This window comes from Vitis riparia, chromosome 19 (assembly GCF_004353265.1).
Source record: "Vitis riparia cultivar Riparia Gloire de Montpellier isolate 1030 chromosome 19, EGFV_Vit.rip_1.0, whole genome shotgun sequence".
NCBI lineage: Eukaryota > Viridiplantae > Streptophyta > Magnoliopsida > Vitales > Vitaceae > Vitis > Vitis riparia.
This window is the reverse complement of record NC_048449.1, coordinates 4,147,761-4,436,118: the sequence shown is the minus strand read 5'-3', so window position 1 is coordinate 4,436,118 and position 288,358 is coordinate 4,147,761. Positions and strand designations below refer to the sequence as shown.

General features: G+C 34.0%; 18 protein-coding genes, 3 long non-coding RNA genes, 2 other non-coding genes and 2 pseudogenes across 40 annotated transcripts in view; 13 read left to right on the top strand and 12 right to left on the bottom strand.

The window, feature by feature from the left end:
• Nucleotides 1-137, top strand: part of LOC117909569 (basic proline-rich protein-like) — a 2,974-nt gene extending 2,837 nt beyond the window's left edge. For both annotated transcript variants that reach the window (XM_034823626.1, XM_034823625.1), the window contains one exon: nt 1-137. This exon is cut by the window's left edge and continues 1,355 nt beyond it. In XM_034823626.1, coding sequence (XP_034679517.1) covers nt 1-55 — 55 coding nt within the window. In that variant the 3' untranslated portion in view covers nt 56-137.
• Nucleotides 138-6,457: 6,320 nt separating this feature from the next.
• On the bottom strand, nt 6,458-7,743 carry LOC117909428. Its single transcript, XR_004650362.1, has 3 exons — nt 7,543-7,743; nt 7,161-7,417; nt 6,458-7,010 (listed from the first exon to the last, which is right to left on the bottom strand). It is a non-coding gene; the product is annotated as an uncharacterized LOC117909428 (long non-coding RNA).
• A 43,838-nt stretch (nt 7,744-51,581) lies between these two features.
• LOC117909506 (cytochrome b6-f complex iron-sulfur subunit, chloroplastic-like) lies at nt 51,582-53,657 on the top strand. Its single transcript, XM_034823548.1, has 5 exons — nt 51,582-51,707; nt 51,922-52,166; nt 52,745-52,862; nt 53,088-53,270; nt 53,355-53,657. The coding sequence occupies exons 1-5, from the start codon at nt 51,669-51,671 to the stop codon at nt 53,454-53,456; spliced, it is 687 nt and encodes a 228-aa protein (XP_034679439.1). The 5' UTR covers nt 51,582-51,668; the 3' UTR covers nt 53,457-53,657.
• A 1,468-nt stretch (nt 53,658-55,125) lies between these two features.
• LOC117909505 lies at nt 55,126-62,706 on the bottom strand. 2 transcript variants are annotated; one of them, XM_034823547.1, is made up of 2 exons: nt 62,631-62,706; nt 55,126-57,668 (listed from the first exon to the last, which is right to left on the bottom strand). In XM_034823547.1, the coding sequence occupies exon 2, from the start codon at nt 57,639-57,641 to the stop codon at nt 55,368-55,370; it is 2,274 nt and encodes a 757-aa protein (XP_034679438.1). In that variant the 5' UTR covers nt 57,642-57,668; nt 62,631-62,706; the 3' UTR covers nt 55,126-55,367. The 2 variants fall into 2 exon arrangements, with proteins under 2 accessions (XP_034679438.1, XP_034679437.1); XM_034823546.1 differs by having other exon boundaries at nt 55,126-57,671; nt 62,631-62,688.
• Nucleotides 62,707-80,457: 17,751 nt separating this feature from the next.
• LOC117909251 (transcription factor MYB41-like) lies at nt 80,458-82,090 on the bottom strand. The gene is made up of 3 exons (XM_034823205.1): nt 81,887-82,090; nt 81,576-81,705; nt 80,458-81,459 (listed from the first exon to the last, which is right to left on the bottom strand). Exons 1-3 carry the CDS (start codon nt 82,017-82,019, stop codon nt 80,637-80,639), a joined length of 1,086 nt encoding a protein of 361 aa, XP_034679096.1. The 5' UTR covers nt 82,020-82,090; the 3' UTR covers nt 80,458-80,636.
• A 13,603-nt stretch (nt 82,091-95,693) lies between these two features.
• On the bottom strand, nt 95,694-97,223 carry LOC117909407. Of its 2 annotated transcripts, none has more exons than XR_004650360.1 (2): nt 97,189-97,223; nt 95,694-96,120 (listed from the first exon to the last, which is right to left on the bottom strand). It is a non-coding gene; the product is annotated as an uncharacterized LOC117909407 (long non-coding RNA). The 2 variants fall into 2 exon arrangements; XR_004650361.1 differs by lacking the exon at nt 97,189-97,223 and adding an exon at nt 96,876-97,097.
• A 2,506-nt stretch (nt 97,224-99,729) lies between these two features.
• Nucleotides 99,730-119,008, top strand: LOC117908460 (diacylglycerol kinase 5-like). The gene is made up of 13 exons (XM_034822055.1): nt 99,730-99,886; nt 101,576-101,783; nt 101,891-102,013; nt 102,160-102,288; nt 102,845-102,930; nt 105,540-105,657; nt 110,998-111,046; nt 113,537-113,619; nt 114,674-114,741; nt 115,407-115,481; nt 117,284-117,371; nt 117,514-117,630; nt 118,266-119,008. The coding sequence occupies exons 2-13, from the start codon at nt 101,589-101,591 to the stop codon at nt 118,572-118,574; spliced, it is 1,440 nt and encodes a 479-aa protein (XP_034677946.1). The 5' UTR covers nt 99,730-99,886; nt 101,576-101,588; the 3' UTR covers nt 118,575-119,008.
• A 689-nt stretch (nt 119,009-119,697) lies between these two features.
• LOC117909177 lies at nt 119,698-122,880 on the top strand (annotated as a pseudogene).
• A 589-nt stretch (nt 122,881-123,469) lies between these two features.
• Nucleotides 123,470-126,849, top strand: LOC117909178. Of its 2 annotated transcripts, none has more exons than XM_034823089.1 (2): nt 123,470-123,604; nt 124,217-126,849. In XM_034823089.1, exon 2 carries the CDS (start codon nt 124,248-124,250, stop codon nt 126,432-126,434), a length of 2,187 nt encoding a protein of 728 aa, XP_034678980.1. In that variant the 5' UTR covers nt 123,470-123,604; nt 124,217-124,247; the 3' UTR covers nt 126,435-126,849. The 2 variants fall into 2 exon arrangements, with proteins under 2 accessions (XP_034678980.1, XP_034678979.1); XM_034823088.1 differs by having other exon boundaries at nt 124,207-126,849.
• A 723-nt stretch (nt 126,850-127,572) lies between these two features.
• Nucleotides 127,573-127,992, bottom strand: LOC117909628 (annotated as a pseudogene).
• Nucleotides 127,993-131,400: 3,408 nt separating this feature from the next.
• On the top strand, nt 131,401-134,963 carry LOC117909664 (vesicle-associated protein 4-1-like). Its single transcript, XM_034823762.1, has 7 exons — nt 131,401-131,805; nt 132,699-132,769; nt 133,178-133,259; nt 133,427-133,554; nt 134,208-134,285; nt 134,386-134,505; nt 134,586-134,963. The coding sequence occupies exons 1-7, from the start codon at nt 131,550-131,552 to the stop codon at nt 134,643-134,645; spliced, it is 795 nt and encodes a 264-aa protein (XP_034679653.1). The 5' UTR covers nt 131,401-131,549; the 3' UTR covers nt 134,646-134,963.
• Nucleotides 134,964-141,284: 6,321 nt separating this feature from the next.
• On the bottom strand, nt 141,285-142,782 carry LOC117908471. The gene is made up of 2 exons (XM_034822068.1): nt 142,128-142,782; nt 141,285-141,884 (listed from the first exon to the last, which is right to left on the bottom strand). Exons 1-2 carry the CDS (start codon nt 142,581-142,583, stop codon nt 141,525-141,527), a joined length of 816 nt encoding a protein of 271 aa, XP_034677959.1. The 5' UTR covers nt 142,584-142,782; the 3' UTR covers nt 141,285-141,524.
• A 5,619-nt stretch (nt 142,783-148,401) lies between these two features.
• Nucleotides 148,402-149,140, top strand: LOC117909357 (dynein light chain 2, cytoplasmic). Its single transcript, XM_034823370.1, has 2 exons — nt 148,402-148,577; nt 148,681-149,140. Exons 1-2 carry the CDS (start codon nt 148,440-148,442, stop codon nt 148,870-148,872), a joined length of 330 nt encoding a protein of 109 aa, XP_034679261.1. The 5' UTR covers nt 148,402-148,439; the 3' UTR covers nt 148,873-149,140.
• Nucleotides 149,141-152,931: 3,791 nt separating this feature from the next.
• On the bottom strand, nt 152,932-165,461 carry LOC117909001 (cyclic nucleotide-gated ion channel 4). Its single transcript, XM_034822901.1, has 7 exons — nt 164,834-165,461; nt 161,531-161,746; nt 155,782-156,095; nt 155,278-155,386; nt 154,942-155,178; nt 153,829-153,915; nt 152,932-153,749 (listed from the first exon to the last, which is right to left on the bottom strand). The coding sequence occupies exons 1-7, from the start codon at nt 165,356-165,358 to the stop codon at nt 153,234-153,236; spliced, it is 2,004 nt and encodes a 667-aa protein (XP_034678792.1). The 5' UTR covers nt 165,359-165,461; the 3' UTR covers nt 152,932-153,233.
• A 7,821-nt stretch (nt 165,462-173,282) lies between these two features.
• On the top strand, nt 173,283-189,430 carry LOC117909185 (double-strand break repair protein MRE11). Of its 6 annotated transcripts, none has more exons than XM_034823099.1 (23): nt 173,284-173,370; nt 173,950-173,994; nt 174,244-174,379; nt 174,897-175,054; nt 175,549-175,639; nt 177,628-177,747; nt 177,830-177,898; nt 177,989-178,080; nt 178,254-178,356; nt 178,447-178,554; nt 178,662-178,724; nt 178,794-178,865; nt 179,014-179,091; nt 182,762-182,824; nt 182,909-182,969; nt 184,084-184,166; nt 184,486-184,599; nt 184,813-184,890; nt 185,565-185,636; nt 185,775-186,043; nt 187,548-187,668; nt 188,188-188,397; nt 189,149-189,430. In XM_034823099.1, the coding sequence occupies exons 2-23, from the start codon at nt 173,978-173,980 to the stop codon at nt 189,179-189,181; spliced, it is 2,211 nt and encodes a 736-aa protein (XP_034678990.1). In that variant the 5' UTR covers nt 173,284-173,370; nt 173,950-173,977; the 3' UTR covers nt 189,182-189,430. The 6 variants fall into 6 exon arrangements, with proteins under 6 accessions (XP_034678993.1, XP_034678990.1, XP_034678994.1 ...); XM_034823101.1 differs by having other exon boundaries at nt 173,288-173,370; nt 188,203-188,397; XM_034823100.1 differs by having other exon boundaries at nt 173,335-173,370; nt 173,846-173,994.
• A 945-nt stretch (nt 189,431-190,375) lies between these two features.
• Nucleotides 190,376-194,330, bottom strand: LOC117908465. The gene is made up of 6 exons (XM_034822063.1): nt 194,160-194,330; nt 193,257-193,321; nt 193,121-193,150; nt 192,121-193,009; nt 191,603-191,863; nt 190,376-190,886 (listed from the first exon to the last, which is right to left on the bottom strand). The coding sequence occupies exons 1-6, from the start codon at nt 194,199-194,201 to the stop codon at nt 190,818-190,820; spliced, it is 1,356 nt and encodes a 451-aa protein (XP_034677954.1). The 5' UTR covers nt 194,202-194,330; the 3' UTR covers nt 190,376-190,817.
• A 219-nt stretch (nt 194,331-194,549) lies between these two features.
• Nucleotides 194,550-194,642, bottom strand: TRNAY-GUA. Its single transcript has 2 exons — nt 194,606-194,642; nt 194,550-194,585 (listed from the first exon to the last, which is right to left on the bottom strand). It is a non-coding gene; the product is annotated as a tRNA-Tyr (tRNA).
• Nucleotides 194,643-195,130: 488 nt separating this feature from the next.
• On the bottom strand, nt 195,131-195,219 carry TRNAY-GUA. Its single transcript is given in 2 exon segments — nt 195,131-195,166; nt 195,183-195,219. It is a non-coding gene; the product is annotated as a tRNA-Tyr (tRNA).
• Nucleotides 195,220-195,695: 476 nt separating this feature from the next.
• LOC117909193 (chlorophyll a-b binding protein 13, chloroplastic) lies at nt 195,696-197,339 on the top strand. Its single transcript, XM_034823116.1, has 3 exons — nt 195,696-195,926; nt 196,032-196,193; nt 196,680-197,339. The coding sequence occupies exons 1-3, from the start codon at nt 195,798-195,800 to the stop codon at nt 197,187-197,189; spliced, it is 801 nt and encodes a 266-aa protein (XP_034679007.1). The 5' UTR covers nt 195,696-195,797; the 3' UTR covers nt 197,190-197,339.
• A 568-nt stretch (nt 197,340-197,907) lies between these two features.
• LOC117909191 (myosin-2) lies at nt 197,908-229,780 on the bottom strand. Its single transcript, XM_034823115.1, has 24 exons — nt 228,763-229,780; nt 227,517-227,618; nt 227,275-227,418; nt 227,025-227,175; nt 226,882-226,909; nt 226,561-226,729; nt 226,364-226,427; nt 226,204-226,217; nt 226,032-226,116; nt 224,894-224,997; nt 224,624-224,762; nt 223,253-223,371; nt 222,937-223,089; nt 222,760-222,849; nt 221,586-221,663; nt 219,984-220,142; nt 218,214-218,414; nt 217,591-217,796; nt 217,370-217,505; nt 208,592-208,721; nt 208,129-208,269; nt 207,906-208,021; nt 199,277-199,489; nt 197,908-198,756 (listed from the first exon to the last, which is right to left on the bottom strand). The coding sequence occupies exons 1-24, from the start codon at nt 229,252-229,254 to the stop codon at nt 198,301-198,303; spliced, it is 3,690 nt and encodes a 1,229-aa protein (XP_034679006.1). The 5' UTR covers nt 229,255-229,780; the 3' UTR covers nt 197,908-198,300.
• On the bottom strand, nt 208,723-214,761 carry LOC117909192. The gene is made up of 3 exons (XR_004650315.1): nt 213,987-214,761; nt 212,562-212,564; nt 208,723-208,796 (listed from the first exon to the last, which is right to left on the bottom strand). It is a non-coding gene; the product is annotated as an uncharacterized LOC117909192 (long non-coding RNA).
• Nucleotides 229,781-238,924: 9,144 nt separating the features above from the next.
• Nucleotides 238,925-241,834, top strand: LOC117908421. Its single transcript, XM_034822000.1, has 3 exons — nt 238,925-239,042; nt 239,152-239,221; nt 241,327-241,834. The coding sequence occupies exons 1-3, from the start codon at nt 238,958-238,960 to the stop codon at nt 241,478-241,480; spliced, it is 309 nt and encodes a 102-aa protein (XP_034677891.1). The 5' UTR covers nt 238,925-238,957; the 3' UTR covers nt 241,481-241,834.
• Nucleotides 241,835-248,773: 6,939 nt separating this feature from the next.
• Nucleotides 248,774-251,653, top strand: LOC117908401. The gene is made up of 3 exons (XM_034821979.1): nt 248,774-248,923; nt 249,029-249,098; nt 251,276-251,653. Exons 1-3 carry the CDS (start codon nt 248,839-248,841, stop codon nt 251,427-251,429), a joined length of 309 nt encoding a protein of 102 aa, XP_034677870.1. The 5' UTR covers nt 248,774-248,838; the 3' UTR covers nt 251,430-251,653.
• Nucleotides 251,654-257,637: 5,984 nt separating this feature from the next.
• Nucleotides 257,638-280,168, top strand: LOC117909000 (B3 domain-containing protein Os07g0563300-like). Of its 8 annotated transcripts, none has more exons than XM_034822900.1 (11): nt 257,638-257,858; nt 265,403-265,484; nt 265,611-265,709; nt 269,275-269,386; nt 269,639-269,674; nt 269,753-269,822; nt 270,068-270,167; nt 270,748-270,922; nt 271,420-271,499; nt 279,430-279,778; nt 279,858-280,168. In XM_034822900.1, the coding sequence occupies exons 3-10, from the start codon at nt 265,692-265,694 to the stop codon at nt 279,496-279,498; spliced, it is 660 nt and encodes a 219-aa protein (XP_034678791.1). In that variant the 5' UTR covers nt 257,638-257,858; nt 265,403-265,484; nt 265,611-265,691; the 3' UTR covers nt 279,499-279,778; nt 279,858-280,168. The 8 variants fall into 8 exon arrangements, with proteins under 8 accessions (XP_034678791.1, XP_034678789.1, XP_034678784.1 ...); XM_034822898.1 differs by adding an exon at nt 276,918-277,144 and having other exon boundaries at nt 269,639-269,822; nt 277,798-279,778; XM_034822893.1 differs by adding an exon at nt 260,123-260,255 and having other exon boundaries at nt 269,639-269,822.
• Nucleotides 280,169-281,338: 1,170 nt separating this feature from the next.
• Nucleotides 281,339-287,348, top strand: LOC117908392 (cytochrome c-type biogenesis ccda-like chloroplastic protein). Of its 2 annotated transcripts, none has more exons than XM_034821969.1 (12): nt 281,339-281,597; nt 281,680-281,820; nt 282,991-283,046; nt 283,789-283,919; nt 284,000-284,085; nt 284,203-284,234; nt 284,719-284,880; nt 285,511-285,583; nt 285,725-285,825; nt 286,352-286,444; nt 286,520-286,566; nt 286,644-287,348. In XM_034821969.1, exons 1-12 carry the CDS (start codon nt 281,519-281,521, stop codon nt 286,714-286,716), a joined length of 1,074 nt encoding a protein of 357 aa, XP_034677860.1. In that variant the 5' UTR covers nt 281,339-281,518; the 3' UTR covers nt 286,717-287,348. The 2 variants fall into 2 exon arrangements, with proteins under 2 accessions (XP_034677860.1, XP_034677859.1); XM_034821968.1 differs by having other exon boundaries at nt 282,988-283,046.
• Nucleotides 287,349-288,358: the final 1,010 nt, after the last annotated feature.

Sequence of the window (288,358 nt, the reverse complement as noted above, 5' to 3'; positions counted from 1 at the left end):
TGCTTTGCCGGCGGATCCCCCCAAAAAAAACAAGTGCAATTGCTGCACGCAATAGACTGCTTGCTACTCACCAAAATCAACTGAAAACCACTTAAGCTCATAATGACTTCTTAGTTCATTTCATTTTTTTGTTTCTCTGTCCTACTTTCTTCCCAGTTTTCTATGCACCCAAACAAATAAGTGGCCTAATGTTCATATTTTAGATTCAAAATACTATGGAAATTTTGTCACCTAAGGAAAGTAATTTTCAACACATATAGCACATTCTAGTCCCGGTTGATTTTGAAACCTAGATGCTGCCTCAATGAAGTTATAAAAAAAAATTTCAACTTTGATTAGATACTAAAATAAATAGAGTAAGAATCTATTAGTATAGAAAGGATTTGTAAGATATCTGATCTAGGAAAATATATATATTATACTGTGTCATCCAGAAAATCGAGTGATTCCTTCTTTCTTCTAACTTTGAAAGGATCGATAGATACTATTGAGGAGCAGTTGTGCTGAATCAATCAATCAAGTTCGTTTTTCAAAAACATCATAAAAAAAAAATAAATAAATGGAGTTTTTTTAAACATCGTAAAAGGAGATCCGTTTTGTCTGGCATTTATCTGAATAAAATCTTATGATTATTATGAACTCAACGGGACCTTCCCTCTCGAATCAGACAAACTTGGCCAAAGAGGGGGTGGATCAACTGGTAGCAAGAGAAGGGATCACTTGTTCTTTGAACCGTTCTTTCAAAAAATGAATCTAGCCATCTGATTGATGAGTCATAAGACAATTCACGGTTCAGGTGCTTATTAAGAATAGGAATAATCCAATTGTGTTCATGGATTTACCTAGACACCAACCAGGACACTGGTTGTCAACATTTATGCAATATTTGGTCCCACTATACAATATACTCTTTCAATTGATAAACCTACAAAAAATTGGTCAAATCTGGGGTCAGACAGAAACAAGTTACAGGTACAAAAATTTTCATGAATAGCATTCCGGCTCTTTTTAAGTTGTTATTCCCACGAGGTAATTAAAAAAGAATTCAGAAATTGTCATAAGCCAAAGAAAAACATGACTGTATATTTCCAGAGCACCTCATTTGGAGAAACTCACAAGTACTGCAAAGCAAAGGGGAAAAAGTTTTATCACACCACCCGGCCAGTGCTGTCTTCAGTCACTAAGATTCCATCAGCAAGTACCACTAAGATTCCAGAAATTCACAGCATCTTGAAAATGTCGAATATTTCATGTCATTCAACTGTTGAGTCTCTCAAAGAAATAAATGTAAATATCCCATATCCTTGGGGGCTTAATAGAAGACCCAACCTTGTCAAGGAAATCCGAATAGATAGAAGCTACATGCAGCTGCATTATCATGTAGTGGTAATCATCAAAAGAATGTAAATGTATAAAACAAAACAATAACAGAAGGGTATATAAGAAACTAACTTCCTCCATCAGGCAATCCAGCATCGGCAGTAGGAGTACTACTTGTTGTAGCATCCATATCTGATGAACTAGCAGCAGCGGGATTGCTAAATATCCAATCAGTTGCTTTCTCAATATCGCCACCCTGCCAATCCCAAGAAGTAAGATTCATGACCATATCTGTATATGTTTTGCACTGTCTAGGCCTTTGCCTAGTTTGTACTTTGGGCTCAAGTCCATGGACCTGTCTCTCAAGTAGGGATAGCAACGGGCAGGTTCAAGACGGGTTGCCCCCATCCCAACCCCACCCCATTTATTCAAAACAAATCTCATCCCCGTCCCATTTAAAAAATTAAACGGGGCGGGGCCCCCTCGCCCCGCCCCGCCCCGTTAAACTTTTTTTTAATTTAATTTTTTTTAAAAAAATTACTTTTAAAATTTTTAATTACATTAAAATAAATATATTTTATAAATAATTAAATTATTATATTTTTATGACTTATTTTATTAAAAATATTTTATTATTTTTCTATATATTAAAAATAGTAAAATAAAAATTAAATTAAATTAATTTTAAAATTTAAATTAAATTAATTTTATATATAATCGGGGTAGGGCCCGCCTCGGGTTTTTAAAAAAATTTCTAAACCCGTCCCAAACCCGTTTATTAAAATTGAACCCCTTCCCATTAGGGGAAGGTACCCGAAACCCCCCCGCCCCCATTGCCCTCCCTACTCCCAAGCTCAGTAAAGGGAAGGAAATATCTCCAAATTTATTATTTATTTATCTCAATGCAAAACCATTTGACAGTAATTTTTAAAAGTGTTCCTAATCTTTAAAAAAACTTAAAAGTGTTTTTAAAATAAAAAAATAGCTATTTGATAATATTTTGAAAGAGATGTTTCTTTAAAAAAACTCATATATTCCTAAAATATCATTTCCCGTTATTCTCCATTTTTCTTTCACTTTCCACTTTCTTCTCACTCTTCTCTTCATCTTTCACTTCCCTTTCATAAAAAAATTTATTTTAGTTTTTTTTAACAATATATATATATATATTAATAAAAAATTTTGGTTTATTATAATATTACTACTATCTATATATAAAAAAAAAAAATTATGTTGAATGCTGACTTTTTTTTTTTTTTTGCATCTAAATATCATTTTAAATACTTAAAAAGAAACTAATTATTTTTATTAGTGAATAATAAGAAGGTTTGTATAAGAAACTATAACATCGAAATGTTTTAATGACAATGTTCTTACTAAAGTGTTTTTGAGAGAATCAAATAGTTTTTTATAAAGCATTATAACTAGTTTTTCAACTTTTTAAAAACATTTTTAAAATTTTATCAAATGTGAAATTTTCACAAAAAATATTGAAACATCCTATCTTGAGGTATGGGCTAAATACAAAGTAGCAAATAGTTATCTACATATAAAATAGGAAAAAGAACCATATTAATAGTTCATTTGGTACTAATATTAAAAAATATTTTAAATATTTTTAACACTTAATGATAAAAATTTTTAACTGTTAAAAATATTAGAAAAGTATCATAAAAATCACTATGAAACGGACTTGCTTTAAAGTATTAGAAATACTATAAATGCTTTCAAAAATCACTGTCAAACACACTAAAATTAAGTATAACACCACTTATAGCATTTTATAACATTTTTAATTTACATTTTTGATAACATGTTATGTTATTAACATTAATGAAACTAAACCACTAAATCACTTCACACATGAGAAACCACTAAACCAATTGATAAATTACTTATAGCATTTTATAACATTTTTAATTTACATTTTTTATAACATGTTATGTTATTAACATTAATGAAACTAAACCACTAAATCACTTCACACATGAGAAACCCACTAAACCAATTGATAAATTACTCAATCACCTTTTACTTCATATGAATGTAATTTCTTTTTTTCCCCTAAGAAGCATATTATATATTTTTAACACACTTTGTCATGTAAAATTTTGATTTAAAAAATTTGTGCACGTGGCAATATATGTTGGTCACTTCAATCTTCGACAAAAGACTCACGACAGAGAAGCCAAACTCAGGGTCTGAATTTCCTGCCCACTATACCCATATATATATAACCGCCAAACCCCCAACAACCATATTATAACTAGTTAGAGAGAGAGAGAGATGGTGTTGTAATCACTAATCAAAAGTGATTTTGTACTGTAATTTTTCTCGAGAACCAAACACACCAAGTTCACCAAGAAGACGGATTTCCATCCTGTGCACCCATCACCACTGCCACGGGAAGAGCAAGATGAAGATCTCCATGAACACTTCGACGTGGTAGCAAATGAATGCATGGCCAATGAAAACCAGTTGGAGTTTCGCAATTTCCGACTTCAACCTCTTCCCGTCCATGCAATCGTAAAGCGTATGCCAATAAGAAGAACAATTTCAATTCCTTGTTTTTTCTTTTCTTTTTTTCATAATCTTTCTTACGCTAAATGCACGCATTTCTTAGATTCTTGGTATGAATTACAATGATAGCTTCATGTTAATGCTTAAACCCGGCTGGTCATTATGTTTGTTTGGTGAAGAAATGTAGGAAAGGGAAGGAACCAAAATCTTTGAATACTGTATGGTCTCAATTTTGGGGTTCTTCAAGAATAAGATAATTTTTTTAATGACAATTTCTATACCCAGTAACATTCTTATTTGTTTTTTGATGTTCGTTCATGTCTTTGTACAGAGAAAGGTTGAAGATGTGGAAGAAAATCTCAAACCTCTTTCTATTGCTGTCTGAGAATTGCTTCAAGGATGAGGAACGGCACCTTCTTGGTTCATATATAGATTTTTGGTAGGAGTAACTCTACAGATTCTGAGAAGTCAATCGGAAATCAAACATATCATTTTTCACATACTTAATCGTGTTGTGGTCTGATCGAGCAGATGATAATTATTATTTATTTTAATTATCATAATTAATTGTCTACCATAATGATCACAATTAAATTTTCTAGAGATAAATCTTATTTATTATGATCATTATCATAATTAATCAATCATGACAATTATAATATTTATTTGATTTTTTATTAGATTACCTTATATGACATGTTAAAAGATTATTAGCCAATTATTATGCGGCAATTAATGAGTCAACATAAAATTTGTCCCTCTACAAATCCCTTCAAAAATTTGAAAGATTTGAAATAATAAATTTTATTTGGCTAGAATTTTAAGCCAAGGAACAAGTTTTCCAAACTTTTATTTTTTTTTCACTATTTTTATTTTTCTTATTTTGAATTTTGATTCAAATTTTTTTTTTTTTTAAGCTTTGCTTTTACTACTTTATTTATTTATTTAGTTTGATTTGTTTTTTTTTTATTGGCAACTAGAAATCCTAATACCAAAAGGATTTGAAATAAAAAATTTAATTTGACCCAAAAAAATTTTAAGCCAATGAGCAAATTTTTGAAAAAAAAATTAATAATTAGAAATCCTAATGCCAAAAGGATTTGATGTGTGAAATTTTATTGAAACCAATAAATTTAATTAGACATAAATCTTAAATTTCTCAAGTCTCTAAAAGCAATCAATTTGATTGGTGTTATTTATTTTTTATTTTTTTATTTGCACCTTATATATTTTAAAATATTTTCTAATTTTTTTACTCGTCCAAGTTAAATTTTTTGTATATTTGGCAATATGAATAAAAAAATTAATGTTATTCGAAATATACTATGAGAAAGCTTAGTTGAAAGCTTCTGTTGTTGTGAGGTATTTGTTTCTTCCTTTCTCCTTTTTTTTTTTTTTTTTTTTTTTTGTAACATATACCTTCTTCATTAATGGTGTTTTTTTTTTTTTTTTCATAGTCATTCTTATGCAAGGAAATTATATTCCTTCTTGTTCAAGATCGTTAAAGGGGAAGTGAAAATATAATTTTTTTATTTCTTTAATTTTGTTCTTTTTTCATTAGTGAAATTTAAGGATTTATTTCTTCTTTTTGTGATTATGGAAGAAGAATTACAAAAAAGCAAGTGAGCATGAAATTGATTCCTTTTGATTTCATAGTGATATTATCCTTATAGCCTACAAATAAGGATTTATGTATTAATAAAGGGAGACCGAACAACTAAGATATCTTCTCGATCATAAATTTTTCTAAGAAATAAATACTTTCTAATGTACAAAAAATTTGAAATTCAAGGGCCAAGGTTGCTCTCTCTTCTCTTATCCTAATTAGAAAAAAAAATGGTTTAATAATTAAGGTAAACTCTATCTAATGATCATTTGAAAAATGTAAATTTGTGTTTTAGCATGATTAATTCAAATACTATTTTCCTAATTGGATTAATTCAAAATTACTCTTAAGCTTCAAATACCATTTTAATAAAAACATTATAGAAAATTTAAAACTTAGATGAACAATATCTACAATATCAAAAACTATTATCATAATATATATATTAAAAATTCTTTTAAATTACAAGAGATGGTACAAAGTATCAAAATTAAAAATTTGCAATGAAGAATTTGTTTTCGGAATTACAACAATATAAAAAGTGCAATTTTTATTCAAAAATAATAATGAAAGGTTGTTATTATTATTGAGAGGTTATTATTGCGAAGAAATTTTTATACCTGAACAAGATAATTCTCTAGATTTGCCTTTAACTTTCCAACAATACAAATGGGAGTAGACCATGAACTCAAAAGCAACATGACCAAGAACACACCACCTAGTGGTTTGGGTGCACCACCACCTAGTCATATGTCTAGACCTCCACCTAGACCATAAACTAGGGGAAATTCTATGCCACCACCATATCATCCATTGATGAATCCTAGACCACTTTCTTTCTTATTTTCCATATAACTTTAAGTTATATTTGGCTCCTGAAAATTAAGAAATAAGAAAAAAAAATATTTTTTAAGGTTTGATTTTACTATAAAAAAAAAAGTAAAAAAAAATAATTAAAATTAGTAAAAAAATTATATAATTTTAAATTATTTAGTGTTTATGTAGAAAGACTTAAAAAAGTGAAATAAGTTTGATGTAGAATATAATAATATATTTTCCCTCCAGCTTTATGTGAACCGGATAAGCCTAAACGAAATGAGGAATTGTTTTCCTACACAGAAAAGGAGGATAATATGGTGGTGGCTTTCCCCAGTGTATGGTGTTGCTGCAGGTTTAGACATACCGATAATAGGATAAGGAGGATGAATAGATGGAGGTGCTGGTGGAAGACCTGGTACAGTGGCGTTGCACCAGGACTTGTACTACCGGATTGGCTATGTCTGGCTATGTTGTTTTTGAGCTTATGGCCACCTCCCCTTCGTACTTTGCCGCTAGCTCCTTCATGCATTGAAGTCGACCCTCCTGCGATGTCCATTTGGTTGCTGAGAAACGAAAAATAAATAAAAGAAAATTACAGGGTATATTTTCTTGGTTTGCAATCGTCACAGCCACAGAAATATCAAGCTGTCAACGAACATTGCAACACGGTTTCAGATGAATATATGGCCATTGAAAACCGGGTGAATCGCAAATTTCCAACTTGATGATCTTCACGTCCATTAACCTATAAGAAGAACAATCTTTACTCTTCTTGTTTTTTCTTTTCTTTTTAATAATCTTTTTAATTCTGATCACATGCATTTACGTTTCAAACCATCTAGCTTTCCCTGTACAAAGAAGTGGAAGAACATCAAAAATCAAACAAGAACATTACCGAGAACAGCAATTTTCTCACTCCTCTATTTGGTTCCATACAAAACCAAGAAAAAACAGAACCAGACAAGTTATCTTATTCTTGAAGAACCCCAAAATTTGAGACCATGCAGTGTTCAAAGATTTTGGTTCCTTCCATTTCCCTACACTTTCTCCCCAACCAAACAAGATCCTTTAGCCTTGTAACATACTGGGTGGAGTGTCAACCGTCCACATGAAGCTATCATGTTATTCATGGCAAGATACCGCACAAATGGGCTGTTTTCCTCGTAATTTGAGGGTTGGATGAATAAAGCAGTATGCAAAGAAACCAAGAAACGAAAAGATGCATGTCAGAATGTTTGTGATTATTAAGAACGAAAAGAAAAAACAGAAAAGTAAACCTTTATGATTGCATGGACGTGAAGGGAATCAAGCTGGAAATTCCGATTCTCCCAGTGGTTTTCAATCGCCATGCATTCATCTGGCACCAGGTTGAAGCATCGTCGAGAGCTTGATCTTTTTGTGGCAGTGACTGGTGCAAGTCCAGTTGGGTATGCGGAAGCATTCGTGGTCAACATATATTTCCAATAGGAGGACGACCTAAACGTTGAGGTCCTGCTCTATCGCGGAATATATGCAATAAAGAAGAAAATTAGGTTATAGTTAGTTGAAGATAAGATAGGATAAAGAAGAATATTAGGTTATGGTTAGTTGAAGATAAGATAGGATAAAGAAGAATATTAGGTTATAGTTAGTTGAAGATAAGATAGGATAGGATATATATCCATACATATCCTATTAATATAATATTTTAAAGTAGCATAGATAATGATATACATATGTTTTTTTGTTTTAACCATAAATTTAATTTATAATAAAAAAAATTATTTTACAAAATGAGTATATAAAAAAATAAATTTATACTACAAGGATATGCATATACTATATCTTAGTATAAGATTAAAATATCTCATGTAGAACAGTAGAATGGATAAAAAAAATGAGTGGAAAATTATAAATATATTCTAATATTTAAATACAAGGTTTTACCAAATTCTAGAACATCAATCATCTATCGAACCGTTTGTCTAGTACCTTTTGAACTTTAGTTTTACATGATCGTTGTCATATTCATCCACATTTGGAAGAGAATGACTTAAATATTAAGATAAACCATATGTGATGATCATTTAATAATGTTTTTAAAATTTTATCAAATGTGAAATTTTCACAAAAAATATTGAAACATCCTATCTTGGGGTATGGGTTAAACATATATAAAGTATCAAATAGTTATCTTCCTATATAAAATAGGGAAAAAAAACATATTAATGGTGCATTTGATACTAATATTAGAAAACATTTATAACCTTTCTAACACTTGAATGAAAAAATTGTTAAAAATATTGGAAAAGTCTCCTAAAATCATTGTGAAACTTCCTTTTAAGTATTAGAAATACTATAAATACTTCAAAAAATTACTGTCAAACACAATAAAATTAAGTATGACACCACTTGTAACATTTTTTCATTTACATTTTTTATAACATGTTATGTTATTAACATTAATGAAACTAAACCACTAAATCACTTCACACATGAGAAAAATCAGTTGCAATGAATTGATAAATTACTCAATCACCTTTTACTTCGTATGAATATAATTTTTTTTCCCCTAAGAAGCATATTATATGCTTTTAACACACTTTGTCATGTACAATTTTGATTTAAAAAAATTGTTCACGTGGCAATATTTTGTTGGTTACTGCAATCTTCGACAGAAGACTCACAATAGAGAAGCCAAACTCAGGGTCTGAATTTCCTGCCGACTATGCCCATATATATAACCGCCAAACCCCCAAGAACCATGTTATAACTAGTTAGAGAGAGAAAGATGGTGTTGTAATCACTAATCAAAAGTTGGAGTGGCCAATGAAAACCAGTTGGAGTTTCGCAATTTTCGACTTCAACTTCTTCACGTCCATGCAATCATAAAGGGTACGCCAATAAGAACAATTTCAATTCGTTGTTTTTTCTTTTCTTTTCTTTTCTTTTCTTTTCTATTTTTCATAATCTTTCTTACGCTGAGTGCATGCATTTCTTGTATTCTTGGTATGAATTACAATGATAGCTTCATGTCAATGTTGGAATTTTTATGTGTGGACTTACATAATCAATTTGATAATATCATAAATCAGTGTTAATTTATTTTTTGCATTGTGGTCCATAATGGGACTGAACACATATTGTTGCTTGATTTTTTATGGGCTCACCCTAATTCACTTGACTGGCCCATTAAGTCAAGTCGTCCAACTAAAGTGTGTAATGTGTAATATATATATATATATATATATATAATTTATTTATATATATATATATATAGAGAGAGAGAGAGAGAGAGATGTGTGTGCATTGGGAAGCCATCCTCTTTTCTTCTCTTTGGAGAGCACTCCCGGCAAACACACACACACACACTTCACTTTGGACTGAATTTTGGGAGGCAAGGGAAGAGCTCATTGATCCCTCATTCTCGGACCATCACGCACCCGGAAAGCAGCTTATTGGATATCAGAGGGAGAATAAATGGCTTTTCATGGCATGAACCAAGGTAACCGGATGAATTTTTGCTATTAAATGCATGCTTAAATGTTAACATGTGATCCTATAATATCTCAATTCTCTTCAATTGGTATCAGAGCAAGCATGTTGACATTTGAGCTGCAATTTTGGGTTAATTTTTTATTTCTCGTTTTCTGGTTGTGGAAGACATTTTTTGGGGTTTTTTTTTCATTTGGTGTTAATTCTTGGTTTTCAAACCCGATTGAGGTTGGAGACTTGTAGAGAATATTGTTTGGAGCAAAACCCATCAATTTTTGTGATTTTTGGAGCTCATTTGATGATATTTCGAAAATTAAGGCTTGTTTGGTTCTTGCTATTATGCGTTTTTTGTGCATTTTTTTTTTGTTTTGGATTGAAGAATTGATGTTTGAGAATGGAAATCTAAGTATTTTTGTTGAAAAATGCGTGAAATTTTGGGCAAAAAAAAAAATTCTTCTCCAGAACCAGGTCGTGCTCAGTTGGAGAAAAAGATGAACAGTAACATGCTAACGTCATAAAAAAAAACATTTTTTTTTTGTTTGCCTTGGTATTCTTGGATTGATTATGCATATGTTAGAATTATTATGCATTTGTTAAAATTGACTTTATTGGGACAATTATTATAATTATTGTTTTTATGGTATAATTTTTATTTTATACCAATAATGTTGTCCAAGGTCAATTTTGTTAACTATTTAAATTTATTGTGGCAATATATAACACTTGTGTGATTGCCTATCGCAATTCCAAGTGTGTCAAGTTGCGCAAATTGAATATTTTAGTTTATCATGACAATAGTGAACATATATGTGGTTGCCTATCGTGACCCTATATGTGTCAAATTGTCTTTGCTGAGATAATTTAACTCCCACATTTAGTTGCTTTATTATTGTGATTACTAAGATCCATACGGGTATTGTAATTGTCCTATCGATGATAACAATACTTGGTAGGATGCTTAGATTGGTGAAGGAAATTAATTGTATATTATGAACCGTATTAATTTTCTTTACCCTTTCGGTAATAAAATTAGTACATCTTGGTTATAATATTTAATTAGTTGTCCTTACCGCTGTGGAATTTTCAAAATTCCAAGCTATTGCTAAATTGAGAAATTATGGAAACTAGCAAATGCATGATATTGTAATAACATGCATACTATTGAATTTTGCTATTTTCCAGCTACCAGCAATCCTGGTATTTCTCTGCAATTGTTTGCCATCAAACCTCTTACTAGAAATAATTTTTAAGAATGGTTTGAGTCCTTTAACGTGCATATGACTCTGCAAAATCTGGACTTGGCTTTGAGGGTTGATGAGCCAAGTAAGCCCACTGATGTGAGCTCTGTAGATGAAAGATTATTTTATGAAAGATGAGAGCACTCCAACAGGAGTTGTTTGATGGTGATGAAATACACTATGGATAAATCTATCAAAGAATGTGTGCCAAAGACGAAAAAGGCCAAAGACTTCTTGGAATATGTGAAGGCCAATTATACCAAGGTTGATAAGGCAGAAATGGCAACTCATTTGAAGCTTCTCACAACTACTGTATATGATGGAGTCAGTGGGATTAGAGATCATATCATCAAGCTAAGGCACTACTTCAACAAGGCAAATGAGATGAAAGTGGAGTTGGGTGAAAATTTTCTGAAATGGTTGATACTTGAGTCTCTTCCTATTTCCTTTGATGCAGTGAAGTTGACTTATAATGCCTTGAAGGACGAATGGACTCTGGAGGAGTTGATGTCCATTGTAGTGCAACATGAAGTCTCACTGAGAAAAAATGAGACTCACTCCCTTGCTCTTGTAACTGATCAAGTTAGTAATATGAAGAAAAAACCTCCACACAAGAATTTTGGAGGCTTTAAGCAGTTCAAGAGGAAAGGGAATTCAAATCAAGGAACCTCCAATGCATATGCTTCTTCTAATGTTGCAAAGAGTGAGAAATTCAAGGGGAAGTGCAACTTTTGCCATAAGATTGGCCATAAGCAAGCTGATTGCTTCAAATTTAAAAATTGGCTAGAGAAGAAAAAGGAAAGTGAAATTGTGGCTGTGGTTAATTTGAATGCAAACATGATTGAGACAAATATTGTTGATGTTCATGCCAATTCTTGGTGGTTAGATACTGGTGCCACTATTCATGTCACTAATTCTTTGCAGGAGATGACAAATAGAAGGAAACCGTCAAAGCATGAAGAATGTGTGTATATGGGTGACGGAAGCAAAGTGAAAGTGGAATTTTTTGGCATGATAAAACTGAAGTTGATCACAGAAAGTTTTTTGTTGTTACACAATGTGGCTTTCATACCTTCACTTCGGAGGAATCTGATTTCTGTATCTTTTTTGGATAGACTTGGTTATTCTTTTCATTTTGGAGGTGGAAAAGTGGATATTTTTTGCAACTCAGTCTTAATTGGCAATGGTGTTTTGTTTGGAAATCTTTATAGTCTCGGTTTGCATCATGGTTTATTATGTGATTCATCTTCTGTTAATTCTGTTGTTGGTTGCAAGCGTGCTAGAATGAATTTGAGTTCTTCCATGTTGTGGCACAAACGCCTAGGTCATATTTCTAAGCAAAGATTAGAGAGATTGGTTAAAGATGGTGTGCTTTCTAATCTTGATTTCTCAGACTTCGAAACTTGTGTTGTTTGCTTAAAGGGGAAGATGATAGCAAAGACTAGAAAGGAGAAGATTGATAGGTGTGGAAGTACTTTAGACTTGATCCACACAGATATATGTGGTCCTTTGACACCAGCTGCTTTAGGGGGTTATAAATATTTCATCACTTTTATTGATGATTTCTCTAGATTTGGTTATGTTGAACTAATCCATGAGAAATCTGACTCACTGAATGTGTTTAAAGCCTTTAAGGCTAAGGTGGAGTTGCAGTTGGGAAAGCCCATTAAAGCTGTGAAGTCTGATAGAGGTGGTGAGTATTATGGGAGATATGATGAGACTAGACGGAATCCTAGGTCATTTGCTAAGTTTCTGTTGGAATGTGGCATTGATGCAAGATATACAATGTTAGACACTCCTCAACAAATGGGGTTGTAGAAAGAAGGAATCGCACATTGTTAGATATGGTGAGGTGCATGTTGTCCAATTCCTCTTTACCAGAATTTCTGTGGGGTGAAGCCTTAAGGACTGCGACATATATTTTGAATCAAGTGCCCAGTAAGTCTGTGCCTAAGACACCTTATGAGCTATGGTCAGGAAAGAAACCCAGCCTTCACCATTTCCATGTTTGGGGATGTAAGGCTGAGGTTAGGCCCTATAACCCACAGTTCAAGAAACTTGATCCTAAAACCATTAGTGGTTTCTTTGTTGGCTATTGCATTGGATCAAGGGGTTCCAGATTTTATTGTCCATCTCATACCACCAGGATCATTGAGTCAGACAGGGCTGTATATTTTGAGGATGAAGTTAATGTTGATCCAAATTTTGTGCCTCGTGAGATGCCTTTTGGAGAAGAGCATGTTGTGATTTCTTTTCCTACATCTCATGTTCCAAATGTGGATGTTCCTATTGTCCAACAGCTAGCCACTAATCAAGGAGAGCATGGTGATCAAGTGGAATTTGGCCTTCCTGTAGATGATACTGTTGTTAATGAGGTTCCTTTGAGAAGATCACAGAAGGTTCGTAGGCCGACTATTTCAAATGATTATATGGTTTATTTGCAGGAGCATGAGTATGATGGTTATGATGCTTTTGATCCAATCACTCATCAAGAAGCAATTCATTGTCCTTAATTCACTTCTTGGAAAGAAGCTATGGATGATGAATTGAATTCTATGTATATGAATGGTGTTTGGGACTTGGTTGAATTGCCACATGGTTGTAAACCAATTGGGTGTAAGTGGGTCTTTAAGACCAAACGTGATTCTAGCGGGAAAATAGAGAGATATAAAGCTAAACTTGTGATTAAAGGTTATAGTCAAAGAGAAGGAATTGATTTCAAAGAAACCTTCTCACCTGTGTCGACCAAGGACTCTTTTAGAGTGATTATGGCCATAGTAGCTCATTTTGATTTGAAGCTATATCAGATGGATGTCAAGACAGCTTTCTTGAATGGTGATTTGGATGAGGAGGTGTATATGGAGCAACCTACTGGTTTTGCAGAAGTTGGAAAGGAAGATTTAGTTTGCAAGCTCAATAAGTCCATTTATGGTCTTAAACAGGCTTCGAGACAGTGGTATCTGAAGTTTGATAAGATTATCACCCAAAATGGCTTTAAAGATAATACAGTTGACAGATGCATATATTTAAGGGTTAGTGGGAGTAGTTACATATTTCTTGTTTTATATGTTGATGATATACTACTCACATCAAATGGTCCTGACTTGTTGATTGAGACAAAGCACATGTTGTCAACCCATTTTGACATGAAGGATCTTGGTGAGGCTTCTTATGTTTTGGGTATAAAGATTCTTCGTGATAGGGCTAATGGAGGGCTTAAATTGTCTCAAAGAGCCTATATTGAAAAGATATTGAAGAGGTTCAATATGCACAACTGTAAATCTACTAAAGCGCCAATTGTGAAGGGTGATAAATTTTCAAAGGCTCAATGTCCTCAAAATGATGATGAGAGAGAGGAAATGAGGATCATTCCTTATTCATCTGTGGTTGACAGCCTTATGTATGCTCAAGTATGTACATGCCCTGATATTGCTTTTGTTGTGGGCATGTTGGGAAGGTACTTGAGCAATCTTGGGAGTCAACATTGGAAAGCAGCTAAGAAGGTCCTTAGGTATTTGCAAGGAACTAAGGACTTAATGTTGACATATCAACGCACCAGCTTACTTGATGTAGTTGGGTTTTGTGATGCTGATTTTGCTGGCTGCATAGATGATAAGAAATCCACCACGGGCTATATTTTTATGATGGCAGGAGGAGTGTATCTTGGAAAAGTGTCAAGCAGACACTTACAGCATCCTCAACTATGGAGGCAGAGTATGTGGCATGTTATGAGGCTTGTTATCATGCTATGTGGATGCGGAATTTTATTTCAACTTTGGGAGTTGTTGACTCCATTTCTAGACCGCTGAAATTATTTTGTGATAATTCCGCAGCTGTTGCTTTCTCCAAGAACACTAGGAGTATTTCTCGCTCCAAACATATTGATGTAAAGTTCTATTTTGTTAAGGAGAAAGTGGCAGAGTCTCTTATTGATATTGAACACATGTCCACAAAAAGTATGTTAGCAGATCCATTAACAAAAGGCTTACCCATAATTGCGTTTCAGGAACATGTATCTCAAATGGGGTTGTTGGAAGCCTAGGTTGTATTAAGTTAGTGGGAGCCACTTTTTTGGTATTGTAATACTATGTTATTGTTGAAAGGATTGCTATTATTGTACATTTCCCTATAAATCAAGCAATGAAGCATATATGATTGCTTTTGATTATTTGTTTTTGATGAGATTCTATGGGACATTGATTTATGATTATGTATATGTTGTGATGTTTGATTGTGTAGTCCAAGTGGGAGAAGTTGGAATTTTTGTGTAGACTTACATAATCAATTTGATAATATCATAAATCAATGTTAATTTATTTTTTGCATTGTCCTCCATAATGGGACTGGACACATATTGTTGCTTGATTTTTTATGGGCTCACCCTAATTCACTTGACTGGCCCATTAAGTCAAGTCGTCCAACTAAAGTGTGTAATGTGTAATATATATATATATATATGTGTGTGTGTGTGTGTGTGTGTGTGTGTGTGTGTGTGTGTGTGTGTGTGTGTGTGTGTGTGTGCATTTGGGAAGCCATCCTCTTTTCTTATCTTTGGAGAGCACTCCCGGAAAACACACACACACACTTCACTTTGGACTGAATTTTGGGAGGCAAGGGAAGAGCTCATTGATCCCTCATTCTCGGACCATCACGCACCCGGAAAGCAGCTTATTCGATATCAAAGGGAGAAGAAATGGCTTCTCATGGCATGAATCAAGGTAACCGGATGAATTTTTGCTATTAAATGCATGCTTAAATGTTAACATGTGATCCTATAATATCTCAATTCTCTTCAGTCAATACTTAAACCCGCTGGTCATTATGTTTGTTTGGTGAAGAAATGTAGGAAAGGAAGGAACCTAAATCTTTGAATACTATATGGTCTCAATTTTGGGGTTCTTTGAGAATAAGATAATTTGTTTAATGACAATTGCTATACCCAGTAACATTCTTATTTGTTTTTTGATGTTCGTTCATGTCTTTGTACAGAGAAAGGTTGAAGATGTGGAAGAAAATCTCAAACCTTTTTCCATCTACTGTCTGAGAATTGCTTCAAGGATGAGGGACAACACCTTCTTGGTCCATAAATAGATTTTTGGTAGAAGTAACTCTACAGATTCTGAGAAGTCAATCGGAAATCAAACAAATCATTTTTCACATACTTAATCTTGCTGTGGTATGATCGAGGAGATGGAAAAAATGAACGAAAAGAAAAAAGAAAAAAAAGATTGGGTTTTATTTAGATTTTAAGGTTTGGGATTTGATCACTGAAGAGTTTGATTCTAGTGGCAGAATAAAATCAAGGAGTCATCCCTCATCCTTGAAGCAATTTTCAGACAACAGTTAACAAAAGGTTTGAGATTTTCTTTCACATCTTCTACCTTTCTCTGAAGAAAGAAGCGAAAAAATAAAATCAAAAAATCAAAAAATCAAAAATCAAAAAACAAGGTTCATGAGAACAGCAATTTACACCCTCCCCCATTTGCTAGCTGAGAAACAAATAAAACAGAACCAAACAGTTTATCTTTTTCATGAACCCCAAAATTTAAGATCATGCATTATTCAAACATTTGGTTCCCTCCAATTCCCTACACTTTCTCACCAACCAAACACGACCCTTTAGCCTAGTAACATACTGACTGTGGTTTCAACCATTGACATTAAGCTATCATTGTCATCCAAGGCGAGATACCTTACAAATGGATGGATTTTCTCCCAACTTGAAGAAAGAAAATAAAATAAAAAACAAGAAAGAATTAAAGATTGTTCTTCTTATTGGTGTAACTCTTATGATTGCAGAGACGTGAAGAGGTTGAAGTTGGAAATTGCAACAGTCCAAGTTGCCTTTAATAGCCATGCATTTAGCTGCTAACACGTTGAAGCGTTCGTGGGGAGCTAGCTTCATCTTCGTGTAGCAATGGTGATCGGTGCAAAGGGCGAACACCCATGCATGTATAGAGACTAAGGGTTAACTTCCCTCCCACCTCAAGGTTCGTTGGTTTCAAATTTCTGGTTTAACACATATTAAAAGTGTGTTTGATAGTGATTCTAAAAAGTATTTTTGACATTTCTAATACTTAAACGATAAAATTTTTCAAATATAAAAAAAATACTAAAAGTACTTTTTAAAATCACTACTAAACGCACTCCGAGTACTTATAATCTTTTTATCTAAAATCTATCTCAAAAATAAATTCTTTAAATAAAATAAATTTATAGGGGTGTTCACTAACCAAATTTTAAAACCTAATTAGATGGCATACAACTATTTTTATAGCATACAACTAAGAAATTACCTATCTACTATTAATGAATCATCTAGTAATTTGTGGGTAAGTTTTAATATAGAGCTACATAATAAACACAAACTAGATACATAAGATATTTGTCAACTTTCTCATAGGAATCAAGCCATGATTTGAAATGTTTGCCAACATCTTCAACCTTTAATTTCCCTCAAGTTAATTCAAAGATATTTATTAACGGTCTAATGATGTTTAGATGATCATATATAAGGAGTGTAAACTTGCCTTGTCTCTACTTTCTTTTTTATGAAATGCCTATCAACTTTGACATGTTTGGTTCGTGATGTATTAGATTATGTCCTATATTTATAGCCTCTTTGTTATCCTAGTATATATATATATATACACTATCATTGGTTCTTTAATTGACAATTTCAAACTTTGGAAAATATTATTTTTAGCCAAAGCAATTGGCAAATCCCTAAATTCCCTAGATGCACTACAACAAGAAACTACCAATTAATTACTTTTTTTATGCAACAAAATTCCTTACTATGAAGTTACAATAACTAGTAGTTGACCCCTATCAACCATATTTAGTTTGATCATGATGCTTATACTCATAACCACTTTATTGTCCTAGCATATATGATGCTTACACTTATAGCCGCTTTATTGTCCTAGTATATATGCTATCATCAATTCCTTCACTATCAATTTAATTCAAACCTAGAAAATATTATTTTTAGCCAAAGCAATTGGCATATCCCTTGAGCCATAGTCCTAAATTTCCTTAATACACTACACCAAGCAACTACCAATTATTACTTTTCTATGCAACAAAATTCCTTACTAAGAAGTTAAAATAAGTAGTAGTTAACTGCCCATCTATTATACATCCAACCCAATCAACATCCATGTAAGCCTAACTTTTATTATTAGAATAAGAGATATCTATCTAATGTTTCTTTCAAGTATCTAATAATTTTCTAAATAGCATGAAGATGTGTGATTTATATTGAGCATGCACGAACGAACTTACAACACTTATTACATTGGCTATGTCTGGTCAACAAACCATCTTCTCTTCCTCATTTTCTCCTAACTTGTGGTTTGGTTCTATCAAAGTATCAATGGACTTTTTGTCAAGCTACTTGCCTCTTAGAGAAGATATCAGGTATACTTTCATTGAGAAATAAAGATCCCATGTTTAGACCAAACAACCTCTATTCCAAGAAAGCAAACAAAGGAAAAAGGTGGCAATGGAAGCCTAATAAAGAATTAGCACAATATCTTCAACAACTTGCATTCCGCAAATCAAATGCAAGAAGGTGACAGTTAATCCTTTGCTTCTTTCTTGGATATATTCAGCAATATCAAGTATAACTATGCACCATTCAACACGCATTAAAAAGAGTTAGATCAATAGAATGGGACCTCAAGGTCTAGGTCATCGTCCTATTGGAAATACCTGTTGGTTTGCTTAAGTGTTATTCTTTTAACACTATTTTAATTTATTATAGAGCAGAGGAGCTGAAGATACAGAAATCTCTTTGGAATAAAGGTTTTTGTAGTAGGTTGAGGTCAAAGTGAAAGAGGTGTTCCCAATTTTTTATTCTTGCCTTGCATGAAGGGGTTGGGGAGCCTTTTTACGTTTTCTTCTTCACGAATCTTTTAGAGTCTTGCAACATGTAATTTTTAAAACTTTCAACAACTTTTAGATGAGCTTGTGACTTATGTCTGAGATAAGGTGTGCACACACAAATTTTTTCAAATAAAGAAATTGTGGTCAAAATTTTAAATTTGATAATTTAAGGGACAATCTCAAACATGTCCTCTAATTCTTCTTACGGAAGGGGTTTCATCCACAAACAATAGATTATGAACACTTAAAAAAAACAAAAAACTCCAAATTTTTCTTCGATCTTCCACTAAGTGTCTTTTGGATGGGAATTTTATTTTGATCTTATCTATTGATTTTCTAGACATATGATAATTATTATGTATTTTAATCATCATAATTAATTATCTACCATAATTATCACAATTAAATTTTCTAGAGATAAATCTTATTTATTATGATAATTAATCATGATAATTATAATATTTATTTGATTTTTTTGTTAGATTATGTTAATATATTATTAGCCAATTATTACGTGGCAATTAATGAGTCAACATAAAATTTGTCCCTCTACAAATCCCTTCAAAATTTTGAAAGATTTGAAAGATTTGAAATAATAAATTTTATTTGGCTAGAATTTTAAGCCAAGGAACAAGTTTTCCAAACTTTTATTTTTTGTCACTATTTTTATTTTTCTTATTTTGAATTTTGATTCAAATTTCTTTCTTTTTTTTTTCTTTTTAAGCTTTGCTTTTACTACTATATTTATTTATTTAGTTTGATTTGTTTTTTTATTGGCAACAAGAAATCCTAATACCAAAGGGATTTGAAATAAAAAATTTAATTTGACCCAAAAAAATTTTAAGCTAATGAGCAAATTTTGGAAAAAATAAATAAATAATTAGAAATCCTAATGCCAAAAGGATTTGATGTATGAAATTTTATTGGTAGAAAATTTAAACCAATAAATTTAATTAGACATAAATGTTAAATTTCTCAAGTCTCTAAAAGCAATCAATTTGATTGGTGTTTTTTTTTTTTTTTTTTTTTTTTTTTTTTTTTTGCACCTTATATATTTTAAGATATTTTTCTAATTTTTTTACCGGTCCAAGTTAAAATTTTTGTATATTTGGCAATATGAATAAAAAAATTAGATCCTATTTGAAATATACTCGAGAAAGCTTAGTTGAAAGCTTTTCTTGTTGTGAGGTATTTGTTTCTTCCTTTCTTTCTTTTTCTTTTTTTGTAACATATATCTTCTTCATCAATGGTGTTTTTTGTTTTTCATATTCATTCTTATGCAAGGAAATTATATTCCTTCTTGTTCAAGATCATTAAAGGGGAAGTGAAAATATAAATTTTTTATTTTTTTTTATTTTTGTTCATTTTTCATTAGTGAAACTTAAGGATGTATTTCTTCTTTTTTTGTGATTATGGAAGAGCAATTACAGAAAAGCAAGTAGATGACTTATTTTCATTCTATCCATCAAAATGATCAAAGAAAGTGTGCGATGGAATTGATTCCTTTTGATTTCATAGTGGTATTATCCTTCAGACCATAAATAAGGATTTATGTATTAATAAAGGGAGACCGAACAACTAAGATATCTTCTCATCTCAATTTCTTTTCTTCCTCTCCTTTTTTATGTTTATTTTAGAACACCATAAATTTTTCTAAGTAAATACTTTCTAATGTACAAAAAAATTGAAATTCATGGGCCAAGGTTGCTCTCTCTTCTCTTATCCTAATTAGGAAACAAAATGGTTTAATAATCAAGGTAAACTCTATCTAATGATCATTTGAAAATGTAAATTTGTGTTTTAGAATGAAAGTTGATTAATTCAAATGTTATTTTCCTAATTGGATTCATTCAAAATTACTCTTAAGCTTCAAATATCATTTCAATAAAAACATTATAGAAAATTTAAAACTTAGATGATCAATATCTACAATATCAAAAACTCTTATCATAATACATATATTTAAAGGTAAAAATTCTTTTAAATTACAAGAGATGGTACAAAGTATCAAAATTAAAAATTTGCAATGAAGAATTTGTTTTCGGAATTACAACAATATAAAAAGTGCAACTTTTATTCAAAAAAAAAAAAAAGGTCTATTTCAACAAATATCCTAGTAAAATAAAACTTCATTTTTCAAACCTTAAATTTACGTTAATCTTTATATAAAAATATTAAAATAAGTTAAATGAGTTTAAAGTGGTATATAAAAATAATTTAAAAAATCAATCTTTAATTTTTCTTTACTTTTTTGCCCTTTCTATTTTTTTTGTTTTCTTTTTTCTTCTTTTATTGTGCTTTCTCTCACATTTTTTTGGAACTCAACATAGCCTAGCAAAATTGTTTTCACAAATATTGAAACATCCTATCTTGAGCTATGGGCTTATATAAAATATCAAATAGTCATCTTCCAATATAAAATAGAAAAAAGAAATATACTAAGAATGCGTTTGGTAGTGATTTTAGAAAACGTTTCTAGTATTTCTAACACTTAAATGATATAAATTTTTAACAGTTAAAAATATTAGAAACACTTCCTAAAATCACTGCCAAATAGGCTCTAAGAGCTCGTTGGGTAATGATTATACAAAGTGCTTTTAATATGTTTAATACTTGAAAAACTTTATCATTTAAGTATTAAAAAAGCTAAAAACACTTTCTAAAATCACTACCAAACACACTCTAAATTATATATAATCACTAATCAAAAGTGATTTTCTACTGTAATTCTTCTCGAGAACCAAACACACCAAGTTCACTGAGAAAATGAATTTCCGTCCTATGCACCCATCACCAATTCAATAGGAAGATGAAGCTCCCCACGAACGCTTCAACGTGTTAGCAATTGAATGCATGGCCATTAAAGGTAACTTGGACTGTCACAATTTCCAACTTCAACCTCTTCTCGCCCATGCAATCTTAAGGGTTACACCAATAGGAAGAACAATCTTTAATTCTTTCTTATTTTTTTCTTGCTTTTTATTTTATTTTCTTTCTTCAAGTTGGGAGAAAATCCATCCATTTGTAGGGTATCTTGCCATGAATAACAATGATAGCTTCATGTCGATGGTTGAAACCCCAGTTAGTATGTTACAAGGCTATAGGGTCGTGTTTGGTTAGTGAGAAAGTGTAGGCAATTGGAGGGAACCAAATGTTTGAATAATGAATGGTCTCAAATTTTGGGGTTTAAGAAAAAGATAACTTGTTTGGTTCTGTTTTCTTTGTTTCTCGGCAACCAAATTGGGGAGGGTGAAAATTGCTCTTCTCATGAAACTTGTTTTTTGATTTTTTTTCAGTATATATATACAGGGAAAACCAAACAGTTTTCCACTATATATATACTAGGATAACAAAGAGGCTATAAATATAAGACATAATCTAATACATCTTGCCCGAACCAAACATATAGTAGTTGATAGGCATTTCATAAAAAAGAAAGTAGGCATAGGGTAAGTTTACACTCCTTATGTATCATCATCTAAACATTATTAGACCATTGATAAATATATTTGCATCAACTTGAGGGAAAGTATTGGAGATATTACATCAACTTGAAGGAAAGTGTTGAAGATGTTAGCTAAATCTTTCTTAATGGAAAAGTTGGCAAACATCCCAAATCATGGGTTGATTCGTCATAATGGGAAAGTTAATTGACAAATATCCCATGTATCTGGTTTATGTATATTATGTAATTCTGTATTAAAACTTACACTGTGAAATTTTTTATATAAAATGATTATGGGTAAGTGTATTTAATAATTTTCTAAAAACTAATTTTTATATATAAAATACATCTATAGAGGTCGAGGCTTAGTGTATTTCCATTAAATCTTAAGGTGTGAAAGAAGTACATAACCCTTATTTTCTATACATGGTTGTCCATAGTTATTCAAAAGAAATAAGAAGGAATTGTTTTCCTATGCAAGTCCCACCAAGCTATTCAATCATTTCAATTCCTTTTTTTTTTCCTTTCTTTTTTTCATAATCTTTCTTATGTTGAATGCATGCATTTCTAACAATGATAGGTGGTGGTGCGTTTGGCTTTGGTGTCTCTCTGCTCATCCTTGTTGGATAGTATTTTAGCTTAATTATTTCATATTATCAATAAGGGTATAACAATCTTGTAGTTTTTCTTGTTAGCTTATATAAAGCTTTTTATGTATTCTCTTTTTCAAGTCTTTCGCTAATGAAATCTTAATTTTCTGTTTTCTATTTTCCTTCTTCTTTGTCTTTGCAAATCTTACACGGTATCAATGATCAACATAGGGCCTTTGATAGAAGATTTCATGGAAGAAATATGCATTCCATCCATGTTCTTTGAAAAAAAAATTAGGGGTTTTTCACGAAGAGCTTCTATCAATTTGAATTTGTTTTGAAAAGGATTTTCGGCAACTTTGAAGTAGTGTTTTTTTTTCTTTGGGTTTTCGCAAGCAGATTTTAAGACATTGTTTTTGCAACAGTTTTGAAGATTCGATTATTTGATATTCTTACTTGTTTCGATTATATTGTGCTTAGATTATTAGTTGATAATGATTGGTGAAAGAGATGACTCTCTTCAATCCATTTGTGTGTTTGTTTGTTTTTTTCATGCTTTTAGTAGGAGTAGAAGTTAATAGTTTTTAGTTGAGAAAAATTTTATAGTATCTAATGTGATACCAAAATTTTGTATCATGGTAACATGATTAAGCTTTTAATTTGAGAATTTTAGAAGATTTGTTTTGTGGTAACATTCTTCTTATAATAATTTATATTTATATTAATCTCCACATAGTAATTTATTGGTTTATGAATTTTTTTCCTTTAAAACTATTTTTCATTGTAAATATATAAGTTTTTTTTCCTTATTCCTCATTACTTATTATACCAAAAAAGTAAAAATGGGTTTTTTTTTTTTTTTTTAGACTGAAGAGTGAAGATTCAATCTCTAAATTCAACAACTAATAATGAGCATTTTGTATTGAATCTTTAATCCATGCTAACCCTAATATTTTTGGATTGTTATTTTTCTCGAGGAATACAGAGTTGGGCTTGTACACATTAAGATGATTTGAGTAGTTAATTACTCAATTGAGGCTTATGATTACTACTTAAAAAGTGCTATTTGATAGCCTGTAATTAACTCTTTAAAATACTTTTGAGTAGTAGTTATCACCTTTTAACCCAATTAACATATTAAGGACCCTTGCAAATCAATTCTAATCAAATTGTGTTAAGTTTTGGTGTTTTGATAGCTTTTTTATCACCAAAGCAATCAGTGATTGAGGAGAGTTCTTTGGAATCCTTGGCAAAGATGTTCGGACAGGTCGTCCGGACACACCATCGGAGGGCGGCGGAACGTGGGCTGTAGCAAGGCTCACTCACTCACTTTAGTCAATGTTTTCCATCCGGACAACATATCCGGATAGTATATGCTATCGTCCGGATGGAGCTGCGCCGGATAGCATTGCGCTGCCTTTTCCTCTTAGGGATTCCGGATAGCATTGCGGCGCATGTCCTCTTGGGAAATCTGGATGGAGTTGATCCGGATAGCCTTGTGCACTCCGTGTCATCCATGAGAGGGGTCCCTACACCTTGCACAGGCAGACAGTCCCCCTTGCGCAGCATAGCTCAGTCCACCTGGGGAAGAATTCCGTGCGCCGACATTTTCACATCCGGATATCTTACAGCCGGATGGGAGAAGAGGACGTTTCAACTTCTCCGATCAGACATATCCGGACCTTCTGATAACGCTTACCCGCAGAGTTTTTCTCTCGGTATACAGTGCAGCGGTGTTCTCCTGAAGCTTCCTGATATTTCCAACCGACATTTTAAGATATTTTGGCATATTTTGCTTTAGATATTTGTTGTCTAAATCCCCAAAGTCTCCTTGTAATCCACCTATCATAGGATTCCTTAATCTTTAAGCAAGGAAAAGGGTGAATAACCTCATATATATAGTTTGTAATTTTCTTTACAAATATCGATTATGTAATCGGCAGAAGGAAGAAATATATTTCACAGAGCACTTGCTCTGTTTTTCGTTGATATATTTGTTTTCTCGTTAGTTTTCTTTCTAGCCAAACAAGCTCTGAGGAAGTTTCCTCAGAGAATGAGTGGCTAGACTTTTAGTTCCTTGGAGTTAAGGTTGCCGGGAAAGGTTCCAAGTGCATAATTAGTAGCTTTTGTGGTTTCAATCATGAATGAAGAGAAAGTGTGATCCTTTAATGATTTCTATGTTTTTAGTTAACTTAAAACACCTTCAAGTCACTTGAGCCAACACTTGGTAAAGCAAGTGATCTCCGTCCATGGAGATGCACTAGTTTATCTTTTGCGAGCTTTTGAGAAGTGACTTGGAGGTGGGATTTTCTAGAATTGCCAACACTTGGTAAGCTTTTGGACTCCAAGGAGACATCCATTAGTTATCTCTCGCGAGCTTGAGAAGGGAAGTCCAAAGTTAAAGATCACCTTGAATGGCAAATGCTAGGTGAGAGGCACGAGTCATTGCAAGTTGCATCAGTGAGAGGGAATTAGAGCTAAAATCTATTTAAAGGATACCTCTGTACAGCACTGGTTAGAGAATTGACTATATGTTAATTCTCTAATGCGAAGAAACGAACCAAATGACCGGAGCTCTGTTTTTGCATAAGGAACCTCCCCTGTGAACCTAAACCTCCAAGGAATGTTTTTCTTCATAAGCAATTTCCATTACTTTCTTTTTAGTTAGCTTTAAACAAAACCTCATTTAACTAAAGTTTGTGTTTTATTTCTTAAACTAACCTTGAAATGAAAAAACACCAATTTACTTTGAATTGGTATCAGTTGAGAGTTGAAAACTCTTCCCAGTGAACGATCCTAGAGCCACTATGCTATATTAGCTAAGCTATCCTAATGCATGGTGATATAAGTTATAAATTTTGTCGATTACTCCCTCAGTCAAGGAGCACCAGCTGGACATGAATCAGCTGAGACACCAATTGGGAACGAATCAAATGACGTCGCTGCCAGGGATCGAACCCAGGTCACCCACGTGACAGGAGGGTATACTCACCACTATAATCAAATGGCGCCGTTGCCGGGGAAAGTGCCAACTTCATAGTGATATTATTTCAGGGTACTTGTGGTTTTCATCACAAGTTTGGTGAGTTTTCTCTCATTTTACTAACTCTTTTAGTTTTTTCTTTTACTCGTTTATATTCTAGCATAGCTTTTAATTTAGTTTTAGTTAATCGAACTCTTTGTGGTAGTTTTGTTTTTTGTTTTCCTCTGTTTTTGTTTTTTCTTTCTTTGTTATAGTTGATACTAGTTGTGTATGCCAAAGTGGATACGAGATTGTGGAGGAAGGCTTGTTAAACTTGAAACACCTCATAACAAGGAGTTGGAAGTAATCTTGAACATCATGGAAACTACACCTGAAGATCAGCATAGTCACCATGATCATCAGGACAATCCCAATGAATTCAGATCAATGAGGGACCATATGCATCCACCTCATATGAGTGCACCATCATGTATAGTGCCCCCTACAGAGCAGCTAGTGATCAGACCCCATATTGTGCCACTTCTTCCAACTTTCCATGGAATGGAAAGTGAGAATCCTTATGCCCATATCAAGGAATTTGAAGATGTTTATAATACATTCCGAGAAGGAGGAGCTTCTATCGACCTGATGAGGCTTAAACTATTTCCTTTTACTTTAAAGGATAAGGCCAAGATTTGGCTTAATTCTTTAAGGCCAAGGAGTATCCGTACTTGAACTGATTTACAAGCTGAATTCCTCAAGAAGTTTTTTCCTACTCACAGAACAAATATCTTGAAAATGCAAATTTCAAACTTCTCAGCTAAAGAGAATGAGAAATTCTATGAGTGTTGGGAAAGATACATGGAAGCCATTAATGCTTGTCCTCACCATGGCTTTGATACATGGCTGTTGGTGAGTTATTTCTATGATGGGATGTCTTCCTCAATGAAGCAACTCCTCAAAACAATATGTGGAGAGGATTTCATGAGTAAGAATCCTGAGGAAGCTATGGATTTCTTGAGTTATGTAGCTGAAGTCTCAAGGGGATGGGATGAATCGCACATGATTACTACCAAAAAGTGCTATTTTGTAGACCTAATTATAATGGTTTTAAGCACCTTTGAGTAGTAATCATATTCATTTAACCCAATTAATTCATTAAGGTCCTTAGTAATTGGTTTTAACCATTTTGTGGCAAGTTTACATGTTTATATCAGCTTATGAATCAATTCAAGCATGCCAAATGATGGAGGAGCTACTTAGACAAGCCAACCAAAGAAGAAAAGCAAAGAAAAGCAAAGAGAAGCAAAGAAAAGCAAAAGAAAAGCAAAGAGAAGCAAGGAGGAAATCTGAGGTCAGCAGCTGCAGTGTTCTTTGGCACTTTTGGAGCACTTACCGAAGTCCATTTTTTACATTCTATATACCGTTTCAAAGCTCAAGAAGTCAAGAATCCAACGCTTCAAACCGTGCACGATTTGGAGCTGAAACGAGGAAGTTATGACCTTCGGAAGAAAACTGCTTCAGGTGTGCGAAAATTTCGCACACCTTCTGAATGGTGTGCGAAATTCGCACACCCCTGTGCAAAACCTCCCCTGTTTTGCCGACTCCACACGAGATCTTTTTTTTTTAGATATTTTTGTATAAATTTCCATTCTTCTCCTTGTAATCCACCAATCATAAGATTTCTTAGCTAGGAAGGTTGGAAAAACTTCTCTATTTATACTCCTTTGCATCCGTTGAAACAGATAGAGAAAGATATGTAATATACCCATATATATTGAAATATACCACAGGGCCTTGCTCTGTTTCTCCTTCTCTTCTCTTTCTTATTTTCTTAGTAGCCAAACATCCTTGGTGGATGAAATCCCCAAGGATGAGAGGCTAACCTTTTAAGTTTCTCATAGTATGGATGTTATGTGATGGCTTGGATGCATTCCCATGGAAATTTCTTGCACCCGGAAGGTAAGGTAGTCATTTTTCATTAATAGTTCATTAATGCAAAGTTTAGTTTTTATTTCCATTGAACAACTTCCAATGGCCAATACTTGATAAGCTTTTGGATTTCTATCCATTAGTTATCTCCTACGAGCTATTGGAAGGTGAGGTTTTCAATTCCAAGTTTTGCATTAATCCATTAGAACCAATTTCAATGGCCATTGAAAGGTGAGTTTATCACTTGGAATGACTTTGAGTTGCCAATATTTGGTAAGCTTTTGGCTTTAGACCATTAGTTATCTCTTACGAGCCATTCAAAGGAAGTCTAAGGTGAATAACCATTGATGAAATTCACTACCATCTGTTTTGCCATTTTAAAGGATTAAAACTTGATTTGCTAAATCCATACCGGTTCGGGAAGCAAGCATCACCATAGTTGCAACCCCAACGCGAGGAGCCTATCCTGAGATTTCCAATTTGCATAAGAGCCAGAGCATAGCTATCCTATCTTTGAGAAACTTGTTTTTACACCCTTTCATTTTAGTCTTTAATGTTAGCTTAAATTAGTTTAAATCTTTCTAAAACATTTACATCTTCTTTTAAAGCTAACATCCATAATAAAATCACCTATTTTCCTAATTTGAATATCACTTGTGTTTGCGAAAACCCTTCCCAGTGAACGATCCTAGAACCACTATGTTATAGTAGCTTGGCTACTTTAGTAATAGTATCTAAGATATAAATTTTGTTGATACGCCTTTAAAGCTAAGCTACCATGAGTCGCATCAGCACAGAGGAGAAGTGGGAAAGATGAAGTCTCAACCAAATGCTCTTCATGCTAAGGCTGGGATGTACACCTTGAATGAAGATGTTGAAATGAAAGCAAAATTTGCAGCTATGACAAGAAGAGTGGAGGAGCTAGAATTGAAAAAGATGAATGAAGTGCAAGTTGTTGCTGAAACACCAATGCAAGTAAAGCCATGTTCTATTTGTCAATCTTATAAACACTTGGTGGAGGAGTGCCCTACAATTCCAGTTGCTAGAGAAATGTTTGGAGAACAAGTAAATGTCATTGGACAATTCAAGCCCAATAGCAATGCTTCGTATGGCAATACTTACAACTCAAGTTGGAGGAATCATCCAAATTTTTCATGGAAGCCAAGAGCACCTCAGTACCAACAGCCGGCTCAACCATTTCAACCATCCCAACAAGCTTCAAGTCTTGAATAAGTAATAGTGAATCTCAGTAAAGTTGTGGGAGATTTTTTTGGAGAGCAAAAATCCATCAATTCTCAACTCAGTCAAAGAATTGACAGTGTAGGGAATACTTTGAATAAAATGATTGATGGGCTGCAGAATGATTTATCTCAAAAGATAGATAATCTCCAATACTCAATCTCAAGGCTCACTAATTTGAACACAGTGCAGGAGAAGGGTAGATTTCCTTCTCAACCTCACCAAAACCCCAAGGGTATCCACGAAGTGGAAACTCATGAGGGAGAATCTTCATAGGTGAGAGATGTTAAAGCCTTGATCACTCTAAGGAGTGGTAAAAAGGTTGAGTCACCAACACCCAAGCCATATGTTGAAGAGAACCAAGAAGAAGAGACAAAGAAGAGGGAGGAAATGAAAGGAAAGAAGAAAGATATCAATGAGGAGAAGGAGGACCGTGATTCAACAGTGAATGCAAATCCGGAGAAAGAGCTTATTAAGGAAGAATTGATGAAGAAACGCACATCTCCTCCTTTTACTCAAGCTTTGCATGGGAAAAGGGGGATCAAAAATGCATCAGAAATCCTTGAAGTATTGAGCCAAGTGAAGGTCAAGATTCCATTGCTGGACATGATTAAGCAAGTTCCATCATATGCAAAGTTCCTAAAGGACCTGTGTACTATCAAAAGAGGGTTGAATGTGAATAAGAAAGCCTTCTTGACTGAACAAGTGAGTGCCATCATACAATGCAAATCTCCTTTGAAGTACAAAAATCCGGGATGTCCTACCATTTCAGTCATGATTGGAGGAAAGGTAGTGGAAAAAGCTTTGTTAGATTTAGGAGCAAGTGTGAATTTGTTGCCATACTCTGTTTATAAGCAATTGGGACTTGGTAAATTAAAGCCAACATCAATCACCCTATCTTTAGCTGATAGGTCAGTGAAAATTCCAATGGGGATAATTGAGGATGTTTTAGTTCAAGTTGATAATTTCTACTATCCAGTAGATTTTGTTGTTCTTGATACTGATCCTTTGGTTAAGGAAGCTAATTATGTTCCTATCATCCTTGGAATGCCATTTCTTGCTACTTCAAATGCAATCATAAATTGTAGGAATGGACTTATGCAACTTACTTTTGGCAACATGACACTTGAGCTTAATATCTTTCATATGTCAAAGAAGCTGATTACTCCGGAAGAAGAAGAAAGTCCAGAAGAGGTATGCATTGTTGACACTCTAGTGGAGGAGCATTGTAATCAAAATATGCAAGACGAGTTGAATGAAAATCTTGAGGATCTTGAAGAAAGGTTGTTTGAACCCGCTGATGTCCTTGCTACTCTACAAGGTCGGAGGAGGAAAGAAGAGATCCTACCTTTATTCAATAAAGAGGAGGGACAAGATGATGTAATAGAAGAATTCCCGAAGCTCAATTTGAAACATCTGCCCATGGAGTTAAAATATACATACCTAGAAGAAAATAACCAATGTCCTATTGTTATATCTTCATCTCTTACCGATCATCAGGAGATTTCTCTACTTGAAGTTCTTAAGAGGTGCAAGAAAGTAATAGGATGGCAAATATCTGACTTGAAAGAAATCAGTCCTTTGGTTTGTACACATCATATATATATGGAGGAAGAAGCTAAACCAATTCGTCAACCTCAAAGAAGATTGAATCCTCATTTACAAGAAGTGGTGCGAACTGAGGTACTGAAGCTACTCCAAGCAGGTATTATTTATCCCATATCTGACAGCCCTTGGGTGAGTCCTACTCAAGTGGTACCAAAGAAGTCAAGGATTAATGTGGTTCAAAATGAAAAAAGAGAAGAAATTGCTACACGCCTCACTTCAGGCTGGAGGGTGTGTATTGACTACAAGAAATTGAATGTTGTGACAAGAAAAGATCATTTTCCACTCCCATTTATTGATCAGGTGCTGGAGAGAGTCTCTGGCCATCCTTTCTATTGTTTCTTGGACGGGTACTCAGGGTATTTCCAAATTGAAATTGATGTTGAAGATCAGGAGAAGACCACTTTCACATGTCCGTTTGGAACATACGCCTACAGAAGAATGCCTTTTGGTTTATGCAATGCACATGCAACATTCCAAAGATGTATGCTTAGTATCTTCAATGATATGGTGGAGCGAATTATGGAGGTTTTCATGGATGATATCACCGTATATGGAGGTACATTTGATGAATGCTTAGTAAATTTGGAAACGGTTCTTAAAAGATGCATTAAAAAAGACTTGGTGCTCAACTGGGAGAAATGCCATTTTATATATGGTACGTCAAGGAATTGTCCTTGGCCATATCATCTCCGAGAAAGGCATTGAAGTTGATAAAGCAAAGGTGAAACTTATTACCAAATTGTCATCCCCAACCATTGTAAAAGGAGTAAGGCAATTCATTGGCCATGTAGGGTTCTACAGGAGGTTTATACAAGATTTCTCTAAGCTGTCAAGGCCTCTTTGTGAACTTTTAGCTAAGGATGCTAAGTTTGTCTGGGATGAAAGATGTCAAAAGAGTTTTGATCAATTGAAGCAATTTTTGACAACTGCTCCAATAGTAAGGGCTCTTAACTGGCAATTACCCTTTGAAGTAATGTGTGATGTCAGTGACTTTGTTATAGGAGTTGTACTTGGCCAAAGAGAAGATGGGAAGCCCTGTGTGATCTACTATGCAAGCAAAACATTAAACGAGGCTCAAAGAAACTACACAACTACAGAGAAAGAATTGTTAGCTGTGGTGTTTGCTTTAGACAAGTTTCGTGCTTATTTGGTAGGGTCTTTCATCATTGTTTTCACTGACCATTCAGCCTTGAAGTATTTATTGACAAAACAAGATGCAAAAGCAAGGTTGATTAGATGGATTCTTTTGTTACAAGAGTTTGATCTCCAAATCAGAGACAAGAAAGGGGTGGAGAATGTGGTAGCTAACCACCTTTCAAGGTTAGCTATAGCACATAATTCCCATGTATTACCTATGACTTTCCCAATGAATCACTTATGTTGCTAGAGAAAGCTCCTTGGTATGCTCATATTGCCAACTATTTGGTTACTGGTGAAGTTCCAAGAGAGTGGAAAGCGCAAGACAGGAAGCACTTCTTTGCAAAGATTCATGCTTATTATTGGGAAGAGTCCTTCCTTTTCAAGTATTGTGCAAATCAAATCATAAGGAAGTGTGTTCCTGAAGAAGAGCAACAAGGGATCCTCAGCCACTTCCATGAGAATGCCTGTGGAGGCCACTTTGCCTCTCAGAAAACAGCCATGAAGGTCTTGCAATCAGGGTTTACTTAGCCATCGCTTTTCAAAGATTCCCACATCATGTGTAGGAGTTGTGATAGATGCCAAAGACTCGGGAAGCTTACAAAAAGAAACCAAATGCCCATGAACCCCATCCTTATAGTTGATCTTTTTTATGTTTGGGGTATTGACTTCATGGGACCTTTCCCAATGTCTTTTGGTAACTCTTATATATTGGTGGGGGTGGACTATGTTTCCAAATGGGTGGAGGCAATCCCCTGTAAACATAATGATCATAGGGTGGTTCTCAAATTTCTTAAGGAAAACATCTTCTCAAGATTTGGGGTGCCCAAGGCCATAATCAGTGATGGAGGTACTCATTGTTGCAACAAACCTTTTGAAGCCTTATTAGCCAAGTATGGAGTGAAGCATAAGGTAGCTACACCTTTTCATCCTCAAACTTTCGGGCAAGTGGAGCTAGCAAACAGGGAAATAAAGAACATACTGATGAAAGTGGTGATTACAAGCAGAAAAGATTGGTCTATTAAGCTACATGATTCATTATGGGCATATAGAACAGCTTATAAGACTATTCTTGGCATGTCTCCCTATCGTCTCGTCTATGGCAAAGCGTGCCACCTCCCTGTGGAAGTTGAATATAAGGCTTGGTGGCCAATCAAGAGGTTGAACATAGACTTGATCAGAGCTGGGGAAAAAAGGTGCTTAGACCTTAATGAGATGGAGGAATTAAGAAATGATGCTTACATCAATTCCAAAGTTGCAAAACAGAGGATGAAGAAGTGGCATGATCAACTAATCTCCAACAAAGAATTGAGGAGAGTACAAAGAGTCCTACTCTATGACTCAAGGCTCCATATTTTCCAGGGAAGCTCAAGTCAAAGTTGATAGGTCCTTTCATTATTCACCAAGTACATCTCAATGGAGTGGCGGAATTACTAAATTCCAATGGCATAGACACCTTTAGAGTCAATGGCCATCGCCTCAAGCCATTCATTGAGCCGTTCAAGCCAGAAAATGAGGAAATCAACCTCCTTGAGCCACAAAAATCCTGATCAGAGAAGGGTTAGATGGACTTGGTTTCACCAAAGTCCATAATTTTGTTAAATATGTTAATTTTTAAGTTTTGTAAATTATTTGATTGTAATTTTGGTCTTAAATTATGTTAAGTGTAAAGAATTACAAGAAAATTGAAAGAAGCTGCTCCCAGCTCATCAGAGCCATCGCAAGCCCCTCCTTTTGTTGATCAGCCTTTGCCTCATCCGGAGCCTCCTACAGGAGAGACAGCTGAGCCATCATTTCCACAGCATCACTTCATGTCTCTAAGGAGGTACCACTTCCTCCCTATTTTTCAATCGCTTTTGTCACATTGAGGACAATGTTTCGCTTGGTTGGGGGGAGAATTGAGGAAGGAAGTTTTTGTTAATAATGCTAAGTTATTTTGGTAATGTAGTTGCTTTTTGCTTAATTTTAAAATTTTTTTAAGTTTTTATTCTACTCTCCATGGTTATTAAGGAAAAATTTTCAAAATGAAATGAGAAAAATTGAATTTTTGTTTTTCATTTGACTTAGAGTTTGTATTATGCTTACTAAAGTTGATGAATTGTTGAAACTTCTATTAAATTCAACCTTGGTTCTTCCACTCTAAGCTATTCACACACTATGCACAATAGATTCCGATTATAAGATGAAGAACTATTTCCCTCTTGACTTAGGAAAATTTTAGACTTGGTACCTTTAACCTCATTTAATAGTGTTGGGACACCTTGTAAAAGGCCAATGAGCCTTTGAAAAAAGAAAGAAAACGAAAAATGTTTACTTGCCTTGAAACCCGAGCAAGGTCTGAGGGGTATATGGTGAAAATCTTTAAAACCTGGGGCCCTAAGCCTTCATTGGTTGGGAGTCATCGACCTCAATGCTCGTTACAAGGGTGAATAGGTGGAGTTTAACATACTGTAGGTGCTTGGGTATTAAAAATCATTCTCAAAAGTCCGGGGTAAAATCCGAGGAGTTAGTGGTTGAAAGATCCTTAAAACTTGATGCCCTAAACCTTAATTGGTTGGGAGTCATCGATGGTCCCCCGTTACATGGACAATTTAGAAAATAATACCTTTAGCCTTGTACTCCTACAATGAAAAAAAAATTGTGAAAAAAGAGGTGCGTTCTTAGCCTATTGGAGGTTGATCAGTTTACTAAGCTTTGAAAAAGAACTAGGTTTGGGGGAGAGATTAGTTCAACATACTATATTCGGAAACTAATAAATAACATTTAGATTTTTGTGGAAGAGTAAGGTTTAACCCTTTGGGAGTGGAAACTCTTTTAAAGCTTAAATTTGCATAATGCCTTCTCTTTAAGAATTGTGATTAGACAAGTTGTTTGATAACTCTTGTTGAAGTTTGAGTTTTATTTCTTTAATGTTCCATGTGAAAGTTAGACCATCATGCCACTTGAAAATTGTTTTTTGATCAGCATGATGTTGTAAATTATAGTACTGTTTATTTTTATTTTTCTCTCCTTCATTGCTAAGGGACTAGCAATATATCGGTTGGGGGAAGTGATTACTACTCAAAAAGTGTTATTTGATAGCCTGTAATTAACTCTTTTAAATACTTTTGAGTAGTTGTTATCACCTTTTAAGCCAATTAACATATTAAGGACCCTTGCAAATCAATTCTAATCAAATTGTGTTAAGTTTTGGTGTTTTGATAGCTTTTTTATCACCAAAGCAATCAGTGATTGAGGAAAGTTCTTTGGAATCCTTGGCAAAGATGTCCGGACAGGTCGTTCGGACACACCATTGGAGGGCGGTGGAACGTGGGCTGTAGCAAGGCTCGCTCACTCACTTTAGTTAATGTTTTCCATCCGGACAACATATCCGGATAGTATATGCTATCGTCCGGATGGAGCTGCGCCAAATAGCATTGCGCCGCCTTTTCCTCTTAGGGAGTCCGGATAGCATTGCGGCGCATGTCCTCTTGGGAAATCTGGATGGAGTTGATCCGGATAGCCTTGCGCACTCCGTGTCATCCGTGAGAGAGGTCCCTACACCTTGCACTTAGACGGTCCCCCTTACGCAGCATAGCTCAATCCACCCGGGGAAGAATTCCGTGCGCCGACTTTTTCACATCCGAATATCTTACAGCCGGATGGGAGAAGAGGACGTTTCAACTTCTCCGGTCAAACATATCCGGACCTTCTAATAATGCTTACCCACAGAGTTTTTCTCTCGGTATACAGTGCAGCGGTGTTCTCCTGAAGCTTCCTGATATTTTCGACCGACATTTTGAGATATTTTGGGATATTTTGCTTTAGATATTTGTTGTCTAAATCCCCAAAGTCTCCTTGTAATCCACCTATCATAGGATTCCTTAGTCTTTAAGCAAGGAAAATGGTGAATAACCTCATATATATAGTTTGTAATTTTCTTTACAAATATCGATTATGTAATCGGCAGAAGGAAGAAATATATTTCACAGAGCACTTGCTCTGTTTTTCGTTGATATATTTGTTTTCTCGTTAGTTTTCTTTCTAGCCAAACAAGCTCTGAGGAAGTTTCCTCAGAGAATGAGTGGCTAGACTTTTAGTTCCTTGGAGTTAAGGTTGCCGGGAAAGGTTCCAAGTGCATAATTAGTAGCTTTGTGGTTTCAATCATGAATGAAGAGAAAGTGTGATCCTTTAATGATTTCTATGTTTTTAGTTAACTTAAAACACCTTCAAGTCACTTGAGCCAACACTTGGTAAAGCAAGTGATCTCCATCCATGGAGATGCACTAATTTATCTCTTGCGAGCTTTTGGGAAGTGACTTGGAGGTGGGATTTTCTAGAATTGCCAACACTTGGTAAGCTTTTGGACTCCAAGGAGACATCCATTAGTTATCTCTTGCGAGCTTGAGAAGGGAAGTCCAAAGTAAAGATCACCTTGAATGGCAAATGCTAGGTGAGAGGCACGAGCCATTGCAAGTTGCATCAGTGGGAGGGAATTAGAGCTAAAATCCATTTAAAGGATACCTCTGTACAGCACTGGTTAGAGAATTGACTATATGTTAATTCTCTATTGCGAGGAAAAGAACCAAATGACCGGAGCTCTGTTTTTGCATAAGGAACCTCCCCTATGAACCTAAACCTCCAAGGAATGTTTTTCTTCATAAGTAATTTCCATTACTTTCTTTTTAGTTAGCTTTAAACAAAACCTCATTTAACCAAAGTTTGTGTTTTATTTCTTAAGCTAACCTTGAAATGAAAAAGCACCAATTTACTTTGAATTGGTATCAGTTGAGAGTTGAAAACCCTTCCCAGCGAACGATCCTAGAGCCACTATGCTATATTAGCTAAGCTATCCTAATGCATGGTGATATAGGTTATAAATTTTGTTGATTACTCCCTCAGTCAAGGAGCACCAGCTGGACATGAATCAGCTAAGACACCAATTAGGAACAAATCAGCTTATGATCAATTAAATTGATTTAAAGGATGAATTCCATTAATTTTAATAAAGCAATATATTATCATACAATTAAATTAAAAATATAAGTGGTACTCCTCCATTAGTATTTTCCTTTATTTTACGTAGGAAATGAAATTAGATGAAGTTAAAAAGAAAAAAACACACCAAAAAAAAAACCCGAAAAAACCTTTCTAAGATCCATGGAACGCTCATCCCTCATTCTTGAAGCAATTTTCAGACAGCAGATAGGAAAATATATGATATTTTCTTACTACTTTCATCTTTTTCTTGACAAAAAAGTGAAAAAAAAAAATCAAAAATCAAACAAGACCATTTATCATAACAAAAATTTTCACCCTTCTCATTTGGTTACTAAGAAAACAAAGAGAGAGGAGTTATCTTTATCTTTTCTTGAACCCCAAATTTGACTACATTTTCCTAAATTTTATCACCAACTAATAAAAACCTTTGGGCCTGTAACATACTAATCCGAGGTTTTAACCATCGATATGAAGCTATATCATCATTATTCATGGCAGGCCACGGTGCAAATGGATCTATTTTCTCACAACTTGGGAGCTAAAGGAGCAGAGGGAGAAGAAGAGTGGAATTTCAACTAACAAATCCTAGTCAACCACTATTTTGTGGAAACACTCCCTGTAGTTTTGGATCTGATTCTATACTTGTATCATTGATAATGGGAATGTGGTTATTTTAGCTTTTCTAGAATGCAAACCTGCAGAAAAATGTACTCCAAGTATTCTAGGTCATCTTCAATGTCGTTGGGAGTTAATTAGGATAAAGTACATATTGGGCTAAGTTTGTCCAACCCATGAAAGTTTCCTAAGCCCAATTATTAAGTTATTTTATATTTGGACATTCTCTAAGCCATAATATAAATAGCATTAGAGCTTTCATATGTTAGTGAAAAAGTGATTAAGAAAAAGTGATTAAGAAAAAGGGAAGAAAATTATGGTTGTTTTCTGAGCACTATTCTTAAGCTTAAGAGTGAAGTTACAAGTTATTTCATCAACCTTTTAAATAAGTCCATATGTAAAATTTCTTTATAATCACTTTATGTTCCTTATTTTATGGGGTGATGGATTCTAACTTTAAGCATTGATATATATTTATATAAGTTTCAAGATAAAGAAATTAGTGAAGACTTAATTATTTATATCCTCATTTAATTGAAGTGGAAAAAATTTTCTCTGTGGCTTTTTACTTCCACTTAAGGGGTTTTTTACGTTATATTTGATGTCCTTTTTTGGTTGAATGTTATTAGATTATCATGGTTTGTTCTTACTGAAATTTTATTATTGTTTAAAGGTTGTTATTATTATTGAGAGGTTATTATTGTGAAGAAATCTTTTTACCTGTACAAGCCAATTTTGTAGATTTGCCTTTTACTTCCCAACAATACAAATGGGAGCAAGCTATGAACTCAGAAGCAACATGACCAAGAGCACACCACCTAGTGGTTTGGGTGCACCACCACCTAGTTGTCCTGGTGCACCACCACCTAGTCATATGTCTAGACCTCCACCTAGACCATAAACTAGGGGAAAGTCTATGCCACCACCATATCATTCACTCGGATAAATCCTAGACCACTTTCTTTCTTATTTTCCATATAACTTTAAGTTATATTTGGCTCCCAAAAATTAAGAAATAAGAAAAAAAAATTATTTAAAAATTTATTTTTTAAGGTTTTATTTCACTATAAAAAAAAGTAAAGAAAATTAAATATAATTAAAATTAGTAAAAAAATTATATAATTTTAAATTATTTAGTTTTTATATAGAAGAGTTAGAAAAGTGGAATAAGTTTGATGTAGAATACAAAAATATATTTTCCGATGTTCCCTCAAGCTTTATGTGAATTGGATAAAGCCTCAAAGAAATAAGGAGGAATTGTTTTCCTACACAAGTCTGACCTAGCGCTATTCAATCATTTCATCTTAAAAACAAAGTCACTAGAAATGGAAAAGGAAGATAATATGGTGGTGGCTTTCCCCCATTGCTTTTGAGCTCATGGCCACCTCCCCTTCGTACATTGCCACTAGCTCCTTCATGCATTGAAGTCGACCCTCATGTGATGTCCATTTGCTTGCTGAGAAACGAAAAATAAATAAAAGAAAATTATAGAGCATATTTTCTTGGTTTGCAACCCTCAAAGCAAAAGAATTCCAGGGAGGTATTTGACACAACAGATTTTAGGACTAATCTTACCAAGAATCCATGGGCCAAGAAGGTGTCGCCCCTCATCCTTGAAGCAACAGTAGTTAACAAAAGGTTTGACATGTTCTTTCACATCTTCTTGAACCCTTTCTCTGAAGAAAGAAGTGGGAAAAAAAAAATCAAACAACAAGATTCATGAGAACAGTAATTTTCACCCTCCCCCATTTGGTGCTGAGAAACAAAGAAAACAGAACCAAACAAGTTTTCTTTTTCTTGAACCCCAAAATTTGAGACCATGCAGCTGTATTCAAACATTTGGTTCCCCCCAATTCCCTACACTTTCTTACCAACCAAACACGACCCTATCCTTATAACTTATTGATTGTTATTCATGGCGAGATATCGTACAAAAGGATGGATTTTCTCCCAACTTGAGAGATGGGTGAATAAAGCAGTTTACCAAGAAATGCATGCATTTAGTATCAGAAAGATTACAAAGAAAGAAAAGAAAATAAAAATCAAGAAAGAACTGAAGATTCTTCTTATTGGCATAACCCTTACGATTGCATGGGCCTGAAGAGGTTGAAGTTGGAAATTGCGATACTCCAAGTTGTCTTTAATGGCCATGCATTCAGCCGCTACCACCATGAAGTGTTCATGGGGAGCTTCATCTACCCGTGGCAATGGTGATCGGTGCAAAGGATGGAAATTCATCTTCTCTCTCTCTCTAACTAGTTATCCTGAGTTTGGCTTCTCTGTACTTGTGAGTCTTCTATTGAAGATTGCAGTGACCAACCAAATATTGCCACGTCCACAATTCTTTTTTTAATCAAAATTGTATACGACAAAATGTATTGTACTTGTGAGTCTTCTATTGAAGATTGTAGTGACCAACCAAATATTGCCACGTCCACAATTCTTTTTTTAATCAAAATTGTATATGACAAAATGTATTAAAGTAAATTAAAAATATTATAATAAATAGTTCTAATATTTAATTTACTTTATTTATTTTTTCTATTTTATATAACAATTTTGATATTGCAGATGAGTGCAAAAATTGATCATCTAAGTTCTAAAATTTCTGTAATTTTTTAATTAAAATGGTATTTAAGAGTAATTTTGAATTAATCAAATTAGCAAAATATTTTATCATTCTCATCAAGGGATAGATAAATCATCGGCATCCAAAATAGTTTTAGACTAATATATCAATCGATCAACTTTCAATGTTGAAACACAAATTTTTACATTTTTTAAATGATCCTTACATAGGGTTTATTTTAATATTTAAGTCATTCTCTTCCAAATGAGAATAAGATAAGAGAGTTGTCTTGGCTGAATTTCAAATCTTTTCTACATTAGAAAGTTGTTTTTTTTTTTTTTTAGAATCTTATTTTAGTGTAATTTCTAATTAAATAGATTGATTTAATTTTATTTCTCCTTCCCACTCTTTGTTTTTTATTTATTAAGGCAAACCCAAGTGTATTCTTGATTGGATATTAAGAGGAGACTGAGATTGTAATTGGTAGTAATCTCAAGTGTACATGGCATGACAGTGATCATGTAAAGCTAAAGTTCAAAAGGTACTAGACAGACGATTCGATAGATTATTGAAGTTCTAGAATTTGGTAAAATATTGTATTTAATATTTGATTCATGAATACCTGCATTTCATATGCATAAAACCGGCTAACCATAAAATGACACAAGAAATGCATCCAAAAATCCAAAATTTTGAATACCAAATAAAGAAACGTTTATGTCCTATAATGTATGACATAAGAGTCACATCTAAAAACCCAAAATCTTGTTGCCTCTTTCTCCTTTCTTTTTATTCTTTCATACCGTCTTCCCAAGAGTGTATACCTGCATTTCATAGTTTAATGAGTTTTAGAGTTCTTATTGAAAATAAAAATTAATTGATGTTGTAAAAAGTAAACAAATCTAAGTACTAATGTTTTCGTTTTTCTTTTTCCCATTTTGATATAAAAATAGTTCATAAAGAATAAGTAATGTTATACAATATCAATGGAAAATGCATACAACAACTAAGGGACTCACCATGCATGATCGCGATACATCAACATAATTCATGATTAGTTATAACACAGAAGTAGTAATTCTCCTCTAATTTCTTCAAATTCTACTTGAGAATATGTTTTTCTATCATCAAACTAATATCACAATAATTGGAAGTATGAAACTATGTACAATTCATTAAATAAGTAAAACCTTTAATGCAATAACTATAGAATCAACAATTATTTCTTTAATGAATCTCATAACAAAGTAGTCACATTTAAACTCAAATAAAAACAATTCAAGAAAATAAAAAATAAATCAAAACTACAAAATCAAAATATAAATCTAAAATTTTAGAAAATACTAATCTTCCACTTAAAATCTATACTTTTTAAATTTATTTTTTATAATTCATTATGCTTTTAAAAATCATTTTTAACATTTAATTCTTTTTATATATTTTTTATTTCTTGGAAGGATTTTCTTAATTTCAATATTTTTTTAATGTTCATTTTATGAAATAACAATGTCCATTAAATTTCATCTCAATTATATAAAATAAAATTTTAGTAACAAAATATAAAAATGTTTTCAACTACTAATATGATAAAACATGATATTATGACAAGCATGAAAATTGTGTACATAAGACAAAAAAACCTAATTCATTATTAAAAAATGTTAAGAGAAAAATTAGTATGAGAAAGAATTAAAGAACTTTTCATAAAAATTATTGATTTTTTCAGTCATAACTCCAATTGATATTTCTTTTTTCTAATTAAAATAATTAATAAAAAATATGGATATGAAAAATATGTTCAAATAAAAATAATAAAAATTTAAAAACATCAAAGGAAAATATATTCAATATTTTAAATTTTTTTACTTTTAATATTCTTTAGATCAATGAATTATCAAACATCTTTTTCAGAAAAAAGAAAAATGAAGAAAATGAATAGTTTTATGGACGAAATTGAAAATTTTTTTGTAATAAAAGGATTTTATAGAAATTTCCTAACCTTGAAAGGAAAATTTCTTCATCAATATCAAATCACTCCAAAGTTTGGTTAATGCATATAAAAACAATAAGAAAAGAAGACAAAAATGAAACATATTTTTAGAATCCTTTTGTGGGATATGACAATATTGAGAATAATTTTCTCAAAAATTATTTTCCAAATATGACCAACCAATATCTTCCTCACAACATACTATAATATTCTTAGAAAATAAACATAGAAAATAAACAAACCATCTCATTAAAGGAAATTTCATAGAAAATCAAAAGAAAATTATAAAACATCTTATTATAAAAAAATAAAAATAAAAAAGGAAAAGTTTTATAGAAGGAATTGAAAACATTTATGTAATAAAAGGATTGTATAGAAATTTTCTAATCTTGAAAAGGAAATTTCATCATCAATCTCAAATTACTCTAAATTTTGGTCAAAGCATATAAAAACAATAAGAAAAGAAGATAAAAATAAAAAGCAAAAAACATATTTTAAGAATAGAAAAAATATGAATATAACAAGATGAAATATTAACCATAATACAATGTAAAAAATAAATATCAAAATATAAGATTTGATCATTTTTATAATTGTTAGAAAAATTAGACTAATCCAACCTATGGTAATCACCCTAGAGAGGGGGTGAATAGGGTGATGGTCTCTTTTTGCAAATTTAAATTATGTGAATATTATATACAAATATATGCAAGTATATAATAAAACAATGTAAAGGTAATTTACATATAAAGTAAAGGAGTAGGGAAAAGAGAATGCAAACACAAGATTTTTATAGTGGTTCGGCACAACCTGACCTACATCCACTCTCCTCTAACTTCAATCCCAAGCTTGAGGTTCCACTAGTTCAAGGCTTCTAAACCAAGCCTTTAAGAAATACAATTGGATTATGGTTCCAATCTACCCTCTTGGACTTTTTGCTCTAAACATCCTTTACAATCCTCAAGAGATACCCTACTCTTGAACAACCTCTCAAGTGATACCCCACACTTGAGAATTTTCCTCTTAAAGATATACAAATAATTGATCTCGCAAAATCCTAGTACAAAAACTTTAAGCTCAAATGATACAAGAAAACTAGGATTAAAAGGTGCACTAATGATATGCAAGTTTTAGAACAATGGTGACTCAAAACACTCTACCAAGGGTCAAATATATTCAAGAAAGGTTTGGGAAGGTTGAGCTCTTAAACAATGAAGATTTGGAACCTTTTTATAGAAGAAAAAAGTCAAACTAGTCGTTGGGGGTTCGACTGATCGAGCTAGGGGTCACCTGGTTGACTAGTCGTTAGCATTTAATGCTTGGTAGGTGACTGTTAGACCTCAATCGGACCTTGACCGAACCTCGACCGGTTGAGGTGTGGGTCGGTCGATTCCTCATCCGGTTGAACAACCATTCTGGAAGAGATAGAAGGTTTTTTGCACCCCTCGACCGGTTGAATTGGCGGTCGACCGGTTATTGTTCACACTCTTGACCAGTTGAACTAGGGGGTCAACCTACTCCTAGACCAGTTGAAATAGCGGTTAACCGGTTCCTCATTTGTTCAACAGGTTGAGTCGTTTTTGGCTCCACAACCAATTTTTTCAACTTAAAACCTTTTAAACAAGTTTGAAAAACATTTTACTCAAGGTTTTAGTTGAAAACATGAAATCATCCAATTTTAAAATATTTAAAACAAAATAACTCTTGAATGATTTTGGTGTATAAGTAAAGAATGTAACGCATGAAAATCCTAGTGCACCAACAATCTTACAAAGAGATCTTATGAAGCTTGGGTCTTTGAAAAAAACTTCTCTTTGAGGTGGTCTTCTTCTTCATGATTTCTCATTGGCTTGATTTGTCTTTGGAAATTGTGTTGCCTAATCACACTTAAAATATAATCATTAGTTCTAAACCTTGTTTTGTTATCATCAAAGTCAAGATTAACCAAACCTTGGTTTCATAATAATTATAAAATTTTTCATTTCTATTTAAATTTTAAAAAACAGTTCATTTACATTAATAAATAATAAATAAAATTAATTTCTCATTGTTAATTCCAACATTCCAAACCATCTCCAACATGATATGGAAACTATTTCATTTTTCCTTTTGCAAGAGATGACAATATTGAGAATAATTTTCTAAAAAAATATTTTTCAAATATCACTTATACATATCCTTATCACAATATAATATTTCTAGAAAACAAACAGAAAGTCTCATCAAAGAAAACTTCTTGTAAGATTTAAAGAAAACTTCATATTGTAAAATGTTTATCCTTCATTCTAAGTATGAAAGATATTAAAAAATCATTCATTTATTTTATTTTCATTCATTTTGAGATTTATGAGCCTAACAATGAAACAAAAGATATGGTGGAATGTTAAACCTAATTTTTGCTTTCCTACAACTCAATAAAAAAAAAACATTATTTACACAATCCACATTACAAATATACCAAATAAATGAATATAAATCAACTGTGCTAATAAAGATTTTGACATAATAAAAAAAATGAAAATGATAGATCTAAGATATTTCGGGTTACCTCAGAGTCCACGAAGTAGAGAAGAATAGTTGTGTGTTAACTATGGGTATGAGAAGAAGTAGAAGAAAATTATGGTTAGGGTTATGGAATGAGATTTTTTTGGATTGTGGGTATATGGAAACAATGAGTTTTTTTTTATATACTATCATTATTCTCAAAGTGGGCCCATTAAGTTATAATATTTTAAAATTTTTATTTTATATGGTGTCACTTTTCGAAAAATGACACTATAAACTTAAAATTAATATCATTTATATGATGTGTCACATTTATGGATTTTAAGCCATATGGTGTAATTATTTTAAAAGTGACACCATAAATAGTGACACTATAAATTTTTTTTGTAGTATTGCCATGAATAACAATGATAGCTTCATGTCGATGGTTGAAACCCCGGTCAGTATGTTACAAGGCTATAGGGTCATGTTTGGTTGGTGAGAAAGTGTAGGGTATTGGAGGGAACAAAATGTTTGAATAATGTATGGTCTCAAATTTTGAGATTCAAGAAAAATATAACTTGTTTGGTTCTGTTTTCTTTGTTTCTCAACAACCAAATAAGGGAGGGTGAAAATTGCTCTTCTCATGAACCTTGTTTAGTATATATATACTGGGATAACCAAACAGTTTTTCAGTATCTCTATATTGGGATAACAAAGAGGCTATAAATATAAGACAATCAAATACATCTTGCCCGAACCAAACATATAGCAGTTGATAGGCATTTCATAAAAAAAGAAAGTAGGCATAGGGCAAGTTTATGCTCCTTATGTATCATCATCTAAACATTATTAGACCATTGATAAATATATTTGCATCAACTTGAGGGAAAGTGTTAAAGATGTTAGCTAACTCTTTCTTACTGGAAAAGTTGGCAAACATCCCACATCATGGGTTGATTAGTCACAATGGGAAAGTTGACAAACATCTCATATATCTAGTTTATGTATATTATGTAATTCTGTATTAAAGCTTACCTTGTGAAAATTTTTATATAAAATGATTATGGGTAGGTGTATTTAAGAAAGATTTTAGATAGGTGTATTTAACAATTTCCTAAAAACTAATTTTTAAATATAAAATACATCTATGAAGGTCGAGGCTTAGTGTATTTCCATTAAACCTTAAGGTGTGAAAGAAGTACTTAACTCTTATTTCCTATACATGGTCGTCCATAGTTATTCAAAAGAAATAAGAAGGAATTGTTTTCCTAAGCAAGTCCGACCATGCTATTCAATTATTTCAATTCTTTTTCTTTTCTTTTCTTTTTTTCATAATCTTTCTTATGTTGAATGTATGCATTTCTTGGTTTCTTGCTATGAATAACAATGATAGGTTGTGGTTCATTTGGCTTTGGTGCCTCTCCGCTCATCATTGTTGGATAGTATTTTAGCTTAATTATTTCATATTATCAATAAGGGTATAATAGTCTTTTAGTTTTTCTTGTTAGCTTATATAAAGCTTTTTATGTATTCTCTTTTTCAAGCCTTTCGTTAATAAAACCTTAGTTTTCTTTTTTCTCTTTTCCTTCTTCTTTGTCTATGCAACTCTCACATGGTATCAATGATCAACATAGGGTCTTTGATAGAAGAATTTATGGAAGAACTATGCATTCCATCCATGTTCTTTAAATAAATAAAAAAAAACGCGAAGAGCATCTATCGGTCTGAATTTGTTTGGAAAAGGATTTTTGGCAACGTTGAAGTAGTATTTTTTTCCTTTGGGGTTTTGCAAGTAGATTTGAAAACATTTCTTTTGTAACGGTTTTGAAGGTTCGATTATTTGATATTCTTACTTGTTTTCTTTTGTTTGGATTATATTGTGGTTAGATTATTAGTTGATAATGATTGGTGAAAGAGATGACTCTCTTCAATCCATTTGTTTGTTTTTTTTTTTCATGCATTTAGTAGGAGTAGCAATTAGTGGTTTTTACTTGAGAAAAATTTTATAGTATCGAATGTGATACCAAAATTTTGTATCATGGTAACATGATTAAGCTTCTAATTTGAGAATTTTAGAAGATTTTCACTAAGGTAACATTCTTCTTATAATAATTTAAGTTTATATTAATCTCCATATAGTAATTTATTGGTTTATGAATTTTTTCTTTTACGTGTATAAATAAAACTATTTTTCATTGAAAATATATAAGTTTTTTTCCCTGATTCCTTATTACTTATTATACCAAAAAAATAAAAATGGTTTTTTTATTATTATTATTGAAGAGTGAAGATTCAATCTCTAAATTCAACAACTAATAATGAGCATTTTGTACCGAGTCTTTAATCCACGCTAACCCTAATATTTTTGGATTGTTATTTTTCTCAAGGAATACAGAGTTGAACTTGTACACATTAAAATGGTTTGAGTAATTAATTACTCAATTGAGGCTTATGATCAAATTAAATTGATTTAAAGGATGAATTCCATTAATTTTAATAAAATAATATATTATCATACAATTAAATTAAAAATATAAGTGGTACTTCTCCATCATGAGCCACGGTGCAAATGGATCTATTTTCTCACAACTTGGGCGCTAAATGATCATAAAAGGAAGAAGAGTGGAATGTCAACTAACAAATCCTAGTCAACCACTATTTTGTGGAAACACTCCCTATAGTTTTGGATCTGATTTTGTACTTGTATCATTGATAATCGAAATGTAGTTATTTTAGCTTTTCTAGATTGCAAACCTGCAAAAAAATTACTCCAAGTATTCTAGGTCATCTTCAATGTCGGTAGGAGCTAATTAGGATAAAGTACATGTTGGGCTAAGTTTGTCCAACCCATGAAAGTTTCCTAAAACCGATTAAAAAGTTATTTTATATTTGGGTGTTCTCTAAGCCGAAATATAAATAGCATTGGGGCTTTGATATGTTGATGAAAAAGTTATTAAGAAAAATGGAAGAAAATTATGGTTGTTTTCTAGGTCAATGTTTTCAGAATCGAATCGGTCATTGAATTGGAAAAATTATCGGTTCACGGTTCATTGGTCAGATCAACAGTCGAACCGATGATGTAATAAATATATAATTTATATATTTTATAAAATTAAAATAATTATAAAAATTAAAAATATATAAAATTACAAATTTTAATAATGTTTGATTTTTATATTTGGTATATTAAATTAAATGATAAAGTTTAATATTTTAAATTTTATTAAATAGAAATATGTAATATTTAAGAATGAAGATATATTTAAGATGAAAATTTTATAATATTTAATTTTATCTTTTTGTCCTTGTATTTTATTGTTTTAAAATTATTCTATTAATTAATTTATATTATTTTTTATAATTATTATTATATTATTATTATAAAATAAACAGGAATTTAAATATTTACATTTCTTTAAAGATTTTATGTGAAAAAAATTGAAATAAAAAAATTAATCTTAGATTCTTATTGTATATTTTTTTAACATCATCATTTAATAAATATGGTGCAATGCTCTTCAAATACTTCAAAGTTCAAACTTTAATTTTTAAGAGATCCATGTGTCCAACCCTCAAAGAGATAATGTTTTACCTCTAATCAGTCCCACATCGAAAGCACATGAATTCTATGTGCTGTAAATGCTCTATAAATACTTTGCAACATGCCTTGTAAGCTAAACATCCCAGCAAATTGGGTCTGGAGGCATGGCCCAGGTGAAAGTTTTATAAGTTTTTTTGTCATTGGATTGGGCCTTAGTGGCTTGAACCAAATATGGGCTTATAATTAGTTTCAGTTTTAAAAGTATTGGGCATGGAATGGACATGATGGATAATGGGTCTCTTAATAGTAAACAAATATTTGTAGAATTAAGGTCTAGTAGGTTTGTAAAAAATCGGACGGTTTGTTCAATCGTTGGTTTGAATTGTTCAATGCCGGTTTGACCACGAAATGGTTCATTGAGATGGACCGAATCGAAAAATTCATCGGTCGATGGTTTGACTGATCGGACCAGGACCAGCTGGTCCGGTTCAATTTTTAAAACAATGTTTTGGGTACTTTTCTTAGGCTTAAGAGTGAAGTCCATATGGTATGATTTCTTTATAATCACTTTGTATTCATTGTTTTATGGGGTGATGGATTCCAACTTTAAGCATTGATATATATTTGTATAAGTTTCAAGATAAAGAAACTAGTGAAAACTTAATTATTTGTATCCCCATTTAATTGAAGTGGAAAAAATTTTCCCTATGGCTTTTTACTTCAGTTTAAGGGGTTTTTTCACATCATATTTGATGTTCTTTTTTGGTTGAATGTTTTTATATTATCATTGTTTATTCTTATTGAATTTTATTATTGTTGAAAGATTGTTATTATTATTAAGAGACTATTATTATTATGAAGAAATCTTTTTACCTGTACAAACCAATTCTCTAGATTTGCCTTCAACTTCCCAACAATACAAATAGGAACAAGCTATGAACTCAGAAGCACCATGACCAAGAGCACACCACCTAGTCGTCCTAGTGCACCACCACCTAGTCATATGTCTAGACCTCCACCTAGACCATAAACTAGGGGAAAGTCTATGCCACCACCATATCATCTACGCGGATTAATCCTAGACCGCTTTCTTTCTTATTTTCCTTATAACTGTAAGTTATATTTGGCTCCCAAAAATTAAGAAATAAGAAAAAAAATATTAAGAAAAATCATTTTTTCATATTGATTTTACTATAAAAAAAATAGTAAAGAAAGTTAAATATAATTAAAATTAGTATATAAATTATATAATTTTAAATTATTTAATCTTTAGAAGAGTTAAAGAAGTGAAATAAGTTTGATGTAGAATATAAAAATATATTTTCCCATGTTCCCTCAAGCTTTATGTGAATCGGATAAAGTCTAAAAGAAATAACGAGGAATTGTTTTCCTACACAAGTCTGACCTAGATATTCAATCATTTCATCTTAAAAATAAAATCACTAGAAATGGAAAATGAGGATAATATGGTGGTGGCTTTCCCCTAGTGTATGGTGTTGGTACGGGTTTAGACATACCAATAATAGGATAAGGAGGATGAATAGATGGAGGTGCTAGTGGGAGATCTAGTACGGTGGTGTTGCGCCAGGACTAGTACTACCGGATTAGCTATGTTGCTTTTGAGCTCATGGCCACCTCCCCTTCGTACTTTGCCACTGGCTCCTTCATGCATTGAAGTCGACCCTGCTGCCATATCCATTTGGTTGTTGAGAAACGAAAAATAAATAAAAGAAAATTACAGAGTATATTTTCTTGGTTTGCAACCCTCAAAGCAAAAGAAGTCTAGGGAGGTATTTGACACAACAATTTGTAGGATTAATGTTACCAAGAATCCATGGGCCAAGGTGTCGTCCCTCATCCTTGAAGCAACAGTAGTTAACAAAGGGTTTGACATGTTTTTTCACATCTTCTTGAACACTTTCTATGAAGAAAGAAGAGAGGGGGAAAAAATCAAACAACAAGATTCATGAGAACAGCAATTTTCACCCTCCCCCATTTGGTTGCTGAGAAACAAAGAAAACAGAACCAAACAAGTTTTCTTTTTCTTGAACCCCAAAATTTGAGACCATGCAGCTATATTCAAACATTTGGTTCCCCTTATTCCCTACACTTTATTGCCAACCAAACACGACCCTAGCCTTGTAACTTATTGATTCTTATTCATGGTGAGATACCCTACAAAATGATGGATTTTCTCCCAACTTGAGAGATGGGTGAATAAAGCAATATACCAAGAAATGCATGCATTCAGTATCAGAAAGATTACGAAGAAAGAAAAGATAAGAAAATTCAAGAAATAACTGAAGATTCTTCTTATTGGCGTAACCCTTACGATTACATGGGCATGAAGAGGTTGAAGTTGGAAATTGCGATACTCTAAGTTGTCTTTAATGGCCATGCATTCAGCCACTACCACCATGAAGTGTTCATGGGGATCGGTGCAAAGGATGGAAATCTTCTCGCTCTCTCTCTAGTTGTCCTAAGTTTGGCTTCTCTGTACTTGTGAGTCTTCTATTGAAGATTGCAGTGACCAACCAAATATTGCCACGTCCACAATTCTTTTTTTAATCAAAATTGTATATGGCAAAGTGTATTAAAGTAAATTAAAAATGTTATAATAAGTGGTTGTAATATTTAATCTACTTTATTTCTTTTTTCTATTTTATATAACAGCTTTGATATTGTGGATGAGTGCAAAAATTGATCATCTAAGTTCTAAAATTTCTGTATTTTTTAATTAAAATGGTATTTAAGAGTAATTTTGAATTAATCAAATTAGCAAAATATTTTATCATTCTCATCGAGGGGTAGATAAATCATTTGCATCCAAAATAGTTTTAGACTAATATATTAATCGATCAACTTTCAATACTGAAACACAAATTTTTACATTTTTTTAAATGATCCTCACATAGGGTTTATCTTAATATTTAAGTTACTTTCTTCCAAAGGAGAATAGGAGAAGGGAGTTGTCTTGGCCCATAATGAATTTCAAATATTTTCTACATTAGAAAGTGTTTTTTTTTCCTAGAATCTTATTTTAGTGTAATTTCTAATTAAATAGATTTATTTAATTTTATTTCTCCTTCCTACTCTTTGTTTTTTATTTATTAAGGTGAACCCAAGTGTTTTCTTGATTGGGTATCAAGAGGAGACTGAGATTGTACTTGGTAGTAATCTCAAGTGTATAATGTAAAACTAAAGTTCAAAAGGTACTAGACATAGGTTCGATAGATGATTGAAGTTCTAGAATTTGGTAAAACCTTGTATTTAATATTTTTTTCGATGGCTTTTGTGATTCTTGAGTGACCACGGTTCTTCATCAATTTAAAGATTTTTCATGTGAAATTGTAATTTGTGCCTTAGTCTTTCATTTCTTTATATTATCTCAATTTTGTTTATTCTAGATGAATATCATAAATGCTATTATATATCAATATTTTGTATTTTTGGTCTGTTAATTTTACTAAGCTTGAAGACAGGTCCATGGACTTGAGCCCAAAGTACAAAATGGGCAAGGGCCTAGTCAGTGCAAAACATACACAGATATGGTCACAGTAATCTCCAACATGTGGCTGTGTGGCACCATCCATCTTCCATCAAACAATCACCTTATCTACTATCTGCTCTGTCCACATTCTCTCTCAGCCTCACCTTCACAAAACCTCACTTGATTACCACCTGTTGTTGCCCAAAAATCTCAGCCATGGCTGCCTCCACTCTCTCCTCTGCAACCCCTTCTCAGGTCTGTGTATGCACCCCTGCTCCATACCCTTCAACTCCTTCACACCATTCAACACTTCCCCATCTCCATAACGATGTTTTTTTTTTTTTTTTTTTTTCTTTTTTTCTTTTTTGTGGGCGGGGCGGAGGAGGGATTGAATTTTTGTATCAAATCAATAATTTGACGTCGAAAAAGTGAAAGTTGAACGTTAATATTGTATTCTTGTTTGTTTCAGCTGTGCTCTATCAGGAATGGGGTGTTGTCACCATCCCATGCTCTGCTGCCCAAGCTCACAAGGACGAGTCCATTTGTGGGGAAGGGAAAGGGCTTGAAGATCAAGTGTCAGGCCACCAGCATTCCGGCCGATCGAGTTCCTGACATGGGCAAGAGGAAGCTCATGAACTTGCTTTTGTTGGGTGCTATTTCCCTCCCCTCAGCTGGCATGTTGATTCCTTATGCCACCTTCTTTGCACCTCCTGGGTGAGTTTGATTTTCCTCTTTTTTTCTCTTTTTTTCTCTTTTTTTCTTTTTTTTTCTTTCATTTCATTTCCTGATTGATTTTCGGTTCGATTTTCCAATTTCTGGTGGACCCATCTTCATACTGGACCTCATATTTGTGATTTTAATTTTCTCTAGTTTCTGGGCATTTATGAAATGAAATTTATCGAGACAGTCTTCTTTCTTGTCAGGTAGACCATACATTTTTCAGGGTTCTAAGAAGTTAATGTGATTTTCATAGTAGATTTTGTTTCTACTGCTGAAATCGTCTGATTTCATCCTGGGAAAAACTAGGGTTTTTTTTTTTTTAGTATTTTCTAGTCATTTTTCTAAACTCAGCAGGACAGCTGCTGTGGTTTGCACGGTGGTGAGAACTGTTCTAGTTTTATTGGATTTATTTGATTTCTTCTTCTAGAATCACACGCATTAGATGTCAGAAGTTAAAAAAGGGAAAAAAAAAAAAAAAACAAAAGAAAATTTGTTGTTTGATCTGTTCATTTCTGTTGATTTCTTTAGATTTAGATTCTAAATTTCTAATTTCAAATCTGAAAATTGAACAGAACAGGATCTGCTGGAGGTGGTATTGTGGCCAAGGATGCACTTGGAAATGATGTTATTGCAGATGAATGGCTTAAGACTCATGGCCCTGGTGACAGAACCCTAACACAAGGGTTGAAGGTACTCTCATCTCTCTGATCCTCTTCTAAATGATTCCTAAATTTTAATATATGGATTTGATTTCTTCATCACAGTCTTTCATTTCAGCTACTGCAATCCGTCCTGGTGTCTCATTAATCGATTTTTCTCTTTTCAAGAACAAATGCCTAATGACTACACCAATAGAGCCAGAAAAATCTAACAGCAGTAAGTTCAAAACAATCTGAACTTCTTGTTGTATTTCAGGGAGACCCCACCTACCTTGTTGTGGAGAATGACAAAACCCTTGCCACATATGGTATTAACGCGGTCTGCACCCATCTTGGGTGTGTTGTGCCGTGGAATACAGCTGAGAACAAGTTCATCTGCCCATGCCATGGATCTCAGTACAACAACCAAGGCAGGGTTGTCAGAGGACCTGCTCCTCTGGTAAGCAACATATCATCTATAACCCTCTGAAATGGACTCTCTCTCTCTGCTCTAATGACTAATTCACACTCGTTGTTTGAACAGTCGTTGGCGCTGGCGCATGCAGATATTGATGATGGGAAGGTAGTGTTTGTTCCTTGGGTTGAGACAGATTTCAGAACAGGTGAAGATCCATGGTGGTCCTAAACTGCAACTCAAAATTATTCATTGTCGCCTCAAGGTAATCGGTCAAAACATAATCATTTATAAAACCAGAAATCTTGTAAGTTGTAATGAAGATCCAAACTGAAATTGGCATTATTACTCTTTTAAGTATTAACAATTCTATATAGAATCATTATATTTGTTTGGCATTGAGAATGAGAAATTTTGATATAAGTTCTTCTATATTAGTATTGTAAATCTTTAAATTTAGCCTTGGGGGAACACCAGTGGATGATATATTTCTGCGGCAAAGCTTGGTTCTTTAACTAGATGATAGTTAAATTGTAGCTCTGTTCTTCAAATTGCTAGGAACTCACATTGTTAAATGCATCTAAAGAATGGCTTGGTGCTCAAGCATCTGCAAATTCAGCCTCTTCGACCATTGGCTCAGAAAATGATTTCTTTCCATCTCATTGAAATGAACTGTGTCATATCTGATGCTTCAAACAATTTGGAGGTAGGGTTTATTGACTATCCTGTAGCACTTTGCTCATCATCTTGCACCTCTACTGTTCCTCAATTTTTTGAGATCTTTTGCAAGAATAATGCATCAAACAACAGTAGTTTGCTTCTAATCCCCTACACTGCAATGGTACAGTTTCTGCAGGAAGTACCTATGCACAAGGTATTCTCCTTTCTTCTTTCACTGATTTTGACTTGAAGAAAGAACTTCCGAAACCCCACTAGAACACTTAGGCTGCCCTTTGCACAAAAACTTCCAAAACAACACTGATTGTCCTGGGGGGAAAAACTTTGTATAAACCATGTTATAGAACACTTCAATTCCTATTGTCCTCCAGATTTGACCTTGTATTGTGCTTGGGAGAAAATCTGCCTAAACCACATCATGGAACACTTTGATTTAAATTTTACCACATACTCCATCAGTTCCTCCATAGAAGACTGACATTAGCTTTGCAAGAAAACCCCATCACCTCTCCCTGAGCATATCCTTGTCAGTTTTTGAATCTTTTGCTTTCTTGGCCTTTTTCCTTTAGCTCTTTGATAATAAATCCTTTCAAGTCATCACGGACAGGCTTGCTATTTTTGTATTGAAGCTCATCCAGGATGTCCTTACCTCAAAACCTTTTGAAAAAGAAAAATGGAATAATAAAAACAATATGAAGTGAAAAAAAAAAGAGGAAAAAAAAAAAACCTACCAGTGTAGTGATCTTTCACATTTATCAAAGAAAAGAGACATATGTCATTGAAACTTATCTCCTCCTCTCCCCATTCTTTGCAGTTTGCAACATGGTTCTCTGAGGTTGATTGAAAAAACAGGGGATATCATGGATCCTCTGCTTTTCCATTTTCAAGAAATACTAGTCTGTAGAGTATGAACATCACCCATAACATTAGGGTTGTCAATCATAACCTAGGAATTCTTTTCCCCAGCTTCTCAAAAGAAATTTTTGAGTACCTGGAATCATTTCATGAACAACAATATTGCATAAACAATTTATATTTGATATTTTTAGACATTTAAGCCATGTATACAATACATCCAATATTTTTAAATCCCGAAACAAATTCAGAGAGTTTGGTGCTACAATGTTACCAGCCATGCAAAAATGGTGGGAATTCATCAAATATCCAGTAGCATTTAAATGTTGGGCTGAAGGTAAACCACAGAGGAAAACTGAAGAACTAATGAGCTGCAAAATCCATGAATTACTGCTATAGGTGGACTTGTGTTTGTGTTACATGCATAATTGCCACATCCAGTGAACATTGTTAAGAGTTAAGGCATGTAAAAGAAAAGGGCATCAGATGCAAAAGGAAAATGACATACTACTGGAACTTGGTGATTATTCAACTGAAAGCATTAAGAGATAGAAATGTCTAATACATAGTAAAAAAACAGAGGATCATTAGTTGGTTTGAAGTCTTCCTTTACTTCTCCACAAGCAGTTTTGCTCTAGCATGGCCAGCCTCTACCCGGAACTGATCTCCCAAGCCTAACTGGGTCATTAGTAACCAAACAAAAGTAACAAGTTCTCCACCTTTGCTGAACTGCTGGGCATGAGTACTTGCTCTGCAATGACTTGCAGCATAAGACAACAATTCCACCCATACTTCACTCATTACCTTCCACCTCTTCCTTTCGTCCAATTTTTTGAGTTCCTTTGCAAGAATACATGCGTCAAACAACACTGATTTGCTTCTATCACCCTTCACTTCAATGGGCTTAACAACAGTTTCTATCAGAAGTAGAGCTGCACAGGCTTCCTCTATTTGTTCCCGCATCAATTCTTTCTTTGTTTCAGAAGAAAACTTCTCCAGCCATGACCATGGCATAGAACACTTCGGTTCAGATTGTCCTCTGGAACTGGGGAAAATCTTCTTAAACCACGATAACAAAGAGCTTTCTTTAAATTTTCCTCCAGGAATGATATCCTTTCTGCGAAAAAACCTCTTTGCTTCCTCACAAGTGTCTCGAAACCTAATTTGCCCAATACCTGCCACTGCAGACATCATTGTAGGCCTCATGACCAAAAGATATAGCATGTAGTCTGACAAGAATTTACTGAAGTCGCGTCTATTACCAAAGCTTCCTTCTTTTGATGGCTGATGTCCAACTTCAGGGTCTGTATGTGTTGATGACGTCATTTCATAAAAGCAGAGATCAGTAGCTATATGCCACAATAAAAGACTCTCATCATATTCACCATCAACACTCCATATCAGGGACTGACAAGCGCTCTGTGAGAGAACCCAATCACCTCGCCCTGAACATATCTCCCTGGCAGTTTTTGAATCCTCTGCTTTCCTGGCCTTTTCCTTCAGCGCCTCGCAAATAAAATTTTTTAAATCTTTTGGAACCTTTATGTGGTTTTTGTATTGAATCTCATCCAGAATATCCTTAAGTCCAAACCAATCTACAGTTACGTCGATCCATTTGAACCGCTCCTTCAGGCAGTAACGAACCAAACTGTGCTGTGACATAGAATTGGACCACCTCCTACCAAAAGTTTTGGACCAGCTGCCTATTCTGTAGATGGTGAGTCTTTTACGTGTTTTAAGAAGAAACTCTTTGGCTCTACGGTATCTGAGCAGAACTATAGTCCAGTCAGAAAAAATGAGCTTGATGACAGCTATAGAGTCCAGGCAGATGGCACCAATGAGCAAGGCATAGGTAACATAAACGTCGAAGGGGTGCATTTTCCCCTGGTTGGGCGGATGCCCACCATTTTTCTGCTTATGATGAGCTGCAAATCGCTCCAAGGAAGCCACTAGGCAAGTAGAGCAAACGAAGCGGAGAACGTAGCCGATATTCCCATTCACCACAACCATCTTGGTGTAGAGGGCATCGTACATGAAATTGAGTTCAACTTCCAACACTTTGAAGGCATCTTCCGTATTTCTTGCGAAGAAGTACCTTCGACTATCCTTCCGCTCTTGGAAGGTAAACATGAGGTCGACAATCAGACCCTTAAAAATATTGAAATATTTGAACCCACCTTCCACCACATCAAGGTCGGAAAGGCGCTCAACTCGAACAGCATAATCTGCAGAAGCTCCGCCTCCAAATTCTTTCTCTATCTTAATATCAGCCGGAACATGGGCAATCTTCTTTGAGGTGTATTCCTCCATGAGTTGAGCATAGTTTGGACCAGCGTCAGCAGGTGGAAGCATGCAGGCCTTGAAATTACCCAAGCACCCCAAATACAAAGCACGAGTTCGCTCAGCATATTTGATAATCCCAGCCAATAACATAAGGCTTGTTGGGATCCAGAGCTCACTTGGGAGAGCCTGTAGGATGACATAACCAACGGCAATAAGCTGGATAAGGAGCCCGAACAAATGCCTGATCCAGAGCTCATTATCTTCGAGGGAGAAAGCAGTGATGGCATCAGGGCCACCAAGGTGTAGCAGTAGAAAAGGAGCCCACAAAGCCAGAAGGTCCTCGGTTTGAACTGGCATCTCACATTTGTTTTTCATGTTATTTTGGCTGTTGGCAATAAGACCCACTGCAAAGGCTGCCACCCAGTCGGCCAGCAAGTAGGCTGACCAGATAATGAGGGTCACAAATGTGTTTCCTCTCCGCTTTCGCGTTGGCGCACAAAGAATTAACAATATCTGGAGCAAAAGACTGAAAAGAATGGAACCCCGGAGATTCCATTCATCCCATAATTTCCTGACCTTTGCAGGAATGACGTTAGTCATGCCTCCTTTTGCCTTCTTTCGTTTCTCCTGCTGCATCAAACATCAGATCGTGATTAGTTTCGATTACTCAAACCATCCATCACACCCCCATATACCATGTTTGAAGCCACTTAAACTTTAGATGTCATATTTTAATATGAAAAGAAATCATATCATATTATATCATACTTTCTTATTTGATATTGCAGAACCAAATGTAGCCATTTTCCTTCTTTTTTTTCTTCTTTTTTTTATACCTTTTATAAAACAAGTTCAAATTGTCAATTTTGTAGATAAATATTAAACTTCTATTTTATGTTAAAACAATGAAGAGAAATTTCGGTTTACTTTACATTGATGACAAAAACACTAATTACGTATTTAAAAAGAATGATAGTATTTTAATAGAAATTCTAAATTATAGATATTACTATTTTAAAAAGGCATAAATGATATTTTTTTATTAAATATAAATGAGAAATAATAATAGTTAATAATATTTTATTTAAAATAATAAATAAAAAAACATGATTGATTAAATATTTAAATAAACTAACTTTTTTGTTATAGGTATATTTTTACTCCTTCATTACTATCAAGGTATTTTGGATCTTGTCTAAATCACAATATCTCCCTCCCTATATATATATATATCCTAGGAATAAAGGTTTGTCTAAAGGCAATCCAAAGGAGCTTGTGTTAGCTAAAGGAATAGGTGTTTTAGGGCAGGATTTCTGATAATTACTCAATTAGCTTTATAATCCTATGAATAGGACCTAAATTAACCTAAAATGAGTTCTGTTTTTAGATTTATGTCTAGGAGATCCACAAATCCCCAAGAAGCTCTAATAAATAGTGAAGAAGTAAATTATCCTAAGATTCCTAATGAAGTAGATAATTGGAAATTACCTAAGTTTTCCAACCAAGAAATTATTGAAAATGATCTTTTAAGTTTTTCTTAGATTACACAATTAAAACAATTAAACAAACCATAAGTTTGGAACAACATGATCAATTAATAAGACTTCTAAATAGAAAATTTATCCAAAAATACAAGAAAGACTATAATTCTATATATCTAGACATGATTCAAGTAGTTGCTAAGCCATTTGTTATAATATGCTTAAATACCTTAAATATTGTTATGTGTTCAAGAGATAATAAACATTTTGATTATAAAGATTCTATTATTGGAGCGGTTCATGGACTAATTGATAGCCTAGTTTACTTCCAATGTTATCTTAATTTCACAATAAGATTAAAGAATGTTGGCATCTTATATTATGTTGTCCTTCATGTTAAAACTCATGGATTCAAGTTTAAGGAATGAAACAATTCAATTTCTATAATTACCAAGTTTGCTTAGGAAAGTATGGCCACTATTGTAGGATATGAAGCTTTATACACCAAATCTAAGGGAAACTATTATCTTCCAATCAGATTTAATATGTAAATCTAACTTCATCATCCTCAAAAGGATCTTATGGAATGGAGTTGGTTTTCCAAAATCATGAAATTTCTTCAATGTTTGTTCCACCCACAAAACGACAAACATAAAAGATTATAACAAATGGTTCCATATCCTAATGGAGGAGATCTAGTCTTCTCTAGTTCCTTCAAACATTCTAGGACCCAAAGAATTTCAAAATATAAACCCTCTTGAGCATCATGCTCATTGGTTCCAACCAAAACCACTAAGATAGAGGAAGAATCCACCTCTTCAAACCCTAATAATATTAAGTTATTAAAAGTTTGAAGCCACATAAATGTATCACAACCCTACTATTCAGAAGATATGGAGCTACCCAAGAATCACTAGATATGTCACCCACATATTTGCAAATGATTAATGTAATTCAAAAGGAATTTGAAATTAATAAGAAAATTCTAAGAAAATATTTTTTTTCTCAAAAGAAAATAGGGATAAAAGAGAATGATATTTTAATAAAGTCCCACAAGTTTTAAGAACTATCTACCACGAAGAGTTTTACAATTATCTAAGAAAACATCAAACTACATGTTGAGTTTTGGAAATGGTTTGAAACCTTTAAGGAATAAGAATACTCGACATATCCTTCTAGGAGTTAACAATAATTTAACAAAACTCAAACAACGGAATACTGGTGATAATGTCATCATAGAATCCATTCATCCTCCCGAAGCCAAAATAGATAAGGATATTAATGGAACATTAGTGAGGGTATCGCCTTTTAAGACTAACACCAATGATAAAGGAACTCTAATAGATATTAAGAAAATAATGGAATCAAATAATAATACCGATATATTTCTTAAGCTATTAGGAGATCAACTCAATAGAGTAGAAGAAGTCATCCAAAATCAAGAATATATTAAGAAAAAAATTATTAAGAAAGATAATAAATCTTTATTTAAGCTATTTAAGTTATCTAGGAAATTTCAAGAAAATCATACTAAGATCTAATTTTAAAAATTTTAAAAAAAAAAAACCAAAAAAAAACAAGTGAAAAGGTAAAAGAAAATGTAATTATCCTAAACACGCCACAATTTTCTTATATAAGAAAAATTAATATTATTAATGAAGAAATTAGTTCAAATATTGAAGCTTAACAAACTAATAGAAATATTTAAAGAAACTCAAAATTAGGAAATTTCTACAATTAAGAATTTTTACCCAAGGCTAACCTTCCCTAATATGCAATATGAGGAAAGCAATCGATATACTCAAGCTTTTTATACTAATAAAACCATTTATGAATGAAACATAGATGGTATGACTAGTATAATATTTTAACCAAATTTCAAGAAATGACCATGGTCAATACAACTTATACGTTAAACAATAGATTGTCAAACCATGTTGTTTCTAGACACTCATTGTTGGGTTTGCAGGTTAGTTAAAAGGAAGGTGGGATAATTATCCCACATTATAAGATAAAAGTTCTATGTTAAAAGCCAATGAAAAAATTCAAAAAATGAGATTGTAAGGAAGAGGATGGACAAGACATATAGAGGATGTAATTGCTACTTTAATTTTTTCTACTATTAAACATTTCATAGGAAATCCATCTAATATCAAAGATAAAATAGCACATCTTTTAACCAACCGTAAGTACCTAAAACCTCAAATTTTAGATGGTATAAAGACATGTTTTGTGTAGAAGAGGAATTGAAATAGTTGTTTTGGATTGGTTTTACTCCAAGAAATTTCAATACTAATTAACTCAATTTTTTAGTTTCAAATTATTTTTAAAAATTAGTAAACTCATTGAGGCATTAACACATTAAATATTGTTTGATTTGAACTCCTATTGTCTGATGAAAATTTGAGGAAGATAACAAATTCATTGAGGGAACTACAAGTTTTTCGTAACAGACGAAATAGTATATGCTGGGACAAGAGTACATGTTTTTTTGTCACTAGGCAAACCAACTCAAATTAGATCACATTTAATGCTTTGGATTCTTCTAAAAATTGTTTGGAAATAAAAAATAAAGTAAATTAATACAATAATTTCTCAAGCCAAATTTGGTCTAGAATGACTATGAAGATTTCTCTTTAGCACATAATTATATTTTTCAAATTTTCTCATTGGTAAATAGGCTTCAAATCAATTGAGACTTAATGTATTAGATTCTTTAATGGGTGTAATAATTTTGTAAAATAATTTTGGACTTAAAATTAAACCAATTAATCGAAATTTTCTAAAAATAAAATTGGTCAAAAATAACTATGTTAATTTCTCTTCTACATGACTCTCAAATCACTTAAAACTTATGCATTGGATTCTTTGACAAACCTGGTAATTTGAAACTCAAAAATTAGACCAATTATAAGGAAATTTTGTTAAACCAAACTGGTTATGCTTTTGTCCAAAAATGAGGAATAAATGTATATGAAAAAAAAAAAAAAAAACTTGACATTTACATATTTATAAAAATGAATTATAACAAAATATTAATCCATTATTATTTTTAAAATACTATTATTCATTTTTTTGAAGAAAAAAAATGCAATCATGGATCTATCAAAATCATATTCTATTAAAAAAAAATTTAAATATACATGATTTATATTTTTATAATTAATATTATTATTATAATTATATTATTTATTTAAAATTTATTATCTATTGTTCTTTATAATTTAATATTCATTTTGAAGTAAATTAATAATACTAATATTCGTTTTAAAATGTGTGAACTTTTAAATATTATAATTTATTGTAAAATTTTTAAAATGTTGCTGTTCTTTTTTTTTAACCAAAAAATGATTTTAATGTTAAAACAGACAAATTAGAAGGTAAAGAGTGAGGGCTACCTATTCATTATATTTCAAAAAGAGCTCAAAACATAATTTTTCCAAATTGGGAAGACTTCACAACCCTTTGCTCATATTGGGAAAAAAAACTAATAAAGTTGAACCAGTGACAACTGGTATTCTCTTACAACCATTGGGTGAAATGAGGGATGAAGGCAAGATGGTTGGAAAAAATAGGAGGCATCAGGCATGCAGACATTAAAACAGATGGTCGGAAAGCTTGATGGCTCTCGGAACATGCCTTTGTGCATAAAAGATATTATTCAAGCATTCATAAAAAGTCAAGGACATCTAGACTCTAGAGCCTCTGCCTGTTGTGGCTCACTTTGATAAAGGTAGAGACTAGAGAGTGCAATCCACAGAGAAATATAGGATGAGAAAAAAAAAAATCACTCAATAACATACTTCATAAGCACTGTAACAGATTATTCACGTAATGGGAAAAGAGTTGACAGAGACTACACCATGCAAGCCTATTTCAAGAAAACCAAAATGAAGTAGCATATATCACTTTGCTGAGTTCCTGATGTCACAGGCCAGGCTTGTAGCACATTTTCTTAAAATGTCCTGGCAATGTTTTAATCATTTAAGATGTAACAGTGAAAATCTTTATAGTTAGAATGCTGTTTATTCTGACCACATGATATACTTGATAGAAGGAAATATAATTTCTCTATTTACAAAAATGGAGAGTTGATAGTGAAACTTACCTTGAACCCTCCTCCTTTGGCAGCCCTGCTTTGAATTGTTCCCCTTCGCAGTGATTGCAGTGAGTGCAGTGAGCACGTCCACTCCACCTCCTTATATTTTGCACTTGGGTATGTCTTTGCCTCCTTTTCAAGCTATTCTCTCAATTCCCTTTACTATCTGCAGTCCTATGCGTGCTCCTGTTTAAAGTAATTCTCCCAGGAGACTCTATTTTTGTTCTTTCACTTTAAGGTTCAACCTGCAGAATGTGAAAGAAAGTTTTCACTCTAACTCCTTTCATCAAATAGTTGAAATTCATCAGTAATATTCTATAAAACCTAATCCTCATTTAGTGTCCCCCACTTCGATGAATCTTGAGAGTTCTCTCCTCAAAAAATGTCATAAACATCAATTACCTAATCAGTTGTCCTCATAAAGATAACCCTTCCAAAATCTCTTCCCTTAAATTTTAACTTGGTTAGGGAAACAGTACATATCAAATCTAAAAGAAAGGAAAAGAAGAATCAAGAATCAAAGATGAGAAGATCAAGGAAAGAATAAAGCACCATTTGAGTGTAGCTTTGATGGCAAAATTCCTCTGTGATGTCATCCATGCTGTCATCATCATATGGATATTTTGGTTCTTTCTTAATTCATGATTGAAATGTTTCTTTTCCTATAATTTCTCCATTTTTTATCATCCTATTTGCATTTCAGGTCAAGTGCAGCTTCAAAATGCAAGAATCTGATCCCCACCGTTATCTGCCAGCGTCCTCCCAATCATGTGAATAAAATCCTGCAATTGTCTAGTACTTCTGTTGGCAACGAGGCCAATGGCAAAAGCTGCCATATCCAGTCTGCTAGCCAGTGTGCATGCTAACCAAATAATGAGGGTTCCAGTTCTGTTTCCATATTGATTGCATGATTATCTGCAAAGAATTAAAAGCTCGATAAATTAACAACCTTGTTTATATAATAAGATTTTTTGGTCCCGGACTCCAAGAATATACTAAATTAAAAATCTTGCTAAATGTATAAGATAATAACATTTTTAGAACTCGTTTGGAGTCAGAAGAAAATATAAAGAGCACAAACAAAAATTCATAATATAGCAAATAGAACTTCATAATATAATATTAATTAAATTTTATAACATTTATTTTGCTCAATTCGCTCATTATAATCATCACGTACTTAAAATCTTTTATCTTTTAAGACATTCAATTTTGATACCATATCTTTTCTTTTTCAAGATTATTTCTATCTTTTACAATTAATAACCGATTTTTATTTTTTAAAGTCTCTTACAAGGGAAGAGTCTCAATCAACAAACAACTCACATAAGGAAAGAATCATTTCAACATCATGGAATCACCTCCATCAATTAGGATTGTAAAATATACCCTTCCATATATATTGTAAGCCATCATTGAAAAAACATAGCACTTTATTCCCTTGAAGTTTCATCTTTCTTATAGTATAAGAGCAATGAGCTCTCATGAGTTTTATTTTTTTTTTTCCTGTGTCCTTCAACAACCTCATTGAAACCCATGTTTGTAAGCACCCCTGCGCTGTTGTGGTGAATGCTGGAACTGCCAACCCCAATACATTGATATCCATCAATGCCACCGCACAATCAATGCTACTTAAATGGGTAGAGAGATGACCTATTTCCTTTTGGTAACTGTCAACGGTTTAGTAACCGCCACTCCACTTCCCATCAAAGTAATGAGTAAAAATAGGAAACTACTTCTCTAATTGTATAACCAATATTTTAGAGATTAGATCGAATAACTCCATTTTAATAAAAGACTAAAGTCATACATGTGTCATGTGGGACATTAGAAAAATATCTAACATCCTCCCACTTGTCCCATATGACTAACTTTATTTTAGCCCCAATGAAGTCAACATTATGCGCATAAAACACTAATCCATTTCCAACTCAAATTGGCCATCATAAATACTATGGTCAAATGAATCACTAGTATGAGTCATGGTGGTTGTACATCAATAAGGCGACATAGTCCCTTCCATGTACTACAACACTAGCAATCCAATCAACCATGGCTCATAAATGAGGAAGTATCCAAATTGGTCCAACAAAAACTGTCTTTGTAAAAGACTTCCTATTATCATTTATCCAATCTCATAGATGTATGTACAAAATGGAAAATAGGAAAAATCAGAAACATGAGATCTCAAAATGTCTAATAACATAAACAAACATTTGTAATCCAAACATAATAGGCATCAAGGGTTACAATCAAGACCCATCCTTTTAACATGTTCTTTAAATGTCTTTGGTGGTAACCCTTTAGTTAGTGGATCTGCAACCATGAGCTCAGTATTAATATGTTCAATAGACACCCGTTGTTTCTGAACTTCCTCCTTAACGGCAAAATACTTTAACTCCATGTGTTTAGCACCATTAGAGTATTTGTCGTTCTTGGAGAAAAATATAATTGTAGAATTATCACAATAAATCCTCAGCGGCTTCTCAATAGTGTTAACAATAGCAAGCCCTAAGATAAAATTTGGCAACCATAAACCATGAATCACGGTCTCAAAGCATGCCACTAATTCAGCTTTCAATTGTGGATGTAGCAATAATAGTTTGTTTAGCACTTTTCCATGAAATTGTTGCCCCAGCCAACAGATATACATAACCAAAAGTTGATTTTCTACTATCAATACATCCAGCAAAGTCTGAATCAGTGTAGCCAATCACCTCCAAATTATCAGACCTCTTAAAAGTAAGCATATAATCTTTTGTTCCCCTCAAGTACCTCATCACTTTCTTCGCAGCTTTCCAATGATCCATTCCAGGATTACTTTGGTATCTATCCAACATACCAACTGCAAAACTAATGTCTGGCCTGGTGTAAGTTTGTGCATACATCAAACTTCCTACAGCAGAAGCATAAGGAATTCTTTCCATCTGTTTACGTTCCCATTCATTTTGTGGACATTGCATGAGACTAAATTTATCTCCTTTCTGAATTGGGGCTACACTAGTTGAACAGTTCTCCATACCAAATCTCTCTAAGATTGTTTCAATATATCGATTTTGAGACAACCCCAACAAACCACGTGAACGATCATGGAATATTTCTATTCCAATCACGTAAGTTGCCTCACCCATATCTTTCATTTCAAAATTCTCAGAGATGAATTTCTTGGTTGTGTGCAATAAACCAAGATCACTACTGGCAAGCAATATCTCATCAACATATAAAATCAAAAATATGAACTTGCTCCCACTAACCTTTAGGTATATACACCGATCAACGATGTTTTCCTTAAATCTAAAGGAAGTAATAGTATCATTGAATTTAAGATCCCATTATCTAAAAGCTTGTTTAAGTCCATATATTGACTTATTAAATTTGCAAACCATCTGTTATTTTCCCTTTATGGAGAAACCTTCAAGTTAATCCATATAAACCTTTTCTTCTAAACTCCCATTAAGAAAAGTAGTTTTCACATCCATTTGGTGTAGCTCTAAATCAAAATGAGCAACTAAAGCCATAATGATTCTAAGTGAGTCTTTCTTGGATACAGGAGAAAAGGTCTCCTTATAATTAATACCCCCTTTCTGAGTGAAACCTTTGGCCACAAGTCTGGCTTTATGTCGTTCGATATTGCCTTTTGAGTCGCGTTTGGTCTTAAAGACCCATTTACAACCAACTACTTTATATCCTTCAGTCAATTCGACAAGTTCCCAGACTTTGTTTTGATCTATTGATTTCAACTCATCATTCATGGCATCAATCCATTTATCAGAATCACTATAGCCAATGGCTTGTGAAAATGAAACCGGGTCTTTACTTGTCCCAATATCATAATCAAATTCTTGTAAATAAACCACATAATCATCAGAAATAACAAGTCTACGTTCTCTTTGAGACCTTCTTAATGTTGATTGTTGTGGTTCTTCCATATTTGGTTCATTAGTGATAATCTCATTGGAGAGTGATTGATCATTAATTTGTTGTTCAACATTGTCAAATGATTTTACAATTGTAGGAACAACAATTTCTTTAGAAGTTATGGGTAGTGGGACTTGCACCCTAACTTCTTGAATATTTTTTTTTTGTAATTGATCACTCCCACGGATTTCACCATTCTCAATGAATCTGGCATTACTTGTTTCAACAATTTTCGTACTATGATTAGGACAATAAAACCTATACCCTTTGGATTTCATTAGATAGCCAATAAAGTAACCACTAATGGTTTTGAAATCCAATTTCTTTTCATGTGGATTATAAATCCTAGCCTCCGTTGGGCAACCCCAAATGTGCAAGTGCCTTAAACTTGGTTTCCTTCCTGTCCACAGTTCAAAAGGAAATTTCTTTTCATGTGGATTATAAATCCTAGCCTCCGTTGGGCAACCCTAAACGTGCAAGTGCCTTAAACTTGGTTTCCTTCCTGTCCACGGTTCAAAAGGAGTCTTTGGAACTGTTTTAGTAGGAACCCTATTGAATAAATAAACAACAGCCTTAAGGGCTTCCATCCATAACGAAATGGGTAAAAAGGAATTACTTAACATACTCCTAACCATATCCATCAATGTACAATTATGCCTTTCAGCCACTCCATTCTGCTGAGGCATACCTAGCATAGTGTATTGTGCACATATACCATGCTTTTCTAGGAGTTTAGCAAATGAGCCAGGGCGTTGACCCAATCCATCATATCTACCATAATATTCACCACCTCTATCTGATCTGATAATTTTCACCTTTTTATCTAATTGTCTTTCAACCTCAACAATGTACACCTCTAGGGCATCCACTGCTTGAGATTTTTCATGCAATAAATAGATATAACAATAACGTGAAAAATCATCAATGAAAGTGATAAAATATTTTTCTCTACCAAAAGATGGCAAGTCAAATAGCCCACAAATGTCCGTATGGATGATTTCAAGAAGTTCTCCACTTCTTGTAGCACATTTCTTTGTATGTTGGTTTGTTTTCCCTTAATACAATCCACACATAAGGATGGCAACGGGGCGGGTTCGGGACGGGTCGCCCCCATCCCAACCCCGCCCTGTTCATTTAAAATAATTCCCATCCCCGCCCCGTTTAACTTTTTTTTTAATTTTAATTTTGTTTTTAAAATTACTTTTAAAATTTTTTACTTGGATATTCACAAATGTTTTCTCACTTTCCTCTATTTTCCCTATGAAATTCGAATATGCTAAATTGGTCTCTTCTGTAACTATGCTTTGCGATCTTCAGATCAAGGGGAAATTTAGGCTTTCTTCAAATTGTTCGATGTTTTTCTTTGGGTTGTTTGGTGTAAAGTGAAGATACTCTTGTTACTGAAACGACAATCGAGATAACTATTTTATTCTTTTTTTTTCTCCTGTTTTTTTAACTTTTTTTTCTCTGTTTGTTTGGCTTCCGAGAAAGCATGGAAGAAAATTTAGAAGCTTGCAACGGTTAATGTTTTCTGTTTGGACACAGAAAAAAACAAGAAAAAAAAAAGCCAAGTTGTGAAAATTCAACAGTGCGGATTTTTTTTCCTAGTTGCTTGCCCCAATTTTTATGGGCAACCATACTGAGGCAGATCGCCGGCGACGAGAATTTGGGAGCATGGATGGCGTAAATTACGGAAATGCCCTGTTGATGGTGTTTTTTGTTGTTTGGAGGATAGAAGAAAAAAAAAAGAAGGGAAAGAGACTTTCTCAAGCATTTCTCCAGAAAATCACACCCCAAGTTCAAGCTGGGAACTTTGGCAGCTCGTCGAAGAACCCAATTCGAACGCTGGTTTTTCAGAGACCATCTCAATGACTGTGCTTATGAGGATATGATTACATGTTATATATTCATATATTTATAAATGGGGCATGGCGGGACGGGACGGGGTAATACCCGAACCCGTCCCGGGTTTTAAAAAAATTTCCAAACTCGTCCCAAACCCGTTTATTAAAATTGAACCTCGTCCCATTAGGGGCGGGGCAGGGCAGGTACTCGAAAAAACCCGCCCCATTGCCATCCCTATCCACACACACATCAAGATCAGTAAAATCTAGGTTAGGCAAAATCTCATCTTTCACTAATCTCTTCATTCTTTCTTTGGATATATGACCCAAACGTCTGTGCCACAAGTAAGAAGAACTTTCATTGATCAGGTTACATTTAGTTCCAACATTATGATGCAAGGTTAGAAGGCTTTCAGTAAAATGACAATTAAGATTCAATTTATACAAACCATCACATAAACTACCGGAACCAACAAAAGAAGAATTTTTAAACAAACTGAATCTGTTATTACGAAATGAAAATGAATAACCCTCAAGGTCGAGTTTAGACATAGAAACCAAATTACGAGAAATAGAAGGAACATAAAGAGTCTGAAACAAATCTAGATAACAATTAGTGTTTAGAAATAAACGAAATGTCCCGGTAGCAACCACTGGAACTTTGACTCCATTTCCCACAACTATGGAACTTTCATTTTGGTTTAAAGTTTGGATTGTAAGGAAGCCTTGCATCAAATTAGAAACATAAACAGTGGAACCTGAGTCAATCCACCAAGTATTAGAAGGAACTTCAGTAAGATTTGATTCGAAACATACGTAAGCTAAAGGCTTACCTTTCTTCTCAAACCATGCCCTACATTTGTGGCAATCTCTCTGAACATGCCCAAACTTCTTATAGAAACGACACTTGATACTGTTTTGTCTCCTTTCATGAGCCTTTATTCCTTGAGGAGGCCCATTGATCTTAGGTGGTTTTGCCATTTTGCCCTTCTTAGGTTTCTTCCACTTCTTACTGGCTCATTTACTTATAAGGTGAATTGAATGATGTCCTTGTTGCTTAAGTCTTGTCTCTTCTTGAACAAGCATACTGGCCAATTCATTTACATTCCACTTATCCTTAATAGTGACGTAATGAATTTGAAATGGCCCATACTAAAGAGGCAAGGAGTTCAAAATAAATTGAACAAGAAAAGACTCATCCACATTCATCCCAAGCGCCTTCAGTTTAGCAACTAGATTTGACATCTCAAGGGTGTGCTCATGCATCCCACGAGTACCATCAAACTTCATGGTGGTGAGTTCAGCCATTAATGTCCCAGCAAGAGACTTGTCAACCGAACAAAAAACATTCTTCCACAGTCTTAAAAAATTCCTTAGCAGTGTCACGTTCAGGAAGTGTTGACTTAATGTTGTTCGCTATACTCATTTACAGAAACATAATGCTCAATCTGTTCGATCTTTCCTAAGAATGACTTAAAGTTTTTTCTTCTACACTACTTTCCTCAGTAATAGCAGGCGGCTTCTCAGTCCTAAGTGCCAAATCAAGATCCAGTACACCTAGGTGAAACTGGACTTGCTCAGACCAGTCTGAGAAATTTGTTCCATTAAGGATCGGAACAGATGAAGCGTGCGAATGAAGCGAAACAGGAATTGAACCTGCAATTAAATATATGCTCACACATTAATGCTTTGAGTTAAATAATAAATAATAAATAGTACTACTATAACACATCTTTAGATGAAAATTACAGCATACAAAATTAAACTTTTGACTATTATGGTGATTCCCTTTCACCTATCAAAAATAATTAATAATGTATCCATAATCCGATAGGTCCGTTACCTTTGGGTATCCAATTCCAACTCTCAATTAAGGGTACACATTAATTATTTTACCTCAGTATATTAATCACAAGAAAAGTGGTGCACCTTTGGGCCAAGCCAAAATATTCTCATGATCAAAGATACATATAAATACCTATTCAAAAATTTGCAAAGCTATTTTCTTAATACTTGGGATATGAGTATTAAGATCCAAAATACAACTTAAAACCTATGACTTTCTAGTTGGTTCACTTTGGTGATCACCAAACTATTTCATAAAATAGGATTTCGAGTTGAAATAATCACTTTGCAAAACAATTTATCATCAATCACATCACATCATCATTTAAACAGTTTCATATATGTGACAATTTCATGTTCATATAAACTATAGAAAATAATTATAACATATCAATACAAGAAATGTCAATTATAAAATCTAGACATAAATCATATTTGTAAATGATACACATGTCGTGCGCTATGTTCTATACTGTAGAACAAATTATGGGCAATATTATCAATTTACTAAATGATAGGCATGTAGCATCACGAAAAAAAAGAAAATGCACGAAAATATGTGATTTGTTCAATAAAAGCCAACGGCATTACTAGAAATTCTCAAGGAAATGGTCAAACCATCATAGCATCATATATGAATCACCCAGCAAAATAAAATCCCACTCATCTAGGAATTAGTTAGTCACTGAATAATAAGTAATAAATAATGTAAATAAAAAAAGAGATTTAATTTATTTTGTGAAAAACTTTAATAGTCGCAATGGAAAAAATAAAATCAAAACTAAATCATATCAAATATAACTGAGCAAATCTAAATGAAATCTTCCCCAAATAATTGATTCCAGCAAATAGATCATAATGGAAAATCATGAAAGTCTTAACAAGTGCTATGATACCACATCCAAATGAAATTAAACGTAAACTTAATGCTTTATAAATTCCAAGATCTTGACTATCATGATTTTCACAAACATAAATAACATACCGGAATCCATAACAATTTCTTCAATTAATTCTTCATCTGAAAACGTAGAATTCTCCAGGAGATAGATTTCTCTCTCTTAGCCCTTTCTCTTAAATGAAAAATTACATTCCACACACACAAATGATGGAAACCGTACAATGCTACTTAAATGGGTAGAGAGATGACCTATTTCCTTTTGGTAACTGCCAATGGTTTAGTAACCGCCACTCCACTTCCCATCAAAGTAATGAGTAAAAATAGGAAACTACTTCTCTAATTGTATAACCAATATTTTAGAGATTAGATTAGATAACTCCATTTTAATAAAAGACTAAAGCCATACATGTGTCATGTGGGACATTAGAAAAATATCTAACAAAATCAGTCTAAAACCTGAATCATGGGTCTTAAGGGCTAGCTTACCTCTACAACCAAAGGAGACAAAACCATCAATGAATACATGTATATGATCAAGTGCATAGTGAATGAATTGGCTCTTGTCAACATTCATACTGATGAAAATGATCTTCAACTTCAAGTTTTTCGTGATCTTGGAAAGGAATGTAAAGATGTTTGCATAGTAGTTAGAAATCGTGGGTCTCTCATGACTTTTGAAAGCTTCATGATGCACTGATTGAACAAGAAAGCTTCCTTCAAGGAGAACAAGCTCCCTCTGCAGACAACTCATCTTTCACTGCTAATCACTCTTAAAGATCTGGGCAGCCCACTAACCCTCAATCTAGGGCCTCATACAACAACAAAGCTGTCCAATCTAAAAGCATCATGAACCTAGCTTCTCACCATGGGCATAGACATCAAAACTTCAATCAGAACCACTCCAAGTCTCAATCTATTGTGGTGTGTCGATTTGGTCACAAACCTAGCCACAATGCCCAACACTGATACCAAATTCAAGGGTATCCCACCTAGAGCATCACAAGCTAATTACACCACTCCAAGTGACGGGTGGAATTCCCACAATTGGTTGATCAAATCCAAGGCAGCACACCACATCACCTCTGACCTCAACAACTTGGGTACTCATTCTGAATACAATGGGAATGATGATATCATCATTGGTCACCTCACCAACAACTAGTTTCTCCTTACGTAACGTATTTTGTGTTCCATCCATGCAAAAAAAAAAAATCTTGTATCTATTTCTCAATTTTGTAAGACAAATAATGCCTCTATTAAATTCTTTCTTTTTCGTTTCATTGTGAAGGACTTGAACGCGGTGCACAACTCACTAAAGGCTGGAGCAAGGACAACATTTATGAATGACCTGAGCATTCCCTTTCCTAGGTTTCCTATCTGCAAGCCTATGTAAGCACAAGGTCGTCCCTCCAAGATTGGCACAGCTAACTTAGACATCCCTCCAACAACATTCTACATCATCTAGTATCTCATAAAAATATTCAAGTGTTATTCACCCTCTACACTTTTCAATATTGTAATTCTTGTCTTCGCAATAAAAGTCACCATCTACCATTTGGTGTCTCTTCTTTAAATAGCACAAACCACTTGACCTAATTTATACCGATGTTCGGGGCCTTGCTTCCATACCCTCAGTTGATGGTTTCTGCTATTATGTGATTTTTGTTTACCACTTTACCAAATACATGTGGCTTTCGTTACTCTGCAATAAATCAAATCTCTCCTTACTTTTTCCAAATTTCAAAGCATGGGTGGAAAATTATTCGATACTTCAATTGTCACCATACACTCAAATGGCAGAGAGAAATATACAACCCTTCAATCCCTACCTGATTCTCACAGCATTCAACATCTCAAAACCCACCCTACACTCCTCAATATAATGGTTCTACTAAAAGGTGACATCGCCATATTATTGAAACAGAGCTCACCTTACTATATCAAGCATCCATCCCTCTTTCGTACTGGTCATACGCCTTCCTCATAGCCACATGCCTCATCAACAAACTTCCTACACCCATTCTTAGTCTTGTCTCTCCTCTTGAAAAATTGTTTTCCAAACAACCAAACTACCACAAACAAAAAAAAAAAATTGTTGTCTTTGCTATCCCTGATTGCATCCTTATACTCATCACAAACTTGATCCAAAAGTCACCCCATGTATTTTTCTTGTCCATTCATCTCATCAAAGACTTTGCTTTGCCTAGACCCCTCCATGAACAAGTTGTAACCTCATAGCATGTCGTGCTTTTTGAAACTATTTTTCCTTTCAAAACTCATATATCGACATCTTCCCCAATGTCAACCACTACCATTACATCTTGGATCCCAACTCCATCTCCTATTCAACCTACGCACTTCAAGATACTTGTAACCCTTTCCTCTCTCCCAAGTGAAACTACCAATCCTTTGCCATAGCTAACCATGGATGCTCAAGTGTCGACTAATGACATTGTGTCTCTAATCCAATAGTGAAATTCCCCAATGTCTAACCTTCTTGAGGAATGTAACTTACTTTGTTCATGAACCCACCCCACCGTTCCCACCCCACATCCCCCTATCCGCACACACCTTATAATCACCCGATCCCTGGATAACATGTTCAAGCCCAAACAAATTCACTTCAAATTCCAAATTAGTGAAAAAAAATTTAAAGAATATTGTATAAAATATTTTCTAATAAATTTCCTCAGGATTTCTTATAGAATAAAGAAAGTTCTTAGGAAGTATTCTATATAATATCATTTAAAAAAAGATTTAATATGGAGATCAACAAATTTTGTTTTTCTTTTTTCCGATGGAGAAACTATTTTAGGATCTAGAAATTTTGTCCTTAATTTGCAGGACCCTCACACAGCAGTGTGGCTTTTTGACATTCCGTGATCATTTGGTTTTATTTTGTTTTTATAGCAGAAAAAAAATAATAAAAAAAATAAAAAATAAAAATTTGAATGACATTTCAATTTTCAGCAAATTACCTTTCATAGCTTGCTGGTTAGAATGATGTGCTAATGTCAGACTACCTACTTGTAATCTTATGATCAGCATGTGAAAAATCAAAAGGACTAATCCAAATTTCAAACTGCTCCACTAACTTGCACTTGAAGGGAGGAGCAAATCCATGCTTGATCTTCAAGAAATGCCATCATTTATGAAAAACAAATTCATTTTTCTTAGACTTTTGGAATAATTTAAATTTTCCAGTCCTGTTCACAAACATGAAATAAGAGGAACAGAAGTACGCAATTCATTGTTCTTGAATCAACCCTACAAGCTGTAAGACAATTCATTTTTACAAGATACTAAATAGAAGACAATAAGCTGTTTCCAGCAAGTAAGCTGACCGGATACTGAAGGTTACAATTCAGTTTCCTCTTTGTTTTTGTGATGGTGCAAAGAAAATTAATCATATCTGTAAGAAGAGACTGATAAGTAGGGCATGATCATGGGCTTTCCGTTCCTCCCATTCCTTCTTGACCTTATTGGGAATGATAATTCTCATGCCTGTTGCCTTTCTTTCTTCTCTCCTGTTTCCTCAATTGTAACGAGTATTGAGAATTTCTGAAAGACTACACATACAATGTTAGAAGTATTTAAACCCTAGATGCCAAATTTTAGTATGTAAAGAATGAAGAAGAAGATGTTGTACTTGTATATATATATACATAATCCTTAGAGATTGCAATACCTTAGGATCAAGAAAGTGCATTCAGGTAGGACCATCAAGTAGCCAAGTGAAAGAAAATATTATATAGTAATATACATGCTAAGGTACTGAAATATATATGATGAGTTTCAAACAGTTAAATAAGAATATAAATTAATGGACCAGGTGTAAAGGTACAAATAAAAGTAACCATATATATATATATATATATATATCAAAATCCTTAAAAATTGCAATACCGTAGGATCAAGAAAAGAAATTGCAATACCTTAAGATCAAGAAAATGCATTTAGTTAAGACCATTAGATAGTCAAGTGAAAGAAAAAAAATATTATATAGTAATATATCAAAGAGAAAAATGCTAAGGTATTAAAGTGGTACCTACCGAAAAAGAGATCTGAACTATTGAAATACATATGATGAGATTTAAACGGTTAAATAAGAATACAAATGAATGGGACCATGTGTAAAGGTATAAACAAATGGAACCATGATACAAATAATGAGACTAATGAGTGGTGCCCTTTTAATAGGTATCAAAAAATACCGTACCCTTTTAATTTTGTAATCAAAGAGTATCTCATATTATCTCATAATCTACAATATCTTGGGATTGATGTGTGGTGTGTAACATAGTAAGGTTATGTTTGGTTTGGCAATAATTAGAAGGAAAGAAAAAAATATTTAAAAAATGATATATTTTCATGCTTGTCTTTATATGGAAAATAGCAAAAAAGTTCAAATATAATTAAAATTAGTTGATATATATATATATATATATTCAAATTTAATCTATATATAGAAAAGTTAAAATAAGTTAAATAAGTTTAAAAAAAACATATAAAAATAATTTATTGACTTTAATGCTATATTTGGTTCTAGAAAAATATCAAGAAAAGAAAAATGTTAAGAAAAATAATTCTCATATTTAATTTTGTTATAAAAAATATGAAAAAAAAAATCAAATAATTAAAATTAATCATAAATTTATGTATTTTGAAATTATTTAATCTCTATAAAGAATTAGAATAGATGAAATGAATTTAGAATGACATATAAAAATAACTTATCGAGTTTAAATTTATTTTTTTATTTTCTTTCACTTTTTCTTTTCTTTTATTTTTTCCTTTATTTTTTCTCATATTCTCCCTCAAATTTTCCAGGAACCAAGTATAACCTAAATCTATTTTTTTTTCTTTTTTTTCTTTTCTTTTTTTTTTCTTTCTTCTTTTTGGCTATATTTGGTTCCCAAAAAAATTGAAGGAAAATGCAAGAAAAAATAGAGAGAAAAAATAAAAGAAAAGAAAAAGTGAAGAAAAATAAAAAAATAAATTTAAATCGGTAAATTATTTTATACGCCACTCCAAATTCATTTTACTTATTTTAACTCTCTTATATAAAGATTAAATAATTTGAAAATACATAAATTTCTAACTAATTTAAATTATAATTGATTTTCTCTTGTATCTTTTAAAGTAAAACCAAATATGAGAAATTTATTTTCTTTTAACATTTTTTTCTTTCCTCAATACTTTCTTGTAACCAAAACATAACATTAAAATTTATAAATTATTTTAATATGTTATTTCAAACTCATTTAACTTATTCTTCATCTTCTATATATATAAAGATTAAATAATTTGAAAATATATACATTTTTAACTAATTTTAATTATATTTAATTTTTCTTCCTATTTTCATAATAAAATCAAACACGATAAAATCATTTATCTTCATTTTTTTTTTTCTTTCAAAGTAATTTCCTACAACCAAACATAACATTAGTGAAACATCCAAACAACTCCTTTTAGATTACATATCTCATCATGAAGTGCAAATATGCTAGATGTTAAGAAACTCATAATTCATGAATGAAAAAAAAATGGAAAGAAAATTCAACCCATAAAATCATGCAACAACAGATTGCTTTTGTGCCACGATAAAACATATATCCTTGTTTTTAAAATGAAAAAGGAAAAAGGCAAAAAGAAGTAGCAATTAGATTGGATATATATGAAAGGGATACAGCAGAGAAACATACCTTCCAGTCTTCCTCCACCTTGCTTGCAGCTTGCTGCATATTGGCTCCTCTTTATACTGCATGTGCAGTTTGGTATATAGTTGCTCTTGCTTCAAGTTATTCTCCCCTTTATTCTTTGATACTTTGCTCTCATTTCAAGTTATTCTATGGACTCTGGATGCTTCTCCTTTTCACTTTAGGGAGCATCAATCGCTTGTGTCCAACAGACTACACGATAATTTATGAAAATTTTCCACTGTTTCAGCTCTTCTTTTTTCACGTTCCAGACCAGTATGCATTCAGCATGTACATTGGCTAAATGCATTTATAGGCACTGCCCCTTTCAGAAACAGTCAAGCTATCTCTCAAATAAGGTCTTGAAGTATGGTATCATAATTGTATAATTCTTAAATCCATTCAATTCCCCCATCCTATGTTATAAAATATTAAAATTCAAAAGGGGGTACTCAAAAATCTGAAAGAATCATCAAAGAGGTGGGCGGAGCATGCAACTTTAAGAAAGATATAGAATCTCTTGGGTCTATTTTTTGGAACCCCAAGAGAACACATGAAGCAACCTCCATTAAGCAACTGAAAAATTTATAAAAGAGAACAGTAAGAAATAACCAAAAGTAAAGCAAATCTTCAGAAAGAAACAAGACAGCACATAAACAATAAGAAGGTATATCTCCTTCTTTTTCTTTTTGGGGACACTAGTGACAGTTCAAAAAAGAAAGGAAAAATGAAGAGGAATTGGAATATGGAATTAAGGAGGTGGTGCTACAAGATAGCTAAACCCAAGTCTTTGATAATATGAAGAACATGCTGGAACCCCATTTGGGTGCTGAGAATTCTTTCAGTTATACTGATCAGGTAAAGTTCATTCAAAGCAGATGAAACCCATGGGAGTTCCCAAATTTCTCGACCCTGTAGTTTTTCATAGCAGCTCTACAGCCATAGAACTGAGAGGACGAGAAATCAAATCAGGAAAACAACTTGGCCTCATCCGTGGTAGCTTTTCTAAAAAGCATTTTTGACTTAAAAAGTGTTTTTAAAGAGAAATGAAACTTCAACCAAATTTAAAAAATAATTTTAAAAAGTAAAAAAAATCGCTTATAGTGATTATCGGTGATGGTGATTTTCCCCGACACATTATTAGAGTTTGGTGATCCGAACTTTATTTAGTCCAATCTGAAAAACTCATCATGCCACTTGTAATTATAAGATTTTTTTTAAGAGCATGTAGAGGCTACGAGGAATCATCCTTCAAGTTTATTATATTTATTAAATTATTTTTAAAAAAGATATTAAATAGATATGTTCAACAATTTAAAAATAAAAAAAAATTTAACAAGCATAGTAACAGAAGAAAATTGAAATCAATGTCGGCTTAATGTATTCACACTAAATCCCAAGAAGTGTCAACGAAATTAACCAAATCTTATCATTTTCAAACTTGCGCACCAAAAGAGGATGAAGACCCACATGTTTTCATACGCTCCGTACATGAAAACGACGACGTTTGCAAGTAAGAGTTGAACGACGACTTGATTGCATGGGCCATCCACATCCGTGTTTGGGCTAATGAAAGAAATCTGTGCCGCTATTGACTTGGGCTAAGCTTGAGACAAAAGCCCAACAAAAATTAAAAGGCAAAATGTTGAGGCCACGTGTTGCAGCGTTGCTTTGACTTTTGTTTCCAAAAAAAAAAAACAAAATAAAATAAGAAAAATCAAAATATTATAATTTGGTCTCACATTTCTTAAAATTTTTATTTATTTATTTTACGCATGAAACAAGAACATCATGAGATCTGTCGATCATAAACTAAAAATTTTCTTTTTCTCCTATAAAATTCTCAAAAATGATATATTTTCATAAATAAATGTGTTGAAAATAACTTTTATTCATTGGTGTAAAAATCAAATGCCATTTCGAGGTCGCTTGAAATTGAATTTCTTGTACCTACAACAAGATCAAATACTCTTACCCAAACAAGAGTAGTTCTTAATTTCCTTCATAAAGGTATTTGTTGTTTTGTTCCTTCAAATAGAAATTTTTAAAAGTATTTTTCAAAATTTATCGAATGCTTCGGTGTTTTTAGAATTTTTACATCAAAAATGCTTTTCAAAAGCAGGCCAAGTCAACTCTAGCTGCATATAATCATAAAGAATATTAGATTACCAATTCATAATGTAAAAAGGACCGACTTATATCAAACCGACTCATAAGACTAAAAGTCTACTTGAAAGTACTTTTTAAGTGTAAAACATGTAAAAGATACAAATAAATAAAGGGTTTGAAAAAAAAATTAAAAATATTTTTAGAACTTTGAAAAAATTACTTATAATACTTCTTAGAAAATAATTTAATATATGATTTTTTTAAAGAAAATACGTGTTTTTGAAGAAAAATAAAATATTTGACAAAATTTAAAAAATACTTTTAAATTTAAATAAAATAATTTCATTAAAACCATTTCGAATAAAAATAATATTAAACATAATTTAAATGCTTGTTTAATAATGATTTTAATAAATATTTTTAATTTTTTTATTAGTTAAAAATAATTTATGAAAAGAATTATTTTTAAGTGTTAAAATGGCAATGGCAAGAAACGTTTATCACTTGCCGAACAATCTCTGAAAGGGAAAGGTTGTGATTCACACACTCTACTTTGAGCAACAACGGAGCTCTGAATTATGAGGCAGCTGAGACCACCAATTCTCTAGTGGTCCAACTCTAAATTATTAGTCAGTCATGTATTTATGAGCATTTTAGATAAGGTTTTCGGCTTGTGAAACCATCGTCTCATTGATCAGACTGGACAAACTTTGTGGACAACATTCAAATGTACTCCCAATTAATCTCTTGGCAGTTGGCATTGAAGCTAATGGAGACGTGAATCACACTCAAAGCCCATGTGAGTTGCTCCTGCACGGACTCACTACACCCCAAAAGAATCACTATCTAGCCCTTCTTTGAAGCTTAATTAAAGCATCATTTTCCTTAGGATCGCCATCGTGGAGATGCTGACGTTAGGTTTCTGAGATGGGGGTTTGACCGTGAACCCACACATATGGTGGAGAAAGAGACATGATAGCCCATGAAAGAACCCATAGAATTTTCAATCAACCTACTGTTTATCGTGGTCCCGTACCGTCCTGTGGACACGTCACTTTTTGTTCTTGGGTCAATGGTTGCCTACTCCGTGTTCAAAATTAGTACTCAAATTTATTGGCACGTGAAATAGGCATGCCCACAGGTGGCGGGGCACGTGTTGCTCCATCATTGCACACCGGCCGGAGTTCTCTTGGTGGCCGGACTGATGAAAATGGGCATTTCTGACTAGCCAGAAGGCAGAAGCAAACATCGTAGAGAACTTGAAGTTTGATTCCCGAGGAAAAGGTGATATCTGTCTAGCTAGTGTATGATTCCTTATAGGTTCACTTTTTGATTTTAAGGACTCATATAGCTACATTTCCATGCAACCCTTCTCAAATTTGTGTAAAGTCAAGAAATTTTTGCAGTCTGTTTGGGAGACAAGAAAATTAGCAGGGTTGAATGACATAAAATTTTTGTAAGATGTTTGAATAAAACTGAGACTTAATCCCAATGTATATGATTTATCTCAAAGAAGCTAAAGAAGTACTCGTTAGTGGCTGGATTGATTGATGAACTTTGATAAACTCTTGAAGCAAAAACATATAAATAAATGCTATTACAATTAAAATGTTGCAAGACAAACCCCAGCTAGGGAGATTGATTCCCAGACATCTACATGTTCACAGACTACATCCAGTACTACTCCTGTTTTTGTTTACATAATTGCATTAACATCCAAGTCACTTGGGATATCAAACATCAAGAAGTTGCTGCAGTAGCTGTCCCTCTCGTCTTCAGTGCTCCCCTTGGCATAGGTCATCTGTGATGAGTCCAATGGAGTTGAGGTGGATGACGGCGTGGATAGAACAGAATCGAAACTGAAATTCTGCGTGTTGTTACTGACGGCATTGGATTTAAGTGTCTGGTGGCCGGTTATGGAGCTGGGGATGGAATCAAAGCTGAGTGTAGGATTGGTGAAACTGGCAGCTGTAATAGGATGCCCACCATGAACTTGCCATAGATTTGGCAAGGAATTTTGGTAGGCAAAATCGGTAGGGTTTTGAGAGAGATGCTCCGCAATGGCCTGCATGAGCTGGGTTTCATTCAGAAATGGAGTGCTTGCAGCGCTGGATGTTGGACAAGCTTGAACTTCTTGAATTGAGCTCTGTAGATTGTTCCCTTGGAAGGACTCGAACTGGTTTTGGACTTGGGGATTCCCGAGCTGATTTTCTAGAAGATTTTGTAGCTGGAGTTCTGGGTTTTCACAGTGTGATGACAAGAGAGCAGTAGCTAGAGTCAGAACATCGTCGTTCACCATAGGCCCCATCCCAAGGGACCCAGCTGGAACATTAAGTTGTAATGATGAATTGTAGAGGGATGAGCCAAGAAGCGAGGCCAGTTCCAGAAGATCCATCCGTGGAGCATGAGTGACGGGATCAATTCCCATTCTTAAAAGCTTCTTCCTGATGCGAGTGTTCCAATAGTTCTTGATCTCATTATCGGTTCTTCCAGGAAGCCTAGCAGCAATTGCAGACCACCTAAGTCAACAAAATACAATCAGTCACAAAAACCATCAATCAACAGACCAAAAACCAGTCTTGCTTTTGAAAATTTGAAGGAAGAAAGGCGAAATGAAGTGAATGAAAACACTTACTTGTTACCCAAAATACCATGTAATTGTATGATGGCCTCTTCTTCTTCAAATGAGAATCTCCCCCTCTTGATGTCTGGCCTCAAGTAGTTTGTCCAACGAAGCCGACAACTCTTTCCACACCTCTTTAGACCTATTCAATTACATATAAAACACCCCACTCCATTTTAATTTTCAACTATAAGATTTAAATATATATATATATATATATATATATATATATATATATTTCCAAATTCTTCTTTTAAAAACAAAAAAAAAAGAAGAAGAAGAAGAAGAAGAAGAAAGACAGCAAGAATGAATGAAGTAGATACCTGCATTTTTGGGAAGTGTCCGCCATCTCCCATGGCCGTGTTTCTGAATATAATCAAGGAGCTTCTGATCTTCCTCTACAGTCCATGGCCCTTTCTTCATCCCATTTTTGTCACAGCATGGTGTTCTTCCCATCTTGCATAGAAAAGCTATACTGTTGTCAATGGAGAGGAGGAAAATATGAAGATGTGAAGAAGGAAGTATGTAAAGAGAGGATTGAGAAGAATATATATAGAAAGTAGAGAAAGGTGGATGAGTAAGGAAAGAGGAAAGTCAAAGGGATTCGGTGCCGGCCTTTGTTCATCAGTCTGGAGACGTGTCCTCCTTTTAGGAGAAAAAACACATCCTTTCCCTTTCTCTCTCTCTCTCTTTCTCCCTCTGATGGTAAAGTTTGTAACAGGAAATTTTTTTTTTTTTTTTTGAAAGATAATTATGTCTGAAATCCCGTAACTGTATTAATTTTGACAATTAATAAGTACGAAATTATTTTAGTAAATAATTTTTTTGGGGTGGGTATTTAGCTGTCACCAACGTATGACGCTTCCGTAGACTCCTACGTCACTCCATGCATTCTACTGCATGGCTCTGAGCCAAGTGGCTTTGAGGCTTTCACGCTGGCTTAACTCTGCCTTTTTTTTTTTTTTTTTCTTTTTTTTGAGTTTCCTTGTTGTGGTCAGATGTCATTAAATTATGTATGGATTAAAATTAAAAATAAATTTAAAATATGAAATGGAGAAGTAGTCAGTAGGCACAACTTCACAAGCACTCCAAAGAAAGAGCGAGCAACCTTAGATTGGAAAGCAGGCCTTCCTTCCAAAATTTCCAAAGTTTGTGTCAAATTTATTTGGGCATTCATGTTGTCTCATGCAGAAAAAATGGGCATCCTCTCTCCACTGGCAGATGCTTTGCTGTTTTTTTCTTTGTCTGACTTTTTTGTAGAATTTACTTTTAAAAAGTTTGGAGCTGAAGGAATGCAGAAGGATTTGATAAGAAAACTGGGTTAAATCAATGGGACGGGCATCTTTTGAAAAAGAGCCCTGGAAATTTTGCTAGAATTTGATAGTTTTTACTGGCTATGAGCTTTGATTTGATTTTCTTCTCTCTATGATTTGATGATTGACAGAAAAATTATTTTAAGTACAAATACTTGGGGGTCAATTTAATCTATTGTTTGTTCAAAGCCAAGGAAAAAAAAAATAGTGAGGGAGAGTGAAAGAAAAAAAAAAGTGAAAAAAAAAAGATTAAAATTAATAAATTATTTCATATTATACTTTCAATTTATTTAATTTTATTTTTTATTTTTTATTTTTTATTTTTTATATAAAAAATAATTAATTAAAAATGTGTAATTTTTTAATTAATTTTAATTATATTTGGATTTCTTTCACATTTTTTTATGTTAAAATCAAATATAAAAAAAGTCTTTTTTTTAGGCTATATTTGGTCCTCCAAAGTACTAAAGAAAAAAAATACTAAAAAAATAGTTTTCTCATATTTGATTTTAAAATAAAAAATATAAAATAAATAAATATAATTACAATTAGTTAGAAATTTATACATTTTAAAATTATTTAATTTTTATATAATAAACGAAAATAAGTTAAATGAATTTAAAGAAACATATAAAAATAATTTATTAATTTTAAATATTTTTTTATTTTTTATTTTCTTTCCCTTTTTTCCCCTCTTTTCTTCCCCCACATTTTTGGTTGAAATTTTCAAGAACTAAACATACTTTTAATATTTTCTTCTTTTTTTTTTTGGAAACCAAGCATAGTTTTTCTTATCAATAAATAGAGTAAAAAAAATGTTAAGTACAAGCCTTTAAGGCCCCCATTTTGACCTTCAAAGTTTAAAATTTGTCTCTGAAGTAACCATATTTGTGTTTTTTTCTACCAACTTTGTTTTTATTAACGAAAAACTACTACACTTTGAGCAAAAATATGAGTATAATAATCACTGAAATTGATTAAAAATCAAATTTTTGTTGATAAAAACAAACAGAATAATAATCTCTAACAAATTTGAGGAAGAAATTATTAAATTTTAAATATGACCGGGCAAAGGGTAAAATTGTCTAAAAAAAGTTGAGGGGATAAAGTATATTTAATCTTGATAAAAAAAAAAATTATACTAAAATTTCTTTGGTAATCTCAATAATGACATTTGTATTTAGTTCTTCTGTAATCTCAATAATGGTCTTTGTACTTATTTGGATTACATTAAGACGTGAGACTATAATTCAGATGCAAATGTCAATAAAATGTTATTTTATAGAAAAAAAAAATTATTTTAATTTGGGTCAGATCGTGCATCACGTCAATTTGCCAACTATCGAAAAGAATCACCAATCAAATGGTATCACATATACATACCGAATCTCATTACTAATTATTTGTTTATATCATCATCCAATAATTCAAATTTCATCATATAATTCAAATTTCATCACGTTATTTCAATACACATCAATGAGTTAGGTTTAGATTTTCCCTTTTTTATTTATGTAAGAAGTCATTGTTTATAATTTTAACTTCAACTTCTAATTTGAAGTCAAAAACAAAAACGAGCATAAAAGGACGCTTAATATATCAATTTATGACAAGGCAAAGGGTAAAATTGTCTAAAAAAGTTAAGGGGATAAAGTATATTTAATCTCCATAAAAATAATTACACTAAAACTTCTTCCGTAATCTCAATAATGACCTTTATATTTAGTTCTTTTATAATCTCAATAATGACCTTTGTATTTATTTGGATTACATTAAGGCAAGAGACTATAATTCAGATGCGAATATCAATAAAATGTTATTTTATAAAAAAACTTTATTTTAATTTGGGTCGAACTATGCATCATGTCAATTTGCCAACTACCGAAAAGAATCACCAATCAAATGGTATCACATATACATACCGAATTTCATTACTATTTATTTGTTTATATCATCATCCAATAATTCAAATTTCATCATACAATTCAAACGATTTAGACTTAAATTTTGATACATATTAATGAGTTAGCTTTAAATTTTCCCTCTTTAATTTATGCAAGAAGTTATTGTTTATAATTTTAACTTCAACTTCTAATTTGAAGCCAAAAACAAAACAAGCATAAAAGGACGCTCAATATATCAATTTATTGACTTAATATAGCTTAATCACTTCATTTAAGTTATTAAATATATTTGTTAAAATAACTTAAAATTAAAAATTATTTTACATCATATTAAAGTTCGCGCTAACCGACACCAAACTATTTAGCACATGACCAAGAAGGAAGATTTGAATCATTCGTATCACCACCTCCGACAATCCTCACTAGTCAAATGGCCTATCGTACGTTGGATACTTAGACTGCTTCAAAATTTCCCCACATTTTCCTAGTTACGAGATGTACTTGGGCGGCTAATCATGTGGCCAAAAAGCCCTACTCATTAACGAAGATGAAGTTGGTTGAAAATTTATCTTTCATTGATAAGGTAACAAAAATAACGTGGACACACAACTTCCCTCTTCTTACCCCTTTTCTTTTTTCTTATTTTCTTATTTTCCAATGCTTAAAAAGATATATTTTTAATTTAATTTTCCATCATTTTGATATTGTTAGGTCCACCTTATGCAGCCTTCTCTGAAAAGATTCTTATAAGCTATGTCTCTTTCTTCAAAACCTATGAGAGAGGGGATAAGGTAGAAAAATGAAAGAAATGTAAAATTAAATTCAGTACATTATAAAAAAAATTAAAAATTAAACCTTTTGTCAACACATTTGCATTCCAATCAAATACGAGGAAATTCACTCTTAACATATGTATGGCAAATTGTCCACCAACCCCAACAATCTTAGAAAAAAAAAAGGTTATTTGATTAAAAGAAGAATTGAAAAGTCAAATTTGATAATCTATGATATGTTTGATAACTATTTTTAAAAACAATTTTCTATTCTCTAAAATAAAATAAAATAAAAAATAAGAAAACATGTTTGATAATAAAAAATTGTTTTATATTTTTTGTTCTTAGGAATATAAATCAATACATTTTCAGAAAATGTTTATTAATTGTTTTCTGTTATTTTCACTTGTTTTTTTTTATTGTTTTTAAAAAATAATTATATAAATATGTAGAATGATTAAAAATAAAACACTAAACATAAAAATTGTTTTTAAAACATATTTGAAAATATTAAAAACATGTTAAAAATATTTGAGGTTTTCCAACAGGTTTTTGTTTTATAAAACGATTCTTAAAAATTATTTTTCAGAACTATTTTTCAAAACAGTTACCAAACATACCATAATCTTTCATCTTCCTTTGGCTTCATTTGACAAAAATATCCTCCTTCTTTTTTTATATAAAAATAATCTTTTTAGGATTATTTCATCCTATTAACCCATTAATTCTAAAAAAACAAAATAAATAAAAAGAGTTGTTGTGAGGTGGGCCATTAAGGATTTAGCCTAGATCAGCTTAATATATATAAATACACATATGGACAAAATCATGCCCTATGCTATGATAGGATAGATGGTAGAGAAAAGTCAAGTTGATGCTTCTTTTAATATTTATGAAGCAGAAAATGGTTGCTTTCCCTGAACAGCTCACACCATTTTGGTCATGTAACTGATACTAATTTCTTCATACTTTAAATCGCAAGCAGACAATGCTGAATGCTGGGATGGGATTGATTAAGAGAGCAAGGTTGACCTTCCTTGATAGAGTCACTTAGTTAAGTGTCAATTTTACTGTGTGGTATCATTAGTTTTCACACCTATCGTACGTCCCAAGTTTTCTCTGTTTCTCAATACTTATATTCCATCTTTACCTTGATGTGATTATCCACTATGAAATCTTCAAAAAGAAACCACAATCACGGCTAAACTTTTGAAATTTGAAGTATTATATTGACAGATGAAATTATACGTTGTAATTTAGCATATAAATAAGGAATTTAGTGTACCAATTGCACTAATAGTTTAAGCTTTTCAAATGTAAATCAATAATGTAATACTATCAAGTTGACTACTACATAACAAAGCCGTATAAAACCTAAAACCTTTGTATCAAATTACAAACACGTTTGACAATGTTTCTTGTAGTGTTCCACGTCACCCGAGTAGTGGTTGGGGAAGAGTTATATATGAAAGGCTTATACAACACATTATAAAGACCTTTTCTTAAGGGTGTAAGCTTAACAAATAAGCAAAATCGAAGTCGACTGGTAGGTCGTGTGTGTACTGCTAAACCCTAAATTAGACAAATATCAGGTAGAGAGTGAGGTCGTGACATCTCTATTCTAAGTGTTTTTTGTAAAAGTGTTTTTGAAAGAATTATCTATCAAATGGTTCCACAATAACAATCACTACAAATGATTTTTTTATTTTTTGAAAGTATTTTCTAAATTTTACCAAAATTTTGATTTTTCTTTAAAAACATTTTTATATTAAGTCAAAAGTTTTTAAACTTTAAAAATACCTTGACCGTGTTTACCGATACTTAACAACTACGAATACTTAATGACAACAAAGCTAATCATAATGGAGTAAGTACATTCCAAAACTTTTGTTTAATGAGGTTGATAGAGTTAAAATTTTCTTAACGAAGGTAAACAAGCTTCTTAAGGGTGTCAACAACTACTAAAGGTTCTATAATACTAAAACAGTGGTGTTGTAGAATGGAAAATATGTTACACATGATGGGTTCTCTCAAGTTTCTCTGGTGCAGGTTAATACGGTAGTCTGTTGGAAATTTACTTCTTATAACGCCGGAAAGCAAGTAAATTAGGTCATAGCGGCAGAGGATAAGGTTGCCTGGGTCAAGAGGGAAGGTCCATTTCATAATTCATAGTCAGGTCCCTATTGTGTCAGTCACCATTAATTAATCATATGTACCACTGCAAGTGGTGGAATCATTGAGGTGAAAGTAATGCTTTGGTCCTCAGGCCCCACTCAGTTTATTCCCATTAGGGTTTTAAATCATTTGATGCCATTTTTGTCAACAGAAGTTAGGGAAAAGTTTGACAAGTTTGCAGTCATTCCCATTAGAAAAAGGATTAGAATACACAATGACTTCACAACTTCTCTGAGACATTCAAATTAGCTTATGATACTTTTCAAAATTTCGGTTGAGGTTGAAACATCGAAATATCATATATGAAAGACTTTTCATGCAACAAACCAAAAGACAAGATTGCTAAGGCAAAAAAAAAATATAAAGAAGGCCTAACTTTGATTACTGAATCGGCAAATTGTCCAAACAGAGCTTAAAAGAATGAATGACAGAAAGTTTCTGGTCAAAAGCAGATTTGATTCAAAACCAAGAACATGTTTACTCAAGTGGGAAACCTCCCACCAGAAGGAAACACTCAGAAGAATAGGGAGGTAGCCTACTTTAGAGAGAAGAGAGTGCCCACCTTTTTTTTCCCACGCTACAGTTGAGATCACTGTACTTGCATCATTTAATCATGGAGTCATTATTGATTCAGAACACAGTCAAGGATCTCTACTTACCTTAAAAAATACCCAGAAGTGAAGGGAGTAGCTTGGAGATGTGACCATGGCGACCAGAGAACAAGGTTTACTGGCTGGCCTAGGTGGCGTATTCAAGAGGTCATCAATATCTAATATGCAACTCTAGGTTTGGTGTTGAACCCTTCCATTTGACACCCTTTTTCTACTCAACAAGAAAAAACAAGAAGTAATCAATTTTTTTTTTTATTTGGGTGTGTTTTTTAAAAAATTGTGAAGTAAAATTATTGCTACAACTTACAACTACTTTGAAAATAATCTCCCTTCTAGATAATAGAAAAAAACCAAAAAACAAGTTGAATAATTAAAAAATATAAAATAATTTTTTATTCTTAAAAATAAAAAATAGAATATTTTAAAATATAAAAAATAAGATAAAAACATTTTAGATTTCAAACGCATTCTTATCTACAAAACATTAAAAAATTATTTAGAAAAAACACTTTTCAAATGGAGTAGGACTTATTTGACAATTGTTTTTCAAAACAGTTCTAAAAACAAAAAAAAAAATTGAAAAACACATTTTACAATCAAAAAATTATTTTTTATTGTTTGTTTTCAAGAAATATCTTTTAATTATTTTTATTTGTCTTTATGAAAACTGTTTTTAAAAAATAATTATACAAACATATATAATAATTAAAAATAAAACATTAAACATAAAAATCATTTTTAAAACCTATGTAAAAACAAGTTCTCAAACACATTTTTATTTTATAAAATATTGTAAAACAAATTTCAAAAACTATTTTTTAAAACCGTTTTTAAAAATAGTTATCCAACATGTTTTTTTAATCAAGTTCTTCCCGCCACTCCACGTGATGTAGACATAGGTACATGTCATTTCATACAAAATGTATCAGTCGGCTGAAAAATTTGCAAAACTAATATTTTTAAAGTTATGGCAATATTGTCGTAAAGAAGCAGGTGGCAATAATGGCTGCTCACCTACGTCACGACACGAAATACAAGGTTGGATCAAAGATTCAAAGCTATATCATATACGACAAGGTTGAAACACTAAGGTATTCAACGGTCAAATGAATCAAAACTTTATTATTAAAAAATAGAATTAATCTTTTCAAGTTTCAAAATTGGAACAAAATATTAATCATAAAAAAATGCACTATTTTTCCAAGTATCAAAATTCCACCAATTCCCAATTAAAAAAGGCATTTTATTTCAAATCATGACTATTACGATATGCTTTTTCAAAGATGTCGTTTCTTATGTTAGTAAGAAATCTTGAACAAGAAAAAGCAAAGAAAAAATGGATTCCTTCTAGGGTGCAGAGATGAGAGATGAGCCAAGCCAACTTGGAGGTGGGAGTCATAGCTTGAAGTCCACCACTCATCAATCCCAATCTATGAATGACATGTACCCGCTTGATTATGTGTCATAAAGTTGGGCATATGGTGACACCTTGCACTTAATTATATCACATGTGCTTTATGTCTACAATTGGTTCATGTATCTTCTTCCTTTTTTTTTCTCTCTTCCGTAAAAAACAAAAACATACTAATTTTTTAATCATATTGATGTGATACTTATTAATTTGAAAAATTATTGGCTCTAATGAGCTAATTATCGAGACTAACCAGCAAATGATATCAAAGTCAGCGTTATGGTTCAATTCACAAAGCTTGATTGGGAGAATCGTTAAGATCAAGAACCAATAATCGTTGATGGTATTAAAGATGCTTTACGCTTATCGAATAATTACTTTACAAGTGTATATAGTTTTACGGTGTCGACATTACTTAATCGTCCTTGCAAAACTCCTAATGTGATTGAAAGGAGACTCCTCTTTTGACATAAGCCACTAATCTAAATATTAATATAACATGTTTGGTTAACCTTCTGTCCAATAAAATAACACCACATAGCACCAAATTTGGTCAAACACCAAGTGAAAGATGTGTATATATAGTCTTAATAAGGTTAACAGCTAAGGATATATCTATATAGGAAGCCTATACTACAAGGTATGCACTTGTAAGTCTAATATAATATTCTCAACCTACCTAACTCAACCATTAGTTTGCAGCTCTGAAAGACATCCTGATTCCAACCATTTTTATCTATGATTTGAGTCATAGTAGTGATATTTGGATGATTTGGGATGAAAATTTATGCTTTTGTCATGAATATTTTGTAGCAAACATAAATCCTCGGAATTATCGCGAGATCAAAGCAATTAAGGTTTAATGTATCATCAGAGAAGCAATTTCAACATATTTGATGTTACCATTTGATTTCACATTATAAAGCTCCATATGGTACATTATTGGTTATATAGCATATGTGAAGACAGTCCTACCATTCATACTTGAGATTTTCCTGATAACAAAACAATGAAGACACCTAACCACAAAAGCATGTGCTTATTCTTTAATGTTAGGTGAATCTTCTACTTTTAATGTGGGTTTGGTCAAATATTATTTTATCCAGCAAGTAAGATAAGGGCAAGATATTTTTATATATTCCATATAGTGATGTGGGGGAGAGAGAGAGGGAGAGAGAGAGAGAGAGAGAGAGAGAGAGAGAGAGAGAGAATACTTTAACTAGACCATAAATGTTTGAATTATGTGCATGTGTGGATTTGGAGAACAGTCGTACTGTTGTGAGATGATATGCCTGAATTATTGTATACACCAGTAGAGTAATAGAGTGCACAAGCATATGTCTATTCTTTATGGTTAGGTAACTCTTGTCTTATTTTAATAATATGGATTCTGCAAATACTATATCATTCATCAAGTGAGACCCCTTATTTTCTCTGAAGAAAATGAGACACCCCCTCATAATGCAAAGACAAACAATGATATTAAATTTGTAAAATCATATTAATTAAATTACCAGACCATATTCTTAGCTTCTTGTCTTCATGTTTGGTGGCATATAGATTTTATAAGTTTCCTAATTAAGGTTTTCATATACCAAAACACCATCAAATGCTTACCTCTCATACTCATAGGGTAATCCCTTGTCTTCTGAATTCTGGAGTTTGCTTCTGCAGAAATGATTCTTAGAGATCACACCTGCATGGTCAATAAGTTGACTGTCAATACACAAATTTGCTAGTCTCTCTATATAATCAATTTCAGTTGTGATGTGTACAATAGCCCCAATAAATATTACTAATTGTTACTTGTACAAGATTGATCCATAGACTTTTCAGTTTATTATAGATGCGAGATCCATACTTATAAACAACAGTCTTCATTATTCTGTGATTATATCCATAAAATATTTTATATACCAATCGTGTAATAGAGTCCACAAGCATTATCTACGACTAAGGGGAGGAAGAATCCTTCTTTAAAAAACATACAGTATGGTGATGAGTTAGCCTAAATGCCTTAATAAATATTGCTAACCTTCTAGAGACGAAAGGGGATGTTTCAATGCACAGCAAATGAAATCCTATGTTTCGCTTTCCAGAGAAGACAAATCCAATCCCTCGATATGGTGTCATCCCAATACAGATATGGAATCACTGCAAAACAGAAGCAGCTAGTGGGGGATCAAATTTTCCGTATACATATTTTCATGAGGAAAAACTGTAAATTGCTGTGCAATTTACATTGCACAATTGACCTTGTATATTCCAAATCCACTTATCTCAAGCAAGGAATGAGGATGAAAAAACTAAGAACTAACTAGAATGCAGCAGCAAGTTAGGACACCTGTCAATAACATAATAAGTTTGGGGACATTCCTAACCTTGTATTATGAAATTGATCGCTTTCTTCAAGTTGTGTATAGGGACAATTTGCTGAGCTTGCATGTATTATATCTATGAGGGATTGCCACTCGTAGGGTCATGAAAAATCCAATCAAATATGATAGAAGTCATAGGCTCTACTGCTGCAGTCTACAATAATGGCTGCATGAGATTATAATTTTGACAAGAAGGAAGGAAGCCTTTTCAAGTCAAACTAGAATTGCAGAGTTTGTTGAACAAAACATGTAACAAGAACATCAGAACAGATACTGGGTCAACTTGAATAGTGGAAAGAGAGGAGCCAAAGAAATAACTCAACTTGAATCCAGAACAAAAGCAGAAGTAGCAAGGCATCACATGAGCATTCTAAAAAACAATTATATGTTCAAGCAGATATACCAGCCCTGGATTATAACAGTGTAGCATTTAGGAGTTGACAGAAAATATAGTCTAAATCGTCAAGAGTCATGCAAAAAATATGCCTTAACCCAGTAATTGGGAAACTGCAAGACAAATCATGTGCCACTGTTTCAATTGAACACCCTTGCCACATACAGTAGAATTTCTATAAAGTTCATTGACACGCTCATTTCTAAACTTGTTTCTACTATTCATATACATAAATTTTTACTTTTCCATTTTATGATTTGGAAAGGCAATGCACGGGAAACAGAAAACTAAACAGTTCAAACTAAAAACTGGAATACAAGGAACACAGGATTGAATGACTAACAATATTACTACTAATCCCCTAAAACCATCCACATTTTGAGCTATTTGTCTTTCAATAAGTAGTGCGATAGGTATCACAACTATGTACAACTTAAATTCAGTACTACAATCACTTGCAAATGAAATCAGACTATTATAGCATTAGATGCTCTGTTCACCCACAGAAGGCTAAAAGATTCTCAAGGTTTTTCCCATCTGTATAAAATGTGTAAACCTTAAAATGTACGTGGCACTTGATAGTTCTGCCTCTATCAAACTATACCAGACAATTTTAACCATACAACGAGTTTTATCCTCTAGGTTTCAAACAAAATAACAAATTATTTAACCAAGCCCAAAGGCTTGCTTCCTCACTCCATCCACCCATTTACCTTAGCATTAAAGAATCCTAAAATAACATTTTTGTTTTCTTCTAATACAAATGGGAATTAGGCTAACAAATGTCAAATATAAGTTTCATCGTTCTGTACTAAATAACTCAATTGCATAATTAGATAAGCCTCAAGTTTTGATGTTTGTTGCTACATACACACCCCTCTTCCCTGTAGCAAGTTTAAAGAATATTTACACCTTATACTCAAATAGGTTATTTCTTGGTACAGTACTTGGAGATTCTTTGTGCACACACAAGCTACTAAAATAAGCAGCTTACATCTCTAAGTTGACTTGCTCACAAATTTGGTAGGTACCCTTGATATTGTTGATTTATGTATGGCTGAAGTGTTCAAAAGCTTCAAGACAAATTCAACATTAGTAGGCTCAAGCTATAATCTGGATGATATTATCTACGCGCATAATTTGCATACTTCAGGGTTCATGTGGGGATAGCATGAAATCTGTACTATATTATGCTATCCACACATATTATTTTGTGCCACGTAACCACACATCAACCTCAGGGACAGCAATAAGGAGGACAATCTTTCACTGATCCCAGGGACAAAATGAGGAGGATAATCTTTCATTGAGCACAGAGACAACAATGAGGAGGATAATCTTTCTTAAAGCAAAAAATTATATAAAAAAGATCTGGCCTAGATAAAACACCTTGAACTTTCCTCAAAACAACCTATCAATTGTAGGGACAATGATGAGGAGGACAATCCTTCTCACGCAACAACTTGTGGAAAAAGAACAGTTAGCCTACATGAAACATCACCAACTTTCCTATCAATCATAGGTACAACAAATAGGAGGACAGTCTTTCTCAGGTAACGACTTAAAAATAAAAAACAATTACCTAGATAGAACATCATGAACCTTCCTCCAAACTTTGAATTCCACATATCCACCTTTTAAGTTGAATCATTTGTGTACACAGTTATGGTAGATAACCATCCATAAACCATCAGTTTCTGTATGAGGTACCCAACAGGCCTAACATTCAATGAGTGATAGTGGTTTCTGTTGTTAATCATCTGAAAATTTGAATCTATGCATAATGATTCATAGAATATATGGTTTATTGAAGGCATAACACCTATTCATGTGAACAAGTAACGTACCTTACTACTCTATGCTATACATGACAATCTTTTTATCCCACGTAATACTGTAGTTAACTGACAGAGATGACAATCTTATAAATAAAAAATCTACCATCTAGAAACATTCAAATTGAAGAAAGGTAAATATCTGATCAGAAATAAAAGAAATCTGGATGTTTCTAGATGCTTAAAAAAATTAAATAAAACAGAACATCAAGATTTTCCCAAAGAGCTGATGAATTTGGACATCTACGCAAATGACATCATTCAAATAAACAAATCCACCTTTTATAAGGAAATAATTACAATTAACAGACGATCTCATGAATAAGATTTTGTGGATGGATGGAAAAACCAGCTACAAACAACTTAACCCCATGCATGCCCACCACCTAAAAATAAAAGAATAGATAGAAGATGAAAGGCTGCAAATAAAGTCCTATCTTCATACTATTAAATGCCTATATACAGAATAGAGAGATTCAATAACTGATGTTAGATGCCATGTAAAGAAAGGGAACGATTTCATTTGGATGGAATGCTTTTGCTGTCTATTAAGTACTTTCAAATGTATTTATTATCAGAAGCTTGGACTGAAGTCCTGAAAACACAAGAGATACAGAAGAGCAGGGCATATCTATTTAGAACATGATGAGGAAGATCAAACATGCCCTTAACCAACAGTTTGACAACATCATTAAAACACCAGATACCAGGTACATTAAAAATGGAACAAATGTTGGAGTTCTGGAACATGCTTCCAATTAAGGGGGACATTTTGTAATCAAGATTACACATGTTAAGATCATAGGCTCTATACTTGCACTCTGAGATTAGGGCTACACTACTGGGATTAAACTGGTGCATTGTCAAGTCAAGCTAGAACTAAGGGAGTTTCTTGGCCAAAATTATGCAGACATATAACTCAGTAGATCAATGACCTTCTATTTGAATCAACCAGGAAGCAGAGTAGCTAAATAAAGATCTCAATTCAACCCCAGATCAGTCCATATAACACAGACTAACTTGTGTTAATGAAAATTTTACTTGTTCACAACTTTGTGATCAGTGGTCAGAGCTACATCCCAAACCAAATTCTGAAATATGCAATTTTGTAAACAACTGCATACTTCAATTCTCTAATTTTATAAGAAACTGATATTTGAAATTATAGCATCATGGGCTATATATATATCCTCAGGATAAGTATTGCATGGTTCTGATTTTTGTTGGTTTGATAATCCCACCTTAGGAGATGATAAATTAACAACAGTTTAGTTTATCTCAGTAATCATGAAAATCATAAATAAAAACAAAAAGCATGCCAAAGAAATTGTTGGAATGGTGCCACCAAATGATCATCTAGCCATGTAAGGAAAAGCAGGCAGCACTACAAGAAATGAGATGAATTGTATATTACAGACAAAAGGAAGGAATACATATAACCAGTTTGAAAACCCAGTTACATCAATAATGACATAGTTCTCAACTGTGTGTTGGAAGACAGAGCAACATCTAAATGAATGGTAAAGAGCATTGTCATTACCCTTTCCAAGAGTCCTTCATTTCAGGCCTTTTCTCACCCTGTTGTTAAATGGAACATTTTCATTAGTTTTTCTTCTGGAGAATGTTGACTCATAGAAGCACATATAATTTGGTTCACATTAGCTCCATGTCTGAGCATAATTTTGATTTTTGGCCACTAGCCAATTGAATTTACATCTAAATCTCCAAGCTTGCTCATAACCTTCCTCATGAATGAGGTCCACCTGAATACGAACAATGAGGATGAGTAAATAACTGATCACTTGACATAGCATAAATATGACACACAGTTATTCCCACAAACTCCTTATATTAAGAAAAATTCATCAGAAACTACAAATAATATAATTAACAATATCAAGGAAATATCCAGCGATAATTCTAGAAAATAATGAGCTGCCAAAAGAAATTGACATACTCTATGTAAACACACACCCTGTAGCCCAAATTCCTTGTATAAGATGATGGTTCCCAATCATACAATAATCACACAAAAGCATCTATCGAGTATACCATTAAATGCATTTTTCTTTGGAAAGATAGATAACAAAGAGATTCCCGTTCAGAATTCTTTAATCCAAAACTTAGCAATCAGACTAACAAAAGCAATCTACCTTCAAAAAGGCCTGAGAACTAAACTCATTTATTCTATTCAAGCCATGAAACACAGATTAATCCCAACCAAAAATTACCTGATTAAGAATTCTCAAATATGCCGACGAAAATACATGAAAGAGAGAGAAAGAGAGAAAGAGAGAGAGAGAGAGAGAGAGAGAGAGAGAGAGAGAGGAAGGAACTAGGAAAAAGTAAGGAACTAAGAAGGAAGAAGGGCTTCAGCCGGTTGCCTGTACCATTGAGGAAAAATATACATTTCTAAGAAACCATGAGAACATCAAGAATCTCATAACAGGGGAGACAGCTCAAAACAAGTCCAGGCATATTATAATGGGTTGACATATACTAAACCCCAATAAAACACCTGTTCATTCAGCAAGAACATCCATTCAACAAAGCAGACCAGCATTTGTTCATCATTGAAATCTGCAAACCTACTAATATTGTGGGATCTTTCATTTATTGATTATCAAAATCAACAATTCATGATTTCCCTTCACACAACTAATCAATCTGCAACGTGACAATAGCCTCTCAATCAACCCAAAACCAAAAACCCCATGATTTCCAAAAAACAAAAAAGGTTCATTTGAAGCATACCCCAAAACTTCCAGACCAACCCATAATCCCTATCGAGATATAGAAGAGGAGAGATGAGGAAAGCAGAAGATGCGTACCTTTTGGCCCGACATCGAAACTTCAAAGTTGAAACTTGAAAAGACGCTGCTTTTATATAAAACTACTTCCGTTTGTGAAAACGACGCCGTCTTACTTTCCCCGTTTTTTCACTGTTTCGTCACACCACCGTTTTCATTCCTCCGTTGGGGACCTTATAAATTTATAATACGGTCTCCCCGTTTCTCCTTGGATGGCACTCTTTGAATCTGTCCATCCAACTCTTATAGTATTTAATTTATCGTTTTGTTTTCATAATTCATCCCTTTTGTAGTAGAATTTCACAAGATGAACTATAAAGAGGAAAACACTAGAAAATTAAAAATAAATAAATAAAAAATACTAGCCATATATATACAACATAAATAATAAATTTGTTGTTTTTGTTTAAATTTGCCGTGTTACTATCCTTTCGATGTCGAGTTTTTTACTAAATGTGTGATATCAACCATTTCGGTTATACAGGTTTACATTTAGATTTTACTTTACTAAGAGAGAATTGCTTAAATATAAGTGATAAAGTTTGACACGAATCATCAACACATCTTTTGCGAGTTTAGACTAAGTATAATTATGTTTTCACTTATATGATTTATTTAATAAATAGGTAGTTTCTTTATCAATTTATGTATCATGAATTTGAGTCGGATTAATCTATTTAATAATTACATTTATTAATCTAATTATAACTTTGAACTATTTAACTCATACTTTATTCATTTTAAATTTATTTTTAAATAAATAAATTGATTAAGTTATTGACATATTTAGTTAAAATATTAATTAAATAGATTTATACAATCAACATCTAATCGAGGATTAAATAGAAATACTCAATTATTAAATAGGTTACATGTATTAATTATTTAAGAATTAATAAGTATTTGAATTTATATTTTTAAGACGATTATTATTCTCATTAGATTTAAGTTAACTTGTGCAATAAAGTGTTGGACTTTGACACGGCACGGGCCACTTTACACAAATTATCACCCCCTATATGTATCTTTATAAAATACACAAATTATTATTTATTTTATAAAATATATTTCATAAACCTTTGATATATATATATATATATATATATATATATATATATATATATATTTTCAATAACAACCGAAAATATGATGAATGCTTTAAGTTTTTTGTATTTTATATAAATGTGCATGTATTAATATAAATAAAATTTATTTCATGAACAGTGATTTTATGAAGTATTTTTACCATTTTCAACACTAAAAAAATTTATCATTTAAGTATTATAAATGTTTTCTAAAATCAATTACCAAAAACACTTTAAATTATTACAATCTAAAATTCTAAATTGCATAAATAAGGTAAGAGAGAAGCAATGCATATTCTAAACTTCATACAATGGTCGGTTTTTTAATTTAGTATCCATTGGAATATAATTTTAATTTTTTTTTAAAAAATAATTTTTAAGAATCTAAAGTAAATTTATATTTTTGTATAAGGAAATTTATTTTTTGTATAAAATATTTTATTTTTAAAAAATAAAAAATGGGGAAATATATTAAAAGTGGAAAACCATATTTAATTATTCAAAAAAAATTCAAAACATTTCCAGGCGATAAATTGTGATCATAAGTCAATGTACAGGAAATTGCCTCCGCACTTTCCCTTAAAAGGAAAGCTAGTATCATGATTGTTTTTCAAGAATTTTTAAATATTCTGATTCATTTATTTCTTTATTAATTCAAATAAATTTTTCAAAAATGTTGTTATTTAATGGTTTTTTTTTTATATTTTTAAAAATTGTTTCCTAACTTTCCCTTTTTTTAACCTAAAATTAAATTTGGTGACATAAATCATTTTTGAGAAATGTTAGAATCTGGTAACTATTTTTTAAAATAATTTTAAAAAATAGTTTTTGAGAATCTTAAACTGCTTTATGATTTTTATAAAATAAAAGTCTATTTGAAAATTTAAAATATTTTTAACATAATTTTAATATTTTTAAAATAATTTTTATATCTAATATTTTATTTTTAATTATTTTACGTGTTTGTATTATTATTTTTTTAAAGAGAAAAATAATATAAAATAACTAAAAATATTATCTAAAAATATCATATTTTTTTATTTTTAAGAATAAAAAATAAAAAATAGTTTTTGATTATATTTTTAATATTTTTTATTCTAGAGAATATAAATTTATGCTAAAAAATACCTGCCAAACAAGTCCTTAAATACCAAACATTTTTCTTTTATTAAATAGTTTTTGAATGGAGAATTTTACCATTTTCTCCGTCTTATTCTCCGGTCTAACTTATGTTTAATAATATGCCAATGCTCTTCAAAAAATAAAATCATATCATATTGACGACAAAAAACGAGGGTTTAATCAGTCAATTCACCTGGAGACTCACTCAGCGCTGCCGCGTAGCCGCGTGCGATATCCAGTGGGGACATGTGACGCGTGTCTCCTCCATATACGTCCAAGTCAGTATCGAATCAAAAGCCCAAGAGCTGCATTTAGAAGAAAAGAAGCAATTTCATTCCCTCCCAAAATATAAGACACTACCCGAAAATGTCGAACCCCGAGCCCCGCGTCGTCCCCAAACCGGGTTCACAAGCTCCACAAGCAATCCATTTCCATCCAATTAATTGATTCAGAATCCACCACTCTTTGCTTTCAATCTCCTCCTCTTCAGAGTTACTCTAAATCTTCTCAAGGTATCGCCTCTCGCCTCTCTTTCTCTCGGTTTTTTTTTTTACTCTGTTTGGCTGCCGAGAAAATCGAGGTAAAGGAGATTCCGAAGATACAAGGAAAGCTGGATTTAAGTCCGCCCGGCTAGTTCTGAATTAACTGACTTTATTGTTTTGTTGTCCGGTGGATCGAAAGAACTGAAAATTTGGTTTCAAGTTTTGGTTTATTTTCCTTCCCTTCGGTTTCTTGGAAACCAAACAGGGCGAATAATTCAAACTCGGACTAGAATTCTTGCCTGTTCGTGAAAACAGGGAGGCGAGTTGTTGAGAGTTTTAGGTGCTTTGTTTGATGTGTGTTTGTGATGTCCCACGTCGGATAGGGGAGCAAGTTCTTGGCGCTATATATGTAGAGACTCCTCTTAACCAAGTAGACGCGTTTTAAAGCCGTGAGGGCCCCCTTGGGCCCAAAGCGGACAATATCTACATGGTTGGGTGCGGGTCGTTACAGTGTTCATTCGATGGAATTTTTTCTTGATGATAACGATGGCAATTTGATTATCATTTTTTGTGCTTCTTGTACATGATGTGTTTGGTTGTGTGAGGAACTGTAGTTGGAGTTGGAGGCATGAATTCAAAACCTACTACTTGTTTGTGATTTATATGGATGCATCTGGTGTTGAATTTAAATTCGCAATACCACAGTAAAAGCAGGATTTATTTTAAATCCATGATATCGATAACAATTCTAATAAAAATTTAGTTACCAAATGCAGAATGAAGTTGTTTGTATGATTATTAATGTTTCAATTCTCACTCATTTTGATGTTTTTAGTGTTTTCAACACTCAAAGCTCTCCCATAGTTCTGTTTCAAACTTGGCTCCCTTTGGTTCTGAGGAATCAGAACTTGAAATTTAAATTGGATGCCTAAATCCATATTTTCAGTTTGGTTGTTTTATTTACCAATGGATTTGGAGCTGTGAGATCACTAAACTAAATCCACACAACAATTACACCATAAAAGAAAAGTTTTTAACTCTATATAATTCAAACTTTTAAATCAGATCCAATTTTCGTGCAACAAACCTTGTCTGAATGTTTTGATGGATTTATCATCTAGTTCTGCCTAAGGCTTGCATTGCACATTGAAGGTGCATTTGGTTTGTGGGAATATGAATGGAAATAGGATGAAAAAGGGGGAATCATAATACCATGTAGAAGAGAGGAATCAAAATTCTAGTGAGAGTAGGATTTGAATTTCATAACACTGAATTTTTATCCTATTCCCATTCCCAAAAACAATCCAAACACATGAATAAATAGCAGATGGAATTGATTTCCCATTCCCGTTCTCCATTCCGGCATTCCAAACATGCCCTGAAGGTGCACTTAGAATGATTGCTACTGTCATACTGATTTTGTGTTTTAGTATTAAATTTGCATCTATAACCAATGTGCTAAATTAGAATAATGACAAATTAAGCATATATATATATATGTGTGGTACAGACAATAGATAGTTGTCCATACCAGGTAATTGCAGTAGTTGATGGATTATTCTGGAAGTTAAACCTTCAACATACTTATAATTTGCCTGGTATTCTTTTGTCATTTATTTGTCTTAAGTGGCATTCTCGTTGGTGTTATGAGCCTAACAACTTGATTAGTTTTTTCTGGATTTCCAATTATGATGGCTACTTTTTGACATGCTTATGCAGTTGGGAGGTGATAATGGACAATTCCAAATCTGAGAACATTTTGAAAGATTTTTATATTCCAAATTACATACTTCTTCCAGAATCAGAGGTTAGAACTGCTTCCCATATACCTTCCAGCCCTGTGTTAGTATTCATCAACTCCAAAAGTGGTGGTCAGCTAGGTGGGGAACTTCTTTGTACATATGGTGCACTTCTTAATAAAAACCAGGTAATTTTTCCCTGCCCCCAGAAAAAGAATTCTGAAAGATAGGATTTGTAGTGCTGATTATGGAACTAGTTTTTGAATTGATTGGACATTTGCGTTACTAATTTCAGGTTTTTGATTTGGACAATGAGGCTCCTGATAAGGTTCTACATCAGTTTTATTCCAATCTAGAAAAGCTCAAGCACAGTGGAGATATTTTGGCCTCTGAAATTCAGAACAGATTGAAACTAATAGTGAGTACTTCATTTGTTAAATAATAAATGTTACCCTTGGAATACCTTTACTTTTCTAAATCACTTGCAACTTTTGCACAATGAAACCTTAAAAATTTTGGTTTCTTCAATATATTATAAGATAAACTCAAATCACTAGTTCACAGGTTGCAGGTGGGGATGGTACAGCGAACTGGCTCCTTGGAGTAGTTTCTGATCTCAAATTACCTCAGCCACCGCCTATTGCTACAGTGCCATTGGGAACAGGAAACAACATCCCATTTTCATTTGGATGGGTAGGATGCAAAGTTTAGTGGTTGTTATTTCGATTACAGTATCTACAAACTACTGCTTGTTATGGTTTTATTTCCTTCTGTTTATTGTCCTTTACCCTGATCATGCCATCTGTAATGTAAAGATCACATGCTGCTAGGGTTTGAGTGGAACATCTTTCTCGCATTTCACTAATTTTCTGCTGCTCTATTTGCAATTTCTATTTGACATAGATGAAACTGTATACATGTATGCAATTTTTTGTTAGTGGAAGTTCTGTTGTATGCATAGCCTTATTATTAACCACAATAACTTTGTAAAAATACTAAAATAATTATAATTTTCCCAAACTATATTTCTGTTTCCCTTCATGCAACTATGCAATCTGGAGTTGCTTAAGTTCTTGATTAAATCGAGATTTTGCTATCTGGAAATTTCTTCATTTATTTAAATCAACCATGCATATGTATTGGTAGTCCTTGTCTTGAGATAGTCTTATATTGGGAATATGATCTCTACTGGATGCATTGGTTAAATAAAAAATGAGACAACCATAACATGCAGTTGTCTAACTCACAGGGAAAGAAAAATCCTGGCTCAGATCGTCAATCTGTGGAGTCATTCCTGGATCAAGTGAGAACTGCAAGGGAAATGAAGATTGACAGGTAACACTTTCTTTTCAATTTTAGCTTAGACTTCATAACATGTAAACATGAATATGAATAGTCTGGTGTCACTTATAGGATGATGCACCTTATAGCAAGCACTGATTCTTGCGACTCTTTAACTTTTTTGCTTAAGCACTCTTTGTTGGAAGTCTCATCTTTTCCCTCTTTTTTTTCTTTTTTTTTTGTTGTCTTTTTTGTGTTTTTCTTGCTTCGTGAATTTCTTAGTTAAACGAGTTAAATAGCTAACTTGTATGCAATTTAACTTAGATTTGAAAATATCTTCTACCATATCCTGATCACATTTATACATGATATGTAAATATTTGGGATACTAAAGGAAAATGTGGTTTCAAAATATGTGCATTGAAAGAAAATGACTGTGAACCTTTTCTGATTTGTAAAATAGGCCAGAAAAATAAAAATGTGCATATTAAGGAAAAATATTACATTGAAGCTATTTATGTAGATAGCTTTCGTAGAGACTTCTTGTATAGTAGATGACAACAATTGGGTATTTTTGTAATTGTAGGGAAGACTTCTCATCCTTCTTATGTTTTCATTCTAGTTGGTCAGGGCGAACACTGGGGAGTGTGGTTCCAATAAGTGGCACATGGTCTTGAGTTTGAATCTTGCCACTAATGATACCCTAAATTTACTCAGTGCTGGTTGTTGCGGGACGGTCAACACCCTGAGGTTTGTGTTCCCATGGAGAGTCCTAAGGGCTTGGCCATGGAAGGTTTCTCGGTTATCAAAATATATATATATACATCTCTTGTTTCTGATAAAAAAAAAAAAAAAAAAAAAAAAAAAAAAAAAGGTATTTATGTAGATAACAAAGAATGACCTTGTCACCCTAGAGAATGTGTCCATCATACTAGTCTTTGTCCAGACTTCTGTATGTGACATAGTCTTGAAGGCTTATTGTTTATTCAAGCCTAAGAAATAGTTGTGATATAATCACCCTATGACCATAGTTGTGAAAGGCGCACCTAGGTTCCAGGCGGTGCAATGCAACCCTCAGGCGCTTTGCCTGAAGGCAGGTGACGCCGTTTCACGAAGGCACCACTTAGGTGTGCAAGGCATGACACGGTCCACAGGTGCACCTTGATCCCCTATCTCCTTTTTCTTCTTTTGGTCTTCTTCTCCGGCGACGAGTTGCAGAGAGCAGAAGAGAAGCCCTTTTTTTTGAGACAAAAACAACGTCGTTTGGTCCTTGTTCTTTTAAAAGAGGAGGAAAAATAGGAGAAAAATAGAGGAAAAATAGACGTACCTTTTTGGGACCTTCTTGATTAAATTGAAGTTTTGGATGATATTTGATGATTTATGTGTTTAGGACAAATAAATGATTGTTAAATTTGATTATATTATATAAAAATATATATGTAAATTAAGGTACGACTCACTTCACTAAAGCTTGCGCCTTACGTACGCCTTTCACCTTAGGCTGTAAGAGTATTTTGCATCTTGGTGTGTCTTGAGCCTTTTAAAACTATGCCTATGACATAACGTTAGAGCAATGAGGGTTTGTAGCTTTCAGTTTGTAATGCCTTGATTGGAGGAGAATTAGCTATAAAAGTTGCACCTTGATAGACTTGAAGGTTTGATAGGTCAAGGTTACCTGTTAAACAACAATGATGAATTCTTAAGAAGAGAATCTAAGGCTTTGTTTAGGAAGCATTTTTGAAAATAATTTTGAAAAATAATTTTTGAGAACTGTTTTTGAAAATTGTTTTTTGATATTTTGTAGAACAAAAGTTTGAATTTGAAATGTTTTTAACTTGTTTTCTATATTTTAAAAATAACTTTTATCTATAGTGCTTTATTTTAATCATTTTCCATATTTGTATAATTATTTTTTAAAACAAGTGAAAATAACTAAATGTTGTTCTTTGAAAACACCATATTTTATGTTTTTTGGTTACCAAACATGTTTTCTTGTTTTTGTATTATGGAAAATGGAAAACTATTTTCAAAAGTAGTTGCCAAACATGGCCTAAATTTAGTGAATCTCCTGACAAGAGGGGAGGATTGGTCACTACCCTTCAACTCGAAAAACCTCATTTTGTTCTTCCGAATTCATTGAAGAAATAAGTCACTATGGAGATACTTTAATGAAAAATGTGATACAAAATATTACCTTCTATGCTTGAAGAATCAAGATTATTCCAATGCTTGCTACTTTGATTTAAGTTATGATTGCATGATTGTTTGTTTCCTAATAGTTTTTTGTATATTCTAAGATCTTATCCTTATTTGCCTATTCATTGTTGATAAGGAAATTGTTGAAATGTTTCATGTATATTTGTACTTGTGAGTACTATAACAATGGGTTAGAAAATGCTTAAATTACAAGTGTAAGTCACATGGGTTTGGGTATAACTGTATGTGATTTTACATCCAAGATAGGACATATATTGTTTTACTCAAGTTCTTTGGAAAATAAATATTCAACCTATTTCTAGTGGAGGTTGCTTTTATTTTTCCTCCTTCTTGAACTCGTTTACAATTTTCTTGGTCTAGCTATATTTGAAATGGGAATCCCTTGTCATTTCGTTGAATTTCTAAGTTTCAATTTTTGGATACTAATGCCATTCATTTTATTATAGTTGGTATATTACCTTGAGAATGAGACCTCCTGAAGAAGGTTCTTATGACCCAACTCTTGAGCTACCCCATTCTTTGCATGCATCTCAGCATGTCTACCCAACAAAAAAACTGAACATGGTAAGATTTCTTTATGTTTGCTATTACCCTCACATATTAGGCATGTCTTTCTGTTTGTAAGTAACTAAGTCATGTTTTAACTGGAAGCATAAAATGCAAAAGACAGTGATGACTCAGAAATCTGCTTTTGAATCTTTATTCTCTTGTTTTTCTTGATTTTGTGGTGCAATGGCAAAGAAGGGGATTATAAAAACACTCTTCTTGGAATATACTTCAAAAGGGAGATTTTAAGAAAATTAATGTATAATATGAATAATAAAAACTGTTAACAAACCTAACTCTAATTAGGTATTTATAGGTTTACTCCTAATCCTAAATGTAATAGGAAAACAATTTTGTCTTTTAATGAATCACAAAGCTCTCAAAGCCTAGTGGAAAGATCTTTTGGAGCTTCGTTGAAGAGGAGCACCCTTGACCATGGTCATCATCACAATGTGAAACTCCCAATTGTGAACAATGATGGCAACACAATTATTTCGTTGTGGAGTGGAGTTACAAACAACTTCATCAACCTTGAGATGGGGCCTTGGTAGGAAATTGCGTTGTTGGTGGGTTGTTCTTTATGCACGGATGAAGCTATGGTGACATAAGCTTCTAGAATTCCTAGTTCTTCCTCTACCTTTGGGAGCACAATCTTCTCTTCTCCTTCAATGGGTGCTTCTAACTAGTTGCAAGTGGAGTGGAGTTTTAAGAGTCTTAGGGCTTTGGAGGACGGTATCAAAGTAGCATCTACGTATGAGGACAAGGAAAAGGTGAATCTTTCAAAAGATTGGCCCAATATTAGCTTGATTGTATTCAACATATGGTCGGGAATGTCAGTTGAGGGCTTTAAGGAAGAAATATTGGCTTTCCTAAGAAAATGAAGGTGAGAAAGGAGGGTTGAAGGGTTAAGAAATTGCAAAGAGAAAGAGGAAAACATTATTTTTAAAAGTTGAAAAAGTGTTAAGGAGGTTGGAATGCTTGGTGAATTATAATGGAACAGGAGGAAGGGAAGTGTAAATGGTAAGCCAGGTTGAGAGCTGGTGTCTATTAGCCAATGAAGTTGAGAATTCTCTCCTAAAATGTCATAGAATTCACTCCAAGTTGAAGAATGATTCTAGTGGACTAATTTGTAAATTCGATATTGAAAAGGCGTATGACCATGTTAACTGGACTTTTTTTATAGCGTTCTTCAAAAGATAGGATTTGGTAAGAAATGGATTGGGTTGATTATATGGTGTTGCGTATCCGCATCAAGGTTCTCATTGCTTATTAATAGAACTCCCTTCGATTTTGTTTAGAGCTTTATAAGTCTAAGACAAGAGGCCTTTCTCTCAATGTATTTTTTTGTGTTGATTATGAAAGTGTTGAGTTGTCTCTTGGAAAAGGTCATGAAAGGTGGTTTTTTGTCAAGTTTGAAGGTGATGGGAAAAAATGCTCTAATATTTTGCAAGGGTTCTCAAGATCAAATGGTTTATTTAAGTTGGATACTCATGTAGTTTGAAGGAATCTTAAAACTAAAAATAAACTTGGATAAAGGTGAGTTGATCTCAATTAGGTGTGGAGGGGTTAAGCTAATGTGAAGGAGTTGGCATTGGAGTTGGTTGCAAGGTAAGAATGCTTCTGTCTTATTACTTAAGTTTGCTTTTAGGTGCTCTATTTATATTAAATTTAGTTTGGGTTGGGGTGGATGAGAGGTTTAGTTGAAGGTTGTCAATGTGGAAAAGACACTATATTTCTAAAGGAGGAAGACTCACGTTGATCCGAAGCACTTTATTTAGTATGCCTATCTACTACATTTCCTTGTTTGCTATCCTTACAAAGACAAGGTTGAGACTAGAGAAGGTTCAAAAAGATTTTCTATTGAGAGGTGAGGCTCTAAAGAAAAGGTCTCATTTAGTTAAAGGGCTACTATATACTTAGATAGGAGCAAGGGTGGTCTAGCCATTAGAAGTCTTACATCTCTTAATTAAGCCTTCCTTGTTAAGTGGTGCTGGTGGTTCACTTCTGAAGAGGATGTTGTTTGGGAACAAGCCACAACGGGGAAGTATGTGAAGAAATAATGGGATTGACATTCTTGCTTCGTGAGAGATGAGTATAGGATTGGGGGTTTGGAAAGCTATCAGGAATGGATGAGATATCCTTAATAGTATGGTTCCTTTTATAGGAGGTAATGGAATGAGGGTGAAGTTCTGAAAGAATAGATGATGTGGGAAGTAACCTTTGTGTGTATCTTTTCCTTCTTGGTATGCTTTATCATCTCCCAATGATGCTTACATGATGGATTTATGGGATGTGATAGAGGGACATGGTTATTGGAATCCTTGTTTCTTTAGACACTTTAATGATTGAGAATTAGTTATTTTTGAGTCTTTTTTCTCAAGATTGTAGGATAATTCTATGAGAAGTGAAGATATCGATAAGATGATTTGGAAGCAGTCGAAAAATGGTTTTTTTTTTTGTTGTCAAATCCCTCTTTTTTTTCTTAGAATTAGGGAGCTCAATTCCTTTCCCTTTGGATCTCACACTTGCTGTTTGCGGATGACACTTTGGTGTTTTGTGAGGAGTCTCATGATCAGTTGACGTATCTAAGCTGACTTCTCATGTGGTTTGAAACTTGCTCAGGGTTGAGAGTTAATTTGGAGAAGAGTGAGCTTATCCCGGTGGGGAGGGAGCACGATATAGAGGATTTGGCCTTGGAGTTAGGTTGTAAAGTGGGTGGTCTGCCATCTTGTTATTTGGGCTTGCCTTTAGGGGCACCCTTCAAATCAGGGGTGGTTTGGGATGGAGTCGAAGAGAGGTTTCGAAAAAGGCTTGCAATGTGGAAGAGATAGTGTATATCAAAAGGAGGAAGACTAACTCTAATTCGGAGCACTCTCTCCAACATGCGTATTTACTTTATGTCTCTCTTTTATTTGCCTAGAAAAGTAAGGTTGAGTTGGAGAAGATTCAGAGGGATTTTCTGTGGGGTAGAGGAGCTCTTGTGCAGAGGCCACATCTTGTTAGGTGGAACTTGGTTTGCTTGGAAAGAGAGAAAGGTGGTTTGGGTGTGAGAAATTTAGCTTTGATGAATAAAGCTCTCTTGAGTATGTGGAATTGGTGCTTTTCCATTGAAAGTGAGGCTTTGTGGAAGCAAGTCATCAGTCACAAATATGGTGTAGAGGAAGGGGGATGGTGCACTCGGGCTGTAAGCGGGAGGTATGGTGTCGGGCTTTGGAAAGCAATTAGAAAGGAGTGGTTGTGTCTGAAAAGTAGTTTAGCCTACCGTGTGGGTTGTGGTAGGAGAGTGAGATTCTGGAAGGACAAGTGGTGTGGTGATGAGCCTCTTTGCGAGTCTTTCCCTTCTTTATTTGCCATTTCCTTGGCTAAAGATGCTTGGGTTGCGGATGTTTGGAGCCCAGGCGGTGTTGGGGATGGTTGGACCCCTTTTTTTTCAAGGGCGTTTAATGATTGGGAGATTGAGATGGTGGAGCGTTTTATGCTTAAGATCCAAGCCTTTAGGGTACGAAGGGAGGACTGGATAAAGTGGTGTGGACAACATCTAAGAGTGGAGCTTTTTCAGTCAAGTCACTTTATTTTATTCTGGAGCCTAAAGGTTCTTCTGTGTTCCTTTGTGATAGTATTTGGAGGGCAAATGTGCCTCCTAAGGTAGCTTTCTTTGCTTGGGAGGCTTCTTGGGGTAAAATCTTAACTTTGGAGCAACTCCAAAGGAGAAGGTACTCTTTGGAAAATAGGTGTTTTCTATGCCTTTCTGAAGTAGAAACGGTGGATCACCTTTTACTTCATTGTGTAAAGACACGAGCATTGTGGAATCTTCTTTTCTCCCTATTTGGTGTGGCTTGGGTTCTCTCTGGTTTAGTGAAGGAAACTCTCATTGGATGGCATGGAGCATTTGTTGGGAAAACCCGTAAAAAGGTTTGACAAATGGCCTCCTTATGTATTTTTTGGTCAGTCTGGAAGGAAAGGAATTTGTTAACTTTTGAGAATGAGGAGTTTTCGCTTCAAAGATTGAAATATTCTTTTGTATTTAATCTTTGGTCTTGGGTTAGGGTGTTTATGGTTTCGAGCCCTTCTTCTCTTGTTAGCTTTTTTAAGTGGCTAGGCTCAAGTAAGGGTAGGGGTTTTGTTGTTTATTTCCTCCTCCCTTGGTTTCGAGCCTTTGGGCTGCTTTTGTATACTCCCTGTATACTTAGAGGGCACTATTTTGGTGCTTCCTCTTTCCGTTTAATATAATTCTCTTTATCTATCAAAAAAAAAAAAAAAAATTCCTTTCCCTTTGGACATTATCTAGAATTCTTAGGTCTCGACTAAAACATATATATATTTTTTTTGCTTGGGAAATGACAATATATCAACTCTAAAGAAAAGGGTGGGTGTTGGAAAATAGATTTTTTTTTTTTGATAAAATTGAAGGGAAATCAATTAATCATATTCTTCTTCACTATCTCAAATCAAGGGTTCTATAGAAATTGTTGGTCTCCTTATTTGGCATGGTTTGGGTACTTCCTTCCATGACTATGGAAAGAAACTCTATTAAGCTAGCATGACTCCTTCGTAGGTAGAAATGGGAAGAGGGTTTATAGAGGCGCTTCTCTATGCATTTTTTGGACATCGTGGAAGGAAAGAAATGACAAGCATTTGAAAATGATGAAATGTCGAATCAAGAGTTGAAATGTTTTTTCCTTAGTAAACTCTTATCATAGGTGAGGGTGTACATTAAAAATGACCATGCCTTGGATTGATTTTGTTGATTGGTTAGGATCTTATTGTGGGAGAGAGTTGTTTTTTGTGTTCTCTTTTGTGGCTTGGCCATTTTGTACCCGTTGTATGCGTCTTGTGTACTTTAGTGTACTCTTTTTTTGTTTTTTTTTTGTGTATATACATATTTTATTGCCTATCGATTTTTTTTCTTTAATACTGATTCAATAGCATTTAAGGACATGGCTACAATTTCTTTTATGATATATTTTTTAATCAGAAAAAACATAATCACCGCAAAATGGTAAAACCAAAGAAAGACAAACAGTCATTCCAAAACATAAACTACCTTGACCTTCCTAATTCTATGATATCTGAGATTTTTTTTTAACCCTACAAATAGAACTTGTTGAACTTCCATTGTATTGATAGTAATCAACCATCCTTATCACTGTGTGGTAATTTATTCCTGAAGACTTCATGTTCCAACAGGTGCAACTCAAGCTTGGTTGTAAAGAAAACAATTAGATACTCAAATGTTGAAGTGACAATTCATAGCATCTTTCTTTTTCTTGCTTGATTTCCCTTGTGATCCATTCTTGCTTCATATAAGACCTTGCTTTTTTACATGCTTGTGAGCAAATTTTGGTTGGATATTTTCAGGAGGGATGCTGCACATTTCAGGGTGGCTTTTGGAACTATTTCAGTTTGGGTAAGAGATTTCAGTTAAGCAGAGTTCCTATATAGTTTGCTCCTTTATGAAGTTATACAAAAATTTAATATTCTACTCAATTGTTATTTGAGAAAGTCATTAAAATTGGGTTGTAACACATTGCATTCTAGGACATATATTTGTCCTTATTCTTCTTTGGCTTCTTGCTAAAGTAAGATTTTTATTTTTATTTTTTTTTAATACTACACATACATGCAAACATACACAAACACACACACACACACACACACACACACACACACATATTTATGTACACATGTTTTGTTCCAGGCGAAGAACAATGGACAATAGTACAGAAGAATGCCAAGGGGGCACGGCCATAATAAATGGTAGAATACTGGTTATACCTGAGGAGTAGTGAGGACAAAAAAAGACCCAAAAACATATGATTGAAGGATGTTTGTCCCTAACAGATAAACTTCACAGAAGAAAAAGGATGTTTTAGCATAATAGCCACTAGAATTTTCTATCAGAAGTTTGGATGACAACCTTGATCTTAAACAAATAATCTGGTACATATAGTTCTTTACTGATTGAGTGAGCTTCCTTCAAATTTAGCTTCAAAAAGGATGGATATGATATGAAAGCATGAATCTTCATACTTAGAGTTTTACATGCAATTGATAGGGCAAGAGCTCACTCAGGATACAGGTAAAGAAATCACAATATGGATAGGTCATTGCTTAAAAGTATCATTTAAGAGATTGCCAATATTATGAACTTACATGTTTGCTCCTGGTGTGAAGTGTAAGATTGGTTCATGACATTTGGTTTTTACTCCTTAGAAGTTATAATATCTATGAGTTATGCACTTACAGGGTACAGTTAACTCTGTAATGTTGCTGAATGAGTGGACATTTTCATCTTTTATAATAATAGGCAGAGCAAAGTGAAAAACTTTGAAAATCTTGATCTGATTGTATGCACAAATTTTCCTAGACAAGAAAATTATGGACAAAAAAGTAAATTTGAATTATTTATGAGTTTTGGGAACAATCTGTAATATATCCTCTAATTCTTCTTGCAAAAAAGAGAAACACCCTCCAAGGATTTTAATGCTTAATTCTGGATTAAAGACATCTTCTAAACAAACACTAGATTTCTTTGATTGAAGTCTTCAAAACTTCATAGGAATTTGTGAAAGTCCTCAAGAAATCTTCAACTTCTTCAAGAAATTTTCAAAAGTTCTCTCCAATTCTTCTTTGGTCTTTAGCCTCCAATGTGCCCTTTGGAAAAGGGTGGAACCCTCTATATATGGGATTGAAAATTTTATTTTGATATTATCTCTTAATTTTCTAGAGATAATTATTTTTATTTTGATAATTATCTTTATTTAAATTATCATAAATTAGTTTATTATGGTAATTATATTGTTTAATATTTTTTAATTATAAAAACTTATTAAGTTATTATTATCATTTGTAATTTATCACAAGATTATTTTTCTTTCTTGTGGGACCCATGTGGCACATGGTAGGACATGGATGACATGTTCAAACTTGACATGTGACATTATTTTTTTTGAAGCCATTCATGCCGTGACTTCTTTTTATTTGTGACATAATAAATTCTTATTTGGCTATTTAAGATTCATGTCAATTTATGATTAACAATTCATTGACACGTGGCAATTAGTGAGTGAACAAAATTTGCCCCACTGCACCCATTTTGTTCTCTTGAAATAAGGATGTGGAAACCATGGTGATCTATTCTCCTATTAACTCATTGAAAAGATTATTCTGAGGATGCCATTTGTGATAATAAAATGCCTTATAAATTCACATTTGTCAATTTTTGAATGGAAATTCATATCAATCTTGTTTTATGGATGTGATTAGAGTGCAACACCCATATTCAACTTGGCTCAAGAAAGCCTTGGTTCAACTGCTTAGGTCAAACAAGAAAGCCGATCTTGCAGAACTCTATGTAACTTTACAGCTTAAATTAGAAAGCCCTTATGTCTCAGCTACAGGGCTAGGTTGTGTTCAAAACCCTGAAGACTTATGTTAAATGGATCTTAGTTTTAGCAATGATAACCTCTATTGTTGGTCTAAAAGCTCAAATCTTACAAGTTCTCGGTCTCAAGCTGTGATTATATATGCTTTGTATGCTCCAGTCTCATTGGCTTGAGTGTCCAGAAATTTGAGTTTCTATACTGTGCCTTGATGTGCCTCTCGAGACTCTCCTGCAGACAGCCGCCAGTAAATCAACTGAAATGGTTATTGATTATCTTTAAGAACTACAATAATAGGAAGGAACTAATGAGGATCCCACAAATCATATTTATCATAAATGCTTATTTCTTGTAATACTTATTTCTTAATCCTTCAACAACATAATGAGATGAATGCTCAAGTATCTACCATATTTATCATAAAGGAGCATCTTCTCTTCATAATTTGCTATTGATATTATACCATCATATTTTTCTCAGTTTCCTAAGCAACACTTTTTGATTGTTTTATACAGGAATGGATGCTCGAGTATCATATGCATTTCATTCCGAGCGAAAGTTACATCCGGAAAAATTTAAACACCAGTTAGTTAATCAGGTATCCATTTAATGTTTTGCACTGTTTATAGCACTATGGTATATACTTAGCATAATCCTATTGTCTCTGTTATTGTACTAATTCATTATAACACAATTTAGCGAGTCTAAGATCTGAATTGTTACAAATATACAATGATTTTAGTTATATTATAACAACCCAAAAACCACATAATTGCATTAAAAATTGTAAGAGCAACAAGTTTCTGAGTTAGTTGAAAATGCTGGCAAGTTATGTCTATGATGATTTTTACAGAGCCAACATGAAAGTTGTCCGATCAAGTCACTCTGACAAGTTTTCAAATGATTTGTCAAGTGTTAGAGCAGTGAATTGTAGTAAACAGCATATACCTGAGTGTTACATCTTATTCAAGTTGTACAAACTAATACAACTTGTTACAGTAGTATTGTTATAAAGGCCAACTGTCTGGACCTTGTAAGTCTATTCATATCAATTTCTCATACTATATGACTGATTAATATGTCTTGATAAGTTTTTGAGACAGACATGCTGCAGATGTCTTGTTAAAATGAGTGTATGAGCAACTCTAACAATTCTATTGATTCTCATCACTAAACATATGATTATCACTTTTTGTTGATCAAGTCCAATAATCATTCATCTTTAACAGTAATCTTATTCAGATTATTTGTAGTATTATAATACGAAATTTTCAAACCTTCAAGGTTAATTTATTCATTTGTAGAGTGTTCTACTGAATAGCAACTAATGGAACTTGTTACCTTTTTGAGATGAACATCTGGTAGATATCTTGTGAAAATGAAGTATGTGAGTGGGTCTGTAACTTGCAGAGTTTGGTCAAGCCTACTATGATGTCATCAGAATTTTTGGATCAATATGGCTACACTGAAATGAAGTTTTTTTTATGATACTAGTTGTAATTTATTGTGCTTATATTATGTTATGCTAGTTCTGTTTGTCAAAATAGAGGATTTCAACATGTTGTGAGCTGCATGTAATTTGTCTTTATGCTATGAAATCCCTCCCTTTGCTTAATACTGTTCTTTATTTTTTATTATTTATTTTGAGCCAGAGCATTTATGCAAAGCTTGCATGTAAAGAAGGATCGTTTTGCACTTCTCTGCTTTATCCTTCTTCATGGTAAGTGTTTCTGCAGCTGGCTGAGAATATTCTATCCAAGTACTGAACTGGTCTCATTGTTCCTTTTCTTTTTCCTAATCCAGGTCATTTTGAGAAGGATATTCCTGAATGCTTGATGTTAATGATTATTTGATATACGTGACCAAGCATTGGGATTAATCATATAGTATAAAATTCATTAAGGGCAAAAGTTTCCTAATATGGAGATATTTAACTATGAAGTTTGTGAGACTTAGTTTCGGTTAGTTTTTACAGAAGCATTCTCCATGTAGCTGGGAAATGCTAAATAAGACTGTCCAATGGGCTCAAAAGACATCTCAACTTTCTTCTTCTGTTTGTTTAGGCATTCATTCGTGTCATTACAAGTCTTGTCTTCATTTCCTTAATAACTAGTTCATATTCTCAGATTTGTAAAAAAAAAAAAGAGGAAATTATGTTCTTCTGGGAGAAATTGGATGGATGTATAGTGTGACTGAGTTGCTATTATAGCTTTTGCCACATAGCTTTTGCTGCTCATATACGAGCTAACTACAAAGGTCATGAACATGATTTTTTTAAATAAAGAATGGATCTTTTGCACATAGAAATTCATATATCTTGTGTAATCATTTAAAGTTCTATGTTGTCAATGGTTTGTCAGTGACAATTGTTTGGTTTAATTACAGGAATATAGCAAAACTAACAAAGGTCAGAATCATGAAAAAACAAGGTCAATGGGAAGACCTCCCAATACCTTGCAGGTAAAATCAATAGTCTGTCTCATTCTTTATTTTGTCAAACATGTCAGATCTTTTCAATAGTTGAGATCAGTTGCTGATTAGGTGAAAACATGTTTTGGAGTAGCTCTACTTTTTCATGGAATTTTTGACACATGTATTTGGTTTGGAACTTCAAAAGAGTTTCCTATGGTTAATCCTTTAGGGGCCCTGCCACATATGATACTTGAGATCCATCTATTCAATTCCCTTTTGGCCTGCAGTATCTTGTGGAAATTGCAACAGGTGAAAAGGGGAAGGCAGATGAATGGCCAAATTTTAGAGTTTCCCAGTTTATCTGTGTGTGTTTGTTTTCTCTCTTTCCATTTCTCTCTCTCTCTCTCTTTTCCTTTTGTCTAAGTGTTTGCATATCTGTAGTGCCCGATTTCCTAAGATGATATAAGGGCAACTTAATCTAAGGTAAAATTTCTGAATTGGTAGTTGGTATACTTTCCAACTAGTCTGTCTTTTTTAGAGCAGTCAAAGTTGAGATGGATGGGTAAGGCTGAGTGAAATCATATTTGAATTCAAACATTGGGCTAGAGAGAAGGCATATGAATACCTTCCTGATGACACTGATTTTGACGCACCTGATGGTGCTGGATGTTTGTAGGTGTTTCAAGATCTTCAAAAGAAGATCAAGTAAACTTGCACAGTATTTCCCATTTTCATATCTTCATTTCGAAGCAAAAGATATGATGCCAACTATCAGAACAGGATTTGCCTTTTTATTTTTGTTCCTTTCATCAATTTTCTCTATTTTTAGTTCTCTGAGTTTTCTTCTTTCCTTTTTTTTTCCTTCATATGCAAGTAAATCTCTCAAGTTGCAGACTTTTATGAAATGGTTATTGCAATAAATAAAAAGAGCTTCAGATTTCATTTCCCCTTTTATGATTATACAATATTAGAAAAAGTTTCAACTATAATGTTCCTTCTCAAAACTTCTTTTCTCTTTTCAATGGAGCTGCTTCCTTACCAAAAAGGAAAAGGAAAAAAGCAAAGGAGAGAAAAGAGAAGTAAATTCCTGTCTCACTCCCTATTGATGTTACTTCCATAAACAAAGTGTCAATAAGTGGGAACACAAAATGTTAAAATGCAAGCATAATTTTTTAGGAGCACTCCAAATATATGAGTTTTAAGAATTTTGGGCAATTCATGGGCTACTGTAAGGCTACAGCTCACTATAAATATCAGATGATTGTTTTGAGAAATGGTTGTAACTAGTGCAAGTTGATCACTTTCAGTAAACTAGGCTCTGAGACCTTAAGCCCTGTTTGGAAGAGCTTCTCAAATGCTAAATAATTTTTAGGAGTGTTTGGATATGATTCTCAACCATGGGCACCACACTTCTGATGTGATTTATTCGTGTTTTTGTGAAGTAAAAAAATTCATGCTTTTTCTCAAATGTGACAGGTGAAGTAGATTTTTTTAATGAAAATTTTAAAAATGTCATAATTGTCCTTAACCTTAATAAAACCATTTTTAAAAAGTAGTACCATATATAAAATTCAGTTGCAGTAGTAATTACTACAACTAGTTCTACTACCGTTAAACACAGAAGTTAAACGCTAGCTGAAATAGGACTTTAGTTGATGCAGTTCTAGACTTAGTTGTCTTGCCAGAGTACTTTGATCCTAAGTTTGAACTAGAATCTTCCTACGTAATAGGACTAATGCTTCAACATGTGGATGCCTACTTCATGTTTTTGTATGTAAATTAGAGAAATTATGGCAATTTCAATTAACACTGATGGCTGATTGTACTGACACATTCTTTCTGATATTCAGCATCCGGTCGATTATTTGCCTCAATTTGCCCAGTTTTTCTGGTGGACTCAATCCCTGGGGGATGCCAAGTAGGAAGGCCTTGCATAATGTTAGTTCTGATTTGTCTCTTTACATTTCTGCCTATACATTTGAACTGAATATAAAAGCTGTCCGTAACTGCAGTTAGATTTCCAGCAATTTCTCATAAACAAATTTTTTAACTAAAATTTCTTGATAAATTATGTTTACAGAGGGATTTCACTCCTCTATTTGTAGATGATGGCATTATTGAGGTTGTTGGTTTTAGAGATGCCTGGCATGGACTTTGTTTGTATGTTCCAAGGGGACATGGAACTCGTCTCGCACAGGTAAGCAGCAACCTGGTTAATTGTAAAACCGATCATGATTCGATTCTCTTTTTGGGTTTCTTTTGGTCCAAATTTATATAAAATTTGTGTCATTAAGACATCATAGCTTTTTATTCCAATTGAACAAGTTTTGGCTGAGTAGCTGTTGATTATATGAAATGGAAATCTTTTTCTTCCCAAATTGCATAGTACCTTTCAAGTTATTATTATTATTACTATAAATTTATAACTACTAGATTTTACTCTATTGCTGTTCCATTCATGAGAAAAATTCAGTTTGACAAGATATAGCGAAGAAAACTGAGAGATGAGATATTGGAGTTGAGTCAAAACTCCCCTTTGACCCCATCACATTAGCCAAGCTAGAATCTCTTAGTTAGAAGTCACCATCTGCCTGAGAAGTGTGCTATATTCTTATCATTGAAATCAATAGAGCACTGCTTTATATCAATTACATTATTTGATCTGTTGCAGCAAGATAAAGTATAACAAGCTGTCCTACTTATTTTCTGTGTGCATAGGCCTCTCATCACCTTATTAGGAATTTAGGAACAAGCACCAAAATCAATATTTCACCTCAAGACCCCCACCTCCCTCTCTCTCATTATTATATCATTATTTTCTGTCTTGTGTAGGTAAAGGGAATCCGTTTCGAGTTTCACAATAGTGCAGCTAACCATGTGTTCATGAGAATTGATGGCGAACCATGGAAACAGCCCCTCCCAGTGGATGATAACCCTGTGGTTGTAGAAATCTCTCACCTTGGCCAAGTAACTGTGCTCGCCACTCCACATTGCCGATCCACAAGTATCCCTGAGTCCTCTTCACTTGTCAGTCACCGGGACATAGAAGAAGACAGTAGAGAGACAGAAGACTCAGACATGCCAAGAAAGTTTGGTGCGGCTGATAAATTCAGAATGTCCGACGACCACTTGATGCCCTAATATTCCTGGTTTACAATTCCTTTCTGCACTTAGCATTCACCTTTTGTGTTCTATGGTTACTGTACAGCCTTCGCCTCAGAATCTTGTTATGATAATTTCTGTCTGGAAACTCCGGATATCGAGTGGATCCTCAACCATTTTTCATGCCTGTGTTTATGGTGATGGGATCATCAACACAGAATCATACACAGTAGTATGAAGATGTTCTAAGCACTGTCGAAAGCCCAGGATTTTAATATAGAGAAGAAACGGAGACAGATTGAGATTCAGATATACCTTTACAGTTGTAGAAATGTTGTTTGATCAGGGCCTAGAAAGAACCCGGACGTTAGTGGTTTACTAAGGAGAATTGTATTCTTATTAAAAAAAATAAAAATACGAGATTGAAACTTTGTTACTATGATGAAAAATTAAGCAAGCTTCAGGTTTGAGTATTTGATTTATTAAAAATTATATAAATTAATTGAAATTTTATTAGATTGATGAAAATGTTTATAATTTCTATCATGTTCTCTGTTCTTCTCTGTAAAAGGAAATGCCCTGAAATTGAGTATTTGATTTTGACTTGAAAGGCTTGATTTTGCGTTTTTGTGTCAAAAATTTGACAACTGTTTTGAAAAATAAATTTTTGTTTTTTTTTTAATTGTTTTCCAAAATTGAAAACACATTTGATAAGTTTCTATTAAAAAATAATTTCTAAACATTTGATTTTTTTTAAGAACATATTTTAATTATTTTTTGGGTTGTTTAAAAACAATAATTATCTCTATGTAAAGAATCATTGAAAATAAAATAGTACAGAAAACAAATTATTTTAAAAAAAATTAAAAAAAAAAAAAGGTTCAAAACATTACCCTGCCAATAGAATTTTGTTTTAAAAAAATAATCAGAGACTATTTTAGAAAACATTCCAAACATGCCCAATATTTAAATCCGAACGTTGAAGAGTTCGAAACGAGTGACCGTTTGGCAGCCAACCAACATGTTTTCTCTCAGCAACATAACGGTGCGTTTAAAGGAGAAATTTGTAGAAACGGCGTCGTTTAGTTTTGGTTTTCGTCTTCTCATTAAAAATGTAGAAAGATTCTAGTCAAGCGGAGTCTTTTGAAGTCCAAGACACAAAATGGTCAGTCTGTCTCTCTCTCTTTCTACTCTTGGGATCTCCGTGAATTCATCTGAGAAACCCCATTTCTGAAGAACCGAGAACAAGAGAGTTCAATTGCAGATATTGGGTTTAAGGAGGTATTTTCCTCTTTTTTATTTTTTATTTTGTCTTTTTTTACTCATAATTTCCATGCTCTGCTTTACTTTTCCAAACTGTGTTCTTAATTTCCTCCCCTTAGCTGATGCCTTGTTTGTTCTGAATAATGGAAGGTCTGTTTGCTTCCCCTTTCGCCCAACAGTAATCTTGTAGTGCTTTTAGTCATAGTGTAGGAATTTTCTTTTTTTCTTTTTCCTTTTTCCTTTTTCTTTTTTCTTCTGCTTGTAGACTTGATGATGGGTTGCATACTTGCATGTAAATTTGAGTTATGGCATGTCAGCTACCCACCAAAGCTAAGAATGAAAGTTGAAATACTCTTTTCGTATTGAAGGTGGGGTTGATGTAGATGATGAACTCATTTGAATGCCATCAAAGAAAAATGGGATCATTTCAAGCATATCTCAAAATGCAATCAAGTGATTGGAATTTTGGGATAAGTTTTTCTAAAATAATTCACTACCTTGAACAGAGGAAGTGTGGATAAGATGCTGTAATATTTGGGGATTCTGATAATCTGATTTAGAATGCAGAATCTTCTTAGTTCTTTTCAGTTGAGTGTGTGATTGGCACTAATTTTGAAACCTAATCAGAATCTGACAGAATAGGAGAGAAGAAAGAAACATAAGCAGGCATGAACATATTTCCCCAATACCTCAAGGAGATTTGGGATAAATGGAATCTCCGTGGTGCTGTTCTTGTTAGCCTTTTCTTCCAGATATTGTTAATTTTCTGTGCATCGTCACGAAAACGAACAGGAAACGCGATTATGACTTTCATTATCTGGTCAGTATACTTGCTTGCTGACTGGGTTGCTGCCTTTGCTGTTGGCCTCATTGCCAACGGCAACAAGGACGGTGACAAACAAGTTCAAAGTGACGACCTTCTGGCTTTCTGGGCTCCTTTTCTTTTGCTACACCTTGGTGGCCCGGATACCATCACTGCTTTCGCTCTTGAAGATAATGAACTTTGGCCTCGGCATTTGCTGGGCTTTGTCATCCAGTTTATTGCTGTAGCTTATGTCTTCTTAGAGTCGATCTCGAATGACCTATGGACCCGACAATCCTCATGTTGGTTGCTGGAACTATTAAATATGCTGAGCGGACGCGTGCTTTGTATCTAGCTTGCTTGGGTAATTTCAAGGAGTCTATGCTTCCACCTCCAGACGCTGGACCAAACTATGCTCAACTTATGGAGGAATACTCCTCAAAGAAAGAGGCCCATGTTCCGGTAAAAATTATAATAGCACCAGAGAAAAGAGCCAGCACTTCTGCTTCCTCAGTTCCAGAAGAACCATCTACTGGACCTAATCACATCTCAGAAATGGAAAGTGGGTACAAGTTTTTTAAAATTTTCAAGGGACTCATTGTTGACCTCATGTTTAGCTTCCAAGAGCGCAATGACAGTCGAAAATTCTTCTTTGGAATGTTGCCAGAAAAGGCTTTTCGAGTGATAGAAGTTGAGCTCAATTTCATGTATGATGCACTCTACACCAAGATGGTAGTGGTGAATCGTAAGATTGGCTACTTTCTCCGTTTCATTTGCACAGGATGCATAGCAGTTGCCTTGCAGCTCTTTGCATCTCATCATAAGCACAAAATTCACAAGTTTGACATAGGTGTTACTTATGCTTTGCTTATTGGTGCAATCAGCCTGGATGTTATAGCTATCGTCAAGCTCATTTTCTCTGACTGGACTATAGTTTTACTGAAAAATTCTACTGCAAAAGAATGGATCTATAATGCACGTGAAAAACTCTTTTTTTACAAACTATGTGAGCCATCTAAATCTTTTTTTGACAGAAGGTGGTCTAATTCTATCTCACAGCACGGTTTGATACGTTACTGCCTGAGGGAAAGGTTCAATTGGTTCGACAAATTGGCAGACATTTGCGGACTTATGGATCTTCTGGATGAGATTCAGTACAAGAAAACTGTGACTGTCGAGGAAAACCTAAAGGAATTCATCTTCGAAGAGCTAAAGGAGAAGGCTAAAAGTTCAGAGCAGCTAGAGGAGAAGGCTAAAAGTGCAGAGGAGAAGGCTAGAAGGGCAGAGAAGTCAAGAATTGCCAAGGAGATATGTTCAGGAAGGGGCGATTGGATTCTGTCACAGAATGCTTGCCACTCCCTTCTATGGAGTGTTGAGAAAGAATACGATGAATGCCTTTTAATGTGGCATATTGCTACTGACCTCTGCTATTACAAAGATAAGCAAGAGGAAAAAGAAAAACCTGATGATGTAAAAGAAGAAGAACTTCGTCGTCTTGATCATCATCGTCAGTTGTGTAGCAGCCTGTCAGAATACATGTTATATCTTCTGGTCATGAGGCCCACAATGATGTCTGCTGTGGCAGGTATCGGGCAAATTAGGTTTCGAGACACCTGTGCGGAAGCAAAGAAGTTTTTTCGCAGAGGACAACAAGAACCCAACTGTTTTAAGAAGTTCTGCAAGCAAATTAAGAAGCTTCTTCGCATAGGACAATCAAAATCAATGGAAGAACAGATATCAGACTACTGTGAACAGCTACTTTCAGTAGATACTGTTGTTAAACCCATTGAAGTTAAAGGAGATAGAAGCAAATCAGTCTTGTTTGATGAGTGTATGCTTGCAAAAGATCTCAGAAAATTGAACAAAACGAAGAGGTGGATGATTATGAGCAAAGTCTGGGTGGAATTGTTGTCTTACGCTGCAAGTCATTGCAGAGCAAATACCCATGCCCAGCAGCTCAGCAAGGGTGGAGAGCTTATTACATTTGTTTGGTTACTAATGGCCCATTTTGGCTTGGGGGAACAGTTCCGAATTCAGGAGGGCCATGCTAGAGCAAAGCTAATTGTAACCAAGTAAAGGAAGTCTTCAAACCAACCAATGAGGACGATTCCATGGAGTGTGAGAATAAACATAGCTTCTGTATTATCCATGGGCAATGAGTTTCAGTTTATTGGGTTCCATTGAGGTGTTATCCCTTTGTAATCTTCTCTGAAGATTTTGAGTTGGACAATTATCGAGTGAATCACTGAGGAAGTTGTTTGCCTGCTTCCTCTAATCTCATGTTTTTCTTTTTCTCAATGCCTTGATAGTTTGATTATAGAGTACTGACCTTTATGCGTCTCACATGAACACTCATATACATGCATGCGAAAATGTCGATTGCTTCTACTGCTTCATGGTGTTGTGTTGTTGTTTAGAATAATTATTGTTTTTATTAAAAAAAATAATTTTTTGAGAACTTTTTCTAAACATTTGATTTTTTGAAGAATATGTCTTAATTATTTTTATTTATTTTTTGGGTTTTTTTGAAACAATAATTATCTCTATGTAAAGAATCATTGAAAATAAAATAGTACAGAAAAAAATTATTTTAAAAAAATAAAAAACATTACCCTGCCAATAGAATTTTGTTTTAAAAAATCATCAGAGACTGTTTTTGAAAACATTCCAAACATGCCCCAATATTTAAATCCGAACTTTGAAGAGTTTGAAACGAGTGACCGTTTCGCAGCCAACCAACATGTTTTCGCCTAGCAACAAAACGGTGCGTTTAGAGGAGAAATTTGTAAAAACGGCGTCGTTTATTTTTGGTCTTCGTCTTCTCATTAAAAAGGTAGATAGAAAGATTCCAAGTCAAGCAGAGTCTTTTAAGTCCACGACACCAAATGGTCAGTCTGTCTCTCTCTCTTTCTGCTCTTGGGATCTCTGTGAGTTCATCTGAGAAACCCCATTTCTGAAGAACCGAGAACAAGAGAGTTAAATTGCAGATCTTGGGTTTAAGGAGGTATTTTCCTCTTTTTTATTTTTTATTTTGTCTTTTTTAACTCATAATTTCCATGCTCTGCTTTACTTTTCCAAACTGTGTTCTTAATTTCCTCCCCTTAGTTGATGCCTTGTTTGTTCTGAATAATGGGAGGTCTGTTTGCTTCCCCTTTCGCCCAACAGTAATCTTGTAGTACTTTTAGTCATAGTGTAGGAATTTTCTTTTTTCCTTTTTCCTTTTTCTTTTTTCTTCTGCTTGTAGACTTGATGTTGGGTTGCATACTTGCATGTAAATTTGAGTTATGGCATGTCAGCTACCCACCAAAGCTAAGAATGAAAGTTGAAATACTCTTTTCGTATTGAAGGTGGGGTTGATGTAGATGATGAACTCATTTGAATGCCATCAAATAAAAATGGGATCATTTCAAGCATATCTCAAAATGCAATCAAGTGATTGGAATTTTGGGATAAGTTTTTCTAAAAGAATTCATTACCTTGAACAGAGGAAGTGTGGATAAGATGCTGTAATATTTGGGGATTCTGATAATCTGATTTAGAATGCAGAATCTTCTTACTTTTTTTCAGTTGAGTGTGTGATTTGCACTAATTTTGAAACCTAATCAGAATCTGACAGAATAGGAGAGAAGAAAGAAACATAAGCAGGCATGAACATATTTCCCCTATTCCTCAAGGAGATTTGGGATGAATGGAATCTCCGTGGTGCTGTTCTTGTTAGCCTTTTCTTCCAGATATTGTTAATTTTCTGTGCATCGTCACGAAAACGAACAGGAAACATGATTATGACTTTCATTATCTGGTCAGTATACTTGCTTGCTGACTGGGTTGCTGCCTTTGCTGTTGGCCTCATTGCCAACGGCAACAAGGACGGTGACAAACAAGTTCAAAGTGACGACCTTCTGGCTTTCTGGGCTCCTTTTCTTTTGCTACACCTTGGTGGCCCGGATACCATCACTGCTTTCGCTCTTGAAGATAATGAACTTTGGCTTCGGCATTTGCTGGGCCTTGTCATCCAGTTTATTGCTGTAGCTTATGTCTTCTTAGAGTCGATCTCGAATGACCTATGGATCCCGACAATCCTCATGTTGGTTGCTGGAACTATTAAATATGCTGAGCGGACGCGTGCTTTGTATCTAGCTTGCTTGGGTAATTTCAAGGAGTCTATGCTTCCAGCTCCAGACGCTGGACCAAACTATGCTCAACTTATGGAGGAATTCTCCTCAAAGGAAGAGGCCCATGTTCCGGTAAAAATTATAATAGCACCAGAGAAAAGAGCCAGTCATTCTGCTCCCTCAGTTCGAGAAGAACCATCTACTGGACCTAATCACATCTCAGAAATGGAAAGTGGGTACAAGTTTTTTAAAATTTTCAAGGGACTCATTGTTGACCTCATGTTTAGCTTCCAAGAGCGCAATGACAGTCGAAAATTCTTCTTCGAAATGTTGCCAGAAAAGGCTTTTCGAGTGATAGAAGTTGAGCTCAATTTCATGTATGATGCACTCTACACCAAGATGGTAGTGGTGAATCGTAAGATTGGCTACTTTCTCCGTTTCATTTGCACAGGATGCATAGCAGTTGCCTTGCAGCTCTTTTCATCTCATCATAAGCACAAAATTCACAAGTTTGACATAGGTGTTACTTATGCTTTGCTTATTGGTGCAATCAGCCTGGATGTTATAGCTATCGTCAAGCTCATTTTCTCTGACTGGACTATAGTTTTACTGAAAAATTTGACTGCAAAAGAATGGATCTATTATGCACGTGAAAAACTCTTTTTTTACAAACTATGTGAGCCATCTAAATCTTTTTTTGACAGAAGGTGGTCTAATTCTATCTCACAGCACGGTTTGATACGTTACTGCCTGAGGGAAAGGTTCAAATGGTTCGACAAATTGGCAGACATTTGCGGACTTAAGGATCTTCTGGATGAGATTCAGTACAAGGAAACTGTGACTGTCGAGGAAAAACTAAAGGAATTCATCTTCAAACAGCTAAATAAGAAGGCTAAAAGTTCAGAGCAGCTAGAGGAAAAGGCTAAAAGTGCGGAGGAGAAGGCTAGAAGGGCAGAGCAGTCAAGAATTGCCAAGGAGATATGTTCAGGAAGGGGCGATTGGATTCTGTCACAGTATGCTTGCCACTCCCTTCTATGGAGTGTTGAGAAAGAATACGATGAATGCCTTTTAATGTGGCATATTGCTACTGACCTCTGCTATTACAAAGATATGCAAGAGGAAGGAAAAAAACCTGATGATGTAAAAGATCGTCGTAAGTGGTGTAGGTTCCTGTCAGAATACATGTTATATCTTCTGGTCATGCAGCCCACAATGATGTCTGCTGTGGCAGGTATCGGGCAAATTAGGTTTCGAGACACCTGTGCGGAAGCAAAGAAGTTTTTTCGCAGAGGACAACAAGAACAGAACTGTTTTAACAAGTTCTGTGAGCAAATTAAGAAGCTTCTTTGCATAGGACAATCAAAACCAACGGACGATCAGATATCAAAGTACTGTCAAAAGCTACTTTCAGTAGATACTGTTGTTAAACCCATTGACGTTAAAGGAGACAGAAGCAAATCAGTCTTGTTTGATGCGTGTATGCTTGCAAAAGATCTCGGAAAATTGAACAAAAGGAAGAGGTGGAAGATAATGAGCAAAGTCTGGGTGGAATTGTTGTCTTACGCTGCAAGTCATTGCAGAGCAAATACCCATGCCCAGCAGCTCAGCAAGGGTGGAGAGCTTATTACATTTGTTTGGTTACTAATGGCCCATTTTGGCTTGGGGGAACAGTTCCGAATTCAGGAGGGCCATGCTAGAGCAAAGCTAATTGTAACCAAGTAAAGGAAGTCTTCAAACCAACCAATGAGGACGATTCCGTGGAGTGTGAGAATAAACATAGTTTCTGTATGTTCTTGGTAATGATGGGAATTTAAATGCTTGTGTGTTCTCTCTCTGCCTAATTTCAATATATCGATCTCCATTATTAGCTGTATGCTCTAGTTATGAATAGGAGATAGAACAATGGGGAGGTTTCAATTCTAAATGTATTAGTACTGTAGTTTTTGTTATTTTTTATTTCAAAATGGTATTATCCATGGGCAATGAGTTTCAGTTTATTGGGTTCCATTGCAAAGGTGCCCATTTTCAAGCATTTTCCCTTAAATTTTTCTTATTCTGTCAAATAACTAGAGTGTTATCCCTTTGTAATCTTCTCTGAAGATTTTGAGTTGGACAATTATTGAGTTTCACTGAGGAAGTTGTTTGCCTTCTTCGTCTAATCTCATGTTTTTGTTTTTCTCAATGCCTTGATAGTTTGATTATAGAGTACTGACCTTTATGTGTGTCACATAAACACTCATATACATGCATGCAAAATGTCGATTGCTTCTAGTGCTTCATGGTGTTGTGTTGTTTAGAATAATGCAATGCTCCCTTTTGGTAGGTGTGGCTGCTTTCTGTGGAGAAGTCTCTCAAATTGGCTTCACATCCATAGAAAGGATAGGTTTACAGTGAGTTTGGATGACACTCTTTTGCAAGAGAAGTTGATTAGGTCTATCTTGCTATAGAAAGAATACAACAAATTGTGAGTGGCAAGGATCCCCAGAGGGTCTCTTGGGTTCAAAAGAGTAGGATCATAGGAGTACTTGTGCTTCTGTAAAGTCCATTAATCATGGGAGATTTAACACTATGTCTTCTTACTGGGTGGGGGAGGAGTTGATGTCATTAAGGGCTAGTGCTAATTTTCCTATCCCAATTCACCTACATATAGCTTATTCTGATTGATGATGTTCAAAATAGGTAGGCTGCCTCTTGTTTGTCATGCAAATGAGGAATGATAATGGGGTTGTATAATTCGAGCTATGGTCCTATGAATTGAGTCCTCAGAAGCAAAATTTTCTATCTACCAGATTATTGCTACATTCCAGCCAAAGGGAAGGTAGAGGAAGAGATTAGGTTTCTTTTACTGTTAAAATCTCAGCCAAAACAATCTCAATTATAGCCATATACTAATGGAAAATTGGACATATATACAGTAATTTTATTGAGCTCAATAAGGACCCCAGCAGCTCAAATACATTACTTTTCTCAGGGATTCCTCAGCCTTCTTCATCTTCTCTTTTCTCATCTTATTAGATAGCACCAAAGGAGGTGAAGAAACCAGCCTCTTGGCCTGCGAAAAAGACCCTACATTGGTCCTGCCATGCTGCTGCAGCAAGCCAAGAGCATGATTCCATCTGCACAACCCTTCATCTTTCAATGCCTCCACTGCTCCAACACTGGCAGACAATCCAAGCTCTAATTGTTGAGCTCATTCTTCCTCTCCTCTTCTCTTAATATAAGTAGAGATGAGAATGTATTGTGAATCCTGTGATGGAGTTTGAGGCATGAGGGGCTCTTCTTATATGGTGAAAGAGTGATTAATCTTGGAAGATAAGGGGAATATGATACTGGAGGCAGTCATAGCAATAGTTGAAGGGTATATACCGCTTGTAATTTGATTTCAAAACCAGATGCTGAAGTCTTTGAATCTGGACACTGAAAGAGAAAAAAGACAAATCATTGACTGATAAACAAAGGTGGGGGTAGTCATTGGTACCACGACGCTCAGAAGAGCATGGCCCGGCGGGTGAACCAAACTGGCCTTCTTTGTGGGGCTTTTTTTTTAAACTTCTACACCTGGTTTTAAAAATAGTTCTTAAAAAATTATAGTTTGAAAAAAAAATGCTTAAAATACGGTAGTTACAAAACTATTAATAAATTTACAACACTTTTTGTCACTTTGAAAAGTATTTATTGAAGAGACACTTTCCATATTTTTCATATCAATGACACATATTTAAAAAAAAAAAAATTAAATTTACATTAAATGTATTTATTTGAAAAACATTTTTCATAATTTCATAAAATTGAATTTATATTAAAGGTGACTCTTTGAAAAATATTTTTCCATAATTTTTTCTATTAGTCATACATGTTAAAAAAATTTGAATTTATATTAAAAAAATATTATTTCCATAATATTATAAAATCAAATTTATATTAAAGTTGTCCTTTGAAAAGATATATTTCACAATTTTTATATTAGTCACAAAGTGAAAAAAATAAATAAATAAATTTACATTGAAAGTGTTTTTATAATTCCACAAAATTGAATTTATACTAAATGTGTCTTTTGAAGAAATACCTTCCATAATTTTTATATTAGCCACCTATCGAAAAAATTAAATTTATATTAAAAGTATCTCTTGACGGAAAAGTCTCTTAATGTGACATTTTTAGTATAAATTCAATTTTTTTTTAATATGCAACTGATATAAAAATTATGAAAAATATCTCTTTAAAAGATATTTTTAATATAAATTCGATTTTATAAAATTAAAAAATATGTCGTTTGAAGAGACACTTTTAATACAAATTTAATTTTTTTAACGTATTATTTATATAAAAATTGTGGAAGTTATCTCTTGAAGAGACATCTTCAATGTAAATTTAATTTTTTTAAATATATATTATTGATATAAAAATAGCGAAATACTTATTTTTAAGATGGTAAAAAAAATACTATAAATTTTAAAATATTTTCAATATATTGTATTTTAAAAAATTAATTTTAAATTCACCGTAAAATTATAAAAAATGTCTTCTTTGTGCGTCAAGCTTTTAAGGTTGTGATACTTAGTGGTGTCTTGTCACATGATTCAGGGACGGTGGACAAGGAAAATAAAACTTGTCTCCATTATCTCTCAAGCATATTTCATACTTATCCTTATAAATACAAGAAAAATGATGATGGAAAAAAAAAATTCTACAACACAAATAAATGAAATTAAAATATAAAAAATTAAATAAATAAAATTTCGATATAAAAAATAAATTTAAAAATTTAAATGGGTATTGATGGTGTCTTTTCATAGTTATAAAAAAATATATATATTTCTCGATTATAATTCCAGTCTAAAAACAAAATTCAAAAAACATTGAAGGCCATGCAGAATCCAAAATTCAAAATTCAAAATTCAAAATTCACTTGATGGGTTTAGATTTCAATAACCGTGTGCTTACTGCTTCCCTGGCGACCACCCAGAATCCAAAAGAGCAAAAAAGAAAAAAGAAAAACCACGACTCACAAACCTGAGAGCTGAAACCCATTTGCTCAACCTTAGTTTTCTCAGACCTCAGTTTTCTCAGACCCCAGTTTGATAATCCCTCTTATTCCCTATTTATTCTCAATTCATGACACGTTTCACCCAAAATCATCATTCAAAATGAGTGGAAACAATCCCACAGTGGGGAAGCTTGAGGTGACACTGAAGGCCATGCAGCACCAGAGAAGCGCCGCGCCGGAATCCGGGAAGAGCGGCCTTCTGCGGCGGCTCGCCGGCTGCGTGAAGGCTAAGAATGATGACCAGAGGAGGAGAGAGGAGAAGGCTGAGCATCTCATGCACTTGATTTGCTGGGGACCCAATTAGACCCCTTTTTTTCTGGATGGAAACAGATTCATGGATGTATGAGAGTTGGGATTTTAATTTTAATTTTAATTTTTCTGTTTATGATCGAAAGTATTACAACAGAAATTGTTTTTGATTTATTTTTAAATTCTAAAGAACAAAAATCTATTTTTAAGCTTTTATTCCTTTCACCCAAGTCTAAAAGCTATTTTTAAGGACGGACCCTGGGGCCTGGGCCACTTGAATCCCGAAGTATATTTGGGCCTAGGTTCGGCCAGAAGGCCCAGAACTTGTTTAAAAGGCCCAATTTAGGCCCGAAGTTCCATATCCAAGCCCATCTATGATCGACCTCATTTTGTACCCATCACATGCAATTAATCAAGCCTAATGGTATTCATAAGAGTTTCAATAATACTTGCCTAATATCTGTTATTTATAATTAAACTATTGTTACTTTATTACTTATCAGTTCAATCAAATATAATGAGATAATTGATGGGATATATTATTTTATTTTATTTTTAATTTCTTTTATAGAGTATATGTTAATCCTAAACTAAAAACAAATGATTTTTTTATTAATTTTTTTATATTTTTTTATCAAAAAATTAAATTTGTAGTTAAAAAGGAACCATATTTTATAAAATAATACTAATCATATTATTTAATATATATTGTTTTTATATATTGAAATAATTTAAATATTTTCCAAATAATATTAAACATTTCAAAATTTTAACAACAAATATTAGAATATAATATAATTTTTATTTAGATATTTTAATCGTAAATATTATTTTTTTAAAAAAAAGAATATCATTATCATATTAATAAGTCAACCTACCAATGATACATGTGTGTTGCATGCCAAGTCACTCAACCCAATGTCATTAAATACCAAATTAATTTTCTAACCTCCCCAACTAACTCACCCGACATGCCTTGATGTCCTAAACTACCCATTTTCTTCCTCCGTCTTCGGTTTTCTTTTCTCAATTATTTTATTTATTTAAATTTTAATATTAATTTTTTCAAAAAATTAAATCAATGATGAGATTGTAGTTCAAAATCTTTCTTCAAAGACACCCAAAAGGGGGAGAGGATGGAATGAAATAATTAATAATTAATAATTATGGGAGTGATGAGGTTGACATACGACCCATTTGTATGGTAAAGCCGCTAAGCCGCTAATCCGCTAATTCTTTTCCTAGAATGTATGACCCCCTGGAAGTGGGAATTTCAGATATTGCAGGGAACCGGGCACGGACGTCAAAACTAAGTCAATAGCAGAAAAGTCCACTTTTGAGATCCGGCCTTTTGAGTTAAATTTCCACTTTTGCCCTCCCTGCTATGTTCTGGAAATCTAATAAATACTAATAGACTTGTAGAGAGAGAAACTAGAGAGAGGTGGCCGGGAAATGGAATTCTAGTGGCCGGCGGTGCCGGGGTTATAGCTTCGAGGTCGATTGAATTATCTAACTGAACTGAGTCAGCTCTCGGAGAAGCCATGGGAATCGCCGACCGCCGCAAGCCGTCATCGGAGGGGAAGCTCTGGCGGCTCTGTCCGTTTTGGCAATCAGGGAACGGTTCGCCGTCGTCGTCGTCGACTCAAAACTTTCAGCAGCATAAAATCAGGGGCCGCCGCCACGTGGACGACACGGATACGCGGTCGTCTCCGAGCAAGGTCTCGTCGGTGGCGAGATCATTTCTTCCAACTCGCCGGAGGCTCAGGCTTGATCCGGCGAACAATCTCTACTTTCCTTGTACGTCGTCGTTGTGGTTTGTTTTGTTTTTTACTCTTTGACTTTTAGTTCTTGTGTTCTTAATTTGTTGGCTTTTGGACGACTCAATTGACTTCGCTTCTTTGGGTTTTGTTTAATTTTTTTAATCTTTTATTTTTTATTTTTTATTTATTTTTTGTTTTTGGTCTTTTATTTCATTTGCTTGCATCCTCGTTTTTCATTTTTGTTTGTTTGCTGAGAAAGTGGTTAGATGATTGGCAAGCTAGAAAAGAAAAATCTCAGCTTACTGATATAACTGCTCGAATTAGTTGAGTGGTTGAGTTTTTTTTTTTTCATATTTAAGAAGTGAACCTGAAAAGGGACTCAAAAGAATTTCCATTTCTAAATGGAGGTGATGAGCGAGAAAATGTTGGGGAAAAAAAAGAAAGAAATTTAAGTTTTTGAGTATTGGAATTTTCCAATTCGAGAAATGAAAGGAGAGTTTTCTGCTCAGCTGGGCATAATTAAACTATTTGACTTGGTAGAAAGGAATTTTAAAATTTTAAGATTTTCAGTAGCAACAATTGTTAAGACTGGAAAATTTTCCTCTTTTGTTCTACATTTCCTCAGCATCCAGATGGAGGAAGTTAAGTGATTTTGCTTGAATAATACCCAAATCAGCCTTAAGCTGGTTGCTGCTCACTTAATCTGGGTGAAAAAATTGGATCTTTATCAATATGCAGAATTGCGAGGATTGGTTGTAAATTGTTTTCCAATTGCTTTTCTTGGGCAATTTTGACAGTTGGGTCCTCAAGAAGTAATAGTTTTAAAACGCACACAAAGTTGCACACTTTAGTGTTCATGAAACTCCATTTTATTTTGGTGCCTTATTATCGATCTTGCCTGATTATTTATTGTGTTTGTGTATCTTGAAGATGAACCTGGAAAACAGGTCAAGAGCGCCGTCAGGATGAAAAACACTAGCAGGTCTCACGTAGCCTTCAAGGTATTTTCTTAGAAAAATTTATATATTTCCACAGTTTCTGGCTGATAGTGAAACTCTTTCATGGATTGTCCATGCTTTGGTTGAAGAATTTTATATATATTATGTAATGCTGTGTCTGCTAATGAGGCTTCTGGATGTTAATGGAAATTTAGAGAACACATGGTGTTTTATGCAGCATCTGCAATGAATTACCTGTGTAACTTAATAGCATTTAGCGCATCTTTGTTTTCCTGCCTCCAGTTTGAAATGAATTCTTTTCTTAGACACATAAGGCTGTTGTGTTTTTGAAATGCAATGGGCTTGTCAAATATCTATGGGAAGTTTAAATGCCACTGAATCTTTGGTCCATCTGCTATCACTGTTACTATCTCATTGAAGGAACTAACTGGTTTGTTTATCCCACTGTAGTTCCAAACTACCGCACCTAAGAGCTGTTACATGCGCCCTCCTGGCGGCATTCTTGCTCCTGGGGAAAGCATTATTGCAACTGGTAATAAGATTTTACTTTGTCCTCTTTCCCTCAGTAATTTTCAACTTCTCATTGGTCAGTGGAATTGTTGGAGTTTGACATGGGTTGAGTTTATGGATTACCCAAAATGTTTAACTTTAGTTTTTTTTTTTTTTAATTTTTCTTTATATTTTGAATCTGATTAACAGTTTTCAAGTTCATGGAGCATCCTGAGAACAATGAGAAAAATGAGAAACAACTTGATCAGAAGAGCAATGTTAAGTTTAAGATAATGAGCTTGAAGGTGAAAGCAGGAATGGACTATGTACCTGAACTGGTGAGTTATATGGCTCTGCTTATTAATAATGTTATGTTGTTGCTTCAACTTTTGGAAAGTGTCTAATGTGAGTGGCATGTGGTCTGGCTGTGTGTACTAAGTGAGTTGATGCCTCAGTAAGGGCTTTGGTTGTACTAATCATACTAAAAATGCAGATTATGATATTACTTTGAATTCTTAGAAGTTACCATACATATACTAATACAAATTTCTAGAAGTTAACAAAAAATTTATAAAAAATTTGTTACAAATATTTTATAATATATAGTCTAGAACAGAGAGGGAGAGAGAGAGACATTATGGAAGACGGAAAAGCGTATACTCATGTGATGGAACAAAAAGGTTCACATGGATTTCTAGAAGTGGAAAAAAATTTTGTCGAAAAATTTATAGAGCAATTGAATGTTCGCACTAAGACTTAAAAAAGTCCTTAGACTTTATTGTTCCTTTCCTCCCTTTTGGGGGACTGCTACATGCAGTATTGCTCTGGATGAGGTTGATAATTGAAAACTAAGTGCAGTTTAACCTGTGGATATCATCCTGAATTGTGAACTTCTTTTAATTTTTGGGTGTAATAATAGTTCTAGTAGAAGCTCTGTTGATAATCTGATTGCTGAAAGGACGTAGATTGATGCTGAACTAACATTTTACAGTTTGATGAGCAAAAGGAGAAAGTATCTGTTGAGCGAATTTTGCATGTTGTCTTCTTAGATGTGGAGCGCCCTAGTCCTGTAAGTTGAAATTAAATAATTTTGATAGTTTCTATGATTCGTGCTTGTTCAAGTTACACGATGAATATGCCAATAATGTGTTGTGGTTGTTTCCTTTAAGGCATTGGAAAAACTAAAGCGTCAGTTGGCTGAAGCTGAGGCTGCGGTTGAAGCACGCAAGAAACCTCCACCAGAGATAGGTCCCCGTGTTATTGGTGAAGGTCTAGTCATAGATGAATGGGTAAGGATATCATAAATGCTTTCATTTGACTCGTTTTCAAAACTTTCTTACCTGACTTTCATCTAACTATCTTTTACCAGAAAGAGCGCAGAGAGAAATATCTGGCTCAGCAACAGGTTGAAGCTGTAGACTCGGTGTAAATCGCAGTTTGCTCTGTTGTAAGTGCTTTTGCTAGAGTGGAAAGTTTGTCACATTCTCTACCAGGCCTACCCTTGTCTTTGTGTTTATTGTAGAAGATGGGGGAGGCTGGGGTAAGGAGACCTTGTGTTTCGGGATACATGTAAAGAACAATAATGTGCTTTGATGTCATTATTTGTGAGATGAATCATGTGGAGAGCATAGTTCCTCATCTTCAGCCACCCCTCCTTGTAGATAATGGAATTTTCTTTTCTATGAGAACAACATAATTATGACACCCAAAGCATAAACTTAATTGCTATACAGCTGGGTTTAGATTCTGGATCTCTGCCTGCTGCTTTTGTCTTGTTTTATATGGGACTATCCTTACATGAAATAATTGATCCCTTACTGCAATTTAGACAGCATGCTGAATTCTTCTTTCTTCTTCCTTGTTTTTTTGTGTCCTTTACTGCATAGATACCAATTTAAACCTACCAAATTCCAAAACCTGGTTACCTAGAAGTTTCCCCTTTTCATTGCCCAGGATGATAGGGGAAAAGGGCAGTTCATAGACATCTGGGCCTTCTTCTTGTGAGTGGGACACACTCCGGAGACTGATTATCCTCACAGTGACCACTTGTGGAGGATCTTTGGTGACACTCTCACCACTAAAGCTTTTTCCACACGCTGGCTAGATACTGACCTTGTATTTCAATACAACAGCCTCTAGGTCCCTATCCTCATCTCCTAGCAGCAAATGCTGATTTTCTTCTAGAAGTCAGTCAACACTTGTCTTTTTGTGAGCTTATGTAAGAGAGATGTGACAGCCGACTATTTAGTTTGTTAAAACATTACTATGAATTTTATACCCTATTTCTATTTTATAAACATATGGGCAAGGCATGTGGGAGGTTCACTGAAGTTGCTATTATTGGCATGACACTGCAAGTTAGAGAATGGATAAAAAAATTGGGATACTGAATTCTTTTACTAGTATGGAATTTGGATAAGGGTGGAGCTTATAGTGATTGTGACTGAAAATGGTATAAAGAAAAAGTGTCTTTATTCGTAAAGATGGGGATAAATATGAATCAATTGTTAAACAAAAGGTGTTGGCTTTTTATAAAAGGGTTTTAGAAAAAAGAATTGATTTTTTTTTTTTATGTATATTAAATGAAACCTTTTTTTTTTTTTAATACTCTGGTCAAAAGCTTTGATATCTTTTAATCTTTCATTTTATTTTATGGTAATGGGTTTGTTCATTTTCCTTAGGTAGATGGGTTGGTAAAAAGACATTTTTCTTTGTTCTTTTTTCATTTTTGTGTGGGTTGGTTGAGTTCCACCAATATTTATTTGAAAGGTTGAAAAGGTAAATTTCATTTAGATCGATTAAGGTTTGGTGTGGATATATTTAACTATAATCGGTGTTTTAGATAAGCCCATTTAATGATTTTTTTAAAAATAAATTTTATAGATAGAATATATGTTGTCTTATGAAATTTGAAATCAATCGTGCTTCAGTATATTTACACTAAATCTTAAAATGTCATTGAATATCGAGATGTTAATATGAAATTGTAATTGATTGATATATAATGTGGTCAAAAGTTTTTATATGTTTTAATCTTTTATTTTATTTTTATGATAATGGGTTTGTTATTTTTCCTTAGGTAGATGGTTGGTAACAACTAACAAGACAATTTTTTCTTTCTTTCTTTTTTATGTGGGTTGGTTGAGAACCACCAATATTTATTTGAAAGCTTAAAAGGTAGATTTCTTAAGGTTTGGTGTGAATATATTTTTAATTATAACTGATTTCAAATTTTATTACTCAACACTTCTATTGATGTATTTATTTAGTTATTTATTTTTATAAAATATGTTTTTAAAGAGGTTTAAGATAAATATGTTTAATAATTCTTTTAAAAAAATGAATTTTATAGATCAAAATCAATTTTGGTTTAGTGTATTTACACTCGATATCAATGATTTAGTGTATTTATAAAACAAATTTATTTGTAAGACTCTATTTAGATGATAGAGTTCTATTGAGATCGAAAGATAAGAAATTAAGAGTTTTATTTCATTATGTATGGTCGTGCCATGAACACGGGGATTTATATTTAGTTTTATTATAAAAAAATACGAAAGAAAAATAAATATAATTAATAGAATTAATTGGATAAAAGAGATGGAATGATCTAAATTTAACTCTTCCCATGTTTTTACTTAAAAATTTGACATAAATGTTGTTTTTATCATTTCAAGTATATATATATATATATATATATATATATATAGAGGGTTTAAAAGAGAGGGTTATTTATTCAAATAAGGTCAAAATAAGATGGAGGGTGAAATTTTAAAATTTGGGTTTCCAATGACCCTTTTAATCATAGTAAATGTACATATGCCAAAACACGTGAGAGAATATGAAAAAGGTTCAACAAATAAAATTAGTATGTGAATTTATTCTTCCAAGAGTCATGTACAAGTCAAGTAGAGATTCAAAATCAAATAATTCAATTAAACATGAAACGAAATTTAAAAAATAATTGGGATTAGACATAAATAAGATTATACTTTTCAGCACCAAATTTTATGATAATAAAATTATTTTTTAACCAATTGTCTTAGATTAAAAAAATAAATACCACCTTGGTCCTTAGCTATAATATTTACCAAATTTAATTTAAACACATTGTTTATTTCTTTTACACTAAATTTGTATTGTGTTAATTATTTTAATATAGTCTAAATATTATATATATATATATATATATATATATAAGAGACTTTTAATAAAAATAAGAACAAAAATGAATTAATTTGAGTAAGAAAATTGTGGATTAAGAAAAAGATAGAAAATAGAATCCAGATTAAATTGAATAATTTCATATCAAAGAAAATTATATAATATATCAAATTATTCAATCAATTGGAAAAAATATAAAGGAAAAATAAATTTTGTTAAAAAAATATTTAAAAAAATCAAAAGAATTAAAATCTCCTTAGAAATTTTTTTTATCATTTTGGTAAATTTTATATCAAAATCTTAATATTTTTAAAATAATGTTTTACTTTTCTTAATAAAATTTAAATTTATTTAAATAAATAATGTAAACTAGTGATAAAACTTTTTATTCAATAATTATATATAATATAATAAGTGTTATTATTAATTCACTATTATTTAATTAAATATAAAAGTTTAAAAGATTTAAATATTTCAAAATAAATGAAAATCATTATTATAGTGATAAAAAGTAAAAAGTTTCATATAATTTTTTTAAAATAAATTAATTCATTTCATCGAATGAATGAAAGATAGGATAAGATAAGATGAAAAAATTAATAGTAAATATAAGTATTAAATATATTTTATTTATTTTCTCAAAACACACTCAAATATGATTTAAAATATTTAAAATTTTTTATTAAGAAGAAAAAAAACTTGATTTGTGGGAGAATTCCTAACAAACCCTAACTATTGTTCATCTCAATTCTAAATTCCAAATCGGAAAAACACTTTGTGATGATTTCTTACCATTACCAGATGTCTCTCTTTACCTATTATAAATAAACCAAAATCAATAGTTGAGACTGATAAACATCATATCAGTGGATGATGGGGCACTTTATCAAACAGGAAGAAGGACAGAGTACTTGTGCTAGATGGGATGTTGAACCGTTGTGTCAAAGATGAATGTCCAATTTGAAAGGTTTCTCACAAACATTAACATTTTCCTTTATAGTTTCTTAAGAGCACTTTCATGATTGAATTTGAATATAAATGAAGTATTAAATTTGAATATAAAATCAAAATGAAGTTATGAACATACCAATTTTTGTTAAGTAATTAAAACCTTAAATTAAATCCCTATTGCAACAATTAATATAATAGAAATTGAAAGCAAATAAGATTAAAATTTTCATTACTTTTTAGGTTTGGTAAAACAATTTCAAGAATGACTTCTATTAACTCTAACGAAATAAACAAAAAAAATTAAATTCCCAATTAAGTTGATTATGAGTATAGAAAATATTAAATTTTGAATTATCTTTTATGTTTGTAATGGTAATTTCAGGAATAATTTCAGTTATATCTAAGTAATTAAAACTCTAACTAAATAAAAAGATTAAATTTATATTTAAGTTGATTATTAGTATTGAAAAGATTAAATTTTGAATTACCTTTTAAGTTTGTGATGATAATTTTAGGAATGGTTTTTGTTACATCAAGTAATATGAAAAATATATATATATTCTTATTTAAATTGAAAAGAATATATTATCATTTAAATTAATTATTAGTATTGATAAGGGTATTTCTAGAAATAAAATGAGTATGAAAAATATTAAATTTTGAATTACCTTTTAGGTTTGTGATAATAATTTCAGCAATGGTTACAACTAAGTAATTAAAACTCTAACTAAATGAAAAGATTAAATTTATATTTAAGTTGATTATTAGTATTGAAAATGTTAAATTTTGAATTATCTTTTAAATTTGTGATGATAATTTTAGGAATGACTTTTTTTACATCAACTAATTAAAATCCCAACAAAATGAAAAAATTATATTCTCTTTTAAATTGATTATTAGTATTGATAAGGGTATTTTTGGAAATAAAAAGCGAAAAACGGCTACTACTTTTATATAAGTAGTATAGATAAACCATAACTAATATTAATTAAAAACTTATGTATTTTTAAATTATTTAATCTTTATATAAAAATGTTAAAGTGAAATAAATTTGAAGTAAAAACCAAAACTACCTTCCTCGGGCATGAAAATTTGTTTGGCACAGCAGCCCGACGCTCAACCCAAGTCTACCCAAAAAGTTCAGGCCAAAGCCCGGAATCAGCCCGACCCAGTCCAGACTAGCCCAGATGTTCTTACCTTGTAACAGATATCAAGAACAGAAAAAATAAAAACCAGACTGATATAAGCGACATTATGGAAGCTAATCCCTTCCTCATAAGAAAGGATGAGCCTAAACAGAGCCACTAGTTTTTTGTTGCCATTGTGTTTTTTCAATCTTCTTCTGATACAATTAGCTGAAACTGGGGGAGGATTTGAATTTGCCCTTCAGTCTGAATGATATGGAACTTACGGCAGCAGGGTTTTGGCTATTTGGGCAAGAAATATGAGTTTCATTCAAACTCAACACCTCGGATTGTGAAGCTTGCGTCAGTTTTATGATGTTGAGGATTGAGGGTTGAGTTCCCCGTTGAGCTCGTAGGGTCCCTATTGAATGGCGAGTTTGCCTTTGTTATATTTTAATCCTTTTATGATTTAACGATTCGTTAAAGAAAGGGAGAATTGTGTGTGCAGCCACAATTACGAAGAGAAGGAGAAGCTTCACCATCTTGATTAATGGATTCTTGAGTGTTGAGACGCTCCATGGACATAGGGATCATCTTGATTGCTGAACCATGTTAAAATCTTTAATCTTTCTTTATTTGTACCCGGGTGTTCTCATCTCAACATGGAAAACCACCATTTTGAAGGGAACTGTTGATTATTGTGAGCCTCTGTAATCATCCAGGATAAGGGGGCTGGTGAATGGTAGGGACCTCATCACAAGGTACGAATGAGAACCCATATAACTAAAGTGAGAAAAAACAAAGTTGAGAAGGGGACACTGAGTACAAGTCCATGTACAGTGCATTTCATGGATTTCCTACTCAAGTGAATAGGAAATGTAATCCTGAAGAGAAAACTAAGGCCACACAAATATGGTCTCTGCCTTTCCATATTAAGGGGTTGCTGGTTTTTTCCAGTGGTATTCACATACCACTTACAAAAAAACCTTTCCTTTATAAGGTGTATGTATATATGCACATAGACCTCATCCCCAACACCTCTACACGAGACCTCTCTTCTTATGATCTTTTCTGAAGCTTAAAGATGAGGCCTTTAGACACAGCCTGCATTGCTCTTACACTGGGGGCAGCACTTGGGCTCAAAGATCATCTGATCAAACTTCAATCATCTGCTGTGAAGCAGAGATGGATGGCAATAGGGTCAGCGGTCTCTCAGGCGAGACCCCGGCTGGGTACTTTCGATGCATCAAAGCAGGTTACCAAAGGTAAGGAGCAGAGTGATGCAGAGGAATCTTTGAGGTTGGTAGTTTATTTGAGCTGCTGGGGACCCAATTGAGGGCCGCCCTCTGAAGCCCTTTTGGGACCAGGGAGAAAGGTCTATGGAGACACACTACCCCACTCTCAATGACCCCCAGAAGCTGTATATAAAAACAGGATTGAGCTTAACTACCTAAAATCTCAAGTAACATCTTGTAATTCAAAGTTATGATATGTATTTTTAACAAGTATATCTGGCTGCTATAGTCCAATATATGATTGCAATTTAGCTAGAACCATACTATCAAATCCAGAAAAGCTCTAGGATTCAACATAATTTGCTGTTTACTAGTCAAGCTAAATGCATCACATATAAAATAACACCGAAGGAGATATAGGGGCCGTGGGGTCGAGCTAATCAAAGAAATTAGCTTTAACAGTATGCATAAAGAATATTATAATATCATGTAGAATTGGGAAATGGGTGCAGAGTATAAGATGCATACTTGCATTTATGCTGTTAGCCCTGCTTCCTAGATGCCATTGCATTAAGGCGGTAATGCGAGTCGATATAGCTCAAAGCCAAAGCATTTACTAGTCTCACACCAAAATAGAAATTCAGATAAACATTCATGTCCAAATCAGAAATGGAACTTCATACATGAATGTGAATTCTCTCCCTCTCTCGACCTCCTAAAATATGAAATAGGTAGACAAACAACAAAGTCGAGACTCTAGAACAGAACATGTCCCCTGTACATAGTCAAGGAGCTGGAATATGACAGTGAATAAAAGATCAGCCATTCAACCTTCTATAGATTATCAGGCAGTTCAAAGTTCTGAGAACCAAAAATATGATAAGACTTGTTTTGGACAAAGACAGCAATGCCACATTTGCTGCTATTGAAACTATCCCACAGAGTGAGGTTAACAGTTCCAGTTACCGTCTTCTTGGCAGAGATGTCTTTAACAGTGCAGAGCTTCTCAAGTCTCCGAACGACAAAGTCATTGGATAGGACACGGCCTTTGTTTTCTCCCTTAGGGCAGTCTGTCATCAGCCCATTCTCATACAGAGCCACCAGGACATCAGCACCATTACTGTCCACCTTTGTCCTTAGAGCACCTGTTATGGAGACTCGTAAGGTGTCCGGTGAAGGCCTTTGGAAGGTTGCCTGTTCAAAGAAAATTGTCATAAGGCAGTGCATCAAGAAAAAGGGCCTCTATCTCTCTCTGGAAGTTCATTTCCACCTACTAAGGAACAGGAAGAACCGGGGATTTCAACATACACAACTATCAACAGGAAAAAAAAAAAAAAGGAACGATTCCTAGTGAACCTGATGGAGAGAATCTTAGCACATGTCTGAGATGCAAAAATCATGCAATAATATATATAAAGGGACTACGACTATACTAACCTGGAGGGTAGGAGCAGGGATTGGAGGTGCAGCTCCAATGGATGAGAGCAAAGCCTCCTCGTCATTCCCAACGCAGTGGGCCTTCCCCTGGACCACAACCTGGGGAGTGAACAAGGTGTCAAGCTTTAGGGCCTCAACATAGGCCTTTTGCCGCACGGTCCACTGGCTCGACCCAAATGGGTCCTTCCAGCCCATATGGTCCCAGTAGTCCACATGGTACGCCAACACCATAACCGGCCGGCCCAGCCCAAAATCCCCCCTCCCTAGCCTAGATATCAGCAGCTCCGCCTCCGGCGACGTCGCGCACCCCTGCGACGAGAACAGCTCCACCACCACCGCCGCCGCCGCCACGGCCCCTCCCTCATCGCCCCCCGCGGAGTGGTCTCCTTCGGAAGAGTCCTTAGTCTTGCTGGTGGCAGAGCCGCCTCTGGTTAAGCAGGAGAAGAAGCGACCCATTGCGGCGGTGTTTCTTCTCGGCCGGAAAAAGCGGTGGCGTAGGGACGCAGAGAGAGATCAGAGAGAGAGAAAAAAAAAAAAAGAAAGGAAAACGAGGAGAAAGAGAGAGAAATGTAAGGGAGGCGGAAGGAGAGAAAGATAAGTAGCGAAAAGGGAGAAGCCAGAAGTGGGCGGTGGAGAGAGAAATATGGAGGTTCTGAATATATCTTTGTTTTCACCCTTCATTTTTTTTCTTTTTTAAATGTACGAGAAAAGGAGAGGGAGAGGTGGTGTCGGTTTGTGGGTGGTGGGTGGGGGGTCTGAGGTGTCGTCGCCGACACGGGTGCGTCGGTGACACGTTGGGGTTGAAGGCAACCACCACTTTATGGCATGGAAGCTGGCTGAAGAAGAAATCTCAACCATAAACAAAAGAGTAAAAAAAAGAGAAAGCTGAAATCTTCCAGGACACAGGTGACTTAACTTTTCGGGTACGTAATGGGAGATTTATTAATAGGATTCAGCTCTCACAGTTTTTGTTCTTGGTGACCAACCACATGCCCCTCTTTGACCAATATTTTAATTCTTCTTCAAATCCTTGGAAGTGAAACTGTGTATAAGCATGTGATGTGATGAAAGAATCCAACAGCTCAAGAACATTTGTGCGATATTTATGGTAGTATGATTCTTGTAGGTTGATAAGTTTTTTTGTTAATAGAAGAACGTACTTGGCACGAAAATATTTTCTTACCTTAGAATATTTACAAGGTGCAATAGAACGTGGAACATGAGACATCGTACAATGATGGCATCAATAAAAGAATCGAGTAGTTCCCTACTACTAGAATTGGGTGCTAACGTCAATAGGTTAGAGGAGTTGCGCTTTCTTAAACTCATTAAGCTTTTATAAAGGAGTGTTTATAGCCATAAATTAGGAATAGTGATCATTCGTAATAAGGCATGAAGTATTGGTTGAAGGCCCTGATATTTTAAAGCTTTATGTTGACTTGTTGCCCATTATGGTTGCAATGATTGCCACTTAAATCAATGGTAAATCAAAATAATAAATGAGATATGAATGGCACTAATCTAATTGATATAGACATTATAACATCTTCTATAGTTCAGTTGAGTCATAATTTCAGACCTTTGAGTGTGATAATGAAGCTGGTTATAGGCTTTGGGAAAAAAAATGCAATTTTTTCTCCAAAGAGAACGATTCATCAAGATTGCTTTGAGGCTATTAGCTAGCTTAGATCTTGAGCTTAAATAGATGGATGTGAAGGCCTATCTTTTTTTTTCATAGCAATTTCGAAGAAGAAATCTACATGAAGCACTTAGAAGGGTTTCTATTGAGAGTGAAAGAGCACATGATTTGCAAATTGAAGAAGAGTCTTTATGACTTGAAGTAGGCCTCAAGGTAGTAGTGGTACAAGAATTTTTTACTTCTTTTCATTATAAGCTATGGTTTTGAGAAAACAACAGCAAATCCTTGTGTCTACTTCAAGTAGTATACTCTGGTGATAATTTTCTTATGTTATTGCAATATGTGGATAACATAATTATTGGTGGAAAAAGTACTAAGTTAATTTACAAGCTAAAAAAGGATTTGTCATCTGTTTTTGACATGAAGGATTTGAAGGCAGTTAGACAAATTTTGGGATGTAAATCACCCGTGACAAAATTTCCAATAAGTTGTAGTTATCTCAATAGAATTATATTGAGAAGTTGCTTGAGAGGTTCAACATGAAAGGAGTTAAGCTAGTGAGCTTTTTTCTTGGTGGTCACTTTAAGCTTGATAAGAAGTCTCTTCCCACCTCAAATGATGAGCGAAACAAGATGGTAACTATTTCCTACTTATCAATTGTAGGGAGTTTGATGTTTGTCATGGTATACACAAGGTAATATGGAGATCACGTAATTAAGATTGCGAGCAAGTTTTTATCTAATCTTAGGAAGGAGCAGTAGTAGGTAGTGAAGTGGATCTTCAACTACTTTAAAGACAACTCATATGTGAGCTTATGCTTTGGGGGAGCTCAGACATTCTTAGAATGGTTTAGGTAGGGATATGGTTGATGGAATTTATAATTGGAGATCTACATAATCTAGTATTTGGTCACCTTAAAGGGAGAGTTGTTTCATAGCAGTTTAAGTTGCAGAGGTTCGTTGCCTTGTCCACTAATAAAAAATAAAAAATAAATAAATCAAGTATATAGCTGTTATTGAAGTAATGAACGAAATCTTATGGTTGGACTGTTTTCTCTAAGGACTGGGTTTGAAGCAAGATGAGAATTATCTAGAGTACACTAATCACATTGATGTGAGCTATCATTGGTTGAGGGATATAATCGGAGAGAAGGCTACTAAGTTGAAAAAGATTCACAATGTCTTTGATATACAAAAATGTGGTTCCTAAGCAAAATCTTGAGCTGTGCATTAGAATGACAAGCTTAAAAGTAATCCATGTAATGGAGTTCCAATGGGTGTCTCTCTAATATGCTAGAGGCAGAGCTCGTTGGGTTAGGCCCTTGGTCCTAACCATTAGGGTTGAGGTTCTTAAAGCCTGTTTTGGGTTATTCTTTTAGGCATCAACTAAAGCTCATTTGTGGGCAACTGGGCATATACAGACAAGCTCATTTGTGTGTTATGGTTGCTTTGGAGCACAAAATTAGTAGGGAAAGAAGCATTTTTCTTTCTTCCTTTGAAAGGATGTTGGTTGGTTGATTGATCTCACAACTCATTTGTGAAACTTTATCTTTCAACAAAATCCTCATATTACTCCTTTCTATTATTGGAATAAAATTATGGTTTTTCCATCTTAATCTGTTGACATATTCCACTAACTTCATCCCATAGACATCTAGAGAGAACCTTTTATCCCCATTGCTTGTTAAGAATATTGAGAGATATTTTCTCTGTGGTTTTTAAACTTCTTTAGGAAAGTTTTCCTCTTTACATTTAGTGTATTGTTGTTGATATTTTGTTATGGATATTATTGGTTTATTATTGCTTCTATTATTAGGTTGCTTTTAAAGAAAAATCTAGCTGGTGTAAGTGAAGTTGTATGATTCTATTTGTCATGTTTAACTATCCCTACATGCGTTCAACCATCTCAATGTATTATCCCCTCTCTCCTAAGAGTTTGCCTCATCATTCTCACAATCCTGTGGTATTGTATTGGTCTTGAATGGAAAGTATTTCATTCCCTATAACTAAAGATCTTCCGTTTAATCTCTCCTTTCACGGATCTTGGCATAAGAGAAGGGTGAGTTTCTCTCTCTCTTTCTTTGAGGTGGTTAAGGTTTTTCTCTATTTGGAAGACAATGGCAAAAAACTGAAGTCCTAACCTCTAAAGGGATATTTATAAGCTTCTCAACGAGCTTAAGTAACTTGAAACCAACTTAGGCTTGGGTCATTTTATTCAATCTACTTGGGTCCTAATAAATTAGTCCTAATGAGGTCTAATTAATTAATATATAACTTAATAAAAAAAGTCAATTCATAAATATAGTGTAACCTTATATATTTTTTATTATCAAAACACCCTTATACACACTTATAAACTAAAAATTCAAAATCTCTCAAACAAACGTGCCACTATAAAACAGGAGATTGAGCAAGGACCACTAAGACCTATGGGAAAATGTTGATTCCCTCAAAATCTAATTCTAAAATTAACTTAACACTCGATTGAAAAAAGTTATCTGCACTCTAGTAGTTTATGAAATTACAATGAAGCAAAGCTTGGGTTTATGATTTACCATCCACTATATGCAAACTCCTCATGAATTAATATATATAATATAATAAGGTACTATCAACATTTCAAGATTACCTCTCTAATATTTGAGTTACAGATCTTCCTATCATGTGATCAATTTACATATTCTAACTTATAAAAAGCATATGTCAAATTCTACTAAATGAATTATTATAACTATAGTTTTCCTTATCACATATCATTAAAATCACCCAAAGGAACACGTTGTAACAATCTCATGAGATATCATGTTATCTCTATTGAGAATACATGTTGTTACTAGTTTCAATCAATAGTAACCTAATCTGTATGGAATATGTGACCACCTTAAGTCAAAAGTTTTTTATTAATTTCAATACAAACTCAATTTCCTCTCAAGGTTAAAAGTCTATACAGTATAATAGTTTAATGAATCGTAACCATTAGATGACAAATATCATGATTCATTGTATCTCATGTCCAATGTGTAATCATATACACTAATGCACTCACCCTTCTAAAGTCTTCCCGATAATCCAAACAAGTCGATTCTCCAATTAGGAGGTAGTGTATCATAATTTCTATTGGATTTGTTCAAATCCATGAATATATTATGAACTAGTTATATCACCTTGAAAGGACACAAAGACTCAAATTTTTTATGTAACTCTTTATGCACCCAAGTTATATACAATGCAAGATATATGAACATAAGTGCTTAGATAAAGAATTAATGCTAAAGGGGTAATAAAGAGAACTTGAATCATAAATAAATAACTAAATTTATTAATGAATCTCAAATTGATTATATTATATCATGCTTTTTATAGCTCTATCCCAACGTATATATGATCCTCTTATAAATATTTTTCAAAGAATTTGATACACAAAGCAAAAATTTTAATATTTCCTTTAATAATACTTCAAATAATATAGATATTATAAATTTATTTGTAAGAACAATTAGAAGAGATCCCTTCAATGGAATGTTTTGTGTGAATATTTTCACTTAATAATAAAAAAAATTCTAATACAATAAAATGACTTGCAAAAATAAATTAAACATCAACAAAGCATGGGTGGCCCATTGAAGTAGCCACTTATATGACCCACTAACATGACCAGTTAGAATTACACACCAACATGACACAGTATGACACAATTGGCCTGCAAGCACATGGGTCATAGTGCCCATTTGGTTTGCATGGGCTGACACAACAAGCCATAATTTTCAAATAGGTCATGTTGGTCCAACACAATTTATTTGACGTCTAAACTTATGTAATTCCAATTACTCATGTAACTAAATCAACTTGAATCCAATTCGATATTGAATGAATTCAAATAATTTAATTTTTGGGAAAACATATAGATATCAAATTGATACCTATCAAATTTCAAATCTAGATCATTAGAAATATATGATAAAATATAGGTAATAGAATAAAGATGTAAACATATTGACCACGTCATAAATAATAAGTCAAATTCTGAAACGGACTTTAGAAAAAAACATAGAAAAAAAAAATTATAACAATATCATCAATTCACGTTTTTTTTTTTGGCTCTCATGACATTCGGACCACATAATTAAAGCTTCCATAGGATCATTTAGCTAGAATTACTGCTCTAGGGGTGCTGTTAATGTGCTATTACAAAAATGGAGAATTTTCTAGTAAACAGCCCGTGACAGACCTCTTCATCCTCTCCCACATTTTCCCAACAAGAACTGACCATGGTAGAAAATGACAAAAACTGATTGGGGACGTATCAGCCAGGCCAGTACACGTGGCAGAATCCAACTCACAAGCTATTAACACCCACCACGTGTAGGAGATAAATCGGGACCATGAAATCCCTCGAGTGTTCATCGCCTTTGCCTGCAGTATCAAATTCTCCTACACCTCTGATCTATTTTCTGCTTAGCCATTCTAGATGGCAAGACCCTCAAGCCATTTCCAGCACATGGGTCCAACCAGCTTGTCTGTATCAGAGATCCACGAGGCACGATCCCATACCATCAGTTAATAACCACACACAAATACGTGGCTGACCCACTAGCACCAGAACCTTTATGCCCAGCTCAATAATATAAGCCCTCTACCACCTCCTCCTTTTCCACAACTTAGTCTGCAATCATCATGCTAGAAGGCAAGGCAGTCATTGGTGAGACTGATATGCTGCAAACCATGCAGCAAGATGCTCTAGACTTGGCAGCAAAGGCCCTCGACTTCTTTGATGTCACTGAGGCCACCGAGATTGCACGTTTCATTAAAAAGGTGAAGTTCTAATACCAAAAACACAAAAAAAAAAATTGTTGAAGTATACGTGGTTTAGTCTGTTTTTCTTGCTTGCTGATATAGGGTTTGTGTTCGAATGCAGGAATTTGACAGGACGCATGGACCTGGGTGGCAGTGCATAGTTGGAACGGATTTTGGATCATTTGTCACACATTGCTATGGCTGTTTCATCTACTTTCGCATTGCCAGCCTTGCAATTTTGCTCTTCAAGGGGTCTGCTGGTCCAGAGGCTCAGGCAAACCAGTTTCCAGTGTTGGAGTCAGTGAAAGCATGAGGGCTCCTTTTCCTTTCTCTTCTGATTTCTTCTTGTTCCCTACCCCGGTTGTGTAAACTATAGAGGACCCACAGAAAAAAAAAATGCACAAAATTTCAAATGCACTCTACTTTGCTATCATTTTGCTCTTGATCTTGTGTTTAATTTTATACATCATAGCTCATAAGGATCACTTTGGAGTGAAACAATGTATATAGTAATCATTTTTCATTATCATGGAAATTTAAGCTTCAAGAAGTTAATTAAAAGAATGGCAGAATCATATGAACATGGAATATTGCCTAGAGACCAGTACCAGTGACCAGACCAGACCCTTTTTTTTTTTTGGCAGATCCTTACCTCATTTCCTTGATCCAGGAGATGATTCGAGATTCCAAGAGAACGTCAAACCTCTATCACAAAATAAAGTTAAGAGAAGATGCACTGCACGTACGCCTACAAGACAAGGGGTGTCTGTAAAGAGGACAAAGAAGAGCAAAGACAATTATCAAGTGGGAGAAAAATTGGCATGCATGTCTGGCAAGGATTATCAACTTCACTGTAAAGAAAGATTCAATTAGATAAAAACATCTTAGAAAGCTTAGTGAATAAGCAGAAGAGTGAAATTATTTGATTTGGCATACTTATAATACGATGGGACTTATCAGAAGGTGGATCACTCTCAAATATTTCGTAATAAGATGATCATTTTGATGGATTAATTTGACTGCAATGGCAATAAAGTTCATAGCAAGAATACAAAATGGGATAAAGTACTCCATAGAAAAGGCTTCTCCACACAAAACTTGCATGATCTTCAATTTGGCGTCCACACATTTTTAGCAGTCAGGGTCTAGAATGTGTCCAATGCGTGACCCCACCCCGATTCTTTTTCAAAGATGATGATTGAGGAATGAACTGGAAAGTCACTGAATAAAAGGTGAAGGATTGAGATAACTTTAACATGTACAAAGAGGACTTTTTTTCCTGAGAAAGTTGAATTGAGGTTTAGTTATTAATGCTAATTGACAGAGTCAATAGAAAGAAAGGGATAAAAAGGACAAAATAAGTGTAAGAAAAAGTTCCAATCATATTTATAAGTGAGAGTTCAGGTTTTGGAATGATGAAGCTCCACAGGCAATGGGTTGATTTGAGTATCCAATCAAAGAAGAGACACATAAAGACAAACAACTTTACTAAAAGTTTAAGTTAAATGATTTGGACTTACATTAAATGTATGTTATACTCTAAAGGTCCATCCTCAAACATGTGGTTTATACCAAAAAGCTTAAGCTTAATTAAAAGATCTGGACCCATGCTATATATTATTTGGCCATGATTGAAAAGCTCAACGTTAAAAGGATTTGGATGCACAACCCATAGCACTCATGGTGGAAGGGACAAACAACAATGGTATGTGGCCCTTACCTAGAAGTGTAAAACTTAAAAGTATTTTAGCCTATAATATATAGGATTCACACTCTAATATCTTCTCACTTGTAGAGGGGAGAATTACCTTATAGGATGGGCTGTATAAGATAATTATTAGAAAGAGTCCATTATCTCAAGAATTTTTAGATGACAATTTTATCCTTTAATATGTTTTTTATATTATCAATAAATGATTTTAAGATTATCAATAATGTAGAACCCATATATAATGATAGGTCCAGTCAAACAATAGTGCATCTCTTGTCCCAAAAAATTGTTTTTCACTTTTAAACTATCAATAGCTTGTATAATAAAGTTTTACTTATAAAAGTTAATGATAAAAATAATTTTATTATTTACTTGAATGAACTTGGAAATGATAAGTCTAATTGAAAGTTAAAATTTTTTTAAGAATAATCTAATAAACCATGCATTATTAATCTAGTTTATTATTTTGTATTAATTATAAATTATTTTATATTATCACATCAATAAATTTGTCATTTTTTTTACTCCTTTAGTAACATGGGATAAATAAAATAAAAAAAGATATATATGTTGTTTAAGAGAATCTCGTAAAAAAAAATAATTTTCAATATCTCGTAAATAAAAGTCATATCTTAAGGTTATTATGTTGTTTTACATATGTAACATATAATTAAAAACTTTGTTAATATAATAGAATGAATAATTATTTTTCACGAGCACTTATCAATTGAATAATATACAAATATTCAATTGAATAACACGCAACTATTGAATGAAATTAATAACATACAACTACTAATTGGGTAATATAGCATGTGAAAAAATTAAACAAAAATAAATTAAATTATATTGTAATATATTGTAACGTTAGTGTATTTGTATTATAAGTATAATGCATTTATGTCGTACTTATATTTTATTATAAAAGTAATAATTCTAAAAATGCATATTCATACCCTATTAGTATTAATACATCATTATCAATTTATTAACATCATTCATCCAATGCATTGAAATTATTTAATAATTTTTGTATATATAAAACTATCAGTCTTGTGAATTCAAATTAGTATTTCATTTGTTTTTAAAAAAAATTTATAATATAAGTATGTTATGAAATATGGTATAATCATACAAAACTATCACTTTTATAAAAAAAAAGTTTAAAATTTTTTCATTTATATTTTATTGTAAAGTATTGTAATATAAATGTATTTATATTGTAATTATAACATATTTTTGTTGTATCTGAAATTTATAATAAAAATAATAATCTTATAGATCATTTTTTGTACCTCATTCATATTCAACATATCTGTTAACATCATCCACTCAATATATTGAGGAAAAAAAATTATATATGAAAATTAACTTAGTGTACCTCCCTTGAATTTAATACAAAAACATAATTTATCAATTTAAAATTATATATATATATATATATATATATATATATATATGAAAAAATTACCATTTTTATAATATAATTATGAAACTTTTATTTTTCTTAATAAAATTAAAAATTAGAATAAAAAAATACAAAAAAAAAACACATTAAATGTTATTTTAAAAGTATTTTTAGAAGCATTTTTTGTTTTAAATAGTAAATTTAAATAAAAAATTATATTATCATTATATATAATAATGGTAAGGGTTAGACCTAAAATTGTTATTTAAAATTTAAACGTCAATAATTACAATAAATGTAGGGGTCATGCACCATAAATGTTCTAATAAAACAAGTAAGGTGTTTTAAATGCTTTGAATTTTAAAAGCATTTAGTTGAAGAGCGTTTTTAGTATTTAAGCCTATTATTGTCCTTCCTAAGAATTATCAAAAGACACCATCCTTCCCAGTAATTATCAAATTTAGCCTACCCTATTTTGTAATTCTCCCCTTATAGATTATACCTGTCATGGGAGGTAGAGACAATTTCAAGTATAAATAGATAAAGGTCTAAGAGATTAATTTAATGTATAATGTATATATCATGTTCTAATACTATCTTGTGACCTATGCTTGTATTGGGAGACATAGACAATCTCATGTATAGACAAATACTTAAATAGATGGGGACTTGAATTGACCTCGATATGCTAAGTTAACTAAAGCTCTAATAGCATGTTGAATAATGTATATCACACTCTATGTACTACAAATGAAGTTTTGGAAAGAACACGGAAGCAAATGACCAACATGTAAAAATTTGAAGTTCGATTATTAATTAACTAGAAATTTCGTACAAACAAAGAATTCATTTGTTGCTTTGGCACACATTAATAGTGTGAAAATTTCTTTGTAAGACAATATTAGACTATTGAAAGCTTCAAATGTCATTGTTAATGTAAAAATATAAAAATAAAAATAAATTTGTATATAAAAGGTATATAAGATTTTAACATGGTTCGACAAATAATCATTTCTATATTCATAGATATAAGAGAACGTACATTCCACTATTTCATTCCTCAATCCTTGTATCTACATCTTAAATAAATCCGAGTCTTTGCTCCATGAGATGAATGTCTTCCATTCTTCTTTACATTTTTAGCTGTTCGATATGAGCCTTTTTAGGTATCAATCAGTAGAGTTCACTATAGAAATTTTGACATGACTAAATGGAGATTAATTGACCGAATTTCCATGATAAAAAAGGATGAGTTGGGAGGAGAAGTGACGACTTTCCTTAATAACACTGTCCAATAGACAGAATTTACAAGGTGGAGATCGAAGATCACATCCCACGGGCAGACACTACAAAAGTGACATGAGTTGCAGACCATTGTACAACGATTGTTTTTATTAACAGGCCTGCCTTTATAACCAAGAACCCGATGGTTCCCTTTACAAAATTGAGCTGTGAAATAAGCAATGAAAGAACATGCCTAGCTTGAACATTTTTCACAGTACTTACAATTTTGTAGACAAAAGTTCACTGATCCACTCAGTTTTTTTTATCGACTTCAGAAGTCGAAATCATCTTGATTTGGCTTTGGTGAAGTTAACATGGCTGTATAAAGCCGGAGTCTGTCCTCCCCTAGCGAAGAGCACCGTGATACGGGTCTTCTTGGCCGGATAAATGACAATGAAGTGAGTGTCAACCGGTGTTTGTACCTCCTCCAAGCCAACTGAATGGCCACAGCTGCCCAAGTCCTCCACCCAGGCGAGTAGTATCTCGCACTTCTCTTGACTCTTTCCTTCACAAATGTGTATCTGAAATGTTGTGTGACATACTTCACGTCGTCAGCTTCTAGCCCAAATGCCTCAGTGGTTTCAAGGGTGATTAGGGTTGATGAAGATGGGGGTAGCCTTTCAATGAAGGGTCTTCTAAGGCACCATGACAAGAGCTCGTCCCCACTGAAGTTTCCAGGGCCTAACATGCAGCAACTTTTCACACCATCTCGGAGTACTTGACTGCTCTGGAGATGGCCCCTTACTACAAACAGCATTCTCTGGACTGGGTCACCCTCTCTCGTTATCTACATAAAAGATTCTGACTCAATTCTAATCCAAAATTTGCAATAAAATTCCCAATGAATGCTCAAAGTCAGGACTCACTACTTCTCCCTTAGTGAATATGAGGGACTTCACACGATCGCAAATGTTCTCCAGGACTAGATCATCCATGTGTTGAAACAATGGCACCTGAAACAACTCTATTAAGTATTAGAAATTGCTCGAAACCAAAAAAATCAGTCTTGTTCGTGCTTAGTCTAATACTATTACTGCTAATAGATGAGATTTTCAAAATTTCAAGTTCTATAAACGTGTATTTAGGTTAGTGTCACACGGTAGATTCGCTTTATACATATAGAGTAGCACTGCAACTTGAGCGGATTGGTCAGCTTGACAACTAACCTAAACCCAACCTAAATTTAAAAACAATTTACCAAATTCAACCCAACTCAACCTCTAAACCGAGGTATTTAATCCAAACCCTTACCCAATCTCATTTCTCTAAACTCGAATTGAATTCACATTGGGGGAATTGCGTAAAAATTCAAAATTCATTCATAATATTTCTTTAAAAAACTTTTTTATATATATTTATATGAAAATTTAAATATTAAATAGGACAAAATTTAAAATTGTATTTTTTTTTAAAATGAAAAAAAATGATATAATATAATTTTGATAATTTTTATTAAAAAATATCAAAAAAAAATATTATTATTGTTATTATTATTATATAGGATAATATGTATTATAAATATTATAAAAAATTAAATTGGGTTTGGGTGGTCCTAACCTTGGTTCGAGCATGATCCAAATTGAATTCCAGTTGAAAAAAATCTAACGAAGTACAACCTAACCAAACTCGTTCAAACATCAAATTGGGTTCGGCTCTATTAGACCAAACTCCAGCCCAAGTTGCACTGCTGATATAGAGTGAAGCCCAACTACAAATGGGCAGCGCAAGGACACACTGGTGGGAGCACAAGGCTGGCCCCAATGGCTGCCTTTTAAAACCTTATTGGGTCAATTTCAATTATGGGGGTTGGGGATTTGACCGTTAAACAACAAAATGGAGATCTTTAAAGCTAGAAATCAGGAGGGAAGAGACAGAAGGAAGAAAACAAAAGGTGTGGTAGCAAAGGAAAACAGATGCATAATATATGGGGAGACATCTTTTTTCTGCTTTTTTTTAGTGGAGAAATGATATGGGCGTACCTGTCTCACCAAGTCCAGACAGAGATGGTACTTGATGTCCCTCCTGAGGCCCTCGGGGAGGTTCTTCGTCATCTGCCATTCATCAACGCCACGCATCGCTGCCCACTTTTGCCTCTCATAATTACGCACTCTCTGCCTGAAACCCAAAGGCAATTTCCTCCTCCTCATCCACCACTCTATGTTCCTCATTTTTAGTTGCATTGTTTGTTTCTTTGATGTGGTCGCATGCAAGAACACCTGTTTGACCCCCATAAACAAAATTTGCAGATAAATTGTAAAGGCCCCATTTCCACATTTCCACATTTTTTGCTTCAGAAGATCAAATGAGTTCAGTACCTTAATATTTCCAATCAACATAGTGACCAGAATGAGTCCACTGGTGAGAACAATAATATTGAATATGACTTCCAACCATTCTGTGGTACTCTCCAAGTTTCCAAAAGTACTGATCATCACATATAAATGGAGTTAGTACCAAGAAGAAATGCACACCCGACATGGAACTTTCAGTGAGATGGAGAGCAAGTATGAAGAGGCTAACCATGGTTCACATCCCCAGAAAAAAAAAAAGTTTGAAAGATGAATTGCGTGAAACATGTGGATCCAAATCAAAGTTCTAACTAGGTAGTTCAGACTTCAGAGTCATGATGATTAAAACAGTTAAAGTGGGAATTCACATGGAGTGATCAGTGGAAATAGAAACTATGTCTCATTTGCTCACTACACAGAAACTTTTAGTCCTTTCAGCGTACATATCAATGGAGCACTAATCGGATGGAACACCTCTTTTAACTTTAGACTTTTAGCAGCATAAAGAAGAAAAGTGAAAAGAGAGCAAACCTTAGTGTCATTAGGCCCCAGAAAAGTGGAAACAGAATCTTTTCCAAGCGATTATCGTTGGTAACAAGCTGAATTGTCCATCTATAACCTCCATATTCAAAATTATCAGCACTGTCCAGGCAAGTAAACCGCGCGTGCTTGTTGTTTGCCCATGCAAGTCTTGCTCTATCTTTCAACAGGCTAGTTGTTCCATAGTAGATAGGATTTTTACAAGCAAGTGTTTTTGTGCTACAATAATTTGCCACTGCACATTCCTCTTTCAGGCATTTTGCAGCTCTCTGCAGGCCTAACAAGTACCAACATGCTCCTGCTGCCTGCAGACATTCGGTTTTACCACATGCTTGAGTTTATATAAACTTCTCGATTTGCCGTTTATTCTTACTAAACTCGAACAAGAGTTTTTGGCTAGAAAGTTGATAAAATTTAGGTTTCAACGTATGTACAAACATGCTTTACAATACTAATTGGTATTTCACCGGAATCTACCTTGATCCAACTTTGGACTTGAAGTGGCTAATCTAAATTTGCTTTTCTAGGTACGAATAGGGTTAAAGCTAAAATTAAGGCCGCTCTTCCTGACAGGGACTAGCTCATGATCGGGCAACCGCACTTGAACCAGGTCCCGCCCTTGGGACCCACCCGGATCAGTCACAGCCCCACTGACACCAAAAGAAGAGTAAGCGCCGAACATAACGGCTAATTCCGTGTAAGTGATGAAACGGTCACTTTCTGTCTAACAATTATTCAAAAACCGTAGTACATGCTGTTCTAGAGAATTCAAAGAATCAGAGATAGGTCACCTTCCTCTCCACAGAAACCCAACACGAGAGAAGTTAATTTCAAGGTAATTTAATAGCTGTCTTGACAGACTTCCTGACTCCACATTTCACGTGTGGATTAATTTGATCCTTGATGATGAGTTTTCAGAAAGTAACTTTCACATTGCTCTTTCACGGATTTAGATTTCCATTTTCCACCCTTTCTCACCAACTCATTAGAAAATTTCCCTGCACAAGATTCTTTCACCTAGGCATATGAACGGACTAGGAATTTCTTTTGGATATTTAGTTCACACCCACACTTATATATAATTCTATTGATAATCCTATGGATTAACCTAATTATAATTTTAAACTACTTAACTAATATTTGACTCACTTTAATTTTTTTAAATACATAAATTAATCGAGTCATAAACATGTTTAGTTGAGATATTAATCATATAGATTTATACAAAAAAATAATTATTATTGAAGAACCTAATTATTAATCGGGTTAAATGAGTTACACAATATGTTACATGTTTAATAATTATATAGTATTCGGATTTATGTTTTTGATACAATTACCATTCATATTGGGTTTGGTTTGATTTATATAGTAGAATACTTGGGCTTCGACATTACATGAACATAATCTATCAACACGTATTACCACTTCTACTATATATGCTTTTAGACATATTTTTATTCCAGTAAGAACAATGCATATGTTATTTCCATACTACACGGTATCTATTAGTACTTAATCTCCTTAGTTAGCTTTGATTTTGTTATTATATAATTGATGGTTGGATGATCTTGCATTCATTTATATATTTTTTTTCATCTTCTGTGTAATTTAAATATCTTTGAGTTTTATTTACTAAATTTATAATGCACTGGGAGGATATCTTCTCCCTACTTCCTAGTAGTAATTTAGTTTTATCATCATAAAAGAGGGAAAGAGTGTTAGTCCAAAGATTCTCCTAATCGAATTTTGATAATTACATAAAACAAGGTTATGTACTAATGATGTAAATCAAGTTAAATTTTTCCAGTTTATTTATGAAAATTCAAAGAAACCTCAAGCAACCATGAAGAAATATCACTACCATGAAAAGTTAGAACTATTGAAGACTTAAAGTGATCTAGAAAAAACTATAAGATGGTGTTTGTTAGTACATTTAAGTCTAAACTGTTTATCATGCACTTAAAGATTTATTTTCATAATCTCTTTAACTTAAAACAATCATTTTTATCAAAGAAATGGATGGATTCTTGTTTTCTATTAAAGCCCTAAACTAAATTCTTTTCAAATAGATCCTAAAAGATCTTGAGAAAGCTTACCTAAGTTGCTAAAAGTTTCAAACCTCAAAGCGAGCTTTTTAAACACTTTACAATGCAACTTGTCTAGGTGCCAAGGAATCGATTGAACTAGTTGGGCTCGATCAATCAAATGGCACGGTCAATCAAAGGGCACTTTGTGCACCCTTGACATCTAGTAGCTATGGTATAACCAATTGAGGCATAAACTCAATCGATTGAGGGTTAGTCAAGCTATTGTCTCAATGATTAAGGCTTTGAGTCCCAATGGTGAATTGTAGAGCAATAAATGTTTAACTACTAATGAATCGATCAACTAATTGCTCAATCGGTTAAGGGCTTTATGTGACTTTGGGGTCCCTAAGATAGAAACCTATAAATTAAAGTGTTTTATAACATTTATTGATAAGAGAATAACTACTTTCAATTAGAAAAACATTCTTTCTCTACATTGATTTCTCACTCATAAATATTTTTGTGCACCTTCAAATCCACTCAAGTTTGTCTTGTATTGTGAGTTTGACTTGTTACTAGGTTTGAAGTTTTTTAGTTCTTTCTTCCTTACTCCTTGTAAGAGAAAAGTTTCAAGTAGGCTAAGTACTTAAAGAGTTTATGAAGGTTTATTAGAATCTTATAATCCAAGGGTGAAAAATTTAAAGTCTTTCACTATAAAATTGTTGTAAGTAAATGGTGAACCCTCACTCAATTATAAGTTGAGAAGAGCGGACGTAAGTAGGTTGTCAAACCACTATAAAAGAGTTTACATTTATTTTTTCTCAATTTTTTTTTTATACTTGTTTTACTCTTGATTTCATTTTCTTTTTTATTAGTTGATTATTCTAAAAAAGTTTTTAACACTCAATTCAACTTTCCTCGGAGTGGTTTTGTAATCTACTTAGTCATCTTTCACAAGCATATATCATTATAAAGATAAATACTCTATAAATAGTATTTTACATCTAAATTTACCTTTTTCTAGGTTTAAGTAGGACTCAAGTTAGGTTAGAGTGGGTTAAATTGCATTCAAAATAGTTGGATTAGTCAAGCCATATACATCAAATTCTAATGTAATAAAGTTAAATTGGGTTGAACTTAACAATAATGATTTTTTTATTTGTATCAAAATTCAAATAGAAACTAAACACAACCATCCACTTTTTCTTTAAAAATTATTAAAAGTTCACATAAAATAAATAATAAAAATATTAATGTCATGTTTGGATCATTTGCTGAGAAGCTAAAATTTTTTTTAATGAAGACCTACATGATCTTCATTTAGAACTCTCATGGTCTGAACCCTTCCTCCAAACTTAATCAAAGTACTACAATGATCTCTCAAGCTCAGTGTCAGTCAGATGGTAGATTGGGTGGGACCAACTCGGATACCTCACAGCCCTAATGACACCAAAAGAAAGGGTAAGTGCCGAACATAATGGCTAATGCCGCGGAGAGAGGAAACAGTGACTCTTTCCCCAGGACAATTATTTGAACATACGCCCTCAGAGAATTCAAAGATGTGTCACCTTCTTCCACAGAAACCCAACAGGGAAAAAAAAAAAAAGAAGTTAATTTCGAGGTAATTAATGGCTATCTTTAACAGTTCTGGACAAACTTCCAGACACCACATTTCACGTGTGGATTACTATTTACTCCTTGATGATGAGGTTTCAGAAAGTTACTTTCACACTGCTCCTTTCATCGAGGAAAGAAAGATTTGGGCTCAGTTTAGCAGCTGTTAACAATTCTTGACAAACTGCTAGACTGCAGATCTGACGTGGGGATTACTCTTTGATGATTGGTTTTCCGAAATTAACTCTCACACTCCTCCTTTCACCAAGAAACGAAAGATTTGCTTCTACAACAGTTTCTGTTTTTAAGAATTTTTTTTTTTTGTTAAAATAATTTTCTTTCCAATATATATATATATTTGATAATTAAAAAATTACTTTTTATTTTTTATTTTCTGTTTTAAGAACAAAAAAATCATATTCTCGTAAATTTCTTTGGGTTGTTTTCATTTTTGAAGAGTCATTTTAAAAAATAATTAAAAATAAAATATTAAATATAAAACTTATTTTTAAAACATTAAAAAACATGTTTAAAACATTTTACACTTTTCAATAAACTTTTGTTTTATAAAATATCACAAAATATTTTTAAAAAATCATTTTTTAAAACTGTTTTAAGAAAACAATTACCAATTCCAATCTTGGTTTTCTATTTTCCACCCTTATAGACCATCTAATTAGAAAACTTCTCTACATATGATTCACGATTGACCCTTTTGATGATATGGATGGATAAGTATATCTCTAACCCTTTTGATGAAATGGATGGGTCGAGAATATCTCTTTTTTGTATCTTCTTTTCATGCAATGATCTTTTCTTTTATTTTATTTTATTTATTTTATTTTTTGGGTTAATCAACCTTTTCTATATTGAAAGACGCCTAAGGTCACATGTGATGATTAAAGAACTCTAGCTCAACCAAAAGTACATTTTGTGGTGGAATTTCATATCAAGATTAATATTAGATAAGGCAACATAATGCTCTTATCATAAAATTGTATATCAAATAAGGTGTAAAGCATGTTATGTCTCTGAATGTTTAGACAATATTTTTCAAAATATTTTAGTAGTATACCTAAAAAAATTTCTTATAGTATTTTAATGTTTATAACCAACGAATTTAATATAATGTTTAATATTAGATGAAATAATATAATATTCTTATTATAAGGTTTTATATTAAAGAAGCGTTACCCATGCAAATTATATTCGTTTGAGTGAGAATTAAGGTTCAATTTTTTTTTTCTTTTATTTTTTGGATGGATGATAGGTGTCCATATTTCTCTATATAGTAAAGAAAAAAATTGACAACAAGAGATTATAAAACAAAATATCTATAAATTTTATTAAAATAAGAACAATAATAATCTTCAAATGCAAAGTTTATAACATCCCTAAAAAAACTTAATCGTAAACACATTTTCTAATTATACAATCTGTTATTCAATAAAATCATAGGATTTCAATCTCTAAGTTCAAGAATTCAAGGTTCTTAACAACGAACATATCATCTTTAAAGTCATACACTCGTCAATTATTATTATATATTATTCGTATATCTATTTCTAACTATTTCTATGATTTCATTAGTCTCTAATAACCTATCTTAAGACACTTTTATTTTTTACTTTTAAACCATCAAATTATTAGTGAAAAAAATCTAACGGTTGAGAGAGTCAGTCTAGAACATTTTACGGTCCTAATTAGTCATCATTTTTTGAATGGTATCAAAAAGATATTTTGGATGTCTTAGATGAAAGCATATAAAAGAAAATTGGAAACTAAAACCTTCAACATCAAGTTGATTGCAATGCAACAAAATACTATTCATTTGTTGATATAATTATTCAACACTACGTGATTTATCATTTCATAGTTGTGTCATGCACTACCACCAACCAACGACAAAAGGTAATATTTTAAAGCACTAAAAAGGCTTCCTAGAGGGTGCTAGGGAACCCAAAGAAAAGAAAATAAAAGAAAAGCATGATAATAAACAATATATTCAACATAATGGGGGGGTCCATTTCTCAAGGCCTTTTAGTGTAAGGAAATATACTGTAGGGGACATGAAGATGATGGGAAGAACGACTTACATGGGAGGCGACAAAGTAGGCAATCATGTTGAGGACGATTCCCCACCAAATGGTGCCGAATATGTAGCCGGAAACGTTTTGCATTCGGAGTAGTAGGCAGACTGAGTGGTAGATTTTGGGGAGGTATTGGAAGAGAAATATGATCAAGAGCACTGTCATCACTGTTGTTGTTAAGCCTCTCTCCAACAAGGAGGGAATTGCCACCCACAGTACAATCTGCAAAAGTGCATCATCTCTTTTAAGTGTTTAGATTCCCTAATTTGCCCATAAGCTTAAATTATAATATAAACCTGAATCATGCATCAACTCGACAGAGAAATAAATATCTATTAGGTTTTATAATTTCAACTTTCTTTCAAACTTAGAGTTCATTTGAAAGTGATTTTGGTTAACTAACTCTTTTATTAGTAACACTTTTATTGAAAACGCTTTTAAAAATTATTATTTAAAGGGTATCTGAAAAATCAATTTATTGACTTAATATGATCTAATAACTTAATTTAAGTTATTAAACATATCAAGTCTCTTTAGTAAAATAATTTAATATTACAATTTAAAACTAAAAATGATTTTGATGAATTAATTTAATGACTTAATAATATAAGGATAATTTAACTTAAATTATCAAATAATAAATATTAAATTTTATCAAATACCCTCTTAAAATACTAGAATATAAGGATAAAAATATGTTTGATGGGTCCAAGAATTAAAAGTCTAAATTATTAAAGAACAATGGATAAACAATGCATATGAAATAGACATGAGCTGAAATCCCACTAATATATACCTTGTAATCCATGTTAGGGTCAATTAAGAAACTTCCCAAATGTTTGAAACTTTTTTTTGACTCTTCAACTCTAATAACACTAGAATGCAAGAAACATGTAATCCGTACAACATAATTGAACTAAGTGGTCCATAGTTGCACTCATGGGTGTCATGATGTGATTTTTTCCATAATTTAGACTCTGATTTTTTCTCACATAATTGATGGGGGCTCATGCATTTTCCTTTTCTTGTTTAAACATTGGACCCCCCCACTAATTTTTGTGGAAATCTGTAGTGCCCAAATGAAGAACAGCCTCAATTATCCAAGCCATTTTTGGGCATATCTCTAGGTTCTTGGTTCTAGTTTCTACGTGACCAAAAAGTAGGTGCACTAGATTGCCCAACAATTAATACCGTGCCTCAATCTATACCCACCCACCAAAAAAGTCATGTAACATTTTTATTTTATTTTTTGTGAAAATTTTGTTGAAATAAAGAATTAATTAATATCAGAAAAGCATATTCCTAGGCATTTAACAGGTCCAAAAGTTGGTGCCAATATTTTAGATAACCATCCTATTCCACCAACCAAACAAGGTTTTGGCAAGTTTTTTTTTTAACTAAGAAAGCTTGTCACAAACTCATATAATATAGAAACAATTCATGATTAGGGGCTGAATCATTAGGGTTGGGGCACATGACTTCAGAAAAAAAATTGAAATAAAATCTCACACACAAAAGGAGTCTAACCACTTGCTATATTAAGCTAGACTTTCAATCATGTCTGATTTTGTCTTAATGAAATAAATATAAAACTCTTTATTCCTAACTAGAGTATATTTCAAGCTTTAATACTAAAAGGGTGTTTGTTTTTTTAACTTTTGATTGAAAGTAATTTGTTCTTGAACTTTAAATGGCTTGTTTTTATATTTTTTTTTATAACTTATTATAAATTTTTTATTAAATTTGAAAAAGATAAAATATTTAGTATTTTCTAAATGAAAAAAAAAGTAACATGTTAAATTTTATTTACTTTTTAATAATTAATAAAAATAAAATATATAAAAACAAACCATCTAATACTTAATATTATTAAGTACTATTTAGTTTTAATTTATATTTAGAATTAAGTAAAAAAAAATACAAACAAACACCACCAAACTCTAGATTTTATTCCCACTAAAATTAATAACTACATAAAATAATGTTCTCATGCTTCATTTTATTACTAGAAATACAAAAAATAAAATGAAATAGAATTAAAATTATTCATAAATTTATGCATAATCTAGTTTGTTAGGTAAAATAAATTAAATGAATTTAAATTAGCATATAAAAATAATTTATTAACTATAAATATTTTTTTTTCTACTTTTTCTTGCATTTTCCCTTTCATCTTTGTTTGATCTCTGATAAAAATGAAGGTAGGTTTTCATGTTACAAAAAGTATGAAACATGGATATCCTTGTTATATACAAACAGTATCAAAATTAAGAAGCCAGGAACTACTTTCCCTACTTTATATAGGTTATAGAACTAGTTTTTTTTTTATTGTTTCATTAATTTTTTTAAAAAAAAATTAAGAATAAAGTAATAAATACTTTACTATTAGTTAATCTGATTCTATTTTTACATCTTCTGTCTTCTCATAATGGTATATGCTATGTTACAAATAATTGTACTCACTTTTTCTACATGAATTCAAAAATATCTCAAACAATTTTTTATCTCACTCTCTAATATTAAATAAATAAATGGATATTTAATTGTAATAATGATATGCAGTGAGATTACTAAGATACTATGAGTCTAACTTTAATACTTAAGACTTCAGATGTTTATTTTTAACTTTCTACTTAATGCTATTTATGTTACATTTAAAGTTAAATTAAATTAAATTTTATGTAGATTTAAGTGAAAAATAATAACACTACCTAAATCAAAAGGTATTTGGACATAATTGGTCATGAGCCAAGCAATACTATTGGTCCCCTCTTACATCTTTGCATTAAGTTAGGTCTTTTTCTTGGCCCCCTTCACATCTATTCTTATTAAATATGAAAGACATACAACAAATTCATCATTTTATGCAAATATTTCAAAATATTTTCCACCATATAAAAGAAAATAAAAAATGATAGGATTTGAGTTCTTTTGAGATCTTTGACATTGAACCAGTGCCCTGTGTGTTGTATGAAAGAGACACCCAGTGATGAGTTAAGGGCCTTAAGGCCATAGAAAACCTAGCTTTATTGTGTAATTTATATTCCCATTTTACCCTTTTCCAAAGATGAAGAAAGGACATAGTTACATCACATGGGTTCTCACTGCATGCAACAAACTACTGGTGTGACTTGCACTTGTCATCTGCAGCACCAAGACGCTAGTGTACAAAATCAAAACCATAAATGAAAATTTTCATCAAAATTAATGGCTGCCACTCTTTTTTCTGTGATCATAATAGCGTTAAAAAAAAATGGGGTCGATGATGATAGTGATGATAGGGATGACAATGGTGGGTGAAACTCTCACCTGGGGTAGAGGGAGGATGACGAACAGGTCGAAGAAGAAGCCCTTTTTCGCCTTCAAGTACCGGAGGGCCACCGTGCTGGCGCTGGCGTCGTGCAGCCGGCTCCCTTCTTCGCCGACCACGTGGAACGTCCGCTTCGCCATCTTGAGCTGCAGCCACATGTTCCAGAGGTGCAAGGCGTCCGTCATACACCGGAGGGCGGTCACGGTGATGGCGAACCACCCGTCCACGAAGAGACACATACAGGTACTGTTTATGGAGAGGACGTAGAAGAAGAGTGGGTCGACGAAGAGGCCTGTGGCGCAGACCAGGAGAAAAACCCTGTTCCATTCCTGGACCCATTTGGCTCTGGGGTCCAACACCCGGCTCAGACATTTTGGTTTTAGACCAGAACTGCACCTCCCATACAATGGTTCACGATCTCTGCACTCCTCCTCCTCGTCTTCTTCCTCTTCCTCCTCGTCTTCTTCCTCATCCGAGACATCATAGCTTCGGGAAGAATATGAAATTTCTCGCTCACTTGCCATTTCCGCAGAGAGAGAGAGAGAGAAAGAGAGAGGGAGCAAGCAAGCAAGCCTAGCTCTAGTCTCTGTAGGAGAATATATGCACAGATTTTGAGAGGTTAGGATTGAAACATAGCTCATAAAAGGTTCAATAATTGGAGAGCTGTAACTAGGATGGGGTTGTGGGGGGAGTACTAGATACAGACAAATTCTTTGAATTCTCCGCTCTACCCTTGCCCGTTGATCCACCCTGGCTCCAAGAAGGACAATGCTGGTATAGGCTCTAAGTTCAGTGAATTAATGGTAGGAAAAGGTAAGAATAATTAAAACCCAACGAAATATTTTTTATTTCAATCAATTCAACTATTACATTTTTGTACAATTCAACAGGAGTGGACAGAACCATGAGTCAGATCAGTTCAAGGGTAGGTCCATATTTTAAATCTACTTTTGTTTCAAACGCAATGATTTAAAATATAGAATAAGCAAGCCAAAAGAAAATTTTCTTTTAAATGGTATTATAATTGCATCAATGCGGTAATGGCCCTAATGGGAATATGTGGGTTGGTGGTTCGACAAATAATGCTAAGCTATAGTTTTGAAATTTTGAATTGATTAAAAGACCTATGCCCATAAAGGTGACAGGTGGTCACGAGAAAAAAAAAGTGTGGATATTAGAGATTTTTTTACCTATGGTTGTTGCCTTTTTCCCTTATCTTTTCACCCTTGGCGTCACCATTTGGTAGCAATTCCTAGGTAGAAGGTCGCACAAGGGGAGAGTCTCCCATAAATTTACTCATCATCAAACCCCCTCTTAATCATTTCTCATAAAATAAAAACATGAGAATTGTAATAGAAGAAGTGACCATTTTTAAAGTATAATATCCTCAACTTGGTAAAAGAATACATTTATATATAGATGGCTCTTAGAAGACTTTTTCCATGGATGACTACAAGATCTTTTCACCATGTCACTAGCTAGCATTTGGGGATTATTTGGAGACATGACCAATGACCAATGCCCACAAAGGGCAGTTTGGGAAGGTAGGGAGGAAGAAGACAGAAGATGGAGAGAGATAGTAAGAGAGAGAAAGGAAGAGGCAGAAAGGATGGAAATATGTAGGGCATACAAGGGAAGGTGGTCTGTGGGCATATGGAGATGGGTGTCTCTATACACATATAAGTTTGAACTACACAGGTTCCATGCAGCTTCCCATTTTTGTTTTTTTGTTCATCAATAATATCTCTACAAAAGAATGACTGGTGAAGAGCCGTTGCCCACTTCAACACTTCTCCACGTTCACATCTTCCTCTGAAAACATCACCACCATATATAGACCCCATCAGTAGTCCCTTTTTTTTTTATCTTTCTTTTTTATTTTCTATTTACTTATGTGGGAATATATATAATAACTTCATCACTACTCATGTGTCGTTGTTATCTTTGCCCAAAATATTGATATGGGCTGGTAATTTCAAATCTTTTGACAGATGAGCACAAAAGGTATGATAGTTGGTCCTTGTCATTTTCCAGTAATTGATAACTTAAGGCTGTCTTCTTCTCACTTTTCCTTACCATGTTGGTGTATATGGTGGGTTGCAACTTGCAACTTGCATGTGAGGAACGTTCCGTATTTTTTTGGCCTTGTAGTAATTATTATTTTAAAATTAGTTCCTCCTACTAAATGTCTGTCTGGAAAGGACACGTAAGAGGGCTATCGTGGTGCAATTTCATAGTTTCCCAATAAAATTTCCCATCCAAATTTGACATTTTTTCAATGAAATTGATAGATTCGTCTGGTTTCAGGTAGGCACATGTTTGTGTCTAAACTATATTGATCCAATCTTTTGGAGAATTAGTGAAAAGTTTGAAAGATTTTTTCTTTTTAAATATAACAACTCTCCTTGTTTGGTTAAATTTAAAGAGTGTTATAAATTAACTAATAAGAAATTAGAATTTATATATAAAAAAATATATTTTTACTTTGACATTTATAACTTATAAATTTGCATCATATTAATAGTATATTTGATAATGATTTTAGAAAATATTTTTATAATATTTGTAACGCTGTGAAATATTTATCTTTAAGTATTAGAAAAATGAAAAACAATTCATAAAATCATTATTAGGGGCATTCTAAATATATTTATCAAAAATAATTTTATATCCACATATTTTAAAATCAAACAGATATATAAAACTCAACCATAACTTTTATGTATGGCAATTTGTAGTTATAGATCGTGCTTGTGTTACATCAAAATTTAGGCATTTTATTATATAAGTCAAATCTAACACAAATAATAATCGTATTAAGATTATAAATCTAAATATTATCTAATTATTAAATAAGTAATACATTATGAAACTCATTTAATAATTAGGTTTTTATATTTGACAATTAAGTTGAGTTGAATATATTTATAATTCAATTAATTAATTTATTTAAAACAAATCAAATGAATAAAATGTGAATTAAATAATTTAAAATTATAATTACATTAAGCAGTAAGATTTTAAAGTGAGTAAATTCAAATCAAATTCATATTATACTAATTGATCGGTCCAAAGAAATCACATATTATTTAAACACACTATATAGGTTAATATAAATTGAATCCAAACTCAACTATACCCAGTGATGGGTTTGAATCACTCTGATAGGACTCTCTTTCCTCGTCCTTTTCTTTCTATTTTCTTTCTTTTTTTTCATCATCTTTAGTAATTTTAATTTCTTTGTAGCCAAAGAGAAAAAAAAGGCCATAACTTGCCAGCACCGTCCAATCAGACAATTAGGACCAGCGGACGGTACCTGGCCGTGTAGTATAATCACTAATCACTGATTAGGGTGCAGGGCCACACTCAGCCACCAATCATGGCAACTTAACCAATCGTTGCTTGACATCATGATGTCAATATGCCTTGAATGCACCCTTCTCACTATTTGTCATTTAGTTTAAAAGAAAAAGAAAAAAAGACAAAAAAAAAAAAAATTAAAAGAAATTGAAAATAAAAGGAAAAGGAAAAGGAAAAAAAAAAAGAATTAGAGTTAAATTCCATGGTGTAGAGATGTAAAAAAACGTGTACAACCTTATCCTTTCATATTTTCTTTTTTATTTAAAATCTAAAAAAAATTAATTTCCGAACTCTTTTATTATTTTATATAAAATAATTTCTCACTTAAGTTAAAGGAAAACTTGTATAAGAAGCAATATTTTTCTAACTCTCGTATCATTAGATGTCTAAATCAAATCAAAACCCATCCCCGATCGTCGAAACTTCTTTGGCGCGTTCGAAATAATTGGCCATCAATCTAATTGAAATCTCAAACCTTGTAGGGAGTAGGGAATAGGCAAGGCAGTCCAACTCATATGCTAGGAGGTATAGAATAAATCCAAAGAAACCTGTGCTCTGAGATTAAATTAAACTACATTATCAGGGCAAAAGCTCAGCCTTTCAGGAACCAGCTGCAAATTTGTATACAATCCTACCGGAAAACTCTGGAAATACTGCAGTGTTGATGCAGTGATACAACAATCGTCGTTGTCATGATGTTGCCCTCTCTAATCATCACGCAGCTGTGGTCCATGCTAGCTCGGGCGGTTCAGGCATTAGCCCCCACCAGTGTGTCTCGGCACATCCTAATATACTCGTGACAGTCCCACGACGAATAAGAGTGTGTGATTGGTCATGGGGCGCCTCTTCATTTCATCATGGAGTATATTATTTGATGTACCTTTTGGCAAGCAAGAGGTACCTTACTCGGACAGACTAGAGTACTGCTACATGTTTTTGGGCCCGGGAGAGATTTCAGCAAAAGAATGTGATTGATGATCAACACGGGTCCGGATTACGTTGAATTGTGAAATTTGTTTTATTACACTCTACAAAGAATGTTGAGGATCAAACTATCCGATCAACTTGCAAGGGTTTAATGAGGTAAATAATTTTTTATTTAGTAAATGATGAATTTGTTTTTATTATATTTTTAAGTATTTTACTATTTAGAGTTTCATTTTTATTTTTATTTAAAAAAAAAAAAGTGGCAATTACTAGACCGGGGTTCGAGCTTGGTGGCCTTTAGGCTCTGCTTTCATCACAACCAGCTGAAATGGCCGAGAGTGGATGGCATGCTATTAAATCCCATAAGGCTAGTTCTGATTAGTTGGGGTTGGGTGTGCAATCCTGTTTGGCTATCTAGAATCCCTTTTTTCCATTTTTCATTCTACTTTGTGGGCAGTTTGGTTACGAGGGGTTTGGCTTATTCGTATCGCTATTAGGCCAATCACAAGAATTCTCAGCATGAGAAGAAGAATGGAACGGCCATCATTCCAGTGTGCAGTGTTCGACCACATTCAACTCAGAAAAAGACCAGGTTGAAAATTTAGTGAACTTGTGTTGGCTGGATGTAAACGTTTGTCTTCTCGAAAAAGCTGTGTTTACTCTCACTTGCTTTCCTACCATCCAAACGATCCTTCCAAGGAAAGCTGTCAGCATAATCCAAACACCCTGAGGAATAAAACAAAACCCAGAAAGGATTAGCAAATTTGCCATCATTTTACTCTTTCCATTCAGTGGAGAAGAAATTAACTTTTTTTGTTTCCTGAGGATGGGGTTTTCCCATAGTGTGATCAATCTACCTCACCAGTCAAATGATTTTCCCCTCTCGTCAAACAAAAATACAACTAGCTATGATTCAAGGCCATCCCCCTTTGGTTGAACTTGAGCTTCCATTTAAAAATGTGGATAATGCTTTTCTTAATTCTTACAGACGAGACAATAGAACAAGGTCCCAAGGATCATGATTAATTAAGAACTAACAGGTGGTGTAATCATCACTTGGATGTGATGTATATGCTAGCTGTACATCGAATTAGGCAAATCAAGTTTGGACATGGTCAGCGAAAAAGGTAAATAAGGTCAGATAGAATTTAAACCACGTCTACATGATTAAGAAGATTTTACCTCGTATATAGTATTAAAAACTAAATCTTTCAAACATCGATACAATCAAAACTTCTTTCTAAGGTATGAGATGAGGTGTTTATTGGAGGGATGGGGTAAATTTTATTAATGGTGTATATGTCAATTCAAGAGCAATTGAATTAAAGGACAAGTTAGAGTATTAGGGTTGCAATCAAATTAAGAAAAGACAAATACATATTTTGAAATCAAAGTGGAATGATTAAATGGAATTGGATTGAAATCATGATAGTTGTTGAGAAAATGTAGACTTGTTTTATGTAGATTTAACTAAATGGTTTATGACTTTTCAATTTGCTTTTCACAAATAAGGATGACAATTGAGGAATTGAAGACATATTGTCCCCATCCCAATTTGTCAGTATTCAAAATAATTCATATCTCTATCTCTAGGACAGGATATGGTAGGATACGTGTACAATTTGTACTTTCTCTACCTTTTGTTTAATTTTTTTTTTTTTTGACAAATTTTTGTAAAACTTTTTTCAAAATTTTTTTAATTACATTAAATATATATTTTATAAATAATTAAAATGTTATAATTTTTTATTATATATATATATATATATATAAAATTGAGGTGAGGTAGGTGAGATAAGATAATACTTAAATCGATCTTAAATTGAAAACTATATATTTTAAATCTATCTCTAATCTATTTATTTAAATTTCAAATTTATCCATTTAGGGTTTTATTTCCTCGTCGTCTTGACCACTTTGAGGAAGCTTTTTCAATTTTAATTGAAAAAACTTTTATAATATTGTTTTTGTCCTTTTATTTATAAATATAAAATTCTAAAATATATCCCACCCACAAAAGTTATTTATATATTGTTTTACTTGCAAATTTTCTCCATTTGAATTATTACGTTCCTCCCTAATAATTCTACATTTTGAATATTATCTAATATTGACATTGATGTATTTTTTAATATTTTATTTATTTTGATGAATGGTAACTAATTCCTTATCAAATAGTCCAATAAACGAGTTTAAAATAACATATAAAAAAAATCTATTAACTGTTGAGGCTTTGCGTCCCAGGGATTTTACGTTGCTGCCAAGGGGACGCACGCTGTCAACCCATATTGAGTTCTAGCTCAGTTGTCCCTGCAAAAGATGTCCGGACACACCTTTCGATGGTTTTGTTAGCCATGGCTCAAGAGATTAAACTATCGGCCTTTTTCAGGGATAGTAAGCTTACCTTCCTCCTTGTGTGAAGACCCTTTGTATATAGTATCAGAAGCTCTGCCTCCCTCTTTAATGGTAGGAAAACTTTTTGGCTCGTCATGATGTCCTCAAGGTGGTGGCAGGGTCATCATCACCTTGCAAGCGGCTGTCAGAGATCGTGGGAGGCGACTTGTCATCGCTCATATCCTTTCGCCTTGCAAACGGTGGAACGTGAGCTGTGATAGGCTGTCGGGGATGACTCAGCAAGGTTTGCTTGTCACAATCAATGATCCGAACAATGTATCCGAATATGATATATTATCGTTCAGGCATACTGCTTGCGAGTGCCATGTGCTCCTCCTCGGGGGACCCGGATAGGCGCCACGTGTGGACCCGGATAGAGGTGCGGGACACGTGTCCTCTTGGGGGGTACGGCCAGGGTCGATCCGGATAAAGGTGCGCACCACGTGTCATCAGAGGAGGGGTCCCTACAATAACTTTACATCAACTTTTTATTTTATTATTATTTTTAATTATACATTTTCTTTCTCTTATATTTTCTCTCAAAAACCAAACATAATCTTAAATATTTTATATTTAAAAGTTGGATGGGAAAAAGGGTTTGGCAATGTTTATATTTAGCAAATTATAGAATTACATGTTGGTGATTGTGAATAAGATGAAAAAAAAAAAACTAACATATTTTTGTGCTTTCAAAATCATGTTTATTTGAAAAATAAAAGAAGAATTAAATGAGTGTAGTGATGGATTTGAAAGGTATCTTTAAACATTTCATTTATATTTTTTTAGAATACTTAGAGTTTGTTTGGTAATGATTTTAGAAAATACTTTTAATATTTTTAACATTTGAAAATTTTTATCATTCAAATGTTAGAAAAACTAGAGACGTTTTGTAAAATCTACCAAACACACTTTTATTTTATATGTAATAATTAATTATTATTTACTTTTTAAATTTGTTTGTTATCTAGTTATCCTTCGTTCATATATAGTTTTTTTATTTTTTATTTATATTTGATGCATTTAAATTATTGGATGTGAATGTGAGAGTCTTCGAAATTAATAAATAATAAACCAAAACTTAACTCAATCCGAACTCTAATTTAAGGTGTTCAACTCAAACTCAACCCAACCTCATTTTTTTAAACTTGGGTTGAGTTCGAGTTGTTCAAATTAGATTCAGATTGATCGGGTTACATAATTCAAAATCTATCTATAATATTATTTTAATATGTTTATATAAAAATTTAAATAACAAATATGATAAAATTTCAAAATAGTAATAAAAGAATAAATATAAATTTATATATTTTCTAAAAATAATGAAAAACATATGATATAATATAATTTTATATTTTAAAAAATAAATATTATTATATGAGATAAGATGCATTATAAATACTATAAAAACATTAAATCGGATTGAAATTATACTCAAGTTGTCTTGTACCCTACTCAACTCCAACATGAGTTTTAAAAATAATTGCTCAAACCTGTCTAAACATCGGGTTGGGTTCGGGTTGGATTGGGTCGCCCGTGCAAGTTGGGCCCTCTCACCCACGGAAACCTAAAAAAGCAATTCTCAAGTCTAAAGTTTTTGTGCCAAACACTACTAATTGAAGCGACACCGTTTTGGCTCCGTTTTTTCACTTTCTCCATCAAAAGCAACATCAGCTTCCCTCCTACGTTTCCCCAATTCCAGAACGACGCCGTTTAGGTTTCTCCGTTTTTGTCTAACAAAAAGGACCTATTTGTCAGTGCAGTGAAGGACACATTTTCTTCATATTCCTCTTTCAAATTCCCCGCCACCACTCCCATCTTCGTCTCTCCACTCTCCACTCATTCAGTCTCAGTATTGGTAATAGTTTTTAATTTCTTTATTCTTTTTTAGCTAATTCTTTGTTTTTATCCATCACTGTTTGTTTGGTTTCTGAGAAATCGCAAGAAAAGATATGAAATTGGAGTGTTGTAACAGGCTGGGTATTGAATAGGTTTTGTCAAAAAATTTTAAACTCGTGCTTCTTTTCTTATGCTTTCTCTGCAACCAAACAGACCTTTCCTTCTATTACTCTTCCATTAATCTTGTGCGTTCTCCTCTGGTTACTTGATTCATTTATGGACGTATCACTGTTTTAGGGTTTCATGTTTCTTCGGTCAGTTTCTTTCTCCACTTGAATTCCATTTTTCTTTTGTGGTTTAAATTGGAACTTTCTCGGGGTTTTTGTAACTTTTATTCGTAGGGTTTTTAGTTCGATTTTGATTGCATTTCTGCAATTTTTAGCATTAACGTCATGTAAAATGTTTTATTGTGAATTTTGCGTTATTGAAAACAGGACTTCAAGATTGGGAACTCAAGAAATAGTTCCTGAGTTGACTCCCAGCTGCATAGATAAGTAGATTTTTATTTGTTTGATGTAACTATACATTGTTGTTGTAGGGTTTGAAGCGGTGAGACTTTTACTGGCATGGGTGATTCTTCGAGGTAAACCACTTGAAGCCATAGTTTATGATGGCTAATATAGTGAATGCTGAAATTTTACATTGTTATGTATGATAAACGGGTACCTCTAGCAGTGAGATTGCAACTTTTTTGAATATTATTTTGTGCAATGCCAAAGTGCCAATTTTCTCCTTTCTTGAGCGTTGGACTATCTTCTTACTCATGAAAAAAAATGTACATTTTCGATTTGGGCTGCTATCTAAAAGAGTTTCTTTCATTTTTTTTTCTCAGGGAGGATGCCAGCAATACTCTTAGAGTGCTTGTTGCTACGGATTGCCATCTAGGCTATATGGAGAAGGATGAAGTACGTAGGCATGATTCTTTCCAGGCATTTGAGGAAATATGCTCAATAGCAGATCAAAAGCAGGTAATAGTCAAAATTTTATACTTTGTTTGCCTTATTTATAGTATCTTTTATATGCATTGCCGATTACCAATTACTGGCATAGATATTCTGGCTTGTATGCTTTTAATGCAAAGATGAGATTTTGCTGCCCCTTTTTGTATATTTTATGCCCACTGATCCCAATTTCTCCAGTAGCTGCTGGCTGTGGTTTTAAGTGGAAGAGTTCACTTCTGCTACTGTTTCTCTTTTTTACCCCTGTATCTCTATTGACTTCATTCTGTTATTCTCTTTCTTACTTCATTGAATGATTTCTGTTGCATATTTATAACTTTGTTTCAATTTTTCAATCAATAATAAATTCCTTTTACCATTGTGTCCAAATTCAAGGATGAACATACGAAGGTGGAGGCCCAAGGTTATGGAAATTGTTTCTCTTTCATTCTTAGTTAATTTTAAAATTTCAAATCATTAGAAGACTTATCAAATATCCAGATATTATACATATCAAATGTTACTACTAACTTCTATATGGAATCAGGTGGACTTCTTACTCCTTGGTGGTGATCTTTTCCATGAGAATAAGCCCTCAAGGTCAACATTGGTTAAGACCATTGAGATCCTCCGTCGTTATACCCTCAATGATCGTCCGGTGCAGTTTGAAGTTGTCAGTGATCAGACTGTGAACTTCGCAAACATGTATTGACACATTATGCTCTTGATAAACATTATGCTAATGAAAGCATTTATACTTTTCACTTTTTTTGATTAAAATGGATACTTCAACAATATTTCTGTTTCTTAGTTTGTTTTGATCCCTTTATCCCAAGCAGTGTGTATGTCATGACTTCAAGAAGAACTTAGTTTTTCCTGACCTAAGTCATGTTTCTTGAATCTTTATTGCAAAATCATATTATCCTATGACAACATTCCAACTATTCGCGCAATGGTCATATTTGACACTTTAAGGAAATAAGGTGTTTAACTATGAAACCATTTTTTTAATCATCTCATTCTAGATTAACTATATGCTAACGTATTTCTATTTCCTTAAAATAATTTTTATTCATCTTGTATTTTTTAGACCCTACTCTTGTATGCAAGAAAAAAAAAATTCACAAAAGCTGTTTCCTGTTCTTGCTGTGTATATCTATAGCTGTCTTCAATTCATAATGTCATGTCACTCTGGACAGATTTGGTCATGTGAATTATGAAGATCCTCACTTCAATGTCGGCTTGCCAGTTTTTAGTATTCATGGAAATCATGATGATCCTGCTGGAGTGGTATGGTTCATATGGTAAACTGCTGTAAATTTTGTTTCTCTTTGTATATTTTGAACGTGAGTTGTTTAAGTCTGTCATGGTTCCTCTGAATTTTTTTTTTTTGGATTTCAACTTTCTATTTTAGTATTCTGTCATGTGATGCCTTTAGAAGATAATGAATGTCAATTTGAGGTGTAGTGTGAGCTCTCTAGATGTCATAAGCACACCCAAATATAGAATTTGCTCTGCCATGGATTGGACCATGATTTTTTTTTTTTTTTTTGATAGGTATGGATTGGACCATGATTATGATGCTACTTCATTTAAGATCTCTTAAAAGTGGGCATTGTATTGCTGATATTTTTTTCTATTTAGCTTTGTCCTTTTTAGGGGTTTTTCACTTTCAAGAGGATCACTTATGGCTTAATCGGTGATTGTTCTTTGGCAGACTGCAATAAAGCATTACTTAAAATAGAAGGAATAATTATGGAGTAGGGTTTAACTGTTATTGTTTAGCAACATATTGAGTCTGATAGTATTATAGTCTATACGTGAAACCCTATCGGGTGTTTCCGTCTTCGGTTAGGGAAACCCTATTGGGTTGGAACAGATTCTTTGTGGGAAAAAGGTGTAAGATAGTTTGGAAAGCGAGTCCTCTTTGCATTTTTTGGACAGTTTGAAAGATAAGGAATATAATTGCCTTTGAAGATTAGGTGTTGTCCATCCAAAGGCTGAAAACTTATTTTCTTAACTCACTTTGTTCGGAGACTAAACTGTTTATAAAAGATGGTCCATTAACCTTTTTGGAGTTTATTGATTGGGTGGGTTCCTATTAAGGGAGGGGTTGTTTTTATTTTTATTTTTTGTATATCATTGTGGACAGTTTTTTGTTTCACTTGTTAGGGGATGAGTATTTCCCTTTCTGTTCTGTGCATTTTGAGTCGCTATTTTAGTGCCTCCCCGTTATACAATACTTTTCTTACTTATCAAAAAATAGTCTATATGTGAGGCAATTCCAGTGATGAAAATAGATTTTTTTTTTCTTAGGCTCCATTTAGAGCTTGGCAAGCTTGAGGGAAAGTACGAGGGAAAGAAAATGGAAGGGAAGGAAAAGTAAGGAAATATAGGAAATAGGTTTAGATTCAATAAAATGTGTATATGCTTCACCAAATTGAAATTTTTTCTTTTTCTCTTCTAATAAATAATAAAGTATTTTAAAATGCATACATTTTTAAATAATTTTCATTATATTTCATTTTCCTTTCAAACATCCCATGGTAAATCAAGCAAGAGGATTTGGGATTCCTTCCTATGCCTTTTCCTTTCCCTAATGCTTTCCATGATCCAAACGGAGCATAAAGATTTTTCTTTTCCTTCTTTTTTTAGTTGATTAAAGTCAAGAATATTTAGTTTGCCAAATATTGGAAGTGTTATGCAATATTGTAACACTTTGTGAGTGGTAGGAGCTCCATAGTAGAGGTTCCCATTGCTGTTTTCTCTGTTGTATACTTTGCTTTCTAAGATGAGATCTAGTGTATTCAGTGGTTCTTTCAAGATCACACCCTGGTCATCCTGAATGAATCATAAAGCTGATATATGGCTACTGATGATCATGTCCTGTAAATGAATGGAATTCTCTACTTCCTTGATTGCTGGTTTAAGAACCCTTCATTTTTCCATCAGAAGCAACTGGGCACAATTCCCTGTTCCCGCCTTGGACTGACAGTTTAAGTTGCTTTTTTTGCACCGCCAGCACCTATGACAAATATCAATACCTGCTAGATTTCTTGACCGAAGCAGTTGAACCTTCTTGTTTTATTATTTTTTTTCTTTTGTTTGTGTGTTTGCTCTTAGTTCTTAGATGTAATGGATATTCACCAATTTTCTTTTTATATATACTTTCCTGTTTTTACCTAATATATATATATATATATCCTCCAGTTTTCTTAAGACTCTTTTTTTGGGATGTGTTAGTACCATTAGTGTTTTGGTCCTTACTGTGGTGACAGGACAACCTTTCTGCTGTTGATATTCTTTCGGCATGCAATCTGGTGAACTATTTTGGGAAAATGGTTCTTGGAGGTTCTGGTGTTGGTCAAATCACTCTCTACCCTATTCTTATCAGGAAGGTGTGTTACAATACTTTATTCTTAGAAGGTTTGGTCTAGTTATTAATTTCTTTATAGTATGACTTATATTTATTTTTGGCAGGGTTCAACGCTTGTGGCTCTCTATGGCCTTGGGAATATTCGAGATGAACGCCTCAATAGGATGTTTCAGGTAATTTATGTTGGAACAGTTGCATTTCAGTGGTCAACCTTTGACATCATGGTACTCACATGTTTGTTGGGTTTGTCTTTTTAATCTTAGACACCACATGCTGTGCAATGGATGCAGCCCGAAGCTCAAGAAGGGTGTCAAGTGTCAGACTGGTTCAACATTTTGGTACTTCATCAAAACAGGTTGTACTTTTTTCTCTGAGATTCTATTAGATCATGCTCAAAGAGAAAAGATCTTGAATTATCATGAAATTATCAAAGTCTCTAGCTATTGGGCATTTACATCATGTACCATGTAAAACTTTCACATCTCAAGGTATGCGATAATCAAACTTAACTTCTTTCATGGTCTGCAGAGTAAAGACAAATCCTAAAAATGCAATCAGTGAGCATTTTTTACCAAGGTTCCTAGACTTCATAGTGTGGGGGCATGAACATGAATGTCTTGTTGATCCTCAGGTGGCACCGAATATTTATTTGTTTTTTTCTATAACTCATGACTTTACTTTTGCTACAGTATCTCATTGAAGGTCGTTTTGCTTTGAACAGGAGGTTGCAGGTATGGGTTTCCACATTACCCAACCAGGCTCTTCCATTGCAACATCACTGATTGATGGAGAGTCAAAGCCGAAGCATGTACTACTTTTAGAAATTAAGGTTGTTTTTCAGCAAATTCCTACATAAATCATTCATGTTTTGACATACAGTTTTGGTTGATCCTTTTTATTCCCATATTGTGTGTGATTCAAGTATGATTTATGTAGGGAAATCAATACCGCCCAACCAAGATCCCATTGAAGTCAGTGAGGCCTTTTGAATACACTGAGGTAAGCCATTGTCATTTTGTTTCATCTTTAAAAATATTTCTGTTGACTCACTTGATGTTTGTGACACAGATTGTGCTAAAGGATGAAGCTGACATTGATCCAAATGATCAAACTTCAATTCTTGAACATTTAGACAAAGTGGTGAGGTGTTTTCTTTCTCACAATGTCAAAGGAATATTCAAGCCCTCAAATTTATTAATTCTTTTACTTTCTTGTGCAAGTGATATTCTTGGTCAGAACGCTACTTTCTTTATAACAACTGTATTCTTATAAGTTGAAATTTCTTTAGGTCAGAAACCTGATTGACAAAGCTAGTGGAAAGTTTGTTAACGGATCAGAGCTCAAGCTTCCACTAGTCCGGATAAAGGTAATCTTCTTCAGCTTATTTCACTTGATTCTGACAGGAAAGATGATTCTCACAGTTGAAGATCTCTCATTTTTCTGTACTTCTACCCATTTGGAGCAAATGTCACTTTGTAATATCTTTTTCTTAAGTGTTCTTTGCTGTTATATATTTAGTAGAAAAATATAAAATTATACATACATAAGCAGCTTCTATATTTTTATTTTCTAATATCTTACTTGAGAAAACTGAAGAGTTGGATCCTTCTGTGGTATTTCCTGATGCAAATGATCACAAACTCTATACTTGGGGAAAAGGTAAGGATTACAAGTGTTGCAGGAGGAAGAAATTTCATGTCATACAAGTGTAATCCTTACCTTGTATCTTGCAAAATATACATACATTGTTTGAAATTTCATGAAATATAGAAGCTGCATACGTTGTTTGAAAGTTCATATTACACATTTGAAATATATATTTGAAAGGAGGAAGCATTCAAGCATGTTAAGCTATGTTGTTTTAAATTGAATCTGTTGTCAAAATTTTGAATGTTGGTTTAAGGGGTCAATCCAAGCTCAGGTTCCCTAAAAGCGAGATATTTACTATAAGTGTTAAGATGAAGAAGTGATTTAATTTTTGTTCAGCCCATGCTTCAGTTTCTAGGAAGTGAAGATGCGTAATTGGAAGTGCAAATCATGTTCAATAGAGTGACAACTAGAGAAGTTTTTAGTTTTTGAAGAATATCAGAAGTAGTATATGAAAAACTTACTTATCATAAACTATATAAATGTAACATGTAGGTTGAAGGAAACAATGGATATAATGGTGTTCCTTGTGATGAGAAAAAAAAAAAAAAAAAAAAGAGAAACAAAAATCCTTCTAGTTTGGTACTTATTTAATTAGAATTGATCATTTGATTGCATTGAAATTGTAAATATAAAGAAAGATGAGAAGTTTTTTCTACAGTATGGAATCCATTATACAAAGTTTGATCAGAAAAAGGAAGCTAGATGTATGCTAGTCCAAAAAAGAAAATATATCTGAACAATAAAAAATAATTAAAGTAACACTGATCACAATCATGGAGGGAAAAAATCTCACATAAAAAAAAAAAGAAAAAAAGAAAAAAAAAGAAGCAAATGTTTTGCTTCATGCTAATGCATCTGCCACTTGCTCAGCTAAGCACCTAGCAAAGGAATTATCCAACTCTGAAGTAGTTTGAACAATTTGGTGCAACCAGCTGCCTGTTATCAAACTTCCATGGTCCTCATTCTTTTTTAATGTCCTATAATATGACAATAGTAGAATCTCCTACTAAGAGATAGGAGAGACCCAAAGTTTTCATCTGCAGTAAACTGCCATAATTTGTTACTACTGAGAATTACAATTTACTGTTTTCAAGGAGTCTTGTGTTATTTTTCTAAAAATATATAATTGTTCTGTTAAAAAAGTAAACTAATGAATTTATTGGATCATCCATAATCATACGTTCATTTTTTTTTTTTATCATAAACAAAAAATTTATTGACACGACTCTTTAAGTGCAAGGGAAGATGAGAAATCCTTCAAAAAATACAAAGGATAATAATAAAAAGGAGAAAATACCCAACAAGAGTAGCAAGATTGCTACAGATCAAGGGTGAAACAAAATACTGCTTTATCAACAAATTGAGAAGATCGAAAAGCCTTGGCCTACAATAAGCCCTTCAATAAGAGTTAATCTCAGTCTCCATTGCCAATCTCTGTCCTGCAGGTTTAGAAAAGGTTCTCAACATTGTACCATGGTGATCTCTAATCAAACCTCATATTCCAAACTAGCTCAAGCCTCAAGTTACCTAGAGCACACCCATCAAAGTTTAACTTAATCAAACTTAACTGTGAAAAAAAAAAAGTTAACTTAGTCAAACCCATTGGAGGTGAAGTCTATATTGAAAGCAACTCATAACCTGCAAACCATAGTCATGAAAGGTGCATCTAGACACGTGGCAGCACATCGCAGACCAGTGTGCTCCTTGCTTGAGGTTAGGTGCTGTTCAATAACAAAGGTATGACTTAGGCCCAAAAGACATGCACCTTGAGCCAAGCGCAAGGCTGTCTGAAGGTGCAATTGAGTTGACAACATTTTTGGGATATGGATATATAAATGTGTGTGTGTGCATGCACGCACACAAAAAGATGTTTTGATCCTTGTGTGTGTTTTAACAAGCCTAAACTGACACCATTTCATATGGAGCCTTTAAACAAAGGGCCCAAATTAGGTCTTCATAGAAGCTAAGAGGAGAGCTGGAAAAGAAAAGGAGAAAAAGGGAAGAAGAAGAAGAGAAGAAGGATACACACATGGTGCTGGTAGTTCTTAATAAAGATATTAATTTCTCAATTTGTCTCTTAGCACACTCATGAGTCACAACACCTCTTTGGTCTTTACATTTGTATTATTTATTTATCTATTTATTGTATCGTGTGAATTTATATTTGTGATTTAGGGTACCTCACTTCATTTAGGTGCACACCTTGGGTTGCTCCTTGCGCCTAGGCTCCAAGATGATTTGGTACCTTAAATGTGTTTTACGTCTTTAGAAACCATGCTGCAAACCATGTTCCAATCAAGGTGTAGAATGTTCAAAGGAGTACCCTCAAAAGTTGTAGAGGTAGAAGCCTAGGAGGAGGGGAAATATACCAACTTCCAAATATATGCTAAGGTCTTCCATTTATCCTCAAAAATCATCATATTCCTCTTCCTACAACCCATCCATAACAAGGTAACGCAAGCCACATGCCAAAATACCCTTCCTCTTGGGGTATCCCCAAACCTGAATCATCATACTGGTTACATTCCTTGGAGGAACCCAATCTATGCCCAATAAAACTAAATAGACTATGCCAAAGGCACAAAGTCATTGGCCAATATAAAAAAAGATGATTAATTGACTGGCCACACCTTAGGCACATAACACAAAGATCCAAGCTGAGAACGCATAATCATGTGTTCGTCAAATGTATCAAATTGAAGCCAAGAACTGTTTGTTTTAATCCTATTTCTGAAATTATTTTGTAATTCCTCGTGAAAGCAATAAGTGTTAAGCATAGGAATCAATTGCACTGCTTATCACTCTTGGTCTAGGTCCAAGGAGGTAGTTTGTGTCTGCAGATGTTGCATCAGTTGGGTTGGTTCCTCTTTGGCTTGTATGGCACTCTCTTTGTGCAAATAGACATTTCAAAAACAGACATAATATTGTGCACTCCCTTGCTACCCCATTTTGCTTGTTATGCCTTTTGCTCCTTTTCTACTAGGTTATATTACAGATCTCAAGTGTCAAACAAGGTCCTGACAATTTCTATGAGAGAAATATTCTGAGGCTAATCTTTTTCTTCTGATGTTCCTTTGTTGTCATGGATGATTTTTCCTCCTGTGCTTTCCAATGCTTCTCTCCTGTTTGAATCTCCCTTTAACTGTGTCCTGGTATGCTGTTTCATTCTTGTATCTAGAACCCATTGTCTCACTTGATTCCCAATTCCATTTTATGTTGATCCTTTCTGGTTTTGGTTGTGACATTTTTCATTATTTACATGCCTTTTACCTTGGGTGGGAGGATGTGATGTGTAAAGGGATGCAAGCTTTTAAGAACAATGGCATTGTGGAGTGTGTAACCATTAAATACAATTTTATCCTTAGCCTTTCTTTTTTATTTAACAGGTAGATTACTCTGGATTTATGACAATAAATCCTCAAAGGTTTGGGCAAAAGTATGTGGGCAAGGTATATCCCTCATGGATAAGGAAGCTAATGTTGATTCTCTAGAATGTCATAATTCACAAACAATTGATATGTTTGATTTTGTAGGTTGCAAATCCCCAAGATATTCTTATTTTCACAAAGGCTTCAAGAAAAGGTCGTAGTGAAGGTAATTAAAATCAGTTATTGGGCTGCTAGTAACTTTCTTGTTTTGAGTATTTGATTTTACATTGGTTAGACTAAACATTGCTTATACCTAGTTACCCTGTAGAAATCAATGTATATTGTGTTTACTTGCATACTAAAATTTCCAATCTTTGGAAATGCTCTCTTTCTTAAATATGCAATGTTATTTTGAATGTTAATTGTTGTTTTCCAAAAACATGTTTGGGGTGGTAGTTGATATAACCTGGTGAGAAAGTTCTAAGGTACCATCTAAAACCACATACTGATGATCTCAACTAATGCTTGTTGCGATGGTGTGAATTATAGTTTTGGCATGGATATTAGCCTACTTGCTGAAGTTCAAGCCTGAATATATTTAGAAGTTAAACTTTGTGTATTGAATTGTTTTTAAAATCAAACTAAACTAGCTGGTTGTACCTCCCTTGGGAGCTGGGACATAGACTGATTTTCCTGGGGCTGCAATGAACTATAAGATTTTTGTGTTGCTAGGGTTTGGGTTGGTAATGGACTCATTCAAGCTCACTTAGAAGGTGATCCAGACTCAAGCCAAGGTTCATTGTTGGAGCAACTGAAGCCTGACCCTGAAATTAAAGCTTAAAACTTTTGTTTCCAATATAAGCACTAACTTGGGCTAGAGTTCATGTAGAACATTTTGGTCTACTGGCTACAGTTTTGGCAAGCTTCCTTTTCAATGAAAATAGGTTTTACACCCAACCGAAATGGATTAGTCAAATTCTAATAATAGAATGGGTTTGGATGATGATGATGATGATCATTGCTACTAATAACAAATGGTACTCTAAATCTACTGTAGTTTGAATATCACAAAGTTTTGGTTATCTTTTCAATACAGTGTTTATACATTGTTTAGGAAACTATGATTGTAGTCTTTTTGGCTATATTGGAACATGGTAAGTTATTCACTTTTGAAAAGGTTCTGTTTTTGCTCTAAAAATTAGATGTCATTTGACATTATCTTGTTCTTTGATACAAGTGTATTTCTGACGGAGTCTAATTATTTTTTTCCTTTTTGATGATGTTTGGTTTCACTCCTTAAACGGAAATGGAATGAATGTGGTTTCTTTCCTGGACTGTAGCCAAAATTGATGATTCTGAGCGGCTTCGCCCAGAAGAACTGAATCAACAAAATATAGAAGCCTTAGTTGCTGAGAATAATCTGGTACTCAAATCATCATGTTTCATCTTTTCTTTGCTTTTCTTAACTTTTATATGTCACTTCAGTTGGTAATTTTCATGCCGGTGGAACCCTGATAGACCATTAATATTACCTAAAATTATAATTGAAATCATGGGCTTCAGTTCTATGAGCTTGGTTCTACTTGTCCTGTCCTGGAGTGAAGTTTCTATTCTTTTCCAATTACTGGATCAAATAGGACTTGGATAAGTGACATTCAGGTGTGACAACGGAAGCAATATAGTTATTTAATCTTTTCTTTCTTTCACTTCTGGGTCCCTGAGAATGATACCCATTGATGCAGAAAATGGAGATCCTTCCAGTCAATGATTTGGATGTTGCATTGCACGATTTTGTCAACAAAGATGACAAAATGGCTTTCTATTCTTGTGTTCAATATAATCTTGAAGAGACACGTGTAAGTACTCCATATCATGTCTTCAAATTTCTGTGACAATATTGCAGATAGTTTAGGTTGGTTTTTAGTTATACCACATCTATATGGTATTGAATTTGTTTGAATATAACAATTGTAAGTATATTGCAGATGATTTTGAGTTGTTTGTGGATTTATCTGATGTTTGTAGATATTATGTTTGTGTGTTCATGGTCAGTTTTTCTATTTGGACAGAGTAAAATTGCTCGTGATTCAGATCCTTTAAAGTTTGAAGAGGAAGATTTAATTCTTAAAGTTGGAGAGTGCTTGGAGGCAAGAAGCTTATCCTTATTGAATTTCTTTCCTTTTTTTTATAATTATTTTAAGGGTTTCCTAGTGTTGTCCAATTGTCTCCTAGGTGATTTCTTTCCCTTTCTGAGGGCTCTTCTACTTTAATTAGGGTCTAGCAGAGCAGGCATTTCAAAATGGCCACCTTGGCTAGAATGTCCTTGGGGCCTTGGATGATTGCCCAATTCTTAATTTGTAATATCACTTCAATAACTGTTGGTATATATTAGAAAGTAATGAAAGAATCTCACCTAAGATGTTAAGGTTGTATTATCTATAAATAAGGTGTTTCTGTTATTCTGACATTGTATAGAATTCCTCAAGTAATGTGATATCTCACACCAGGGTAAAGCCATAACCCTTCCCCATCTTACAAGATTATAGAATGTTATTGTAAATTATGGGCATTAGTAAGTATATAAGCAGTGATTTTAAATCTAAAAGTTAATTGTACTCTTTGCCTTTTGAGTAGTTATGATTAATTCTTCCCGAGTAAAAGAAGGAATCTCTCTACATGTACTCTTCCTTCCCCTTTAGGACATTGCTTTGCAGAAGTAGCATTTGGCATCTCACTGACACTTGGTGTGAACCTGCTGCCTGCATACCTTGCCTATATGGAAAATATATAATTTGATGGTAACTAAATATAACTATTGCAGGAACGGGTCAAGGAAAGGTCAGTGCACTCTAAGGAAACCCCACAGTTCATGTCAAGTGCTCGGTCATTGGAGGTAATGCTTATTCTTCTAGTTTTCTTAGCAGAACAAGTGATCCCCATGGCTGGATTTTTTTTCCCTTCTTACCTGTCATTCTTGTTCAATATTTGTCCACTCTGTGCTTTCCAAGCTTCTTTTTTCAATTTTTTGTAGAATATCAGAAGTAAAGGTACTGCTGAAACTGGAAGTGCAGTTTCCTTTAGTGATGATGAAGACCCCACCCAGTTACCTGGGTCAAAATCTGCCACTAGGGGCAGAAAAGGGTCATCAGCAACCTTTAAGTCCTCCCATGATGCTTCTGAACAAGGTAAAGGTAAAACTTCTACAAGAGGAAGGGGCAGGGGCAGGGGCAGGGGGAGGAGCTCCAGTACCTTGAAGCAGATGACACTTGATTCAAGTCTGGGATTCCGCCATTCTGAAAGGTTACTTTGTTGCTTATTCATTAATATTTCTGATATTGTTCTTTCAGGAAATAACAAGCATTTTGATTTCTCACAATAAAGTAAATACTATTGAGAATAATATTGTTTGTTTCTTTCCTGAATTTTTCTTTCTCATTGAAAATCCTGAGTCTTGAAATTTCACATTACTTGGCAACTATAAAAGATACAAGATATTTTGTGTGGCACATTTCATTTTTCCTCCTTTTGTTCTTCGGCATGTGCACATGCAAACATGGAAGGGGGTAGAGGGATGGTGTTTGAGCCTCTTTGTTGAAATTCAGGTAAAAGATTAAGAAACATATACTGGCAGTACATCTAGTTGGACCATCACTATTATACTGTATGCAATTATGATTAACTGTGCTGATTTTCAGCTTACTGAATATTGTCTCAGATCCAATAAAGTGTCATGTTCATGGAGCCCTTTTTTAATTTTTGGAATTTGTCTATTAATAATTCTCTAAGGAAATCTGGTTATACACCAGGTTTTTGGTCTTTTAACAGTCCAAAGCAGCTCATTTTTGTCTAATTCACATGTAAGGCTAATTTTTGCAATGGCTAATCTCTGTAGGCTGACTTTTCTACCTAATAGCTGCTTAATGTTTGTTATGAAATTAAAATGACATAATACTCAGTCCAGGCTCGTTTAGGATCCATTTGAAAGTAAAGGGAGCTTTGAAGATGGTTCAATCTACAATTTGCTATCTTTATTCTTTGAAAAAATCAAAGATCAACAATAATATTCACTACAAGTAGAAGATGTGAAACAAAAAAGGGCAACATACTAAAATAGTAATTTAAGCTGGAGAGGGGGGGGGACGAGATTTGTCGCCTCCTGTTTCATTTCTCTTTCCAAAGTTGTACACACACATTTGATGGATTTTCTGGCCACTCTTGCTGCTTTCTCATTGATATGAATTGATTCTCTTTTGTTGAGTGAATATTAAATTTCTTGCTTATTCTGCTTGTTTTGTAGCCTGTATAAATATTGATATCCTTGCAAGATTTCCATAACTTGATGTTCACTTCAGAAGTTGTTCTAATTATTATTGTCATTGTCAGAATAAAATATTATGAAATGTGTAACCATTGTAAATTTCCTATTAATGGTTGAAAATTCTTGTTGGCATTCAATACATGACATGTGCATCAGGTTGGACATAAAATTCCTGGGCCTAACCAGGAAAGTAAACAAATAAAACAAGAGTGCAAACACAAGAAAATTTATGGAGTTCAGTAGTGCTTACATCCATGACTTCTGAAAGAACAGACTTTGAGGAAGTGTAGTTGTACACCATTTTGTTCACAAATGTACACCATCTTCTCATAACAGAATATTTGGTTTCTGAAAGAACAGACCTTGAGGAAGTGTAGATGTATGAAATCAGAAGCCTACTGTACCTTTTGCTATTTATTGCATTAAACAAAAAGTTAAGATATTCATGCTTGCTAGCAAAGTTTCTTAGATAAGTTTGTTGTGCAGATCTGCATCAGTTGCTGCGACAGCTGCTGTTCGAAACCTTGCTGATGATGAGGACAATGTGGAGTCTGCTTCAAGCGATGAAGCAGGGAAATATGGAATTAATGAGGTTGATGACAGCTCGGTATGATTTATGTTGACTTAATACATCAACTTATGAGTGGCTGTTTTTATAATGACCTGCAAGTTAAATACATTCAACCACATTAAAAGTGAACAAATGAACTATTATTGGCTTAAGAAGCACCTCTCTCATTGTTGTTTTTTCACTTCAACATCTCAGTATGTATGGATTCAATCTTGGGCAACTACTATTGAGCCAATTCCATGATGAGACATGCACTCCCTTTTGCACCTCAGCTTATCATGAAAAATTGAGTAGTTTTGATAATTTGGAACCATAAAAATCAAAGTAAAAAATTTAATTTATGACTTTAATTATTTCATATATGTTATCATTGAGAATCTGAGACAATGTGGTAGGAAAAGCTTTACCTGGTTCAAATTTAGTGCATCAAGATCCTTTGCACAATTCATTTTGATTCAAGTTAACCATGTAGCCATGCCTCTATGTTGAGTGTGTTTTCCTTCTTGAAAGAGCAAAGATGTGGACATTCTTGTAACATAGACTGAGTTAATTTAGAAATTTCTTCTCAAGGAAAATGATGAGAATCGCCAAGGCAAAGGACGCAAAAGAGCTGCTCCAAGGGGAAGGGGTAGAGGTGCTACTACATCCTCTAAGCGAGGAAGGAAATCAGATTCCACTTCAATTCAGAGAATGCTTATGAACAAAGATGATGATGATGATGATGAGGATGACATGTCAAAGAGATTAAATAAGCCTCAGCCTCGGGTAAGTTATATTCATCTCAGTCTTATTTTTGTTCTTTTGAGTAGTCTCTTTCCTTGCCAATGTTGACCTCAACATATATCCTGAAATGTCCTATTTAGGTGCTCGTTCCAAGAATGAAGACCTATGCCATTTTATGCTCATTGTTCTTCATTTTCTAAATTTCGCTTTTGAATATTATTGGAGTTCACTTTATTCTTTTTTGGGAATGATCTACCTAATCAACAATAAGCACATCAATGCTCTAATACCTAGTTAAAAATAAAATCTTGTGAACTTGACTTTCCTATATCTTTTCACTTATTATATTATTAACCAACCTTACAAACATAACCCCTAGTAACTGATAAATAAAATTACTCTTTTAACATAAGGTAACAAAATAAGATAAACTCTAACATAAATGAAAAGAATTTTAAGATGGTTACATAAATATGCGTTAACCATATGAAAGTTGGCTGTAGGGTTTTTATTTTATTTTATTTCTCAAATCTTTATTTTACATCCACAGCCACCGGGTCAATCTTTACTTGAGTCGTGCATACATGTGTGTGTCTATGTCTCTCTCTCTCTGAGTATGTGTGTTTAGGTGATATTTCCACTGAACCTGGGTCATATGGTAGCATATGTAAAAGGTTAACTTTAAAACCCATGAGAATAGTTATTAAAATGAAATGAAGACGAGCCTTACATGTGTTTCAACTTCATATGATCTGCATATAACTACCCTAACTACTTGTCTCCATTTTTGTAGGTAACAAGGAATTATGGTGCTCTAAGAAGGTAAACTATACCCCCAAAGTTCATAAATGCTGGTTGGGGCAACATGTTTTTGTATCAAACCTTGGGATGAGCCATTCTAATGTATCAACTCACAATGAAAATAGTATGATAAGCTATATATTCTGGGACAGGAAACAAAAAAACCATAAACTTAATGTCTTTGGTTAAGGCTGCATTTTTTTCCCAGTTCCCAGAGGCAAATTGATGTAGACATGTACATTACGCATCTGAAGCTTTATGCTCATCTTCTGCACATTGCTGTTGGTGGATGTTGCACAGTAGACAAGTAATCATATAAAGATGTAGGTGATGCCAATTTCCAGTGTTACCCAACTCTGAAGTATTTTCTGCATAACAGAGGTGGGTTGCAGTTGCTTCAGAGTCCTCCATTGTGGTCACCATTCAAATGGCCACTGGAAGTTAAATGACTTGACTGTTCTATCTCTCAGGGGTTTGAAGTGGTAGGGCAACATCACAATTAGCCATTTCATTAATTGTCTATCGGGTGACAATGGAATTTCAGCAGAAAGGACTTGCAGTTTTTTGTACTTTGAAATGTGGCTCAAACAATCTCTTTCAGAAATTTTAATTACTCGTCCCAACTTTCTCATGGAGCTGAGCCCACGAGTACTCCCAAAAAACATTGTGCCAACCCGGAGAAGTGGTTTATAACCTGGAAAGCTCGTCTATTTAAGAAAGGACGAGCACGAGTTCTTTTAGTAGAATTCTAAAAAATTGCTTGAAGGAGGATAAGTGAGCGATTTTTCGACATTTAAAAAATATTTTTCAAATTTTATTTTATTTTTGTTTTTGTTTAAATATAAATGCTTTTTAGACTAGAACTCTTAATGGACGAAAGGTGCATTGAACTCTTCTTTGAGTTTCAACTTTCATGTTCCGGCATGCTCATGATGGGGAGGTGCCTTGGAGGGCTCCAAATCCTCCACATGTCAGGGTTGGGCAGGTTTCTCCACCCAAGACATTTATCTCAATATTTTGAATCCTTGGTGTTCAGGAAAAAGAGTTCAAGCCCTAAATAGTCCTTTCCTGTTGAAATGAGATCAACCAGAACCGTGTTTATTTGGTTGTAAGTCTCGTTTTCAATATGAAATGAGTTATAATCTTGATTTCTAACAAACCAACCTCAACCAACCTTTGGCACAACTCTTCATGCATGTGAAATTCAAGTATTCTGATAGAGGAATGAAGAAATATAAGCATTCTCATAGGGTATGGCATTGGAATAATGAAAAACCTACAAAATCCAGACTTCAACATGGCTAGGGGGAGAGCTAATCTCAAGCTCAATTCCCAGTTAAACCAGGCTCAGCTTGAAGTCTTGAACTATTCCACTTGGCCCAGAACATCTCATCTCTCATATTTCTTCCTCTCATGACTAGCTTGAAGGTTTATATACAAAGGATGTGTCAAGTAAAGCCAGTACAGGGGTTGAACATTTCACAAAGACAGTGGGGGCAATGGTTCCCCGGGTCAGAAGAAAGATTGCAAGCTACAGCAATCAAAGTTTACCATCAGATTGAACAAAAACGGGGAGGAACACATGCTGCTGCATTGCACCCTTTGGTGGAAGGAGAAAAAAGAATTCTGTTTGTATATACACATGCTGCTGCATTGCACCCTTATGGGAGGAACACCTTCTGATGCACATTCATTGAGGTTTTTCCTTCACTTCGTCCACTGATTTTTCCCTGCTTATAAAGACGTAAACAAGAAAATCAGGTCCAAGTGAAAATGCCATAAATATTAAAAACTATTTAGACAATTTATCAGTATGCAGGAAAATACAGGGTCTAGGGTTGTTGTAATTTAATATAGTCATCTTTATATTGGAACTATTGTACAAAGCCAAAAGCATAATGGTTCACCATTTTCAGACCAGTATAGTGAGCGAAAATGATCAGAGCACAAACAAATCTATGGTTCAAACAAAACCACAGTTTTAGAACAAGACCTATGTGAAAACAATTCTCTGTTCCTCATCTAACTCAAATATGAAAGATATAAGCATTATGTCTAAACTGGAAGCTATGGGTGTTTATACATGGGATAAATTTAAGTGCCTCCACCATCAGTAAAAATAGTTTTAGTGCATCAACCAAACCTAAGAATGGTTCATTGGCCCAACCAGGTGAAATCAAGGCAACAAGAAGAGTATAGATTGCGCAGGATTGCAGGAAGTGTTATTCAAACTAAAGAATCAATGAGATTAGAAATACTTTTCCCAGATGGACAACGCAGACAATTACATACCCAGGAAATGTTTATGGTAACTAGAATCCAAGTAGTATCCACTACTAGCTCAAAACAAATTCATTTTAAAATTATGATCTGTTGGACTAGTATTCTGGTCTTTCAATTTCCATTGAACTGTAATATACCAAAGAGAGTTTCCTGTCATCTGTACCTTTGGACCAGTGAATCCTGTTTTATCACCCTTTCGTGATATACTCTGCTTCTTCCCTGTCTGACCCCTAACTATGTCTCTGCCACTAGATTTCTGGCTCACAGCTAGCTTTCCTCTTGCATTTTCCTTCCCACCACCTGCCAATCTATTGGATGCACCAACTCCCACTTTGCTCTTAGCTTTTGTAGCAGCCGTCAATGGATCTTGTTCATTAACTCTAAGTGGTACCAAACCTTTTCTGTTTACAGTCTGACATACAACCTGCAAAATATATGTAGAAACTCATTATTTATCATGGTTCAAAGCCTAATTGCCAGGACAATCACAGAATTGTTAAGAAAAAAGACACCATAGATAAGTTACAAGAAAGCCAAGCATAATGGTTGTAAAGTTATTGGGGGATTTATCAAATGATCTTTGTGACTAATCTGATTTACGTTAGTTTAATCAAAAAGTCAGGTACAGTTCAGGAGTTTATTAGAATTTGGTCCTCAATTGGATTTTTACAGCCTTCTCACCTTTGATTTCACAGCATCCTTGGTGGTTGACTTTGCAACAATTCTTTTACCTTCCTTTCTTGAATTATTAGTCCTATAATCAACTAGAACATTTGATGCCTTAGATGTAGTTGAGGCTCTTCCTCTGTTCACAGCCGTTTGAGAAGTTCGCATTACGTTTCTACTATCTGGGGTCCTATCTCTGTTCCGTAGTGCTGTAGCTGTCCTATCCTTAACATCATAACCAGGATTTGAAGACGATCCCACACTGGACTTGCCAGCAGAAGATTTACATCCTTCTGATTGCTGACACTTATTGATCTCCACTCTTGATGCTTGTCTTGTAGCACAACTCTTTCTAAGAGTAATCCTCATAACTGACAAGAGTCCACTTGTGTGACCAAATGGTCCACTGGATACCTCCAAGGACTTTTGTGGTTGTTGATGAGTACCTTCAAATGTAATGGTGCTTGTTGTTGAATTGCTTTCACTTGCCTTAATTGCTACAGAACTCAAACGACCTTTTGAATCTCCAAAACTGGATATAGGTATGGTATAGTTTGGTATGGAAGTTCTAGTTGAGCTGCTGTCACAACCCAAACTAGTTTTTGAACTGCAAGTTCCCTTTAAGTTTCCACAGCTTGGTTTTGGTTTTATTTCCTGGCTAGAGCCTGAATCAACCCATGAAGTTTTACCACTTAAACTCTTGACTGGATGCTGCTTATTTAATGAAAACCCACCATTTTCCTTTCCCCAGTTTCTGCTCCTGTAGTGTTTGCCTCTTGATCTAGAGACTGAGGAAGGAAGTTTAGGAGAAGATGGTCCATGTAAGTCAAAGTCCAAGTTTTCACTCCCCTCACTGGAACCAGAAAATGCAGATTTTAACTGGTGAGAGGGAAACTGGTGGAACCTGAAAATTAAATCAATTTAGTGACAGGTAAGTAAAGAGATTGCATAACAGAAATTCCAAAACTGACATATCACAACTGCAACAATAAGTGGAGAACAAAAAGAGGCTTACGGATGGCTTATGTGGAACCACTTGTCATCTCTGCAGTTTAGCAAAAGAACAATATGATAGGAGTCAAGGAACACATTTTTTTCATTGAAAAGAAAATACTCACTTGCATCTGGTAACCAGTTTTGGAGAAACTTACATATCTTGGTTATTGGCCTTAGCTTCTAGGGTAAGATCTGCCCACATAGGAGCTTCAAATTCTTCCTGTATATCAACCAGCAGATGAAAAGGCAATTGTAAAAGGGTAGAAACAGTAAGATGATATGGGAAATCAGAACAGAACAAAGGGGAAAATAGACTATAATCACATTATTACAATCGAGTATGGAATATAACATTCAAAAACTACAAAACCAGGAATCAGAGGAAGTGCCAAGAATAAGACAACCCAGATGTTAAAATGGTGAAATTAATCAACCATGCAAGACCCAGTCTAAGAACAGAACCACAAATCAAAAGATACCACATTATTTTCTGCTTCAATGATTAAAAATAGACCCAACAAACCAAAATCAAGAAAACCATAATTTTTAATTCACCATATGGCAAGAACGCAACAGCCCATATATACCAAAGTGAAACAAACCCTTGATCAATATTCAAGATGTTTCATAATTTCTATCTAATAAACAACAATAACAAAATAATAAAGAACCCAAATGTTGAAATGACAGAACCATACGAACTACAGAAACAGCCACATGGAATAAATGATGACTCAAACCAAGAAACCCATCATTTCCTATCCTATACACCCTCACTCAGAATAGATCCAAAGAATCAAATTCAAGGCACCCATAATTTATAATGCAATAAAGCAAAAACAAACAAAAAACCAAAACAAAACCCAGATGCTCAAATGTAATATAATCCACAACGACTTGGCCACCAAAACCAGAGAACCCACTCATTTCCAATTCAAGAAACCCTAAAAACCCCATTTCTATATTCAAAAATAAAACCCAGCAAGAAAGCAAAAACAGAAACCCAGAATCTACGCGCATAGATCCTAATAAAGTGTGTGTAATAAAGAGATGAATACCAGAAAAGCCCAGTGATCGTCAGTTGTTTTCTTGAGACCCATTTCCTCTTTTCTCTGCTGAACCTTTTCTCACCGAAGATTCTCTGTATTCTGTGAGGGCTCTAGAGGCTCTAAATCCTCCATTTGCATCTGAGCGGACGGTATACCAAGTTTTGATGGAGCCCCAATGGCTGGATTAAAATTTTTATTGGGATATGCGTTCACATAATGGGGTCTACGTTCGTGTTTGCCACGTCCCACGTGTACGATGTTGATGAGAGGATTTATGGTGTTACCATGTGACAGCGTAGCATCAGTTTTTCGACCGTTGAAGAATTCAAAAATATTGAAATGAGGTTAGGGTCACAAGTGGGTGTTGGATTTGCTACAAATGACCAATGAAAAAAAGCATCCGACCTGCCGGATTCGAACCAGCGACCTAAGGATATCTAATCGGGCCAATCCCACTACAGTCCTCCGCTCTACCAACTGAGCTAAGGTCGGAGATGTGAAGCAAGTTATTTGGAACTTTATTAGTTTACAATACCGATATCCCAAATGTCGTCACCCTCTCCTCATTCAACTTTAAACCATCTTCTTTGTGCATATTATTGCAAATGGAGGTGAAGATCCATATTGGAGAGAATGCTTCAGAGTAGAGGAACAACTGACTTCACCCACCGACTTCAGTGACTGCCTGTAAAACAAATACAAAGGCATGTAATTCCTCTCTTTTAATATTCAGTGCTGAGTTAGCAGTGAGAATTGGAATGGTGAGAAGGGTTTTAGACTTTGAGCTGATCAATCTGTCCCCCAAAAACCCTTCTTATGTTTGTTGTTTATAATGATTAATATTTTTACGAGCTGCATTCTTTCCATCACTCTCAAATCTCATGCAGATAAATTTTTAGTTCATAAACTGTAATCTTAATTCTTTATTGAAAAGAAGTGGAAACAGTCCATTTTGGTCGTAGGGAAAAAAAAAAAGCGATTCCGACCTGCCGGATTCGAACCAGCGACCTAAGGATATCTGGGGGAATCCCACTACAGTCCTCCGCTCTACCAACTGAGCTAAGGTCGGATTTGTATAATGGGCCTCAAAAATATTTTTATGTGCTTAGTAGATAAACTTGAAGGAGAGATCACTTGTGGGCTTGTTTAAAATTGAAGCATTATACTCCATTTGATTACTTACAGTGCAATTTGGATATTCAGTGAAGTCCATTTATTCTTTTTTGGGCATATACCTAGCACAAGAGAATATCCTGATTAGGGACGATGCTTGATGAGAGAGAGCACATTCCATTGGGCCAAACCTATGAAATCCAATCCACTAGCTCCACAATCCACATTCCATAACAGTTGGGATTTCTTAGACTAATGAATCCAAAAAAGGCTTAAATTTTCACCCAAGATAAAATGTGGATAGAAGGATATGGGTTTGAGATACATAGAATCCTTAAAAGCCATCTGATTGGTTGGTTCAAACCTCAGAATCCCCACCACAATTTCCCACTCTTGCATTCCTAACCACCCATCTCTGATTCTTGGTTCCTCCACATTCACATATACACTCGGCTTCCCTTGTACACACTTTCTCTTCAGAAAAACACAGCTCCGACACAGAAAGGAAAAGGGAGGAAGGAAGTGAAGGCAGCAATGTTGATGGCAGCAACAGCAAGCTCCAGCACTGTCCTCAGACCAACCCCATTTCTCGGCCAAACCAGGGGAGCAAACTCTAACCCTCTTAGAGATGTTGTCCCTGTGGGAACTGGGAAATACACCATGGTAAAGACACATACACCCTCTCGAAGTTTGGTTTTGTCTGTGTGTTGTGTTATGGGTTGAATAACTGAAATGGGTGTTTGTTTTTTTGGTTTGTGAATTGGGTAGGGGAATGAGCTGTGGTATGGACCTGACAGAGTGAAGTATTTGGGACCCTTCTCAGCTCAGACTCCCTCATACCTGACTGGAGAATTTCCAGGAGACTATGGATGGGACACCGCTGGATTGTCTGCTGATCCTGAGGCCTTTGCCAGGAACAGGGCTCTTGAGGTAATTCATCACTGCTAGTTGGTTTACCGTGAAGATGATCAAGAATTTACTAAAAATGATATTTTCAGAGAGGTTTTGAATCCCAAGGACATGGATTTACCCCATAAATCTGAAAAATTGGTGTTTAAAGCAAAGCCTACTAAAGAACATTTTTACTTGAGAGACTCGAGCTTACAAGAGCCATCGCTTTCTTTCTTAAAAATGTGAGGTGGATGCCTTTATGAACTCTGATACAACCAGAACCCACAGAAGTAAACTTCTTTTGCCGTGTGGTTATACTCCATTATGATGTCAAAAATAGAAAAACCAAGTAAATGAAAGCAAAAAACCTAAAAATATATACATGGAAATAGAAAAGGGTTCCTTTCTAGGCTGTTTTCAGTATTTTGCTCCCCTGTTCCTCAAACCCTTTCTGATTAATCTGAACAGTCTGTAGAATGTAATATGAAGGTAATGATGCTACTTCGATCCTGGAAATGGTTTTAGGTGATCCACGGGCGTTGGGCTATGCTTGGAGCACTGGGCTGCATCACCCCAGAAGTCCTTGAGAAGTGGCTTAAAGTGGACTTCAAAGAACCAATCTGGTTCAAAGCTGGAGCTCAAATCTTCTCCGAGGGCGGCCTGGACTACTTGGGCAACCCCAACCTTGTTCATGCCCAGAGCATTCTGGCTGTCCTCGGCTTCCAAGTTGTCCTCATGGGTCTTGTTGAGGGCTTCCGCATTAATGGCCTTCCTGGAGTTGGAGAGGGCAACAACCTGTACCCTGGTGGACAATACTTCGATCCTCTTGGCCTCGCTGATGACCCGGTCACATTTGCTGAGCTCAAGGTCAAGGAAATCAAGAATGGACGGCTAGCCATGTTCTCCATGTTTGGCTTCTTTGTCCAAGCTATTGTGACCGGAAAAGGCCCCCTAGAGAACCTCTTGGACCACCTTGACAACCCAGTTGCTAATAACGCATGGGTCTACGCCACCAAGTTTGTGCCTGGATCTTAGACTGCTGGTCTTTGCTTCTTCACCTGTTTTGTGTAAACTCATTGAGAACAGAACATTCTGTGTTAGTAAGATTCAATGTAATTTATAATTTATGTTTCAGATGGAACACTGCATTTTCCGGTAAATGAAATAACTCTCAAACTCTTGTAAGTCCTGCTGTTTCGACATTCAGGACCCTCAGGTGTCTGGAATGTGGTGTGAACTCCTGCAAGAGAGAACAATAATGTTGTCAGGATCTCATAAATTGAATTCAACCAGCATGGAGGGTCATCGCTATTCAAACAAAAGATTCAAATAACTATGTTTACCATATTCACATTCTGATCATCCAACAAATTGATTAAAAAAATAAATAAATGAATAATTGAAAATCTCTCCTCCTAAAATGAATCCATTTATGCATCTACATATATAATAATTCACTCATTGCTAATCCAGAAAAACCCAGCTTTTGGGGTAGGGAAAAAGTTGAATCTCAAGCAGCTCCTTACCTGTAAGAAGAAAGCAATCTAGTCTACAGTGTTGGTGCAAGCTTCATCTTCTCGAAAAGAATACAGATCTTTGAAGCTTTGGTTCTTGAAAGCACACATCTTTCATCTTAAGCCTAAGCTTAACATAATAAATAATACTAACTGCTCTAGAAGGAAAGATAAATTAGTTGGATATGCAGTCACAAAAATATTCCTATGATCATCTACTACACCGTGAAGGCAAACACTTCATACACAAGCCGTAATATGGACATTTTTCTTCCATCTTCTCATTACAAACTATGAAGCACTAAATATTCTGACATTACATTGATTATGAAAATATACACATGACTCAAATTGTTTAATTACGTGCTAAAAACTTGAGACAAATCCTCATTGGGCTATGAACAAGCTTGTAAATCTTTTCACTGAGAAACAAAATTTGATAGATATACAAACACAATCACTCTCCTTTCTGCTAACCCCACAACACAGTAAACCCATAAACACAAGGACGGACAGACTCAGTGACATGGTATGAGGGGGTCTCAACAATGTATCCTTTTTGAGAAGAATGCTTCAGTCATCTCCATTTTTGTCCACGAACAATAGACATTGCGCATATCCTAAACTAGATGCTACGTCGATTTTGAGATTCTCTTCCCCCACCATTTACGGCGAATTCTTTCCCCTTCAGAATGCCCAAGCTTATGAAGCCTAGCCTTTGTCTCCCGTAACCGAACCTTGTAATCTTTCTTCCATGCCTCAAACCTTTGCTTCAGTTTCTTGAATTCATCATGATTCATATTTGAAGAGGGCTGCCCAGATTTAACCTCAACAAGGGTTTTGGCATCATCATCAAATGACTGTTTGCGCTGCTCAAACTCCTTTGCCAGGTGGCTGACTGTATTCAAGTTGCCATTACTCTCGCGCCCTGCTCCAACATTAGACAATTTGACAGGTGTGTTTGCACCAGGAGTTCGAGTTTCCATGGATGGGGTACCCTCAGAATCATAATAGCCAGGCGAAGAAGGTGTATCAAGCCTTCCATCTTGACCAGCAGCATGATTTTTCTTAGCAGCAGCCAGACTCATCTGTATTAGTATCACAATTGAACTCCTCAGAGATGCAAGTAATTTGATTCAACATGAGAAATCCACAAACATGCATAAAATTACGTAAAAATGGTAAAAAAATAAAATAAAGACACATAATGGTACCATTTTAATCATGGTAAAGCCACAAAATGTCAATATTAGAAAAGGGATCTGAAGCCAACATCTGATAAATAAAAATCATGTCATATAATGGTACCAAAGTGCCTACCGCACAACCATTGGTTAAAAAAATGTGTCCATTGGTTTCAACCTTGCTGGTTTACTAACAGCTAACTTTAGACAAGCACCAAGAAACCCATTTGATACAGGATTTCTGTTTCCATTTTGATTCAAAATTGAGCTACATTAGCATCCAAATAAGATCGAGGTCCAGTTATGATGCACCCATCCATGATCAGTTCAGATGAATAAATTTGGTTTGAATTTTTTGCTCTCACAGTTTTCCTTTACTGCTTTCATGCATCATTATCATTTTTTCATAAACATGTAAACTCACCTGCAAAGAAGCCATCTGTTTTTGCCAGGTTTCCTCCATTGCTTTCATCTTTGCCTCATACTCTGACCACTTTGCCTCAGATTGTTTTAGCTGCTCTCGCAATGCAGCATTTTCTTCTTCCTTTTGCCCCAATGTTGCTTCTGCCTTCAGAACCCGGTGTTGAAGTTTGGACAAATCTGAAGGCAGAACCTGGCCTTGCTCTTGTGGTAAATCCTGGTAAGCCAGACACATTTTCTTTATCCATCAAATAATACTCAAAATCCATAAGCAACAAAGAATAGGAAACCAGTGTTTCATTCAAACCACGGGTCCACCCAATAAATATTAGTTTTTTTAAAAAAAAAAAAAAAAAAAAAAAAAGAAGAAGAAAAAAAAGGTGTCAAATGCATGTATTTCATGTCATTGCTCCTTACAGAAAGGCATCCTCAATGCTGCCTAAATCTCTTCCTTCTTTTCTTCAAAAAAATAATAGAACTTAAAACATGTCTTTCTGCACACTTTAAATCCTTACAATAAAAAGGGACCATTTTCAAGCACAGACACTAGCCATAATTTTAAAAACACTGAGGCTTCAGTGGTATTCTAGGTGCATGCTGTGTAAGGAGTTGTTTCATAATGAAAGTATTATATTAAAGAATATTTAGAAATGAGAAAACAACTTCCCAAAGTTCTCTTACTAACAATTCAGAAAAAATAAAAAATAAAACACTAAATTTAAAGAAAAATATGAAAATTGAAGAATATATATATGAGGGACAATCTAGCCAAAAGAAGTGGCAACATATTTTAGAACAAACTTTACCGTCCCTAAAGACATATTAAAGAATTGCTAAAAGACTATTTAGAAAAAATTATTCTTAAATTAAAATAAGGCATATTCATTTGGAAGAATAGAAAGCTGCTGATAATATTAATAAAATGGAGTACTTGATGGAACAAGTGGCGATTTGCTTTGAGGATTTTTCTAGAGACTTCTTAAGAATAATCGACTATGATTGGGAGATCTTCCTCGAGATGCTATCATGCCTAGTTAATTTTTAGTTTAACCAAAAAAAGGTCAAAATCTGAACCCACCACAATTATCTTATATCAAGGAACTGTTCATCTTTTGAACCAAAAGGAAAACTTCTCTACCAGGGGGTAATGATGAATGGCCATGATTAATTCATAACAGCAGAAGCACTCTCTAATTACAAATTTTGTATGGAGGTTGATGCCAGTGTCATGGGTTTGATTGGGTACATTTTTGTTATTATTTGGGGTTGAACAATATATAATTTAGTTAATGGGGTTTTCAGATCATTTTTACTGGGTAATCAGCTACTTTGTTTTATATGAAGGTTTGTCTCAAACACAATCTTGGGTAGAACTAATGCAACATTAAAATTTGGTCTCAAGAATTCGGCCTTTTTCATAATGATAATCTCATAATTTCATTTATCCAAACTTAAATTTCATTGATCTCAAAGTAAGTGATAAAATTGGAAGTTAATGCAGAATGAAAGTTCTAGCCAAATGTTCGATGTAAAGCAGAAATAACAATGTAAAAATGAAGTTGCCTGTATATGAAGATTGGGAAGATCACTTCAGTGGTTTGCTACAGCCAAAAGCCAGTATCAGACCTTCCAAATGGAGGGTAGTTGGATGCAGAGCTTGTAACAAGATGGTGGATGGATTATGATGTCAGAGGCTCCTTTAGTCACATTTTGGCCTTTAAGTTGAAAGACCTAAAACATAATCTCAAGGTACGGAACAAAGAAGTGTTTGGGAATGTCACTATTTGAAGAGTAAGGGCCCTGAATCAGATTAATTTTTGGGACATGAAGGAGACATAAGGGGTCCTATCTGTTGATGAGGCTGAGGCTAGAAAAGCGGCTTTGGGTGATTACAACAACTGGGACAGGTTGGAAGAAACCTGCTGGAGAGAAAAAACCAGAGAACTATGGTTGAAAGAAGGGGATAAAAACACTAGGTTCTTTTCATACGATAGCTAATGCACGAAGGACAAAGAACCCCATGGCCAGAGCCTTAGGGTGAATGATGTTTGGCTGACAAAGGAATCAGATATTAAGGAAAGGGCATCTAATGCCCATCAAAGCCTTCTGTCTAAATCAAGGGATTGATGTCCTAGCATCAAGGGCTTGTCCTTCACCCCTTTGGAAAGTGGTGATTCAAGGAGGTTAGAGGATCCTTTTTCTGAAGAGGAAGTTTTCTTGGCTTTAACCAGTTTGTGTGGGGGCTTTGCCCCCAGGTAGAACGACTTTACTTTGGCTTTTAGTGAGATTTTGTGAAATATAAGTGTTGGGATTTTTCAAGGAGTTTTATGAGCAAGGTACCTTTGAAAGAAGTCTAAATGTCACATTTATAGCGTTAATCCTTGATAAAGAGGGTTCAAAAGACTTGAAAGACTTCAGACTCATTAACTTGATGGGATATTTGTATAAGATCTCAGCAAAGGTTTTGGCTAATAGAATTAGGAAGTTTGTGGGAAAGGTTGTGTCCAAGTCTCAACATGCCTTTGCACAGGGGAGAGAGATTTTGGACGCAATCCTTATTGCAAATGAGGTCAAATACTCAAGACTAAAGAGTTTAGCCAGTGGTGTTCTTTGTAAGCTTGACATCAAAGGCCTATAATCATGTTAATTGGACTTTATTAACTTGGATTGCATATCAAACGATAAAAAACATTACATTTTTTTTTATCAGAAACAAAATATATTGATAATAATAAAGGTACAAGAGAAGGATGAGAGGAGCTTTCCTTATTACTATTATGGAAAGGGTGGGCTTTAGTCAGAAGTGAATAGGTAGGATAAAATGTTGCATTTCCTCAACCAGATTCTCAGTCCTTGTAAATGGGATCCCACTATTTCTTGTAGAGCTCAAAGGGTTTGAAACAGGAAGATCCTTTTTCCCTTTAATTGTTTGTCCTGGCCATGTAGGCTTTTAGTTGCCTACAAAAATGAGAATTTTTTGCTTGAAAAGCAACTTAGGGTAGGATCCTCACCAAAATCAGCTAAAAAAGAAGGGTTGGACCATGTTGAAAAAATGTTTCTTGTGTAAAGATGAGAAATAATCAGTGGACCATCTTTTGCTTCATTGTACCAAAACAAGTGTTAGATAGTATACAGTTATTTCAGTTATTTACTTTTCCTTTTTTTTCCTTATTGTATTATGGGTCCCACTAGCATGTATATATATACCCAAATCCAATGTGTATTATTAATAGTTTTTAATAACAAAAATTAGGGATTCTCCCTTTTATCTCTTTTCACATGGTATCAGAGCGTAAGGAGAAAAAAAACCTAATTATTTCTGGTTTATCCGTGAATCAATTCTAGGAAACCTTTTAGTGACTGTGTTTCATTCCGGTCACCTTCCCCATCTCCTAAAGCTTTCCGGTCAACCGTATCGCCATTAGAAAACCCTCACCGCCGGTGACTTTTCCAGCGAAGTCCTTTTCCAACACCGACCATACCATCAGGTGCGCAAGGAGGAGATCTTCAAGTTTTGTCAAAGCACCGGAGGGAGAATCTCAGTCACGCGCCGGCATGTGAGGGCGCGTGGAGCACGTTTCGGCAACGCGCTTCCACCTCCAGCCTCGCCTGACGCCGTCTAGCCACTCTCCATCTGTGTTTGTGCCATCCGAGCCCTACAAGTGCATTTTTTGGGGGTTTTGTCTCTGCCGGCCCTCTAAACAGCCTTTCCGGCGACCTCCAGTGACTTCCTCTCCACCTCGAGCCCTGCACGTGTCTTAGGAACCGCGATTTGAAGCAGTATTAGGGCTCTTTTCGATCCAAACATATTTCCTTCTCCAAATAAGTAGATATGGCTACTAAAAGTTCCATTTTTTCCTCTGTTATATCTGGATCTCCTATAATTACTTCGGAGAAATTGGTTGGCAGTGAAAATTATTTGTCCTGGTCTGCCTCTATGGAGCTTTGGTTTATGAGTCAAGGTTATGAGGATCACCTTGTTACGCAAGAGGCGAATATCCCTAAGGTTGATAGAGTACAATAGAGGAAGATAAGATGTACAGTTATGTAGTGTGTTATGGTAATCAGTTGATCCTAAGATTTTGCTTCATCATGGGACTTACAAAACATGCTTTAAATTTTGGAATCAGGCAAAAGGGCTATACACGAATGATATCCAACGTCTTTATAAAGTGGCTTCTTCTATTGTCAATATCAGACAACAAGACATGGATTTATCTACTTATATTGGCCAGATTGCCTCTCGTAAGGAGGAATTCTTGATCGTGATGCCTCTTACTACTGATGTTGGGGACCAACGAACACAAATTGACAAGTTCTTCATGGTTCTTACGCTTATTAGCCTCCATCTAGATCTTGAGACCGTCCGTGATCAGATTCTTGGCAATTCCTCCGTTCCATCCTTGGATGATGTGTTTGCTCGCCTTCTTCGTATCTCCTCCACTCAGGCTTTGCTAGCTGATAACACTTCAAATTCTTCTGTGTTAGTTTCTCAAACTAACTCTCGAGGAGGACGCAGTGGTAACTGAGGTAAAGGCCAATGTCCTCATTGCACCTATTGCAATAAGCTTGGTCACACTTGTGATCGGTGTTATCAGTTACATGGGCGGCCTCCCCGCACTGCCCACATAGCCCAGTCATCTGATCCTCAGCCGCCTCAGCCCTCCGAGCTCCTCCACATCTCAGGGTATTTCCCTCACTGACAGTGAGTATGATGACTATCTCCGCTATCAGGCCACCAAGTCAGCTTCTGTTACTTCTGTTGCCCAGACTGGTAATGCTTCTAATTATCTTACCCACACATCTTCTCTTGGACCTTGGATTCTAGATTCTGGCGCTTCTTATCACATATCTGGTAATAAGGATCTTTTCTCTTCTATTACTACTACCTCTGCCTTACCTACTGTTACCTTAACTAATGGTTCTCAAACTGTGGCTAAATCACTCATACTCTTAACTGCTCTATTATTTTTTCTGACAAATTTGTGACCTTGCAGGACCAGAGTACAGGGAAGACGATTGGCATAGGACGTGAATCTCAAGGGGCCTCTATCACTTCACCTCGCCTTCAACTCCTGCAGTTTGCATTTCCACTGATACTCCCCTCCTCATCCACAGTCACCTAGGCCACCCTAGTCTATCCAAGTTCCAGAAAATGGTCCCTCGTTTTTCATCTTTGTCGTCGCTTGCATGTGAGTCATGTCAGCTTGGGAAACATACTCGTGTCTCGTTCCCAAAGCGTTAGAATAATCGGGCAAAGTCTCTTTTTGAACTTGTCCACACTGATGTTTGGGGTCCTTGTCGAACCGCGTCTACTTTAAGATTTCAGTATTTTGTCACTTTCATTGATGACTATTCTCAATGTACTTGGTTATTTTTAATGAAAAATCGAGCTGAGTTATTCTCTATTTTCCAGAAATCTTATGCTGAAATTCAAACCCAGTTCAATATTTCTATTCGTGTGTTACGCAGTGACAATGTCATAGAATATTTTTCTGCACCATTTACTTCATTTATGTCCCAACATGGGATCCTTCATCAGTCTTCTTGTGCTCATACTCCTCAACAAAATGGGGTAGCTGAACGTAAGAATCGACATCTTATTGAGACAGCTTGTACTCTCCTTCTCCATAGTAATGTTCCTTTTCGTTTTTGGGGGGACGCTGTTCTTACAGCATGTTATTTGATTAATCGTATGCCCTCATCTATATTACACGATCAGATTCCTCAAGCCCTTCTTTTCCTTGACCAACCACTTTATTTCTTTCCTCCTCGTGTTTTTTGTTGTACTTACTTTGTTCATATTCTCACTCCTGAACAGGACAAACTTTCTGCCAAAGCCACAAAATGCATCTTCTTAGGATACTTCAGACTTCAAAAGGGTTATCGTTGTTATTCCTCTGAGACTCATCGCTACTTTTTCTCCGCTGATGTCACCTTCTTTGAGGACTCACCATTCTTCTCCACCTCTGAGTCTCTTCCTGTTTCTGAAGTCTTACCCCTTCTCATTATTTCCCCACCTGATGCAATGCCTTCTCGCCCACTTCAGGTTTATCATCGTCGTCATCGTGTCGTTGTTCCTCCTTCGTTGGCCGAGGTACCCACTGACTCATTTCCTATCCCTTCGGCTTCTCCTGCCACGGCTCTGCCTCCTTCTGCTAACTTACCCATTGCTCTTCGAAAAGGTAATCGATCTACTCGTAATCCTCATCCCATTTACAATTTTTTGAGTTACCATCAATTATCTTCACCCTATTCTGCATTTATTTCTGCTATATCTTCTATTTCTCTTCCCAAGAGCACCCCTGAGGCTCTTTCCCATCTAGGCTGGCGACAGGCAATGGTAGATGAAATGGCTGCTTTACACTCCAATGGCACTTGGGATCTTGTTGTTTTACCCTCTGGTAAATCTACAGTTGGTTGTTGTTGGGTCTACATAATTAAGGTTGGCCCTGATGGTCAGGTTGATCGCCTTAAGGCCCGCTTAGTTGCTAAAGGTCATACTCAGGTTTATGGTTCTGATTATGGTGACACTTTCTCTCCTGTTGCCAAGATAGCTTTTGTTCGTCTATTGCTCTCCATGGTTGTTATGCCTTCTTGGCCTCTTTATCAGTTAGATATTAAAAATGTTTTCCTTCATGGGGATCTTGCTGAGGAAGTTTATATGGAGCAACCACTTGGTTTTGTTGCTCAGGGGAAAGTCTGGTTTAACGTGCAGGTTACGCCGTTCTCTATATGGCTTGAAACAATCTCCTCGAGCATGGTTTAGCCGTTTTAGTTCTGTTGTTCAGGAGTTTGACATGTTTCGCAATACAGCAGACCATTCCGTTTTCTATCATCATAACTCTTCGGGGCAGTGTATTTATTTGGTAGTTTGTGGACAACATCGTCATTACAGGCAGTGATCAAAATGGTATTAAGAAACTAAAACAACACCTTTTCACCCACTTTCAGACTAAAGACTTGGGAAAATTCAAGTATTTCTTAGGGATTGAGATAGCTCAATCCAGTTCCAGTGTGGTTCTTTCCCAAAGGAAGTATGCTTTAGACATCTTGGAAGAAACCGGTATATTAGACTGTAAATTGGTAAACACTCCTATGGATCCAAATGTTAAACTTATACCAGGACAGGGGGAGCCTTTAGGAGATCCTGGGAGATATCGGCGACTTGTAGGTAAATTGAACTACCTCACCATTACTCGTCCAGACATTTCTTTTCCCGTAAGTGTTAGTCAATTCCTACAGTCACCATGTGATAGCCATTGGGATGTTGTGATCCGCATTCTTCGATATATCAAAAGCACACCAGGCAAGGTGTGTTGTACGAGAACAGAGGTCATACCTAGGTTGTTGGTTACACAGATGCAGATTAGGCTAACTCACCCACAAATAGACGTTCCACTTTCGAGTATTGTGTTTTTATTGGAAGTAACCTAATATCCTAGAAGAGTAAGAAACAGGATGTAGTGGTCAGATCTAGTGCTAAAGCCGAGTATCGAGCTATGGCTCTGGCAACATGTGAACCCATATGGCTGAAACATCTTCTTCGGGAGTTCAGATTTGGAAAGGATGAACATATGAAGCTCATCTGTGACAACCAAGCCGTTTTGCATATTACATCCAATCCAATCTTCCATGAAAGGACCAAACACATTGAAATTGACTGTCACTTCATTAGAGAGAAGATCGCATCAGGATGTGTGGCGACTAGTTTTGTCAATTCAAATGATCAACTAGCAGATATTTTTACTAAATCTCTCAGAGGTCCTAGAATTAAATACATTTGTAACAAGTTTGGTGCATATAACATATATGCTCCAGCTTGAGGGGGGGTGTTAGATAGTGTATAGTTATTTCAGTTATTTACTTTTCTTTTTTTTTCCTTATTGTATTGTGGGTCCCACAAGCATGTATATATATACCCAAGTCTAATGTGTATTATTAATAGTTTTTAATAACAAAAATTAGGGATTCTCCATTTTCTCTCTTTTCACAACAAGAATCATGTGGCAGCTAGTCTTCTCATTGTTTAGGATAGAATGGGTGATGCCAACTTCAGTTAAAATGGCCACTTAAGTTGGCAAGGATCCTTTGCGGGAGAGAGAAGAAATAAAGCATGGAGTTTTGCCCTGTTATGTATTTTTTAGACTGTTTAGGAGAGAAATAATAAGTCCTTCAAGGATGTGTAACAAATGGTCAAGCACTAAAATACTCCTTCGTATGTTTAGTTTTATAGTGGTGAGGGTAGGCTTAAATGGAGCAACAATGTCTATGATAGACTTAGTCGATTGGTTTAGTGCTATGTATGAGGAGGGATTATCATTTTTTGTGTTTTGTATTTCACTTTCTTTGTTTTGATCTTGCCTTTTGGTGCCCTTATATACAACCTGTGTACTCTGGTGCACTCTTTTTGATAGGCATTGTTAATATATCTGTTTTGCTGGCTTATCAGGGAAAAAAGTTATCCATAAATGAAAGTTGTAGGCAAATGTTTATCATAATACAGAAGGAACAGTATTTTGGAACAGCAGTAGATGCAACTGTTCTCTTGTCTATGCCTAAGAAGTAGTGACTAATGACTTAACTGTAGTTAAAAATATTCTTGTATGCTACTAGGTGCATGTAGAGAGTACCTTTACATCTGAAATCCTCCTATCTGACTTTTGTCTAGAATTTGCATTCTCAAGATTCAGCTTTTTCGAGCCCTGCATGTGATTAAAATGCTTTCGAGCCAACAACCCACGGATTACTGAAAGGAAAAGAATTAATAAAAAAAAAATAGAAGAAAAATAATGAGAACAGTATATGCAAATCGAACCACCATAAATTAGTTCAAACAAGCAACACAGTTTTTACCAGATTGTAAATGTATGATTGCCCCCTCATCAGGTGTTTGTGGAGCAACCTGCTGTTTCATATGCTTCTGTGTGGGAATATCAGCTCTCCAAGTCTTTACCAAAACATCATTCCCCCTTCTAGCATTTTCACCATGACCAACTGCATGGAAAATATAACTTACATTAAGAAATGAAAAGTGAAAATTATATGAAGTGGAATCTGATGATCCTAAAAAATCAAGAAGTCCTTAAAAAATCCGAAAAACTCTAAGCCACAACATTACTTGATATCTGGAGTTTCTAAGCAAAAATATCTGTAAGGACAAAAAAAATTTATAAAAATCCTAAAACATTACCGGTTCTCCAATTTGCATAAAATGAGCAATATATGTAGATGGCATGAGGCAAACAAGAATGTAAAATCGGTAATGCATCTCTTCCAAATTAAACAACTAAAAGTTTCAAAGTTACATATGAATTACATGATTGCAGTGTGGTTACTCCTCCCTTGAGTTCATAGAAATAACGACGAGCCTGGCGGCCACGGAAGCGTTTTTGAACCACAATTATGCCTTGCAGAACTTGTTTTCTCATATCCTCCAATTCATCAATCTATGCAAGACCAAGATATAGAAACATCAGATAAAACCACAGTACAATAAACTCTTATCTCAATACAAAGACATGCTAAGTGATACACACAAGGCAAGAAATTAACCAGAAAACGCAGAGAAAAAGTAGAGGAATAACTGGTATTTCTCTATTAATGTCTGAAATGAAATATCCAAGCTTTCGAGAGGCTTAGTTCTCTCCCAAATGGGCAAGCCCAATTCTATATCATTCTTTCCATGCCCTCCCCCCAAATCCCACCTCACCTTTTATTCCCTTCACCCCTCTGGTCCTAACAGAAAATCTCAACCAAATACCCAACACCTCCTTTCTAACAGAATTTGCAATCATTCCTTCCACGTCAGCTACTGCTTGCAATTCCAGAATTATTCTTACGCCTAGTGTAGGTGAAGTGCACAGGTGGCCTAACATTACCTCCCCCCAAACTTTCACCTTGTCCTCAAGGTGGAAAGCAGGAAATTGTTGGTGAATCAAATGAAAATCTTCCCAAGTGGCTTCATATTCTGGCAAAGACTTCCATTTCAACAGCACTTCAACTTCACCCGGCTGGCCTTGAGCTTTCGGACGAACATCTAGCAATAATTCCGGCTCCACAACAAGTTCAAGTTCAGGAGTCAATTGTGGAGGTAAAACTGGTGAAGAAGAAGAGACTCCATGTGCAGGTCGCAACTGAGAGACATGGAAAACAGGATGGATTGCTGCTGTTGGGGGAAGCTCCAGCTTATAAGCCACCTTGCCAATACGCTGCAGAACCTTGAAAGGACCATAATATCGAGCAGCTAATTTTTCGAACTTTCGCTGTGCAAGAGAACGCTGCCGATATGGTTTCAGCTTCAAAAAAACTAAGTCACCATCTTGAAATTCTGCATGATGACGCTTGGTATCAGCTTGCAGCTTCATCCGCTGTTGCGCCCGTAACAAATGCATGCGCAAATCATCCAAGACAGCATCTCGATCATCCAAAAGCTGATCTACAGTAGACACCAACGCAGTGCCTCGTTCATAACGGATGAGAGGGGGTGGATCGCGACCATACAAAGCACGGAAAGGGGTACAACAAGTGGAGGAGTGAAATGAAGTATTGTACCAATATTCAGCCCAAGCCAACCATCGAGCCCAACTACGCGGCTTATCAGAAGCAAAACAGCGCAAATAAGTTTCTAGACATCGATTAACAACCTCCGTTTGGCCATCAGTTTGTGGATGATAGGCAGTGCTACGCTTAAGAGAAGTCCCTTGCAACTTAAACAACTCATTCCAGAAATTGCTTAAGAATACTCTATCCCGATCAGAAATAATGGATTGAGGAATGCCATGAAGCCTCACAATTTCACGAGTGAAAATGGTAGCGACCGAGACGGCTGTAAATGGGTGTCTTAAGCCGATAAAATGAGCATATTTATTAAGTCGATCCACCACTACCAAGATTGCATCCAAACCTTCCGAACGAGGTAGCCCTTCAATGAAATCAAGTGTGATCTCATCCCAAACCTGCGCCGGAAGAGGAATGGGCTGCAGGAACCCAGCAGGTGTGGTGGCCAAATACTTGTGCTGCTGACAAACCAAGCATTCCCGAACAAACTTGGCTATGTCCTTACGCATACCAACCCAATATAACTCAGCTGCAAGGCGGTGATAAGTTTTTGTTTCCCCTGAATGGCCCCCAACTGGAGTGGTATGAAACTCTCCAATTAGAGTAGAAATGAGCTTAGATGTCCGTGGAATAACGAGACGATTCTTGTAAAACAATACCCCTTGTTCCACAGTAAACCCAACATGAGACTGAGTGCCCGAAGTGATGTTGTCCTTTAATTTCTTCAGAAATCATCCTCTGCCAATTCTGTCCGTAAAGTGTCCCAATGCTGCCACTGAGGTACTACTAAGGTAGTACACTCTACTTGATCAGATACACGGGAGAGAGCATCTGCTACTCGATTGCTTGCCCCACTACGGTATTGTATATCGAAGTCATACCCCATGAGTTTAGTAACCCACTTTTGGTATTCTTCCCCAACTATTCGCTGCTCCAAAAGGTACTTCAAACTCAGCTGATCTGTCCTCACAATGAACCGTCTTCCACGTAGATATGGCCGCCACCTCAAAACAGCAAATACAATGGCCATCAATTCCTTCTCATATATAGACTTAAGGCGAGCTCGAGAACCAAGAACTTGGCTATAATAAGCCACTGGCTGCTGGTCCTGGAGAAGAACAGCACCCAAACCAAATCCAGAGGCATCTGTCTCTATGATAAAGGGTTTGGTGAAATCGGGCAAAGCTAAAACAGGGGCTGAGGTCATGGCTTGCTTAAGTGTTTCAAAGGCTGCAGCGGCTTCCGAATTCCACCCAAATTTATCCTTCTTTAATTGATCAGTCAATGGCAAAGCAATGCGGGCATACCCAGCCACAAACTTCCGATAATACCCTGTCAATCCCAAAAATCCCCTTAGAGCTTTCAAAGTGGTGGGGTTGGCCAAGAGAGCATGGCCTGAATCTTGCTAGGATCTGCTGCTACCCCCTGTCCAGAAATGATATGGCCCAAGTAAGCCACCCTCAGTTTTCCCGAATTCACACTTTTTTTGGTTGACGAAGAGGCGGTTAGCTTGCAGAATCTCTAGAGCTTGTTTAGGTGCTGCTGGTGGGACTCTTCAGAAGGACTATAAATCAGGATGTCGTCGAAAAATACCAAGACAAACTTCCTAAGGTAGGGCCGGAAGACATCATTCATCAAGGATTGGAAAGTAGCAGGGGCATTCATGAGCCCAAAGGGCATGACGAGGAATTCGTAATGCCCATCGTGAGTCCGAAAAGTTGTTTTGTGAACATCTTGGCTACTAACTCTGATTTGATGATAACCCGACTTCAAGTCTAACTTAGAGAAAATTTTTGCACCGTGTAACTCATCTAGTAACTCATCTATTACTGGAATTGGATACTTATCTGGTACTGTTACCTTATTCAATGCCCTATAATCCACACAAAATCGCCAAGACCCATCCTTCTTCTTAACAAGCAGAACTGGACTTGAAAAGGGACTGTTACTGACTTGGATTATTCCAGCTACAAGCATTTCCTTGATTAATCTTTCAATTTCGTCTTTTTGGGCATGAGGATAGCGATACGGACGAACACTAATCGGTTGGCTGCCGTCTTTGAGTACAATGGAATGTTCATGTCCTCTAATAGGGGGTAGTCCCATGGGCATGTCAAAAACTTCTGCATAATCTGCCAAAATCTGATGTAGAAATGGTGGCACATCGGACTTTTCTTCACCCAAGCCTTCTAACTGATTCAACTCCACTAAAATTCCAGTGCCCTCATGCTTGATGGTTCGCATCATAGCCTTTAGAGACACTAGTGTTTTCCCTAGTGAAGGATCCCCACGTAGAGTAACCGATTCATTACCCAGCCTAAACTTCATTACTTGAGTTTTCCAGTTGGTATGTGTCATACCCAAGGTCTCAAGCCATTTGATTCCCAAAATCACATCAGCACTTCCCAACCCTAGTGGTAAAATTCTTCTACAACATCAATCCCCTGTAGATGAAGAGCTACCCCTCTGCATAATCCTCTCCCACGGACAGCAGTTCCAGTCCCCATAGTAACCCCATATTCCTCACTGTCATCAATAGGCAACTGTATTCTTTTAACCAAATCTAAAGATATAAAATTATGGGTTGCACCTGGATCGATCAAGACCACCACCTCCTGCTCACCCACCATTCCCTTTAATTTCATAGTTTTTGGGGTAGTTAATCCCACAACAGAGCTGAGCGAAACTTCCGCCACTTGATTAAGTTCAACCGCCTCCAAATCAGCCACTGCCTCTTCCGTAACGTCAATCCGACTCAATTCTTCTTCATCGGCGTCATGTATGAGAAGAACACTTAGTTCTTTCTTCTTGCAGCGATGCCCGGGTCCCCATTTTTCATCACACCGAAAGCACAATCCCTTCTCTCGTTTCTTTGTAGCTCCGAATCAGAAAGTCTCCTCACTTCCCCGGCGATCTTGGCTTCCGAATGATTTGCCCTAAAAATTGATCGGGAGGCTTCAGAGGGCACAATACTGCCCCGTGAAGTCCCCGTTCCTGCTCTTGTAACCCCACTAAAGGGTTTATGGGCTTTAGTGATCCACAATTTTTCCTCAATCCTTTGGGCCAAGTCCATGGCCCGGCCCAAATTGCTGGGTTCCAGAATCCTAACCTCCACTCTGATTTCTGGCTTCAGCCCGTTAATGAAATTACCCAGAGCTACTTCATCAGAAATGTTCTCTAATGGCGCCGACAACTCGATGAATCTCCGGTGATAATCCTGTACACTTCCGTCTTGAACCAGGGCTAACCATTGCTCGTGAAGAGTGCCGGCCTGGGTTGTTCGAAACTGCTTCAAGAGAAGCATCTTCATCTCTTCCCAAAGAACGATGGATCTTTTCCTGTTTTCCCACTGATACCAAAGCAGTGCATCACCTTCAAAAGCCATAATTGCAGCCTCAAGTTTCTCTTCATTTGTTAGTCGATTAAATGCAAAATATCGCTCCGCCTTGAGAATCCATCCATCCGGATTCGTTCCGACAAACGGAGGCATTTCGAGCTTCCGAAATCGGGATTCATGGCGAAATCCGGCGGAACCAGAGCTGCCATCTGACCCATGAACCTCCCCCATAAAAGGTCTGTCTGCCCTATTTCCCCCAGAAGAAGTTCCTCCAGCCCGTACAGCGTCTTCTTGCAATTTGATGAATTGCTCGAATCTGTGATTCAGATTCTGCATCTCCTCCTTTAGCGTACCCACTTCACGCCGAAATTCTCCCTGCACTGCTGCAATTACCTCCTCCATAGAATCCATACGCTGAGCCATGTTTTTACTAGCCATTTTCTCAAGTTCGTTACCGCTCTGATACCAATTTGATACACACAAGGCAAGAAATTAACCAGAAAACGCAGAGAAAAGTAGAGGAATAACTGGTATTCTCTATTAATGTCTGAAATGAAATATCCAAGCTTTCGAGAGGCTTAGTTCTCTCCCAAATGGGCAAGCCCAATTCTATATCATTCTTTCCATGCCCTCCCCCAAATCCCACCTCACCTTTTATTCCCTTCACCCCTCTGGTCCTAACAGAAAATCTCAACCAAATACCCAACACCTCCTTTCTAACAGAATTTGCAATCATTCCTTCCACGTCAGCTACTGCTTGCAATTCCAGAATTATTCTTATGCCTAGTGTAGGTGAAGTGCACAGGTGGCCTAACACTAAGTCACTGCTGCAGAACTTGGAGGTCACCAAAGCTTTGCCAAGCTACCAAGTTATTCTACTCTCACTTCTTTCATCTTCTACCATTTTTCTCTTCCTTTTTTTTTTTTTCTCTCAAAACTAAGATTAAGCACTATCTCTATGTTACAGGAGTTAGATACAAGTACCACCTGTGTCTTTTTCTAGGTGCTGAATTCATCTAATCCCCAAATCTTACAACAAAAGCATGGCAATATTATCAAAAAAAATAAAAATAAAAAAGGCCTGCTTTTTCCTTTTTCTATAGGGTAGCATACAAGTGTGATCAAAGAAAGCACATGAGGAAATTTATAGTGAAATAGGAATCGGTTTTTTCTTATTTTGGACAGTATTGGGCAAGTTGGTAGGGATGCCAAACCAGGTACCCAATACCTTTATTCATGTCCATGGATTCTTCATATTTTGAAGTGCTTGTGTAGAATGAATGTAGGTCCATCATAACAAACTTTCAATCAGAGTCACAACCAATCAAGACTAGAAAGGCAACGATTGGTAGGTGATTGAGGCATCAGCATCCATACAGTGCTTACTCCAATTGTATTGACACTTGCAAAAATAATTGGAAGAAAACACCTAAGAATGACAAGGAGAAAACATCTTTAGGTTCAGTTCTTTGTGCAGAGTATGTTGGATTTATCAATAACTTGTGAGTTGTTTCACTGCTGTGCATTTCTACCATTTTCTTTAAAAAAAAAAGAAAAAAAAAAGTGCATAAGGACAATAACTGATAGATATAACTTAATGTAACCTTTTGAAGGAGCCTTTGAGGCCTGATTCATGAAGTAATGGGTTTGGGGTGGGGTCATGGGAGGTTTCAGGTTCACTTCTCTGTAGGGATTAAAAAAGAAAAGAGAGAATATATTGTCCTTTTCTCATTTTCTTTATTATTATTTATCTTTTCATCTTACTCTATAATAATAATAATAACAACAACAAAAACAACAACAATAAGAATAATAATATAACAATAATTATTATTATTAAGACTACTATTTTAATATTAGTGTTGTTATTATTATCATTATTTGAACTTTTAGCATTTTTAATACTATTTATTATTATTTGATGTATTATTGCAAATAATTATAAATAGAAGGAAAGAAAAGACAAAAAAGAAAATTAGAAAAAGTAAAGATGGAATGATATAAAAAGACAAAAAAAAAAAGAAGTAATTTTGACATTTTCTGATAGCCAAATCGTCAAATATTATTCAAAACAATTTAAGTAAAACTCATTTGTTGCGGGTTGTGAGGTGAAATGTCAATCTTTTATATCCTTTTGACCAATTATATGATTTAGAAGACCCTAAATCATAATTCTCCCAAAAAAAAAAACCTATAAAAGGGGGAAAAAGACCACTTTTTAGGGCTGATTTGCAATAAATGGGTCATGTTGGACCCTAAACAACAGTAGGGTGGTCTTGGTTGTTTAGATGCTTTTCATAGAAGATTCTCGGTGCTAGCTATGGATCTCTGGGTTCGACAAGCATAATATTGTCACCTAAATTCAGATGCTACTTTCTCACTGTTTTACTCAATACCTTGATGAGATTCATCAATATAATTAAGTGGCAACAGCACTTCATTGTCCTACTATACATCATCACCTGGATGGACTATGGAGATTAGGAGTTTTGGATGAATACTATCATCTTTGAAAGTGATTTCTTTAAAGATATGATAACTTGCTAGCGCATTAAACTACCATAAGTGAGTCAAATCCATTTTATCTGGTAATTCTCATTTGCTTTGGACTGTTCCAGCATGAATCCAAGATTACAATCATTAAAGTAAAATTGAACCATCCAAAATGAGCACAATATGCATGTCTACTGATGTGATGTAGAAGTTGGGATATATTACTATAGATGTCAGGTCACAACAACTTTGGCACTCTTGTAATCTAAATCATTCATCTGAAAAAGAAAAAGAAAAATTCAAGCAGAAGGTAATGGAGTCTCAATGATCTGTCTTGTTTATTTATTTGGTGGAAGACAAAACCAATACAGGACTTTTGTTCCTGAAGACTTCCAAAAAGATTTAAAATATAAATAAGTGTTGAGAAAGTAACATTTTTTTCCCACCCATGAGGAGGATTAGAGGCATTCTGATGCTCGTCTATCTCCTAACATTGACTTTCTTTTTAGGTTTCAAGTATACATTCTTGCAGTTCCCTTTTCTTGTAACCCTGTTGTCTATACATGTAGTAAATTTTTTTCCCCTAAATGAATGAAGGAAAATCAATTCCAATTTTCCTAATGGTGAGAGAGCAATTAAGGGTTCTAGACTAAGGTGTATTTTTTCCGTTGGCCTTCATTGTTAACAGTTTCGATCAACCTTCTTTACCAGTGTGTTCCTTTCAAATGTCTGAAATAACATCTGAAAATTTTGATAGATCAATAGGGAAATCATCTAGTTCTAACAGGAATCCTTTTCTTCAGATTTGTACATATAAGCTAAACATCAAACAATTCCTGAGAGCTTGGTTTGAAAAGTTCATGAAAGCAGTCTACAAGTTGGGATGCACAAAAGGTTAAGAAAATCATGCTCCATTCTATAAGCATGCTGAATACAAGTAAAAGGAAAGAGAAACAACAAACCAACTAAAACAGCCCTTTGAAAACAAGTCAAGACAATTAATAAATGTTTTCTAAAAACACCATATTTTCTGTTTTTAAGAGCAAAAAAAACTATTTTCTATTTCCATCTGTCAAAAGTATTTTCCAGTTATTTTGGTCCAAAAAACAAAAAACTGTTTGAAAAAACAATTGTTAAATAGAGCCTAATGCTTTTGTTTTATTCATAAGGAGGATTCTAGAGATTCCCCAGTTCTTGTTTAGAAATTCAAATATCTTCTACTCACTCCTATTGTAGGCAGATTTTTGAGGCTCTTGTCCATTTACAAACATTGACTTTCTTTTTAGATTTCCATTTATGGTAATTTCATGTTTTTGTAGCACTGTTGTGTGTGTTTGTGTGTGTGTGTACACTTTTTTCTAAATGAATCAAAGGAAATCAATTCCAATTTTCCTCAAAAATTTTCTCAAACTTGCTCATGGGAACTTTGTGCAACTGCTCAAACCCATGCATGAGCATCCAAGAGCACAAGATCTAGGCAGAGGGCCCCACCTTTTCACTCTGGCAGATTTGTGCATATCTGCAAAGTGAAGAAAGTAGGAAGCTTGAAATACCATCCAGTAGCCCCACTTTAAAGAGATCTACCCTGGATTTTGTTTCTTAAAGAGGTAAGAGTGCAGACCATCATTTTCTAATCCATACGGGGCATCACATACAAGAAAAATTATAGAAGCCCACACAAATATATAGCAAAAATATAGAACTCACCTGTCCTGTTCGGAAATATAATTTTGTGTAGCCAACTTGATACAGATCAGGAAGGATATTAAATTGCTGAAGAACAGAAACTGATATACTTAATGGATCCTGGTATTCATTGTCCTTCGGAAGTAGAAACCCATACCTAATTATATGCAAGCATATGATAAGAACTATTAAACACTAGTACAAGAAAAAACATTGAAATAAAGGAGGGTGTCATCCTGTACCTTCTTGCAAATTCTTGATGTGTCATTCGAGTAGGATACCCAGATCTTGAGATCCTGACTACCTCCAAAACTCCACAACACCTGAGCTGCTCCAAGACAAAATCCTTTTCATACATGCCAGGAAGCTGTTTATCATTAGGTTTTATGCAATGAATGAAGTGAGGAGAAGTGTTCTCCAACTGCTGCATCAGTTTGAACAGTTGATCCTACAAGCATAAAATGGATTCCTAAAAATTATTGTACAAACATGAGTCTATAAACCAAACAAGTAAGAAGACACCAAAACATAGTAATTCTCGTCCATTTACATGTACACATTGATTGATATTCATCTCATCACAGACGTATAAAGGACCTTCATCAAACAACAAAAAAGCGCATTCTGATTGCCAAGCTACCATATATGCAGGCAAGAATCCAAATAACCACATTAACAGGTACTATGCAAATACTATTTACAATTTTAAATCAATTAAATTGTCAAAAGAGAGTAGAGGTTTTACACATTATTACTTCACATACTGCAGTACTGTTCCAAGTTTCATATTAGGTGGCTTGTAATTGAAAAATAGTTTGTAGCTAAATGCACAGTATATCCAGTTCCAGGAAACAAACATCTTTACCTTAAACTTTGTCCCAACACTTTGCTTCTGGGAATCAAATGCACCTAAGGATAAAGGACTAGCTTGCTTCTGGGAGTGGTCGAGCAAATTGGAGGCAAACAACTGAGGAAGCTTGCAACTACATGATGAGAGGAGTTGGATCGAATCAGAGTGAAGAGGATCTCTGTTCTTTTCCAAGAAGCCACTTGTATCATAAAGAACCTAACAAACCTCCAGATGTCAGTAAATGCGTACACAACGATAAATCCTGATTTTTGAAGGTTTTTCATGAATGAATCAAGCCAGCTCAGACAAGCACAGGGTAATATTTTATAAGCATCAGGCTAGTCAGTAATTGTCGCTAAGCTAATTTGATCAAGATAAGAAAACTCTACAAAACATGTAACCATTAAACCTGTTTAACAAGTGATCAACATCAAGTCAACTAGCCTATGTTTGAATTAACCTAAATGTTTTACCACTGAATCAGATAAATTACAATTTTTGTATACAAGGCCAATTTCAGGATGAGAATTAATTTAGAAATTACAATCATGCAATCATGAATTAGTAAGCAAGGGCACACTGAAATTAAAAGAAATCTGCTGGTATCAAGGATTAAATTTTTGGTTTTGGCATTGGTTTCAATCACGTCAAAATGCAAAATCAATTATCAACTCATTAAAAAGGAAAGAAAATATCTTCTAAATTTCATTGTCTTAATTGGTGTTATTTCAAAATCTTGAAAATTTAAAATTGAAAGAGAACAACAACCTTTTAAATTTAGACAATATTTGAAACCAAAGCTAGCTGCTAGCATATGATTGATTTGTTCTTGCAGTTAATGTGCCAAAATATTAGAAAAATACTTGGTGGAAGGAGATGGCACAAAGGAAATAGGAAGAGTTAGGACTCAAAAGAGCTTGGTCAAATGAGATGGTAGGAAGGAACTAGCAAGGGCTAGGTCTTGGATTGAGCTTTGATCATCTCATCTGAAAACCAATTGGTGTCTAATGAGGATAGGTTAAGCCTTTTATGACATTCAACCACCATTATTTAGGTAACTCGTCTTCAGGTTTAAGAGTGGCATTGTTACACCACAACAATCCCTTCCCCATCATGAAGCTCTCATGGCTCAAAATCCGGTACCAATTCTTGGATTGGATTTTGACCATCTCATTTGAAACCAATTGGTGTCCAATTAGTGTAGGCTAAGCCTTTTATGATATTCGACCATCATCATTTGTGTGACCCATCCCCGGTCTTAAGAGTTGCATTGTTGCACCCCAACACTAAGATTTAGAAAAGGAAAAGCAAGGAGATAAATCATCCCATAATTAATTAGGAAATTTGATCCTCCCAAAACATGTGCTATTTTCAATGTACGTAAGTTTAAATTGCATCCATATTAATCAAAGTAAACTAGATTATTTTAGAATTTGATCCACAAGCCTATGGAACAGTTCTTCATTATTATAATCCCTTTCTCCTCCATACATACACTAAAGGTAGTTGTGACACAAGGGAAAGCATTAATTTCTAAGAGAAATTCTACAATTGTGACCATTATTTTATAAGCCATTTTACTTAAATATTTATTTTTATAAGATATGAGACCTAAAAATTGTATCATGTAAGACCAAGGGAAATCCAAAGCCTCCCTTTATAACGTATATCGTGTTTTGAAATGAGAACTAACCATAATCTAGTCAAAATTGTCATCAGGATAAGCCATCTTAACACACAAGTTGTCAAAAAACCTCCAAAAATCCTGAGCTTAGGACAACTGACCTCTCCAGCATAATGACGAATACTGAAAGCTCCACCGTTTTCTCCTTTATAGCAGGGATTGCCAACCAAATGCTGCTTAAGTTTGTTGGCAAAGGACATATCAGTGGCCATGGGAGCATTTGACTCCTCATCCAATAAAGATAGTAGCCCTAAAGGTTTCTGCAGAATGCATTGTGGTGAAAGTTAATACAATCCACCACACAATAAAGAGTAACTGCTCTCACTATAAAACATATAATCTGGCCTCATATAAAAAGAAAAGATATTATAACAAAGCCCATCCTTAGCACTTAAACTGCAAACCAATATATCACTTAGTTTGTTGAATGATAAGGTGGATACCGGTAATTATTTTTCAAATTTATGAATGACTTATTATACAAATATAGGTAAATTTGCCCTCCTTTATGTATCTCTTTCCATATTTCATGCTATATTTTTATGACATTATTTCTTTATATATATATATATATATATATATATATATATAATATATATATATATATATATAAGTATATAAGTATATAAGTATCAAATTAAATCACCAACTTCACAAAAATATGAGATTTTATGAAAATAAACAAAAGAAAAAAAATGGTAAGAAATCTAACCAAAAAAATTTCAATAATTTTAATAACTTTTTGTAAAAAAATCTTTAACACTTTTTCAAAAATTTTATAATTTATTTAATTAAATTTGAGATTTTTAAAATTTTCAATAATTTTAATAATTTTTCATTATAAAATCTTTAAAACTTTCCCAAAAAAAATTAAATTTATTTATTTGATAAAATGTGAGATTTTTTCAAATCAATAAGTATAAAATCAATTGAAAGTGATAAAATCTTTTGACTTAAAAATCACCTATCATATAGAGTATTATGACGGCAGCACCTTCCCTAACACATTAAGTGTCTTGATATTTAGAGTTTTAATAGAGTCATATGTCAACTTAAATAAAATATAAGTAATTAATAAAAATTTGAAAATTATTATTGTCTACAGTTTAAAGTATTTTATTAAGTTATATTATCTTTAATGGCTAAAACTAAAAATAAAATCAATTATGTGAATAAATTCAAAATCTTCAAATGGAAATGGAAGAGAATATACCATCAAAATTATTTAAATAAAATATCAAATACAAAATTACCAAACTCAATTTTAGGTATATTAAAATATGGAAAATAAATTAAGACAATGTCAGCATGAGAAGAAAATGATAAAAATAGAATAAAAAGGAAAATAAATGTGTAAGGGTAATAGCAGATTTTACAAAATATTTTATTTTCTTTTTAGTTTTCTTTAACTTTATAAAGGAAACATTAACTTTTTAGTTTTACTTAAAATTTATAAAATTATTTTTATTTAAATTTTTTATTAATAGCATTCAAAATGTAATTATACTTTTCTAAATTCAAAAGTAAATATATATTTCTAAGGGCTCATTTAATTTTTAATTTTATTTTTATTTTATTTTTTTAGAGAAATGGGACCTAGGCTTTACACATCACACTAGATATGAAATAGTCTCATTCTCTAGAGAAGTTAATAGTGTGACCAAAGAAATCTACACATGCATTAGCTCATATAATAGAAATACCTTTTCAAAGAGATCTAAACACTCATGATTGTCTTCAAAATCAACTCTTTTCCAATCAATCCCATCCAATTCATATTCCTGAAATAGAATAAACAAGTTAAGACATTGTAATTTTTCTAATCATTACTATTATTGAAATATCTAGTTACCTACTACAAAAACAATCTTAAATACCATAGGAATATCACATTAATCCACTTTAATGATTGGAAACTTGAGAAAGTGGAGAGATTTTTATGCAAATTGAACACTTTGTCAATTAGAAGCAAAGTGGACAAGTTGAGGTAGAAGGAAACCAAGTGTGGCAACTTATCAGTTAAATATATATGCCTCCTTAACCAAGGGGTGTAGAGAGCATTTCCCTACAAGCATGGCGTAGAGTACCTAAGCACCAACAAAGGTAAGCTTCTTTATATGGGAAGCGACTTGGGGCAGAATTCTAGTAGACTAGCTCAAAATGAGAGGATGGTGTTTGCCTAATAGATGTTTCTTGTGCAAAGGTAAGAAAGAATCAACAAACCATTTCCTTCTTCACTGTTCCAAAGCAAGAATGTTGTGGTAGCTGATCTTTTCTCTGGAGTGGTATGGGTGATGCATTCCTTCAGTTAGAGGGAACCTATTGAGTTGGCAGTGCTCATTCATGGGGAATAAGAAGAAAAAAACCCAAAGCTTGTGTTTGTTCTAGACTCCATGGAAGGAAAGAAAGAGGAACCATTTAATGACATCGGGCAGTCAGACCAAGCAATCAAATCTTATTATTTGTGAAGTCATTTGGATTGGGTTAGAGTGTACATAGAAGACCATTCATTGTCCATGACAAAATTTGCAGTTCTATTTCTCATCTACATATATTTTTTTTTATAGGAATTTCTCATCTACATATATCACTAATAATTATTCTCAAATTACTTCCTAAATAGTTCCACTCCACCAAAAGATTGTAGGTTCTCCAAGGGATAACAAATTTACCCACCATATCTTGAATGGAGCACTTTGTTAATGAAAAATGAAACAAGAATTCCCATTACATTTTCATGTAAAATATGGCAAGGAATTGCTATTTTGGATCTTCTTTGCATTTTTTAATCAAGATAAAATTTTCAGAAAGCTTCTGTATACTCGTGTCATGAATGACCAACAACTCCAATGGTATAAATAGAGTTTAGATGCATACCTCCTGTTCGAGTTTAAGTAGATGACGATTGAAATGCTGTTGCAGCCTCTCATTTGCATAGTTTATACAGAGTTGTTCAAAGCTGTTCTTCTGAAAATTTGAAGATAAGATCCTTGTGAGTGTTATAATCATATTCCATTAGAAACATAACTAAGCAGATAAATGTGAATTGTATACCTGAAATGTCCCAAAGCCATACATATCTAGGATACTTATGGATCTCCCAGTGGGTCGTTTGCCCACTTCAAGAGATTTGTTGATTTGTACTACAATCCAATCAAATAAGCTTGCATATATGAATTTCGCCATCGCATCTCTTGCATCAATTGCCTAAATAAGAGAAATATAATGTCTCTGCTTGAAATTTACATGCACATCAAATCCAGGTGTGTGTGTGTGTGTGTGTGTGTGTGTGTGTGTGAGAGAGAGAGAGAGAGAGAGAGAGAGAGAGCACAGAGAGAACAGACAGTTTTCGGATAACTATTTAACAGACCTGCTGCAACGTTAATTTTTTGGCAGCATCACCATTCCCAGCTTTGACTTTATTGGTAGATAAAGATAACATCAGCTCCTGGGCACTGCAACCAATCAACCGGGCAGCACAGGTAACAGCTGCCAAAAAATACACAAAAAGAAAAAACCCATAAAGAAGGCTGTGGTTATCTCTGTATAAGCACCTCATGTGGCACCATTTTATTTAGATAGAATTCAGAAGCATGCACACAAATGAACATAGAACAGAAGTTTTCTCAAAGTTCACATAGAGATAGAAACAACAATGGGAAATAAAATAAAATAATAATCATTAGGACTAGCACAAACTTCTGGTTATGATGGAAAAGGCATATGGATGAGTATTCTTATATAGGTGAGAATACAAAAATTACTCAAATGTCTTTCTAAAATTATTACATTGAAAGAAAAAACTACCACCTAGCAAAAATCATGGCATTTAAGAGATCTAGAATTCCAGATCCTTTCTTCTTATCTTTTCATAAAGGGCATCCAATTCGCAATACCATACATCTAACTCCCCAAGTTTAACACCTAAACTCTCAAAAGCCTTCTGCCATATCCCCTTCATCAAGAACCCCAGGGGTCCAGCTGGATTGCCAGACTTCTGCACAATTTGTTGAAGGCTTGAAGCAACATTACAAGCAAAAAAAAGAGACCTTTTTCAACCAATGGCCCAGAGAATAATTTCATGTGTGATTGGATAGCATACACATGGGTGTGAACAAACTAATCATCTGACACCCTTTAGCTCACAGAACCGTACGACAGGGGGTGTAAGCAATAGGAATCAAGAATAGGATAATTGTTGATTTTATTTTTATACATAACTAATGACTTCACCGTTCATTTTATACCATATGGTATAGAGGATTAAGCCTCAAAATAATCTCATGGTCAAACTTCAGGCTTTCAAACCCATTCCATTCTCAATTATCTATGATATTTACCACAGTGATTAGCAACTTTAATTCCATGTTCAAACTTGCAGTAGCTGCGAATATTTCACCCAATACAATTGCACATCTAAAAAAAATATAAAAAACACTAAAAATAAATAAAAAATAACTAAAGCAGGACAAATGATACTTCCAGGTAACAAGTTAAGCTTATTTGTCCATGGATGTGCCCAACATACAGTATTTCTGCTCAAAGCCAATTACCATGTTGTTCCTGAACTTCACATGTGTGGAATAAATGCATTTGGTTTATGATAAAATAAAATAAAATAATCCAAGATGATAACAACTAATGATTAGAGTTGAAAGCTCGAAATGAGATATCTCAAAAACACCAGGTGCAAAGCATCCATCACAAAAGTAGCATGCAAAACCAAATATAGAGAGCTTACCTTCATTAGCAACCACCTCCACATGATTTTCACTGTCAACTACTTGAAATGATATGTTTCCCAGCCATAACACTGCAGCAAGCATTGAAAATGCATGCTCTTGATCTTCTTTGCAAATTTGAACAATATCTAAGGCTCCCTGGTGAAATACAAAAATAACCCAAAAAAATGGCACTTAGGATACATAAATGAAATAGGTAATAAAAAGACCAAAAAAAAAAAAAAAAAAAGGTTATCCTTAAGGGTTTGTAACACCTAAATCTTAGTTACCATAAGCACATGAAATTTCCGAGCATCATCCACATCATCAATTGCCAAGCAGTTGCTTTGATTAAGATAGTGGTACTCACTAGCCATTTTAATGTTCAGTTTATCTGTGAAGGAAAACATAAAGCAAATCTTTGCATGAGACAATAAATTCTTTACAAACTTGGTAAGAGAAATGAATTGCATGTTCATTGAGAGAAGTCCATCACTTATCGAATTGATTACAGTAGTGCAGATAAATTAGCTTTATGAAATGCAACAGCTATAATGCAACTTTTTTAAAATATCAGATTTCGAAACACAAGGTGCAAAATCAAAGACCACCACAATTATTACTGTTAAACTACAAACTTTCCTAAAAGCTCAGGCTGTTAGGATATGGGCCTGGAATGTGCATGGAGAAACAAATCAGCAGCAGTTATAGATAAATAGATGCATGAGAAACAAATTAGCAGTGGTTACAGAATAAGCAGCAGTTAGGGACACAGAGATGGAAACAATACCAGTAGAAGAGACTCAAACTCAAGAGCTCTAGTTAACCATAGCTCTAATACCACGTTAAGCTACCATTTCATAAAGATTTAAGCTGTTACAATATGAGCCTACAATGTACACCAGGCTAACAATTACCATATCAAAACTGTCAGACAAAGACATTGAAAGAAACCTAACCCACCTCTTCCACTAAAAACATGGCTCATTCTATAGGAAAAAACGATGTGCATTTGAGGGCTCCAAGTAGGAAGATCAACCAGTTCAAAAAGGTTGAGCGATTTTAATAGACCTCCACATTTATGTATATCTAGAGTAACTTCCCATAACATTTGATAAAAATCCTCTGTGCAAGATATTAAGTGGTGAGTCCTAACCATCAGGTTGTGTGTCATATGCCATGAAAATTACAAGCAGCTTACAATTCATGCACAATGAGGTTTCAGCTTCCTAAACTTCAGAAGAACCCATATAATAGAGCATAGGGGTTTTAGAGGCTAACTACACAACTGTTTTGTTTTTTCACCATGTAAAATGTGTAAAAGTAGGCATGTTCACATTTGTCAACAACACAATAGTTGCATAGAAACAAACACAAGCACACAAGGCACAAAAAATTAGCAGGATGGAAAAACAATGAAATTACAACCTTTGAGAATGGATGGAGCACCAGCACAAAGTTGATAAAAGATGTGGTATGACCTCTCCCCATCAGCGAGCTTAACTACTCTAGACTGCTCAAAGGAGACATGATATTCAAAATTGGCACTTGATAATAAATAGAAAGTCTAAGATAAAGCCCATATAGAACAATGAGTTACCTTTTCTAGCAGAACTATCCACAATTATCATTGTTAAATTGGCATTTGAGATGCACATGCAAGGTTGTAGGAGTGAATCATGTTGATTAGTATAACTGAAAAGATAATAAAAAAGAGTAGTACATTCTAAAAGAAATATATTCACTGCAATCGTGCTTACAAGTTTGGATTTTAGCACCACATATTTTCCCAAATGTACTAAAATGAAGTTCAATTGACTTCCCCTGCACCATTTCAAAATGAATGTAAACCAGTTAACTTTTTGAAAAATCCAAATAAAAAAAGAATCAAATAAAGATAAACCTAGGACTACCTTTAGTCATGAATAGGAGAAAGAAATGAGAGAGAAAAACTCACAAATCGACTAGAGTTGTTATTCCTTGATGTTTTTGCATTCCCAAATGCTTCTAGGATACAACTTGTCTGAGCGAGTTCATTCTCTATCCCATCGCTGCCACCACCAAGTGCAGCCAGGTATTGCATTGCAATTTTTGCTGTCTCAGTTTTTCCAGCACCAATTTCGCCACTGGAAGATAAAATTTCGATGATCACCTCATGAAACACTAAAAATGGGCTTAAAGGCTCAATATATTAAACATTGAAAACGAACTGCAACAGAAGTATCCATAAAGAAGCTCCCATTTTACAGTAAAATGATAGGAAGATACTCCAACTGACCTTATGATGATGGATTGATTTACTTCATCTGCAACATAAACAACAACAGGTTTAGGAAAAAAATGAATGCTTCACATATAAGTTATGTGTGAGTACGGAAAATAAAATTTTTTTCTAGTTAAAATAAGTATGGTTACAGTCACCTCTCATCATCTCATCATAAGCAATGTCTGCTATTGCATAAACATGAGGGCTATCTTTAACTTTCTGGCTATATGCTGTGACAAAGTCATTCCCATAAATTGGGACATCTTTGAAGGGATTGACTGCAATCAAAAGAGGCCCTGCTTTACTCTACAGAAAGGAAAAAAAGCAACTACCAGTAAATGAAGTGTGGAAAAGGAAACATCATTTCATTGGCAAGCACAGATAAGGCGTCTCAGTTGTACTTACATAAATGATATCATGAGAATATCTGTACTGAAGATTGTGTACAACTGATGGTTCATTCAAATAACTAAGCTGTATGAGATCATCCACACCCACAAGGACATCTGGGTTTGCAGGTAAAATCTCTCCTGTTGACACTTTGACAACCTGTGTAATGTGATAATATAACTACGTAAGTATGAGGAATCCACACTTACTCAAGTGCTTGGGATTAAAGAATGAGATCAAAGAGTATATGAACTCACACTCCCATCTGAGAGCAAAACAAGCGCTTCCTCGCCTGTTGTTGATTGTACAGTTCCTGATTCCCACTGCCCACTTGGGAGCCGACACCAGACAGGAAGTTTCTGAACACATTTCAAAGTAAATGTATGTTTAGCATATTAATGATCTATGCAGCTAAGCGTTATTTTAAAGAGAGATTCAATTATAAGGTTATTTGAGGATTACAAAGAAAAATGGAGGGGCTAACACACCCCATGAGAAAATGTAAACAAATCCAGCAGGTCCTAGAGCTTGACCTAAACATTTAACGCCAATGAACACTGAAACAGTAATTGCATAAACTACACAAACATTGATACAGAGAAGGATGTTGACCTCCAAGAAAACAGAAAAGTACCAAGGCTTCTGATGCTAGGACCTCCAGAAAAGTACATGGGTTGGGTACAGGAATTCCTCATGGCCTAAGGCAAAAATTCAAATGATCCAGTTATGTAGCTTACAAGCCATCCAGTTTCTTTTTCATTAAAAAGGAGACCCGCTCTTCACAGGACCAGGAAAACCAAGGTGTCTGAACCTTACCAAAGAACTATTGAATCTAGTAACCCCAGGAATAGAACCTAGAACCTCGCTTTTCTGAGTGGGTGCCACTAATTGAGATATCCAACAGGGCATAGCCTATGATCCATTCATTAGAGACTAACAAAAGAAAAATGAGTCTTTCTCTTTCACAAATAGACTAAAAGGATGTTAAAGCAAACACTTCATCAAATAGGGGAGTCAAATAAACTACAGGCCCGTATAAAACAGAAGTCCCCACTCTGAAACTACACAATCGGATTAAGCAACAAATTCACAGAATGAAGTAAAACTAGCTGAAGCTGGATTTTCAGCACAAAGCAGCCGAAAAGGCCCACCAAGACAAACCCAGTGCTAATCAAGAACTTAACATTTCCTATAAGCTCCGGAAGTCTCAAACCCAGAACTCCCCATAAAACTTCAACTACATTTTCATCTCTAATTCTAAAGAAGCTCTATATGATGTCTGTCTTAATCTCATTTAAAATGCTGAATCCATTGCAGCCATTCATGACGGTAAGGTGCCATATTTTCTCAAAGTCATTGAAAATTAGCTCCTCTTGCAAGAATTGAAGAACCAAACACATTTTCTAAGAACCAAAAATTCTTCTGAGCAACACAAAAAACTTGGAAACAGAACTAATAACAATCAAACGACAAAATCTAAAGTTTTTTGGGGTATTCAATTACCTTCTTAACAAAATACCCGACGTTATCATCCCATTCAGTCTCCTTCCTCGACCTCGGCGAGGTAAGTGTCGACCTCGGCGATGTCAGAGCAGACCTCGGAGATGTAAGTGTGGACCTCGGCGACGTAAGTGTACAGGCAACGGCCTTCTCTTCCACCGCCTCAACGTACGGCAAATCACCGGGCTGAACAGCCTTCATCCTCTTCTTGCTTCCCAAACCGCCTCTTCTGAGCCCTAGTTCTCTCTCCTTCCTCTTCACATCTTCCTTCCCTTGAGCCCCTCCTACAGGACTATCCAGTCCAGCATTGCCCCCTCTAACCTTGAAGTCTACCGGCAACGACCGCCTGGTAGAAGGCAGCCGCATCGACCTCGACGTCGGCCGCGCCGGCAGCGCTGGCGGCAAGTCCTTCGGCTTCTCGTCCCTTTTCCGGAGCGAATCCAGCATCTCCTCCAGCGAGCTCCGCACCACCGTCGGCGACGATACCGACAACATCGTCGCAGAAACAAAAAAAATCCACTCGCAAAAACAAAACAAAACCTAATTCACAAAAGCCGCAGAATCCCCACTCTCACTCGTCAAATTGCACCACCATCCCCCAAACACACAATCCCAAGAGCCCTAATTCGGATCAGAACCCGAAATTCCGAAAACAGGTCCCCAAAACTCGTCGCGAAAATTTTCAATTCCCGGAAACAAAAACGCTGCAAATTGATGTTCGGAAACGATTAGTATTCTAGAAATCAACCATGGCGTGGATTCTTAATACTTCGAACGGTTAATACCAAGGAAGGAAAAGGCCGTTGAGGAACCAGACTTGGAGAAAACAGAAACGTTGGGAGCCATTTCACGGCTTTTTAAGAAAACTGAAACGAAAACAGAAACAAAAAGCTGTTGCGGTTGTTTTCGAAAAACAAAATATTCGAAACTTGGATGGGAGATTTTCCCTTTGTTGTTGTTGTTGCTTTAAGATTTTGTTTCCAGGAATTCAAATTTTCCAGGTGGGTAAGTGCATTTCTTTGGAAAGCCGTTTGGATCTGATAAATGTCAATAATTATAAATAAATAAATAAGTAAAATAATATTTTTTAAATATTTAAATTTTCAAATTAACAATATTTCCGACAACATTTGGGACCTGAGAGTCATGAAGCCTTGGATTTGGTAATGGCCCTGGTTTTGGGTGTAATTACAGTTTTGGGATTTTTATTTTTTCAATTCCCACTATGCCCTTCTTGGTTGTCTGGTACACAATCACCTTTTGGAAACAATAGGGTTGAGTAAAGTACCCTTGTGCTTTTGGTGACAGAGGTTTTTTCTTTTTCTTTTAATAAAATTTTATTTTACAATTTTTAAAAAATTTAGATAATCATTTAAATGGCATAGTCCAATTTTTCCCCTAAATTTCAAATTTTTACAATTTAGTTTCAAAATGGTTAAAAGTATGTGGAAATATAACAATAGGTTACACCCGTCCCACCATTATTGCGATGGGTTTAAAATTTAAATAAATGGATTAGGGGTAAGTTTAAAATTTTCGTAAAACATGAAATAAATTGGGAGTTGAGTTTGGGTATTATCTCATCTCATCCCTAATTACAAATAAAATTAATTTAATTTAAATTTTTTTAATATAAAATAAGTTATAAAATGTTATAATATTTTAATTATTTATAAAATATATTTATTTTAATATAATTAAAAAATTTAAAAAAAAAAAACAGAAGGAAATGGGGAGATGGGGTATGGAAAATTCGCATACCCTACCCCGATTTAATTTTTTAATGAAACAATAATTAAAATTATTTTAAATAAATGAAATGTGGTTAAGATGGGAGCAATTCATCCTAAATCTGCATCATTATCATCCTTAGTCACTATTCTATTTTAATCTATTATATTTTATTAAAGATTACCTAATTTTAAAATATAATATTTGTTTTATATTTCTAAAAAATGCCTTTGAAATTTGTGATTTTTTTTGGGTTATAATATCTTGAAATAGCAATTTTGATTACAATATTAACATTTCCAAGTATATTATATATATTCTATTTATTTGAGATGCAGATATAATATGGTAACCCAAAATTATGATTAATATAATTTTATAAATATAAATTTGGAGAAAAAGAAACTATGATATAATGTAATGACCTCAATACTAGGTAAGAAAATCTAAAGGATAATAAGCTCTTTTAAGAATCTAATAACTAATAAGATTTAAAACTTCATGTTGTAACGGTTGAATTGACATGCTGGCAATCTTATTGATTATTTAATAAAAAATTAATATAACGGCTAGATTCAGCCTTGCCCCCACAAATTTCTTAGTATTCTTCACAACCAAAAGGTATAATCTTCTTTTTAAATTTTTTGTTAAATTAAATAATATACTTTTTCATCATTTAATATAAGAAGCTGTTTAAGAACGGTTTTTAAAAAATTAAAAATTGGTTTTAATGGAGGGAAGTGCTTTATTATAAAAAAAAAAAATAAACTAAAAAAGTTTTAAATTTTTAAAACATCATTTAAGACGTAATTAAAACACATTTTTATAATATAACCATTAAATTAATTTTATGATCGCATAAGTGGAGGACTATAAAGACAAACAAAATTTGAATTCCCGAGACCCGTCAAACCTGATATTATATTCAACATCAATTTAAAAAAAATATTAAAAAATTTTGGTTTAGTGTACATATCATAACTCCATATAAAATTTTAAAAAAAAATCTTTAAATTTGATTCAAAACAAAAATTGTGACAAATTGAGAATGGATCAACTCTCGTTTCACATATACAATAATGTCTTTTACTTAGTATTTTAACCAAGGATATTGGACCACAAGTCAAGTGATTAGGGGAAAGAAAATGATTGAAAAAGACGAATGAAAAAAAGAAAAGGAAATATGAAATTGACCACATGGTCCCTCTCAATAATTAGCGTTCTAGTATGAGTTTCATACTATTATGATTGGGTTGGTAAGCATGTAAATACCCTGCAAATAAAGGGGTACATCCAATATTTCACTTCACATAAGGGGGTGGTGGTTGATTAGCTTTGCCCTTGGGCAAACGTGTTTGTCCTTGGGCCCTTTTTTCAAATTGGCTAAGAAACAAAAGTCTTCTTGTTCCAACTGCTTGTGGGTTGGGATCCATGAAATACAAAAAATTAATATATATATATATATATATATATATATATATATATATATATATATATATATATATATATATATATATATTGACTATTTGATGAATGTCACCTTGTAATATTGGAGGGAAATTTAAAATAATTTGAAACATTTTCCAATCAAACAAAGTTTTGCGTTATCAATTCTTCCAATTTTTGGCATTATTGTTGTTTGTTTTCAAATGCATTAACAATCAAAATTTTGAATCTTTCATCCGTGTTAACAAAGATTTTGAATAATCAACAAATCTTACATATATTTTTATTTTTATCATTTTTTAATAGGTAAAAGATTAATTAATATGAAAGTCAATAAAATATTATTTTTTATACAATTTTTATTTATGATTTTAGGAAACGTTTCTAATATTTTTAATATTATAAAATAAAAATTTTAAAATTTAAAATATATAAAAAAAATTAGAAACATTCATACTAACTCTAACAAAAATTATTATTATTATATATTAAATGCAAAATATTTTAAATATTCAATAATTTCATATATGTAAATGACCGCATATTATATAATGCATGTATCCAATAGGTCAACAAAAAAAAGGATATTAAGTAAAATTATTTTACTTATTGAAATTGATAGGGTTAAATGGGTAATTTCAAGTAGGCAAAAATGTTTAATTATTATAATCATATTATAAAATTGACCCGCTAATGATAACGGTAACATGGTGCCCCACGATTGGAGGGGAAAAGGCATTAAGTTAGGTAGATGGACAAGTCAAATGCAAGTGGCAGGGCAACATTATCTTATCCACCAAATAAATCACCTAATCCCATAACTCTTGGAGCTTAATGCTTTGTTGTTTTCCATTTTAGTGTAAAGTCCTCAAAAATCTTCCGTTTGGTATTCCATACATTTATTCAAGGCTATGGGTATGAACCTTATTTATTTAATTTTATTGGTGATGTACAATGATGAGAAGCCCTAAGGTCCCGTGATTGTTGGGCATGGTCTCATTGAAGCATGGTCCCTTGAATTTTGTGACTTGTTTTAATGTGTTGGGTGTTCATAAGTGTTGTATTTAATTAATGAGTCGTATTAGGTCAAATTTATGTTAAGATCGCAATAAAGAGGGGCATCCAAAGTGGTTATGGATTCTTAAGTCTCTTAAATAATTTCAGAGATGTCGGAAAGAGTTATTTTAAACAAATTTTTATCATTTTTTTTATAAAATTTTATTTGATAACTTAAATATATATATATATATAATAAAATAAAAACCTTTGTTTTTACTAGATCACTGAGGATGTACTATGTGCTTATTTATGATATAAAAACTCTCAAAGCATTATTTACATTTTCAATTGATTTTCATAATACTATTAAAAAAATTATAAAAACTTTTTAAATGTTTTTTAAAAATAACCTATTTTAAAAAGTTGTTTCGGTTATTTCTTGCTTTAGAAAAATATTTTTTATTTTAAAGAAAAAAGTATTTTCAATAATAATTCTTATGTGATCGGCCTCTTGCATGGGTGTGTGTTTCATCCTCCAATAAGGATCAAGTGGGAAGGAGTTGCATGTCTAGTACAAACCATATTAGATTGTATAAGTTTGTTCGAATTCAAGGGTTGAGGAGAAGCCATAAAAAAGCATACCTTTAGTTAGACACGAGTACACGACTATAGTGGTTATTCTCATAGAATGAGGTATTAGTCAAATGTAGGCGCTCCACTATAATGGATGTTTCCTATAGAGTCTAGTATCGTTAACACAAAAAAGTTATCGACATTTAAAATCTATATGAATAACTTGTCTCGCTTGTAGAAAGCATATTTGATGATTCCTGATTGTCAAGTAAGACAATTTTGAATAGCCAATGAAGGTCTTGATATGTTTATATGTCACTTGAAAACTTTAATTCTCTTATCAATGACATCTTCAAAATCTACTAATATGTTAACACAATAACTCTTAAATCCATCCATATTAGACACTCGAGCTCTATTATAAGACATGCATATTTGTTCTTGTAAAATCATTGGAAACTCACGCACTAGGATAAAAGGTTGGGTTGTAAGTCTAGTATCAATCTCTTTTCTAACCATCTCTTTTTTTCCATGCAACCCTTAGTAACTAATGTTCAAAGATGTGTATTTGACTATCGTGTTATTACCTTTTGTGTATTAAAGAAAATGCAATATATGAGTTCATCTTAATAAAATTGAGAAGTCATTAGACTCACCTACTAATACCTTCTCCAAGACCTCATATACCAATAATTCATAAACACGATACTAATCATTTTAACTAATTTCAAAGAATCGCAAAAGTCTAATCCAAAATGACATAGTTTCTTCGATATTTAAGTTAATGTTAGAAAATAAAAAATGAAATCACATCAAAACTACCCGGTCAAAACGACACTATTAGAAAAGTCATCCATTGATGGACAAAATTTGGAGGGTTGGTAGGACAAGAAATTATACTTTGTGTCATTTGTTTAAAAATCACCATTCCAAGAACACAAATCTCTAAAGAATTAAGAAATGAAAATAGACAATTATGAAGAAGAAATCTCATAATGGTGGTAGTAAGCAATGAAATATAATAATGCAAGGCATAGGGACTCCACCATGGACCTCCTCTGGATCAGCAACATCTGTCTAAAAAGTAGAGGGTTCATGAGAATGTCCCCCCGATGGAGCCCAAGGCGGTGTACCGAGGTTTTTTTGTCTTCAATATAATACTGGGTTTTACCCATATGGACTCAAGATTGCTAGGTAAAAAACAAAGTTTCAGATGAATGTGGCTCAGCCTCAGATTGAGATTGATTTTCCCTTTTGGTAGGGAGTTCTGCAATAATTACAGCATGTGTCAGAAGCTCTGAGTCCATTCATACATAGACCATAAAACCCATATTTTCTTCTTTCCAAAGAAAAATATGGATTTGAGCTTTTGTTTGTTTGCATGGAAAATGAAAGAAAAAGAGGCATGGAGTCTTCCTCATGCAATTTTTATATGTATATTACTTTATACTTCTTTTATATTTTTTTAGTTTCATTTATTTGTCGTATGTAACTTTTAGTGTGGAGATCGTAAATTTAGTAAATATCAAATTAATAACCTAAATTTTTTTATATATATAAAGATATTATGAATATTTTTTATTTGAAAAAAAGAGAAAAAAATTAAAATTAATAAATTATTTTTATATATTGTAAATTTGTTTTATTTATTTTACAAGGTATTATAAAAAATAATATTCTTTTCTTAAAAAGGAGAATTCAGACTTGAAACAAAGGATTTTTTTTTTATTATAAAAAATAATTTTTAGAAAACTTGTTTTGAGAATGAAGTATTTTTTTTAGAATGTATTTTAATTATTTTTTTAGGGTTGTTTTAAAAAATTAATTATATAAATATGAAAAATGATTTAAAATAAAAAATAAAAAATAAATTTATTTTTAAAAAGTCATTAAAAATACAAAAAAAAAAACATATGAAGACCCGAGGCTTTGAACAACCAAATATACTTTTAATTTAGAAAAAATATTAAATAATTAATTTTTTAAACTGCACAATGGGTTTTTAATGATTTTTTTCATAATAAACATAAATATGAGAAAATATTTTTTCTTAAAATTTTTTTGTATTTTCTAAAAATCACACATACTATAAATTTTACAAAGAAGAATGAAAATAGGTAAGAAAATGTAAAGTTATCAAAAAAAATTATGAAAATCAACCATCGCCTAAGATATTTGAAAACCATTTTTTTTCCTGCATTTTCTCATCAACCAAACAGGGCAAATGGGCATGAACAAGAATTTAGGATCCCTGTTCTAATTCCTTTCATTTGGTAAGATGTCCTTTAATCATTGACCATCATTTTTGAGGAAAATGAAGCTTCTGCAGCTTATTTTATTAATTGGTTCCCAACTGGGCTACTAAAGGTTACACCTCTGAAAGTTCCCTGTTTGATTGATCAACACAGTCAACCCCATCACCAAACACCACCATAAATCAAACTTTAGGGTACCCTACACATGGGTCCCCCCATTTTTTTTGCCCTCCCTTTAATCAAAAGCTGTTGCCTTTCTTTTTCAAAAGCCTGCTTCATAGATAATGAGTTTCCCTATCAATATGTACCATGGAAACATGGGCCATCATTGTTTTGTGTTGTATTCTCATAGATTTAATGTCCACACTATAAATTTATTACGAAAATGGTGTTCATTAAAATTTCATATTTATTTTGAAATAATGATTTAAATTAATTTTAAGTTAAATTATTTTATATTTAATTTATATTTTAATTAATAAGGCTATTTAATAAACTTAAATCAATTTTTTTTCTTCTAAATCATTAAATTAACATATTTACCATCATTAATTTTAAAATTGAAAAAATATATCTAAGGTTCATAATAAATTAATTATTTTAAGTTAATATTTAAATTTATTTTAAATTTTATTCAAATATACTCACTCAACTTGACTTGATGAATTAAATTAAGTTATTTCATTATTAATTTGATTTATCAATTATTTTAATTAACTTAAAACTTATTTTTTGAATTTTTACATAAGATATCAAAATTGCTTAATAGTAACTTAATTTTTTTTTCTAAATTATTAAATTGACATACCTCATTAATTTTAACTAATATTTAATTTATTTGATTTTAAATAATAAATTTATCTATTAAATAAATATATTAAAAATAATAAAATAATTACAAAATATTTATTATAAAAATGAGTTTTAAGATAATTCACATTTTTAACAAAGAGTTTTAATACGTGTAATTAAAAAGATACTTTAATGTAAAAGAGATTCAAAACTCAAATGCCTCTTTTAGTTAACTTTTTGGATCGTAATGTTTCTGCATCAAACACTATAAATTATATTTTAACGCTATAAGTAATTTTAAAAAGAATTAAAATAATTTTTAAAAATTGTCAAATACCTTTTTTTTTTTTTTTCAAAAACACTTTTTGAGATAAAAATGTTTCATAAAATTACTGCAAAACAATCTCTTCATCCTCCCTAATATATTATAATATCCTTTCATGAGCCACCTTTTAAAAAATAAAAAAATAATAATAATAAAATAAAGGATTATTTTAATTATAAATCTCTTCACAAGCACTTCTACATAAGCACTCCATTAGAGGTTATAATTGTGTCAAGGAACCTAAAAGTATTGAAAACTTATAGAATACTTCTTTTGTTATTTCAAGAAATCAACTACTTTAGTTGAGCTATCTGCATACTAATCTTCTATCATCCCATGGAGACCCTTTGAAGTTAAGGAGATATGGACATACTTCAGAGGTAAGAATTACCAGGGAGGACTAAGAATACATTCCCAAAATGATTCATTTCACCAACCGAGTCATTGGGCCCATCTATGATTGTAGGGAAAATATAAAAGTTGTTTGGTTTGTCTACTACCCTAATTTTGGCAATGGGAGACTCATCCAATTTGGCCATCATTGAGAGTAGTAGGGCAGTCCACATGACATTGTGAGAAATTAGAAATTATTCCATGACAAGTATGTGAAGATGTAAAGGTAAATACATTGGGCCTTCGGAGTGGGCCTAGCCTAAAATGACAACAATTGACAACAACAAGAACATGGGACAAGATGCTTAGGACTTGGGTTTGTGGTGATGTTCATACCATGTGTATTTGTACTTTATGTCCCATTGTTTATTTATGGAGTATAGTTCAAGATAGATAAGGCATACTTTTATTTATTAATTTTAAATAAGATATGTTAATGCATTGATTGACTAGACGGTCAAGGAATTTCATGGGTTGTGTCGAGTCAAAACTCACGATCTAATTATTTAATAAGTAACACATTGTATAACTAATTAATGATTGAGTTCTACTTAATAATCTTTATTAAGTCAGATATTATTTGAATCAATATTAACCTTTCCATTTGATATGTTTAGTTGACATATATTTTCAAAATCAAATTTTAAACGAGTTAAATGTGAGTTTAACAAGTTATGATCATGGTTAGGACAATAACAAAATTATTAAATAGGTCAATTTAAATCAAATTCATTTTATGTCAAATAAGAAAAAATAACTTATTTATTAAACAAATTAGGTAAATATCAATTTGACTCGAATATTTAATTTAAATATACAAAAAAACATATTGAATTGAAATCGTGTAAACAAATTGTGCCAAATTTTGCTACCCTTGAACTCTGAATTTTAAAGAGCATCGACAAATTGAAAATGTCATTTTATTATTAAAAAAAAAAATTCAACTCTCTTTTTGTTTTTCTATTTATTGCTATAAAAATATGAAAGATTTAAATACTTATATATTTTCAAAATATTATCTTTATAAAAAAAATTAACAAAAGAAATACAATAAATATTTTATAAGTTTAGTTTATTTTTTATTTTTTGGTATCATACAAGAAATAAGACTCACTTGGCACCATTCAAAAATTAAAATAAATTTGCATTTACAAACTTGAAGGTTATAGGTATATGTCATAAAAATTATTAGGTAATTATTAATTTCTTGAAAAAGCCACCCGTTGCTTTAAAGGTTATATCAACATTTGGGTTGCCAATCCACACTTAAGGTTAAGAGTGTACCAACTTAAAAATAAGTATCATGAATCTTCGTCAATGTCGTATATTTGACTATGGATATAAAAATATAAATAAAAATAACAATAAATCACGATACTGTTTAATCGAAGAGGATCAAAATTTTATTAAGATCGTATTCTGATTTTTATCGGGCTATTTCTTGATTCATATTTCGGTTTAAAAATTGATATGAACATGACAGTATTTCTGGTTTTCTTTTTAAAATTTTTTTACTGGTGGGAACCCTATTGGGCTTGGGCCAAATATACAATCTGTAAGTAGTTTGGGTTTGGGCCTAAGTCTGTGGACCTTATAGGTAGGGTCCGTATGGGACCGACTTTGACACCAATTAAACCCTAGATCGACCTCTCTCAACCCTGGAACTTTTCTCCTTCACGGAGCCATGGCAAAGAACAGAAACAAGAAGAAGAGAAGCGGCGTGGCGCCGATGGACACCGCCGAGCCCACTCTCACAGATGTCCCACAATGTACTTTTTTCTTTTCTTTATTTTTTCGTTTTCACTTCTACTGATTCGTAATGTTTTTTTCCCGGAAAATAATTTCCCAGCCCTAAATTTGTCCGCTCTTCACATGCAGCGATGGACACGTCAGAGTCGGTTGCTACAACTGCCACGCATTTTCCAGCTTCTGGTGATCCCATTAAGAGGTTAGCTTATTTATTATTATTATTATTTTTTTATTTGAATAATGTGTTTTTTTAAATCAAATTATTTGAGCTTGTCAACTTTTCCTGAAGTGATTGGGTTTAGAAAGCAGATGATGTTGATAGAAGTGGGCTTAGTCTGAGTTTTTGGAAGATGGGTCCTTGAATAAGTTCCTAAAAATTGTTTATTTATGAAATGAGTTCTAGACTGTGTTATGTTTTATCAGGAGGTAGTATAAGAGGGAAAGAGGAATTTTCTTCCCATGCTTTTTGGGAATTAACGGTGAGAATTGCTGAAGATTGAGTCTGTCCCCGGACCACCCATCCCTGAAACCCAGAAATGGGGACTACACCAGGTAATGTCCTTTTGGAAAAAAAAATTGATTGAGGGCTGAATTCATACGCCGCATGGAAGAAAAAAGAGTGGAATTGTTAGTAAAATAATTGAATTAAGATAGATATGAATTGTTTGAGGATGAGGAAGGTGTGGCAAAGGTGGCTGTTTGTGGGCTTTGTTATGAAGCCCACCAGCATGCACCACTGTTAGATTTGTTTTGTGATAGGTAGTAAGCACCGCTGTTAAGATGGTGCGAGTTTGCATATGTGCATGAGTGTGAGGATTGGGTGAAGATTTCTTTAATGAATTGCTGTTCTCAAAGCTCCAGTTGAATTGAGAACTGGCGGGGCCTTTGTCTGGATTCTTATACCGTTGCATTCCATGGAAAGTGTTGGTGATTTGTAAGAATTGACATAATTGCTTTGCTTTTAAGGAGGTTCATGGCCGAGATATTATGCAGAAACTGTGAATTCAATATTTATATTCCTAATCCAGGAAAAATCTAGAGTAATTGGTATTAGGGGCCTTTTGATTCATAAGCATTACTAGTTGTGTGCCAAATCTTGTTTCAACTGTTTGCCGCTAAGCTTAGAACAGTTGTCCCAATGCAAACTTGGAATGATTGTTGCCGTGCTATAATCCTCTCCATGGGCATAGAAAGGCTTACATATGTTGGTGGAAGACCAAGGTATTGGGATTTATTTACTGTCCACAAAGTTATCATGGAAAAGACATAGAGTTCTCTCTACTGGGAATTTCTTCTATATATGCTGAGATTGGGTTTTAGCATGAAGGTTTACTGTGTGGTATTTTTTGGTGTATCACTTCTCGCTCTTTTCCATTATTATGAATTCATTCTCTAAGGGTGTCTAAAAGCTTCAATAACCATCTCTTAGACGGTTATTGTGGATAAGCCGTTTCTGCTGAATCTCATCCAGAAATCTATGGTGCTTTCCTCTGTGTCTCATGTGCAAAGACAATGGCAGAAATGGTGATTACCTTTGTCTTTCAAATTTTTTGCCACCGACATCTGGTGTTCCTTCTTCCCTATTTGATCCCTTCCTAAGATTTGGGATGAGATGACGCCTAATTACTGGAACTGAAAGGAATTATTCTTCAGAAACTTTTCTTTGTTCTCATTTTATGGCATGTTCAGATATGGGGAAATAGGAGTTAAGAGTTCCAGGTATTGTTTTTGTTATGCTTACCATAGCCGCTGTTTGATGCCCCCCTGTATTTTCTGAAATTTAACTGTCATCTGGACAGAGCTTTGGTTGGTATACTTTTATCCTGGTCTTGTATGGCATGTAAGCATTCTTCTAGGCGCATGATTGTGTACATCTTGTAATTTTTGTTTTACATAATGATCCTACTAATGGAAATTTGAGGCATGAAAACATAACTGCAATTCCACTTCATCTCCCTTTTTGTTCTATAAGAATTGAAGTTAAATCTTCATAAAACACACACACATACAAACAAAAAAGGGAAAAAAAAAATATTGCCACTACATGTGAAAGGGCTTCAGAAGATTTGTCTAAACCCTAGGTGTACCCCTACTCGGCCCCAGCCTGACCACTTGATCCAAGGCCCTGGAAGCTTCAAACCCTTGACAATAAATAATGTACTTCATTCTATTCAAGTTGATTTTTTCCTTGTCTCTTGTCAGATGGTGCGAAGTTCTTGGTTTTTATCATTATTATTTTGTCTTGATATCTACTGCCATTTGAGCCCTATGTTTTGTGTCTGAAGTGAATCTTTTCCATAACAGGAAGAAAGGAGTAACAATGAAGAGATCAAAAAATGTCCGAAAGATGAAAGCAATAGCAAAAGCCATATCTCAAAATGAGAAGTCAACGGAGAAAATTTCGAAGAATGAAAGTAAAACAATGAGAGCCCAATCAGCAAAAATGCTATATGATTGACTTCTGTTGTGTCCAGCCTTCTTGACAAAAGCCTATACCCCATAGAAGCAGAATATTGCGAATTCAATCCACAAAAATTTGCTGTTTGGCAGAGTTTTGACAAGAGTTAGGTCAAGCCGTCTTGGCCCCCCATGATCCATCTATGGAAAGGGCCCGGAAGCAGCCAATCCTGATTTGTTTTCTACAGAAATTTCTTAGTAATTTCCTTTGCCATCATGAATGCAATCTTTTTTCTAATATCATTTTTAATAATCTCTGGCTGAGCTTGGCAGCTTATTAGTTGATGTATGCAATCCCAACTGCTTGAATCGTCAGTTCCATTATGGATGATATCATAAAAAAACATTGAAAATAGTTATAGAGTACTAAAAAAATGGAAAACCTTCTCTATTAACTTCATCTACAAAATCCATCCTGTAGAGTGAACAGATAAGAGGATCTATACCCTTAAAAAACCAATACCCTACCTAAAAATATTGTACCGAGTCTTCGCATTTACATAAATCGGATGGAAAGAAAGATCAGGTGGAGGGGAAACCAAGGAGAAGAAGAAACCATTAAAACCAAAGAAGACCCATACCCTAATGCAATTGTCAGTAATGCCCATCCTATTTTGGTCAATGATTTTGCTGTGATGGTCAATCCGGGCAGCCAATGGAGGACGGTTGAGAGCAGAATCTGCAAAACCCCAATTGCTAGGCTCATAAAGACCATAAAATGGAACGTCTTTGAGAGAAGGCTGTGGGTTTTGTTTTGCGTAGCAGTTATTGGAGGGTATAGAATCCCTCCAATGGAGATGAGACTTGTGAACAACCCAGCCTTGAAAACAGCCTTCTGATCTTGAGCCGGAGCCAGCAGTTGAGGGGGGGTTGTAACGACCCGCATCCAACCATGTAGATATTGTCCGCTTTGGGCCTAAGGGGGCCCTCACGGCTTTAAAACGCGTCTACTTGGTTAAGAGGAATCTCTACATATATAGCGCCAGGAACATTCTCCCCTATTCGATGTGGGACATCACAAACACCCCCCCATGCAGACACAACGTCCTCGTTGTGTCCCATGGGATTGCGGGGTCAAACAGACAAACAAACACCCACACCGGGGTCGAGGATCGGCTCTGATACCATTTGTAACGACCCACATCCAACCATGTAGATATTGTCCGCTTTGGGCCCAAGGGGGCCCTCACGGCTTTAAAACGCGTCTACTTGGTTAAGAGGAATCTCTACATATATAGCGCCAGGAACATTCTCCCCTATCCGATGTGGGACATCACAGGGGTTGCATGAGCTTCAATGTCGAGCTGATCCACCAATGGTTCTTCAACTGTTATGTTGAGCTGATTGACTAATGGTTCTTCAACCGCAGCCATGGTTCTCAACTTAATTGCCTTTTTCTTTTTTTCCTTCTCTTTGATTGTGGCGTCTTGGTTTGATGATCATATTTAAAGGCCGAATTGGCTGTCTTCTTAGGAAATTGTCGAGGAAACTAATTGGGTGTTGCTTCGGAGGTAGTTGGGAAGCGATGATTGACGCACACGGTGCCCACATTTGCTTGAAGATGTTTGAAGTCGGCGTGGCCCACATTTGCGTCAAGATGTTTGAAATATTTTATTATGGGGTTGTTCAACTCCTGTCACCCATGTACGAGCTAAAAATCCAAGTCAGAGTCTTTTAATTGAAAGTAGTGTCATCTTCGGCTAAAGTGCACTCAACTATTTGTCTCTAGACTGAGGATTGCATTGTGCAATTCTTTGTTCCGTTCTCTCTCTCTCTCTCCATTCACTCTTATTCCCTCCCTATCCTGGTTTTGTATGGCATATTGGCATTTGCCATTCTTGTAAATACATTTGTACTCTGTTCATATTCTCCCATTACTGTTACCGTGTAATGAATCCATAGATATGGGAGGAAAGGACCACGTGACTAGATCTGCAAACCATATCCATGATATAAAAATTCAAAAGTATTCCTGATCTATAAAAAAACATATCTTGTTTTGTTTTTCCTCCTTAACCTTAACCCTGTTAAAAGAAAAGGCACCTTCTACCTCATTTCCGGAATATTCTATATACAATCAGTCAACGTAGATTTGGGTTCTTGACCTAATCAGCCGCTACCAAATTACACAACTCCAAGCCCCTCGGGAAACTTCTAACACCTGACAATGAAGTTGACCTTTTAAGGTTGATTGCTTTCTTTTTATTCCCTTTCCAGAAGGGTCCATGCTTTTATTTATTTATTTATTTGGTTTTGACTTTCTGTTGCCAGCGGAGCCGTTGACAATAATCATTATTATTTTCTGATAAGATCTGTAGAATTGAAGGACCACTGCTTAAATACTCCTCTGTTAAAATAGATGAATAGATGATTGAAAAAATTACACGTCTCATTCTACTCGTATTTTCAAAAGATAAATTTATTTTTTTATATTAATAATCTCTTAAAAAGATGATATCACTTTTTATCTTAAAAACTTTCATACTGATTTTTTTTTATACTAAATTAATTGAAATTTTGCACCAAGGAGAAGTGGCCATGAAAACTAATCTGGTCAGTTGATGGAGGACCATTGAGAGCAGAATCTGCACAACCCCAACTGTTTGGCTCACGTAGATGATGAACAGAAAGGTCTTGGAGAGAAGGGAATGGGCTTGGTTTGCAGGAGCGGTTATTGGAGGGACCAAGGGAGACAAGAGTAACCAATAGCTCACCCTTCAAAGCCGCATATCGTTCTTCACCTTGGACTGGCAGCTGAGGAGGTATGTGGGCTTCAACTGTAATCCCAAGCTGATCAGCAAATGGTTCTCATTGATCATGGTCTCTGATTCTGTAGCCATGATTGTTTAAGCACTGCTCTTTATAATGTTCAAAGTTGGAAGGATTACATTGTTCACATTGCTATGATCAAAGCATATGATTCTGTTTGTTGTGTTTCTTCATGGCTTTGGTTAACCGGTCGGCCACATGAGGATAGTGTTTTTAGTGAAAATGGTTTTTTTGGAAATATATTTATGAAAATTACTTATAAAGTGTTTATTTAAGAAATAGTATATGTGATTTTTTAATACTATAAATGATTTTTTAGATTTTTAAAAATATTTCCTAAATTTTGTTAAATATCTCATTGTTTCTTAGATTTTTTTAGTTTTTTTAGTAGAATTTTTAATATTTGAAAGAAAAAATAATTAAATATTAGAAATATTAGAAACACTTCTCATAATCATTGTCAAACCCACTAGAAAATTCAATATATTTCATTGTCAAACGCATTCTTAATCTTCCACAAACCCACTAGAAAATTTAATATATTTCATTTTGAGTAAGTTCCTTATCATTCACTGACTCCTACGTCAACAACGCTATCCTTTGAAAGACCTTGGAAGAGCTATATAAATTAAAGAGCCACAAAAATGCTACAAAAAGTACACTAGTATGCTCCAAAGTAAAAAAGCAAGGAAACCCACCTCTTATGGTAACCTAATTAATTAATAATAAAATCAATCATAAGCGATGACGTAACCCCCATGCCCCCTTTGGTCAATTCTAAAAAGTTACATAGAAAAGAGGACTTTAACTCTTAATACGAAAACATCATATTTTTAAGTCTTTTAATTCCTCTATTTTCAAATTGTCCAAAACAAACAAAGAGGAATAATATTCTACACCTTCTTTTTCCTCTTTTCAATAAAGTGGTTGTACCGACTTAAAAATATCGCTTGGATTGAAGAATGTAACACCCAAATCACTCCACACAAGAGGACCAATTTCTATAACAAACTTGCTGTACAACAATGAAGAAGGATGTGATCACAAAATGCCTCTTCCATATTCCTCATCAACTAAATGGTTTCTAATAAGACATTTACCATTCCTTTTTAGTTACTATGGTCATATCTACTAGATGGATGTTGCTATCCATTGTCATTTTGGATTTTACAAGGAGATATCGAAAACAAGGCTAAGAGTAGTAGTCATGGCATCAAACATATTAAGTTTTAAATTTAAAGTCAACTTCTTTCCTTAAGTAATAAGTAGTAAATTTTATCGAACATCCAAAGATTAGATCTATTCTCAAAACTCTTCAAAAATACTCACAAAAAGAGATCATCTATAACCCTTTGGTGATGAACTCGATTTGACCTCACCCGTTGAATCTTTTAAAAAAGTTATTTAAATTTTAATTTATTATTAAGATTATGTTTGGTATGACCGTTTGCTTTTTTATTTTAATTGAAAATTGAAGTTAGGCGTAAAGTATGATTTTTCTAAATGACCATATTTGCATATAAAATATTTTTTAAACATGAAATGACCACTCTAACTTTATAATAAATGATACTTTTTAATTCTTATGCTAAGCTCTTTTAAAAATATTAGTCAAATCGGGCCAACTTTTGTTCAAGGAGAAAGTGCTTACCCGATTAAGTTATAGACTTATTAAACTATCAATAAATTGTTTTTAGAAAATCTCTTTAGGATAAAACTACCCTTCAACCAATTTTTAATCCCCATCCATATCAAGCACTTTTGGAATAAAAATTTCAAAGATAAAAATATTAAATCGGTCTTATATGGGTAATTTTCAATACATGAAAAGTTGCCTTAAATTATAAATAATTATATAAATATTCTTAAAATTATGATATATCGTATAAATACACCTAAATTTATAAATAATTACAAAAAGATTTTAAAAATTATGAATAACTACACAAAGAACTCTAAAATTATCTGTAACTACATTAAGGCTTTATAATTATGAGTTATTGCAAAAATACTTTCATAATTATAAATAATTTAAAGACTTGTATAAATATGAGTAATTGCACAAATAATTCTATATTTAGGTGTAATTACAAAAAGACCCTTGCAATTTTGAGTAGTTATGGGAGACTACAAAAAGGCCTTTATAATATTGAGAAATTACAGAAGACACTTATAATTATGAGTAACTATAAAAATATTGACAAAATTATGAAAAAAAAAAAATCCATATAGTTATAGATAATTAAAAATACTTGTAATTATGAGAAATTACCAAAAAAACTCATGAAATCATGAAATAATTTTAATTATGGGTATTATTTCATCTTTTTCAATAAAATATTTCTTAAAATTTTAATAATGTTTTAAAAATCAAACTATATCGTCCACCTAATTGTTTTCTTTTTGAACAGGTGATGAACCCAATACCATGAGTTGGTACTATTGATGAAGAGCCAACTGAGGTTAGATCCTTCTTATGTTGTGCCTCTCAGGGCTTCTACCCAGCAATGAGGAACTAGGTGAGTTTCTTTTTTTGCACAAATGATGTCCGGATAGGTGATCCGAGCACGTCCCTCCAAAGCTTAAGTTAGACACAAATAGGTCCAGCTCTTTAAAATGGAGAATGAGTAGGCTAGCGTATGCATGCGTATCTGGGTTATACTTCAAGAAGCTTTTTATAGTGCTCACGAGAAGTCACTGTAACGTTGACTAAGCACTTTGACCTTCTTTGTAATGATGGTTGTTCTCCAAGTAGCAGGGCAATCATTGTAGTTTTGGGCGGCTGACAGGTGTCAAAAAAGTTGTGTCATGATGTTCAGTCATGCAATTGTCCATCCTTTCAACTTGCTAGAGGTATGGGGCAATGTGTGATAATTAATTGACATGGACATAAGGATTTGGGGAGATCCCATCAGTCATTTCCATGTCAGGTGTAAATTATTACACGTGGTAAGAGGGCCTTGAAGGCTGGCTAGAAGGTGTCATCCTCTTAGGGAGTTCGATGTCATTTGTCGCATGCTCATGTGGTTCGGATGGAGGCTTTGGACACTGCAGCAATTATCCTGGCAGCTCCGAGGAAAGTGACACGTGGAGGGGGGTCCCCATAGGTACCATTTTCTTATTAAATCGATGATGAACCTTTCAAGACCATGGGTTGGTACCTTATTTTGTTGAACCGGTGACCTCCAATTTTAAAAGCAACATGTAGACCATTGAGCTACTTGTTATCTATGTATAATAATGTTGTAAAATTAAATATATAGCAAAATTAATGTTTTTTTTTCAACTTTTTGTAAATGTAAATATTTATTTTTATGATAATTATTATATAAATAATTAATATAATAATTTTAAAATAAAAAAATAAAAAATTAGATTAAATATGTTAATCATATTTAATATTATTAGTAGATGTTAATGTATACTAATAATATAAGATATGTTAATGTATTGATTGACTAGCATGAGAATTCTTAGTTAAGGAATTTTAGGGGTTGTGTGGTGTCTTGGATATTCAATTAAATATGTCAATTCAAGAATAATAATCAGGATTAACATAGATCAAATTCATTTTATTCAAGACAACAAAAATTAATCCAATTATTAAACAAGTTATGCAAGTATCATTTTGACCTAAATACAATTATACCTGATCTAAACATATAAAAAAACATATTGAATTGAAGTTATATAAACGAATCGTATTAAATATTAAAACCCCTAAACTCTAAATTTAAAAGAACATCGACAAATTCAAAATGTCATTTTATTATTAAAAAGTATTATCTTTATAAAAAAAAATCATCAAAAGAAATTCAATAAACTTTTACTAAAGTTTAAATTTTTTTTTCATTTTTTTTTTGGTGTCGTACAAGAAATAAGACTCACTTGACTCCATTAAAAAATTAAAAATAAATTTTCATGTATAACCTTCAAGGTTATTGGTATATGTCATAAAAATTATATGGTAATTATTAATTTCTTGAAAAAACCATCCATCAATTATTGCTTTAAAGGTTATATTAACATTTTGGTTGCCAATCCACATTTCAAGTTAAAGAGTGCACCAACTTAAAAATAAGTGTCATGAATCTTTGTACTTTAAAAATGATCAAATTTATGGTAAAAGTCGTATATATGATTATGAAAATAGAATTATTAATAAGAATGAAAATAAATCACGATATCATTTAATTAGAAAGAATTAAAATTTTATTAAGATTGTATTTTGATTTTTCTCGGGCTATTTTTTTTATTAATATTTCAGTTTTAAAATTGATATGAATATAATAATGAATGAAAAATTGAATGAATTTCTTCGTATTTCGGTTTAAAATGTGAAATTAATTTCACATCCTCGTGCTGTATTTTTTATTTTTTTTTATTTTTTTACTGGTGGGAATCCTATTGGGCTTGGGCCTAGTATCTGGACTAAAAATCTGTAAGTAGTTTGGGTTTGGGCCTAAAGTATGTGGACCTTATAGGTAGGGTCTGTATGGGATCCGACTTTGAGACCGGTCAAACCCTAGATCGACCTCTCTCTTTGTCCCTCGCTCTTTCAACCCTGAAAATTTTCTCCGTCAAGGAGCCATGGCGAAGAACAGAAACAAGAAGAAGAGAAGCGGCGTGGCACCGATGGACACCACCGAGCCCACTCTCACAGATATCCCACAATGTACCCTTTTTTTTTTTTTTGGTCGTTTTCACTTCTACTGATTCACAATTTTTTTTCCCGGAAAATGATTTCCCAGCCCTAAATTTGTCCACTCTTCACATGCAGCGATGGACACGTCAGATTCGGTTGCTACGACAGCCACGCATTTCCCAGCTTCTGGTGCTCCCATTAAGAGGTTAGCTTTTGTTTGAATAATGTCCTTTTTAAAATCAAATTCTTTGAACTTGTGAATTTTTCCTGAAGTGATTGGGTTTCGAAAGCAGTTCGTGTTGATAGAAGTGGACTTATTCTGAGTTTTCGGAAGATGGGCCCTTGAATAAGTTCCTTAAAATTGTTTATTTATGAATTGAGTTCTAGTCTGTGTTACGTTTTATCAGGAGGTTGTATAAGAGGGAAAGAGGGATTTTTATCCCAGGCTTGTTGGGAATTAATGATGAGAACTGCTGTAGATTGTGTCTGTCCCCAGTCCACCTATCCCTCAAACCTAGAAATGGGAACTGTACCAGGTAATGTCTTTTTGGAAAAAAAAAAATTGATTGAGGGCTGATTTCATAGGCCGCATGGAAGAAGAAAGAGTGGAATTTTTAGTAAAATAATTGAATAAAGATACATGTAAATTGTTTGAGGATGAGGAAGGTGTGGCAAAGGTGGCAGTTTGTTGGCTTTGTTATGAAGCCCACCAGTATGCACCACTGTTAGTTTTGTTTGGTGATTCATGAGAATTGACATAATTGCTTTGCTTTTGGGGAGGTTCATGGCTGAGATATTATGCAGAAACTGTGAATTCAACATTTCTATTCCTGATCCAGGAAAGCCTAGAGTAATTGGTATTAGGGGCCTTTTGATTCATTAGCATTACTAGTCATGTGCCAAATCTTGTTTCAAGTGTCTGCCACTAAACTTAGAACAGTTTTCCCAATGAAAACTTGGAATGATTATTTCCGTGTTCCTCTCCATAGCCATAGAACGGCTTACATATGTTGGTGGAAGACCAAGATATTGGGATTTATGTACTGTCCACAAAGTTATCATGGAAAAGGCATAGAGTTGTCTCTACTGGGAATTTCTTTTATACATGCTGAGATTGGGTTTTAGCATGAAGGTTTAAGGTGTGGTATTTTTTGGTGTATCACTTTTCGCTCTTTTCCCATTATTATGAATTCATTCTCTAAGGGTGTCTAACAGCTTCAATAACCATCTCTTAGACGGTTATTGTGGATAAGCTGTTTCTGCTGAATCTGATTTGGAAATCCATGGTGCTTTTCTGTGTCTCTCGTGCGCAAAATGGCAAAAATGGTGATTACCTTTGTCTTTCTTCTTTTCTTTGCCACCAACATCTGGTGTTCCTTCTCCCCTATTTGATCCCTTCCTAAGATTTAGGATGAGATGATGCCTAAGGACTGGAACTGAAAGGAATTATTCTTCAGAAGCTTTTCTTTGTTCTCATTTTATGGCATGTTCAGATATGGGGAAGTAGGAGTTAAGAGTTCCGGGTATTGTTTTTTGTCATGCTTACTATAGCTGCTGTTTGATGCCCCCCCCCCCCCCCCCCCCCCCCCCTGTATTTTCTGAAATTTAACTGTCATCTGGACAGAGCTTTGGTTGGTGTACTTTTATCCTGGTCTTGTATGGCATGTAAGCATTCTTCTAGGCACATTAGTGTGTACTTTTGTAATTTTTGTTTTACATAATGATCCTACTAATGGAAATTTGAGGTGTGAAAACATAACTGCAATTCCACATTTCCCTTTGATGAGTACAAGCATATTTTTGTTCTATAAGAATTAAAGTTAAGTCTTTGTTGACAAGGTCAATGACATCTAGCTTTTCATTGACAAAATATCCAGCCATTCATTAACAAATATATTGTATTAGTTGTATATTTGATTAGTTGCCTTTTATACTAAGACTACCAAGAATAGATTAGCATGATTGGAGGAAATCTCTTGTATAAAGCTACGTCTCCTGATTCAATATATTCATTCAAAAAGGAAAATATTCTTTTCCCTTTCTTTTACAAGTCTTCGTAACACATGCACACACATACAAACAAACAAACAAAAAAGGAAAAAAATAAATTGCCACTACATGTGAAAGGGCTTCAGAATATTTGTCTAAACCCTAGGTGTACCCCAACTCGTCCCCAGCCTGCCCACTTGATCCAAGGCCCTGGAAGCTTCAAACCCTTGACAATAAATGATGTACTTCATTCTATTCAAGTTGATTTTTTCCTTCTCTCTTGTAAGATGGTGTGAAGTTCTTACTTGGTTTTTATCATTATTATTTTGTCCTGATATCTGCTGCCATTTGAGCCCTATGTTATGTGTCTGAAGTGAATCTTTTCCATAACAGGAAGAAAGGAGTAACAATGAAGAGATCAAAAAATGTCCGAAAGATGAAAGCAATAGCAAAAGCGGTATCTCAAAATGAGAAGTCAATGGAGAAAATTTCAAAGAATGAGAGTAAAACAATGAGATCCCAATCAGCAAAAATGCTATATGATTGACTTCTGTTGTGTCCAACCTTCTTGACAAAAGCATATACCCATAGAAGCAGAATAGTGAGAATTCAATACACAAAAATTTGCTTTTTCACGGACTTAGGTCAAGCCGCCCCTCTTGACCCCACATCAATGGAAAGGGCCTGGAAGCATCTAATCCTGATGTGATTTCTACAGAACTTTCTTAGTAATTTCCTTTGCTGCCATGAATGCATTCTTTTTTCAATGTCTTTTTTAATAATCTCTGCTGAGCTTGAAAGCTGATTAGTTGATGTATGCAATCCCAACTGCTTGAACCGTCAGTACAATTATGGATGATATCATAAAAAAACATTGAAAGCAGTTACAAAGTACTAAAAAATTGGAAAACTTTCTCTAATAATAACTTCATCTACAAAATTCATCCTGTAAAATGAATAGATAGAGGACCCTATACCCCTAAAAATATTGTACTGACTCTTGCTTTTACATGAATCGGATGGAAATAAAGATCAGGTAGAGGGCAAACCAAGGAGAAGAAGAAACCATCAAAACCAAAGAAGACCCATACCCCAAGGCAATTGTCAGTAAAGCCCATCCTATTTTGGTCAATCGTTTTGCTGTGATGATCAATACGGGCAGCCGATGGACGATGGGCGATAGCAGAATCTGCAAAACCCCAATTGCTAGGCTCATGAAGACCATAAAATGGAACGTCTTGGAGAGAAGGCTGTTGGTTTTGTTTGCAGTAGCAGTTATGGGAGGGTTTAGAATCCCTCCAATGGAGATGAGACTTATGAGTAACCCAGCCTTGAAAACAGCCTTTTGAACTTCAGCCGGAGCCAGCTGTTGAGGGGGTGCCTGAGCTTCAATGTTGGGCTGATCAATTGATGGTTCTTCAACTGTTATGTTGAGCTGATCGATTTGTGGTTCTTCAGCAGCTGCCATGGCTCTCAACTTGATTGCCTCCTTTTTTTGGTACCTTCCCTTTGATTTGTGGCATCTTGATTTGATTGATGATATTTAAAATGCAGAATCGGGAAATTGTCAGGAAACTGACGACATCAAATGAGTCCTCTCAGGCTGAATCGGGAAATTGTCAAGAAGACATCAAATGAGTACTCTCTCCTCACTCTTGGAAATTAGAACCAACACGCACCGAATCGAAGCCCCCCCGGGTCAACTTCAAACAACTGACAAGAAGTCAATTCACCATTTTAAGTTCATTGCTTTCTTTGTTCCCTTTCCAAAAGGGTCCAAGCTTTTATTTATTATTTATTTATTTTTATTTTTTTGGTTTTATCTTCCTGTAGCCATTGGAGCCCTTTGAGTATAATTAGTATTATTTTCTGATAGATTCACAGGATCGAAGGACTACTGCTTAAATATTCTCCTTGAATAGATGATTGAAAAAATACATGTAAGCACTGAAGTACACCTCTTGCTTGTCGTGGATTTTTTTAAATATTATTAAAAAATTAAATATTTTTAAAATAAATATAAAAATATGATATTTTTAATAATTTGTATTATTTTGATATTAAACTCGTCGGAATTTACCTTTTATATTAATAATCTCTTGAAAAGACAAACTTGCTCTCCATCGTAATTTTTTTTTATGTATTGAATTCATTTTTTGAAAAGTTGGGTTGATTTTTTAATACTAAATTGGTTTTTTTAAAATACGAATCTATTTGAAATTTGATAGTTTTAAATTTTTTTGGTACAATTTTTAAAAAAATTACCCTGTTCTTGCAGAAAGCCTGCTATTAGACAAAGGACTCGGTGTAAAAAAATGATAAAAAGAAAAAAAAAAAAAAAAAAAGCCAAATCTATTGAAATTTTGAACCAAGGAGAAGAACTAAAGACTACCCAGACCCGAATTTGATTGTCATTAATGCACATCCTATTTCAGGCAACATCTTGGCCATGAAAGCTAATCTGGGTAGTCGATGGAGGACCATTGAGACCAGAATCTGCACAACGCCGACTGCTAAGCTCACATAGAAGAGGAACATAAAGGCCTTGGAGAGAAGGGCATGGGCTTGGTTTGCAGGAGCGGTCATTGGAGGGTTCTAAACTCACCAAGGGAGACAAGAGTAATCAATAGCCCAGCCTTCAAAGCCGCCTTTCGTTCTTCATCTTGGACTGGCAGCTGAGGAGGTATGTGGGCTTCAGCAAATGATTGTTTAAGCACGCTCTTTATACTGTTCAATGTTGGAAGGCCTACATTATTCACATTGTTATGATCAAAGCATTTGATTCTATTTGTTGCGTTTCTTTATGGTTCAAAATCTTTTTAATAAAAGTGTTTTTTATGAAAATATTTTTTTAAAAAATCATTTATAACATGATTATTTTATAACATTATAATAATTTATTTGATAATGATTTTATAAAATGTATTTAATATTTTTAATATTTAAAACTTTTTATTATTTAAGTATTAAAAATATTAAAAACATTTTTTAAAACCGCTCCAGAACACACTTCAAGTAATTTTTTAAAAATTTAAAATTATCTTTTAAATTTTATCAAACACCTAATTATAATTTTCAGAAATACTTTTTAAATTAAAAACGCTTCCTAAAATGAACACCACACGTACTTTTAATCTTCCATGAACCTAGAAACTTTAGTATATTATTTTTTTAATAAGTTGCTTATCATTCATCGGATGATTCCTATGTCAACAAAGCTATCCTTTGAAATACTCGTGGGGAAAAGCAATATGGATTAAAGAGCCAAAAAAGTGCTACAAAAAATACGAGTATGCTCCAAAGTTAAGAACAAGAAAACCCGCCCCATATGTTTATCTTTTTAATTCAATTTGATATATTAAATTTAAATATGAAATATTTTTAATACTTTTAATTATATATATATATATTTTTTATAATTATTTTTAATTACATATAATAAGTTATATAATTATGATATTATCGATATTCAATCCCAGTCTAATCACTAATTTTACCATAAAATTTGAAAGAAAATGTAAATAAAATAAAATATGGATTCAAAATCAATAAATTATTTTTGTTTGTTTTTTTAACTCATTTCGTGTGGTTTCATCTGTTATATAAAAATTATTTAATTTTAAAATATAAAAAATTTTAAATTAATTTTAATCATATTTAATTTAAAAATAAAATTATGATAAAATCAAATATGATAAAACCATTTTTAAAATTTTTTTTCTTAATATTATTAGATAACCAAACATATTCATAATCTTATTTGAAAAATGTTTGATTCATTTAACTAAAATTGTAGAAATGCAAATAAAAAGTAGAAAACTATTTTCCTCTAATAATCAAAATGATTCGTCTTATTTAATGACGGGCTAAAAATTTAACCAAAAAATTGTCCATATTATTACAAGAATCATGATTTAAATTTGGCATTAATTACCATGGAATTATTTTATTAATAACCAAATAATATTTTTGAACTATTCATTAAATTATCACCTTATTAGTAAATCTCGTTAAAATTAAAATTTTCTACTAACTTTAATTCCTTTTCCTCATATGTATATTTTTTAAAATTATCATTAATAACCCATAATTAATTATTAAGAATTAATGCATGCTAATTAATAAATGAGTAGAATCTCACGCCCCTTGGAGGTGATTTGAACCCATCTCTTTTGCCTGTCCAGACAAGCGTCATAGACAGAGCCACACTCCGGTGCATCACACCCCACCTTAAGACCTTTCTCCAAATTCCGCCACCTCATCTAAAAATAACACATATTTGCAAACTCTGAACTGCCCACGTGGATCCAAGTAAGGATAAGGGTGCATGGTTCTAAGGTGGGGGTGGTTACACTGGAACCTTCATGCCGTTTGGCAAACATCTGATGTGTATAAAAACGTGCGTCTAAGTTTTGTTCTCGGCCTCTGTCGAGTGGTTTTCTTTGGCTTTCTCCTTCTGTGATCATCTCCAATGGCGGCTGCTGCTTCATCTGCTTCATCGCCCAAGACCTGTGGCCATTGCAAAGCCACCAACTTGGTGCAATCTAAGAATGGTTGGACCCTCAAGAGCGGCGAGTTTGCTTCACTCTGCGAACCCTGTGGGTGAGTACTACTGCCTTTCTTTTCTTTTCTTGTGTGTGTGTTAAAGCGGGTCGATCTGCTTTCATTTTCGAAGGATTTTCTCGGTGGGTTTGATTGTTGGGAGGATCTTGGAGATGGGTTTTGGTGAGGTTTCTGATTCATGCATGATGAGGATGAGAAAGTGTTTGTGGGTTGGCGATCAGGGTTGTCTGGGTTGATGCAGTGGCAGTGGCTTTTACTTTTTTTTTTTTTTTTTCCATTTCAGACACCACTTGAAATAAAAATAGGCATGCCAATATAATAGCACGCCTTCTCCTCCGCTTGAAATAAAATAAAGAATAAAACATAAAAAAACATAAAAAACAAGTTAAGAAAATAACTTTTGTTTTTATTTTTTATTTTTATTTTAAACACCATATTAGCGGGTTTTCCATTATCCATAACAAGAAACCAAAAAAACACGTTTTGACATCCAAAACTGTTTTCTCTTATCTATTCCTAAAAAAATAAAATATAGAATGTTTTCAAAAAATATATTTAAATTATTTTTGTCGGTTTCACTTATTTTCTAATAATTATTTTTTTTTAAATAATTATATAAATATGTATAATAATTAAAAATAAAATATTATACATAAAAATTATTTTTAAAATATTAAAAATTGGTTTAAAAAATGTTTAAATTTCCAAATAAACTTTTGTTTCATAAAATATCATAGAATAGTTTTTTAAAGTTATTCTCAAAAATTATTTTTGAAAAAAATTACCAAATAGGTCCTTAATTTTTCATTTTAAATAATTATGAGATCTCAAATGAAAACAGGTCTTTCAAATAAAATCCTACAAGATTACATTTCTATCTTTAAAATTTTAAGAAGAGATGTATGCAATTTAACTTAATTGGATATTTCCCAAACGATTAACAAAAGAAAACAAATCAAACGTTTGGTTTGATGTTTAATATTGCATTTTTAATTTACTCATCTCAATTTTAAATTTTATTAAATAAAACTTATCTTTTAGTCAAATTTGATGGAAAATAGTATTTAATGAAAATTTAAATTAATAACAATAAATATGTTTAATTCAACCTCCTCTGAACAAATGAAGCTAAAAAGAAGAGATGAGAGCTTTGGGAATATAATTTTATTTTTGGGTGATTTAATAAATTTGAAAATTTTAAGTTATTGAGAAATAAAATAGATATGAAAGGATATATAGGGGCATATTTAATATCATTATAATTTAATGGTTAATAAACAATAATGTTGAATCCTAGTAGTTTTTTCATGGATGTAATAAATAAAAATAATTTTTTAAATAATAAAATATGGAATCCAGGAAATAAAAGTTGGAGGCTCATATCAAGGATGACAACGGGGTTGGTTCACGATGAATCACCCTTATCCCAATCCCGTTTGATTTATTTTTATATATTTCCATCCTCACCAAAAAAATAAAATTAAATAGGTGGGAAGGGGTTGACATAGAAAATTCATTTAATTGTCTCGTTTCGTTTAATTTTTTTAATATTTTATTTTAGTTTTTAAAATTTAATTAAAAATAAATATAATTTATAAATATTTATAACTTATTTTATGAAAAATAATATTTTATTAATATTTAAAAAATTAAAAAATAAAAAAATTAACTAAAATAATTTTTTATTTAAAATTATATATAATCAGGGTGGGATGAGGCTGGACAAAATCATGCTCGTCCTTGCTCCAAACCCTTTTCAGATTTTTAAAAACTTTTTAAACATGTCCTAAATCTATTTATCTTTATCCTAATAATTTCTCATTAGACGTTAAACATGATAAATACTTGAAAAATTTTGTCCCATCCCTAGTTCATATATATATTTTGAATCATGAAAGAAAATTTCATATTTTATCATTTAATTTAGTTTTATTTTATATTAAAATGATAAATCTAAATTATGTAAGTTTTAAAAAGTGAAATTTATTTCACTTTATTTTTAGAAATGATTTTATGAAATAAAAAATATGAAATTATTTTTCTTATTTAAAAAAATTATTTTATTTTTTGAAAGGTAATAATAGATTAAAAGGTTTTTGGAATTTTAAAAAATAAAAATAAAAAAGCGATTTGGGTAATTGGCCTTACAAAAATAGGTGAAATAATTCATTTTGGAGAACAATTCACCGCCCTTTTCCTTCCTGATTCCTTCCCAACCTCTGCTCCAAAATTATAACTCGGCTTCTCAATTTTTCATTATTCACTCTCTTTTGATTTGTCTCCTTCTCTGATATATAGCTTCCTGCGGTTTCCCACTCCATTCATTCAGGAATTTTGTCGAGCTTTTAAATGAACTGGGTATCACGGATTTCCCACAAATCTTTAAGGAATTTAGACGCATATTCACACCGATGTGGGTAACAGATGCCACAATCTATTTACGTTTGCGTTGTGTTTCTATCAATCTTCTTATAAATGCATCTTGTTCAAAGGCAAAATGGGTTTGTCTCTAACGTTTATAGGGAATTTCTATGCATGTTTGGTGGTCTGATGAATTTTCCCTTGTTGATTTTATGTGGGTTTGATTGCTTCTTGTTGGGGTTTTTTCCCCGTTGGTATAAAATGGTGTATTTAGATTTTTGGCTCTGATTAAACTGTCTTTTAAAAAATACGAGTTCACTTTTTACATTGAAAAGATGAGTATTATGTGGAATCTAACTTGTCATTGAAGTCATCTTTTCACATGAAATCCAACTTGGCACAAACTACGGTAGTTTTAGAATTAGTTTTGATAGAATGGTTTCTAAAATTACGGTACATGTGCAGAAAGCGCCATGTGAGGTGGCATGTTAAGTTTTAGCCAGCTTTTTGTTCATTATTAGCTCAAATCCTAACAGTCGAAGATTTGGAGCAAATGGTAATTACGAGGACAAGGGTATTTTTTCTTTGTGTTGGAAATTGGAAGTAAATGGTTGGGCCAAAGTAGATTAATCACAATCCAAGCATTTGTCTTTGCAATTCAAGTCTCATTGCTGCTCTGCTCACGTGATGTATGATTGTGATAGGCATGCGAAGACTGAAGACTGAAGGCTAATGTTTAGATCCATGATTAAGTTGAATCTCTGTCGTTATTTTTATGCCTTCTCTTTGTATTCTGAAATAGTAAACTTTTGTTTGGAATTTTGCCGTGTATATAATAGTCGCAAGCTTTTGATTTTAATCAAATTAATTACTTTTCTAGTTTTATACCTTATCCATATAGTTTCTTTCTTCATAGAGCATTATGATTTATAAGTTAAGAATGATAATGCTTTAAATGATATATGATAGATGCTATTGTTTTTTAATTGTGTGTCATGACTTGAGTTTTCTATGCTAAATTGTAAGCCATGAAATACTTTTTAGAAAATTCAGAATTTAATATGTTAGATACGTAGCTATAGATATATTTCCATGGAACAAAATTGAATCAAAATAAAGCAGGAAGTATCTTCAAAAACAGCAGTAAAACCCAATTGCTTTATGTTGTGTGCTTGAGGTTGGATTTCATTTGCATTATCCTATCAAAAATTTATGTTATACTTGAATAACAGACATAATGGAGCTTTGGGCCCCTGATTTATAGAAATGTGATTTTGGAAATGGGGCTTATGGTCATAAGCATCATGGCTAATTGAGACACAAGCTCCTACAAGAAATGTAGGTTTCTTTTTCATTTTTTCTGTTTTTCTTCATATTTAGGCTCTTGATGATCTGTCATTCATTGGTTTGTTCTTGGAAATCGTCCTCACCTATGGAGGGAAGTCTTCATTCTAATCTTTTCTTTTTATTTTAAAATAGGAAAATAAAGAATATAAATTAAAAAGTGGCTAGCTAAAAAAAGGATGCAACCTAAATACACAAGATGTACATGGATAGACAACACTAAAGGTTGAGAATGATTTTAGTCCTGGTTTCCTATTGGATTTTGCATGAAGAGTTCTGATGCTTTCTTATTTTTGGCTTTATTAAGTAGATGTGAGGTTTTCCATATGGATCAAAAGGTAATCCTGTTGTAAGCATAGGGTCAATCACCATAACCTATGTAGCAACCAGCAAGTATTTAGCATGTTGGGAGGAATAAGTAGAGAATTTAATGGAGATGGAAAAAAGTACTAGCAAAATGTGGATGATGTTCCAATTTAGGTTTAGGGACTTTGGGTGTCTCTAGAAAGCTTTTAGGAGGGGATGATATAATTTCCAAGCTCATTTGTAACCTCTATAGGTAATAGGTAGAGGACCCAATTTTTGGTGGACATATGGTTCAAGGAGTTGATCGCTTTCTAGACTTAGTTCAACATTAGGGTGAATAAAGCTGCACTGATGGTAAATTATTGAAACTTAAAAGGGGGTCATGGATTTTGGTAGTCTAGGTCCCTTAGAAAGTTACATGATTGAGTACTTGATTAGTGGGGACTTCTTATCCTTTTTTTTGGGAATGGAAGTTGTTAACGTTAGGAATAACAAGTTAGTGTGAGATTTATTTCATAATGATTGCTTTTTGGTTATGTTACAAGTTGTTGTCTCAAGATATTGGTTTGCCTTTTTTGTTTGAGCTCTATGAGTGTTCCTTACTCCATCCAAGCTTAGTTTTATGTTATATTTTGAAAAAAATTTCATTATTTTTTTTTGGTTCAGGAGGCTTTTTGGGCAAAGCTTGTGACTATCAAGCAACTTATGCAGCGATCATTGTGATGTGTTGTGAGAGGAGAAATTAGCAAATCACTTGCATATTCATTGTTTCATGGTCCATTGTGAGGTTTTGTCTAAGGTATTCTTCAAGCTTCAATATTTCTTGTCTACTCTCTTCTAGAGAGGCCATGAGTAGCAAAGAAACAAAGAAGAAAAGTTTAGAAAAGGCGTCAACTTCAAGTCAAATGGTGCAAGTCAACCTCCCTACTAGTGCTTGGCTTCTACAATCCCTTCCAATGCATATGGAGATATGACGATTGGCAGATGAAAAGAGAGTCTAAGGCAATGGCTTAAAGAAGGCTTTTGGCCCCAAACAAGCTTAATCGGAGGTTGGGTTTAGGAGGAGGAAGAGGAAGAAGAATAAACAATAGAAAAAGAATAGACAAAACCTAATAGAAGAAGAAGAAGAAGAAAAGGCTAGAGTAAAAAAATGAACAAGAGGCAACAAATACGATTGAAGAGAAGAAATGATAGGGACTATCTCAGTTTGTTCTTGCTTTTTACTAGTATAAACTCTTGCCTTTCAAATTCTCTAACCTCCAATACATTGCGCGTATGACCTTGTCTTCCAATCCTCTCAAAACTAGCTCACATTTGATTTTGAGCTCTTTGAGGACCAAGATCCTTCCAATTAACATATTTTTTAGTCCAAGTTATCTTCATGTTTTTCTTTTTCCTAACTACAACATAGACGAAGTGGCTAAATTGGTTAATGCTCTGTATCTTCTTAATGCTATGTTGTGATAATCTTAATGCATTCTTGACCATTAATCCATTTGTCATTGACATGCTAGACATGATGGACGAATCTATCAATTTGTTCTTTCTATTGACCATTAATCCATTTTGTCATTAACATGCTAGACATATTGGATGGATCTATCAACTCATGCTCTCTCTATTTTGAATCTCAGGTTTTTAACATTCTATTAAAACCTCTATCCCAAGCTAAAATTATGGTTCAAACGAGGTCATAAATATTTTCCGTTGCTCAGTTAAAGAAGTAATAACAAGTTAAATATGGCCAAACTGAAATCATTGAACTTACCTACTTTCTTGGCCCTTTCCATAAAATGTTTAGATTGCTTCATTTGTATATCATTGTTGACATTCACCAATTTTTACATTGTCTCTCACTCTTTTCTTCTAATATTGTGTGATTCTCCCCAATTATTCCTAGGTGAAAGGATAAGCTCCAAAGATCTCTCCAATTATTCTCTCATGCCTGTCTTCTAATTGTGTGATTCTATCCAAAGATCTCATGCATGATTCTCTTGAATCAAGACTCTTATATTTGGAACATATTATTGGCAATTATGTAATTGCAATCTTTAATTGATATTTTTATTTTTGGAAGCTGATCTATATGTTTTGATATGCCGTCCCTCCTCTATGCAATTAAATAGTACACATTCTCTTTCCTATTTTAGTTTAGATCTTTTATGCTGCCAATATGCAACTTGTTTTTTTTATCTTGGTTTTTTCTTGTTCTATATTGGTGAAGAAGAAGTGGTGCATGCTATCATCTCATGAAAATAGGCACATGGTAGCAATTTGTATCTTGAGTTATGGGCTTGTCATAGTCTTGATCAAGCAGAAAAAATGAAGGTAAGGTAAGAAAGGATGGTCGAATGGCTCTTTAAAATAAATAAATTAATAAAAGAAACTTTGTGGGGATGGGGGCAAATGGGGCCCTCGTTTCTCAAGACATTTTAATGATTAGGAGTTGGTTGATGTGGAAACTTTGTTTAAGAAATTACACCCTTTGGTAGTTAGAAGGGATGTGGAGGACATTCTGAGTTGGAATGATTCCGAGAACGACAAGTTTTCAGTTAGATCTCTATATTGCTTTTTTTCTAGAGGACCTCGAGATCCTTTCCCGTTCAGTATCGTGTGGAAGACTTAGGCTCCAGTGAAGGTCAACTTCTTTGCCTATGGAAGATATGGTGTTATTTGTGCAAAGTTGAGGAGGAAACCACAAATTACTTGTTTCTTTTTTGTTCCAAAGCAAGAATGTTGTGGAGTTTGATTTTCTCCCATTTTGGTGTGGAGTGGGTTTTTCATTCCTCAATTAGAAGGAATTTGTTGGGTTGATATGACTCTTTCATGGGTAACAAATGGAAGGAAGTGTGGAGGGCCACTCCTTTGTGCTTGTGGTGGACTATTTGGAAGGAAAGAAATAGGAGGGCTTTCTTTTAATGATGTGGAGCAATCCGATCAAGCGATTAAATCTGCATCTTTGTAAACCTATCAAAAAAAAAAATTGCTTTTTTGTATACTTTTGCGAATTGGGCTAGGGTGTATATAGAGGACCCACACTCTTTCTATGTTAGATTTTGTAGATTGGTTAGGTTCCTAATAAGGAGAAGGTTTCCTTAGCTTCATGTTTTTATTAGGATTTGTTTGTATACTTCGTGTGTAATTGGTTCACCTATTTTAAGGTGCTTTTAATACATGTCCTCTTTTTGCCTATTAAAAAAATAAATAAGAGAACGAATAAAAGAATTAAATGGAAAAAATAGGAAAATATAATATGTATAATTCTATTATGGTTGAAAGTAGTGTGTAAAAAAAATTCATTTGCCAAATTTTGTGTTTGGGCTAATATTTCATCTTTCCATATCATGTTTGGGTTGTCTAGCCATGTATGATTTGGTTATCTTACCTAAGTAGTTCTATGTTGGGGAAGATATGAAATTGCCTATATAAGATTGAGTGGCTAAAAGCATCATACATAAATCAAGTGCAAGAGAAAATACCTCTAGTCATGGCATGGTGGTGAAACTTTACCTGAGCTATAAGAAGTTACATTTGTAAACGGGAGAGTTGCATTGTAATATTGAGTTTTGTATTTCATTATTACAAATCCTTGTGCATTGAAAGTAATGAGTTGTTCCTTGCTAAATAAATTTAGGGTTCTTATGCTCCGTGGAGAACCTATTTCTTAGCTTGGGAAGTAGTATGGGGGAAGATCCTAACCATAAATATTCTCTTGGGAAGAGGATGGACGATGGTAAACAAATGTAGCCTTTGTAAAGTAAGTGAAGTATCAACAAATCACATTCTAATACATTGTTGGAGAACCATAAAGTAAGTGAAATTTATTATTAGCGATTTTTGGGCTACAATGGGTTTTTTTTAGGAGATATCCATTAAATCCCATTTGGAGTAGTCTTGTGTCTGTGCCTAATTGGGAATTGATAATTGTATGTTGTTGGATTCTTTTTAGGTAGCCTTAATTGTGGATAATTTGGTCTTTATGGTGGTTGTCTTGACTAGAAGTTTTATGCTCTTCCTTATATTCTCAGTACCCATGTAAACTACCCATTTGAAATGGAAAGGTGCAATATTAATAAATGCAATTTAGATCATAATGAGACATTCCTCTGTTTTCATTTAGAAAGGTGGAAGCTAAGACAAAAAAGGAAAAAGGAAATGACGAGTATTCCAAATTGTATGTGAAAGATGAGAAGAAGGGAAGCATATATGTGTGGTATATATCTCATCTATATTAAATTGTAGACTAAAAAATGATAGAATCATTGTTATTGAACCAAATATGGTTGCCAATAGAAATTCTAATTTTATATATTTAGAATGAGAAATTGTCATCCCTTTCAAACCAATTGGGATACCTCAGCTCTGACTTGTCTCTTGGGAGGAGTAATATGAAGCTCAAAATTATGGGTGTTTTCAATATTACCATGGTAATTGGTTTGTGGTTGCTAGGGAGCATTGTCTTTTGTTAGGAATTGCTTAATTTATCTTTTGTTTGTCTATCAAAAAAAAAAAAAAAAAAAGGATGAAGATGAGCAACATACAAGTCTTTTAGTCTAAAAGGGGGCAGAAGATGTGAATATAAACAATAAGGATTTTGGTCTCCCCACCCTATGTCCTTGCATATGTGGGCCTTCAATGCATCCTAATGAATTGAATATGGTGGATGATGTCATGATAGTCCAGAGAGATAACTCTAGAACGACACTGATACAGTGTTCTTACAACAAAATTGACATCCCCAACCATTATTATGCAGCCCATAAAAGCTACTAACTACATGACGCTATAAAGAGACACCTTCTAGGGAACCATCAAAACCACCTTCTTATAACAACTTTATTCCTCTAAGAAACAAAGGCATCCCTACCCAGCCCAACCCAGCACTTCTACCAAAGTAACTGCTACTTCAAACTTAAGTATGCTCTGTTAGTTCAACCCAGCCAAATGATCTTTGTTTCTTTCTCTCACACTTATTGACATTTCCCTCTAGATTTTCCCTAATAGCATGTTCCGCAATAGTTTCATTCTGGCACAGTGAATTAAAAATGTGATTTGTAGATTCTTCACTAATTTTACAAAGATTGTATCTTCTCACCACCATGTACCCTCTTCTCATAAGGAGATCAATGGTTAGGATCTTCCTCCATATTGTCTCCCATGCCTTAATGGGTCTCAGGCAATCTGAATTTCTTGAGCAAGGATCAACACAAAATTCTCAATATATAAGGAGTTATAAAAAGATTTCACTTGAAATATTCCCTTCTTTTTTTCCTTCACAGAAAATTGTCCTCCCTTGCTGCTTGTGAACTGACAGCATGAATGAGCTTCATAAACTGATCCGCATCCCCCATCTCCCAATCCTGAAATGCATTCTGAAATAATGGGACCAATTGCATCTACACTCCCTTACCTCCAACAATTCTGGCACTCTAGCATTTCTAGTAGAGGCTAGACTGAAAAGCTAAGGGAAAACCTTTTACAAAGTGCACTGTCCACCCATCTAAACCAAATTGGTTCTCAATCCATGCTTGACCCAAATAGAAGTTCCACAACTGAACTCCTCTTGTCCCCTTCTGGTGTCTTTCCATAGATCTACTGTAAAAGCCTCTCACACATTTAATGAGCAACATCTTCCATCCAACTCTCCAAACTTGCCTTGGATTATCTTCCTCCAATCTTGCATGAAGGATATGTCATTTTCTTTTGTTTGTGATCTTGTTTGTCAATAAAGAGTCTATTTTTTTTATCAGAAGCAAAAAAATCCATTCATATGAGTTGCAAAGTACATAGAAGCGTGAGAATTCCATGCTAAATTACATGAACTGACCAAAAAAGAGTATAAAGTTTCTTGATTCCAATAAAAAAAGTAGTATGGGATGAGGCTTGAAAGATTATGCTAAGCATGACACATTTTCTGATATTTGCTTTTGTCATTTGTGACTCCAGTTCTGTTTACGAGGAGGGAAGATTCTGTGAAACTTTCCACTCAAACGAAAATGGTTGGAGGAAGTGTGTTGCTTGTGGAAAGGTGAGATGAAAACTTGCCCTTTGCTTGGCAAAAATTTTGTTTTCTATTGGTGGTTAACATCACATAGAAAACTTGCATATCCAAAACTGTATCTTTTCAATTCACTTGGTGAATCTTTTTTTTCAGCGGGTTCACTGTGGATGTGTGGTCTCTATCAACACAATTATACTATTGGAAACCTTTGGAGTAGCCTGTTTGAATTGCGCAATGAACACCTCAACTATGGTAAGAATGAAATACTCTACAGCTTATTTTTTCCTTTTTTTTTCTCCTTATGCATATATCTCCAATCTTATAGTACTATCATCCTGGATCCTAATGATGTCCTGCTTGTTTACTTAGCAGCCCTATTTCTAGGTTGCAGAATAATTTAATTTTATCAATAATATTTCCAAGTGAGAGTGGAAATGAAGCTTAAAAGGTATTTTATCTGTTATAAGCTGTTATATTCATACAAGCTCCTGACCAAAACCATTTGAGTAGTCGGGATTAAGTTTTATTGGGTTGGAATGTTGAGCTGCGCATACCGATAAGCTCATAAGTTCATTCATCATTTGGATCATAATTCTGGATTGGGATGTTTGAAGTCTGCATTTTTTTTTTTTTTTTTTTTTTGATTGGAAACGACAAAGGCATATATTGATAAAAAGGAAAGTACAAGAGAAGGATGAGGAATCCTCCTACCAAAGAAAAACAAAACTACAATGAAACAAATGCGAGAAAATACACAGTAGATACAGACAACTGCTATAAGTTAGGCCAACCCAATGGAGTTGCACGCCGTTAACCAATCAAGTTGTATCACATTAAGGGGAATCCCCTTAAAAACCTTAGAACAACAAGCCCAAAGAGAAGCAAGGAAATGAATCATGTCCCATAGGTTCTCTAATTCCTTGCTTTATCCTAAAAAATCATTGCATTTCTTTCCCGCCACACCACCCATGATAAAGCGATGCACGCAGCTTGCCATAATACAATCCCTCTCTTAGAAGATCTAAACCCATTAAAATTGGTAGATAGCATGTCACAGATGCTCATAGGAGGGACCCAATCTATCTGTGATAACTGAAATAGTCTGTACCACAACCCCATCGTCAGAGGGCAATAAAGAAAAAGATGATCTACTGTTTCTCCCTGCTTCATGCACAACATGCAAATGTCGGGACTAAGTGCTTTGTAGGGTCTTCTCAACTATAGCATATCATTAGTATTTACCTTCTTGTGAGCCACTAACCAGACAAAGGACTTGATTTTGAAAGGGACTTGAGAATTCCAAACTATCTTGGAAGGGAAAACTGAAGGCAAACCAGAACTTTGGGATAAGGCAAGAAAGAAAGATTTGACTGTGAAAAGTCCTGAAGAAGATAAAGACCAAGATCTCTTATCTGGAACCGAAGGTGATAAATGTATATGATCAAGAGACCGCATGAGACTCTCTAAATCTTCTATCTCGGAATCGGAAAGGTTACGACAGAAGTTAAAGTTCCAAGAGAAGGGGCGAGTGGATCCGAGAATTGAAGAAATAGGAATGTTTTTATCCATTACTACTCTAAGTAGTCTTGGATAACGGACCCCTAGAGGTTGATCCCCCCACCACAAGTCTTCCCAGAAACGAATTCTTTCTCCATCTCCTACCATGAACCGAGTAAACTTGGAAAAATCTTGGAAAACTTGTGCAATAGCCTTCCAAGGACAACGATGTGACCATCTAACAACAGTGTTGGCGTCCCAACCATTAGAGTGTGATCCATAAATGCTTAAAATGACCTGATGCCACAACGCTGAACCCTCCCTGGGATACCTCCACAACCATTTCCCTAAGAGAGCGGAATTCCGTAAGGAAATCCTTCCGAGACCCAAACCCCCTTTCGTCTTCGGATTACACACTACATCCCAAATAACTAGATGATCTCTTTTGCCTTCCCCAACCCCAGACCATAAAAAATCTCTTTGCAACCTGTCAATTCTTACTGCCACGGAGGCGGGAATCTTAAACAATGAAAGGAAGTAACAAGACATATGAGTGAGACAAGATCGAATGAGAGTTATCCTACCTCCAAAAGATAAATATGCCTTTTGCCACCCATCTAATCTGCTCGAGATCCTCTCAATCACAGGGTCCCAGAAGCTACTAGACTTGGGATTCCCACCTAGAGGTAGACCCAGGTAGAGTATTGGCCACCCAGATGCCTTGCAATCAAGCAACTCGGCCAACCTATGAAGATGATCCTGACCGAGGTTAATGCCATAAATATTACTTTTGTCAAGGTTAACCTTCAGCCCAGAAATATGCCCAAACACTAGCAAAGCGCTCTTAAGAGTTAGCAAGTCCTCTTCTCGAGTACTAGAGAAGAAAATGGTGTCATCTGTAAATTGTAAATGGGACACCCTTGTTCTGTTCCTACCCACCCTGAAACCCTCTAAGGCATTTCTTTCCTCTGCTCTCAATAACATCCTGCTCAATACATCTGCTACTATGGTGAACAAAAAGGGGGATAAAGGGTCTCCTTGTCTTAAACCTCTAGTTGCCTTAACCCACCCTTTAGCGTTTCCATTCACTAGAATTGCAAAAGACATCGAGGACAGACAGCCTCTTATCCATTTCCTCCATCTAGGATTGAATCCCTTTTTCTCCATCACATGGTCCAAAAAATCCTAACTCACATGGTCATAAGCCTTTTCAAAGTCAATTTTAAAGACAACTCCTTCCTCCCTTGATCGTTTCTTCTCATCCACTATCTCATTGGCTATGAGGACTGCGTCCAAAATTTGTCTCCCTTGAACAAAAGCACCTTGAGTGGAATGGATAGTTTCATGAAGTATCCCTCTTAGACGCCCTGCTAACACTTTGGCTATAATCTTGTAAAGACTTGTGATCAAGCTAATGGGTCTATAGTCTGATATCTTCTTTGCCATACTTTTCTTAGGTAGCAGAACTATGAAGGACGCATTAGTGCTTTGATTAATTATCCCGCTCCTGTGAAACTCATCGAACACTCTCACTAAATCCTCCTTAATCACATCCCAACAATCTTGAAACACTGCCATAGTAAAACCATCAGGCCCCGGTGCTTTATCCCTATCCATCTGAAAAATGGCCTTAGAAATCTCTTCTTCAGTAAAAGGGGATTCCAACCTAAACGCACTCTCACTAGATATAGGAGACCAATCTAAGCCTTCAACTCTCCAAGATTCTCCGGACGGACTAGCATTATCTAGCATGATTAGATATATATCAGGGACATGACCTAGAATAGTCTCATATTTCCATCTCATTTCTGAAAGAATCTGCCACTGAAGTAGATTACATATGATACATTAACATTCTTTTTTCAGGTTTCGTTATCTTCTGATTTATTAAAAGTTGATTCACAAAAGAAGATTCCTTTAATTCTGAACTATGATCGACTGGACCCATATGAACCTGACTGCTTCCAGCACTAGATATTAGCAAATGGGCTTGAATCTAGCTAAGCTTCAACCTTAGGTGTAAATGCCAGGCCCATGTCCAGCAGGGCCCACAACAAAAAAATATGGGGCCTTCTTTTAGGTGGAGCCTTAGGAAATCACCTTAAGTGCCTTAAGAAAGAGCCTGCTTTGGATACTGGCATTCTGTTAAGTATGAAATCAATTATTCATTGAATAAAAAACCCATGGACTATCATTCAGAAATTCTGTTTGTCTTTTAAGATTCTTCATTATTGACCTAATAGCTTGTATGAATAAAAAGCCCATGGATTACTGTTCCTCCCAATGTCTCAAAATTAATGCTGTACAATTGTATTGCCAGGCACCAAATCAATGTGATTCCCCTTCCTGGAGTACTACCCTTGCTGAGTCTGTGCACAATACGAGTAGCCCCTGTGAAGTTGAAGAGTCCAATAACAGTGACAAAGTGAACGGTAATTGTTTAACTTCCTCACTTCTGTAAAATAAGAAAATTGGAATTCATTTGTTTTATTTATTGGTGGCTTTAAGTTTTCTGCACCAGATGTTTTTTCAAATAGGAATGCTGATATAGATTTCTAATAATACTCCATGAGAAAAAGGATACTAATGGCTTGCAGTGTCATGATCTTCTGTGGTTGAAAACAATTTATCTAGTAGAATGAAAAGAGTTATTCCTGACTCTGGCCTGACCCCTTTTGCTGCAGGAAGCAAGTGCGAGGCAAATGCAGTTGCAAAAAGTGGTCAGTCCCCTTTTCATGATACTCCATTGCAAATGAAAGCTCCTCTGCCTAATGGGCAGCCTTGTGGGAGTGGTGCAGGACAAAAGGGTTTAGATGCTAGATACCAGCCTAGGATAAGTGATCACGTGCTACAACAGATCTCCAGAGAGTATCCACTAATTTCCATTTTGTTTTCTTGGTTTCTTAGATTTTTTGGTGAAGAAATTTGTTAGATTATTATCATTCATAATTATGGAAAGGAGTTGGGTTGCCTTATTTTTAAAATTTTCTAGGTCTAAGTTTTATCCATTGTTGAGCTGGCCATAACTTTGGTGTAAAGTTTTCATCCCTCTATTTTGTTTCTAGTTCTGCAAACTTCATCTTATAAGCCAAGAATCCTTGATCATATCTAAGCCTAAATTCTGTTGTCACTCCTTTGTTTGAGAAAACATTGACCATTTCTGATGCTGACTACAAGCTGGGCCGCCTGGTGATACCCAAGAAATGTGCACAGGTGAGACCTTGCACGCCTTTATGTAGAATTTGAAATTATCTGAGCTCTTAGAAGATTCTGAGCATTAAATTTTAATAAATGTTGGTAGTACATACTACATACACATGCTACACATGCTTTGGTTGGCAGTAACCGCAATCTGAAGGGTGGCATAAAAGGCTCTTTTGTGAACCTTTTCCTATTTTAATTCATAATGTGATGCATCAAGTCATGAATTTCCACTTGTTAGTGCACAATTTGCTGAACCATCTTTTGTGTGGCTGATTCATTTTGCATTATGTTTTCATTTGCTTAAATTTTCCCCATGTTTTTTTCCATGTGTTTTATTGGGGAAAAAAACCCAACTAGTGGAACATATTTGGGTTGAAAAATGGGTTTGCTGGTAGGTTATATTGGCTGCAATGATGATTCTTTAGTGTTATGATCTTTTTTTACTATGCATGCTATGTGGGCTTCATGTATCATGTCTCATCATCCTTGTTGATTCCAATCTACCAGAAAAATGCATGAATGTTGTATAATATTATATACAATTTTATGCTATAATCTGTTGTATTAATAACCACCTACAATGAAACAGGAATATTTCCCTCTAATTTCTGGGCCTGAAGGAGTCACTATAAGAATCCTGGATACAAGAGGAAGAGAATGGGTATTTCACTACTGTTATTGGAGCAATGCTAACAGCCAGATGTACGTACTAGATGGGCTTAAAGACTTCATAATTTCAATGCAGTGGCAAGCGGGTGATGTAGGTAATTTATGCAATTTACTGTTGATAAAGGTTAGGGGACCTTTTGTGTAAAGGAATCGGTTGATAGGTCTATCTATTAGAACTGGCATTTGGATGGCATTTTGTCTTTCTTATTATGGTGTAAGTCATAGACTGCACTGCACTCAGCAGTTGTTATTTTGATTGCGATTTTTCTTGGGTTGACACAGCTTGGCATGGTACCTGGCTTTTTTTTTTTTCTTCTTTCCTTTATTTCATTATTATTTCATATTTGGATTTGGTTTCTCAATGATATATGTGTTTTATGCATCTTCCAAATGCACCTTTATACATCAACCACTCTGTTTCTAACTTTCCTGTACAAGTTGATAAAATAAATGTTTATATTGGCTAACCTGATAACATCACCCTGAAGTTTGAGAGGTGTTTATGCATTTACTTGTGAGCTATTAATTTTTATTCTTGAGCATAATATGATTTTTCTTAAAGGTGGGGCTAATATACCACATATTTCTGCAGTAACATTTTATCGGATAGAACCGAAGGGACAGTTGGTTCTGGGGCTCAGAAAGGCTTCAGTGACTCCACCATCTCACAAGGTATGGCATACTAAACTAACCTTGTCTCCAAGTGTATGTGTAAAACAGATTAGTGTGCTATATGAATAAGGAAAATATTAAGCTTACTTAAAATTGTGAAGGCACAAGACATATATCCATATACATGTTCCTGATGCATGCATTCTTCCTCCATTTGATATGGTAAACATGTCATTGTTCTTTCATTTAATTGACCGGCAGCTGTAGTTGTATTTTCCACTAAACTCTTGACCATCGTGCCTCTTTTCTGTCCTTGTGCTACACATGAATTAAAAAATTGCTGAAAATCAATGAAATTCCGATTGACATGTTGGATTTCGGTGGCTGTTGAAGCAATAATATTGGTCAGAATATCGGCCAGTCAGTATTTCAGTGAATTTTTTTTTTCCCAATGCAGCTCAGTTTTTTATTTTTTTAATGTAAATATAACGTTATTTTCACAATAAATTGCCAGCCACCAGCCATCATCCATGCACCAGCTGGCTATTTTAAAATAAATGGAGAGGAGATTGGGGTTTGAACCCTGGCCTCCCAGGTGTTAATGATGGCCTGCTGCCATCAGGTCAATTTGGCCTTCAATAATACACGCTATGCATAAATATATATACCATAAGTCTTTACTCCTAAAACATTAATTATATATCCATATAAAAATGAAATATTAAAAATTAAGCATTAAATATAAGACAAATATAATGTCTTGATTGTTCGAAATATAAATATGACTATCTTGTATAGTCTTTTTTATATGTTTTGTATAACAATTAAATACAAGACAAATATAAATTTGTAAATAAACTTATAAACATTTTTAAACAAAAATAATTATATATACACACACACACATGCACGCACACACCCACGTGCGCACACACACCCATTTACAATTACTAATAGCTATGTAGGGTGTCTTCCATCCTGAAATTTGTCCTTTGTATTCACATTCTTTTCGCCGTTTGATCATTAAGGGGCCCTGATTTTATGAAAGACCTTAGTTTTCCTAACAATTTTGGCTTGGAAAAATGTATCAAGGTATCACTTTTTGATAGGAAATGAAAGAAAGATTTAATAGGAAAGAGGATGTGCGAGAAATATAAGTCATTATTTCTTGAGATGGAAAGAATATAGAAATAAGGTTTAGACAGCAAAGAATGGTTGGTCACCTCACCTGAGGGCTTTCCAAGGATATTGGTACACTCTATGATGACATTGCCATAATCAATATGGCATCAAACTCCTAGTAGTTCTAGAGGGCTTTCCAAATATATTGTTATGACTTCCCCATGAGTTGGAATTCTAACCTTTGTCCTGCAACTCATAAATGCTAATGTTAACACTGCATTAATAAATTATATTCCCCTAGGGAAACACCACAACCACTTAAGAACCAAGCTTTATTGCTCATAGCAATCCTCTCAAGCTAATGCCCCACACTTAATGCCTACCAATTTCCCCCAATCCTCCCTATTTCATAATGAGACATAAACCTAGGCAAATTTAGGAATTTGTAATTTACTAGGAAAAAATTTGAAGACTAAGTAAATTGTTTATTGAGATTGTAAAATCCCTGAGAAAGTGTGTAACTATTGTACTCATGATTCACATTATGGAACCTAGAAAGAGAATTGAAAAGACTAAGACTTGAACATGAGCATTGGAAAATTAATTTGGTTTTATGCTAAGGATATCAATTGGGAAGCTACTTAATGAGACAGTTTATGGGAAGGTCTAGAGAGAAGAAGAAGGATTTCAGTATGGTATTTCTATATTAACCTAGAAAAAGCTTCTCTGATAAGGTCTCTCTCTCTCTTTGTGAATATGCAATGAAAGCAATATATTAATAAGCACTAAAAAAAGTGCATCAAAGTACATGGAATGGATGCAAGGGTGCCACAAGGCAAAAAACAAGATGAGGGAAACAAAAAACAGTCCCTTCCCTTATTTGCATCTTAACCAATTGACAAAATCTACCTTAAACATGGATAAATCCTCTAAATCCCCTTTGATCCACTCCAAAAAATCATTCATAAGAAAAAGATTTAAGTTCTTGAACTGATAGCTCTACATTCTCAAATGCCCTCTTATTTCTTTCTTTCCAAATAATCCAAAACAAATACAAGAGAGCAACGTTTCATACTTTCTTCTGCTTTTTCCTAACAAAAAATCCATGCCAACTTAGTAGAGTTGTTTTAATTAATGAATTTAAAACCCATACTATTCCAAACAAGATTCTTCCTCAGCTTTGTACTTAAAAATATTGATTCACCCAAGTCCATTCTCTCCTCTTTAATTTATCCATAGTCAAGGTTCCTTTCCAAATTGCTTCCCAAGCAAAAAATTCACTTTTGTTAGAACTCAAGAGTTCCAAATAACGTCCAACCAAAAGGAATAGGATTGAACAAACAAGTTACCACTCTTTGAAGGCATTCACAATGCCCTATCCTCAACTCCAAAATCCCCCTTAATCTTTCTCCCCGCTTTTCTTCCTCAAACTTCTAGATAATAATCTACTTCCAAAGAGATTCCCTTTTTGACACAAACCTCTAACACTACTTACTAAGGAGAGCCTTAAGTGGAAAGATCACGAATTCCCAATGCCTTTTTTGTTTTTTTGCATATAGGCATTCAACCGATTCACCAAGACTTTTTTCAAGTGTTTCCCCTCCCCACAAAAATTTCCTTTGAATATATATATATATATTTTCTGTGTGTGTATCTCATGCTCACTAGGCATCCTTCTTGGAATAACAAACATAGACATAAAATAAATAGGAAGACTAGAAAAGGTACTTTTAATTTAACCCCTCACCTTTTGTTAGATATTGCTGCTTCCACATTGCAAGTCTTCTCTAAAACCTCTCTTCCACCATATCCCAAATTGTTGTCGATTTGTTGGACACTCCCTAGGGGAGATTGCGATATGTAGATATGAGCATCCCTATTTTGCACTCAAATTTAGCCACTAAATCCTCCACATTTCTACACCCCAATTAGAATCATATCACTCTTTTCCAAATTGATCTTTAACTGGGAAATTGCCTCAAATCAAATTAAAATCCAACTAAGATACATCATCATGTCTTTGCATGCCTCACAAAAAATTAGGGTGCCATCAGAAAACAAAAGATAAGACACTAGAAGGGTGTTGCATATAGAAATAAAGGATGGAAAGAGGGTGTTCCGAGTGTTTTATGATTGTCGAAACCTTGTAGAACCATGGGAAAAAGTTTAGAAGATGGGTATGAGCCCAATCATACTTTACAATGTAGAATGGTTGAAGGTCAAGAGACAACATGTCTATTAAATGAGCATAGTGAATAGGGACTAAAACAGAATGAGTAAAAATGCAGCTTTTCTAAAGTTGAGACTAGAAATTAGTGATTTTTTTTAGGCAGCTAAATTTTGTTAAAGAAACCCCCTGTGCACGTAGGGTGCCCCCCGGCCCCCTCCTTTCTATTAAGTGCCTTTTGATAGATTTTTGTTTTGCCTACCAGAAAAAATGAGGAAAACAAAGAAAAAGGAGGGGCAACAAATGTACACAAGATGCAGACAAAGAGTCACAAATAGCAAAAACTAAAAAACATCTTAACCCCTTCCCTAAACAATTGAACAAATCTAGATGGAGCCAACAATCCTTTGACCTAGAGAACATGGTACAAACATTGAAAACTAGGAGGCAAATTGAGAACCTAAAATATACCTTTTTATTTTTTTATTTTTATCTCAGTTCAATTGTCCATGGGGAAGGAGCAATGATTTTTTACCACAAATGCCTACGAAGCTGTGGGTAAAAATTTATGAGATGGAAATTATTAAGCTAACATGATTCATGGCAGTATAAATTTTGGAGTTGAGAAACTATGTCTATAAAATGTGCACAGTTGATTCATGGCATAGACATGGATGGATGATCATAAAAGAAAAGATAAAATAAGAGCAAAAGCAATCATGAAATTAGAGTTATTACCAATTGAGGACAAAATGGGAGATTTGTTTAATGTGGTCTAGAATGTGCAACAACTAGCGACATGAGGGGATAAACCATATTTTTATGAATCTTCAGATTTATTTTTAAATTCAAAGTTTTTTGTTAATATCAGTCATTAATTCAATTTATATATCTAAGTTTGCCGACATAAAAATGTCTCACTCTCTTAAAAGTTTTATGCTCTTTTCCTATTTTAACCTGACGTTCCCAAACAACATTTTTTATTCTCTCAAGGCTATTGTGAACTGCGTGCCATTGAAGTTCTCTGCTATTCTGTTATCAAAATAACATATCAGTGTGCCAGAAAAGCCTCTGTGTGTGTGTTTATCTAAAACAATTTTTTTTTTTTTCCTTTTCATGTTTACAAAGGGAAATTAATTTTTCTTTTATATTATGTTGGTTGAGATGAATGAACAAGGTACCTTTAGTGGCTGAAACTCAATTTTACGTCTTTGCATTAGAAAACTAATATCATAGTAGTGAGTTCAAAATCCTGCAACCCAGGCTTTCTATCTAGCTGCAGTAACCTCCTATATGAGATGACCTTCCCTCTGTGAAAACCCTAATTCTGCTGTTACAACTTGGAGTAATACTTGTGGTTCTTTCTTCACAAACCATAATTTCTCATACAAAAGTCTTAAAATCAGCATGGCAATCGTGAGAACATTTTCTATTGGGTTTGGTAACCAACCTAGTTAGTAATGAATGAACCCTAGCCAACCTTTATAACTAACCTGTAGAATGGGAAACCTTTATTTTTTCCACTTATGATATTCATGAATTGAGAGTTTGGCTGTAAGTTTGATGACACGTATTGTAAAGTAAGGAATATGTATGCACATAAATATATGTGTGTGTGTGTGTATTGATGTATGTATATATGTATGTTTTGTGGGGTGCTCTTAAATTAATATGTAGGAATCTCCTGAGTTTCATGAAGATGTGGAATTCATCCTCTTAACCTGTTTTGCATATGGTATACAAGCATCTATTCATATAATATACATGTACTTTCCAGTGCTCTTTTCGAATTATTATCACAAGTTTAAAGTTGTAATGTGACTGAATGAATTTAAAAACCCAAGGGGACAAAAGTTTGGTGAAAAAAATAATGTGAAGAAGGATTTAAAGTGAATGTTTCTAATAAAGATTGTCAGTAGAAATTCATCAGCCAATTTATACTTCAACCATTCCAAAACTAAAAAAAAAATGGTTGAATTTTTAAACAATCTCTGGGAACAAAAATATTAACTTTGAAACTTGAAAGCTGGGAGAGCTTGTTACCTATTTGATATCAAATTTGGTTGGAAGTTTATTCCACATGTGGTTGCTAGTCTTGGCAACAGTTTTGCAAAGTGTGTTTCAATTTTTAGTTGCCCATTTCCTGGAAATTAAGTTTTCTTCTTTTAATATCTTTTCTGTCACTGCAGACCAGAAAAAGGCTACATCTAAAGCGAACAAGGACCCCCCGATGAATTTTGACAGGCAGAATTCACTGCCATTATTAGGCATTTATATACAATTCTACAGAGAGCTGAAATACTAGCGAACCATCTCTGTGTCGTTGGTTGGAGACTTTGGCAATGAATTGTGTCGGCAGCCAAAAACCTCTCCAAAATTTTCATTTCTTGATTCTGAAACTTTCTCCTAAATAATGGTCAGCTCATCCTTTAAACTGGACAAATAATAGCATACCCTAGATTTTACAATTTTTCATTGGAAGTTAATAGTTTGTTATATAAATTATCAGTAATGATCTTGTGTATGGATTGCATTTATTTATTTACACCATTTCTATCATGTGAACCACCATGGACCAAGCTGGTTTCTTAAAAAGAGTATTGGTTATTTATTTACAAATATAAGAGGTTATATCGTAACTTCATTGGCATGAGAGAATATATATGGTTATATTGTAACTTCATTGACATGAGAGAGAGAGAAAGGCTCTAAGCTCTTGTTTTCCTCAAACATTTTAAGGGAGAGTGTAAAATCTCTCTGGAAATGCTTAAGACATTTGTTCATTTAACATGTTCTAAATCATTATATTCCTTCAACATTTGAAGAGAGAAGGAGGAAGGGAGGGAGCACAACCGAGAATTTTGTTATTTTCCTTTAAAAATTGGTTGGGGGAGACATTTGTTCTCTTGGCATGTTCTAAACCATTGTTTTCCATGGGGACACAACTTAGAATTTAGTAATTTTCTTTCATCTAAAGGAAGAGCAATGTATAACACATCTTTGTTTCTTGGTCTCTGGTGTTTATGCTACTGATTTGTGATTCTTGTGGATTCCTTGAAACTGTTGTAGGAAGTCTTCCCCTATGCTAGATTCAAATGTGCCTGAAGCTGATGTATTGAACTACCACTGGCATCATGTATCCAACCAGGAATTCTATTCTTTTTGTGGCACAATCATTCATCTTTTCTTTTTCTTCAGTGTTTTGAAATAACATTTTTCTTACACTTATAGCTGCACTATATGTATTTCTACATGCATGAGCATAGATACATGCATCAGTCTGAAGTTTTGTGGTTGTGGCAATATATCCATTAATAAGCCAAAATCCTTTTTTCTTTTTTTCTTCTCCATGGCGTCTGTTTTGTGAATTACTCCCCTCTCTCCATATTCACACAAAAAATGGTAGGATTATTGTATGTACAGAACTGTAAAAATAGACATCTATCTACACAATCAACATTCCAACATCTATTTCCTCTCCCCTTCATGTTTCCCCTTAGTCATCTCTCCCATTGGGCCCATTTTGTGAAACTACTTCCCTCTCCCATGTTTTAGTAACATGTTTGTTCTTATAAGGTATTCCCCTCTCCCTTGCTCTTTCTAAGGTTTCATTGAGGCCAATTAGTAAAATCCATATTTAATTGTGCTACTATCATATCCTCTCTCTCATTGTGTATCTACACAGGAATCCCACTCCCTGCTATCCAGGTGAATTTAGTTCTCCTTTCCATGTACTATAATTCATATTATTAGCTAAGTCAGCCAATACCTCACCTTGTCTCCTTGGTTTTCACCCTTATGAAGTTATCACCCTCCCCTATTTTCCCAATTAGTTTTCCAGATTTATTAAAACATTTAAGCCTCATTTGAGAATTGGGATAACTTCATGTTTTTTACTTTATAGCTAGAAGTTGAAGTTAAAGTTACAATTTTTAAAGGGAATCATTGGTGTTGTAAAAGTTTTAATAAATAGGAAAGAACTTCTTGTACAAGGCAAAATTGAACTTCTATAAGAAATAACATTTTTTTAGGTTCCATATTAAGCTCTTTTTTAAGTCATAAACTCTTTGAACAGAATTAGTCAAACATGTATAAAAACTCTTATTGAGCTTAAACAAGAGCTTTTGGCCTTTCAAAAATGAATCAAAACATGTCCTTCGTAAAGATTTGTATGATTAGTCTATTAGTTAAGCCAATACCTTAGCATTTGGGTCCTCTATCTGCCTTGTTAGAGCTTTGACCTAAGTCAACTTGATTTTGTGTAGATTGTCCATTATCTAACAGCTTAAACTCTTGGGTTAAATTGGTAGCTTAAATCAAAGCCTTAGTTCACAAGTGGTCGAGAGTTTGAACCTCAATGATGTTTATTTCCCCATTTATTGTGTCCACATTGTAAGTTCAAAAAAGGTTGCCCATGAGGTGGGGTGCTACAGCTTAAATCCAACTTGATATGCATTGCCCCCACTAAACAGGGAGCCATCAGCTAAAATCTTTCCATTTTATGTTTCTTCATTTCTAACTGAATCTCGTGGTAGTGGGTCTTTTGATCAATTTGAACCATGATTGTTGTCATTTAAGGAGAGTGGTAAACCATCTGAGAACATTATATTTGATCAATATTCTATCTTTATTTGGTTCATATCTAGTCTGGTAAAAACTTGATAACCTGTATGTGCTATACTTAATTGTTGACTGTTGCAGGATGAGCAAAGGGAGGCCTACCTTGCCCCCAAAAGGTGTGCTGCAAATATGAAGCCATATTATGCATAAGCTACTATTCTTTGAAAGATTGAAACACATTTTCGGATTGCTTCTATGCCCTTGATGGGTTGAGTTTAGTTTTGAGTCCTCACTTTTTTCATCTTGGTATTATTTATACTTTGTTTTTAATCCATGGTGGCCTTTTATGTAAATGCCACAAGTTTGTTAATTAAAAATAGCAATCAGATTGTTGGTATAGCAGATTGAATCAGGTCCAGTTCCTCATATCAAACATTTGTCCAGATGAATTACCCACACCTCCCTCTCTGCAAGTTTCTTTACTATTGAGGTAAAACATTCCAAAGGTTCTCTCTGAACTTTCTAATATTACAATTAGGTCTGATTTGAGCTTTGTCTTATGTATTCAGGTTAGTCGTCCTTTCTGCACTCTGGCACAGGGGATTCATCCTCTTGGGCATCAATATGAGGTGGTCAAAGGAGAGGATGAAATGATCAATTTATTTATTCTACATCTGCACTTTCTCAGTACTCCTTGAGCAGAAAACATTGATGATGTATCTCTGAATGTACCATTTCTACTATCTAGTTTAGAAACAATGTAAAGATCTTATGAAGATGTTTTTTTGTTCAAATTCCATATGGAAATTGAAGATGTAATTATGTATTTCCAAGAGTAAATATTTTCCAGCATTTGAAATCAAAGGGATTTTTATTAATATATCCATGTCAATATCTCCCTCTCCAACTATCGGTTATTAGCTACATGGTTATTTAGAAATCAAAGTAGAGTTTGTGAAATGATATCTGGTTTGGGAGTGAATGGATGGAGGATTGGAGGGGATCCTTAATACTTGAAAATGTTTCCTTTTAAGTGAGTTTTTGTATCGACATGTTTCCAATCATGTAGACGTCGTCAAGTCTAAGTGACCCTTAAAGCTTCAAAATTTATTTATATGGTTAAGAGGAGTTTATACATGTATACATATATATATAAACATCTCACATGGAGGTGATGAATCGACCCTAATACTATCTATAATGATCCACTCCCGATCATGTACATATCGTCTGTTTTAAGTCTAATGAACTTTTATAATTTTAAAATGTGTTTATAAGGTTAAAAAGAATCCATATATGTAACATTATAATTTTTTTTTTCAATGGGATATTATTATCATCTCCTTTATCCACATAATGTTCTCATGTTGTGTTTTACGGGATTATAAAATCAAACTGATAAACACTCTTTATGAGAATAAATAAATCTCGTATTGAGAATTGATTTTAAGACCATTAGTAAAAGTATTTTAATTAGAATTGTTTTGTATGGATATATTTTTTTTTATGTTGGAAGTAAGATTTGAGAATATCAATGATTCCTTTTTCCTCTTTGTCCGTTTATTTTCAATTGAACAAATATATGAAACGGGAATAAACCATTTAATTATTATGATTTGAACAAAAAAAAAATAAGTTAGCAAGGTTGGTTAAACTTTCTTGCATAAGAATATAAAAATATAAAATATAAAATTACATGGCATCTCATTGAATTTACAGTGAAATTCAATATATATATATATATATATATAAATTTTTAACATTAATTTGGAAAATAATCATTAAATAAAAGACAAATTCTTAGTTCTTGGAACTATTTAAATTTATTTTTTTTGCAAGATTTTAAAATTAATTTAACATTTTTGTGATTCCCATATATTGGTGTCGTGGCAATCATTAAATAAAAGACAAATTCTTAGTTCTTGGAACTATTTTACAATTTTTTTTTTGCAAGATTTTAAAATTAATTTAACATTTTTTGTGATTCCCATTTGGTGTCGTGGCAAACTTTGATTGGTTCAAAGATTGCTCATTTGAAACAGGGAAGCAACTCTCTCTTCCCCGTCGAAGTCGTTTCTGCCTCTGATATTTTCTCCATTCTTCCTTCTCTTCTTTCTGACTGCGTGAGATTTTTCCCCTGAAGCTACTTTCCGGAGAAACAAACAGAGGCTAGAGAAAGAAATTGAATAGTTACCCCTTAAATAGTTCCGGTTTTGCTCGTATTTCTGAGATGAATTTGGTCATAAATCACCGCCACAGCAGTTATGGCACTCCTTTTTGCAAATTCTCAAGCCACAAACATGAGACTGGTGAGTCAATAAACGACCCATTTTTTAGTTGTGCTTAAAGATATTATATTCCATGCTCTTCTCTCAAATTTTATATTCAAAGGCAAATATAAGGTGCCTGTCAGAGTGCCTAAGAGGTCTGCCATGGCTGAGGATCTTACCCAAGATATTGTATCATTGTCAAAGACTGAAAAAAGTGGCAGCTTTCTAATTAAGACAGCTGCAACTTCCTCTGCATTTGCAGGTAATCATCTCCATCCTTTACCTTATCGCCTTACATTATCCTCCCTTTCATGCCTTAATTTGGGCTTTTGAGTTTAATTACTTGCATGTGAGTTTACATGGTATTGGGATGTCTGGGATTAGAGTAGTGGGTTTGTAGGAAAAGTTTGAATTTTCCTGTAGAAGTTTTCTTTTCAGTGAGAAATTCAGAAAAGACAAAAAAAGTGGGATGGGTGTTTGAATAACTCAATTTGGCACCAATGAGGAGAGTTACTTTAATAGAGAGTTTCTATTTTCTTTGTCAGCTTTTCCCCTTTCTTCTCTTCATATAGGGGGTGGATTTCATTTCTAACATGATTGGAGAATACATTACTTTAACACAATTGGACAATCTCTATTCCTTTAATAGAGATTTGCTATTTTGGAACTTTGCAGTCTATTCATGATTATTGTGTCTCCTTTTGTGGTTTAATTGTTATTTAACTGAGGGTTTACTTGAAATTTCTGTAGCCGGTATTGTGAGGGGTAAGTAGTTGTTCAGAATAGTGCATGAGTTATATTGCTTGTGGGGTACCTAAGTATGGTGAATTGCAATTTCCTCTGAGTAGTCTTCAGTCAACATTGCTTTGGTTGAAGCATACTACTGAGATGACTTGTTAAAGCAGTCTGAAGTTTGGCGTTTTGACCAGTCTGTTTTGCTGTGAATTGCCTTAATACATGAAAATTCCAATGCCTTTAAGGGTCCTTTTCCTTCATTTTGTATGCAAATGTTCCCGTTTAGCTATTTTCTTTTTCATTTTTCAAAAATCCAATGCATTTAACGGTGTTCAAGCCTATTTTAGTTGTTTACAGATTGCTCAGTTATTAGACTTGTGCAGGTGTTTTTTTAATTCTCTTGGTAATTTATTTGCAATTCTGGTGATTATTTAAACCTCTCAATTCTGAAAAATAAATTTAGAAATTCTCTTTACTTTTTATTGGTGAAGAAATAAAATATATTCTTTTGGTGAAAAATAAATAAAACATGTTGTTTACTCTTATTTATTTGAATTTCTTTCGAGTATGAAATTTGTACAAATAAATTTCTGCTTTTCCGTTTTCTTCCCTTTATCTTCTAGTTTATTGACAGCCATCATGAGGATTTTGGTGCACTTGCATATAAACATTATTCCTGTTTCTGATGTTCCAGCAGCAAATTTTGTTGCAACAACAGACATGGCAAAGGCTGCAAATATAAAGGATATATTGGTGAGAACTTTTTTAATGTGCTTGCATGGATATCCTTCAACTTTATAGTAGATTGTTTCCTTTTTAAAATTCAATATATATTTTCGTGCTTTATTGATTCATTTGTTATTAACCTTAAGGATATTTTCATTTCATCTGAGATACATGTATCCTCAAAGGAAATTTTGAAGATAGAATCTTTGAGTTCTAACAAGATAAGAAATTCAAGATTGCAAGAAAATTGTGCAAACATGTCTTGGCTTGGCACTTTGATGGGCATTTATATGAGGTGTCAACAAAATGAATACTTTTCAATTGTTTGACAGATTTATCCTTTTTCTTATTTCAAATATTGTCCTTGTTGTCCACAAGATCAAAGTATGGACTACATATGTTTTCTTTAATATTGTTTTTTATCTTTGCCCTTTTTCATAGGAATGATTATTATATGAAGCATGATCATTGTTTTCCTTTTTCTACTCCACTTCATCTTGGTTATTTGATTTTTATATCTTGATATGATTGTATTCCCCTGATGGGTTATTGAAGTTTCAAGCCACCATATACCCATAAAAACAAAATGGACTCCTCTCAAATGCTATGTAAAACAAATTGTTTTCATTTATTTCTGGTTTGATCTTGCTAATGTTTTAGAGAACAAATATGCTAAATGGCTGTTTGGAGTAGATTATTTATATTGGAATATTAGATGCAAATTACATTTCTCATATAATCTCAAGATCCAAAATTATTTTCTATTCAGGAAGGGGCTACTTCTGTTTATACTTTGGCCGATGGGAGCATTGGAGATTGGTTTGGAGGCTTCCTATATTCAGCTGGACAACAGGCTAATGCAGCTGTTCAGGACCAGTTGTCAGCTCTCAGTTTCACTAGGTTTCCTCATATACTCTTTCTCTTGACTTGAAGTTGGTATTTTTGATAACATGTAAGCATTTTCTTCGTACCCGTTGCAGTTTGGCAGTTATATTTGGGGCAGGTCTTGTAACCAGCCTTTCTCCTTGTACATTAAGTGTCTTACCACTGACCCTTGGTTACATTGGTAAACCTTTTTAATATTAAATCTTGTAGTGAATCACTTTTTCATAACAAGCTATCATTCTTTTGAATCTTTTGTCATGTCTGATGCTGATTTATGAACTGGTTGAAAATCATCCAGGAGCATTTGGCTCGGGGAAAGGTAGAGCAGAGGTAATGACTTGCTAAATGAGTTCTATTCATTCCTACGTTCCTCTATGATTCCTATTTCTTGGATTATCTGTTGGAAAATCTCTGTCATAGTTGAAACATTGAATTAGCTCAGAAACATGACAATTGAAAAAGTTAAACTGTCACATATTTTTAACTAGATAAAATAGAAAAAGAGAAAAACCATTTGAAAAGGAAACTACAAAACTATAAGCACTTCTACTGCCAAAGTGCCAAATATTAGAGGTATTAGGTGAGTTTTTGGCATGGGTGCTTTGTCTTCAAATTTTGAATTTCTTTTGAGAAAACCAATCAGTCGGATTAAACCTTGCTGTTTGTTACTATTTCCTTTTTGTATATTTAGTAAATATGTTAGTGCAGCTTGCTTTTTCAAGCTTCAATATATTATTGTAGCTTGCTTTTGTGAGCTTGGCATGAAATTGGATTTCACATTTAATTCTCCATTAAAAATTCAATTGCCGATCAGGTCATTGGGAATTCAGTTGCATTCTCTTTAGGATTGGCAACAACACTAGCAATCTTGGGTGTAGCAGCCTCATTCGCTGGAAAGGCATATGGACAGATAGGACAGGGACTACCTTTGGCTGCTTCTGGTTTGGCTGTTATTATGGGTCTTAATCTCCTTGAGGTACTAGGTCATTTTCTTATTTTTCAGTATCTTTTTATCCTTGGAATAGACTTTGGATTTTATTCTGCATAGATATATAAATTGTCATCTAGATTCCTTTTGCATAACAATAAAAATCCTAAAATTTCTTATAAAACTATAGAAACCATAAGAATATGTGGGTTTTTTTTTTCTTTGTTTTGTTTTGGCTTTTTTAGTCAAAGCCATAGGAATATGTGTTAGAAGGTAATATTAGGTGCTTCATAGTATTTTCATGTTTACATCATGTGGAAGACTTACAGTTTGTTTAAGCAATACCTATAAATATAGGTGGTAATTGGTTTTGATGAATAAATTTGAGGTTTTGAGTGACCATGTACACTTTGGCATGCCTAAATAGGACCCTGTTTTGGAAAACTTTTGGAACAAATTGGAGACTACTTATATATTCAAGTTTCTAATTCACAACTTATGTCAGTTTATTTGTCCATATTGATCAAGTTATTGGAAATGGACTGTACTTTGTATTACCTATAAGTTCATACTCACACAGAATTCTTTCAATCGTATGTAAGATTTGAACTTTGTTAATGATGATCTAGTTCTCACATCATCTTCCATGGGCTTGTCTGGCTTTTGCCAATTTTGCAGATAATTGAACTACAACTTCCCTCATTTTTTAACAACTTTGACCCCCGTTCTGCTGCGGCTAATCTGCCTTCAAGTAAGAGTTTTTGTTTTACCTCCATTTCTCAAGTTTCCATGATTTGGGTGAAACTAAATTCTCCGGGTGCTTGCAATTTTGATAGCTCAACGATAATCTGGACTCTCGATTTCTAAAAGAACTGAAATTTTTGTATGCCAGGTGTGCAAGCTTACTTGGCCGGGCTTACGTTTGCATTAGCTGCCTCACCTTGCAGTACGCCTGTGCTGGCTACTCTACTTGGATATGTTGCTACATCAAAGGTACATCAGAATTGATTGAATAGCATAATGAGAGTCATTTAGGGCCTAGTTGGGAATGGTTTTTGCAAATAGTTCTCAAAAGACGGTTTTTGAGAATAGTTTTCAAAAATAATTCTCTCATGTTTTATAAAACAAAAAGTCTGTTTGGGAACTTGAATGTTTTTAACCTGTTTTTTGCATTTTTAAATATTTCTTAAAAATAACTTTTATCCGTTGAGTTTCATTTTCAATCATTCTTCATATTTGTACAATTATTGTTTAGAATAGTTATCAGAAAACAAATGAAAATAACTGAAAATAATTTAAATATATTATCAGAAAACACATGTTTTTGAGTCTGGAAAACAGTTCTCAAACGGGCTCTTACTCTCTCTAAGCATTTTTTTGAGGGGAAATTTTTTTTTTCTGTATTCTACAAAAGATTGCAATGCATGAAAGAATCAAAGAAATTAAAAATTAAAAGGGAACCCCCTGAAAGCAATCTATCCGTGGAAGTAAATAACTAACACGACACTGTACATAACAGGATCCAGTGATTGGAGGCAGCTTACTTTTGACATACACGACTGGCTATGTTGCTCCTCTACTTCTTGCTGCTTCTTTTGCTGGAGCATTGCAGGTATCTGTCTGTCTTCTCTATAATCCTTTTGTTAATATTGTTCATTAGCAAAATCTAATGTATGGGTGTTTGCAGAGCCTGCTTTCGTTCCGCAAGTTCTCAGCATGGATTAACCCAACCAGGTACCTCCTCCCATATGTGATGTTGCTTTCTTAGATTTCCTTGTAGCTTTGTTTCTAAAAGGTGTTCGAATCTGCAGTGGTGCACTTCTGCTAGGTGGGGGAATCTACACTCTCTTGGATAGGCTTTTCCCTACCTCAATGGTCATGTAGGGATCTCCCTTCCAAACATATGGTAACAAGTACTGTTGTACAGGGGGGGCGCAAATATGGTAGGATCAAAGATTACAACATGAATTTCTCACTTTTGAGATTCAGATATTAAAGCTTGTGTTTCGAGAGAAAAATATTCAGAGAATCAGAGAAAACAAAGCTACTCCTTCGTTGTCACACCAAAATATTTGGTGAGAATTTGAGTTGAACTCTCAACTCTCTCTGCAACGAATGTAACCAAGTTAATTCTACAGCAACATGCACTAAAGCATGATATTCCGACTCATACTGATCGAGCTACTACATTATGCTTCTCAAAGTTCTAAGACAAAATATTTCCTCCTAAAAACACTATAACCGTTGGTAGATCATCTATTATCCAAGCAGCTTGTCCTATTAGTTTCAATGAAGCTCACAAGAGTTAAATGCTTATTGGATTGGAATTGAAGGCCGTGGGTTATTGTGCTTTTCAAGTAATGAAGCACTTTTTTAGATGCTTGCCAGTGAACATTTGTAGGAGATTGTAAGAACTTGTAATTGTGACATATTGTAAGGCCCTAATAGTACTCTTATAGAGTGGGGGTTTTGTTGTTAAGACCTCTATCTCTTTTTGATAAGATTTTCCTGAGCTAGCAAGAGTTGGTAGAGTTTTAGCTTCATCCATATTTGTAAGTTTAAGTAGATCAACAATAAGTTTGGATTGAGCTAAATACAACAAAGTAGTTTCTTAAAAAGCTTCAATTCTAAGGAATAGTGTAAAGGGCTAAGATCCTTTAGGGTAAAGCTATAATTCATGCCACTTATTAACTTCGACACAACTGTTAAACTACTATTTGTGATCAAGATGTCATTGATATAAACTAATAAGATTAACAAAATACCTTTGATTTATACATAAACAAAGATACATTAGATTGTGAATTGATGAAACACCAATCCAAGAGTGCTTGCTTTAAGTCAATCAAATGAAGCTTTAGTGTCTGCTTCAAACCATAAAGGACTTTTCTTGACTTGCATACAAACCAAACTAAGGTTCGTAGAATCAATAAACCCCTTAGGTTGACTTATATACACGTCCTCTTATAGCCATTCGAAAAAAGCATTATGTAATATATAGCGAATATCCCATCTTTGTTGCACAACAAGATTCAAAACAACTCGAATAGTAGAAGGTATAATAATTGAACTATACGTTTTAAAGAAATCCACTCCAAGGATCTGATGAAACCCCTTTGCTACCAAATAAGCTTTTTACTAGTTTAATGAACCATTAAGGATTGTATTTCAAATTGAATCCCCTTTTACTTTACTTTCGAAATACAAACATGGGAATCGTTGAAATATTCTTTTGATTGAAAAGGTATTATTCATATAATACATTATTCCACTAGAATACAATGGAATTTCGAAATGAAGATATTTTTATTTATATTTTTATTTATTATATAAAATAGTTAAAAAAATGCTTTGCAGAACGAATTTTATTAATTAATAATTATTAATTAAAAATTAATATTCAAAATGGAAATCTATTTTTTTTATTTTCTATGCCTATTTATTTCTAACAACTTTATTTTTGGACTGAAAAGGAAACTAAATCCCAAGCATGATTCCTCATCAGAGCTTGAAACTCGACATCCAT

Coding starts and splice junctions, on each gene's coding strand:
- LOC117908460 (XM_034822055.1), top strand. CDS start 101,589: ATGGACAATTCCAAATCTGAGAACATTTTGAAAGATTTTTATATTCCA. Junction 102,931..105,539: donor AGGGAAATGAAGATTGACAG/GTAACACTTTCT, acceptor ATTTTATTATAG/TTGGTATATTACCTTGAGAA. Junction 105,658..110,997: donor CAACAAAAAAACTGAACATG/GTAAGATTTCTT, acceptor GGATATTTTCAG/GAGGGATGCTGCACATTTCA.
- LOC117909191 (XM_034823115.1), bottom strand. CDS start 229,254: ATGTTGTCGGTATCGTCGCCGACGGTGGTGCGGAGCTCGCTGGAGGAG. Junction 221,664..222,759: donor TACTTAAACTCGAACAGGAG/GTATGCATCTAA, acceptor ATTCTATTTCAG/GAATATGAATTGGATGGGAT. Junction 208,722..217,369: donor TATATTTCCGAACAGGACAG/GTGAGTTCTATA, acceptor GGTCTTGCATAG/ATTGATGAATTGGAGGATAT.
- LOC117908471 (XM_034822068.1), bottom strand. CDS start 142,583: ATGGGTCGCTTCTTCTCCTGCTTAACCAGAGGCGGCTCTGCCACCAGC. Junction 141,885..142,127: donor TCCCTGCTCCTACCCTCCAG/GTTAGTATAGTC, acceptor TTCTTTGAACAG/GCAACCTTCCAAAGGCCTTC.
- LOC117909001 (XM_034822901.1), bottom strand. CDS start 165,358: ATGGCAAGTGAGCGAGAAATTTCATATTCTTCCCGAAGCTATGATGTC. Junction 161,747..164,833: donor TCATCCTCCCTCTACCCCAG/GTGAGAGTTTCA, acceptor GCACTTTTGCAG/ATTGTACTGTGGGTGGCAAT. Junction 156,096..161,530: donor CCTACTTTGTCGCCTCCCAT/GTAAGTCGTTCT, acceptor GAATGTCTGCAG/GCAGCAGGAGCATGTTGGTA.
- LOC117909357 (XM_034823370.1), top strand. CDS start 148,440: ATGCTAGAAGGCAAGGCAGTCATTGGTGAGACTGATATGCTGCAAACC. Junction 148,578..148,680: donor TTGCACGTTTCATTAAAAAG/GTGAAGTTCTAA, acceptor GTTCGAATGCAG/GAATTTGACAGGACGCATGG.
- LOC117909178 (XM_034823089.1), top strand. CDS start 124,248: ATGAACATATTTCCCCTATTCCTCAAGGAGATTTGGGATGAATGGAAT.
- LOC117909506 (XM_034823548.1), top strand. CDS start 51,669: ATGGCTGCCTCCACTCTCTCCTCTGCAACCCCTTCTCAG. Junction 52,863..53,087: donor CCCTAACACAAGGGTTGAAG/GTACTCTCATCT, acceptor GTTGTATTTCAG/GGAGACCCCACCTACCTTGT. Junction 53,271..53,354: donor TCAGAGGACCTGCTCCTCTG/GTAAGCAACATA, acceptor TTGTTTGAACAG/TCGTTGGCGCTGGCGCATGC.
- LOC117908465 (XM_034822063.1), bottom strand. CDS start 194,201: ATGGGTCTCAAGAAAACAACTGACGATCACTGGGCTTTTCTG. Junction 193,322..194,159: donor ACGATCACTGGGCTTTTCTG/GTATTCATCTCT, acceptor GTTGATATACAG/GAAGAATTTGAAGCTCCTAT. Junction 193,010..193,120: donor TGGTTCCACATAAGCCATCC/GTAAGCCTCTTT, acceptor TTTAATTTTCAG/GTTCCACCAGTTTCCCTCTC.
- LOC117909000 (XM_034822892.1), top strand. Junction 269,387..269,638: donor TAACAGTGACAAAGTGAACG/GTAATTGTTTAA, acceptor CTTTTGCTGCAG/GAAGCAAGTGCGAGGCAAAT. Junction 270,923..271,419: donor GTGGCAAGCGGGTGATGTAG/GTAATTTATGCA, acceptor ATATTTCTGCAG/TAACATTTTATCGGATAGAA.
- LOC117909505 (XM_034823547.1), bottom strand. CDS start 57,641: ATGACTAACGTCATTCCTGCAAAGGTCAGGAAATTATGGGATGAATGG.
- LOC117909193 (XM_034823116.1), top strand. CDS start 195,798: ATGTTGATGGCAGCAACAGCAAGCTCCAGCACTGTCCTCAGACCAACC. Junction 195,927..196,031: donor GAACTGGGAAATACACCATG/GTAAAGACACAT, acceptor TGAATTGGGTAG/GGGAATGAGCTGTGGTATGG. Junction 196,194..196,679: donor CCAGGAACAGGGCTCTTGAG/GTAATTCATCAC, acceptor AAATGGTTTTAG/GTGATCCACGGGCGTTGGGC.
- LOC117909251 (XM_034823205.1), bottom strand. CDS start 82,019: ATGGGAAGAACACCATGCTGTGACAAAAATGGGATGAAGAAAGGGCCA. Junction 81,706..81,886: donor GACACTTCCCAAAAATGCAG/GTATCTACTTCA, acceptor GTAATTGAATAG/GTCTAAAGAGGTGTGGAAAG. Junction 81,460..81,575: donor CATGGTATTTTGGGTAACAA/GTAAGTGTTTTC, acceptor TTGTTGACTTAG/GTGGTCTGCAATTGCTGCTA.
- LOC117908401 (XM_034821979.1), top strand. CDS start 248,839: ATGGCGAAGAACAGAAACAAGAAGAAGAGAAGCGGCGTGGCACCGATG. Junction 248,924..249,028: donor TCTCACAGATATCCCACAAT/GTACCCTTTTTT, acceptor CTTCACATGCAG/CGATGGACACGTCAGATTCG. Junction 249,099..251,275: donor TCTGGTGCTCCCATTAAGAG/GTTAGCTTTTGT, acceptor TTTCCATAACAG/GAAGAAAGGAGTAACAATGA.
- LOC117909185 (XM_034823099.1), top strand. Junction 178,357..178,446: donor AATGTCTTGTTGATCCTCAG/GTGGCACCGAAT, acceptor TGCTTTGAACAG/GAGGTTGCAGGTATGGGTTT. Junction 186,044..187,547: donor GGATTCCGCCATTCTGAAAG/GTTACTTTGTTG, acceptor TTTGTTGTGCAG/ATCTGCATCAGTTGCTGCGA.
- LOC117908421 (XM_034822000.1), top strand. CDS start 238,958: ATGGCAAAGAACAGAAACAAGAAGAAGAGAAGCGGCGTGGCGCCGATG. Junction 239,043..239,151: donor TCTCACAGATGTCCCACAAT/GTACTTTTTTCT, acceptor CTTCACATGCAG/CGATGGACACGTCAGAGTCG. Junction 239,222..241,326: donor TCTGGTGATCCCATTAAGAG/GTTAGCTTATTT, acceptor TTTCCATAACAG/GAAGAAAGGAGTAACAATGA.
- LOC117908392 (XM_034821968.1), top strand. CDS start 281,519: ATGAATTTGGTCATAAATCACCGCCACAGCAGTTATGGCACTCCTTTT. Junction 286,445..286,519: donor CTTTTGCTGGAGCATTGCAG/GTATCTGTCTGT, acceptor GGGTGTTTGCAG/AGCCTGCTTTCGTTCCGCAA. Junction 286,567..286,643: donor GCATGGATTAACCCAACCAG/GTACCTCCTCCC, acceptor TCGAATCTGCAG/TGGTGCACTTCTGCTAGGTG.
- LOC117909664 (XM_034823762.1), top strand. CDS start 131,550: ATGGGAATCGCCGACCGCCGCAAGCCGTCATCGGAGGGGAAGCTCTGG. Junction 132,770..133,177: donor GGTCTCACGTAGCCTTCAAG/GTATTTTCTTAG, acceptor ATCCCACTGTAG/TTCCAAACTACCGCACCTAA. Junction 134,286..134,385: donor ATGTGGAGCGCCCTAGTCCT/GTAAGTTGAAAT, acceptor GTTTCCTTTAAG/GCATTGGAAAAACTAAAGCG.